The 288,358-nt window shown below is 36.9% G+C and overlaps 1 protein-coding gene across 3 annotated transcripts; it reads right to left on the bottom strand.

The window, feature by feature from the left end:
• Positions 1–76,524: 76,524 nt before the first annotated feature.
• Positions 76,525–213,063, bottom strand: LOC131077277 (cold-responsive protein kinase 1). 3 transcript variants are annotated; one of them, XM_058014730.2, is made up of 8 exons: positions 212,569–213,049; positions 198,344–198,497; positions 197,996–198,111; positions 184,549–184,759; positions 184,061–184,298; positions 126,734–126,884; positions 77,730–78,002; positions 76,525–77,551 (listed from the first exon to the last, which is right to left on the bottom strand). In XM_058014730.2, the coding sequence occupies exons 2-8, from the start codon at positions 198,420–198,422 to the stop codon at positions 77,447–77,449; spliced, it is 1,173 nt and encodes a 390-aa protein (XP_057870713.2). In that variant the 5' UTR covers positions 198,423–198,497; positions 212,569–213,049; the 3' UTR covers positions 76,525–77,446. The 3 variants fall into 3 exon arrangements, with proteins under 3 accessions (XP_057870713.2, XP_057870714.2, XP_057870715.2); XM_058014731.2 differs by lacking the exon at positions 212,569–213,049 and adding an exon at positions 212,403–212,465; XM_058014732.2 differs by lacking the exon at positions 76,525–77,551 and adding an exon at positions 116,190–116,281 and having other exon boundaries at positions 77,866–78,002; positions 212,569–213,063.
• Positions 213,064–288,358: the final 75,295 nt, after the last annotated feature.

The following is a 288,358-nucleotide window of genomic DNA, read 5'->3' as shown; positions in this document are numbered from 1 at the left end:
TATAAGGTTGCATATCCAAGCAAAAACTAACGAATTTGACAAAGAACCTTTGAGAACTAGGGCTTACATTTAGAAAGCAACATTCAACCAACGCCTTAATAGTGGAGGAAGGATTAACCCCGCTTATTTTCCAAAGTTTCTTATCACTTACAATGAAGCTCGACCTGAGCCACCAACTCCACCAAGAACCCCAATAGAAGAAGAATAATTCACCATGGTAGATATATATTAATGCCCATTGTCACTCGATCTCAAAAAAACAAGAAGAAGGAATCACAACCAGAATCAAGTACGAGTCATAGACTATCCAATCCTTTTGATGAATATGCGAATATGGGAGAAATAGAGATCACCAACTAACTTATCCAATAATGTCAAGAGAACACGTCTTTCCAAAAATGCGTAGAAAGACTTCTAGAAACGGATAAGAAAAAATATCTACTCATGCTAACTAGCAAAGGATCAATATTCCTAAGGATTTCGATGCAAAAAACTTAAGGAATATAGATAAGAGAATTTAAAGAACAAGAGCGAGAAACTATGCTTATCAAGAACAATGAAGAGAAGAAGAGGCACATGATCAAGAACACATACGCAACCAAGATCACACCCATGAACAAGACAACACTCACGAACAAGACCATGCCCGCAATCGGCACAATCGTAATGAACAAGGGGAAGCTCCCCATCGAAGGACAAATGTGCATCTATCTGCTCTTACACAACAACTTCAAACACTTCAAAGACAAATGTATGAATTGCAATAAGGGACCACGGTATGATATTCATTAGATGACATTTGTCCTTATCCTTTTGATAGGAGATTAAGCATGGTACCTTTTCTCTCAAATTCAGATATACCAAAGTATGACAAATACGATGGTAAGAGTGATCCCCGTGATCACATTCAGGAATTTTGTACCATGAGCTTAGCTTTTTCTCACAATGACACATACTTAATGAGATTATTCCCAAGAAGCTTGGGAGGCAAAACAATGGAGTGGTTGTCAAAACTCACACCTTCCATTCAGATCATTTGATGAGTTGGTGAATAAATTAATAACACAATACTCCTATAACATCCAACACGCAATCACCATGCTAGATGTGTGTAACACAAAACAAATGAACAATGAAACATTCATGGTGTTTCTACAACGATGGAGGTGCATGGTCTCAAGATATCCATGAGATGTGCCTGAAAAGGAAAAGATGGAAATCCTCATAGACAATATAAATAGTGAGATGAGTTATCAACTCAAACTACAATGTATACCATCTTTTGCAAAATTGATAGAAAATGGTATCCAAGTAGAGGAAGCTTCCATCAAGAAAGGAACATTGAAGTTCTTTAAGGAAGGTTTTAATTCGTCAAATAATAACACCTTTAACAATCAAAACAATAAAAACAATTTAGACAAGTCCAGATTTTGGACAAGGAACAAAAGCATTGTTAATGATGGGGTAATCGATGCCAACAATGTAAAGTCTAAACAACTAGTGTTGACTTTATCAGGCAACCCACCATCCAATAATGATCAAAAAAGTGTTAATCAAGGCACTAACACTTATCAACGAAATACAAAACAAGGAGCTTCAACGTCAAACAACAACAACCAAGGGAACAATACAAACCAAAGAGGCAACACTAATGCTTTCCCATATCAACAAATATACACGCCATTAGGACAAACCTTAGAATCTGCATTTTGGGAGCTATTGGCAAATAAGATCATCACATTGCCAGCCACAAGCAACTTTGAACCCCAAGTCAAACCACCCTGGTGGAATGACTCGCATTATTATGATTATCATCGAAATAAAGGGCATAACACAAATGATTGCATGAGGTTGAAGAACATAGTTCAATACATGATAGACAAGGGTGACTCAATGGTCGATGGTCATAAAAACAATGGTGACCATGAAGCTTTCAAAAATCCTCTTCCTAATTACGACAAGGGAGGAGTGTCCACATCAAATAACACCAAAGGAGCTCATATTAATCACATATACGAAAAAAACCATTAATCACATATCAGCATATGAAAATCAAGTGAATGTCATAAAAATCAAAGATAAACAAGAACATGCGTTGATAAATGTGACCACAAGAGCACAAAAATATGTCTTGAAAGGGAACATGTCAACATCAACAACTCTCCTTAAGACTCAATATAACTTGGTCGATCAACTATGGAGAACATCCACTGAGATATCTATACTTGAGTTGCTCAAACTTTCACCAAAACACAAGGATATCTTGGAGCAATCTCTTATCGAAACAACTGTTCCAAATGATCTAGATATTAATCGATTCCAAGCCATGGTGGCCCATATGATGGTGCCACACAACATATCTTTTTCTGAACAGGATGATGTCTCTTTGAATCATCCACATAATACCCCACTACATATCGAGGTCTTAGTCTATAAACATCGAGTAAAAAGAGTATTGATAGATGGAGGAGTTGGGCTTAATATATGTACTCTAAATCTTATATGTGCATTGGGCTTCTCTGAGCAATCTATTGATCCAAAAAGAAAATCACTATCAAATCCTATGATGATGAAGAGAGGTCATCCAAAGGAACTGTAATACCGGCCATTCAGGTAGGTCCTGTACAAAGAGACACCACATGACAAGTCTTGGACATAGACTTGACATACAATATACTATTGGGTTGTCCATGGATCCATGAAATGCAGGTGGTGCCTTCCACGCACCATCAATGTATCAAGTTCCCCTACAATGGACAGGAAATTTCAATATCTGTGGATAATAACCCTTTTCAGTATTGCAATGCTATGGGGGCAGCTCAAGATAGCCTAGTTCCACACAACAGGGAGGCCCAAACTTCCTCAACATCCAACCATCAAGAAGAACTCAAGTCTCTATCCATGAATTTCAAGCAAAAGATGAAAATAAAGGACCAAGGCATGGGGGAGTACTATTTTGAACCCTTGTGTCTATATAAATTATCAACTTTACCAAGGTTTTATGGACAACCTTCCACATTAGGACATCAAGCAACACAACCCATCACCAAGTTTGATGGTAAACTTATCCAAATGGGCACGCTGGCTAAAGAATCAAATGATAAAGACATCCTTAGCTGGCTATACAAGGATGAAGAAGAAACTAGAGTTGCTACCATAGAAGTGGTTGTACCAACAAAACAGTATCGAAATGGGTTTTGGATCATGCAATGAATGAGATACAAAGGAAAAGGACCTACTGGCAAGCGCCAAGAAGGCATCATAGAACCCTTGCAACTTCCTTCACAATTTGCAAGAGACAAAATAGGACCTGGGTATGGGCAATATGTTCCACCTATGCAAAAGCAAAATCACCATCACAAACCTCAACGGAAGGAAAAGAAAAAATATAATGAAGACTCATGGCAAGAAGCACTGTACCAAGGAGCAAAAAAGACAAGGAAGGAGCAAAAGCATCAAAAAAATGAGAAATGACAAGAAGAACTCACTATCCAAAAGGAGGAAGCTTCTTATAAAAAATTACATCATGTACAAGAACCTAATTAAACCAAGGTTGAGCCACATCCTAAAGAAATTTCTACTCACAAAAAAGAAATGGTGTACGAACAAATTCAAAGAGTACAAGCAAGCACCGATCCTAAATCAAAACAAGCTGCTAAACTTGTGTCAATTATCAGTGATGTTTTCTTACCATACAATATACCTGTCAGATACAGCGAGGTAACCTGGGACAGTGATTCTGAAACTGATTCCAATGAGTTTGAGTGGGATAGTTGTTTTGATATTATTGAAGATATTGAGGTGGATACAATCCATGCATACACACCCCTTTCTCAGGAGGGACGAGGCTCAAGATCTCAATCATTTAAATTCAGACCACAACATATCTACGAGGCTAGTGAGAATGAGCAGCGACAATATGAACAAGAAAATATTGAAGAGATACCATCGAAGACCTCAAAAATATCATAGACCTCACCATTATCCCAAATGACTATAACAATGACTCCACCATGACACTTACAATAGCTGATCTTAACCCACCAAATGACTCCTTACCCCTCATATATTCTGATCTCATATACTGGGAAGAACCCAAACATCATGATATACCAACATTCCTGAATGATGAATCCATTTTCCAATACCTGTGCTCAGTCAACCCAAAAATATGCTCCACTAGTGAACAATGTAACAATATCTACAATCAGGTGAGTGCCAAGTCTCTCACTCACAAAAATGAAAAAACAACAGATCTAATGGTGAAAACCAATTAATGGCAGTATTAGATCGCAAAAAAGTAAAAATAAAGGACATATTTGAATGTGAAAACCTTTTTGAGGCACCTATAGATGGGAGACTTGACACTCTTCCTGAACATTATTAGGAAAGGTCACCAATCTTGATTGAGCCAACTCAATCAATAAATATCGGCACTGAAGTAGTAGTCAAAACCATACATCTAGCAGAATCACTCAAAGAAAAAGAACAACCAGATTTTATCAAATTCTTCCAAGAAAAGAAAATCAATTTTGCTTGGTCTTATGCTGACATGCTAGGGGTAGATCCAAATCTAATCATGCATCACTTATCCATTGCTCCTAGAGCTAAACCTGTTAAGCAAAAATTAAGAAAGATGAATCCACATGTGGCATTATTGGTCAAAGCAGAACTAAAGAAGTTATTAGATGTCAGATTCATCTGACCTATAGACTATGTTGAACGGATCTCAAACATTGTACCAGTTTCTAAACCCAACAAAAGTATCAAAATATGTACAGACTTTAGGGATGTCAACAAAGCATGTCTGAAGGATGACTTTCCTTTGCCAAGCATCGACACTATTGTGGATCTAACAATAGGGCACACAAAGTTATCATTAATGGACAACTTCTCTGGCTATAATCAAATCAAGATAGCCCAAAAAGGTCAAGATAAAACTACATTCACCTATCCATGGGGAACATATTGTTGGAACACTGTGCCTTTTGGCTCGAAAAATGCTAGTGCAACTTATCAAAGAGCCATGAAAACAATATTCCACGACATGATGCATACTTTATTGGAGAATTATGTAGATGATTTGCTGGCTAAATCATTCACTAGAGCAGAACACCTGGGCATACTAGATAAAATCTTTCAATGATTGGACCAATTCAAGGTTAGATTAAACCCCAAGAAGTGTGTCTTTGGGGTCACATCCAACAAACTATTGGGCTACATTGTATCAAAAAAGGGCATCTAAGTAGATCCAGCAAATGTTTAGGCTATCATGGAGATGCCACCTCATAAAAACATCAGCCAGCTATGATCTCTGCAAGGCATGCTACAATCCATCAGATGATTTATTGCTCGATTAGCAGATAAATTTCTTCCATTCAATCATCTACTTCATAAGAATATACCTTTCAGATGGGAAGACAACTGTGCAGAATCATTCCACCAGCTCAAACAATATCTGATGAATCCACCAATTTTGGTACCTCCAATAGCAGGCAAGCCACTCATTCTCTATATATCAATAGAAGTATCCTTGGGGGCAGTGCTAGCATAAGAAGATCCAACAGTTAAAGAAAGGGCTATCTACTACATCAGCAGGACTTTGAATGGATATGAACTCAATTATGCATTCATCGAAAAGGCTTTCTTAGCAGAGGTGTTTGCCTCTCAAAAGTTCCGCCACTACATGCTAGCCCACACAATCAAGTTGGTAGCAAAAATTGATCCTCTCAAGTATCTACATATCAAGGTAGCTCTCACAAGAAGATTAGCTAAATGGGTCATGATTCTAAGTGAGTATGATATTCAGTACACAAAATGGTGGGCTATCAAAGGACAGGTAATTACAAATCAACTGGTAGAAGCTTTACTGCCAGACCAAAAACCACTACAGGTGGAATTTCTAGACATGGATGTACTCACTATCATACTCAAGCAATGGACCCTATACTTTGATGGATACTATACACAACATGGATCGGGTGTTGGCATCATGTTCATCACTCCAGAGGGGCACACAATTCCAAGATCTTACAGACTAATGTTTTGATTCACCAACAACATTGCTAAATATGAATCCCTAGTAACCGAAATCAAGGTGGCTGTCGAATGGAGAATCACAGAATTAAGAGTCTATGGGGATTCTCAATTATTTATCAACAAGATCAATGATGACTATCAAACGAAAGATGATAAGTCAATTCCTTATAAGAGAATGGTGGATGACTTCAAAAAGTACTTTGTGCACATCACCTTTGAGCAAATTCCAAGATTGGACAATAGAGTTGTCGATGCAATGGCCACTATTGCCTCACTTTTACAAATTTCAAATAAATAGAATCATTATGAATTCCTCGTGGATCAATTGTTTTTCCCAGCCTATGATTATTCTACATCCCAAGTCATCTATGCCCTGACTGGTTTTGATTCACCTCTATACGGGAAGATCTATGATTATCTCAAAAATAATACTCTACCACCCGATCTATCTCGCAACCAAAAATGCATCTTCATCCGACAAGTCGCCCTCTATACCTTAACTGCTGACACACTTTATAATTGAGGTCTAGATGGTACTCTTCTTCGATGGCTCGATCATAACGAATCTGACTCTTCCTTACATGAGCTTCACAAAGGTATTTGTGGTACGCATTCAAGTGGTCCTACTCTCACCAAGAAACTTATGAGAATGGGATATTACTGGCCAACAATGGAAAGAGAGTCATATCAATTTGCGAAGAAATGTCCTAAATGTCAAATTCATGGTAACCTCATACATGTACCAGCATAGGAGTTGCAACCGTTCACCACATCTTGGCCTTTCTGTCAATAGGGACTTGATCTGGTAGGAAAGATTCATCCTTCCTCTTCAAATGAGCATAAGTTCATTATCACCGCCATGGAGTACTTCACCAAGTGGATCGAAGCAGTCCCGATGACCATCGTAATTGGAAAATAGATCTCATAATTCTTCCTCAACTATCTCATTTGCAGATATAGCATTCCTAGTTCCATCATCATAGATAAAAGATGTCCTTTCAAAAATCAAGATGTGTGAGAGCTATGCGAATGATTCAAAATCCAACATCATTTTTCCACACCATACTACCCATAGGGGAATGGCCAAGTAGAAGCATCAAACAAAACAATCCTGAAAATCCTTAAGAAAATAGTAAATGATGCTGGAAAGGATCGACAAGTACAACTTAATCTAGAACTTTGGGCCTACAGAATGAGTATCTGCACACCTATAGGGGCTACACCATATTCATTGGTGTATGGCTCAGAAGAAATTATACCTCTTGAGGTAGAAATCCCATCTCTCTGAGTATCTTTGAAGGGCCTCATACCAGATGAGGAATATCGGGTAAACAGGTTGCAGGAACTAGATCTTCTTCATGAAAAATGACAACATGCATATGACCATCTCAAGGCATATCAACAATGAATGTGCAGAAGGTATAATCGCAAACTCATCCCAAGGGCTTTCAAAGTTGGTGATCTTGTCCTAAAAGAAAATCCTAAAAATCAGCAAGATCGAGAAAAGAAGGGGAAGTTTGAACCTAACTGGTTGGGACCCTTTGTCATCATATTAGCCTATGGATCAGGAGCATATCAGTTGTCAAATTCAGAAGGGGATGTGCTTGACGAACCAACCAAAAACATCCATCTGAAGAAGTTCTACACTTGAGTCATCCAATGCATGGATCAAGTAAAAATACAAACAAAATTAAAAAATCAAAAAAATCCAAAAAAATTAAAAACATATCAAAAGGTACAATAAAAAAATGGTGAAAACCTAGCAACATGTGTTATTTGTGAGATAACAACTCCTCTATCTATTGGTACTCACATCATATCTTTGATCCATCTGGTCTAGGCCCATAGCCATCCTCGAACACTTATACACGCAGTAGTATCCCAGACATACTTAGCGTAGTCACTATCCTTGATTATCTAAACAATTATCCATATCATATCCCACATTGGCTTGGTAATCAACGTATATATCCACATCAATGAGTGCCCATAATTGGGGGCAAAATTCATCTCACTTTAGCATTTAGACAACAAACAAGGATCGTAGCATACTAGGGAAACCATTGTCAAAACTACTCATCGGACTAGAAAACGGGATCATTATCCAACTACAACTTCAACACACACACAATGGATGATTTTATTCTGAATTGTGATTGTTTTATATTTGGCATGAAGTTTTGACTATTTGTATCTTGATTTTTGAATCATAAGATCTCCTAAGCTACTCAAGGATGCACTGAGCTAGAGAAGCAACGAAGGAATGTGGTACTTTCTTTGGTTTTCTGTCTGTGAGGCAATCATTCATATGGTGAAAATTTGTCTCAAGAAATGATTGGAAACATATCATTGAAGACATTTTCCATTTTGCATATAAATGGTTAACTCTTGTCTGTTTTATTTAAGCAACACTCAGGTCATCTTGGTTCAATTATACCTCGACGCTTGTGTCATCTTGCAATATCAAGAATCCATGTAAGTTATACTCAGGTCATTATGGTTTAATTATACCATGATGCTTGTATTAAATTTCAACATATCAAAAGCTTAATGATAACAAAAAGAGAACAAACAAGTGACTAAACAGGAATGACAACGACAAAATTAAAGTGATCATTTAGTTGCATACAATTACATTTAGTTGCATATCATTTTAATCTTGCATTAGTATCATATCATTATCATACATCTCATTTTCAAGATACATCCAATCTCATCTCATTATCATACATCTCATTTTCAAGATACATATCACATCATTATCATACATCTCATATTCAAGATACATCTAATCTTAGTATCAGTATCATTATCATTAGTCTTATTTTCAAGATACATCTCACAAATCATAACATTCAGATATCACATCACATATCAAGGTAAACACAATACATCATTCCATTACAAATCATGCATTCACATCATCATATAAATCAACATTAAGAGATCAAGAACATCATTATTATATAAGCATCTAATCATCCTCATAGTATCATCATATCAAATAATATGCATCATAACTCATATCATCATCAGTAACACATCACATGTGGATCAGAGAAAATCAAATGCCATATATCATATATTTCAAAACTATCAAAATGTACAAGGGGTATCATGTCTATCAATACAACAAAAGTGATCAATACAACAAAACAAATCTCTCAGGTATGACTATCTCCTGAGGTAGACGATCTGGAAGCAGATGTCCCAGCTCTTGGATCTCCACCAAATGGATCACATCAGGTAGGCCCCATAACACCTCTTCTCTCCGTCCGGATCGAGTGGATGCCACTACAACATACCTATGAGCTCTATGATCTCGAGGGACCATATCCTCGTAAAAATGCCTATTGTATCTCTCTTAATGTGTCTCGAAGTGGGGAACTGGTCGAGGCTCTCTTTAACCTATCAGCAAGGGCCTTTGTTCGGCCCTGGCACTCTACTGTTGTATCCCTCTCTACTTGTAGTTATGTAATCTATCGTTGTTGTGCTAACAATTGTGCTTGTAGCTCCTGCACCAAGACCTGTAGCGCTCTAATCTGTGAATCATGTCAATGGGTAGGTACCCTGATCTGAATGGGTACCTATTTCATAGTCCCACCTATATTGTCCCTATCTAAGCCAATGGTGTAAGTAGAATGTCGGATCTCCTCCTCCAAGTGGGTCATCTATTGTCCTCTATCCCTCCCATAGCAGCTAACACCGCACCTATCCTCCCACCCCCACCTGCACCAAGAATGAGACCTCCTCTGCCACCTCCACCTCTGCCATCTCCACCACCCCCTCCACCTCTTCCATCTCCACCACCCCCTCCACCTCTGCCATCTCCACCACCACCTCTACCTCTATCTGCACCACCACCTCCACCCCTACCACCTCCACCTCTACCTCCTCCACCACCTCCACCTCTACCACCTCCACCTCTACCTCCTCCACCACCTCCACTTCTACCTCCTCCACCACCTCTACCTCCTCCACCACCTCTACCTCCATCTCCTCCACCACTGCCTCCACCTCCCTCTCCTACCCCCTCTCTCTCATCCTCCTCTCTCCATCTAGGACCCCCTCGCCTTTGTGGCTGCTCCTCCTCATCATCTTCAAAAGCTAGCAATAGCTATGTCGAATCAGATATGCATGCCACATGTGCCACCAAGTAGGCTGAGAACTCCTCTGTCATCCCAGCATCCACTACCCCATCCTCGTAATCCCAGATTTGTCCTACTAGGGGCATGTACTCTTCTACAGTTGCTCCACTATCTAGGGTAGGCCCCCACTCCAACACATCCTATCGCCGACAAGCATACAAATAGGCCCCTTGTGGTATCCCCTATTGTCTATGAATGCGGTTGTGCAAAAATCACTCAATAATAAAGGGAATCCTCCCAATCAAGTACCTCGACATATATACATAGGGAATCTCTAGCCCATCCTCCGCCCACATCTCACAATCCATATATGGTCTCCAGATGAATGTATCAATATCATCCAACGCCCTCCGCCAGTGCTCTAGTTTGCCCAACTTACGTTGGACAACTACACCTGTATACCCATATACATATGCCCAACCAAATGGCCTATCCCTATCTACAAGCGGTCTCGACATTGGTATATGCTCCTAATCCCACACCTATAATAATGTCACCCTAGCAAATAGACTAGTGTATCCCAGATATACTACCCGGTGGAGCTCTCTGCATAGGTGAGCCAACATGCAAGAACCCCAAGAAAACCTGTGTCCCTACATCACCATTTCCTCCAGAACCAATCCCCATCCAACAGCTAGTCCCTTTGACCAACGGTCGGGACATAGGAAACCACCAATGAAACCTGCTAATACTGACAACAGTAGAGCATAACCCAAATCCAAAAACTCCTACCATGGGATCTCATAGCCACCAATCTCATCATCCTGAAAAATACGGTGGAGATCCTTTGTGCCACCCTCCTCTGTCTACTCATAGGGTAGCAACGCCCCAACTAGAAGAATCTGCATAATCCGATAATAGTCCTCTGGTGTAACTATCATCTCATCGGTCTCCAAGTGAAACGTGTTTTTATCATTGTGCCACCTCTCTGCCAATGTTGTCAGTAACCCCCGATTAATGATATACCGGGTTATGTCTAGTAAAGAGGATAACCCACATCTCTCAATCACATCTCTGTTAGCCTATGACAAGCATGAGATAAGTGTCCATGGCTTCAAGAATTGCTCCCGAGACTATAGTACACCAAGCTCTGTCTGCAAATCAACACATATCCATCTTCAGTTCTCAATTCAATCAAATCTATCAACAATAAAAAAATAAATCAATTTGAAAATGCAAATCATATCAAAAACACATCAAAAACATATTTGCATCAACCAGTGAATCATATCAGTGCATCATATCAAGACCCATAATGAAATCAAACCCATATCAAAATCAAACCCATATCAAAATCAGACCCATATCAAAACCAAATCCATATCAAAATCAAACCCATATCAAAATTAGACCCATATTGAAATCAGACCCATATCGAAACCAAATCCATATCGAAATCAAACCCATATCGAAAACAGACTCATATTGAAATCAGACCCATATAAAAAACAAGACCCATATCGAACTCAAAATCAAAATCAAAATCAAAACCATATCGAAATCAAAATCCAGAACGAAATCAGACTCATATCAAAATCAAGAGCCATATCGAAATCAAGACTCATATCAACTCAAAGAGCCATAATGAAATCATATTCATATCGACAACTTGACTCATATCAAAAAGTGACTAATACCAAAACAAGATCCATAGCGACCACAGACTCATATCACAATCCGACAGCATATCAGAATGAGACATCATCACAAAACAAGACTCACATCGGATCATGAACCATATCAGACAATCGACGAACCCATATCAACATCTATGCAACCTATCTAATCCATTTGACTCACGATGCATTTTTCATTCCACTTTTTTCCCAACTTTTTACCCTACGCGCTAAATCAAGGCTACAAAGCGCTAAGCTGCCACCTATGCACTAAACTTTTCCATGTATGCGCTATAAAATACATCTTATGCGCCATCTTGTTATCATGCGCTAACTGTCATACATTTTGCGCTATCTTCTTTGCCTGATGCGCTCAATCTACTCTAGGCACTAATTGGCATACCTATTGTGCTACCATGTTTGTCCAACATGCTAAAGCTATCCTACATGTTAACTGGCATACCCTTTGCACTACTATACAGACCCTATGCGCTAAAATCACCCTATGCACTAATCTACCCCCCGATCATGCTACTATTTGGCACTTAGATGCTAAAACTACCTAGGGTTTGCTACACACCAACACTCCTATCGTATGCACTATACAACCTACCCTATGCGCTAAATCGGCAAATTCTGACCCAAAATTGAAAAACGTGGCAAAAATTAATAAAATTAATCAAAAACAAAAAGGGATTTTGGCCACTTACTGGTGGCCCATATGGGGCAGGTCTTTGGTATCGCCTGATGTGCTCAAATTGGTGCGAGTATGGAATCGACATCATGGTCAGAGCTCCAAATGTCACAATCACAAGGAGACAAGTGTGCAAATGATTTTTCAAAATCACTTTTTACCTTTTAATAGGGTAAATCAAAGGGTTAATAAGTGGGGCATGTATTTTACTCCCACTTTTTCATTTTTAACCTTATCAACATCATTTTTTTCCAGAGATGAATCAATAATGTGCATCCAACTCAGTCAATATTCTCATATCACAATTAATTAAAAAATAATCATAAACTTGACAACTTTTCACTAGATCCTTGATTCATCTCTCAAGGGGGCATCATCAATAGCATTCATCAAATCTACATCTGGGGCATCATATCGACATGTTGACACACAACATCATATCAATCAAATTCTGGCGGCATATTCAACATTTTTCTTTGAATAAACATGTGCACACATGTCACTTCAAAGAGGGGCAAAATGTAGACGTATAAATCTGACCACTTTCTTAAATAAATATTTAATATTTATTTTAACCCCATTCCTCTTATTAATTGAATTCTATTTAATTAATTTCTTCATTTTCATCTATTTGATTAAATAAATTACTCAATTTATTTAATTAAATTCACCTAAACCTTTTCTAGCCTTTAATTAAATAAATCACTTTATTTTATTAAATCCCCTTTCTCCCTTTTTAATTAAATTGATCCTTGCAAATAAATAAATCTAATTTATTTATTAAATCCCCCCACTTGTAATTATGCAAGTTGCACCTATTTTAGTTGAAATAAAGTAATTTTATTTTAATTAAAATCCTTTTCCCTCATCCACTTGCATTTTCCTATATCTCCCACTTGCCTCCTAAACCCTTTCTAGATTCTTCTAATCACTTCCAATTTAGCCTAATTCATCTCCTGATTATTGTCACATTCCTAAGCAAAGGCAAGTCACTTCTCAAGGCCTCCAAAGTCTTCAATAACCATTAAAGTCTTTGTGTCTTCAAATGGTTAACCTCTAAAGTCTTCCAAACAATTAAAGGCTCTTACATAACCCTTTATGGTTAGCTCACTTTTGACCTTTGGTTAGATACTTTCCTCTAACTTAACCATCATTTTGACTCAAGGGTCTCATCAAACACTTATGACTTTGACCATGGCTATCCATTTAACCCTTGCACAAGAGTTTACCCCTTGGGTAAAAGCTTCATCTAATGGATAACCCTAACCTAACCTTAACCCTTACCTCCTAAGGTAACCCTCATATTTTCTTAGGCATTTAATGCTTCTTGCATCTTCTCTCAAGAAACCTCTTGTTGAAAATTGTCACCATTTCATTGGTGAGAATTGTGAACATGGATTGATTAGCTTTCAATCCTAGCCCTTGTTAAGGTTATTCAATCTTAACCATCCATTGCCCTATTTTCCCTATAAATAGAGCTCTCATTATCCATTTTCTAGATCTCCAAGTTTTTATGCAACTACATTATAGCCTAATTTACTAAGCATTTTAGTCTCTCTTTGTTAAAACATCATTTTAGCATTTAGAAGCATTTTTCATATCATAGAATATTCATGCTAGGCTAGTATATCATGTTAGGATAATTTGTTAATCTTTTATCATATCACTATCTTCATCTTAAACTTAATCATCATAGTTTTAACACATCATATATATCTTAGAATGCATTCATGCATGTAGATCAAATATCACTCATTCTTAGAGTTGTCATTCCTAAGTCATTTGCTCAATGATCTGAGAGAAAGACATTGGCTTTAGGGATCCTGTGAGAAAGAGAACAATGGGACACTCCTTGGGAAGTAAAACTAATTCAAATAGTTCATATACTTACACCAAGAGTCTCATTGGTATGTGGATCTTTTGATCTCAATTTATTTATTTTGGTCACCGCATTTTCCTGCATACAGTTTCCTAAGGGTTCATATGGTGTCTTAAGGGATCATGTCATGTACTAGGATGTTAAAATGGGTCATATGGTGTCCTAAGGAGTCATATAGCTATCTAAGGGGTTATATGGTGTCCTGAGGGGTCATATATTGTCCTAAGGGGTCATATGGTGTTGTTAGAGGTTATATGGTATCCTAAGGGGTCATATGGCGCCGTTAGGGGTCATATGGGGTCCTAAGGGGGTACACATGTTTTAGAACACCATATGGCCAATTAGGACATCATATGGTGTCTTAAGGGGTCATATAGGGTCCTAAGTGACCACATATGTGTTAGAGCACCATATGACCCCTTAGGGTGTCATATGGTATCCTTAGGGCTCATATGGTGTCCTAAGGGGTCATGTCGTACATACTAGAATGTTAAAAAGGATCATATGACGTCATGGGGTCATATGGGGTCCTAAGGGGCCACACATGTGTTAGATTACCATATGACCCCTTAGGACATCATATGTTCATAACGGGTCATATGGTGTCATAAGGGGTCATTTCATACATATCAAAATGTTAAAAAAGGTCAAATGGTGTCTTGGGGGATCATATGAGGTCCTAAGGGGCCACACATTTGTTAGAACACCACATGTCCCCTTAGGACACCATATGACCCTTTATGAGATCATATTGTCCTAAGGGGTCATTTGGTGTCCTAAGGGCTCATGTTGTGTACTAGGATGTTAATATGGGCCATATGGTTTCCTGAGGGGTAAGTAGAGAGGTGGAGAGGAGGGAGGGATGTATGAATAGAGAGAGAGAGAGAGAGAGAGAGAGAGGAGATAGTGATAAGTTTAAAGGGGGGAAATAGATAAAGAGAGGTGGAGAGGGAAGGAGATAGAGACAGGTGAGATATACAAAATTGGAGGGGAGAGTTGGAGTGAGGAAGAGAAGGAGAGGTATTCAAAAAGAGGGAGGGAAGGAGAGGTATTCTTTACTCCACCTCTCTATCATGTACCCATCTATTTATACTATTATATATGGTGAAAATGAATAAAACAATATTGAAAGACTAAATGAATTCAACCACAAAACCCTAGCCTAACAACAACAAAGATCCACCATAACATATGAAGATTACCTAAGACAATGCAAATAAAATGAAATTACAAAGATTATACCTTCACATGTCCAATAGGGTTTGGATCTCCATTCTTCCTATCTCCATTGATCTTGCTTGATATATTTGCTCTCAAATTTTATATGTGCACAAGAGCTCAACAAAGAATGGAAATGTGGTTGCAAGTAGGCTTGATCGCATATGAAAGTGCAAAAGGCGTAGTGTAGTCGAGTAATCATCAGGGCTAAATGCATAGTGAGTGAGGGTTTGATAATGAAGGAAGCATCTCCTTATATAGAAGTGTAAAGCGGAAAAATTGAACCCTGGTCGTTCTCCCCTCCCCAACTCCGAGGAGAGAGAAGGGAGAGTCACTAGGGTTGATGGTTTTCACTTAGGAGGGACTTTACATTCAAAAGAGGGGTTGAAACCCACAAGATCCAATCCCACGCAATGAAAGATCGGATTCTATATGAGTTTCAAGGGTTAAGACATCAAGGATACCCTCTTTTGTAAAGAAATGTAGATAGAAAGATTGAACTAGGAATGCATGAAAAGTGAGAAAGATTCACTTATAAACAGAGATAGGAATATGATATGAAGCTGCGGACCTGGAATTAGCAGTAAAATGTCGAGACGGTGCTGTTCTGCAAATTTGAGCGAAAGTTGGCGGGACGATGGCGCCCGGCGTGCACACGGTCCTCCGAAAAATCTGCGAAACGAAGGTGGATCTGTTCGTCTCTGCACAAGGATTCCAGATCTTCAATTACAGCCGCGTACCTGCAACCTACACACAGAAAAGAGAGGATGATTGGGGGGTTAGGGATGAGGGGTTTGCCTTTAGGTCAAACCCTGGTTTTGGAATTAACCAAGAAATGAGAATGCTGTAAATGTAAATGTTTGTAATGTAAACAAGTACTGATACCTTGTTGTAAGAATGTTTGTATTCTTACATGCGAAGGTGTAATGTATGTAGTATGTAATGTGTTGTAAGTGATCTCCTCTTCAATGGTTGAATCCTTGTCTTGAATGCAACACTTAGCCTTGAATGGAGACTTAGAATACTCAATTGCTTGAAGGAATGCTTGAATGCTTGAATGCTTGAATGTCATTTTCGCCTTTTTTCCCCATCTACCAAAATGGGAGAGGAAATGTAGTTTATATACTTGTCAATTAGGGTTAAAAGACTGATTTTCCTGACCTTAGGCCGACCAGGAAATGTTATTTTCCAATTTGCAAACATAAAGACCCGAAGCCCCATAAGAGACCGGGCCCAAAAATAGGGCCAGGGACCAGGGCGCTGGGCGCCATGGTCCTGGGGGACCAGGGCACTGGGCGCCATGGTCCTGGGGGACCAGGGCGCTGGACGCCATGGTCCCACCTCCAGGGGCAGCAGGGTGCAAGGAGGATCAGACCAGGGTGCTGAGAAATGCAGTTTTTGATGTCATGAACAAGTTTCGGGGTCTCCATTCAGGTTCCGTGTTGCATCGCCATCGTGAAGACCCAAATGCAATCAAAATTGCAAGTGTCACAATTTTAGGATGCTACATTTAGCCCCCACTTTAGCAGGAGTATAAGCGTATGCCCATACTTCCAGTAAAGTACAAGGAAACAACATTGAAAAACTTTCACCACGTCAAGGAGGCAAGATACACCAAGCCCCCAGTGGACTACTGATCTTACAACTTCGATTGACAAAGTAAAAGGGAAGATCACGAGGGAGAACCATGACTGTCAGTAGTAAGGTTCCCTCACTATGAGTCATGCAAGAAAGATATCAAAAATTTTCAAGGCAAAGCTAAATTTGTCAAGAAATTTTCAAGTATCTTGCAAAGATATGAACGGGATGTATGCCCCCCTACGTTAAAGCGATCGCACACGCCTCACCGGGGGTGATTACTTTAAGGTAGTGATACATATAAGAAAATGAAAAAGGGAAAGGAGCACGTTATCACAAGAATTTAGCCCCCAAGTGTGAGATAAGCCCAAGGATAATAGACACAAAACACAAAGCACAAGGTGACTTCGCTTTCCTCGGGGTCAGTATGCTGTATGATAATTCATGTATATCATATGTATGTATGCATAATTGTTCTTCATTCCCCAATCAAGGAAGGTCACCTAGAAGAAGGGAACACATGTGTCTTTTGAGTCAACATGAGAGAGACCAAGAGATCTCAATGCTTTGCATCGTCCTCAAGTAGACAACACTAAGGACAACAAATAGAAGAATGAGAATAACACATAGAAGAAGTAACGAAAGAGAGGAGGGAAGAATCTGCTATGCTAATGAAACTAGTCTAGCACGTCATCTACCCCCCGATCTTGCTGATCAGTATTTTGAGAAGGTAGGAAACACGCTAGAGGAGGAACATCCAACATAGCAGATGGAGCTATCACAAGATCCAAACAAGGGCTATGTTCATATCCCAAGCCATGGTGTTCTTGTCTAGGAGCTAGGATAAGTGCTTTAGAAAATGTGTTAGATAAATGGTTATCAACATCAACATATTCATATTCACTATCAGAATGAATAGAAGTAACATTTTCATCATGAATAACATTTTCATCTATATCATCATCAAGATTTATAAAAATAGGATCTTTAACTCGCACTGGATCAAGACCATCATGCATCTTATGTTTAGGAGATTTTGGCTCAATTTTCGGCTGAGGAGAAAATGGAATAATACTAGCTGAAGATGTTTTTGGGGATTGCAAAGTTTGAGAAGTAGCTGCCTGAGCTCTAAGACGACGCTTTCGTCGGCGTTCACGTGCAGAATGATTTCATCTAGTCCTAGTAGGAAGATTAGGAGATTGAGGAGGAGGAATGTTCTCATCCTTATCACTTGGGTGTTTAGGTTGAATAATAGGAGAAGAGGAAGGTCTCTTCTCTCCATAAGAGGAAGGAGGAGGAACTGCTCCATATAAGGGAGGAATATTTGGTTTAGGAAGGAGACCAAGCCCCTCATGACAAGGAGGTATAGGTCTACTTTTAGGAAGTTTATTAGTCATAGGCATAGTCACATTCATAGGGAAGGGTTGGGAATCTTCTTGAGGAAAGACATTAGTTTTATCTTTCAAAGGAAGAACTTCCTTCTCAAGAATGATAGGAATATCAAGTTTGGGTGTTCTAGGTTCACTTAGAGAAAGGATCATATCTTTTTTCCACTTTTGATAAGATTTGAAAAGATGATCACTTCGCGGAGGAAGAGATTGGAATTGTTTAGGCCAAAAGTAATCAATAGGAATGCTAGAAGTTCTTTCAGCAGGTTTAAAGAGGCTATGATTGACAGTAACAACTTCACCATTATGTGGAAATTTCAAACACTTGTGAATAGGAGAAGCAATAGCTTTCATGGAAGACAGCCAAGGATAGCCTAGCTTCACACGAAATTGTTTAGATGATGGAATAATAGCAAAGCCCACATCAAGGGATTTGTTATGGACCTCAATAGGTAATATAATAGAACCAATTGCGGGAGAAGAAAATGCATCGAATAATGTCACAACCACATTTGTTTCATCATAGATCACTTGATTCAATTGCAAAGTAAAAAGAAATTCTTCAGTAATGACATTAATCATACAAGAAAGATCAATAAGCACTCCACGGCAAGGTGTATTCTTGACTTTTGCAACTATATATAAAGGACCATCAAGTGCCCTGATAGTTTCACTGGAATCAAATGTGATGGAAGGTTCTTTAGGGATTTTTTGCTGCTCCACAAAGTTAATCACATTCGGAGTCATAGACACAAGATCATCAGGTGAGACAGAGGAATCATTAGTATCAATCGCATTAGAGGTATGAGAAGGCAATGGATCAGTAAAAATCTAAAGATTTTGGTTAGGAGGAGCTACAGATGTATTGCCTTTATCATTCACACCAGAAACAGAGATAGTATTATTATCAATCAAATCTTGAATTTTACCCTTTAAAGCAAAACATTTTCCAGTATCATGCCCAGGATGACGATGAAATTGACAAAAAGATTTGTTATCAAAATAGGGTGAATTAATCTTTGCAGGATCTATTTGCCTTATAGGAGGGAGGGTAAGCACATTTTGTTCCAATAACTTATTCATAATACTATGCAATGATTCATTCAAAGGAGTGAACTTTCTTTCTTTCTTGAAAAACTTAGAAATAGGAGGCACACCTGATGCCGCATTCACATTGTTGTTGATGATGTTTTTATTGAATTTAATTGACTCTCTGTTCGGTTTAAACTTCCCAAATGGTTGTTGACTACAATCACCCTTATCACTCGGAGTCATAGGATTTGCTTGTTCCATTTGACTCACAGTCAGTTGATAATTGTGAAGAGTTGCGCACAACTATTGGAAAGAAGTAAACTCAGAAAACAGGAGTTTTTCTCTAATGTCTTTTTGTAAATTAGAAATAAAGGTTCTTTGAATATCATTGTCAAGCATTGGAAAAGAAATTTGAGCATACAAATGCTTATATCTACCAATGAAATCAGTCACTTTTTCTTTAACACCTTGTTTACAATGCATTAAATCAATCAAAGTAACTTTAGGACTTATATTGTTTTGAAATTGTTGAATAAAAGCATTTGCAAGTTGTTCGAAAGAAGTAATAGAATAAGAAGGCAACGAGCAATACCATTGTAGGGCTTTATCTCTTAATGTTCTAGTAGACAGTTTTGCAAGCAACCTTTGGTCATAAGCAAAATCGGTACATATTGTTTGAAAGGTCTTAACATGTGTTAGAGGATCACCCTTACCATTATAAAGCTCCAAATGCGGAATTTCAACATGTTTTGGGGGGATAGCTCGAACAATGTCAAGAGAAAGTGGGCTCGCAACATCAAATGTAGGCACACTAAACTTAGATTGATTCATAGAGGCAATTTGTTGCTGTAAAGAAGAGACAGTTTGTGCAAGATTGTTAATGGTCGCTTCAGTCGAAGAGTTCATATTAGATGTGTTAGATTGTGATGGAGGTGTTATGTTATTGAAAGAAGGTAGAGAGTAAGGTGGTGGGACACTATGATAGTTAGTCATAGGAGATGATTGGACAGGAGGAACACTACAAGGAGGAATGGAATGATTAAACGAATTTCCCCCTTGCGTCATGTTCATTTGTGGTGATATAATAGGAACACTCATTGAAGGAATGAATGAGGAAGTTGGATTGAATGAAGGAAGAAGGTGGATTGAAGAAGAAGGATTGCCCCCATGACTGGTGATCATAGGGGGAATATCTTGTGTTGAAGTAGTCATTATGTTTGATGTAAAAGTAGGTATACTAGCAATAGAAGTTGTCAAAGGAATAGAATGATTAACTTGAGTAGGAGGTTGTGTATAACTTAAGGTTTCGGCACAACTTTTCATAGGCATCACATTCGAATCCACAATGTGTGCAATACCACGTAAAATATCAATTCCATTCTTATCACTTTGAACCATACGTTTTAGACCCTCAATTAATGAAAGAGCTTCACTATCGGGGTATTCTTGAGACATCCATTGTCGAAAATCCTCAAATTGGTTATCCAATTTCGAAAGTTGTTCTACAGAAACCTCATGGAGAGCTTCTTCATCATTAAGAGGATTAGCGGAATTACCCATGTCCTCGTTAAAAAGGCCATTCAAATTAGGTTCCATCTCCTCAGTAATTAAACCTTGGAAAGACTTAATTCTAAGGCTTCGTCTAACGGGAATAGTGTAAGTAGGGCTTATTGTTGTAAAACTCATGCACTAAAGAGAGAGAGAAGATTTTGAATTTTAGAGATAGCAAATTTTAATAAAATCAGCCAATCTCCTAGATTTAAGTTGTTAAATACAATCAGGACAATCTCCCGAAATTTCGGAAAAAATGTCCGGGACCGTGGCGAACGGAGTGCACACGGTCCTCGCAACTTTTTTTGAAATTTTCAAGGATGAAAGTTATGATGATTTTAAAGCTAATCTGAAAAAATTGAGTGATTTTACGATCTGTAGATAGGCCAAATTAAAGTTGCAATCTCAAAATTGAACCCTACCAAGATTGTTGAAAAATGCAAAATTTGAGTTTTGAAAAAGAGAGGGAAACTAAAATTTTGAATTTTATGATTTTAGAGGGAATACTAAAAGCAATGCAAGTTTTGAAATTTAAAAGTTGACTCAATTTCACGCAAAATTCAAATTTGAAAGTGGAAATCAAGGTTATCACAATTAGACACTTAATTTCAAAAGTCACAAATTGTAAAAAATTGAATAAAGCACTGAAATTTTGAATGAATGCTAACACACTTTTCAGATTTAGGACTGTAAGAAACACAATTTTGACAAGAATTTTAATTTCAACAATTTTTTAATGATTAGAAACCTCAATCCAAGCAATCGCTAGACCAACTTTGACTTTAATTTTGAAAGTGTTAGAATTGATAAAATCAGCCAAAATTCTGGATTTTAGCAGAAAAATACAGTAAGATCTAGCTCCCGAAATTTCAGAAAAAATGTCGGGGACGATGGCGCTCGGGGTGCACACGGTCCTCGCAACTTTTTTCCAAATTTTCAGGGATGAAAGATATTGTGATTTTATTGCGGAATCCAAAGTTACAACCGATTTGGAGGTGTTTTGCTTAGTGAAATTATCAGTCAAAGGTTGAATCAAGAAGGTCTTAAAAATTAGGGTTTTGACATTTAACCACTTAATTTTCAGAATTAAAGCACAAATACGAATTGACAATTTGCAATAGAATGGTAGATCTGAAACAAGCATTAACAATTAAACATTCCACAAGCTCAATTACTAAAAAGAAAATTTTAGGGTTTTTATGCAATTAACCTCTAAAATTTGCAAAAGATCAAATATGGAAATGTAATTAAGGAAGCAAATTTTTTAGATCTAACCATGAATAATCAGAATGAGGATGTTCACGTCGCGTTCACCAAAATGTAAAGCAGAAAAATCGAACCCTAGTCGTTCTCCCCTCCCCAACTCCGAGGAGAGAGAATGGAGAGTCACTAGGGTTGATGGTTTTCACTTAGGAGGGACTTTACATTCAAAAGAGGGGTTGAAACCCACAAGATCCAATCCCACGCAATGCAAGATCGGATTCTATATGAGTTTCAAGGGTTAAGACATCAAGGATACCCTCTTTTGTAAAGAAATGTAGATAGAAAGATTGAACTAGGAATGCATGAAAAGTGAGAAAGATTCACTTATAAACAGAGATAGGAATATGATATGAAGCTGCGGACCTGGAATTAGTAGTAAAATGTCGAGATGGTGTTGTTCTACAAATTTGAGCGAAAGTTGACGGGACGATGGCGCCCGGCGTGCACACGGTCCTCCGAAAAATCCGCGAAACGAAGGTGGATCTGTTCGTCTCTGCACAAGGATTCCAGATCTTCAATTACAGCCGCGTACTTGCAACCTACACACAGAAAAGAGAGGACGATTGGGGGGTTAGGGATGAGGGGTTTGCCTTTAGGTCAAACCCCGGTTTTGGAATTAACCAAGAAATGAGAATGTTGTAAATGTAAATGTTTGTAATGTAAACAAGTACTGATACCTTGTTGTAAGAATGTTTGTATTCTTACATGCGAAGGTGTAATGTATGTAGTATGTAATGTGTTGTAAGTGATCTCCTCTTCAATGGTTGAATCCTTGTCTTGAATGCAACACTTAGCCTTGAATGGAGACTTAGAATACTCAATTGCTTGAAGGAATGCTTGAATGCTTGAATGTCATTTTCGCCTTTTTTCCCCATCTACCAAAATGGGAGAGGAAATGTAGTTTATATACTTGTCAATTAGGGTTAAAAGACTGATTTTCCCGACCTTAGGCCGACCAGGAAATGTTATTTTCCAATTTGCAAACATAAAGACCCGAAGCCCCATAAGAGACCGAGCCCAAAAATAGGGCCAGGGACCAAGGCGCTGGGCGCCATGGTCCTGGGGGACCAGGGCACTGGGTGCCCTAGTCCTGAAGGACCAGGGCACTGGGCGCCATGGTCCCACCTCCAGGGGCAGCAGGGTGCAAGGAGGATCAGGCCAGGGTGCTGAGAAATGTAGTTTTTGATGTCATGAACAAGTTTCGGGGTCTCCATTCAGGTTCCGTGTTGCATCGCCATCGTGAAGACCCAAATGCAGTCGAAATTGCAAGTGTCGCAATTTTAGGACGCTACAAGAAGACACCATAAGAAATAGAGGGATAAGATTGAGAGGTATAAAAGAGGTCGACTATGATTAAAGGGTAGGTAAAGACAATAAGAAAATAATAAGAGGGTAGGTAGTGTATGAATTAATAGATGAATGACATGTGTCATAGGTGGAAAAGGCTAATGAATTAATTAAATAAATAAAGATTCATTTAATTAATAGAGGAAGTGGGATCAATTAAATAAATAAGATATTTATTTAATTTAGGAAAAGGATAATTTAAATAAATAAATGTATTTATTTAAATGAGAAATAAGGCTAGAAGAGGATAAATGAATTAATTAAATAAATAAAGATTTATTTAATTAATAGAAGAATTAGGCTAAAATAATTAAATAAATAAAGATATTTATTTAATTAGACATGACAATTTTAGGTGTCTACAACTATCTATCTCCCCTCTCCCTTTATGTATTTATCTCTTCTCTCTAGATATGGGTATCTATCTTCCCTCCCGCTCTCTTTATCTCCCATCTCCCTCTCTCTACCTACCTCTCTTTCCATCCCTATCTACTTTTATCTCCCCTGGTTCTATGCCTCCTTCCCTCCATTCTCTCTCTCTCTCTCTCTCTCTCTCTCTCTCTCTCTCTCTCTCTCTCTCTCTCTCTACTTATCTCTATCTACCTGACCTATCTTTAAATACCTCTCCTTCTCTCCCTCCCTCCAAGTCTCCCTTCCACTTTTTTATATATTACCTATCTCTATCTCTCTCCTTCCATTTCCACCTCTCTCTATCTATTTTCCCCCTCTCAACTTATCACTATCTCCCCTCTTCCTCCCTCTCTTTCTCTATATATATCTCCCTCCCTACAAGACCTGTATTTCTATCTTGTCTTCTATCTCCCAAGCCTCCCCTTACCACTTCTATCGATCTCACTCTCTCCCCACTCTCTCCCCACTCTCTCCCCACTCTCTCTCTCTATTAACTTTTCCTCAACCTACATCTCTCTCCCTCCCCACCTATATCTCTAACTCTCTCTAGAATGAGATAGAGAGGTAGAGAGGGGATACAAGGGAGATGAAAGTAGAGAGGGAATGTGGTGTGGAGAGAGAGAGAGAGAGAGAGATGTTGGTAGGGAGGGAGAGAAAGGTATGTAGAGAGAGAGAGATAGGTATATGTAGAGAAATAGAGGTAGGTAGGGAGTGAGGGGATGTGTAGAGAAAGATGAGATAGAGAGTAAAGAGTTAAGGATGTGAGAGAGAGGTAGAGATAGGTCTAGATTTTGGGAGAGAAAGGAGAGAGTGAGATAGAGAGGTAGAGAGGAGATAGAGGGGAGATAAAAGTAGAAAGGGAAGGGGAAGGGGTGGAGAGGTAGAGAGAGAGAGAGAGAGAGAGAGAGAGAGAGAGAGAGAGAGAGAGAGAGAGATCTCGAGTGGGAGAGAGATGTATATATAGAAAGATAAGCTGGTAGGGAGGGTGAGAAAGATACATAGAGAGAGATAATTATATATGTATATAAATAGAGTTAGGTAGGGAGTAAGGGGAGCTATGTAGAGTAAGAGGAGACAAAGAGTAGAGAGTTAGGGATGAGAGAGAGAGATAGAGAGAGATAGAGATATTTTTGGATAGAGAGAAAAGAGTGAGATGTAGAGGTAGAGAGGGGATAGGGGGGAGTTCTATTGAGAGAGATGTGTCTAGAGATCAAGGAAGATAAAGAGAGCTAGAAAATGCTAATAGGAGCCTGATAATTACTAAAATTTTACTAACTCTGAAAAATTAATAAGATCTTCTAAAATCTAGAATTTGCTTTATAACTCCTAGAGATATGAAACCACTTTCAAATATCTTGCCAATATAGATATGGAGAGAGATGAGTCTAGAGATCAAGGAAGATAAGAGAGCTAGAAAATGTTGAACTGTTGATTACGAAAATTTGACTATCTGAGAATTTATAAGATCTTCTAAAATCTAGAATTTGCATTATAACTCCTAGAGATCTGAAACCACTCTCAAACATCCTACCAATATATACATGAAATATAACTTAAAGTATAAGAAAGGATACTTAAATGTTATATCTCATGTATATATAGGTTATTTTTAATAAATTAAAAAAATTAAAAATAATAATAATAATAATAAAGAAATGGGATCTCATTTCTTAGATTTAGGCTCGAGATCCTGACGCGAAATAGGATCTTGTTTCAAATTTTGGCTTGGGACCCCAAACTATAACAGGATCCCATTTTGTTTATCATGCGCTTCGCGTGATTTGCCATTTTTTTCTAAGTGTAAAACTTCCACACTAAGTGGACTCAACTTCTTGCACTTACCCTTGAATTAGTATTGGAATGTGATGTGATGTGTGGAATGATCTCCAATGTTGTATTAGTTGAGTATGAAGTGTGTGAAATAAATATCATAGTAATTGTGCTATAGAGGGAATGGAACATCAGCATTTGTTAGATGCTTCTTTTACGACAGTTCATATGCATGCTTTCATTGTAATCTTCAAGTACCCTACTACTAGATAGTGAGTCTCTTCAACGAAACCCCAAGGAGAAACACTAGGATGAATGAACCCCTTGGCCATCAACTCCTCCATCTGCAACTTTAACTCACTCAACTCCTAACTAATCAACCAATATGGTACCCTTGAAATGGGTTCGTCACCTGGAACCAAGTCAATGTGAAAGTCTATGTCCCGCTTCGGGGGCATATCGGGAATATCCATAGGAAACACATCAGCATACTCTCAAAGAATAGGGTGACCATCAAAAGCGATTTATCAACTCTTGTCCTCATCCACATCCTCAAGAGCAACTACAAAAAGATGACACCCTCAATGCATACACCGCTTAAGTTGCATAGCGGAAATCATACATAAGGATATCAATCTCTAAACTCCAACAATCCCCACTTTCCTGCCATGATCATCTAAACACTACACTATCTTCTGACGATAATCTACATGAGCACTGTGAGATGATAACCAATCCATCCCCAACACAACTCCATAAGACCCCAAAGGAATGACTCGAAGGTCAACGGAAGTAACAAAGGGTCCTAGGTCCAACTCACAACTTGGAATGAGGGAATCTATAGACACGCGCAAATCAGTAGCCAACTCTACTTGCCACCTATCCGCCTACCTAGCAAATGTGAGCCCGCACCGCTCCACAATGGAGGAAGAAATGAAAGAATCAGAAGCACTGGAGTCAAAAAGTACAAAGATAGGAATACCACCCAACACACCTGTAGTCTCGATCACTATACCCTAGTGCTTGGCTTGGCGGTCATCAACCGCCGCAAAAACTCTATGGGATCTACTTGCATCGCCCACTATTGGCTCTGCCACTGCTGGTCTCTGACTACCTATCTGATGAGAATGCTGAGGATACTGAGTGTAGTCACATAAATCTGTCCATTTAATTAAATGAATATTTCCTATTTATTTGATTAAAAATCCACTAACCATCAATTAATTAAATTAATATTTAATTAATTCATCTTCAAACATTCTCCTATTAATTAAATAAATTATTCAATTTATTTTAATTAATTCATTAAACCAAATTCACAATCAATTAAATGAATAAATCATATTTATTTCATTTAATCCCCTATTCCTCTTTTAAATAAATTAAATAAAACATTTATTTAAATCATTTATTCCCCCCCCCACTTGCATTTTCCTACAAATGCAACTTGCACACATTTATTGAAATAAATTTATTTATTTTAAATAAAAATCCTATTTTCCCTCACCCACCAAACCCACTTGCAAATCTTAGCCTAATCCATTCCCTAATTATTGTCACATTCCTAAGCAACTTGGAGTCACTTCTCAAAGACTTCAAAGTCTTTGAAAAGCATTTAATGCTTTGTGTGTTCAACAATTTAACCTCCAAAGTCTTCCAAAACCACTAATGGCTCTTACATGACCATTAATGGCTCTTACATAACCATTTATGGTTATTTCAACTTGCACTCATGTGTCTCCTCAAGCATTTATTGCTTTGACCATGGTTATCCCTTTTTCCTTTTCACAAGAGTTTATCCATTGGATAAAAGCTTTATTCTTTGAATAAAGAATTTATTCATTCAACTAACCTTGACCTTAACCCCCAAGTTAACCTTCAGGTCATGTCAAGCATTTAATGATTATTCCCTCTCCTCTCAACCTATCTCACATTGACACTTGTCATCCTGGGATTGGGTTGAAAGCCCTCACATGGATCTCAAATCATTCAATCCTGACCCTTGTTGAGATTACTCAATCTCAACCATCCATTGCTCCATTTTTCTTATAAATAGAGCCCATTTCTTCATAATCCAGATCTTGAAACTTGTATGCATTTAACCTATAGTAAATTTTAGAGAGCATTTAGCATAAATAATTCATATATTGTCATCTTGGACTAAAATAAATCTTAGTTCTTTTCCATAATATGTTTTATTAGTTTGTTTTACACTTGCATAGCATAAGCTTGAGATCATTTACAATCTTGAATCTCCATAAGCATCCATAGTGCAAAAAGTTGTTGAGAGCTACACTATTTTGGAACTTGGAGAGGAGAGGAACAAGGAAGGAGAAACTACCAGCATGGTAGAGAGCATTTGGAGGAGCTTAGTTGCTTTTTGTAGATTCCTTAAGCTTTCTTTTTGCTTAGTAGTGTCTTTCTTGATATGCTTGCTTAGGATAGTTTTTAATTTATGATTTTCTAACATCTAACAATCGACTCTTGTTTCTTGTTCAGGTGTTTGTTTATCCTAACCTTGTCCTTTTTGCAGAACATCATTTGGTGAACCCGACGTGAATCACAAACACTTAAAAACCTTTTTAAAAAAAACCAACTAACATGTTTGAATGTTGAAATTGTCACATAGGTCGCGCTTTAGCGCTTTTGCTCACGTTGTAGCGTTATTGCAACTTGCTATTCTAGCACTATTGTTTTTACAATAGCGCTATTGTCTCAAGTTTGACGCTATTGTGTGTGTTTTAGCATTTTTGTGCTTATTTCAGTGCTTTTGATTTTGTTCTAGCGCTTTTGTATTCACTGTCAAAGTCTTCTTTTAGCACTTTTGTTTCTGTAAAAACGTGTTTTTGGTTAACTAGCGCTTCTATTTTCACACAGACTAGCGCTATTGTAACAGAACATTGTAAGGAAGGCCTTGTAATCGAAAATTTGATTTATTTTAGGCTTGTGGAAGCCCCTCGTAGGTGTGAATTTTACTAACTATTTGCTTTTTGTGCAGGTCTAAAACTCACTTCCTTAAAATCAAAATTTTATATTTTGGTGCTCTAAAAATTGAACAAAACAAATTTACTTCCTTGCAAGTTAGGATCATTTGCATTTGGTGTTTTAAAAATTGAACAAAAAAAATTTGATTTCTTGCAAGCTAGGATCATTTGCATTTGGTGTTCTAAAAATTGAACAAAACAAATTTAATTCCTTGCAAGTTAGGTTCATTTTATTTTGGTGCTTAAAACAAGACAAGACAAATTTCTTTCTTGCATCAAACTAAATTTACAATCCACACTTTGAATTTTGGTGCAAATAAAAATCACAATCAACTTGCTTCAATTTTGCAACCGATTTACTTCAAGCAAACGTGCTTTTTATTAAGTTGACCAGGATTTCATTTTCCTATTTACTTAAACATATTGCCTTTGAAGTTAAAAAGAACATCATGGTTGTTGGAGCAACATCTCCAAATAGATAAATCACATTGCGATGATGGGTTAAAAAGAACAAGCGCATTTCGTGTTTGGCACACTTGTGCAAAAGAGTTTATCGGGTGGTCCTACTTCTAACACACACTATCCTCTCCCTTGGCTTCCATGGTCCTAGGTGCAAGAGAAAAGTGTTAGTAACACTCAAATTTTTATCTTTTTAAGAGAGGTCTACCAAGAGACACATCACTCTTAGGAACGACCTCGTGTGGTAAATCCTTCGAGCCACTATAGAAATCAGGTGAGAGCGAAAGTTGTAGCCTTGGGTATAGTTGTTCCTACAGTGTAACTTGCCGAAAGGACAAATGGGCCCCACCACAAGTTACAAGGCTCTTAAGTGAGTCACTTCAGAATGAACTTATGTCCAAAGACATCAAAAATTATTAAACACCTTTAAGTAGTAACCCACCCGTTCTATTGATTGAGGATATTTGTGATATAATTCAATGCAAGAGCATAGATGGTTTTGCTCCCAAGATACTCACCATACATATTTCCTTGAGTAGAAACATAGATTTTTGAAAAGTCACTTGTGGCTTGATGAAAGTGGTGACTCCCCCATCATAGGGATCATATATTTGTTATGCTTGTGCAAGACTTAGTATATCACATCCTTACCTACCACGACGGGATTCATAAGGTATGTAGTACCAAAGTCAAAGAAATATCAAGATGTGGGTTGAATTTATCGCAACTGGCCATTTGACCTTAGGGATACAAAGTGTTTGAAGTGTTTTCATTTTAGTCAAAGACCAAGTGCAAATTGAGCCGACTTCAGGCTTTGGAAAGAAAAAACCTAAAATACACTTAAAGGAAAGGGTCATAAAAAGTCCAAGGATTGGGTTGATCTAGACCCATACTCATTTGTGCCTTTTTAGGCAACATTCTTGTGTTTGTGTGCTTGCTTTGTTTTTCTTGTCAAAGAAACATCATAAAATCCAAAAATCAAAACAAGTATTCATCCAACCAAACATTTTTCAAAACAACCAAAAAGATCAAAAACCAATAAAGGTTTCATACTATATGACCATTCTTCACATCTTGAGAAAGAAGAATCTTCATCAAAACATCAACTTGAAAAGAAGACCATTGAGCTCAAAGGCTTTGATCAAAAGGAGGAAATTCGTCTATCTAAATAGACACATCTTTGTCTCTCATAGATTTTTTTTATGTCACATGTGTCTCTACCTCCAAGGCAAATCAAACGAATTTGATTCAGAATCATTAAACCGCAGAGCTTTTATAGAGCTTTGAGTTATCACAAAAACCAAGGAGGCAAGATTAATCCCAACTTCTTCCCAAACATTTGTATCACATACAACGTAGCTCGAGAAATGCCACCAACATCCGAAAGGGAAGAGGTAGAATTTGTTCCATTTGTGACACAAAGCTTTTATTGAAGTGAAAACATTTCATCCATTATCTCATTCACACATCATCACTTCATCATCAATCCATTTCAACTCTCAAAACATTAAGAGGTTCTTGTCCTAAATTCTCTTTTGGAAATTGCTTGAATCAAACACATCACATCACTTTTTAGATTTTTTCTACATCTAGGATAAGCTCATCCTAAGAGACATATCTACGCAGGTTAAAACCAGTTTATGAGTGAATCCTCTCATTACTAGGTAGATAAGTCTATAACACATCTCAGATTTCTCTGCACCTTATCACATCAAACCTTATCAAAAACAACAAGCAATTCAAAGAAGAAAATTGTGGTAATATCTACCTTTAAGTGCTAGAGATCCACATGCAAAACAATTCACCCAACATCAATCTTTCATTTCATCAACAACTCATCATCATTTTCACCCAACTTCAACAAAAACTCATAAACAAAATGACTCAAACCTGATCACAGTCAAGGCAACTAGAAATAGAAATTGAAGAAGAAGAGGAGGAAAATATCAATGAATTTCAAGAAGCACTTGGAGGAAATGCGAATGATGAAAACCCAAGTACTCCTACTCCTGCAACAATAGAAAGGGCTCAGCACAACCCTCTCTTTAATAGACTTTTTGACAAAATACTCAGGAGTAATGTGGATGCTCACTTTTTAAAGCTTGCTCAAGAAGGAGCCAAACTCCCCTCTGATTTTTATCTTGCACAACTAAGACAAGCATCAGAATGACAAAGTCGCCATGAAGAAGAAAGAGGTAGAGATCCCATCTGATATAACATTCCTTGAGGTAACCCACCACCTCCTCCTCCAAATGAAATAGAGATGTTGCGGCAACAAGTTGAAAATCTCGCCCAACAACTTCATAGTGGTGTGAAAACTAATCAATTTTTACTCAATGACATTTGTCCCTATCCCTTTGATAGGAATCTTTATATGCCACCTTTTCCACGAGGATTCGAAACACCCAAATTCAAAAAGTATAGAGGAAAGGGAGATCCTCGCGATCATGTTAGAGAATTCCATTCAGCTTGCCTCAAAGTGGCATATGAAGATACATACCTAATGCGCCTTTTTCCCCAAAGCTTGGGAGGAACAACCACATCATGGTTTTCACAACTACCAGGTGGCATTAGGACCTTTGAAGAGCTAGTTCAAAATTTCTTGGCACATTACTCTCATAACATTGAACGTGATATCACCATGGCTGATCTATGTAACACTAAACAAAAACCAGGTGAACTATTCTCAGTATTCTTGCAATGATGGCGTCAAATATCTAACAGACGTTCTCTTCAGTTACCTGAACAAGAACTAGCGGAAATATTTATTTCCAACTTAAACGAAGAAATGGAATTTCACCTGGATGTCAAAGACACGGACTCTTTCAATGACAGGATCACCAAAGGATTAAAATGTGAGCGAGCTCTCATCAAGAAAGTACATATCAAAATCTATAATGAACCAAAGGATGGTCCTCGCCCACGCTTCAATAGTGACAAACCAAGCTTTTGGAACAAAAACAAAAACATCGTCAATCACAGATTTGTGGACGTAAGAACTATCAAAAGTGCACAACCTATAGTTCGATTTGTAGGACAGAATCCCTCACCTCAGACTAACACGGTTGCTCCTCCAAATCAAGGCCGCATTACATCTCACGATGAACCCAGACCTCGTCAACAAAAACAAAAGTGAACATACACTCCCTTAGGGGAGCCCATTGAAACAGTGTTACGACAACCAGTTTCTCACAATCTGGTAACCCTACCTAAAACATCAAACTACTAACCACAAGTCAAACCTGCGTGGTGGAGGGATACTGAATATTGTGATTCCCATCAAGGGAGAGGACACAAGACAAGCAATTGTCATAGATTAAAAGATATTATTCAGGATCTTATTGATTGAGGTGAAATCAAAATTGAAGGACATGACCCAAAAACAACAAACAATGATCATCTGATGTTCAAAAATCCACTTTCATCACAAGATCAAAGGGGTCCTTCCACTTCCAGGAGAGGTACTGATACCAATGATTATATGCAAGCTACGTATAATTACACTATAAATCACCTGTACAATGCCAGTGAACAAATTGCAACTATAACCATCAAAAATCCTAGCTCCACTTGCAATGTTGTAACACGTCGCAGCAAGATTACTATAAAAGCAGCTCCACAAGGCACCCCATCTATCCCAAAGCAATATAACCTTGTGGAATAGTTAGACAAAATGCCCGCACTGATATCTATCTTAGAGCTATTGTGCCTATCTCCATCTCATAAAAACATTTTGGATCAAGCTCTCCAAGAGGCGTCAGTCCCTGCAAACCTAAATACAGATCAATTCCAAGCCATGGTTGGAAATCTAAAGTCATCACCTTGTATCACTTTTTCCGAAAGTGACAACTCTTCATTCCAGCAACCTCATAACGCTTCCCTACATATTGAAGGATTTATCAACCAGCATAGGATCAAGCGAGTCTTGATCGATAATGGAGCCGCCTGAATATTTGTACACTACAATTGGTCACCGCTTTGGGATATGCAATAGAATCAGTGGATCCTCGCAAGAAGATCACAATCAAAGCTTACGATGATGCAGAGCGTTCATCCAAAGGGGTTGTGGTACTACCAATCCGAGTGGGCCCTGTGGTGAAACACATCATCTGTCAAGTTCTGGACCTTCCTCTGCCATACAATCTATTGTTAGGAAGACCTTGGATACATGCCATGCAAGCCGTTCCATCCACTTACCATCAGTGTATCAAATTCCCACATAACGGTGTAGAGATTACAATCCTGGACGATGCAAATCCCTTTGCATATTGTCATAATATCAGTCATCAACTAGAGATTAACGTTCCTAACAATAGAGAAGTCATTTCCTCCACATCATATATAAGTCCAGCCTCTCTTGCCAGTTTGAACACCACTATACCCAAGCAAGAAAAACTTAAGATGAAAATAGCAGAGGAAGGTCCTGGAGAATACAATTTGAGTCAACTCTTTTGTGTGGGACAAATGCCCACTTCTACTAGAACACATGGCAAACCACAGTAGTTACTTCAGCAACCACTGATCACGTCGACATGTGATTTGACACCTTTCATCCTTGGAAAGAGTCAAGAAGAAGAAACCAAATATGAGAACTTAGCGGAATGGATCTATAAAGATCCCATCACCACTGATATGCCGCAAGCTACACTTCCCATGGATCAGTATGGCAAAGGCCTCCTCATTATGCAAAGAATGGGTTATGATGGTCAGAGTGCTTTGGGACCTTGCAAACAAGGAAGACATGAACCACTTCTGCTGAAATTAAAGCCCAAGGATAATACAAGCCTAGGCTTCGAAAAGGAGATCTTTCCTAAACTCAAATTCAAAGGAAAAACCAACAAACCACTATATCAGCCTATTGCAAAGAGGACACCTTTTATTATCAAAGCAGCATCAAACACCATCGCAACTGCCCCACCGAGGCTCAAAATCCCAGCCCAACCGCCTATAAAACCAATCATCCCACCAATCAAACCAGGGATCCCATCAGCAGCAGTAATAACATCAATAGCACCATTAGCAGCAACGTCTACAACACCAACAGTTCCAGCTGAAGCAACAGAGTCAACACTACCGATACTCCCCATATCAGATTCATTGATCCCCATCATCCTTCCTGCAGCACTGATCATTTCATCTACAAAGGTACATCAACCGATCTCACCCACAGTGTTTAACACAAAGGACATACCAGTATGGTATAATAATCGGATGCTGGAAAGTGATTCAGAGACTGACTCACATGAATGGGAATTTGATTCCATCCAGCTTAATACTTCAGATGAGGAAGATACATCACTACCTCCACCTCACAAAGACATCCCTGTTTATGGAGAAGCACAGATAAAGACCTCTTGGGTTCCTGAGTTGGAAACTTCTTCCACAGACCCTACGTCACATCCAACGCCTAATTCTGACAGGGAGAGTACCATCAACGACCTTCACCACACCGTCCTAACCCTCACTGACACATCTAACAAACTTAACCTAATCGATGAGTTAATGCCCATTATCCATCCTTAACTCATTGAATGGAACCAACCAAATCCCCATGTGTTGACCTTTTCAAAAATGATGAGGCAATCATTGACTTTTTGGAATTATGGGATAACATACCAAGCGGGGATCACAAAGTTGGATTAGCCATAGAACTTAATAGCGCAACATACTCTGGGGCGGATGCCAAACCTTTCAGCTACAAAAATATAACAATAAAGCATGGATCTTCCAATGAAAACCACACCGTGGCAATATTTGATTCAACAAAAGTAAAAAGAAAGAGTGTATCCAACAGTGAAAACCTCTTTGAGGTGCCTGAAGATGAAAGGTTTGACATCCTTCCCTATAGCACACAATGGGAATGATCAACAATTCTCATCGAGGAAACAAAAGAATACAACATGGGGACTCCTGAAATTCCTCACCACATACATCTAGCATCTCTTCTAACTCCAGAGGAACAGCCTAAGTTTGTAGAGTTCTTCCAGAAGCGTCAGATCAACTTTGCATGGTCATATGTAGACATGCCTAGGCTTGATCTGGATTTAGTCATGCATCACCTCATCATAGCAAAAGAAGCCAAACTTGTCAAGAAGAAGCTTCGCAAGATGCATCCTTAGATTGCAGTACTAGTCAAAGTAGAACTCAAGAAACTCCTAGATGTTGGTTTCATTAGACCAATTGATTATGCAGATTGGATATCTAATATTGTGCCTATCGGCAAACCAAATGGGGGCATCCGTATTTGCACTGACTTCAGAGATCTGAATAAGGCATGTCCTAAGGATGACTTCCCCCTACCAAACATTGACATCATAGTAGACCTAACAGTAGGACATGCCATGCTTTCAATCATGGATGGCTTTTCCGGATACAATCAGATAAAGATAACACCAGAGGATCAACATAAGATAGCCTTCACATGTCCATGGGGCACATACTGCTGGAATGTAATGGCTTTTGGTCTCAAGAATGCAAGAGCAACCTATCAACGAGCAATGACCACCATCTTCCATGACATGATGCATACTATGATGGAAGATTATGTTGATGACTTACTAGCAAAATCACTCACCAGAGAAGGTCATCTCGACATATTAGATAAAATCTTTGATAGACTGGAACAATATCATGTTTGACTCAACCCAAAGAAATGTGTCTTTGGAGTAACCTCAGGAAAGATTCTAGGATACATTATCTCAAGCAAAGGTATTGAGGTTGATCCAGCAAAGGTCAAAGCAATCATGGACATGCCACCTCCAAAGAACATCAGTCAGCTAAGGACATTACAAGGATGGCTACAATCCATCCGAAGATTCATTGCACAACTAGCAGATAAGTGTCACCCCTTTACACATCTGCTACACAAAAACATTTGCTTTCAATGGGATGTCAGATGCCAGCAAGCATTCCAGATGCTTAAAGACTATCTCATGAATACACCATTGTTGATCCCACCAGATCCAAGCAAACTGTTACTACTTTATATCTCAGCAACAAGTACAGCATTGGGTGTACTATTAGTACAACATAATGCAGAAGGGAAAGAGTGTGTTGTTTACTACATCTCTCGCACACTGGTTGGCTATCAACTCAACTACACACCTATTGAGAGAGCTTGCCTAGCAGTAATCTTGGCAGCAACTAAACTAACACACTATTTGTTGACACACAAGGTACAGCTCATTGTGAAGATTGATCCACTCAAATACTTACTCAATAAAGCAGCATTGACAGGGCGCCTGGCCAAATGGGTGATGATTCTAAGTGAATTTGACATCAAGTATGTAGACTGTAAAGCTATCAAAGGACAAGTTATTGCAGATCAGTTGGCCGATGCACCACTCGTAGGCGATCATCCTCTCATTTCCAATTTTCTAGATGAAGAGATATTCATGATCACAACAACACAACCATGGAAACTTTACTTTGATGGTTCGTACACTAGGCATGGCTCGAGGGCAGGCATTCTGTTTATCACACCTCAAGGTGATAGCATCCCAAAGTCTTACAGGCTCACATTTCCATGCACCAACAACATAGCAGAGTATGAGGCCTTGATCACAGGACTTAGGCTAGCCATACAACGGAAATTACAAGAACTACAAGTATATGGCGACTCCCAACTGGTCATTCGACAAGAAACTGATGAATATCAGACCAAGGATGATAAACTCATGCCATACAAGAAAATGGTGGACAAACTAAAGGCATCATTTACTACTATCACCTTTGAGCAGATACCAAGAGATCAGAATCAAGCTGCTGATGCTATGGCTACCATCGCATCTCTCTTAGATCTTCCACAGAATTCAACACGCTACGAGTTCTTGGTAGAACAGCTTTGGATCCCCACTTATGATATCCCTGAATCCAAGATGATATGTCACCTAATCGGTTCTGAATCCCCATGGTACAGTGATTTCTACACCTATCTCCGCGATCACACCCTTCCTCCTAACCAATCGAATAACCAACGTAAAACCTTCATTCGCCAAACTGCTCGATATACCATTATTGCTGAAACCCTATACCGACGCAGTCTTGATGGTACTCTCCTTTGATGTCTGGAACAGGATGAGATAACAAAGGCCTTGGAAGAGGTACATGAAGGAATTTGTGGAACTCATGCAAGTGGTCTGTCACTAGCCAAGAAACTCCTACGCACTGGATACTATTGGCCATCCATGGAAAAAGACTCCTACTACTTTGTCAGGAAGTGTAAGAAATGTCAAGTTCATGGAGACCTGATACATGCACCAGCATAGGAACTGCAACCAATCACAACACCATGGCCTTTTTGTCAATGGGGTCTTGACCTTGAGGGTAAAATCTATCCATCTTCATCCAATGGCCATAAATTCATTATTACTGCCACCGAATATTTCACAAAGTGGATCGAAGTTGTTCCACTTACCCAAGTCACCGACAAATAGATCACCTCATTCATCCTTAATTACATCATCTTCCGGTATCGTGTACCCATGTCTACCATCACAGATAACGATCTTCCTTTCAAAAATTAGGATTTCTATGAACTATGTGAGAAATTTCACATCCAACACTACTTTTCCACTCCCTATTACCCACAAGGCAATGGTCAAGCCGAAGCATCAAATAAGAACATATTGAGGATCCTAAAGAAGACAGTCAATGATGTTGGTCATGATTGGCACGTTCAATTGAATCCAGCACTATGGGCATATTGAACTAGCATTTGAACCCCTACAGACACAACTCCCTACTCATTGGTCTATGGCACAGAAGCTATTTTACCTATTGAGGTTGAGATCCCATCACTACGGGTTTCCTTGCACAATCTCATCAATGATGAAGCATACAGAGTATCCCATCTCCAAGACTTGGAGCTACTTGATGAGAAATGACAAGCTGCATACAATCACCTCAAAGCCTATCAGCAGCGCATGAGCAGAAGCTATAATCATCGAGTTAAGCCTCGTACATTCAAGGTAGGTGATCTTGTTCTTCGAGAAAATCCTTGTAACCAACCCAACTGAGAACATCAAGGAAAGTTTGAATCAAATTGGCTAGGTCCATATGTTGTCACTACTATATTTGGGTTTGAGGCATATCAGTTGGCGATGTCAGAAGGAGAACCACTAGCAGATCCGATCAACAGCATGCACCTCAAACGGTTTTACACCTAAAGTTGTACAGAGCATCAGGCTCCCATATATACTGGAAAAAATACCAAAAACATCCAGATAAATGACCTGAAGAAAATACAAAAACATCAAAAGAGTAAAGAAAAATCATGCATCCAAACAGTGAACAACCACTCCGGTGGCACCTTGGGTAAGTGCGATGGTGAAAACCTGGCAAATAGGTGCCACTCGTAAATGCTATGGCTCCATTGTCTTTCAGACTTGTTGCCATCACATTTACACACATCCATCTATCCAAACCATGGCTTGTTATTAATCTACAATTAAGAAAGTACTCCATGCGTCTTGCATCCCGCTTTTTTATAGTCATGTCTAAATTGGGGGCAATGCCCTTAACCTATTGATGGAGGTGGATTTTGCATTACTTGTGATTCATTGGGTTCTTCATTCAAAACTATCTCACAAAATACCAAAAACATTCAAAACTATCTCACAAAATAAACAAAAACATTCAAAACTATCTCACAAAATAAACAAAAACATTCAAAACAATCATCAAAATACCAAAAACATTCAAAACAATCATAAAATACCAAAAACATTGGAAAAATATCTCACAAAATCCAAAAACATCAAAATCCATCAAAAACATGGCAACACATTGTACATACTCATCCAAGCAAATACCAAGCAAACATTGAAAAATACTCGCACGATGATCACTTCTCCAAATTGACCAAACAATCAACATCAAACAATCAAACTGTCTTAAACAAGGATGCATCCTTCCTTACCAAAACAAAGACAAAATGATGTTTTCTTTGACAAGAAAATTATGTGTTAAGCTATCAAATACTTGGTTGATTTATGAGTAATTCATTCGTTTATATATATCAGGATCTTACAACATTGTTTGTGTATCTTCAACGCATTATTTCGATGAAGTTTTGGGGCATGTACTAATGGTGTCTACATGGGAAGTTCACTAAGCTACATGATCTTATGCAAAATGCAGTCATAGATCACTACGGCTTGCTGACTATAGTGTATACCTCAACCATATGAGCATGAACCATTACCAAGGATCCATATTCTTTATTCTTTATGTATATATTGTTTGTTTGCAGGTACAATGTTCTTTCTTTGGTTCCTCCTACCTCATCCAAATTGGATAAAGGTTTTTGTCTCTTATTAAGGTGTGAACTTGTCTCAGGATATGATAAGCCCAAGATCAAGGAGGACGATCCAAGTCATGCATGAACGGAGATGATCCTTGTCTGTTCCGCAAGAAATACTCTGGTCAACTTGACCCATTATATCAAGTTGTTTGTATTAACTTGCTATATCAAATCCATGTAAGAAATACTCTGGTCATCTTGAATCATTATGTCAAGATGCTTGTATTTTCTTAGAACATTTTAAAGCTCAATGATGAAAATAGAGCACTATGGATCGTCATTTCATCTCATTTATATATATATTGCATTCTATTGCATATTGCCCATCCATTCACTCATTCATATGTAGGATTTGTATGCAAATGTGAACAAAGTTAAAATAAGTAGCTATGTGCAAATTAAGCTGGTCTTGGATACAATTGCGGCCAAGTACTCTGATACATCATCAATGCATCATGCAAATTCTAAAACACCTTGCATTCATCCATCATGATCATATCATCATCATTACATTTAGTTGCATTTTGCATCAAGTACATTTCATATCATTTAGTTGTTTAAAATGCATATAGTTCATTATCATTTATTAAAAACTTATATCATCTCATCATTGCATAATCGGGATATTTAGATTCATTTGTATAAATCAATTGTCCCTGATTGTATTAAACATTTACTATACATTCATTTAATGTCAGTTATCCATTATCATATTATCATCCTTTATTATCCTTTATCATGTATCATTGCATACATTCATTTAGTGTCAGTTAAAAAGTGCATTCATTCATCCATTATTAAGTATCTTATATATGCTCATTTTAGGTTTCATTTACATTGCATTCATTATCCTTTTTTTTAATTGCATTAAGATGCAGTTATTAAAACATAAGTTGCATTATCATCACATTATCCTTTTTACTTAATCATATTTAGGCATTTAGAATCATAAAACCATTTGTCCCCAAACATTGGTTCATACCATTTTATATATCCATTATACGTATGCATTCATTTATCTAAAAACATCTAGATGCATCTCCATACATAAATCATTCATTCTTTGCATTAACATCATTGCATATCATTATCTCATAAATATATCAAACATGAAGCACAAAATCCTGTTCATTAATCATCATAAGCATACATCATAAAAAATAAAAATAAAAAATAAATGTAGTCACATAAATCTGTCCATTTTAATTAAATGAATATTCCCTATTTATTTGATTAAAAATCCACTAGCCATCAGTTAATTAAATTAATATTTAATTAATTCATCTTCAAATATTCTCCTATTAATTAAATAAATTATTCAATTTATTTTAATTAATTCATTCAACCAAATTCACACCCAATTAAATGAATATTCATTTAATAAATCATGGCATTACATACATAAAGCCTTACATCAAACAAAACATGCACACATGTATAAATCTGCATTCATATGTTAGTGTCTAACATCATAAAACATCATAAAAACATGCATATAGGAATCATCTCATAAATGCATACATATACACGTAGCCATCTAAGCATAAAACTCATCCTGCATAACATCCATACATATCATCAAAATATGGGATCTCCTCATATATATCATCTCATATATCAGAGTACAATGAAGTCTACAAAATCAGCTACCAAGAGCCATCCAAGACATAGTCCAAAATAACAATATAAATACATATATGCAAAATGCTCTCTCAAATGCCACTCTGACCAGATGATGCACCACCATCGCCACCTGCTCCACCACTAGTCTCCACACCATCTGATCTATCTCTTTGTGGAGGCCCCATCAAACCCCCACTAGCTCCTACACCCCCTGACCTATCTCTCCGTAGAGGACCCATCACACCTCCACTGCTCTACATCCTCTAGGATCGCTCTGATCTAGCCTGTCACATCTGTGAATAGCTTAGTGCTCACTGACTAGATGGAACCACTTGCTCATATAAACCCCGCCAATAATCAACCTCTCCACCTGCTCTCTGTACCTCCCTCGCCAATGCCTCCAAAGATGGCCCCTGTCCCTATACTCCCCCCAAAACCCTCACTCTCTCCTGCAACTGGACCACCCTGTCAACAACCTGGTCTCTCTCCCATAGCACTACAGTCAACTCCGACTCTCGTGCAAATAGCTGGACATCTCTCGCTGCAACCTCTGCCTCCAGATCCTCCACCTGTGTCTTAGCTACTGTCAACTGAGTATGCAAATGTGCTAGCATATTCTCCTGAGGATCACCACCCCCTATCGCTCCCTCCCTTGTCTCCATAGGTGCCTCTCCAGTAGCTCCCTCCCCTCTGTCCATCGGGATCTCCCTCTCCATACCTCGGCCACCTAATCTGACTCTGCCTGGCACCAACAGTCCCTGTGATATCCGCAGTGGCAATCCACCTCTCCCTCTCCACTGGACCCGACCACCTAAGCAACCTAATCCGCCACCTCCACCACCTCCACCATCTCCTCCTCCTCCTCCTCCACCTCCACCATCTCCACCACCTCCACCATCTCCTCCTCCTCCATCACCACCATCCCCCCTCCCTCGTCCACCTATCATGGGTCCTCGACCTCCTCCTCTCCTCCATCTCTATCCCCTCTCATCCTCAAAAGAAGGAATCAACTCTGCTAGATCGGATATTTACATAATCAGATAAGTTGCCATATACTGTGTATACTCATCTGACACCCCAACATCCACCACACTCGGCCATATATCCCATGGCCTCGCCTAAAGCGTTTGGAACTCCACCAATGCCTAATCATATGGAAGTACTAGACCCCATGCATATCTCTCTCACACCACTCTGGCGTACTCTCCTAATCCCCTCGGCAATCCCTGCTACTGTCCAAACTGCCTCAGAACCCTGCCTGGCACCTGTCTCTCTACATCGTAGGATGTCCACCCAATCAGGAATCGGGTCATGAATACATACTGTATATGGTGAAAATGGATAACAATAATAACAATATTGAAAGGCTAAATGAATCCAACCACAAAACCCTAGCCTAACAATCAACAAAGATCCACCATAACATATGAAGATTACCTAAGACAATTACAAAGATCCTTAAGACAATAGTTGTTGATCCCACATGGGGTTTTACCCCTGAGGCTACGCTATTCAGAGCGGATACTTAGATGCTTGACCTCACTGGCTCCACCCTCGGCACTCACTTCTCGGGTCAGCCAAGCATCAGTCCCCATGAAAACTCCCCATGGCGAACTTTGTATCTCTACTAAGAACCGTATGTGTGTGGGCCGCTACCAGAGGTCCGACCTCCTGCCCCAACAACTAGAAGGATTTGGGCCTCTAAAACAAAAAGGTGTTAGTAAGGGCATCTGCTCGTGTGGCCATACATGCGGCACTTTCAACTCTGTAAATACAGAAGGCTCCCAGCTGGTAGGGGTTACGCCCTACAACTGATCAAATAAATTTGATCAAACGGGTTTATGGGGAGACATAGTGTCGGTATGAACTAATCAGCACACGTTATTCATAGTTTTCACCATGAATACATTTGATTATAGTGGTTCGGATGAGGTGGGTTTTCCTCGCTACCACTTGGGTTGTCCTCTTCTCACTAGTAGTCCTAATGACCACATGGGAAGACAGGCCCTCTAAAGATTAAACAAAAAGAGCCTATTGCTCAAGACACAAAAGACAATGATTCAATTTTAGTGCACCAATTGAAGTGTTTGCTAGTTTATGAAAACAAGGCACACAATAAAAATCCAAAAACCCTTGCCAAGGATCTGCAACAAATATTTATTAGTAGTTTGGATTGTTTGAAATAATCACCCCTTCCTGCAAGCACACAAGTTAGGTAAATTTTAGATCCAAAAGACTTTGTGAAATAGGGGCCTTCAATAATGCGTTTTGTTGACCAATTCAAAGATCTGATTCATCATAAAAAAAGACCACCTATAAAATTTCAAGAGATTTCTAGAAATGTAAGAAAATCCAAAAAATTTGCTAATTTGCTCCAAAAATTAATTTTTTATGAAAAATCATAAAAAATTCATATAAAATGCAAAATCGATCCAAAAAATCTGAAATTTTTACTGGAGAGTCTTGATGGTCTTCCAAACTTGTACAAAAAAATTTCTGCAACAAATCCAAACAGTTTGTGAGATGTGAGTAAAATAATGCAAAACCCTAATTTTCAAAGATCTGATTTTTGAGGAATGATTTTGCATCAAATTTAAAATTACAAAGAACAAATCCTGTGTGAAAATGGATAATAATAATAACAATATTGAAAGGCTAAATGAATCCAACCACAAAACCCTAGCCTAACAATCAACAAAGATCCACCATAACATATGAAGATTACCTAAGACAATGCAAATCACATGAAATCACAAAGATTATACCATCACATGTCCAATAGGGTTTTGATCTCCATTCTTCCTATCTCCATTGATCTTGCTTGATATATTTGCTCTCAGATTTTATATGCACAAGAGCTCAACAAAGAACGGAATGTGGTTGCAAGTAGGATCGTAGTGTAGTCAAGTCCTTAAGATGATTCATTAGGGTTTGATAATGAAGAAGGCATCTCCTTAAATAGAAGACACAATATGAAATGGAGGGATAAGATTGAGAGGTGTAAAAGGAGGTCGGCTATGATTAGAGGGTAGGTAGAAGAAATAATAAAATAATGAGAGAGGTAGGTAGTGTATGAATTAAGAGATAAGTGACATGTGTCATGTGTAGAAAAGGCTAATGAATTAATTAAATAAATAAAGATTTATTTAATTAATAGAAGAAGTGGGATCAATTAAATAAATAAGATATTTATTTAATTTAGGAAAAGGATAATTTAAATAAATAAATGTATTTATTTAAATGAGAAATAAGGCTAGAAGAGGATAAATGAATTAATTAAATAAATAAAGATTTATTTAATTAATAGAAGAATTAGGCTTAGATAATTAAATAAATAAAATATTTATTTAATTAGACATGACAATTTTAGGTGTCTACATTTTGCCCCTCTTTGAGACAATGCGGCTTGTCGCGTTGTTTCAAAGAAGATAATATGAACTGATACAGAGTTGCCCCAGAATGGGAATGATATGCCCCCTCGAGAGATTGGATGAAAATGTCTGAAAAGATTGCAGACAATCTCTCGATAAGAAAGAGAGGCTAGAATGGACTGACCGGATAAAGTGACAAAGTCACGGGATAATGAAGACTGACTCGAAAAATGAAGGCGAGGGCTAGGGTAGGCTATAAGATAAGCCACGGGGGAAAATACATCCTCATTGTCATCCACGCATCCACAAGAGCATATTGCAGAGCGAAAATAGAGCAGGAGCAGTCAGCAGCGATGGCCTTGGTTCACAGATTCGACCGCGTTCGCCGATTCCAGAGGCCAGCAGAGGCAAGAGAGCCGGTAAGTACCTCCAAACCTCCTCGTACTTTGATGCATTTAATTTTGTCATTAATGCATGTCGAATAGGGCAATAAATGCGCTTAGAATCAATGCTATGGAGCCGTCATCAATGAACATGTCTTCATCAAAGAATCGTTGCACTGCTAGAGTCCCCCATGATCTGTCATATGTGACTAGCTCGCCCTAAATGGGAATACGAAGGATACACCACACATCCTCCAAAGTCACTGTCATCTCCCCCTGTGCTAGGTGAAATGTGCACATCTCACTGTGCCAGCGCTCTGCCAAAGCTGTAATCAAACCTTGATTCATCTGAATCACGGGCATATGCATCACATCGTATAGCCCAGTCGCTGCAATGCAATCAATCTCGACCTCTTTCAGTCGATCCCGTAACCCCTATGTCGTTGGATGTCTCTCACATAACTGTAACACACGTAGATCCTCCTGCACAAGGGCATCAATCAATCATCATCAGTTGTTTTGTTTTCAAACTTTCTTAAGTTTAAACCTAGACTATCAACAGATACTTTGATCAAGTATCTTCAGGTCTCAACAGGTAAGCAATCATGGCACACCTAGACTTCAACAGACATTTATCCTAATGACTTAAGTCTTATCAGGGCTGCTATGGTTCAAAACAACTCTCACTTCACATCTTTTCATCCATCATTGGCATCGAGAGATTTTTGTTCACACAAACTGGGACATCTATTTTCCTAAACAATAGCGCTAAACCCCTAACAAAAGTGCTCAAATTGAAAAAGCGCTACAAGACCTATGCAATAGTGCTGCTTAAAGACAAAAGTGCTCAATTGACCCCTCAATAGCGCTCAACAAACAATAGCACTTAAACATGCACACAATAGTGCTAAAATTTTCAATAGTGCTCAAACCACAGCACAATAGCGTCATTGCGGCACAAAAGTACTAGTTAATTGGACAAAAGTGCCAAAACATAGTTTCAACGCTATTGTCCTGACTCAACTTGGACTCAGCAAAAAACATGACAAAAATGCGTAAAATTTAAATTTTCAAATTTGCGTACCACTAGTCCGTAGTTGTCTGGCCAATGGAATCGATGGACTTGCTCGAAACGGTGCTCTGCAATAGGTACCGGCATCCTGACTGCTGCTCGCTCCTCTAAAATGTCACTATCAGAGCTCTGGTTTCACACTGGTCACGGTAACAAATGATCTTGTTTTCACCCCTTTCTCCCCATATAAACCCTTCGCCGTCACTGTAACTTTCCCCTGCTCACCGCTGTGGTCCCCGTGAACTTCCCGAGCCTCCATTTCTCCATTTTACCTCCAATTTCTTCTATTTTCACCCACGTTGCTAACTTCTTCTCTTCTATCACCCTGCCAATTTTCATTCTTTTTTGAAAGATCACCCAATTTTTTGAAATTTTTCGGCCCATCTCTCGAGGGGGCATACCACCCATTAAATTTACATTTTATGGGTCATCTCTTCACACCTATTTTTCTTTCTTTGAAATGACGCGATAAACCGCACCGTCTCAAAGAGGGGCAAATGTAGTCACATAAATCTGTCCATTTAATTAAATGAATATTTCTTATTTATTTGATTAAAAATCCACTAGCCATCAGTTAATTAAATTAATATTTAATTAATTCATCTTCAAACATTCTCCTATTAATTAAATAAATTATTCAATTTATTTTAATTAATTCATTAAACCAAATTCACAATCAATTAAATGAATAAATCATATTTATTTCATTTAATCCCCTATTCCTCTTTTAAATAAATTAAATAAAACATTTATCTAAATCATTTATTCCCCCCCCACTTGCATTTTCCTACAAATGCAACTTGCACACATTTATTGAAATAAATTAATTTATTTTAAATAAAAATCCTATTTTCCCTCACTCACCAAACCCACTTGCAAATCTTATCCCCTTCTAGATTCTTCTAACCCCTTCCTAATTAGCCTATTCCATTCCCTAATTATTGTCACATTCCTAAGCAACTTGGAGTCACTTCTCAAAGACTTCAAAGTCTTTGAAAAGCATTTAATGATTTGTGTGTTCAACAATTTAACCTCCAAAGTCTTCCAAAACCACTAATAGCTCTTACATGACCATTAATGACTCTTACATAACCATTTATGGTTATTTCAACTTACACTCATGTGTCTCCTCATGCATTTATTACTTTGACCATGGTTATCCCTTTTGCCTTTGCACAAGAGTTTATCCATTGGATAAAAGCTTTATTCTTTGAATAAAGAATTTATTCATTCAATTAACCTTGACCTTAACCCCCAAGTTAACCTTTAGGTCATGTCAAGCATTTAATGCTTATTCCCTCTCCTCTCGGCCTATCTCACATTGACACTTGTCATCCTGGGATTGGGTTGAAAGCCCTTACATGGATTTCGAATCATTCAATCCTGACCCTTGTTGAGATTACTCAATCTCAACCATCCATTGCTCCATTTTTCCTATAAATAGAGCCCATTTCTTCATAATCCAAATCCTGAAAACTTGTATGCATTTAACCTATAGTGAATTTTAGAGAGCATTTAGCATAAATAATTCATATATTGTCATCTTGAACTAAAATAAATCTTAGTTCTTTTCCATAATATGTTTTATTAGTTTGTTTTACACTTGCATAGCATAAGCTTGAGATCATTTACAATCTTGAATCTCCATAAGCATCCATAGTGCAAAAAGTTGCTGAGAGCTACACTATTTTGGAACTTGGAGATGAGAGGAACAAGGAAGGAGAAACTACCAACACGGTAGAGAGCATTTGGAGGATCTTAGTTGCTTTTTGTAGATTCCTTAAGCTTTCTTTTTGCTTAGTAGTGTCTTTCTTGATATGCTTGCTTACGATAGTTTTTAATTTATGATTTTCTAACATCTAACAATTGACTCTTGTTGTTTCTTGTTCAGGTGTTTGTTTATCCTAACCTTGTCCTTTTTGCAGAGCATCACTGAGCATCCATGTGGCCAAATTAACCATGGGAGAAACAAGCTCCCATACTAGGCCCTCTACCTCCAGACAGCCCACTGGACTACTAGAAACTTCCCCTACTAGGGGCTTAAGATGCACCCTAAGAGGACTACCCTAGGAAACTCTGCCTACTCCTCCGCTTGTTCCTATTCTTCTTAGGCTAAGAGTTGCCACCCTGCTGGCCCTAAAACTACTTCAGCCTTGGCTGAAAACTCTACTGTTTCTGATGTTGTTGCTGCCCACCCTTAGCGGGTGCCTGAAAAACTCCTAAAAGGTGCAACAGTTTGGGACTGATTCCCTCTAACTCTGGAACCACTATAAGGCACACTCCCAATCTGTACTCCAAACTGACTGCCATGAGCATGGCCAATATTTTTCTCCACCAGCCCGACTTTCGCCATGACTATCTCTACTAACATAGGCTCAAATACTCTCACTCCTCCACTGATGCGGTCATTTAGACCTCTCAAGAAGTGTTGGACTAACATCGCCTCATCATTACCAATACCAGCATACTATTTGAGCTCAAAAAACCTATGCTCAAACTGATCCACAAATATGCAGAACTGGCATAATGCATAAAACTCATCTACCCGAGACTGTCTCCATTGAGGTGAGAGAAAGCGTGCCCTAAATCTCTCCTGGAAAATCTCCCAAGAAATGATGTTAATGTTTAAACCGATCGTCTCTTCCTCCAACCACCACCAAATAGAAGCAAATCTCTTGAGACACATGATGGTGCATCTTGCCTTGGTGTTACTGCCATATGGATGCATGGCAAAACACCTATCCAAACTAATCAACCAAGTCTCTTCCTCAAGACCGGTTCCCAAACTATCAAAGGAAGGAGGATGGGATCTCATCAAATCTCTCATGTCCCCCAAAGTAACTGAATCCTGGTCCACTGGGACCTCTCTCCTCCTGGGAGACCTCTCTCTCTCCCTCACCTCAAGATTTTGTTGGTGCAACTCTCCAACCTAAGCATGGATAGGTTGTTCGGCCTCAGGTCTAGGGCTTAGTCTGGCTAACACCTCCTGGAACATCTACCTAATCTCTTCTCTTTCAGGAACCTATTTTGTTGCGTGTTGCTCATTTTGATGAACACACTGATCCTTCTCTACACTCACATGAGTTTGTTGTGGTGAAGGACTATGACGGACTGAACCTCGGCCACATCCCCTACCTCTACCTCGATTGCGGCCACCAACACGACCACCACCTTTGGCTTTCCTAGCCATGATCCTATCACTGCACAAGAGAAAAAAGTTTAGATCTAAAACAAGGATACTGACAAGGGAAACACAAACACTAATACCTAATCAAAAGGTCAAGTTGAATAGGCTCAATTTAAAACAAAGTACCTAGTCTTGAAACCTGGATCTAATACCAAATGTAATGCCCCGCCAGGAACCCTAAGGAAAAACCACACAAACTAACCAAGGGTGAAACAAATTTTTTTTTAAAGTTTAATTCACATAAAGTGATTTAATTACTACATTGCATGTTTATTACACAAGCAGAAGTCTAACACAAAGAATTCCTAAAGGGTTACCAATGAAGAATTATTCGAAAGATTAAATTTCATTATTAATGTTAATCCAATTATCCATCCTAGGATACTCAAAAAACATACAATTACCATCATTACCTATTGAACAAAATTAAACCATATTCATACAACAAATTTCATCATTAGAAGATTGAAAGTATTAGAATATATATTTCTTTTCAAGAAAGCATTTGCACATTGAATAAAGATAATTGATATAATAAACATCAAAATAATCCAAGATTACATTAATCAACTATTACATGGCTTTCAATAATACATATGAAATTACATCTTTACCAAATGCCAAGGTAACATAATCCACTGATACAAATGACCATGTAAGTCTCAAAGGTACAAAAATCTCCAACATGAGATGATCCAAAAATCACAAACCACAGGAATATCTGTGAAGCCAATCCTTGCATGAAGGCACAAACATAAACATCTGATGGGAAGTGGCACTACCACCCGACCATGTGATCCCAAAATGGAACCACCCCATCGTGCTAGGATATAACAAAAGACCCTCAAGCAAGAACAAGAAAAACATGGTCGATAATACAAGTGTGACTCCACAATACTCCAAGTGAACTCAACATCACAATACACTCGTGACCCTAGAGAGAGAGTGTCATCACATAGCTTGTGATGGTTACCCTAGGTAGGCTTGCATAGGTCCCAGCCCCAACCTGGGTTATCCTGGTAACCTTTCCTAAACCCCCGGTTCCATCCAAGACTCATGCAAACCCTACCAACCCTTTGTGAAGACAAGGTGGTCAGTTTGCCATTCCAGGCCTTCCCACTAAATCTTGAGTCTATATAAGCACTCAACCATGTGCGGGGTACAATATCTTACTTAATGTTTAGAACTACCCACCTCCTAATCAATTATTAGGTTATCACATATTAACTCACTTTCGAGGGGTTATCCAGCCATCCACTTAGGGCGTGGCCCCCACTCGAAAGCCACTCTCCCATAGGACACTATAAAATCACGGTCTCTCTATGAGAACCCTGTGGTGATACTGACAGCCATATAACCGCTACAAAATATAGGTGACGAAAACACAATCTTACTAACCCTTGGTTAACCATATGGAACATAACATAACATGGTTTACATCAACAAGGTTATAAGGACAACACTTGATCAAGAGGGTACAACAACCACTACAAAATGACAACTAAACATTTACAAGAATTGCTACAAAATCAAACTCTTTGCTACGAAATACCAAATTTAGTAAAGATCATAATTCAAACAATCTTTTGAAAATAATTAAATCATTATATACTTGCATCCACATGTGACAAGATCAGGGGCTATGAAATGTAATTTGCAAGGTTGCTTTGGGGGAAGAAAAAATTCTCCGATTAATGGGGAGAGGGGAGCTTCAGCCTCCCCTCGAGGATAATGAGAATTATTTCTTGGAATGTTAGGGGCTTAAATGCCCCTAACAAGAGACGCTTAATTAAGTCCCAAATGGACTTAATTAAGTGTGATATTTTTATGTTGCAAGAAACAAAGTTGTCAAAGGAGTCTGCTGATTTGGTTTTTTCATCTTGGAGAAGGTGGAATTTTCTTTCTTCTTTGGCTTGTGGTGCTTCAGGAGGTTTGGCACTGCTTTGGAATAATTATAATATTGAGGTATAGTTAGTGGCATCTACTACAAATTGGATGTTGGCTTTAGTTATAAGCAAGATTTCGAAGGTTAAATTCTGGCTTTTTAACATTTATGCTCTGTCAAGAATTCAAGGGAAGAGTAAGTTATGGGGTGAATTAAAGAGGATTTCTTCTCCCTTAAAACATGGTTCCTTTATTATCTTCGGGGGTGATTTTAATGCTATCACTGATTTAGATGAGAAAAGAGGAGGTGTTTTCCCTAATAAAAGGATTATGGATGACTTTGGGGATTTCAGTTTTGATATGAGCCTTTTTTATTGTAAGTCTCAGAATGAGGTTTTCACATGGACAAACATGAGAAGGGATTTTTCTCAAATTGTTGAGAGATTAGATCGGTTTTTATTATTTGAGAATTGGATTGATTCAGATTTTGAATTCTTTTCCTCTATTCTACCGGTCTCAAGTTCTGATCATTTTCCAATTTCCCTTTCAGTTATTGAGGATAGGGCTTCTTTTAAGTCTCCATTTAAATTTGAGCCCATGTGGTTTAGGGATTCTTCCTTTTTGCATCTGCTTATGAAATGGTGGAATTCTGGTCCTTTTTGTTCTGGGTCCCATATGTTTCAGATTGCTAAGAAGTTAAGTTATTTGAAATTGAATATTAGGGAATGGAATATCTCGCATTTTAAGAAAAAATTTCAGGAGAAACAAAGGATTCAAGATACGATTTAGTGTTTTAATACTCATGTGCTTCAACATGGTATGGGTGCACAAGTTTTTGATGGATTGAAGTCACTAAAATTACAGCTTGAGGAGGTGTTAGCTAGAGAGAAAATCTATTGGAGACATAAATCTAGAGAGTTATGGCTTTCAGATGGTGATAGGAACACGATTTTTTTTCATTCTTCAACTAAGATTAAAAGATGTAAGAATGGGATATCTTGTATTCAGTGTCAGAATGGGAATTTATTGATAGAGCTAGAGGACATTGCTTCAGAGGCAGTTAGGTTTTTTAAGTCATTATTATCTTCAAAAAATGGAAATCTCAACAATGATATTATATCTAATATTCCTCCTTTAGTATCTCTGGAAGACAATAAGATGTTGATGTCTCCCTTTTCCTTAGATGAAGTTAATAGTGTTGTCTTTGCCATGAATCCAGATATAGCCCCAGGACCAGATGGTTTTACTCCTTTATTTTTTCAAAAATGTTGGGATTTTGTGGGAAATGATGTTTTATTGGCTCTCGAGGAATCTAGGAGAAATAGGTCCATTTTAAAAGAACTTAATACTACAATGATTGCAATTATTCCTAAAAAAGAGGATACTAAGACTTTTGCTGACTTCTGCCCCATTGCTTTATGTAACACTTTGTATAAGATATTTACGAAGGCAATTTCCCTTAGATTGGCAAAAATTCTACCTAGGATCATTTCATTGGAGTAAGGTGGTTTTGTTCTTGGAAGGGAGATGACAAAGGGTACAATTGTAACACATGAGGTGTTGCATTCTATTTCCACCCAAAGAACCCTTGCCATGGTACTTAAACTAGACATAATGAAGGTTTATGATAGAGTAGAGTGGGGGCTTTATGTGTTGTTCTTGAGAAGTTAGGTTTTTCCAAGGCCTAGGTCAAATGGATTCGTGCATGTATTTCTTCTGCAAGATTCTCAGTTTTAATTAATGGTTCTCCTTGTGGTTTTTTCACTTCCTCTAGGGGTTTGAGACAAGGAGATCCCATTTCTCCCTTTTTATTTATTCTCCTAGCTAAAACCTTTAGTTGAGCTATTAGGGCTGCTAAAGTGGGGGGGGATTTGGAAAGGTATAAGGATTCAAAATATTCCCCAAAGTATTTCTCATTGTCTCTTTGCAGATGATACTCTATTATTTGGACATGCTTCGTTAGTTGAGGCAAAAGTGATTAAAGGAATAATACAAAATTATGCATCATTTTCTGGTCAAAAAGTGAATGGTGATAAATCAAAGATTTTTTTCCTTAATACTTCACAACTGGTTCAGCATAGGTTGCAATCCTTTTCGGGATTTGAGACTGGAAATCTTCCATGTACTTACCTTGGGATTCCTTTCTTTGTTAAACGGGATAAGATTGGTTTTTGGGATAAGATTATTTCGGTCATTTCGAAAAGAATTCTCTCATGGAATCATAGATGGTTAACTTTGGCGGGTAAAATTGTTCTCATCAAGTCTGTTTTGAATGTTGTTCCCATATATCTCATGTCTGTTTTGAAGTCTCCAAAAGCAGCCATTGGTAGTTTACAGGATACTCTTAGAGATTTTCTTTGGAACAATAATAAAGATGGCAAGAAGAAACTCCCTTTAGTTGCATGGGATAAGGTATGTTTGCCTAAGGAACTTGGGGGAACAGGAATTCGGAGTCTAGAGAATCAGAATTTAGTCTTAGGTGCTAAGTTGGTTTGGAAATTATATGACAAGCCTAGCTCCTTATGGGCATAGATTATGTTTGCCAAATATTTAAATAATGGACCGAGAGAGTACATTTTTAAAGTCTCAAATTTGCCTTCGGGTTCTGCTATTTGGAATTTCCTTTGTAAATGTAGATCAGTTATTTTGCCTCATCTCTCATGGATTGTTCATAATGGTAGAAAGGTCAAATTTTGGGATGAAGTATGGAATGGACACACACCTTTGGTGAATATTAGGGATTGGTCTCCTCTCATCACTGTTCTTTCCTCCCTTTGGAGTGTTTTTGTAGCAAATTATTTTAAAATTGTGACTAGTGGACCCCTTAAGCTAGCTAGATGGAAGTCGATTGATTTCTTAGATGTTGATCAAAGCATGAAATTAGATTTTGAAAAGATTTTGGGGGATAGAATTGTATTTCTTTCTGATTCTAAGGATGAACTTATTTGGAGAAAGAATATTTCTGGTAAGTACACTGTTAAAGATGGTTACAACTCTCTTATGGTTGCTAAAGATTTATCTTCTTGGCCTTATAAGTTGTTTTGGCATTTGGCTTGTCTTCCCAAAGTTGGAGCCTTTGCTTGGTTGGCAGTTCAGGATAGAGTCCTTATAGGTATGAGACTAGATAGGCTTGGTATTGCTGTTGTTTTCCCTTGTGTCCTTTGTAACAAAAATTTGGAATCTTCTTCACACTTGTTCCTACATTGTGATTATGCTTATGAATGTTGGCAGTGGTTGGTTGAGAAGTTAAATATATCCTTTGTTATTGGTAAGGATCTCATTTCCCATTTTAGATCTTGGCCCTTTATGTTTGCCTCATCTTTTTATGCATGTCTTTGGATCATATCACCATCTATTGTGATTTGGAATGTTTGGCTAGAGAGAAACAATAGGATATTTTAAAAAACAAGGTCTCCTGTGTCTGAGGTTCTATTAAAAATTGAGTCTTCAATCTCTGAGGTTGCTTTGTCATTTATTTATAAGAATTTGGAAAATCTTACTTCTTTTTCGCACTGGGATAGTAGAGTTACTAGAGTTTGGAAGTTGCTATCAGTTTTACCCTCTCGTGGTTCAATTTTAAAAAAGAATGATGCAAAAGGTAAGAGAGGCTCTACTAGATGGAAACCTCCTCCGCAGGGGCACTTTAAACTGAATTTTGATGGGGCCTCTCGTGGTAACCCTGGGCTAGCTAGGGTAGGCATGGTAATTTATGATCACAATGCAAATTTTATTCGAGCTAAGTGTCATGCTATTGGTTTTAAAACTAACAATTATGCGGAATTTCATGCTTTGTCTTTTGGATTGGATATGACAATCTCTTTAGGAATTAAGGACTTAATAATTGAAGGTGATTCTATGGTGATTATTCAATGTGTTATGAAAAAGAAATCGAATTGTTGGAATTTGCAGTATATACTTGATCCCATTTTACAAAAATTAGAATTGTTTGAATCTTTCTTGGTTTCCCATTGTTACAGAGAAGTTAATAACATTGCAGATTATTTGGCAAATTTAGCCATTGATAGCAATGCTAATCAGCGAGAGGTGGGTTTTGAGGAAATTCCTTCTAGGGTATGGGAAGGTTTGCAGCAATAGGCATATGATTTTCTTGAGTAACGTCGATGTAAAATTTTATGATGATAATTATTCACGCTTTCCCCTTTCATTTCAAGTATTCATGTTCGTTGTCTGGAGAAGAGTTCGAGGTCATCGTATTTGATATAATAGTGTTTTTCCAAAGGTTTTTTGATACTTTCTTTTTTGGCAAGAAGGTTTTTGGCTCATGGGATTTGGCACAGGGCTTTGGAAAATTTTGTCTTCTTCCATTGATAGCAGCTATGGAGTCTACATTTAAAAATTATCCGATGGGGTTTTTTTTTTTTTGGCAAATTGTCATATGGGCTCTATGAAAAACTGATATTATATGTGTTGTGACCGCATTTTGTATGTGATTTTGGGTGGGGTGTATAAATTGATCCGTTAGATACTATAGGTTTATTTTATGAGCTGTGATCGGAGTTTTTCTTCCCAGGGTTCTTTCCTCTGGTATGCTCTTTGAATCTTGTGTAAAAAATAAAAAATATTAATAAAAAAGTTTAGTGGAATAATCCACTTTTATTGAAAAAAAAAACATTTAAGATTCAATAAAATACAACCACTCCTTTTAAAAAAAAATTCGAAGCCGTCATTAGTCTAATAAGGCTAGAATTTAAACTAACCTCAAATAACCAATTTCCCCCTTTTATATTTGAATAAGTAAAAATCATAAAAACTAAATGAAATAAATCATTCCACATTAAAATAATACATCTTTCACATAAGCATCACTTTATTTAATATCCCAAATAAAATAATTTCTAAAAATAATAAAAAATCACATTAAATATAATAAAATATAAATATATGTATATAATTATATATTCGTCGAATATATACTTATATACACATATCATATTATGTATATATATCACATCTAAAAATTAACTTAAATTTACGGATAAAGCTAAATTCCAACAACAACCATAATAAAATACGTTTATAATAATATATACATACATATATATTATTAAATCTACATAATTAAAAAATTGGCGAAATCGTTATTTTTTTTTGTGTTGTGAAAAGGGACAACGAAATTATTAACAGACGAAATCATAATATAACCGGTGGTCTGTAGTTGCTTTTGGTAGCATCGCTACCACATGGTAGCATTGCTACCATATAGTAGTAGCGACTACCAATGGTAGCTCTACTACCACATGGTAGTAGCGCCTACCATATGGTAGCATGCTGCTACCCTATGTTAGAGCAGCTACCATCCCACGTGGTGGGGGGAGGTGGGTCCCCTGCCACGTGGGTTTTATATATATATATATATATAATTATTAAAAAAAATTCTCCAGAAAAATATAACTCTGGTAAAACAGAGTATACACAGAATTTTGTTTTCTTGAATGAAAATGCTTAATTAAAATTTTTGTTAACTAATAGATACATAAAAGACCCAAATCAAATGATTTTGGACAAAACCCATGAGAAATTTAAACAAAATAGAGGGGATTTAATTCAAATTTTCATTGTTCTTACACAAATGGAAAATCATGAACACACACAGGGAGGTCAAATTGTAAAAAATTGGCTAGCATAATCCTTGTTTTTAAACAATCTGAAAATATCCATACAAATAGAAAATAAATCTTTTACTCCCAACTAGAAATGAAAAGATTTACAACAAATTACTCAACTTGAAAAACACACACAGAGAACTAAACTTTTGGTTCTAAAATTCAATTTCTTCAAAATTAACAAAACTAATTTGGGAAGAGATTAACTCAAATATAAATCACTCCATTCCCACAACTTATATTCAATTTAAAGATTCTAATTAAATTTCATGAATTCCAAACACACAGGAAGTTTTCAAACCATTTAATTTTTTTTTCTAACAAAAAGAAAGATAAAATCTATCCAACTTGTAAATGCACTCCTGGAAGAAAATTTGGGACGAGCCTCAACCTACACACCAAAAACTTCAATCCAAAATCCAACCTCCAATTTTTATTTCAAAACTTGGCTTCCAAAATTTCCTCCTCCCTCTTCTCGTGAACTCTCAGGTAAATATATGAAAAAATTTAACCTAAAACCTTTTAGGTTAAAGTTTCATTCAACCAATAGCAATTTTTCCAAAAAGGTAAAATCTAATCTCTTGTAAAAAGTCAATGGAGATATTTTCTTTTTTTTTCCTTATATTGAAAATAACTCAACATAAAATCTAAAAATTCCAATAGCATATAATTTAACTTTATTTCCTTTTTTCAATTAAATACAATTACTTTTAAATATAACATGCACTTTATCAATTTAAATTCAATAACTCAATTTATTTAATCAAATCAATAATCACAAAGGCATATTAAGTTAATTCAAATACACCGACATGAAATAATACTATTTATTCAAACTAACTTTTCTAACTAACTTGAAGCACGCAAAATGAGAAATCACCACACGACGACTCACAAAACAAAAATGCCAAAGAACCATGACTCGCATACCGGTCAAACGAGAAATGATGATCAACTAACGAAACTCACTAGAGTGTAACTTGTTAGGCCCAATATGGAAAGCTAATGTACCGAGAGGGGAGGGGTGAATCAGTACTCCAAAACTTTTCTTGAATAATAACCTTACTGTTATGCATAAACAGAATAGTGCAGTAACATAAAATAAAGTTAAAACAAATAGATAACAATCATACATGATTCACTCCATAACACATATATTTTGGTTATGCAAAAAATCTTGGTTAGAGAGAAAAACTGTGGTGGGGATGGCACCCACAACTTCACTACTGCAATAATAAAGAATGCTCGGTTAGAGCTACATTTAGCTATTTCTGATAGCTTACCTTGTTAGGAGTAACAAGATCTGTTAGATCTACCTTGCTAAAGGATTTTACAACATTTATTATGAATGTTGCACCTGGTTAGAGGCTTTACAATTTATAGACTTGGTTAGAGTCTTTTACCCTGTTAAAGGTTTCTCTTTCAATCTTCACAATATTACAATAAAATCATTACAAATATCTACAACTTTACATCTGAAATGTTATAGCAGATTCTATGTGCTCAGAATAAGATTACCTTGCATATAGCATACCTCGGTAACCCATATAGCAACTCAGTAAACCCTTCTGTTTACTCTGTTCTTCGACTGTTCTCTGAAAACCTTCTCGGTGACCTCTGTGTCTCTATAACAGTCTTCCTTCATTCATACATGCACATACCTTGCTCTTAACTCATGTTGTATAAATAGATCTCTTAAAACGGTGATCTAATTCATTGCTTCGATCTTACAAACAAGATTTATCGAATGAATAACTAAACAAAATATTTAATTGGTTAAATTGTCCTTGTAATCATACACAATCTTTTGGTGCAATTTCCAATGTAATAACAGTTAGATGTGCCTCGATCTTGTAACACGTTTTCATATGCATGTCCAAGTTCAATGTATCTGGTAACACGTTTCACTCGGTGTATGTCAACTTGGTGTGTCATCTTTACTGCTCGATAGTCTCAAAAAGATACTCGGTAGACAGCTCGGTGTGTACTGCGTTTTGTAACTGCTTTCTTCTGTAACCAACTAGACTGTGCATACTGACTTCTCTGTGTATATATCGACTGCATGATTCGGTAGTGCTAACCGACTAGAATGTATAGTATGAATTTGAATATAAAACTAATGGCAACTTGATAAGTAGTAACATAACCGTGGGTCAATTTTAGGGTCTAACAACTATCTCTTCCACTCCCATTGGACAAATAAGGTACGCTCAGAACTATGAAACCAGGTGGAGTCGATACCATGTACCTACCCGGTACTTGTACCTGCAATTCCCTACATCAAAGAACCACACATGTATATAGACATATATAAAAGACACGACACACACCGATGAAGGAGAATCATGGCATTCCCTGTTTCACTAGAGTGAGTGAAGGAAAATCATCCCCTCGCATCCCATACACTTAAAAATACGAAACATGAATATAACGCATTGCACGTATAAAGTAAATGTGTCAATCCATGTCAGTAATCCAATAAAAATCCCATTTAACATCAATAATGAAACACTGCATGAAAAACATATACTGCAAATCAAATTAAAGCACATCACCATACTGCATAATGTATCCACTGAAAAAGTCAACAAAAGTCAAACATGAGTCTAAAAGTCTGATCGAGAAAGGGGTACTATAGTAGAAGACTCCTTGACACTTGTGAGCTGTCTTCTTGAGAGAGATCCTTGGGAAGGATACCAAGCCTTGGGAAGGCTGAAGACATTACACCATTGGATGGTGTCTAATGAAGACCCTTTGAAGGGAGAAAATCAATCAAGTTGTGCACAACACCAAACTCTTTGCATCAAATTGGTACCAAAGCCGATGCTTGGGGTCTAACACAATGCCTCCTAAGGTAATGAACCCAGAGGCCATCAAGAAGATGGTAGAGGAGTTGCTTGTTGAGAAACTCAAAGAGGTCGGACAGTCCAAAAGAAAGGACAAAGCATGGGATGATGACTCAGAGGAAGGGAATGAGGAGTAGGAGGCTATTGCTAAAGAGGCTCAGAAGATGGCACTTGATCAAAAACTGTTCTTGGATGCTTTGAAATCAGTAAATAGAGACAATGTAGAGATTTTGCCTACCTATGGTGGTAGCATGGATGGAGAAGATTTGCTTGAATGGATAGAGCATTCAATAACCACTTTGAGTACAAAGAAATTCCTGAGGAGAAGAGAGTGAGTTTGGCTAAATCTAGACTCAAGGGGTATGCCTTGTTGTGGTGGACGGTATTACAAGAAGAAAGGGTGAATGAAAAGAAGAAGAAGATATCCTCTTGGGAGAGGATGAGGAACAAAATCAATAGCCAATTCCTACCAATAGACTATGAGGTGCAGATGTACAAGAAGCTACAAAATCTCAAACAGAGAGAGTTATATGTGAGTGCATACACTAAAGAATTCCATAAACTAAGTCTTAGATCAAGAAATCATGAAGAGGAGGCAGAGAAAGTGGCTAGATACCTGAATGGGCTTAGGCAAAACATTCAAGATGAGATAAGCATCTTGGCTCTAGACACTATACACAAGTGTTTTCAATTGGCATTAAGAATGGAAGATAAGATAAGGAGGAGAGGAGACCAAAACAATAGAGGAAGAGGAGGCAGAAATTTCAGAGGTAGAGGTGGCTATGGAGGAAGGAAAACTCCTAACAAAAATGGTGACTCTAGTCAATAAGAGCCTAATGGAAAATGCAATAATAGAAATGGAGGCTTTAGAGGAGGAAGGAGACCTTTTGGCAGGGGTAGATAAGGAATTCAAGGCAAAGGTCCAGGTGTTTCCACTGGCAAGTGATATAATTGCAACCAAGTGGGCCATACCATGAGTAGATGCCCTGAGAAAGCTTCTTGTTCACAAGGACCAGAAAGAAGGAACCAACTTGTGCAAGAGGATGATAGTCAAAGTGTCAATTCTCTCAAGGTAAATGCAGGTCCTACCTTGAGTGGAGATAGTCTTAAGCTAAGGAGGACGTTATTGAAGGTACCCCAACACAAGGAGCCTCCACAAGGAAGTCACTCTTCAATACCACTTGCAAGTCTCATAATAAGGTTTGTAAGGTAATTTTTGATTCTGGATCCACAAAGAATATTGTTTCTTTGGAAATGGTAGAGAAATTAAAATTGAAAAGGTTACCACATGTGAATCCTTATAGAGTGTCTTGGCTTAACAAGGGGTAGAATGTAGTGGTAGATGAACAAACTTGGATAGATTTTGAAATGGGGGAATATAAGGATAGGATCTTGTGTTATATCCTACCTATGGATGCTTGTCACCTATTGTTAGGCCGCCCTTGGCAATATGATGTCAAAGAACAACATGATGGGGAGAAGAATGTGTACATCATTACTAATAATGGTAGACAATTTAGGATGGATCATTTACCTAATCAAGGGGAAGAAAATATTGTTAGTCCAAATGTCATGTTGCTTAGTGGTAAGGAGTTTTCAGAGATCCTCGAGCAAGAAGGGACCCAGGGTTATGCTTTAGTTTTGCGCCCAAGGGATGAACCTAAATCGGGAAATGGTGAAAAGAAGGAGATTCCTAGTGAAGTACAAGTCATGATGGATAGATACAAGGGAGTTGTGGCCAAAGACATGAAAGATAAATTTCCTCCAATCAGAGATATCAATCATCAAATTGATCTAATCCTTGGTGTAACCTTGTCGAACAAAGCTGCCTACAAGATGACTCCTAGTCAGAATGAAGAGATAGCAAGACAAATGCAAGAACTTCTAGATAAGGGGTTGATTAGGAAGAGTTTGAGCCCATGTGTTGTACCTACTATGTTGGCACCAAAAAAAGATGGAACTTGGAGAATGTGCACCAATTCCAGGGTCATCAACAAGATCACAATTAGGTATCGATTTCTTATGCCTAGGATTGAAGACCTAATGGACTATCTTGGAGGATCATGCTACTTTTCAAAGATTGATCTGAAATCAGGCTATCATCGTATCAGAATCCGACCTAGTGATGAGTGGAAAACAACCTTTAAAACAAATGAGGGCTTGTATGAATGGATGGTGACGCTATTTGGGCTCACAAATGCACCTAGTACCTTTGTGCGCCTCATGAATGAGGTATTGGTTGAATTTATTGGAAAATTTGTTATTGTTTATCTTGATGACATCTTGGTGTTTAGCAGGTCCAAGGAAGACCATTTGAAGCATTTGGATCAGGTTTTGAGGAAGCTTCATGAGGAGAAATTGGTAATCAATCTAGAGAAGTGAATTCATGAAAACTGAATTGGTGTATCTAGGCTTTGTGGTTTCTAGTGGATGTTTAAAAATGGATCCTTCAAAGGTTGAAGCTATTGTCAATTGGCCTACACCTAGGACAGTAAGTGATGTTAGGAGCTTTCATGGATTGGATTCTTTTTATAGAAAATTCATCAAAGGTTTTAGTCATGTTTGTGCTCCTATTCTTGACACTATAAAAGGAGGAATCAAATGCAGGTTTGAATAAACATAGAAGGCATCCCAACGCTTTGATATTTTGAGGAGGAAGGTTGCAGAACTTCCCACCTTGAGACTCCCTAATTTTGATCAACTTTTAACAGTTGAATGTGATGCAAGCAAGTAGGCAATAGGTACAGTCCTTAGCCAAGAAGGACATTCGGTGGCATTATTTTTAGAGAAGTTGAATGAGGCTCAGCAAAGGTATTCAACCTATCATTTGGAGCTCTACGCAATGGTGCAAGTACTCAAAAAGTGTCGCCATTACCTTCTTCCAAAGGAGTTCATTTTTTATACTGATAACCATGCATTGAGTTTTCTTAATGGACAGGAGAAGTTGAATCAAAGGCACATCAAGTGGGTCGAACAACTCCAACCTTACACCTTCAGCATCAAACATAAGAAGGGTGTGTCTAACAAGGTTGCAAATGCTTTGAGTAGAAGAACCCTCACTATCCAATAAATTCAGTTGCAAAGCATTGGTGTTGATTCTCTTAAAGCCATGTACAAGGAAGATAAAGATTTTAAAGATTTATATGAAGTTTGTACTAAGTTTGCTGACTCTTTTCATGTTGAGTTTCCTGATTTCATGTTGCAGGATGGTTTTCTTTTCAATAGGCATCAACTATGCATTCCTCAATGCTCTATGAGGGAGAATATCATTAGGGAAAAGCACAATGGTAGCCTTGGAGGTCATTTTGGTTTGGATAAGACCTTGGAGCGAGTATCAAGGTTTTACTTTTGGCCTAAGATGCAAGCAGAAGTAAGAAGGTTTGTTGAGCATTGTCCTATTTGTCAAAGGGGAAAAGGTGTTTCAACTGATGCTAGATTATATCAGCCTTTATCGATTCCTACTAGGCCTTGGGAAAGCCTTACTATGGATTTTGCACTCAATTTGCCCAAAATCCTAGGGGGTTTGATAGTGTCTTTGTAATTGTTGATAGGTTCAGTAAGATGGCTCATTTTGTGCCATGTAAATGCACAAATGATGAATCTCATATTGTAGGTCTGTTTTTCAAAGAGGTTGTAAGAATACATGATTTGCCTCTCAATATTGTAATTGATAGAGACTCCAAGTTTGTGGGTCATTTTTGGAGGACTCTCTGGAAGAAATCGGGTACCAATCTGTCATTTTCTTCAGCATACCACCCTCAAGCTGATGGACAAATTGAGGTGGTTAATAGATCTCTTGGTAATCTCCTTAGATGACTTACCAAGCAGCATGGACAAGGTTGGGATTTGGTGATTGGACAAGCTGAATATGCATACAATGATTCAGTCAATAGGAATATAGGGAGGATTCCATTTGAGGTTGTGTATGGCTTACATCCTAAAGGGATACTTGAACTTAGAGATCTTGGAGGCTTGGACAAAAGGAGTGCCCAAAGAGAAGACTTTGCCATCACTATGAAGGAGATTCTTGATCAAGCTTTCACTTCAACAAAGTGTTGATAAGTACAAACTCAGAGCAGATGTTAAGAGGAGAGATGTTCATTTCAACATAGGGGATTTTGTGATGGCCTACCTAAGGAAAGATAGACTACTCAAGGCCCAACCCTTCAAACTACTCATGAAGAAAATAGGTCATCTCCGGGTGGTTCACAAATTTGGCAACAATGCATATGAAGCTAAACTTCCACCAGACTTGGGAATATCTCACATCTTTAATGTGTGTGATCTAACAGATTTCAAGGGGTCTTTGATTGATGTAGCACTTAATTCATCTCTTGTGGAAGAGGATGTAGACTGGATGAAGGATCTACTGCCTAGCAAGCCATTGGAATTGGAGTGCATTCTTGACTCCAAGGTGATCAAACAAACCAGAAAAGGAGTGTACAAGGACTACCTAGTCAAATGGAAGGGGCTTCTTGAATCTGAAGCTACATGTATGTCTGGAGGTGATATCATCAAGCATGGAACCACAGTCACTTGGTTAGCAACTCAAGGGACTTGAGTTTTCCTGTCCTAGGGAGTATGGTGTAGGGACACTAGGATACAAGTTTGCATCTTTAGGATGTGTGTTGATCCATGGTGATATTTTGTGGTAGGATGTGTATTGATCCATGTTGATCCATGGTGATGTCCATGGTGGTCATAAGACAATGTAATAAGTCGTAAGGCTCCCAGATGTGTAAATTTCCTCCAAAGGCTTATATGGGAATTTAATTTGTGTTTTTGGTGTTTGGGATTCTTCAATATGTTGTGTGTTAATTCTTTCCCTTTTAGTGTGAAGGCAAGAGCCAAATTATCATAATGGTCAAAAGTTGCAATGTTGTCATGAGCAACTTTGACAAGTTTTGCATTTTTTGTTACCCAACGGTTAGTTGGTTGAATGTACATGTTGGGGGTGGTTGGAGGACTTCCTTGGCATGATATAAGCCCGAGGAATGATTGCAACAGGTTAGGAGAAGTTGATGATGAAATTCTTATTTCCAAATCAATCTAAAACTGCTTTTTATTCCATTTTCTTTGAGTTTTCTGCACTTGGTACAGATCTGTACTGATGATTGCCATGAATTAAGAGCAGGACAAGTTGAGGTTGTGAATCATCTTTCATTTGGTGTTGGAGTGAGGTCTTCAAATACTTTGTTTTGAAAGTGATCATTTTCTTGATCGTTGGCTTGAGAAACCCTTAAAACTAGGGTTTTGATGCAAAAGGGGTCACAATTCAACATTCCATTTTGGGAATGGCCTGAAACCTTGGGGAATGTTGAATTGGATTGTATATTAAATGTTCCAAGTAGTTTGGGAGGCAGGAAGTGTCATTTGCAATTTTTAAGATGATGCCCTAGGCTTGACATCTCTTATGTGGCAAGCTTGTGCAACAGAAGAAGTGGATGAAACCCTTGGACAAAGGATTGAAAGGTCAGTGAAATTGGCATGGGAGGGACCCTTGAACATGTAAAAACCTCATAAAACTGCCCAATCTTCCTTCTAATATGACTGGTGAGGACTTTTAGTGTTAAACCTCCAATACCGACTAGAGAGGCATATTTAGGGGTAATGTGGACAGACCTCTTAAACACAAAACCCAGATGCCAAAGTGTGAAGTTTCTAAGGGTATCCAAATATGTGATTTATTCTAGGGTTTGTTAAGGTAGATCATAAGAGATTGTGCAAAAACTCAAATAGGAGGCCTAATTGCTTGTAGTCCTTACTAGGTCTCTAAGGGTAAATGATATTGGGGATCTTGTAGAATATGTTCAAGAGGTACAAGTCAGTTCAAATGACTTGTCTCACATGATGTTTCATCCATAAATTTCATACTTCACCATTTGAGCAAAAGATCCTATTTCCTAAGGGTTTGGGGTTGTTAGGTGTTCTTGGTTGGAGAGGTTGAGTTAGTAGGAGTAGAAGACTCCTTGACACTTGTGAGTTGTCTTCTTGAGAGAGATCCTTGGGAAGGATACCAAGCCTTGGGAAGGATGAAGACATTAAACCATTGGATGGTGTCTAATGAAGACCCTTTGAAGGGAGAAAATCAATCAAGTTGTGCACAACACCAAACTCTCTGCATCAAATATGATGCAGGGGCACTAGGATACAAGTTTGCATGTTTAGGATGTGTGTTGATCCATGGCGATATTTTGTGGTAGGATGTGTATTTATCCATGGTGATATTTTGTGGTAGGATGTGTGTTGATCCATGTTGATCCATGGTGATGTCCATGGTGGTCCTAAGACAATGTAATAAGCCATAAGGCTCCTAGATGTGTAAATTTGGTCCAAAGCCTTATATGGGAATTTCATTTTTGTTTTTGGTGTTTAGGAGTCTTAGATATATTGTGTGTTCATTCTTGCCCTTTTGGTGTGAAGGCAAGAGCCAAATTGTCATAATGGTCAAAAGTTACAATGTTGTCATGAGCAACTTTGATAAGTTTTTGCATTTTTGGTTACCCAACAGTTAGTTGGCTGAATGTACACATTGGGGGTGGTTGGAGGAGTTCCTTGGTATGATATAAGCCCGAGGAATGATGCCAATAGGTTAGGAGAAGTTGGTGATGAAATTCTTGTTTTCAAAGCAATCTAAAATTACTTTTTATTCCATTTTCCTTGAGTTTTCTGCACTTGGTACTGATTTGTATGGATGATTGGCATGAATTAAGAGCAGGAAAAGTTGAGGTTGCAAATAATCTTTCATTTTGCATTGGCATGAGGTCTTGAAACACTTTGTTTTGAAAGTGAGCATTTTCTTTATCGCTGGCCTGAGAAACCCTTAAAACCAGAGTTTTGATGCAAAAGGGGTCACAATTCAACATTCCATCTTGGGAATGGCCTGAAACCTTGGGAAATATTGAATTGGCTTGTATATTAAATTTTACAATTGGTTTGGGAGGCAGGAAGTTTCATTTGCAATTTTTAAGATGATGCCCTAGGCTTGACATCTTTTATGTGGAAAGCCTGTGTAGCAGAAGAAGTGGATGAAACCCTTGGACAACGGATTGAAAGGTGAGTGAAATTGGCATGGGAAGGACCCTTGAACATTTACATACCTCAGAAAAGTGACCAATCTTCCTTCTAATATGACTGGTGACGACTTTTAGTGTCAAACCTCCAATACTGACTAGAGAGGCATAATTAGGGGTAATGTGGACAAACCTCTTAAACACAAAACCTAGATGCCAAAGTGTGAAGTTTATAAGGGAGTCCAAAAGGGTATCCAAATATATGATTTATTCTATGGGTTGTTAAGGTATATCGGAAGAGATTGTGCAAAAACCCAAATAGGAGGCCTAATTACTTGTAGTCCTTACTAGGTTTTTAAGGGTAAACGATATTGGGGATCTTGTAGAATCTATTCAAGAGGTCCAAGTCAGTTCAAATGCCTTTTATCACATGATTTTTCATCCACAGATGCCATACTTCACCATTTGAGCAAAAGATCCTATTTGCTAAGGGTTTGGGGTTGTTAGGTGTTCTTGGTTGGAGGGGTTGAGTTAGTAGGAGTAGAAGACTCCTTGACACTTGTGAGTTGTCTTCTTGAGAGAGATCCTTGGGAAGGATACCAAGCCTTGTGAAGGCTGAAGACATTACACCATTGGATGGTGTCTAATGAAGACCCTTTGAAGGGAGAAAATCAATCAAGTTGTGCACAACACCAAACTCTATGCATCACATATATTTAATAATATGTTCAAATCCAAAAATATGGAAATTATATAAAGCAGAGGATAAATAACCTCATTAAACTCTTTATAATTTTTTAAATGATTTTTTTTATTATTAAAATAATAAAATATCATGAAAACAAACTAAATTCTACAAAAATTCTAAAATTTATATTTTCAATGAAAATTCATCTTATATTTTTTAAATTGATAATAACAATTAAAAAGAAATAAATATTGTAATAAAATATTTCAAAAGAATTTTTTCTTTGCATCGATGTCATCCTCATATGACTCCTTCCCCTACCCACAACAGGTTGTAGCTATTCTGGCTCCAAAAACACTATGTCGTACACCGATAACTTTCGTGTTATACTATAGTGGGGAACAACAGACACAACGCTTCTACTGAGCCCCGTAGCCATTTTGTGCCTATTATGCAGCTTTTGTGTCTACATAACATGAAAGTATGGATCGTATGATAGTACAGTTTTGGAGCCAGATTAGACACATCCAAAGGTTTCTAACTTACGTCATGCACGCGCTAATGTGTACCCATTTTGAAGTATTTGTATCGCAGAAAGAATTGTCAAATGGAATCATTTATTGGTTGTTCCAAGATAAGTTGGCAAGCTCCCTACCATTGTGAGCTCGGAAATGGTCCTGGGGGTTTGGGATTTAAACACTGAAGGGAAAAAAATGAAGTATCAAAAAGCTTGGAGGCTCTTTAGGAAGGGAGTGGAAAAAGGAAATAACCTAAATGAATTTAAGGCTTTTGTTTTCTAAGAGAGAAATGTATTTGATTCAACCCTAGTTGAAAGGCTACTTGCATACTTCCATCACATGTACTGATCTTTATGTAATTTATTTTTTAATGAATGAAGGGAGCTTCCTTCATAAGGCGACACTAAAAACAAATTATCAATTTGTATTTTGGTTTCTTGAACAAGAAAAATATCAAGTTTATGAACCCTGATCAAATTAGATAGGAGCTCATGTTTATAAGGGTTATTTAACCCTTGAATATTTGATGAAATGATTTTCAATGGGATTTTTGAGGAGTTCTCTTAGAGCACATTTCAAACAAGGTCTTTTGGGTCCCTTCAACGTCGTCTTGTTTTCTTTTTTTGTCATTGCATTGTTGAGCATAAGGTCTTCCCTTACCTCTACTTTCCAACCCATGGTCAACTCTCTCTTTATTCCTTGTAATCACCCCTTGAGAGGGATTACAAGAATGATTCTTCTTCTAGTTCCTGGTTTTAACCATAATGAAAGGTGTCTCTACAGAGTCCCCCAATATAATTGACACGGACTTAACCATCGTTGGCCCTTGCTCAGTGAATTAGTTAGCCTCATGCGACCTGCCAACTTGAAGACCATCCTCAAAATATATTTTTGACCTTTCTTTTCCACCCCATTATGAAGAACACTTTTTAACTCCATTCTAGAGTTCAAAACTTTAGAGTCAATCTCCCTAGAAGCTCCCCCCGCTCAAAGGGGGAATCAACCACAATAGTGCAATTGACCAACAAAGTAACTCTGATAGAAAGAGAAGTATTAATAGTTACCTCAAGACCAATAGTGGGATTTGGAACAATAATAGGCTCAAAAGACTTAACAACCTTATCAGAGATGACAGCAATATGACCATTGTTAGCCAGACTAGACCCATCAACAGTTTTGGAAACCTTTTCTCTCCACACCTTTTGGTTTGGCTTTTGAGATTTAGTAAAACAATGCTTAGCCCAATGACCCTCTTTCTTGCAAAGAAAGCACACAAAAAGGAATATATTCAAACTCCACTTCCTAAAACTATTTGCCTAGTTTAGAGTTAATCTTGATAGAGGAGTGGAGATTAGAAGAAACATCCACACTGACACAAATCTTGACTTAGACAAGGCACTTTCTAGATGAATTCATCTCATCACTAGTTAACAACAAAACAAAACCACTAGCTATACCTTTACAAACTCATTCATCCCATAGTTCCATGGGAAGACCAAGAAACGTAACCCAAATAGGAACCAAACTAAACAAACATTTAGCAATATCAAAACTCGGTTCCCATTTTTTAAGCACCAAAGTAGATTCTCCATTAAGTCAATGACCCCCAAACATAATGGTCCAAAGATCCTCCTCACAAGAAAAGAAAAATGAGAAAAAACCTCTAGCCATAGCCGAAACATCCACCTGCCCTTTAGTTTTCCACTTTTTACGAACTAGAGCATAGACTAAGTCAATGTCCGATCGGGGCCACCAAAAACTTTGCCCACCAAAGTCATACCCATAAGAGACACACTTTTCACAATAATACAATCAAGGATAGTAATGGAAAACTTGTTGATATGTTTTTTATGACACCATGCAACATAGAATAAAATACTAAGTATTTTATCCTCTCTTGAACAATATCTCCTCAAATGCTAAACTTCATGATCAATTGAGGTGAATCCAAGGTTCTTATAGTCAGGTCTTGACTTTATATGTGGATAGACTCTGTGTGTTGATGTGATTGCTGGTAATACAAGGGGACTTACGTTTATGAACTACAACTAGAGCATGAACATTTGATGTATCAATCATGTGATGCTTCTTCTCCTAAACTAATTCAAACTTGAATGAAAAAAGGACAAAAGGGGAAAGGGTTTATAGAATCTTTGTTAATTCCTAATTCCTAAGGACAATGACAATAATTAATGATTCTTTGATAGACAAATCCTTCATGAAACTACTTTCTACTTAACTAGAGATAGCTCACAATACCATAGAAAGAGTGTGATCTCCTAAGGTATTGAAAGATCTTCATATTGTAAACAATCTATTCAAATACTTGCAATAAACAAGGTGTAAATGGTATGAATCGAATAATTAATCAAATATCATCACACTTCTCCATCATAATCAATGAACTTTATCTAAATTTGAGGATATAACATGAAACCATGCAATATGTAGAAGAAACACCACTGTTCACCATAAATTCAATGAAAAGTATGTTTATTTACATGCCTTGGTAACAATTTCTTCTTTCTCCTACAAATATACTCTACTACTAACTGTTATCTATTGTCTATTGATCAACTATTAACCTTTACAAATGAGAGGATTGAGCCTTATATAGATAGCTCATTACATATTGAAGGCTCAGATTGATTCTCAAATCAATGGCCAATATTTTACAATTAAACCCTAATTAGGGTTTTCTACAACAAACTCCTTCTTGACCAATGAGATAATTACAATGAATAGGATACATGTCCTTCTTTGAATGTCGATCAATGAGTGATAAGGTTAGGTATTTTGAACTTCATGCCTCCACATGTGGTAGTTATCCTCCTCATTGGATGAGTCAAGCACATTGAATCTAGACGCTTTGACTTGAAATTAGGTGATTGGGTTGATGATGACTAGGCTCCTCCTCAGCTTGCTCATCTTGTAGATCATCACAAAGTGTTTGTTGATGAGGCAATATCTCTAGATGATCAACATTTCCAATTTCTTCATGACAGATGTAATGATGGTGGGAGATATTTCCAAATTATATCATCTTACTTGATTTGATCACTTTCACCTATCCTTCTTCATACTTGGGAATTATGCCTTTGATGCGTTTCACCTTTCAACTTTTAAATCCTTCACCTTGATTGCTCATGATCTTGATCATTGTATTGATGATTGTTCTTCCTTGCCTTGTTAAAGTGTTCCTTGTCCTTTTACATTCCCTTGACCTTCTCTCATGTGATGAATTATTTCTTCATGTTGTGATATCACCCCCTTGCATATCCTATCTCACTTGCCTTTGACTTGAACTCCTCTATGTTGTATTGATTGTAACCTTGGATTTCAAAAAGGAAATTCAAGGTAGTTTCAAGGCCTTCTCATATTTATTGTTATGTCTTGAACCTCTTTCTAAGTTCATCTTTGAATGTATTGAGTTCTCATCTTCCTCAAGTTGCATTTGCTTGATGTTTGTTGGCTCGTCTCCATTTGTATTCTTAAACTACCTACCCTGGAATCTTTGACCTCTTCATGTGATCCTCTTGAACCTTGATAATGGTGATGATTTTAGTTTGCTACCTCATAACTTGATGACCTTGATTCTACCATCTCTTGCATTGGTAAGCTATTTTGACGTTATTTGCAATCTACACCTTCATTCTTCTCCTTAATCATACCTGCAAAATAAAAAAAGATGGCATCAAACACATGATATGAACAAATTTCACAAACCCTCAATCTGATGTACACTCTAAATGATGATGAAATGGTGATTTTTTCTCTAATTTCTATGTCTGATTTGTAATGCTTCAAGGTCTGGGTCACACATTTGGAGATCCAATTGTTGTTGTTTCAAGGTCTAGTCTTCATCCTTTGATCAAGTCTTTCATCTTATTTGAGGTCCCCACTCAATCCCTCAAGGTCATGGATTTCTTATTGTCATGGATTCCTTGGCATCATGGATTTTGAGCACTCATGCATAAATTGTTCTCTACCTCAAGATCACTTCTTCTCCAACTCATGGATTAAGTTGATCACTTCAACTCTTCTTGCCTTCCTCATCATAAATACTTTGTTTGAAAATTTGGAAATCTTTAAGGACAAACTTGATAGTGCAACTTTCACTTCACCTAACCCTCAAGTCAATCAAGTCATGCATTCCTTGAGGTCATGGAATTTGAGAACTCATAGACAAATGGCTTGATTTTGTCGCCTTAATTAATGAATTAAATTGATCACATCAACTCCTTCCTATTTTCATCATCATAAGAACTTTGTTTGCAAAAGGTTCAAGGACAAATTTAATCATTGCAACTCCCATTCATCATAACTCTCATGACCTCCATGTCGTGGATTCATCCTGGGTGTGGATTCCTTGATGTCATGGAATTTGAGCACTCATGGATAAATAGCCTACTTCCCTCAAGATCACTTCTTGTCCAATTCATGGATTACACCAAGTAAAGGAAGTTGTTGTAAGATTGTTTGAAGGTGATCTTCTCTTTGTTAAAATCATTTAAGCATCACCAAATTTATGTATTTTTCCAACCCCTGGAAGGTTGATCATCTCACCATTTCACTAAAGTCGTGGATTCCTTGAGGTCAATGATTTTGAGCTCAAGGACAAATCACACTCCTCCCTTCAAGTCTTGGATTTTGGGGAGTGATGGGTAAATTCTTGCAATTGATTGCGAAGTCAGGGATAGATTTGTTCATTTCATCTCTCACCTAGCTTTATGGATAAAATTGATAGTGTAGCTTCTACTTTGACCTAGCTCTCAAGATCTCCAAGTCATGGATTCCTTGAGGTAATGAAATTTGAGCACTTTCGCACACCTTGTGGAATTTTTATTTTCATTCACACTTGTAATTTCTTTAACATCCATTTTTCATCCACCTAAGTCTTGATTGATTATTTCTTCCTCATTCAGTCCTTGAAGCACCTCTACTTGCTTGAGAGTTGCTCATCATTCATAAAACTTATCTCATGACGTAGCCTATGGGTTACTTGTGAATCACCTTTCAATGAATCTCTTTACTCCTATTTGACACTTAAGGACTTTGACAAAAGGACGTTGAAGGTTATTTTCTCATCTTAGTCCAAGCCATGGAAATACTGACTTGATCACATCATGATGACAAGGCACCATATCCTCTCACAAGCAAAAGGTTAACAACCAAAGAAACTACTAGCAAGCTAAGCAAACTAAGCAAAAGAGATAACCTACATGCAAAAAAGTGGGGGTCCCCATCTTCAATGGGGCAATGTGTGAAAACATCACAACAAAACTCACTAGTGCTAGAGGATGTCTCACAAAGGACAAGGGAAGAAGTGCTTTTTCCTTTTGGTTTAGCTCCAAATAGAGTAGTCTATTTGGGCTTCAAGAGAGGAGGAGCCTTGGCACGACCATTCCCATCTTTCTGACCAACTTCGCAAGAATATAAGATAGGAATTTCAGGTACAAAACCTAAATGATGATCACCTCACTCCAATAGTACCTTTGAACTATCCCCCTAGTAGAGAATGTCTCATCACCAAAAACCAAAGAGGAGACCGTCGAGTCCTTTTTTGGTAGACAAGACCCACCGACCTTACCATCTACTTCCCTTCTAGCAGCCACACCCTCATGAACTCTAGAACAACCGCCACAACCACCATTCAGATTCAAATTCTCATTTCTCACCCCCTCCTAATTCAAAGTCAACCCATTAATAACAACACCCATCATCAACCTTTTTCATAAGATTGTTAATATCTTTCAAAATTATTTTAATTAAAAGGTTTACATCTTTATTTTGAAAAAATAAATATTACTTCAACACTAAAAAAGTCTTAACATTTAATTTGATAAGAAATTAAATTCTTAATAAAGAATTAAGTAAAATTAGACAAGTATTAATATGATAAATCTTAAAGTAAAACTTAAAAGCAAACAAGTTTTTAATTGTATTAAAATAAAATAAACAATGCCTAATAAAAAATAATTTTGGAGTAAATATTAAAATAAAATGTTTATGTTTATCAAGCAGTTGCTTTTGGATTTTGATTAAAATTGTGTTTATTCAAATAATGGATTGTGGAAATATGATGAAATTAATGTTTTTGTTTTTCATATATGCATTTATTTATTATGTAGTAGTTGAGATGGAATTAAGAAATAACATTTTTGTAAAAAAATTAAATAATTTGAAATAAACTAATTAAGTGAAATACGAAAACCTAGATTAATTTTTAAATCTTTGAATAATAAATTAAATTAATATTATATTAAAAAATCTTTGAATTAATTTACAAATCTATAAATAATTAAGTGAGAATTAATAGTAGTAGATAGGATATGAAGTTAAATACAAATGGATAGTACATTTAATTTTGAAAATTGTAATGAAAAATCAGATTTTGTGTTGTAGAGATTTCACTTGTCTCAATGTTAGAAATAGATGATCTTGATATATGCAATGCCTTAGACTCTATGTAAGAGTTACTCTATATCAGATTTGTACAACACAAATTTGATCTCTAACACTCAATCTTGATTTATTGCAGTGGAGACTCCTATGATCTAAATCTATCGCAATTTCTACTCTATGTTTAAGTGTAGGGAACGCGTAGGAGTACATGCAAATACAAATTTGATAGGGTCAAATATATAAAAGCATGTTAAATGGGGATGAGTAAGGATCAAGAAGTCAAACTTAACACTAAAGTGTACCACATCACTATCGCAATTTCTACTCTATGTTTAAGTGTAGGGAACGCGTAGGAGTACATGCAAATACAAATATGATAGGGTCAAATATATAAAAGCATGTTAAATGGGGATGAGTAAGGATCAAGAAGTCAAACTTAACACTAAAGTGTACCACATCACTATGTAATGAATTGATATATATCCTTCAAATAGACCCAAACGTATATGAAACTTGACTTGCGTATGCAAATTTCATGATTCCATATATATGATAATATGTGTGTTCTAAAGTAAGCATAAATATCTTACATACATCTTATCTAAGGGATCTATCTATCCCACGTCAAACTCTATATAGGCATCTCAAGATTAATATTTCTGGATGTATTTTAGGTAGAAGTATTTAAGATGACTATACTAGTATTTATTTACTTTTAACTAAGAAAAAAAAATGTAATGGCAAAAACACCTTGTACATTTTTCTCTTCATTTTGAACCCATTTTGACTAAGGAATCTCTTAAACAATGAAAATGTACAAATAGCCTTTTTTATTTATAGTTAGTACATAACCCCAACCTTAGAAGTTTTCACTTGTACTCATTTCCAAGGACCAGTCTTAAGCCTCAGATTCATCAATTTCCCAGCCTCAATCAAATCTACAGTTACAACAAATGAACTGGTTCAAATGCCCAACTGTAAAAATAACCTCTAAATCTGTCAAATTCAAATTCCAAGTTAACATAACATTTCTTACTTGACCATTGTGTGTTAACTTATGCAAAAAAAACATTGATTTACCATCATTGGAATTGTATTTAAATTGTATTTAAAGGGGAAAATCTAATTCATTCAGTGGCATCTAGATCTTAGCTTGCATTCTTACTTTCCAAGATTCAAGGAAAATTTATTATAGTTGCTTTATGCATATGTTGAATGTTTGTTGTTTGTCTTCAATCATGTTTTACATTGTTGACTAGACATCCATATCTGGCTTGACATTAGGAAGTAATCTGTATCACATGCAATCTCTTGACTACACAACTAAGTTTTTATACGATGCCAAAGAAATAAATTCATAATAGGCTACAAGCAAACATTCATATACTTACAAGGAACAGATGTGCATATATATCAAATCATACTTGGCATAGGTCAGGGTTGCATGTGGATAATCAATATCGCAATGGATGATCAATACCACAATTGCTGAAATAACCTTCTGTGAAACACAATACATTTACAAATTCCAAAATATTCATCCAAGCATCATTGAATTTCTTGCACACTCGCAAATCATTTTCAGACATCTATCACAACATAATAAAATAGATTCCTGACTAAATATCATTATTTTATTTTTCAAAATATTTAATTTAGCACGTGTATCATTCCCAACTGTATCTAAGCTAGATTCTGACTGCTTATGTATTTATTTATTTACACTAATCTATGTAGAAGGGATGTCATTCTCCCTATCAAATAATAACCCAGACAAGAATTAAGTGAAGCCTAAATTGTCCGATGCTCTTGATAATTTTGAACGTGTTTTCAAGTCACGATATTACCAGTTGAAAAAAATCCCATTCTAATTTGCAGAAACATTTTGGATTTGAATTAACGTAAACTATAGGTCTTCATCTAAACAAATTATATTGAGGTTAAGACGCAGATTTTATTTCAATGACATACTGTCACAACAATATGGTGCATTTGTGATTCCTCTCAAATAATATTCCGCTGGGAAAACTGGCAACCACTGCTGAGTGCTGACAGTGCTTTGCTATAGAACATACTTCATGCAAAATTTGGTGTTACATGAGCAATGCAGTTAAGCTCATAAACATGCATGCCTTCAAGAACCAAATGTCATAGAATATAATCACAATCTTTATCAATCTTCTGAAAGAAATTTTGGACCCTTCTGCCCTTTGTCAAGTACATGGTAGCATTCCACAAGATATGAATATTACATGTAAATGAAAGCTAGTCATAAACAATTGTACACGCTGGCATGTCCAAATCATTAGCCTCCTCAGAATGTATATGTTTTGGAACTATAAATAAAAAACATACTTCATGCAAAATTTGGTGTTACATGAGCAATGCAGTTAAGCTCATAAACATGCATGCCTTCAAGAACCAAATGTCATAGAATATAATCACAATCTTTATCAATCTTCTGAAAGAAATTTTGGACCCTTCTGCCCTTTGTCAAGTACATGGTAGCATTCCACAAGATATGAATATTACATGTAAATGAAAGCTAGTCATAAACAATTGTACACGCTGGCATGTCCAAATCATTAGCCTCCTCAGAATGTATATGTTTTGGAACTATAAATAAAAAATTGAATTCAATTTGATCAAGCATAAGTGGATTTCTTCCACCCAGATTACAGCAAATATACCCTGCCCATAATACAAATTTTGAATCCCGTGCAATTTTCACGGCCATCAATTTTGAATCCCATGCAATTTTCACGGCCATCAAGACACTTCTTCAAATCAATGGGAACGTCCAAGTTCCATTCTTTAGACTGTCAAAGCTCTAGTGCTGAATTTGGCACTGTAGATTAGTGTGCAAGCTATGCCGGTTTTGCATGAAGCTCGTAGGAAAAATTATAGCTTATGACCCGACTCCTACAGATAGATTCAAAAAGTTTTTGCATGTTTGATCTTTAAACTATCCTCTCATACAAATACAATTTGATAATTGACCTATCCTTGCATGGCAAGGAGTAAAATAGCTGATTAAAAGATAATATTGGGATCTTTGATCCTTCCATCAGGTAAAAACACTGCAAAAATTGTTGGGGAGGGTATTCCCACCATCCTGAAAAAGCTGGTGCCAGAATTCATATTATTTGCATTCACCTAGGTTCCATTTGAGTGAAGCTGGCTGGTGAGCTGCTAACTATAGTGGTCATTAGAGACGTTGATGATGAAGATGACGCTCCTTTGTGCGTTGATTGTGCCTGAGGAGTGTGAAAAGCATAAGAATACGACTAAGGTTCACAAAGAAGAAAAGATAACTAATAAGAAGAGCAAGGACCAATCTCAGCAGATTATATTAATCCTCTGACCGTTAGTTTGCTGAGACTCACTGTAATCACTTCCTGTCTGACTCGAGCAATTAGAAAATGTATCTAATACCTTTGTTCTGCTTGCAGAACCATGTGTTCCAACTCCTCCTTTGAAGTTTCTGAAGTCAGAGATCAATCCAGGTTTTGTCAAAAGGTTCTCATTTATATTTATGTCTTTTGAAAGCATTGCCACTACTTGAGACATAGAAGGCCTGAAGTTCGCTGCAGCTTGTGTGCATAAAAGTGCAACCTTGATGAAACGCAATACTTCTTCTGTGGGACACTCCTTTAACTTTGGATCGACAACATCTAAAAGTTTGTTCTCCTCCCTCCGATGCCATGTCTGCAGTAATATCATTCAAAACTAATAAGTACCATGGTCCATCACTTTCACCAAAATGATGCAAATTATAGCAAGGAATTACTTTTCTAAGCAACAGGACTCAAAACAAATGAATATAATTGCAAAAACTATATTATAAAGGCATTATGAATATACTCTTTGCAAACATCTTGATTAGATGACAGATATTGACAAGCTATGAAGCAAAATTAAATCTGGGTTGCGAGACTTTTTCTTAGAGGCATTAGTTAACCGATCAAAGTGTCAATGGTTTACAGCCAATTATGAGCCGGTTTTGTGATCCATCAACTGCTAATTGTTTCATGCATATTTTCATAATCACAAGCAACTAGAATTTTTGCCCTAGGATTGTATTGAGTTGGACAAACATTTTGAGCATAGCATCAATATTTGAGGGGCCACACCAGTCACTTGATCACCTAGCCAGAGAAGAAAGTACATACTCAGTTATATGTATGATTATTTATTCTTGTATGATCCACTAAGTCTATGCATGGGTTTTATTCTTAGATATTTAGATTGAAGTTGTATATCCATTTTATCTTATGTTGGGATAGTGATAGATTCAATAGGATATGGAAGGTGTTGTGCTCATGAGCACGAATCTACATTTCTTGACACGTGGCAATGACCTTTAAGTGCTTGGAGTGGCCACCTTGTGTTCATAGTAAATGGTAAACTAGTGGAGTCTTATGCAATCCATTTTCAGTAAATAGAGGATGGGTGATTATAATGTGAGACCGAAAATTAGATGAGATATTGTAGAAGATTCAGCTTGACAACTAATTTAATATACTAGAGAATTTCTATTATAACCCCCAGTTAGAAACCCATGTCTATAACTTGAAAAGGAACTACACGAAGTAAATTGCTTAAAATAAAAGAGATTCTCTCTCAAATCATTAATCCGCCTATCTTCCTCATCTCCACTACCAAAAACTATTTCAAGCACCAATCCATTCTATTGACAACCATTCTCATTTTTAAGTAGCATATTGGAGTAGCGTTAATTTTTTGTTCAGAGCAATCTCTGACAGTGAAATAGAAGGGTGTACTTCAAGTCCTAACTATGAAACCTAATGTAGTGAATATAATTCCTATATTATATTACAACAGTAGAATATGTATAACCTACCTTATCACCTTTTATAATATTATTTATTAAAAGGTAGAGTGGATAGATTATAATTATTCAGGTTACACTCCTTGGATAGTGTAAATATTCATTTGTCATCAATTTATACATTAAAAGCTAGGTTGCTTCTTCCTAGGATTGTCCAACATCTCCCCCTTGTGACTCAACATTTCTCTATGGACATTGGAAGATCCTGTATTAGCAGCCTCATGGTGATGGATGACCAATTTGCTGGTTCTTTTGGTTATCTAGCCTTACTGCAAAAGTGTGATACTATAAACTTCTAGTCTTGTTCTCCAACTTTTATCTTTGTTAGCCACTTGCTTCATTGAGGGATCCTTCTCTCACTCGGTACTTATAACTCTACTTACACTATGGTTTGAGGATTTAACCCCCTCATTTTATGTGCATTGTTTTAGTGTTTAGTTAATTTTCAAAACCTAGGTCGTTTTCTACTTAGCCGGTTTCTAATGTAAAGAATGTACTTTCAGGTCTATTGACCTACTTTAGTCATCTTTATGCATTATTATAACTTATTTCATTCTTTCTATAATATTTTCTATATAGAGTTCCCTCTATGGATTTGTTTGCTCTCTTACTTGTGATCACCAATGGAGAAATTAGTCAAAGGTCATAGCTCATTTGTTTCCTGGCATGTTGAAGTATATGTCTTTGTCCTCCAGATACATTTTTAGTCATATTTCTCTTCTATTGGCCCACATCTGCTTGCATTCCCCACATGACACTCGCCTAGTTCACAATTGACACTTGACTAGCTTGTCTGGAGCTTGATTGGTAATTTCCTTGTGTTGATTGGTATCCGATTTGCATTTGCCAAACAAAAGATATGAATAAGTATGAGATGCAAAAGAACTGCAAAAAACATAAGGCAAAAGCTGATAGGAGTGTTGGGAGAGAGAAAAAGGTACATTATATGTAAAGGCACAAGAGAGTCGCAACAAAAAGTTGTGAGAGGTGAAAATTCCAAGATACAGAAGTCTTGATGTAAGAAAGTCACTAGACACAGCATTTTTTTAAGCTTTTCCAAAGCATTGGGGAAAATTATGAGTCACGAATTAGCAATTTTATACCTACTATTTCAGGAAAGTGGATCAACTCATTGGTCAAGCCTTGAAGAAAGTTAAGTGCACAAATTCCCTATAGAACCTCAACATAAAAGTCAACACTATGAATTGGTTGACAGTAGAGTGCATCAATGCTATGTCCTATCAATTGACTTTTTCAGGTCGATCTAATTCACAAAATGCAGTGAGCACCTATGAACTACCAGTAAAAAATCATAAAATGTGGAATTTTCACCTTGACGAGACAAACAATAATCCGATAAAACACATATTCATGTATAGTGAAAAAGGTACTCAACGGCTTCAAGATGAAGTTAATATTAGCTAGAGAAGACCCTAGTCAAAACAAATGTCAAAAAGGAATACATCGTCAATTAGTTTGTGAGCATTGTCATAAGTCTATGTCCCAACATAAATGTCATTCTCATGACATCATAAATAAAGTATAAGTGATTGTCAGCTTCCTAATCTGCTTGTCTACTATATTCACCCTTGCCTGCAAACAGAAGTCCTTAGCATGTCAAATCATTCTCAAGTATTCAAGAGACTAATACATAGCCAATTCAGCTAAGACAGTTGTCTAGTTCCCAACCAGTATAGAGCTTAGAGAGTTTGAACCCCTTACAAGTAGAGATCTGAGTCATCTAGACACGCAACGCACATAAGAGCACCTATCAGGTGAACATTCAATATGGACTAGCGATTTCTACATGTCCTCCTTGACTTCCTTTCCCTATTAATCAAGGGAAGTCCTTGATGGCACTTAACCTATATTAAGCTCAATGACCAAGAAGTCATTTTCTAGAACAAAACAATGTCAGTTTCTTAAGTTCCATATATTCATGTCTTACTAATGAAGTAAAGTATTTGTGGAATAGCCTTGATATTAAGCTTTAAACAAAATTTAGCTGAAGAACTGCAAGGATTTTCTTAAGCATATATGGGATTTTCTTAGAAATTTTGTTAGCGGTAAAATTGGTTAATCAAGAATCAAGATAACGAGATCTTGAGACAGAAGTGTCGAAATTCAAGAAACTTTTGTTGCATGATGTAGACCAATTTTTTTAAGAGGTGCACCTTTACTACTCTAGAAACTTTTTTGAAGAAAAATAAAAAAATCTCACCCACAGAAATAAAAAACTTAAATTAAGGATCAAAAGTCACAACTTCAAATATTGTTGCAATACATCGAAGAACAAATCTTGACACACAATTAAATGTGTAACCTAAAGTATTGTGGAGGAAAAAGCAATGGGTAATTCTCTTAAGAAAATTTTACCATGCTGAAAATAAGGGACGATTGCCTTTAAACTATTCATTAAGAGCAGTGTTTTATTACTGGCAAAAATTGTGAGTACTCGAAAGTTACAGAGGGAGTTGAGTAACTTGCAGGTGAATTGTAGGCCGGAGCTTGCTTCAAGTATTTGGCACGTTTTGCTGATAACTCACCCAATGCGGTCAACATGTGAAGGCGTACAAAAAATTTGGGTTCATTTTTCCTTAAGCCTTCTCACTCACACATTGCCTTTGAAATCAACTTGTGGCAGTTTTAGGCAATTGTGGAAGGGAGATTTTTTAAGATCTTTCAAGTTTTTTTTCCACTTTCTTTTCCAAGTTTATTTAAAATTTGTTTTATATTTCTAAATTCAGTTGTCTTTTATATGTACATTTTTACTTTACATGTATTTGAAATACTCTACATTAGGTAGGGTTCTAGAATTTTGAAAAAAAAAATCTCAAAGCTAGGGTTCTTTTTCAATGCTAGGATTTGCAGCAAATAAATTTGTTTTTGTTTTTTATTTTTAAATGGCCATGTTGTAGTCAATGGCATCAAGAAGTAGAAGCGGATACCCAAGCCATAAACCTCATTAAGTGCCTATATAGCAGACTTTCAAAGGGTTGTAGTGATGGTGCATACAATATCAGAGAAAAGGGTTGCATATCTTACATTGAAGGACTCTTTGAACCACTTAAATGCCTGGTCAAGGCTTTTGCTCCATCCACTTTACAGCAGGCTATCCAAAGAACTTTAATTCTAGAGCAATCTGTTTTGAGGAATAAGTTTTCTTCTCCATCTAAGATGCCCATGTTTGCTGCATAAGGAAAATTTCCAGGAGGGATATCGTGCACTAATCCAAAAGGCCATACCTCCAACTAAATCAAAGAAGTTGGATTAAGATTCGAAGAATGAACTTAGGAGAAAGAAACTTTGCTTCTCTTCCAGAGAGCCATGAGAATCAGGCCATAGATGCTTGGGTAAAGGACAAGTTCATTACATTGAGGTGGTTTCTAAGGAAGAATTAGAATTAGAAGAACATGAATCACAAATAGTTTCATAAGATTTCAAAACCAAATGAGTGGAAAGTGAGGTCACAAGTGACGGCACTCTTTTAGCTTTGTCAAGACTCAAGAGAACCCAAATATCACCCATTCATAGTTTGTGGAGTGTTTATTCAGACAATGAATTTCAGTGCTTATTGACAATGAAGCAACCGTGTAATGTCCTCACTTTGAAATAGAATTTAATAATAAAATAATAATATTATTATTAAAATACATTAGAATAAAAATAAAAATTAAATTAAAATATAAAAATAATATAATTAAAATTTAATTAAGTTAATGAATAGTCAAAAGACATGGAAGAAAAAGTTGCGACTCCCTCAAACATGGGATATAAAAGGGAGAAGAGAACCTCATTTGAGAAGGGGATAATTTGGGAATCAGAAGTACAGATCTGATTGTGAAAGGTTGTGTCCCTCTCAAAGGGCAGAAATAATGAAGAGTTGCACTTTTTCAAAGGGTGCTAATGGTGAAAGGGTATGTTTATTACCAAAGGGCATACATGATGAAGAGGTGTGGCTTCTCCCTCACATTGAGAGATATAAAGGAAAGGAATCAAAAGCATCCAGTGACATCACCATCGATCAGATTGGATCAGAACTGTTATTAAGTTACAGGCAGTAACATCCTTGTTCTTGGTGGCATGCATGGGGATGTGCTTAATATATGAAGCCTGATAATGTTCTTATGCAGAGTTTAATAGTAATATTAATATAGACTGCAATATGTATGACATTTTAATAATGCCTTTCTATCACTATTAATATAGACTGCAATATGTATGACATTTTAATAATGCCTTTCTATCACTAACTGTTCATATGACGATTAAGTAAATTATATGATGGAGTCTGTAATAACTTTCAATCTCACCATCCAATTATGGAGGGAGAATACAAGGAAGCAAGAGCACTAGGCTCCAGCAGGTACGCCAACCCCAAGTGTGGGCCAAGAGGCCAAGTTGATGAGGTCGAGGCGCCTTGGGTGATTCTCCTTGAGCTCCATAATGGGAACTAGTGTAGGGAGAGAAAGGGTTGTTGAATCCTTCATATAACTATGCAATATATAAGAATGCTGAATATATACTCTATCTAGGCATAATGGAAATGTTGACTAATCTGTTGTGCAGGGTCCAGACCAAGCTCAGTTGACAATAGTGTCCCTCTATTGTAATTACTATGCACTAAAATTGTGATTCAAGGTCAGAATATAAGAGGGTCCCATTGGGGGACATTACAAACCGACAAGTTCATTGATGAAGGTATGGTGGCCAAGTTAGGATTGACGGTAGAAGATTTTGACGGTTTAAATGTAATTGTTGCTGATGGATTTACCATTCCCTGCACTAAGATCATTTGGCAACTCAATTTATCTCTAGGATATCATAAGATACTTGATGACTTTTAAACTATGTTACCCCGAGTTTTCGGGACGGGGGGACGTGGGGACGGGGAAACGGGTTTCCAGGACAGATTTTTTTTTCCCAGAGTAGGGGACGGCAATGGGGACAGCTATATAAAAAATAGGCAAAATTTAAAATATTTAGGGAAATTTGAAATATTCGTATAAAATCATGGATAAAGCATGCTTATATACACTATAAAACCTTAACATATGACGTTTGCGTTAAATAATTTAAATTGAGAGTTTGCATGAGTGAAAGTCAAACAAATAATCAAAATTCAATCATTAATTTTATGGGACAGCCAGAGTACAGGTTTCCGAAAGTTTCCGAGTTTCCGGGATGGGTCAAATTATGCCGGAAACGCGTCCCCGGGTAACACTGCTTTTAAAGTTTTATGTTGTGGGCTTAGGAGAGACAAATATGGTGTTGGGTGTTCAATAGTTGCACTCCCTGGGGGAATTTTCACAAAATTAATAAACCATGGAGCTTAAGCTCAAATATCATAGATAAGAAGACTTAAGGGAATTTCTAATGGGACACCACAAGTTGTTACAACAAAAAGAATGGAGAGAAACTTTCCATAGGATTCAAGTTCCATGGGTTGCCAGTTGCTTGATTATGCCAAAAAATCACTCTATAGGTGATAAATCCTCACATCATGTTGATATTCAAAAAAATAATTGATAAGCGTAGTATATGTAATAGCCTGTCTAAAGGGAAAGGATAACAAAATAAAAATAATATAATATAATTGCAAAGGAAATGAACTGACCTGTTGATGTTTAAATGAAATTAAATCTATTTTGCTTTAGGGCCAACTCCAATAGGGATATTAGGCCATTACAAGCAGTGCTCCCCTTGGAGATAGGATAAAACAAAATAAATAATTATTATATTAATTCTGGCCGACCTAATCAAAGGGAGGTGACTGTTGGAAAGAGGCATGTTGAGGGATATATAAACAAGTCTTTGGTGGACATTAGAAGGCGAATTCAGGGAACATCATTCAAATCTCTGAGTTTAGAGCAGATATAAAGGCAGAACGGAATAAAGAAACAGATCAGAAATTCGAGTACTTATAAATTTATAATCTGCATAAACCAAGAAGAATTACATCTGCAGACCAGTTATAAACATCAGCAATCAGGACAGAGCATCAATGAACAGAAGAAGCTCTCATATACAGTGTTCAGACCTGATCTGAGCCGTGGTAACAATATAATAATGTCTCTTGAATTAATATAAGCTAGCTAGCACCATATGTTCATATGTTTTCTCACATATATTAAATGGTATTGATAATGCATAATCTCTATATGTGTTCATATACTCTCTTACATATTAGATGAAGGAAATAATGATTTCTATGTGTATGATTAATGCTATCAATCAGGATTAAGGAATAAGGGGATAAAAAGAGGGGAAACAGCGATGAGGTCCTCTCCTAAGTACACCACCTCATGGTGGTGACCAAATGGTCCCATGAGGCCAAGGATGCACAAGGAGTGTTGCCCTTGGGCTTAGGAGGGAGGGATTCTCGGGACAGCCTACTGTAATTGTCCTGACTTCCCTATCATGATTGGCCATGAGATTAAGGAATTCAGATCATAGGGGAAGATAAAGGAAGGATGGTGAGGGAACGGCTACGGGAATCCTCACTAGGTATGCCACCTCATGGTGGTGACCGAATGGTCCCATGAGGCCAAGAGGGATTGAATATCCGCTCTTGGGCCTAGGGTAGAGGAACATTCATGCACCCCAACGTACCCTTTATCTTAGCCTCCCTATGGCAAAGAAATAGAGGATTCAAAAAGCTAGATAAAAGACCCCAGCTAGTATTCGACATATGTGAAGAATCTCAATCCCCTCGAACCTACTATGACATTGTAGAAGACATATCACAAATAGGAGAATATGGCAGTGAGGGTTTTGACAGCGGCTGGAAATACCTGTCATATGTCTCTTGGCCAAATAATGTCCCCCTTCGTAACCCTAAATTTTTAAGTATACCAAATAGCATTCCTCTTCAGGAAAATGTATTTAGTTTGCCCCAGACTTCTATTAGAGCCCCCTCCAAGCCAAATAAGAGTGTTCAGGTTTGGAGAAAGAAAACCCAAGAGACTCAAGAGATCAAATCTCCCTCAACGGAAGAACATCACAATGAGGCAGAAAAACATCGAGACAACAGAGTGAATAATGTCCAGAGGGAGAAACAAGAATAGGGCTACAAGATCACTCTCCCAGACCATCTCCTCCTGCCACAAGTTCCTTTTCTTCGGGAAACAATGTTAATAGGTAAGATTTGGAACTCTTCTCTTAGCATTTTTGAATTAAAAGAATGGGCTAAAGCAACATGGGTAGATCTTAAGGACATTTTTTATATAGATGAAAAATCGAAAATCTTTTTTGCGCTTTTTCAATCCACACATGAAAGAGATCTGGTCCATAAATATAAAGGACGGTTTTGTAAGGGCTCAGGAATCTGTACTACCCCTTGGATCCCAAATTTTAGGGCTGAACCCATTTTGTGCAATTTCATGCCCTTTTGGATCTCATTTCCATCTTTGCCTTTGGAGTACTGTGATCCAAATCTTATTGAGACATTTGCCAATAAACTGGGTATATTTATTAAGCATGATCTCATTCCATTTGAATATACCCATTTACCAGTCAGGGTGTGTTTGCTGCTTAGTCTTTCTAAAGCATTACCAACTGCCCTCTCTATCACCTCAAAATTTGGCACATGGGATCAAGAAGTTGTACAAGATGCTCAAACCATTGAAGATCTTTCTGACTCGCTAGGTCATTATAATATGCAATGCCAGGGTTCTAGACAATCGGTTGTCAAAATCTGCAAGGACCATGTGACTGATCCACAATAGTGTAGTTTGCGTATGTTCTCTGATGATAATATAATAAATGCTGCCCGTGCACAAGGTGAGGAAGCCTCTTTACAAGTAGAAGAAGCCATGTTAAACCTCTTGCAAGGCACTATATCGATACTTCAAAATTCAGAGATATCATTTATGATTGGTGTAAGGAGCAGTATTTAGTTTGGTGTAAAGAGCAATGCACTTTAAAACAACTTGGAAGTAATATCAATCTCGATATTCCCCCTCTCAAATCCTTTAAGATTTCCACATCACTGAAAGAATATCTGATCAAACAAAATGTAATATCTGGAATACCATCTCATAATAAGTATCAGAAAGATTTAATAACTCTCCTAAGGATAACAACTTGTCCAGAGGTGGAAATAAGCAGAGGTGCTCTAGTGCACAAGCTGATGTTTTATAGCCAACCAATTGATACTACGGGCAATCAGCTTTACTTAACTCTGCCTTCACTTTCCCGTGGTCTAGCTAAAGAATACAAAAAACCTTTGTCCACTAAGGCGCTGGAAAACTTGGCACAAGAACTGAAGCTGTCAATAGCATCACAAATGATAGATGAAATAGCAGAAGAAGAAATATTTGATTACACAAATAATGTGAACCTTCCACAGGAGAAAGAGACTAGTTCGCTGAGCACTATTAAGAAGATGGAAGAGGATAAATTCTTAGTTGTCAGAGAAATGCAGACTTTGGGACTTAAAGAATCATTACACCAACATCAAGAAACACATTTCATTGAGCAGGAAATAGAAGATGAAGTACAACAAAGTCAGAACCCCACGGAAAGTCGTTTACATAGCAATTTTAAGATTATAAAGGAAAACAGCCTCTTTGATAACAGTGCTTTACAAGTATTGGGGTTGGAAGAACCTCCTCATCACAATCAAGAAATTCTCCTTAATGATCTGGAAGTAGAAGGTGTAAAGCAGCAAAATCAAAACAATACTACTTTTCTAAGCTCTCAACAAGATTTGGGATCAAAAGAACATGGGAGCAAAGGTTTTGATTTCTCCCAAACATTAGCAATTTCACAATCACCCGTTGTAAGCAAAACAGAGAAAAAAACACCAAAACCAAGGGGTAGGAAGCCAAAAATCAGTAAGATTAAAGAAGAAATAGAGGCAAGGACACAAACCACTCTTGATGGGAAATTCTCATCCGCAAGGAAGACGAGGAGAACTCATGGTTCTCCTCGTCAGGAATGAAGATAATCTCTTGGAATGTCAGAGGCGTAAATGCCTCTGACAAAAGAAGTAGAATCAAGCAACAACTTGATTCTTCACAAGCAGATATCATCTTAATCCAAGAGACCAAAATATCACAAGACACTTTCCAAAAAACAATAGATAAATGGACCAAATGGAAATCAGTCCAAGTTCAGGCAGTAGGAGCATCTGGAGGCCTTATTACCTTCTGGAACCCAAAAACAACAAAAGTTCAGGTACTTAAGAAAGACAATATTTGGCAATTACTCAAAGTCTAGAATTTTGATTTGTCATTTAACCTGATAAATGTATATGGACCAACCTCCACGCAAGATAAAAAAAGAACATGGACAACTCTTACTTCGGCTATTCAGCAATATGCAGACCAAAACTTTGTTACAGGGGGAGATTTTAATGCAATAACATCCGCATCAGAAAAGAAGGGTGGAATAAGTCCCCCCATTAAAACCATTGAATATTTTAATGCTTTTATACATGATAATGCATTATTAGATGTTGTGCCTCAAAATGGTCTTTTTACTTGGACAAATAGAAGAGCAAATTTCCTTCAGATTGCAGAAAGGTTGGATAGGTTTATGGTATCACAATGCTGGAAGATTCAAGATTTTGACATCCAATCAGAAATTTTGTCATTTAGAGGCTTGGATCACTTTCCTATCACACTGAATATCTTGAAGAGGACACAAACATCAGTTTGCAAGCACAGACCCTCATTCAAATTCGAAAAAATGTGGCTACGTCACCCACATTTTCTGCCACTATTAAGACAATAGTGGGTTAGTGCACCATTCTTTAGAGGCACCAAGATGTTCCAATTCAATAAAAAGATGCAATATGCGAAATCCCAAATCAAAATATGGAGCATACAGGTTTTCAAAAACATTTTTTCACAAAAAGAAATTGTGGAAAAGGAGCTATCCGGGATAAATGAACATATCATAAAACAAGGACTGGATTCGGTCATTTTTGAAAAGCAAAAACAACTTCAAGCTGAATGGGAAGAATTGAGCAAAAGAGAGGAAATATATTGGAGGCAGAAATCTCATGAACTATGGCTCAAGGAAGGGGACAAAAACACTAAGTTCTTCCACATGTCAGCTATGCTAAAAAGAGCAGCAAACACAACCTTTTCAATTAAAGAGTTTAATTCCGGAAAGGTTATTTCGGATGTTCAAGGCATTCAAGAAGAGGGAGTCCAATTCTTCAAAAATCTTCTTGCTCCTCCTTCTCCTCCTCCAGATGCAAGGCAAGAAAACGAGCTACTTGATTCCATCCCTACTGGGATTACCCTGCAAGATAACCAATTTCTAATGGCTCCTTTCACCATGATGGAAATTCAAAAAGTTGTTTTCTCTCTCGCACCAAATAAAGCTCCTGGCCCAGATGGGTTTACTCCCTTATTCTTTCAGAAATGTTGGGATGTTATTTGTTTTGATCTTTTGGCAGCCATAGAAGAATCATCAAGGAAAAGTGCTTCATTTCTCAAAAACTTCAATACCACTAACATTGTTATCATTCCCAAGAAAAAGGATCCTGATACCTTTGCAAAGTTTAGACCCATATCATTATGCAATACTATTTATAAGATCATCTCCACAACCATATACTTGAGACTCCAACATTTAATAGCAAACATCATTTCTCCAAAGCAGGGTGGTTTTGTTCCAAGCAAGGAGACGATGGAAGGAGCATTAGTTGCAAATGAAGTGTTGCATTCTATGAATGAAAATCAATCACCTGTACTTGTCATCAAGCTAGACATGATGAACGCTTATGACAAAGTTAACTGGTCCTTCTTACTCAAAGTACTTAGAAAATTTGGGTTTGCAAATAAATGGTGCAAATGGATCAAAGAATGTATATCAGGTGCTTTCTTTTCAGTTATTATCAATGGAGTTCCAACAGGTTATTTTGCTACTTACAGGGCATCAGACAAGGAGATCCCTTATCTCCTTTTTTGTTCATCATAATGGCAGAAACTTTCAATAGGATAATCAAATTTAGAAATGAAAAGGGGCTATGGCAAGGAGTTAAAATCACAGGCACATCCATTTCAATTACTCACTCACTATTTGCAAATGACACCCTTCTATTTGGTAGAGCGGCTGTCCAAGAAGCCAAACAACTCAAACAAATTCTAGACTTATACACCTCAGTCTCAGGGCAAAAGATCAATGCTCAGAAATCTAAGGTATTCATTCTAAACACAAATGTGGTTATTTCAAAGAGAATTGTCAAGAATTAGGCTTCACATTAGAAGAACTTCCCTCCACATATTTGGGCATCCCTTTCTTTGTGGGATCCAATAAACCAAGTTATTGGAAAATGGTAATTGAAAGAATCAAAAACAAAGTCTTAGCTTGAAAAGAACTATTAAAACTGTTCTTGCTGCCATCCAAAATTATTATGTCTCGGTGTTAAACACCCCAAGATTGGTGATACAGCAAATTGAAAAACTCATTCGAGAGTTTCTTTGGAAAGGAAATTTAACAGGGGAAAAAAATTCCCTTTGATCTCATTAAAAAATATGGCACTAAATAAAGGAGTTGGTGGAGTAGGCTTACACGCCATCTCAAAAAGGAACAAAGCATTCAGAGGGAAGCTTGTTTGGCAAATGTACAGCAAACCGGAATCCAAATGGTGCCAAATCAAGCAAGAAAAGTATTTGGATTCAAGCAACCCTCTCAAGATCTTAACCACGTTGGATCCACCTAAGGGATCAGCCATATGGAATTTCATGATTTCATCTAGAGAAGTGCTAACTAAATATGTGTCCTGGGAAGTGCATAGTGGAGAGCTAGTTTGTTTTTGGTACGATTCTTGGAACGGGCTACCTCCACTTAATCAAATTGCTCTTCTATCAAATGCTATCCCGTGTATTATGAATTGTTGGGGATCAAAGCTGATTGATTATGTTTGTGGAGTGGACCTTTTTACAAGAAAAGCCATCTGGAAGGATCCGCTGGATCTACCCATTGATGTTGTACAAAAGAACTGGATGCAAAACATACTATTCAACAAAACTGTTTACATCTCAAAAAAGTAGGATAGATTGATATAGGCCCCTTCAAAAGATGGTAAACACACAATCAAAATGGGATACAAGGCTCTCCAACAAATGGATAACCAGCAACAAACTCAAAGAGCCTTTTCTCTTTGTTGGAACAGCTTGACCTTACCTAAAGAGGTTGTTTTGCTTGGTTAGCATTATAGAATAAGATTTTGACAAGCGGCAAATTGGAGAAATTACAAATTGCCCAGCCCTTTCAGTGTGTCATGTGTGAAAAAGAGAACGAAACAGTGGATCATTTACTGTTATAGTGCACATTTGCCCAACAGTGTTGGCTTTTTATCATAAAAAAGGCTAAGATTATCCATGCCACTTCCAAATACATTATGGGATTTGTTTCAATCCTAGCTCACTCTCTTCTCCTCATCAACATTTTCATGTATTTGGAAATGTGTACCATCAGCAACTGTTTGGGCTATATGGTGGGAGAGAAACAAACTAATATTCAAACATGCGGCATCACCCATATAGAGCGTGCTGGAAGGACTTGAGAAGTCCATCTCAGAACTGGATAATGCCAATGTCTAAACTCATTCCAACCTAAGTACACCTTTCATTCCATGGGATGACGTAATAATAAAAGAATAGAAATATCTCTCCATTCGCTCTCTCACAGGTCTACCCAAGAAAAATCAACACTCTATTGATAGAACCACCATTAAATGGCATCCTCCAACTCCCAATTATGTAAAGATCAATTTCGATGGAGCTTCACGAGGTAACCCAGGTGATTCAGGGCTTGGGATCTGCATTAGAGATCATATGGGTGAATTGATAGCATTTAAATCTCAGGCTCTTCCACCAAGCATGAACAACATCGCGGAAGCTCATGCGCTCTTAACTGGTCTATCACTGGCTAAAAAGATAGGATGCAAAAACATTCACATTGAAGGAGATTCAACACTAATTGTTAATGCTTGTAAAAATAGAAGATCATCAAATTGGCAGATTGCTTACATCTTGCAACAAATTTGGGCGCTATTCGATATTTTCGAAGATCATTTATCTCCCACACATTCAGAGAAGGTAATCAATTCGCAGATTATCTGGCTAACTTGGGATGTGACAATTTAAATATGGACTCTTCTATTTCAAATTATGCTCAAGAGGATCTTCCAGCAGTATTTGAATTGGTGGATAAAGAAAAAAGACAATCGCCTTAGCTCATAAAAATGCCAAAATACTTAGCTTGGGTGGCATCGGGCTATATAGTAATGATGAAGTAAATCTGTAGAGATCATAACGAAACACATAAAGAATATGGTAATGTCCTTTCAAGTATCAAAATAGTACCCCTTGTGTGGGGGAAAAAGCGAGACTAGGTTATCATGCCCTAATCCTACCTTTTGACACACATTACGGAATACGAAAGAGCCTAGAGGTATCGCACAATTGGCTACTTCTTTTTGGTGAAAGAGAGAGCCACGAGCTACCTATTAGGGTTTCTATTCCTTTGTTGTAATTGAAAGGTAAGATTATGCAAGTCCAATTCCTAACCCTAAAATGCAAGTATGAACTAATAACAAGATTGCAGAATTGAACTTAAACAATGGAAAGCTGTAAATACAAAGATAAGACAAGAATGCAGATGCGTACCCGGAGTCAAAATTTGACTGAAAATGTTCGGGACGGGGGCGCGAGCGCCACTGTCCTAATTCTATCCCGGAACTGCACCTGAAACTGCTGTTTTGCACTCTGGGAAACTGTCTGAAATGCTGTCTGTCAGGAGGACCAAGGCGCCTAGCGCCCCTGTCCCAGGGACCAGGGCGCCCCACGCCCCTGTCCTGGTATTCTGCTCTGCAATTTGGTGTGGGGTGCTGTCTCGACCTGCTTTTTCCGGATCTGCAACCTGCGGCGTCGTCCGAGTCTCGAAACCTGCACTTGTATCTGAAAAAGGTGTTTGGGCGGCTATATAGGGTTTTGCCTTAGTCAAACCCCCGCTTCGGTGATTTCCACCTCCACGAATAGCCAAGTTGTATTGTAAAAGTAATGTGTGTGCAGACCTTGTGTGTGTGCAAGATCTAAAATGCAAGTAAGCAAACTAGAGCAACCTAGAAAGTAAACCCTAATTGCTTGTTAATGATAATGTAAATGCTCTAAATCAAGATGCAAAGTGATCTAAAGCATGAATAAATGAGATATTGAAGCTTATGCAAAAACATGAAAACAACATGAAATCATACCCAACCCCCAAGGGAGAGGTACAAGCCAATCTTCAGTCGGTAATCTCTTATTGTTCTTCAATGTCTTCCAAGCCCTAAATGGATGAATGGAATTATAAATGCTTGATAGAGGGATGTTGAAAGTTGTTGAAGTCTTCAAAGATCTGCTCTTTCGCTGCATATGAGGTCCCTCAAAACAAAAATCGGATCCCTTCCAATGAAGAAAGAGAGCTCTTATGTATGAATCCCTAGGTCTTAATTCCAACTTTTGGCCGACCTAGAGATTGAATATCCCGCCAATTTCTTGGGGTTAAGCTTTATTTTATGATTGGATCGTGCTCCTAAAATTTCGGGAAAAATGTCCGGGACCGTGTGCACTTCGTGCGCCATGGTGCCGACAACTTTTCACCAAATTTTCAGGGCCGTCAGATATGATGATTTTAGAGAGAATCCTGAAGTTACAGGTGATTTCGAGATGTTTTGACCCCCGAAATCAAGCCCCCAAGCTCAGAATAGGGCCTAATTAGGGTTTTTGATTAAGTGATGTATTGGAGGAATAAAATGAAAGGGGCACACTTTAATGAAAGGGCCCGACTTTATGATGTGGAAAATGATGAAATAGAACCTTTAGACCTAATTAATTTGATTAATTAAGTGCTAAAGGGGAAATGTAATGCAAAATGCAACTGAGCCAAGGCGGGTGCTAAACTAGGTGTTAAATTGTACTGCTTTAGCAAGTGCGTACAATTTATGACGTTACATTTAGCCCCCACTTTAGCGGTCATATGAGTACTACGTGCATATGCAAGCTAAAGTACAGAAAGTAAACATCATTTGAAAAAGGATATATCCATAAGTTGTCGGACGAAGCCCCCAGCGGTATCTACAGTACACAGTTAGGAACCGCACCCTACAAAACACACGTTAGATCACAAAATCACCTAATGCTTACTAAGGAAGGTGATGAAATTTGCGAGTAGCTATATACCCCCCCCTGTTTCGGCTTGCTTATTAGGGAGGTGAAACAGGGTAGCATGTTTACTTACGACAAATTGTGTAAGAGAGTATTGATGAGGGATGTTTACTGAAAAGGCTTCATCAGAGCACTTTTTGGAACATCCCGAGAGTAGGGGAGCGAAAATACGATTCCTACGCAACAAACGGTTAGAAAATCGCATCTCCCAAACTCAAGTTATGATGAAATGAGTGATAGAGGAAAATTAGGGTTTTGAAAGCAAAGGTAAAGGAATGAAAGTATATACCTTGAAAGAGACATTTGCATTTGTCACTTTGTTGATTCTGAGTACTGTTCATTGCAGCGGAGCCCACATAGCCATCATCATGCCTTCACGACGACCGGAGCGTCCCACGAGGATTGAGATCACGCGACAGGCCGTGATCGACGACGAGCCACTGGACGAGGCGAGTTGACTGAACTTTGACTTTTGATTTTCTGCATTTGACTTTCTGTGATCGTTTGCGGGCCCTGGAACCCGACCGTGGGTCCCACACAGGGCGCCATGGTCCCCTCAGGGCGCCATGGTCCTGTTGTGACCATTTCACACATCGCCCCATCGCAAATGGGGACCCCCTCTTTTTGCTTGTTTTTTTTGCTTGTTTTCGCTTTCGTTCTTAGGGTTTTGTTAGTCAGTTAGTTGTCTGGATTTAGGGCTAAGCCTTAGGGTTTTAAATTTTGCCTTTTCAAGCCAAAATCCAGTCATTTTTGAGAGCTTTTGAGCTTCTTTTCTAGAATGCAAATTTTGAATGCAATGATTTCGCCAAAATGGTCTAATTTTCAATTGGAATGTTCATGCAGAGCTTAAATTTGTCTAAGTGTTGATCGTCAATGAGAATTTTTGTCTGATTGAATATTTTGACCAAATTTTGACTTTTTTGAAGTTTGATCCTAGGCATTGGAATTGATTTGTTTTCGCCTCGTGAAGTGTTAAAATGTGAAAAATCTTATTATTTTGGCCTGTAGGAGCAAAATCGCTCCTGTCCCTCAGTGAAGGACGGGAGCTCATTTTCAGATATCTCATTGTCCTTGCAGAGTCCAAACAAATTTTACGTTTGAAGTGATAGAGGACGACAAGATCTTTCCATTGAATATAAATTGAAGATTTTCATGAGCACAGAAATGCCTCCAGGAGGAAAATCGCTCCTGTCCCTCAGTGAAGGACCGGAGCTACAATTCAAATTTCGTTTTGTCCTTGCAAGATTTTAATGACTTAGCAATTTGAGGACGTCCGAAGCAAGATACTTTGCCAAATGAATATAATTTGAGATGCAAAAAACGAAGGAAAATGACCTATATTCACTAAATCGCTCCTGTCCCTCTCCAAGGGACCAGGGCGAGGTACCTTGTAGATCTCGTCCCTCTCCCAGGGACCAGAGCGATTTCCTTCAGTTTGCAAAATCCAGACAAGGGTCAAGGCAAGTTTACGTTCAAAAACAAGGGAAAACATGAGATGAACGCATTGAATATAAATTGAAGATTTTTGGGACGTCCATACCAGTGTTAAATGCCTAGTTCGCTCCTGTCCCTCAGGAAGGGACCAGAGCGATTTTTAATATAAGTGCCTTTCTTGCAAAGTTACAAACAATGTCAAGGCATGGGCGGATAGAGTGAAGAAGGACGAATCCGTTGAATATAAACTTGGAACCTGGCAAAGTAAGATGAAGGCCACAAAGGGAGGATCGCTCCTGTCCCTCTCCAAGGGACCAGGGCGATACAATGGTGATGATACGTCCCTCCAAAGTTCAAGGTCGTTCCTCCAAGGTTCAAGGCCGATCCAAGTCAAGACGAAGGGTGGCGAAGACATTTCAAGGCATTTCCATCAAGCGCAAGGTTGTAAAGGTCATCACATGGAAGGATTTGCGCTCTAAAACATGGAGATCGCTCCTGTCCCTCTCCAAGGGACCAGAGCGATACCTACATAATGGCGTAGATTTCAAAAGGCAAACAAGTTTCGAGCAACCAAGAAGGTCGAAAGGACGTCATTCTACGCAATGAAGTTGATTGCAAGTTGGTACAAACAAGAACAAGCACATAATAATGAACTTCGCTCCTGTCCCTCAGGAAGGGACCAGAGCGATATTAGATGTATTGATCATTTCATGCAAAATTCACGTAAGGACAATATATTGCAATGTTCTGGAGGGTCCATGGTATGACAACAAGGTGATAAACAAGAGTTTTGAACGTCCAAACATCGCCAAATGGTGTAAAGGCCCCACATCGCTCCTGTCCTTTGGACAAGGACCAGGGCGATCCTATCTAAGGCGCTCATATTCCTCCAAAATCGAAACAAGGCAAGGTTAAGCGAGACAAGGGACGGCGTTTGGAAAACATAACAATGAAGGATCGAAGGTCAAAAATGCATAGTGAACGTGGAAAAATCAACATCGCTCCTGTCCTTTAGACAAGGACCAAGGCGATACTATCAAAACACTCACGTTCCTTCAAAGATCAAGGCGAAATGAGGTTAGGAAATGCGAAGGACGACGTTTGAAGGTCATTGCAAAGGAGATCGAAGTTTAAAAGTCGCCAAGATCAAGGAGAAATAATGGATCGCTCCTGTCCCTCTCCACGGAACAAGGGCGATGGTCCCTTTAATACATCCAAACACATAATAAAAGCAAAGGGAAATAAGCGCAAAGGACACGAGCATGGATGTTGTTCGCCTTACAATGATATTTCGAAGGTCAAAGATACAAGATGAACATGAAGACATGGAGATCGCTCCTGTCCCTCTCCAAGGGACAAGGGCGATGTTAGATGAAACACATGACATTCTTTGAAAGTCACGTTAAGACAAGGACGCACAAGGTTCTAAATGACATTTGGAAGATGATACAAGGAAAGGATCGTACCAAAATGGAGAATTTCAAGCAAAAACATGGAGATCGCTCCTGTCCCTCTCCAAGGGACCAGGGCGATGATGGTCATAAGATGCATTTGCTCGCACAAGAAAGGTAGTCAAATTCGAAGGACCACCGGATGATCGATTCGGGACATGGAAATGAAGGAGTTGAACGTTGAAAATGCAAGAATCTAGACCAAAATCATGGATCGCTCCTGTCCCTCTCCAAGGGACCAGAGCGATGAGGTACGTCCCTTTATTTTCATATTTTGGCGCCAAATTAAACAATTTGAATTTCTTTAAATGCTAAATCAATTTAAAAAATTGAAAATCCATTTTTTATTGGCATTTAATATGGCGTTAACATTTATTAATTATTTTTGCCTTATTTAAAAATCGAAATTTGCAATTAAAAAACGCAAGGCATTAATAGTTAATTATTTAATTAATAAAAAAAAATCGATTTGAGCGCTCATTTAAGGAGGTCGGCCTTGCTATGTCATTGCAAATCATTTAAAAATCGTTTGAAATGGTTTTATTTTTATTAAGTCGGCCTTAGTAAATGAAGGATGCAAGCGCTATATAAGGGGGGTAGAATTATCATTTTCTACATCATTATTATTACTTCCTTCATGCGAATTGAGAAGAGACGAATGTAGTGCGAGTTTCATTCATCCAAGGGTGGTGCGATTTCAAACCAAAGGTGGCGTAGACATTCATCCAAGGGTGGTGCGATTTCAAACCAAAGGTGGCGTAGACATTCCCAAGGTGGTGCAAGGCGTGCGAAGTGTGTTTGGAGAGGTGCGAATGCAAACCAAAGGTGGCGTAAGCAATCAAAAGGTGATGCGAATTTGAAGATCCATCTAAGACCACGCCAAAGGGGAATTTGCTAAGGACTTGGAGATTTGTTAGTGCGAATTTGAAGATCCATTTGGGACCACGTCCAAGGCGATAAGTGAAGATCACATTCTATCCAGAGGTGGCGAAGTCAAATTTGAGGAGATCATATTGAAGATTATTTTATACCTCAACTTTGCCTAGGCAAAATTTTGTTTTTGCATTCTAGAGTTAGCTCTCTGTCGAGGTATGGCGATTTATTTATTGTTGTTTTATTCATTCATCATCATATTTCAAATTTTGAAATTTTGATTCTTGAGTTTCTCTTGGCTCAATCGTTGTATTTTAGGAAATGATAACTCTAGAGATTTATCATGAGGTTTCCTAAAATTTATCTCTCTTATTTACGTTATTTATTGCGAAATCTATTTCTTATAATGAAATGTTGTGTAGGTATGGCGACCCCAAAGGCGGGAGCATCCACCAGTCGCTCGGCTCTCATGAAAGAAGATCAGAAGACCGAAGAAATGGAGACCAAGATCGTGTCCAAGTGGAGCAACGTTGGAGATACCAACTTGGGGAACTTTAGCACGAAGAAGTTCCGAGAGGTCCCTTACATCGGCAAGCCATCACCTGTCGCCCGGAGAATAATAGAGAGTGGCATCATTAAGGCGGCCGGTTTTCCTCCAGCCATTCAATGCCACGAGTTGATGATCGAGTGTGCCCGTCATTACAATCCACAGTCCAGGACAATTGTGTCCAATGAGGGAAACACTTTGGCGTACCTTTCAGAGGAAGCCATAAGTGAAGCCTTCCATCTTCCAGAGCACAGGGACATGATATACAAGAGCATTGAAGGAGCCAGATCAGTGTACGATGATGATCCAGATGCTTGCCTAAGCATAATCAACAAGAACTGGCTACTTAAGAGTCGTCCCCGTCTGAGCAAAGTACCGAACACACCACACAGGATTGATTTCCAAGAGGAGTACAGAGATTTGATCACCATGCTCAACAGAGTTACAGGAGCACCTCATGCCTTCTATTTTGAGAAATGGATGTTTTACTTCATCCAGGTGATTGTTCAAGGAAAGGGTACAATACATTGGGCTAGGATAATTAGCCATTGCTTAGACGTACAGTTGAGAAGACTCAGGGCTACTAAGTCCTTCCACATGAGTTCATACGTCATCTATGCCTTAATCAGGAGCGTTGAGTACGCAGGACTACCTCACAGAGGAGTGATTGGAAGAGGACCCGGCGAGGTCAGAGTTTGTGAATCCTATACCTACTTGCATCATCCACCAGGGAAGAACTACAAGTTAATCAATGATACTTTCACGATGAACATCACAAGGACGTTGCAAGGAGGGATTCACAACAGATTATCTCAGGATGCCCAGGAATTCATCAAGAGGTACGGTGCTTGGTTCATTCAGTTTCCCAAGTTCACTTACATTAGAGTGTATGGATGTCCTTTACCTCCATACATGTTGCCGAGGTACCCGACAGATAGAATTGTGTTACTTGAAGTAACAAGGCAGTTGGCAGCATATGTGAAGGCATTCAGACACAGACATCAGAATGGAGTTCAGGTACCTATTATTTTGGGTAATTCAGTTGAGGTATGTCCTAATGTCTTAGCCATGGATGACGCAGAGAAGGAGTTAGCCTTGTATCCTTTTTCATCTTTTGCTTGGAGGAATAGTTTTGATCCACATGGACATTTAGAGGAGACGGTCGGTAGAAGATTTAGACATGAGTACCAAATTGAAGATTTTATGATGAATCTCCTAGATGATCTCGAAGTAAAACGAAAGATACATTCTAGATTGCCTTTGGATTTCATCAGGAAATGTAAGATTTACAGAGTGGCCGACCAAGCTCAGGACAACGGCAGGCACATCCAATCTTCATATGATAGAGAAAGCAAAACAATAAGTTTGAATTGGAATGAGCCCGAGGCCGTGGATTTAGATGATTTGATGGCACCAGTCTTGTCTTGTACTCGCAGATGGGTAGACGTTCAGCATCAGAAGTTGAGAGAACAAGGCATAGCCATGTCTTTTACTTTGGAAGAAAGGCCAGCCGAAGGTGGAGCCAGTGTTAGTGAAGGCAATCCTAATCCTAGGAATTCAGGTGAAGGTAACCTTCGATGTGCCAGTGAGGGCAATCTCCATTCGAGAGGTTCAAAGAGAAAGGAAAGATCAGAAAAGAAAGAGCCTTCCAAGAAAAAGCAAGGTGCTAACAAAGATCAAACACCAGGTACTTCTTCCAGACCAGAGGATAGAACAGTTCGAGTGGAAGAGTCCATGGAGTCGATGGTACAGAATGACAGACAGGAGGAAGAACAGGCACAGCATGTTTCATCCGATGGATCTCTCCAAGACTATGATTTAGATAATGATAATGAAGTAACATCTCCTCCCAGACAAGAAGAAATAGTACATAAAGAGATTCAAGTTCAAGAGACAAGATCAAATATTCCAGATTGGTTGAAGGAAAGATTGACTAAGGTGATCGTAATTGAGGACGAGGACAGTGCAATTGATTTAGAGAGCCTTGTTGGACGCTCACATATGACAACAGAGAAAAAGAAGGCTACAAAGATGTCCAAGATGATTCGAGATGAGACTGGATCTAGAAAACTGCAGATAGCTACACCGGCAGCAGATAAATATGAGGGTGAGATCCTAGCAGAAGACTATCATATACAGACTATTGAGTTAGGACCATCCACAGCAGAGCAGACTTTAGATGATGCCACCGACACATTTGAGGCATTGAAGGACAAGCTTAGAGAAGAAGTGGAAAAGAATAGAAAGCTTGAGAGAGAGGTCGGTGCATGGAGGACATATTTCAGTCACATCAATGAACCTTTGGGACGTCAGGATCCGGTTAGATCACCATTGCAGGCATTGCCCCTTCAATCGATCAATGAAGCGGAAAGATTCAGGAACCTGGTCCAGCGTACATGTGGTTGGATGGATAGATCTCACACAGTGGCCATTGAGTTTGTTACAAGGATGTCGAAGATCACCCATCAGGCTATCCAAGTTCTTGAGATAATCCACAGATTGATGGCAACAGTAGCTGCATTTGCCCACACCAAGGACGTTGTCATCCCTGTCTTGAAAGTTATAAGACACACATCCAGGAGAATTTTAGCACAAGAGAGGATCTTAGAAGGTGATTCTCACAGTTTGTTTCAGTGGTCAACCTTACTCCATATAAAGAGTGTTCTCTTTGAGGACATCAGTGTTAGATGTGGCCAAGTTGAGGAGGTGATCAATCCGATCCAGGACAGAGTATTTGAGGTACTTCGTACCATTCTTGGCAGAAGGATCGAGGTCGAGACAGATGTGGATTTACAAGAATTTGAAGATAGAATCAAGATCATCTTTCGCAAGGACGCAGATGTTACAGATGAGCAATATGATCAGATGTATGCTACCATGCTCCTGATTGATAGAACAAAGGAACTTGAACCTACTTGGGACACAGCTCTTCTAGATGCATTTGATCAGGTTATCCACTTAGAAGAGAGTATCAAGAATCTTCCCGAGATTCCAAGCACAGAAATCGAAGGAATCGTGACAAAATTCATTGCATATGCTAAGAAAGAGAATTGGAAAGGGAATAAGATTCTAGATGAAAGGTTGTTACAGATGACATGACATCTTATTTCTCATTGGTTGATACCTCCTAGATTTTTGTGCCAAATTTAATATTTGGCTATGTATTTAATGTTGTTTAGTAAAAAGGAGGTCATTTGTAACAAACCCTAATTAGGGTTTAGGTGTCATGATCTTGTCCATTGATTTGCTTTCAATCTGGACCTTTCATTGTAACTGGGGATGCTATTTATACCCCCATTTTCCATTTCATTTGTAATAGTCAATAGAGAATAGAGTTAAGAGTGAAATAGAGAGATTAGAGTTGTAAGCAATTTTTATTTTGTAGCAAGATTGAGTCTTGAAGAGAGAAATTCAAGCAATTGTTGTATATGATGACTTGGAAATCAATAAAATATTGAAGTTATGGTGTTTTGTTGCAAGTTTCTTGAGTTATCTTCATGGTTGTTGGATGTACTTGAATCACGCTCAATCAAAGTAGTTTGTTAATTTGAAAGGCTAAGTGTGAGATTTGATATTTGGTAGGATTCGCAATCCAAACCACTAGCTTCTTGCTGATTGTAGGAACGCCTTGCGTGGTCGACCGGAAAACATTTTGAGTCCTTAACCTTCAAGCATTTTCGCATCTAGGATATGTACCTTCGTAGTAGTGTCCTTGGTCTTTGATGCATTGAATACCATTATATTACCTTAGAAGATCGCACTAATTTCAATTGAGTTGTTACCTTATGGCAAAATTGAAGTTAGTTGAGTCTTGCCAAATCTCATTCATGCTAAGTCGTTCATAGGGTTAGGCTAGATTAGACTTCCTTAAACCCTGTCCTTTTTCCATTTTTTTTTTTTGAAAGTTCCTTTTAGACTAGTAAAATCTTCGAGCTTTGAATACGTAAGACGCCTTGGAGGAAACAGCAAATCACATCATACCACTAAAAAAGCTTGTCCACACGTGGAGACCCCACTAAAAGAACCTTGGAGTCCATCTAACTGATCCTTTTCGCAGATCTTCAGCAGTTAGAGACTATTTTCTCAAGAGAGGATAAGATGCCTGTCGGTATTTTATTCTGTGTATGATTGTGTACAAAATACACGTCAACAGGTCCCTGACAGGGCGCCATGGTCCCAATCAGGACTTGGCAAGAGATGTCAGGGTTAGCATACGATGTTCGACAGTTTGCGTGAATGATTTTTGATGATTGAGTACTGATTATAGTTATGTTTTTGTGATGCAGGGTCTCCCGTACATGAGAGAGCACACGGCGGGGTAGATTCTTCGCAGTTTGCGTGATCAGATTCCCCGACTTACTCAGGCAGAGAGAGACACATTGTCAATAGTAGGTTTGTGGTCTATGATTCTTATGCCGGCCATCCGATTTCATCCCGCGATGCTGATGGCACTCATGGAGCGATGGGATCCTGACACATGCACGTTCCAGCTTCCAGTAGGGGAGATGACGGTGACACTTGAGGATGTGTACCGCATTCTTCGCCTACCGATCAGAGGAGCTACCGTGACATATGTGACCGATCGGTCAGTAGAGGATCATCAGAGGGAGCAGGTATATTGCATAGGGAGAGTCATGCCGAGTGAGACGAGAGGTCGTATCATGGTCAGCTGGCTCTTACATCCTACAGGAGAGGTGCCCCTCATGAGACGTCTTATGATAGCCATCATTGCACTAGCTGTCTGCCCTAATGGGCGAGGTACACACATGCATGGGGGTCTCACATGGTGCATCAGGGCTATGGAGAGACACAGGAGAGTATATGCCTGGGGTCGGAGTATGCTTGCACATCTCTATCACGACCTCGAGGTGTATGTTTTCGGACAGGGTTGCAGCTTGATGACATGCACACTTCTGCAGGTGTGGATATTTGAGCACTTTACATGCACCAGGCCTGTCGGCTATCCGATGAGTACGGCTAGCGAGCGACCTAGGGTATTTGCTTATCCACTTACCAGCGAGTGGAGATTTGGAGATCTATTGTATTGGAGAGTGATAGTTGACAGATTGACAGCCGAGGTGACCGTGTGGAGACCATATCTGCGGATGCACAGATGGGATGGGATGGAGAGACAGTTAGCATGCCTACAGAGGAACCGCCTACTGAGAGGACGATATCCACACATCATAGTCCCATTCTACTTTGACCGAGTACGGAGGCAGTTCGGGCTAGAGCAGTGTGTCCTAGCCGATGTGCCCATCTACACTCGACACTCACGAGTCCTTCCCAGACCCAGAGCAGTAGCGAGACCGACGATAGACGATATCGAGATCACAGATATAGAGGGGTCCGACCAGGATGTGGTCACTGATTATGCTGCAAACCCCGGGGCACAGCGCAGGTATCATTCCTGGTTTATGAGATCCTACCCAGGACCTATCTTTCCACCAGATCACCCGACAGGCCATCCAGGTCCATGGAGGCATGGAGATCGAGATGAGGATCAGGGATCCAGATTGGAGGAGCCAGAGGAGGGAGAGGATCATGAGGAGGCAGGAGGATAGAGATGATGAGGAGGAGTCAGATGCAGCTCCTCACCATTCAGAGGATGATACCGTAGCCTTAGATCCTCCTGTTATTCCCCAAAAGGGGGAACACGAGGTGCTACGGAGACCTGCACCTATCGCGCGCAGATCGTTCGAGCATGGGGAGCCTAGTAGTTCCCAGTCACAGATGCTACCATATCACGATCCCTACTGGCGTGAGGGAGATCCAGGTATAGTAGGTTTATATTGGTTGATTTATGTTTTGATGATATAAAATGGTACTAACACAAAATCTGTTCTACTGCTACAGCTAATGTGCAGGAGTGGCGCTCCTTGATCCAGCAAGCAGTGACAGATATCTCCACGACAGCGCAGATCCCTAGTTCCTCACAGGTTGCTTATAGACCTCAAGGGAACGCGGGTCGGCATGATGATTTTTTTTCCCCATTTCGAGTACAGGGAGAGATATGGAGGGAGAGAGAGCGGGCTCTATCAGAGGACCTTCAGTGAGCACAGCGTGATCTAGCAGCAGCTCAGGCCGAGGCTACCTCGTATCGCGCTATCCTTATGGATAGGAATCGTAGGAGTTCCTCTCGGAGCCATTCATGATCTATATCACGGTATACGCCTATGGGTCCACCTGCACGGCCGGATCAGGAGGGAGCATCTAGTCGTCACTCTCCGGCCACCAGCCCTAGGGATAGAAGATGATTTTATGATGTAGGGTAGGTCATAGTTTGGGTGTATAGGGACCTACCTTTGTATATTGATCCACATATATATATATATATATATATATACATGCTTCTTTGTTTCAAACGTGTTATCTTTAATGCCTAAACAATGTGTATTGTGATTAAAGTTAATACATTTGGTAGATGTACATGTATGTTCTGAATTTAATTTCCATGTGATTGATTTCTCAATGTTCCATGATTAAATTGATACATGTGTGACTTAATTAAAATATTTGATCAAGTACTATATTGATAATAAGGAAGAAAGTATGTATTAAGCCTACGAATCATATAACCAATGTGATTTAATTTGAATTTAAACACAACATGACATGATTCAACTTAACACATAAAAACATTGTATAATATGTCAACATAATGAAAATGTAAATCTTTTGTAATTTACATAAATGAATTCAAGACAAACCATAAAGTAAAGACACATGCTTGTCAGGAACGAAGCAATATAGATTAAACAAAACATCATTTAATTCTATTTGCTCTAACAAAGATATGTTAACATATTATCCAATTTTGAAGAAGTGAGAAAGGAAAAAGATAAATGATAAGGAATGAGGCATTAAGCATAGTATCTACGCAAGTGCATAGCGTTTATAGGGTCTTTAAGAGGTGTACCGTCTACATCCGCTATTTTGTAAGCACCTGATCCATAATCTTCAATAACGATATACGGTCCAAGCCAATTAGGACTGAATTTTCCCTTTTCTTCAGGTAAGGCATTCACATTGCGCTGATTCTCATAGAGCACTAAGTCACCCACTGAGAAGGAACGTTGAATAACCTTATCATTATAGCTTCGTTGTAGAGTTTTGTGATACGCTTGAATATGCTCAAGAGCATTTATACGCTGTTCATCAAGCATCTCAAGCTGTTGAAGTCTTTGTTCTCTATAGGAGTCATCATCTATTATACCTTTGAGAGAAACTCTAAGTGATGGAATCTCTAATTCTAAAGGCATAATAGCATCAACACCATAAACAAGATTATAAGGAGTAATTCTTGTGGCAATTCGTACACTCGTTCAGTAGGCCCAAAGAGCATAGATTAGCTGAGTACTCCAATCCTTACCATGCTTATTCACGGTTTTGCGAAGAATTTGTTCGATTGTTTTATTGGATGATTCGGCTTGACCATTTGATTGAGGATAGTATGGTGTAGAAAATCGATGTTTGATATGATATTTCTCGAGGAATTGCTTCACGTCTTTATTCTTAAATGATGTCCCATTATCAGAGATTATAGTGGAAGGTATCCCAAATCGAGAAATAATGTTTTCTAGAAGAAATCAACAAATCACTTCAGCTGTAGTGGAGCGAAGAGGAACAGCTTCTACCCACTTTGTAAAGTAATTTGTTGCGGTTATAATGAAAAAATGTCCTTGAGATGAAGGAGGAGAGATTTTACCGATGAGATCCAACCCCCATGCAGAGAAAGGCCAAGAAGCTACCTGAGAACGGAGTTCTTGGGCAGGAGCATGAATCAAATTATTGTGTTGTTGACATTGATGACATTTCTTAACAAATGAAAAAGAATCCTGCTGCATAGTTTGCCAATAATATCCCATACGAAGTAATCTTTGAACCAAGGATTTACCTCCAAAATGCCCCCCACAGGCACCTGAATGCGCCTCTTCAAGAGCAATAGGGATTTCTGATTTGTTAAGACAGCGAAGGAGAAGACCGTTATAACCCCTTCGGTAAAGAACATTAGAAAGAATGATATACCTAGTAGACAACTTGCGAACTCTAGCTCTGGTGTTCCTATTGGCGGAATCAGGAAAGGTACCATCAGTCAAGTATCTTACGATATGCGAGTACCATTCATCTGAGTCTATGAAGTCGCAACATGTCACCAGGCTGGAATCATCTACAATAGCTGGAGAAGTAAGGTTGTGAATAACAAATTTAAGATCAACCACAGGGTCCTCTAAAGATACAAGAGAAGCCACACATGCCATTGCGTCCGCATGTCGATTATCTTTTCGAGGAACAAGTTCTATGGTGTAAGAATCAAATTTTTGTAACAAAGAGATAGCAAGGTCTTTATATTGTGATAACTTGTCTTGTTTTGCTTGATACAGTCCTGTTACTTGTCTTATAATCAGTTGAGAATCTCCAAAAATATGTATGTGTTTTATATTCAAAGCTAAGGCTGCCTTTATTCCTGCTATAAGAGCCTCATACTTAGCAATGTTATTGGTACATAAGAAATTGAGATGGTAAGATAAGGGAATGGACTTCTTTGTAGGAGAAATCAGAACAACACCTGCCCCCGATCCCGTACGACACTTAGAGCCATCAAAGTATAACTCCCAAGTTTCATCTTTCTCTGTACAAAGGATGAAATTGTCAGGAAAAGACTCAGGGTTAGGGAAGGAGAAAGGTGAAGGGGCCTCAACTAAGTGATCGGTCAACGCTTGCCCTTTAATTGCCCTTTGTGAAACAAATTTAAGGTCAAATTCAGTTAACATCATAACCCACTTAGCTAGGCATCCTGATAAATCAATTTTAGAGAAAAGATGCTTCAACGGATCAAACTTTACCATGACGTGGACTTCTGAGTTTAAGAGATAATGTCTCAATTTCTGAGTCGCAAACACCAAGACCAAGCATTGTCTTTCTATCGCAGAATATCGGGTCTCATAATCGAGTAAGGTACGACTTATATAATAAACTGGACACTCCTTACCATCTTTATCATGTTGTGCCAATAATGCTGCAAGAGCATGAGAGGACGCAGCCGTATAAAGAAGGAAGGGTTTAGAAGGTTCGGCCGGTCGAAGGATAGGAGGATTAGCCAAATACATTTTTAAATCTTCAAATGCTTGCTGACAATCCTCATTCCATTGAAAAGTGATATTCTTTTTGAGAAGTTGAGTGAAAGGAAAAGTACGATCCGCAAGTTGAGATACAAACCTACGAATAGCTTGAATCTTTCCTTGTAAGCTTTTGAGTTGAGACACATTTCTAGGAGGTGGCATGTTGACAATAGCATCTATTTTCTTAGTATCCACCTCAATCCCACGATGCAAAACTATGAATCCTAATAGTTTTCCACTATCCACACCAAAAACACATTTTCGGGGATTCAAGCGCATGTGATATTTACGAATCCTTTCAAAGATTTGACGAAGGATTTTAATATGATCTATGCGGAGAATGGATTTGGCCAAAATATCATCAACATAATCTTCTAAAATCTTATGCATGTAATCATGAAAGATAAGGGTCATCGCTCGTTGATAAGTTGCACCGGCGTTTTTAAGTCCGAAAGGCATCATTATCCAACAAAACGTACCCCAAGGAGTGGTGAAAGCAGTTTTGAATTGATCTTGAGGGTTAATGAAAATTTGATTGTATCCTGAAAAACCATCCATGAAGGATAACAAGGCATGTCCTGCCGTAGAATCAACTATCATGTCAATGTTTGGAAGAGGGAAATCATCTTTTAAAGAAGCCTTATTTAAATCTCGGAAATCGGTACACATTCTTATTTTATTATCTGGTTTAGCCACAGCGACAATATTTGAAATCCATGGGGAATAATCGATAGGGCGGATAAATCCAGCCTCCAATAATTTTTCAATCTCAGCCTTAACAAGCAAAGCCACCTTAGGATTCATTTTTCAAATCTTTTGTTTCACGGGCTTAGCATCAGGGACTAAGACAATATTATGGGTAACAATCTTAGGATCTATACCAGGCATGTCAGAGTATGTCCAAGCAAAGATCTCAGGGAATTCACGCAATAAATCATCATATTGTTTTTGTTCCTCTTCGTCCAGACATTTTCCAATTTTAATAACTTTTTCTTCATTGCAAGGATCCATCTTAACATTAGTGGTGTCACTTATGAGAAGATTACTTTGTTGAGGAGTATCCTTTAACTGAGGGAATTCTTTCACAATCTCATCGTTATCCGTCTCTTTCCCAAAATAGGCTTCAGTGTTCAAACAATAAGGGAGTCCCCTATTGTGATGATAACGAGGAAGAGTATCATATGCTCCTAAAAATTCAGCTAAAGCATCATCGGTAGGAAAAACATCCAAAGCACAGGCACACGAAGGATCTTCATCAATATACTCGGGGTGTTGCATTGATAGAGATGTAGAAATAGTATTAACACTAATACATGGTCTTCTAGAAGCCTTAGTGCGCTTACAGGGATTATAGCCAAGTCCAAAGGCATGGTTGTGAAGATTATTCTCTAGAGGAACCTTTATCCCTTGTTCGTGAGCACCACAACCATTTCCATGATACCCATGCTTGGCAAAAATGCGAAAACCACGACCATAACGATCAGCCATTTCAGACAGAGAAGGTGGTTTTTCATAAGACAAAGAATCAAACCCTTCAGAGTTGGAAGTGCGGGGAGAAGAAGTTTGAGAAGCGGCCACAAAGTTATTACTCATAGGTTCAGGTAGTGTTGATTGTTTTTTAACTTCTTCCTTCTTTTCAGCTTTAAGCTCTCTAGAAGGAACCTTATATTCACTTACAAAGGTGGGATTAAAATCAAGAGATCCCCAATCGTCGTCTGCGAGAATCTTCTCAGGATCAAAATCCTTCTTATGTGTAGTTTCAAGTCGAGAAGAGTCTTCTTCAGGAGCTCCAGACTCATCCAAAGAATTTTGATCATCAGAGAGCGAGGATTCATCTATAGGTATCTTGCTTAAAGAGTCATCACTAGACGAGGACGGCTTAGAAGAACCCCCTTTGGAAGTAGATGTTTGTAAACAAGCTTGGAAATTAGTATCACCTATCAAGGTATATGTCTTATTGTTATAAATAAATTTAACTTGTCTATGCAATGTAGAGGGGACAGCTTGCATACTGTGAATCCAAGGTCTCCCTAATAGCAAGTTGTATGTTAGATTTCCCGACATAACGTGGATAGGAGTAGGCAAAGTAACAGGCCCCACTGTGAGGGGTAAGGTGATAATACCTAATGAAGTTTTAGCCACATTATCAAAGCCTCGAATAGGACGAGAGTCAGGCTCAATTAGAGATGTATCCACATTCATCTTATGCAAAAGATTAATGCTACACACATTGAGACCAGAGCCATTATCTACTAGTGTTCGTCTTATAGCAGTGTCTTTCATGATAACCACAATCATCAAGGGATCATATTGATGTTGAATTTCACTAGTAGGCAACTCATCTTGGGTAAACACAATTTGAGCTTTAGGATTCATCACAGAGTTAACCAAAGATGCTATATTACTAGATGTATTCGGTGGAGGAACATTCAAATCTTTCAAGGCATCTTGTAACATTCCATGATGAGCGGAAGAAGTTTGAATCAAATCCCAAAGGGATATCTTAGCAGGGGTAACTTTAAGTTGTTCTATGAGATCATATTCCTTACTAAGAACTTGTGAAATACGTGGAGCTTGCGGAAGAATTGGTTGAGGATTCGGAAGAGAAACTGGAATAACAGGAGGAGGACTAGGCTGCCTATTATTTCTGGTATGATAAGTATGGGCAACCGCATGATAACTCTCTCTAGTTATTTGCTTGGCATAACTATAAGGACTTATAGGTTTTCTTCCTTGCATAGTGATGATTGGTTTATTCGGAGTACGAAAGGAATCATGATCATACCCTCCTTGGACAGTAAGGAGAGGTGATTTAGGAACTTGAAAGGTGGGAGAAGGACAAGCACCTTGGACTTCAAAGAGAGGCTTATTATGCTCATTCAAGTTTATCATGTTAGCCAATTTAGAAGTCTTGTTCTTGTTAAGAGATTTCGATAAAGCCACAAAGTCATCCAGAGCATCATCCAACAAAGCATGATCATATCTATTAAAAGGTTTATCTTTTGATTCAAAAGGAGACATCTCCTCATAGAGGGGATTATTGAAAACAACCATGTTACTAGATTCAGTGGAAGAGTTGATAGGAATGTACCCTTGAGAGGACTCATTCAACTTATCTTTCTCATCACAACGAAATGGCATAGTAACAAGGTTTATGAGTTTTTGGTAAAATGAAGGTTTGGCATCTTTAGGGTTCAAAAACTCATCTAAAGCTTCATCTAATTCATCTTGGCTATACTCATAATAATCATCATAAGCATGAACATTTTGCAAATAAAAGTCTGACATTTTGAAATAAAAGTTGCATGAAATTTAAACACACAATGCAAAGGAACACACTCTCTTCTTTTTTTCTTTTTTTTCTTTTTTTATGAAAATGAAATGAAAACACACTAAATCTAGATCTAGATCTAACAAATGCAATGCAAGAGGAAGCAATGATAGATTCACGTCGGGTTCACCAAAATGTGTGGGGGAAAAAAGCGAGACTAGGTTACCATGCCCTAATCCTACCTTTTGACACACATTACGGAATACGAAAGAGCCTAGAGGTATCGCACAATTGGCTACTTCTTTTTGGTGAAAGAGAGAGCCACGGGCTACCTATTAGGGTTTCTATTCCTTTGTTGTAATTGAAAGGTAAGATTATGCAAGTCCAATTCCTAACCCTAAAATGCAAGTATGAACTAATAACAAGATTGCAGAATTGAACTTAAACAATGGAAAGCTGTAAATACAAAGATAAGACAAGAATGCAGATGCGTACCCGGAGTCAAAATTTGACTGAAAATGTTCGGGATGGGGGCGCGGGCGCCACTGTCCTGATTCTGTCCCGGAACTGCACCTGAAACTGCTGTTTTGCACTCTGGGAAACTGTCTGAAATGCTGTCTGTCAGGAGGACCAGGGCGCCCAGCGCCCTTGTCCCAGGGACCAGGGCGCCCAGCGCCCCTGTCCTGGCAGGACCAGGGCGCCCCACGCCCCTGTCCTAGTATTCTGCTCTGCAATTTGGTGTGAGGTGCTGTCTCGACCTGCTTTTTCCGGATCTGCAACCTGCGGCGTCGTCCGAGTCTCGAAACCTGCACTTGTATCTGAAAAAGGTGTTTGGGCGGCTATATAGGGTTTTGCCTTAGTCAAACCCCCGCTTCGGTGATTTCCACCTCCACGAATAGCCAAGTTGTATTGTAAAAGTAATGTGTGTGCAGACCTTGTGTGTGTGCAAGATCTAAAATGCAAGTAAGCAAACTAGAGCAACCTAGAAAGTAAACCCTAATTGCTTGTTAATGATAATGTAAATGCTCTAAATCAAGATGCAAAGTGATCTAAAGCATGAATAAATGAGATATTGAAGCTTATGCAAAGACATGAAAACAACATGAAATCATACCCAACCCCCAAGGGAGAGGTACAAGCCAATCTTCAGTCGATAATCTCCTATTGTTCTTCAATGTCTTCCAAGCCCTAAATGGATGAATGGAATTGATAAATGCTTGATAGAGGGATGTTGAAAGATGTTGAAGTCTTCAAAGATCTGCTCTTTCGCTGCATATGAGGTCCCTCAAAACAAAAATCGGATCCCTTCCAATGAAGAAAGAGAGCTCTTATGTATGAATCCCTAGGTCTTAATTCCAACTTTTGGCCGACCAAGAGATTGAATATCCCGCCAATTTCTTGGGGTTAAGCTTTATTTTATGATTGGATCGCGCTCCTAAAATTTCGGGAAAAATGTCCGGGACCGTGTGCACTCCGGGCGCCACGGTCCCGACAACTTTTCACCAAATTTTCAAGGCCGTCAGATATGATGATTTTAGAGAGAATCCCGAAGTTACAGGTGATTTCAAGATGTTTTGACCCCCGAAATCAAGCCCCCAAGCTCAGAATAGGGCCTAATTAGGGTTTTTGATTAAGTGATGTATTGGAGGAATAAAATGAAAGGGGCACACTTTAATGAAAGGGCCCGACTTTATGATGTGGAAAATGATGAAATAGAACCTTTAGACCTAATTAATTTGATTAATTAAGTGCTAAAGGGGAAATGTAATGCAAAATGCAACTGCGCCAAGGCGGGTGCTAAACTAGGTGTTAAATTGTACTGCTTTAGCAAGTGCGTACAATTTATGACGTTACACCCCTCAATAATTAGTGAACTCTACCACAAAATGATGCGAAAGACATTACATTCGGGTAGGAAATATGGCAATATTCTCGCATGTGTGATTTGGCAAGAGATAATACGCAAGCTTGGTATGCCCACCCCAAGTTTTGACAGAGGTTTCAAGATCATAATTACTCTTTAATAAATTCATAACATAAGGCTTCAGCAAGACATAAAGTTTGCAAGGCAGCAAAGGTTTCCTAAAATGCAGAGCTTGTCCTCATCTTCGGAATCTGGTGAACTACATTCTGCGTCGCCATTACCCACAATGGAGTACTGGTCGCGTAACTATAGAGTTAATCTCAAAGTGGAAGAATGGGAAGAGCCGTTTGAGGAAAACGTCGCTGATGGCCAGCTAGGGTTAGTGTTCAATATCTAGTGTCAACACTACAGAAGGAACGTCAAGAAGATGATGGGTGAACAGATACTCTGTTTGCAGACACGTAGATTGATTTACCCGTCGTAGCTCATTTCTATATTTCTCTCAAACACTTGAGACTTGGTGCAGTCATGGAAAGCATTAGAGATAATAGAAAACAAGACGATCAGACCAGAATTCTTAATGGGGAATAAGTTAAGACTAGAGGTCCAACGTTATGATTTTTGGAGGGGGCAAGCTCATGTTGGTGGCATTTTTCCTCGTCATTTTCTACTGCATAAGGAATCCTTCGTCAACATTTATGATAGCATCAACAGTCCTTGGAGCTGAATAATGTGCGTCCTCTGCAACAAACCTTTCGCAATCTTGGTAGGGCTTTGGATGCATGTAATATCCCTGATAATTTTTTTTGGTTTTTAAGTGCAATAAGAATTACAAACAAACACATAACCCGTTAAGGTTAGAAAATATAATCTCAAAGCTTGCTGAAATTGCAACCCTTCCACCTTCTGATCACCAAGTGCCCAATGTGGGAAGGTGAGAGCATACGGTGATAAGGGGTTCATTAGCTCACTAATCTACTGGAAATTATAAAGCAAATGCAATACTGGGTGGCAAGCCAGCCCCTTCCGCTTATCTAGCGGGAAAGCAAGGAATTTGGCGGTGAACCAGCCAAGAGAACAATACTGCAGACACAAATCACTCTACCGCAATATTTCAGCGGGAGGACTGAATTACAAATTACTCAACTCAACCGCTTATGCGGCGGGAGGATCATTACAACCAACATCACTCGACCGCTTATGCAGCGGGAGGACTGAATTACAAATTATCAGATATAGGCGACAAGCCAGCCTCTTCCACTTTTCAGTGGGATATGAGATTACAATCCAAAATGGGTTAGTAGTACTACTACTTAACCTTACAATAAAGAGGAAAGTGAGAGTAGAAGAATATTGCTGAACATAAGAGATAATGATCATGAAACTCATTCAACATAAAAAACAGCAGGTTGGAAATGCATAACCAGCAACCCATAAACTCACTAAATTACTCAAATCTCACTCAATTCACTCCAAATCACTCCCAAACCAACACTAGACAAGTAGCAGCTAAGACAAACCAAAAGGGAGCTACAAAAACACTTCAAAATACCTTGCACACATCCCAATGCACTCTCTAAAACCCACACTTAGCTAGGATATTTCGATTTGCATTATTAAATTCAAGACTCAGAGAAAAGTGCCACAAACTTACAAGATGTATTGCCAACAGCAAGAAGGAAGATTGAACTAGTACCCAAAATGATCAGTCGCTCAGGCAGAGGGGTATGATCAAAAACTTGCTTCAGCCACAGGGAAACTAGCAACTCCAAAAATCACTCCAAACTCCAAAAACACTGAAATATGCAATGAAAATATCATAGATTACAGCACGCGGCTAGGTACTATATCTCAAGTACGAAACTGGAAACACTAGGGAGCCGCACTCCGAAGCTTCAAAGTTCATACACCAATCCGGCAACATAACGATGCAAATTTTCAAGATGCCAAAATGAGAGCCCAAGGCTCATATTTATAACTTCACGCCTCCCCAAATGCAAATGCAAATGGCACCCAAACTCCACTCAAATTCTCTTTCATTTCGCTTCATGTCTCCACCAACATGGCACCCACTTTCCTTTTCCTAGGCAAGTTCAAACTTTGCCTTATGGTGGCGTTTTTTGCAATATAAAAACATTAAACAAGAGATGTTTAATCCTCCTAAATTTCCACCAACAAATTCGCCTTTTGACTTAGGAAAATAACACATGGATATCAATTAATTATTTTCCCCCAAGTCATCCTCAACATTTAATCAGTAAATGCAAATATTTAAATATTAAACCTTTGACAAGGAAATAATATTTAATTAAATTACTTATGACTCCCATATTGATCATTAACAAAAACCAAGATGAAGCGGAGTAAAGAAGACCATAGAACTGCTGCAGGACCAGGACCCTGTCCACTGCCAAAAATAGAAATACTCCATACTGCCACTTACTAAAAATAGTAAGTCATGAATTACTACTCCGAAAAGCATGATCTTCGCACCCAGTGATAGAGCATGGAAATCTCAGTAAGACATCATCATCCAAACAGCCAACCCCTAACTTACTAAAAATAGTAAGTTCTCGATTCACCAACGTTTGAAACCCTAATTCTTCATTCCACATAGCCTACGGGTCTCAGGAATGGGCCAATGGACCACTGAAAGCACATCATCGAGAAGGGGACATTACAATGCAGAAACAAGAACAAGGATTTTTTACAAAGTTCATGCAATAATTGCTATCATGGGGCACGAACATGAAGTGTCTGAGCATTCATCTCCAACGGGTCAGCAATAGCAAGATAATTCCATCTCCCATGTTTCTCCTTTGCAAGGCCCTCCACATCATTTAGCCCCAAGTTCTTCTCAGGTACAACTCGACTATGATACTAATGCCCAGCTAGTAACTCAGGTAGATAATGCACTTCAATTTGAAGCTCAGGATGAGAACAACTTGGATGTGCAGCCCATGGAAGAATGAAAGAATTTTTTTTCAATTTCTGTCGGGCTTATTCCATTTTTACTTTTTTGGGTTCATGGTCTGGTCCAAATTCCCCAAATTTTGCAACCCAAGGCTTATAAGGGCATAAAATTCGCAATCTAGTAGATGGCTACAGTAATTTCCTGTTGATACAATATGATTTTTTCCGTGTCACAATTTTGTTCGATGTAAATGCTGGTCAAAGCAGGAAAATCACAGTTCTCAGGGTGAACAAAAGATGCTCGCTACTTCAACATGGTTTCTGGTTCAATATGGTTACATTTGTGGCACAATTTTTCTCTATGCTAATGGCGGTCAAAGCAGAAAAATCACAGTTACCAGGGTGAACAGAATATGCTCGTTCGGTGCTCGTTTTGTATTTTGCTGATTTTGCTGATTATGGACAGCCCTTTTACGATAAGTATGTCAACCTGAGATAAAGAAAATCAAGAAATTAGAAATTATTTTTGTTAGTACACATTGCAATATGTAAACTTAGCTGTAAATGTTGACTAAATGTATCAGGGTGATGATAGCTACACAATGTCATTACTAGCATTCTAGGCAGCTCTTTAGGTATCCTACTTGATTTCAAATGGAACATGCTTTATAAGGAATATGGGTGTAAACTGCTTCCATAGGTAGTAGATTAGGTCAATTACTTATCATTGTATTTTGAGCTGAGAAGGGAGGTTTTCTTTAGTGATTCTTTCCTCCTGGAGCTCTTGAATCAGTTTTTATTTTTATTTATAAATATATAATATTAGTGGCTTGCCACTTTTGCTTTAAAAAAAAAATTATTCCATTTGACAAGTATAAAGCTTACCCCTAGCACAAGTTACTACCCCCAAATGAATGGACAAAAAAAATCATGAACAAGTGAGGGTACTTGAGAAATTATGTTTCAAATCAACAACCAAGATGGGTTAGGTTGTTGCATCTAGGAGAGTATTGCTACAATACATATTACAATATGTCCATTGGTATGTTACCTTTCAAAGATTTATATGGATATGATATACTAAATTTTGTTGATTTAATATGTACAAATATTAGGGTACTAATAGCAAGAGACTTGGTCACTCAAAGCCAAGAAATATTGAAGGCGCTCAAGGATCATCTTCAAAAAGCCCAAAACCAGAAAAACTTTTATGCTAATCAAAGTTGTACAAAGAGACATTTTGAGATAGGGGACATGCTTTACTTGAGGTTGCAGCCATATCGACAATCCTCTATCAAGAGAAGTGGATATAGAAAGCTCAAACCCAAATTTAATGGGCCTTGTAGGATTATGAGGAGGATAGGTAAAATCGCCTACAAATTGGAACTTCAAGAAAATACTCAGATCATTAATGTCTTTCACAATTCATGTTTGAAGAGGGCCTAAGGGTAGCATATTGTGCCTTCAAAGGACTTACTGCCCTTGGATAATGAGGAAAAGTTGATTTTGATACCAAAAGAACTAATAGATACCAAGGACAGAAATTGAGTAGAAGGATTGTCACAAAATATTTGGTTTGTTGGAAGAACCTACCCATTGAAGATTCTACATGGGATACTACAACAACTGAATTTAGATTGCTCGAGGAAAATCAATCTTGAGGAGGGCAGACTTGTAAAGTCCCCAATCCCAAATTGGAGTAGTATAAAACCATTCCCTATTGTTGATGGGTGAAGGTATGAAAATTAGAAAATAATTGATTCAATGTTCACTTATGGAGTTGCCCAAACCCTAAAAAAGTTCTAATTCAAAAAGCTAACCAAGGGAAAGAAGTTAAGGCTGGAAAGTTACATTTTTCATGAAGTTTTCAGGTTCACGAAAAAGTGCAAAAGTGCAAGAAGGTTCGTGAATTCACAAAATTCTATAAAGTTACATTTTTCATGAAGTTTGTAGGTACACAAAAAGTGCAAAAGTGCAACAAGGTTCTGCTTGTTGCAAGGCTTGTGAATTCACAAAATTCTCAAAGGTATAACAAAAGGGGGGAAAAGTTAAATACATGGCAAAGTTTGAAGGTATTCAAACTTAAGGAAACTGCAACAAAGCTCTTCAATTCATCAATAATGCAAAAGTATGACAAGAAAAGAAAGAAGAAGTCACCAAGTTCATAACATCGCAAAGCTTGCAAGTTCCCAAATTGTGTGAAAGTGTGACAAGATCCATGGAATGATAAAAATTCCAACAAGATGAAGAGAAGGATAAGGAGAAAGTGAGTAGAAAGAAAGGAGGCAAAAAGTCATGAGTTTTGAGTGTTACAAAGTTCATGGGTTTACAAACCATGCAAAATGCAACAAGATAGAAAGACCAAATTCCTGACTTGCAGAATAAAGGTGAACTTAGAATTTAACTTTAAGTGAGAAAAGGAGCAACAATTAATGTGGTTGGTGCATGTGTGATTTGAGCCACCCATTTGGGCGAGATTCATTACTTGTCATTGATCTTAGCCATTTAATGGCTGGACACATTCATTTTGGAGGAATCATTCTATTATCTATACACAATTATGAGCAATTGTATTCAAGCAATCAAATCTGAAGATGAAAACCTTTATGTTTGCTAGAGATTAGAGAATGAAAACCCTTTGGTTTCAAGGATCGAAAGACAAAAGCCTTAGGTCTACTAGAGATCAAGGAATGAAAACCCTTTGGTTTCAAGCTACATTGCAAGGTTCGTTCCTTGGGGGTACCGAATCCGGGTCCGGTTCGAACCCGGTTCGGATCCGAGTTCGGTTCCTCTATGAACTCAAGGTGAACCCAAATGCTCAGGTGCCAAAAAAAACAAAAAATTGCAATTTTTTTACCTTTTTTAGCATCCAGCTTGACTTCAATGCCATGGGAACCCTAAAAGCAACCATTAAATCCATAGAAACGAGACTTGCACAGACATGCTGGAATATATACATGAAATATAACATTTAAATATGAGTCATACTTTAAGGTATATTTCATGTATATATTGGCAAGATGTTTGAGAGGTTTCAAATCTCTAGGAGATATAATGCAAATTCTACATTTTAGATCTTATTAATTTTCAGACAGACAAATTTCAATAATCAACAAGCTCCTATCAACATTCTCTCACTCTCTCTATCCCACTCACTTTATCTGCCCTGAACTCTAGACCTATCTCTCCCTAGCACTCTTCCTCTATCCCCTCACTCTACCTCTCTCTATCTCATTATCTCCTCTCTACCCCAAGATCTAGACCTATATTTCTACCTCTCTCTCTCTCACCCTCAAAACCCCATGAGGGGTGCTACCCTCAACCTTGTTTTGTTGTTGTCTCTTTTCACATAAACAAAATGAGTAGAAGCAAGGGGAGACAAAGATGTGGGATATAGAGCCAGCGCATACTAACTTGGATGCTTCCACTTCTCAGCATATCGCATTTGAGGACACGAAAAGCAAGAACACTATTAGTGCAACTACAAGTGGCACTGACATTGCGTCTGGTTCATCTAATGTTCCTACATCATCTAATATGACTGATGATGATGATGATGATGATGATGATGAATTGGAGAATCCATTTGATGAAATTTAAAACCTAAAAGTTAAAAGTTCCAATTGTTGAAACAATGAACTTGAACTCGATATTATTATTTTGATATTGAACTAGAAGTATATGATGCTATGATGCTATGATTACAAGTTTATGGTGGTTTTGTTGTTTATATGATGCTATGTGATATTCTAATCTCAATTCATGCTTCTAGGTTGACTATAGGTTGTCTATATATATATATATGATTTTTACATTTCTTTTGTACTAACGACCCTGAATGAGCTCAATACCCATTTTCAAAATTTTGCCAAACCGGTGAATCGGGTCCCATATATGATTTTGACATTACTTTTGTACTAACGAACCCAAATGAGTTCAAAACCCATTTTCAAAATTTTGCCAAACCAGCGAATCAGGTCCCATATATGATTTTGACATTGTTTTTGTACTAACGAACCCAAATGAACTCAAAACCCATTTTCAAAATTTTGCCAAACCGGCAAACCGGGTCCTCGAACCTGAACCGGCAATCTAGGTTTCAAGGATCAGAGGACAAAATCCCTTTGGACCTATAAGACAATTTCATTCAAAGAATCTGAATGAGCTTTCAAAGCTTGCAAATTCTAATGTTGCAAGTTTGTATAAATTTGCATTTTTGGTGTGGGTTTGAGCATAATAATTTCAGTTTATACCATTTTGTGGCCCTGTTGTTGCTACGACATATTTTGATGTATTTCATGGGTTTTTTATGAACAAGAAAGATTCTTGAGTTCAAATTTTATATATTGGCTCTAATTGTAAATCTATAAATTAATGAAAATAAAAAGATTGTGAAGAAAACTGGGTTTTACAAGTTCTTGTTAAAATATTTAAATCCAAAAAAAAATTACCAAAATTTATTGTTGGAGTTATTACACAAGAAATAGCAATAGGGATGCTAATTGGAAGGATGGTGTACAAGGACTGACCCCAAGATCAGTAATTTACAACTATTTTGAATTTGAAATGGGTGGAGGCATCAACTGCCTCAAATACCAACTTCCACAGATTAATGGCCAGGATGACCAATTATGTAATGTCCCTTTTTGGCAAATTCAGGGGATAGGGACAATTATCCAATCACAAAGAAATTATTTCCTAAAAATCCTTAAATTGAGAATATGGAAATGATATTATTATTATTTCAATAACAATTTCTGAATAGAAATCACTGCTATATCTGATATAAACTGATACAATTATACAAAGATGATCTAGATGTTAGCCTTCTCTGATTTGACAATGGATAGTATGCTATAATGTGCTGGGAGCTCTGTATGGATTGCTATTTCAGATATTAATGGATGTAAAGATTATTGTGAATGTAACAATATGTTTAGTTTTACAATGAATAAGGACTAGTTTACTGTTACTTGAATCTATATTGAACTGATTGCTCCTGATGTGACGATTTGCTTCTTGCAATAGATACAGAGATGAATTTGCCCATGGCGATCTCAACACTTGTATGATGATGATATCAATCTGCAGTTTCTGATTATGACAGTTAAGATATGCAGTGGTATGTGAGTTGGTCTAATTAGACCTTCCATCTATATATGAATGCTTGCCTGATATATATATGATTATGTAGCGATTCTATATGACCTTCAGATATGGATGCTTACCTGATTTATCTTGTGACTTATAGCAAATCCGTGCTGTATCTGATATGTTTCACTCGTAAATGTGCGTCCAAAAGCCAGGGGCTGCTTGCTCAATAAGAGTGATCCAAACTGGATAAGAAATAAGATACAAATTCCATAATGCCTTATCCATTATATATATCTTGCAAGGTTGAATGTTAACATCTCTTTGGAAGTTAGAAGACACACCTCTTCATAATCTAAACAGATCGATTTATTTAGTCAAATCGCACTCTTGCGACTATTCCCTTATTCATATTTTTCATGCTTTAATGATTATTTGTCAACCTTCATTGATTTAACATAACTAACCAATGAAATGGTTAGTTTGTTAATGGTGGTTAGTTTGTTAATGGTGCTTGATCGATGTGTGTTAGCCTTCACCGATACTATGATCATGTCAAATTATTGCTGATAGTAAATATTAGTCGCTGTGAATGCTATATACTCGGTTGGTATCGTGACAACGGCATTCGTCCTTTAATCCTTGGAAGAGATCAATGATCTCTCTACCATGTATACACTTGATCCGGTATCTTCTATTTGCTGATATACTGATATTGTGTTTCCTTAATTGATGTCCTCGTGATGATATTGTGTTCGAATGCTTGCAAGTCTTTATGTCCTATCCTTCTACATTCTATTATGTATATTTTATTATTTTCTACTCCTAACTATTCAAAGTTTTGTTATCAAGGCTGCCACCCTTGATCAAGGATATCACAAATTATGTCCAAGCACTGAGCCAGAGGTTGTATGGGAGATAAATGCGTCCTGCCCTTTGACAGAGAAAAAAATTTAGAAAAAATAAGGAGATTACAGTCATTGCAATAGTGATGAATCCCACATGGCATAGAAATTAGAGGTAGAAATAGAGACAGATTTTGGGCTCCTCTCATGATTGAAAAATTCACAACACAATCACTTCATTGAGCTCCAACTGAATGTAGTCATAGAATTTTTGCTCCACAAAACACACCAAGTTCATCACGTTCAGTTGAGGGTACAAGTTGGAACAATGAAGTTTGACAAAAGTGCCCTTATTAATAATCCTCTCCTACTCAGCCCACCCGGTGTTGACCCCATCTAGTTGATTTGTATAGAAAAGGAAGCCTGTAAAAGATCAGCCATTTGCAAAATTTATGTGCCCTGTCCATGACTACTCAAAGCTAGATTTTTGAAAGCAGTCCTTCAGCATATCATTTTGTCCAACAATCAGTGGGGGAGTCATTGCAACTGCTACAGAGCTTCTTAGGAATCCTCCCATTGATAATATTGCTTGGAACATTTTTTCCAAGTCTTGGCATGTTGTGGCTTTTGAGGTTTGTCAGCATTCTGTGTGCATTCAGATTGTTGGTGCCAACGAAATAGCTTCTGTTGGCAGAGTAGGAGCATGAGTGGCGAGCAAAGGAGTTATGTGAACAAACTGTCAAAACAAAAGAGCCACTAAAGTTAGTTAGCTATATATATTAGTGTTCTAAAATGACCAAGACTATTGTGGTTGGAAAGGTTGTGGGTATTAAAGGAAATTCCAATCCCTTGTTTATCAGCAAGCCAAAATAGGAAGTTTTTTAGTTTGCTTTGAACAAAGCAGCATATCCACATGACCTCCAGCCAATGTCCAAGAAGCCGTCAAAGTCCCACACTCAGAATGAAGACGTAACAAACGACCACATCACCAACCAACAACCCAATACTCACGTAACAAACGACCACATCACCAACCAACAACCCAATACTCAGGGTTTCAAAACCACCAAATGTCAAATGTTAACCATTTGTTGTTCAATTTGCAATTTATTAATCACCCGATTGACTTCCTAACCACTAGGTTATCTTTCAAGTTTTGTAAACGAACCCATTTTTGCATGTAAAATTAAGATTTAGATGGCCAATTTTATCAATAATTGTAAAAATATTTGTGTTATAAACCGACGATTTAGTCATCCAATCTTAAATCAACTTGTAATTTTGCTTGCATATCTTTCTAAGGGAGTGTGATTTCAGTTATAATCAAATCACGGGGGTAATCTAGGTGTTTCTACTTTTTATTTTTTTGTTCATATGATCATGTCTCTCACACAATCCCTTTCATTTGAGTATTGTTCATAATCCTCATAATAAATGGAAAGTCAAGTGTGAATACCTTGTGATATCCACTCACTTAACATTATGCTACAAAAGTTGGGCAGGAAAATAGATTGGATCAAACAAATTTATGTCGAGGGCGAAGAGATCAAATTTTTATTATAAACCACCACATCTCACTGGCCATTTTTAGATCATAATTGGAATCAGAGCTACTAAAGGTAATCGAAACAATGCAGTTTTTAAATTTAATGTTACACTTCAGTATTTTTTTAAATTTAACTTTGTTTTCTTCTTTTTTTTTCATTTTTTTAATTTCCAAAATGTTGCTAAGACCCAATTTGCCTGCAACAAAATTGCCTTGAGACAATTTTTTAAGGTGTAGGAGGCACTTACTAGCTTGCTCATGAGCCAACTTTGTTGCATATGGAGGCCATGCAATAGTGAGAGGCAAGAAATGCAAAGCAATGATCCAAGATGACACTTGGTGGGATTGCATGAATATCTTAGTTTCATTGAACCATCATGAATATGATATGCTATACTAGCATGGATAAGCCATGTTTGGGAGAGCTATCTCAATGCTTGAGAAGATGAAGTCATTCATATATGAACAAGAGCAAGACCCCAAGAAAATTTCTTCAAAGAGGTGCAAACAATTTGTGTTAAGTGGTGGAACAAGATGACCACCCCACATCTTGCCTTTGCATTGAGTCACAAATATTACAAAAATGAGTTCCTTTTTATTGCCAATGAGGTTGCCACCATACATAGATATAAAAGTCAACTAATGGTACAAGCAAGCACTTGCTAAACTCTTCCAAGATCTTGAGATGGAGATGTTGCGAGTGAGTTTGATGATTTTGTAGCCTCTAATGGTCAAAGTGTTTCCATTCTCTGTGACAAGTATAGGAAGGATCCTCACTCTTAATGGTGCCTCAATGACCATGAATTGCCACACCTACAAACTCTTGCAATTGAAATTTTATCGTTAATAGGTTTCTTAATTTTTATCACAAACTCTTTAAATTTGAAATTATTTTCATTTTTCAAAAAGAATTTCAAATTTGAAGTTTGATTTATAATTTAAGAACTCTAATTCTTTCACTTTGCCTCAATATGTTGCTAGTTCCTCATCATATGAATGGAATCAGGGTACATATTCTTTCATCAACTCAATGAAGTGCAACCAATTGAAATCAAAGCAAAGGAGTTAATTTGCACTTGCACCCATAGTTACAAGACTATGCGAGTGTTGGCAAGACTCACCGAGTCCCGAGGCGGGTCGCCCTTGCCGAGGCTAGGCGCCTCTGGAATTGGACTCGGCCGAGTTTGGCCGGGTTTTGGCAGACTCGCTGAGTCTGCCAAACTCGGCAAACTCGCCAAGTCCCAAGGCAACAATAAAAAAGCCAAAAAAAATTTAAAAAGTATTTGTTTTAAGTGGAATAAACAATGAATATGTCCAAGGATTGATGTGGATGTTAGGAATTACATGTAGAAAATATCAATTAAATGTAGATAAAGATTAAACAAAGGAATAAAATAAAAGTTGTTTGAGCTTTCGGGGGTGCTGCCCCCGAAAACCCCCGCGGGGGCGCTGCCCCTCGACCCTGCCCTGTACCGCGACAGGGAGCGCAACAGGGGCATTGCCCTTGGACCCGCAAAGGGCGCTGCCCCCAAACCCCTATTGAATAATTTGGGGGGAAACTGCGCTGATAAAAGTGGGGAAAATTTAACCTCTGAGTCTGATTAGGCTCCATATAACAACAGTGGATGAGGATGTTGATGTCACTAAGCCTGAGCCTGAGCCTGAAACATAGGCAGATATCATGGCTACAGAATGTTCCATGACCTATCTTAGGCGCACACGTAGGACGGTTGCAGGGTCGAGTGATCAATGATCACTGATATTGGCTCCTTTGAGCCTTAGACTTCTAGGCTCTAGCTTTTATGTTGAACTTGATATATGTTTTGAACTTTTGATGGTATGGATTTCATATTCCATGAATTTTGTAGACATTTGACACTATCTATATTTCTAATGTGTTATTTAGTTAAGCTTATTTCCTTCCGCGCAAGCCTAAAATTTGCATTTATACTTATGTGATCAATGTAAACTTGTGTATGTGCTTCTATTTGATGAGATTATTGTGTCTTTAATTTTTATTTATTAAAAAATGCACGAAAGAAGTTTAAAATCATTAAAAATCTTTGAATTTATTGGGTTTTTCAATTTGTCGAGTCTGGGTGACGAGTCCGAGTCCGAGTCAAAAATCAGCTTGCCGAGTCCGAGGCGAGTCCGAGTCTTGTAACTATGCTTGCACCTTCTTACCCACAAGCATAATGAATACAAGGAAGGGCCAACAAAACTGTGGGATACAGACCCAAAGCAAGCTGACTTGGAAGTCTCTGCTGCCACACAATATTCGCTTTTGAAAAGTCAAAAAGCCAACATACTTTTACTAGAAGGGGCAGTAGGGCTGCTTATGGTTCAAAGATAATCTACCTACATCATCTAATGTCTATAATAATTATGTTGGTCTTGATGAAGACCCATATAATGCTGATTATTGATTGTATTATTTTAATATTAAACAATGAATATCTATCACGAAATCCAAGTTCAAAAAAATCATATCAAATCAGTATATTGTACTTGTAATACTTATGGTAGTTTTGTTTAGCATATGCATGATATGTAGCATTCTGAACTTTAGTTCCTATTTCTAAACTACAAATATGTATATATTTATGATTTTTATATGTTTTTGGTACCCAAAAAATACCCAGCCCCCAAAACAATCTTGCACCAGCAGACCATACCCAAGTACTAGTACCCCTACCTAATTCCAATTCAGCAAGTTAGATTTCTATCTTAGAAAACAACCAGTGTAGTTTTCTGGAGGTAAAAGGGAGGTCGTCCAAATGATTTAGAGCACTGGTGAAGTCATCCCCTTGAATCTCTTCATCTGCAATATCCCCTCTTCAATTATGAAATTCTTTAGGAGGGGCATCTCCAAAATGATGATGACAAGAAACGCCAAAGAATCTGTATATATTTGTAATAAAATTAATGCTAGTAATCTTACAGCTTTCAGTCAGCTAAAACATAAGATTCAAGACATTTAACTTGTATAGCTGTTGGTTCCTCATGTTTTAGAAAATATAAACATGTTAATATCCCCAAAGATCTCTCAAAATCCAATTTCCAATGGTACGGCTCCCATTCTCTTGATCTGCTTGAATTTTATGTCTACCAGAGTTGTCTCAAAAACTTATTTAGTTCATAGTGGCCTAAAAGACGTGGTTTACTAGATTTTTACGAAGGATTGTTCAGTTTAAGGGTTTTGGGCTTCCACAGTTGCTGCAAACAAAGCTGTTTGCATCATTGATGGAATGCAAAAACCAAAGTCAATGGACACAAACAACAGATATTTACTTTGATTAACTATTTTCTCTTTCTTGAATTCTCTCTATAAGGATAAGTTAGTTCTAAGAATACATCAAGAAATTTCCTTAGCTTTCAGAATGCATTGTATTTTAAAAAGCACATTTTTCACTTCTTTAATTTGAAGATGCATAAAAATAATCGAAATAGATAACCTTACCCACTCCAAAAGTATTTGTTTCTCATCTGGCAGGCTATTCTTCGTGTTACTCCTGCCACTGACTACTTCAAGAACAAGTATCCCAAAGCTGTAAACGTCTGCTTTTTTTGTCAGCTGGCCACGCATGGCATATTCTGGAGCCAGATAACCACTGCATGACACAATATGAAATACAAAAAAATTTAATTAGAAGTACTAAAAGTGTGTATTTAAAATTGACTACTCTTTGTTATTTAACTAAACAAGACACACAAAGACTAGCCAATCTTATGTGTGGATTCTACAAATTTTTTATGTATATTCTAAGGCAAATTTATACCTCTAATATCAATAGCCCTTTTGTGATATCATGCCAAATCAATCCCACTTGACATTAACCAATAAAAAAAATAGCAACCAAAATGTAAGCATTATATAGATTTATTCTCATGTGAAGAATGGTTTGAGATTTGTTCTATTATCTACAATCTTTTCCTTTTCTTCAACCTAGAATGTTTTCAAATCAGAAATTGCCCTCTTTGCAGCATGTTCGGTACCTACATTCTATTTAAAGAAACATAGGGTTTCGGAATAGCTATAGAGATTTCCTATGGTCTCATTCTTCATCTCTTTTATTTATCTACACTGTCATGCCACTTTTAAGGGGGTTGTACTCTGTAAGGAAACATGACACATCTTTTCATTAAAAAAATTGCATATTTTCCTTTTCAATAGTGAGTTTTGGATCTTTTTGTGGTTATTTTACAGATTTATAAATGGTTATTATTATTTAACTAGAATGACGCACAAATAACAAGTCTAAGGAATCCCAAGTTTCCAATTGCCTAGAAAGAGCCTTTGGGAAGAGTTAGGAGTATTTTGTTACATCACAGTGCCCTCTTCCTAGTGCCAGACCTTAGTGTACCTTTATTATAGACAACTCCTATCATTGTTGGATTTGCATGGCGGATAGATGACCCTGATTGCACTTAATTTTGCTTTTAACTCACTACCTGCAGTTAAGGCATGGATGTTTTGCCTGTTTCATACTAAAACCTTGAAAATGTTGTTTGCAATGTGCATAGTGTATGCATGGTATTTGCATGTGTCAAATATATGCACATCATCAGTCTAGGAATACTGAGTCCATAATTTTGGCATGTACAAGTAGTTATGAGGTTATCTTTACATGAGTAGCAAAAAAATCAACTAGATATTTTCAAAGATGAAACCTAGTAATCTTTGGAAGACTATTCCATTATGCCCTAGAAGCATAGTTTTTGTTATTCTTATCTACGAGCAAGATGGCTTGCAAGCTACGTCTTGGGGACGCATCCCCGGCCTAAAAACCCCCATCCTGGTCTTGGGGACGTTTCGGGTACGTGGGGACGACCAAGGGATGTTTCCCCCCCATCCCCAATTTGCTAGGATTTCTTGGAGATGTCCTAGAAACGAAGGGACTTTGGCCCCAGCCATGGGGGACGTCCGTATGTCCCCAAGATAGAGGGGAGCGTCTAGGACGCCCCTCGACCTCCCGAGGACGGACGGACATCCCCAACGGCTGGAGCCATTTGTTTTAAATTAAAAACATAGAAATTTTAAAAAACAACATATTTTTAAATATTTTTTTCCTAATGTGGGCCCCCTATCCCAAAAAAACCCTAAATCATGCGAATTTCAATTTTTTTAACATATGATTCTATCACGATTTTTATTTCACTGCTATGTGCGATTTTTTTCAGCTATGACGGACCAGGGCTGCATTTTGCGATATTTTCCACGAACCTGGGCTGACATTTTCCATGAACTTGGGCTGCGCTTAAGCCTATGTTTAAGGCACTAGGCTTATATGCAAAATGAAATAGACAGCAGTATCTTTGAAGAGCCTACGAAGGATAGAGGTTCACGCACAAAGAGGGGTGTTAGCGCCCAAGCTTGAGCCGCTACAACATTAAACGAGAAGCAAATCAAGCGATCTTCATCTAGCATTCACGATATGAAAGAAGAGGCTGCACTTAGTATGGTCTCAAGTTAGAAACAATAAACAATGCATATCGTTTATAATTTGAGAGACTATGCTTTGGTGTTTGGTTGACTCTCAAGTCTCAACAATTAAGCAAGGCATATCGTTTATAATCTGAGAGTCTGAGACAGACTACAGTGGGATTTTGTATTTCCGTAATTTAAGGTTAGGCTCTAAATTGCTTCCCATATTTGATATTTTCCATTTTTTTATTTTTTCAAAATTTCAATTTGTCATTTGAAGAATGAAATGAATGAAATCATTGAAATGTCTGATTTGTTTTTATTTTTTGTATTTTATCGATTTAAACTTTGATTCAAACTCAAAAAAAATGAGCGGCAATGGGGGTGATAGTAGTAGTGAGAATGAAGTGGAAGTGGTTGGTGGAAATGCAAGTGGAAGTGCTAAGAGAAGTAGAGGGCAGCAACCTGATATATTTAAATGCCCTTCAAAAAATATGGAAACATATGCAAAGGGCCCTTTAATAAAAAAAAACCTCTTCTCCAATATGTAACACCTAGGGGTGAAAGGAAAAGAAATTCAGGAGGGAGTAGGGTGTGGAATTGTCATGTTTGTTTGACAGATTTTAGGGGCAGCTACACAAGGGTAAAATCTCATTTTTTGGGTGTTCCAAGTCATGGGGTCAAAGCTTGTCCAGAACTAAAATATGAGAGGATAGAGTGTCATAGATTGCATATACATGCAGAAATGGGGCAAGGTGTGGCAATACTGGTACCTTCTTTTGCATGTTCACAAACCTCTGGGCCTATGACATCCACTATTGGTAGTAGTGGTCAAGTTGAGACAAGAGGAAAGAGGAAGATGGGTAGTGAGAAGGGAGGTTCAATAGAAGCTTTGTTTAATGCACAAGGACGTGAAGCTATAGAGTCATCCATTGCTAGATTCTTTTTTGCTAATGCCATTCCATTTCATGTGGCATGTTCCTCTTACTTCAAACAAATGGTCAAAGATATAGCCACTATCGGTCCCACATTTACACCCCCGGGAGATCATAAGGTACAGACTACTCTCCTAGACAAAGAGTATTCCAATGTTAATGTGCTAATGGAAGATATGAAGTGAACTTGGATGAGGTTTGGTTGCTCTAATGTGATGGATGGGTGGACTGATATTAGACATCGGCCACTCATCAATATCATTATCACCTGCCCTGTTGGTTCTTACTTTTGAAAGTCGTGGATTGTTCAAGGAAGCGTAAGGATGCAGAGTTCCAGTTTAGCATTTTGAGATATGCCATAGAGGAGGTTGGGGCTGCTAATGTTGTACAAGTGATTACTGATTCAGCACATGTGTGCAAATCAGCAAGTTTGATGGTGGAGGGTGCTTACAAGCACATCTTTTGGTTCTTTGGACCCCATGTGTTCATGCATTGAACAATGCATTGAAAGACATAGGAAAAATAGATTAGGTGAAGCAAGTGGTGGTAGAAGCTAGAGACGTTCAAATGTTCATTTGCAACCACCACACCTCACTTGCTCTCTTTAGATCATTTTCAAAGGAGTTCCTCAAGCTCATTAAAACAAGTTATGCCACTTAATTTTGTATCAAACTTCCAATTTTTTATTTTAATGAACATTGAATATAGGTATGCCACTTAAATTTTTTATTATTTTAATGAATGTAGGTATGCCACTTACTTCATCTTGTTGGAAAGGATGCTTGAGGTGCCTGATCCTCTACAGTTGATGGTGGTGAATCCTGAGTGGGCTAGATGGCGAGAATCAAACTCTACCGAAGGAAAACCAGCCAAAAAAAAGATCCTTGATGACAATTGGTGGTCCTCTATGAGGTAAGACATCGCTGATTGTTCTGATTTTATTATCAAATTGCTGATTGTTTTAAAAATTAAACATTAGATTACTGATTTTAATATTTTGAACTTTGCACTTGCAGATAGGTTTGCTCTATCATCTCACCTATAGTAGATGTCATTAGATATGCTGATACAGACTCTCCTAGTCTTGGAGAGATATATGAGACATTTGATAGTGTGCTTGGGAAGATTAAGCAAACAATTTTGGCTAAGGATCCTACTTTGGGGGTTCTATGAGCAACATATTAAGCCCATTGTGACACGGAAGTGGAACATAATGAACACCTCGCTTCATATGGTAACCTATGCAGTGAATCCCAAATGGTATTGCACCAAGGGATGGAAGGGTGCCTCAATGTGATGATGATGAGGTTTCAGATGGGTTCACGTGGACCATTTATAAGATATATGCAGAGGAGGAGGCTTCCATACTTCGCACACAATTCCTTGACCTCACAAATCTTCGTGGTCCTACATTGACTAAACCACGGGTGAGGTTGGACATAGCTATATTAGCCCAAAGAGACCCTATTGGATGGTGGACATGGCATGGGAGGGATACACCACAATTGAAGTTGCTCACCACTCAAATACTTTCACAGGTTGCTAGTTCCTCTGCTGCGAAGAGGAATTGGTCCACTTATGGCTTTATCCATTCGATCAAAAGGAATAGACTTACCTCTAGACGAGCGGAGAAGCTAGTGGTCATGCATGGTGCTCTTCGACTTCAGGATCATCGGACTCCAGAGTATCGACAGACTCCATCTTTACGAGATGTGGCCCAAGTTGATGAGGAGGAGGAACCAGAGGGATTGGTTAGGATGCCGTTGGATGAGGTGGATGTGGACCATCACAATGGCAGAGACTTAGAGGATTCTGATTTTGATGCAATGTTAGGAGATGCAGATTAGGGGCAGCATTGTACTTTGTTTTCTTGTATTTCATATCGTAATTGACAATGAAACTATATGGCAGAAGTGTAGCCTTTGGGCATTTTGTATGTTATTTCTTTAATATCTATTATCATATGCATATTGATAATGAATTCTGAATTATGAATGCATATTGAGTATTGACAATGTTGTATGTTCAAAATTTACGTTCTAAAATGTTTTCAAAGTATCATACACATGTTATATCCATGTTTTCATAAGAATATAATTTATATATGCATGCTTTATCCATGTTTTCATATGAACATTCAAAATTTTCCTATATATTTTAAAAGTTCCCTATATTTTATATAGCCATCCCCTTTGCCATCCCCCGCCGCCCGTCATCCCCTGCCATCCCCATCTTGGAAACTCGGGGTAACATAGCTTGGAGGCATTGGGGAAATTTGTATGCTTTAAATCTATGATTTACAGGTAGAGCCACATGTCAATGATTGCCAGAAAAGGTGTGACAAAGAACATAAATCATGTTAGTTACACGAGGGGATCCTTTGGAAGGTTTGTGATGGTCCCAGCTACTTCCATACTAGGCTGGCTTAAAAGTATGCTACTTGTGGAATGCTTATCTTTAGGTATCAAGCTTTATGTTGTTATCATGCTCCATTATTGGCACTTCTTAATGATGTAATTTCAAATATAGATGGGCATTTACTCTCTAGATGTGCTCTTCAGGATGTTGGATTATAAAATTAATTTAAACATCAAACCATCTTTTAAAGGTAAAGTCAGCCAAGTGCAGTGTCATAAAAAATGCATATTTATATATCATTGATCAAGGCATGGTAAATAATGCATTTAGGCTATTCCTATATTGTAGAAATATTTGTTTTCATATTCTAATGTTTGGTCTTCTTATTATATATTTTTCAGAACTCAAATATGTAATAGAATCACATGCAAAGCTATTCACAACACTGCCATCAGAGCAGGTACCAAACATGTCCCAAAACTACCTAGAGAAGTTCGTTCAATTATGAAAATATGGTTCTGTAACAAATTATATGGTTCCTTTCTATAATTTTGATTTAATCTTGTCTCCTTTGACCCTTGCAACCATATTTACAATGGGATAAAGCTGGATAAGAACTAAGTAGTTCCTTAAAAACACAGACCAAAATGATGGAAGGTGTTTTTAAAATGAAACATATATGCTTCATTTTTAGATAGATTTGAGATCTCTTATGGTATAAGAGCAAGTGATCCCTAGCTCTTTGATAGTTGGTCAGTGGAGGGGTGGAGCTATCGCATTAATTAAAGAGTTCATATCAACATCCAACCAGCAAAGGTTATAATGTAGTACTCTAGGTAATGCATAAAGAACTGTAAAAATGGAGGAGATAAAAAAATCTCTATAATTTGCACAGAACTCTCATTAGAATCCATCTGTGTTTTGTGCAACACAACTCTATGTTTTGGGCATTTTCAGAAAGTAAAGTAACACACTGTAATTTAGAATCATGCAAACAAATCAAGGACGAGAAAAATGTATGTTCCATAGGGTTTTCTGTGTGAGATAGCAATTTTGTACCATCTCTTAAGGCTGACATGATTAAGAAATACAGTCAATAGTCAGGTAGTGTAGGATCTTGGCCTTTAGTCACCACACCCCATTTTTTATTAGTTTGATCTCAAAAACATCAGCCTAAACAATGTGACCATTCGTCTAATAAAGGAGCAGTTTGTGGCATGATGAAAATCATTGCAATTTTCAGGATGACAGAATTTATAAATATTTGAATTCCTGTGAAGAAGTTATAGAATAACTACCATTAATGGAAGCTCACAGTTATGGCACTCTACTTTGCCTCAATATGACACTTGCTTGAATGGAATCCCAATCTACCAAAAAAAAAGAATAAAAGCAAGAAAATGGCAGCACACATCAAAGTAGCACTCGAGGATTATGTCAAACGACTTTTCAAAGCCGAGAACAAAGTGTACAAGGAATAGAATTCCTGACAAATAACCCTGATCAAGCCAATCAGCTGAGACAGATGATTTTTGAAAATGAAATGAGGAAAAAGTAGGTGGAAGAAGACCAAGTTGTTATGAAACATGTCCTTCAATTAGTAGGGTGTGCAAACAACTCCAAGGACTCACCAAGATATTTTGAGGACCCAGACCTTATGAAAATTATTGTTCAAAGTATTCTAAGTGCATTTCAACCATGCTTTGGACATCCCAGACAAACACTACTATTCAATATAATGATTTAAGTGGAAAGTTCCAACAATAAACAACACTTAAAGTAAGTACAAGGTACATAGGAGATGTGTGGCAAATTGGTCTTTGCCACCTTGTTGGTTGAAAATTTTGTACACTTGGGGAAATATACAAAATTGTGGCTTCAACCACAATGTGCGAGTAAAACTCTCCTAATTAAGGGAAGGCTCCCCCTATCTACAAACTAAACTAATCTAATATGGGTGGGACAACAGTCTTTCTTCTTCTTTCAAGAAAAACTATACTCTTTTCTCTCCACAGAAAAGTGATGGCAATTGGAAATAAATAACAGCAAATACAAGAATGAGACTTTTTTGTAAGATTTTTGGAACATAAAGGGAAGCAAAGTTTCCATGAAGGCACAAAGACCTCCGTCACTTCCCTGAGACGGGAAAACAAAAAGAAAGCTCAAAGTCTTCAACTATCTATTCCCCTATCAACCTTTTTAGATGATTTTCCGCTAACTAAGCACAATATGTAGCAGCTCAAAGTCTAACTACATGATGCACTTCACCTTACATGCACAAGTCTTAAAAATAGAAGCAGCACAAAGTCTACAAGCTATCTTTTCACTTTAGCTTTCCACACTAGTTTAAGATATGATAAGCAGCTCAAAGTCCGCAAGACCAAATCTGAAAACCAAACATATAACTCTAAATAAAATTAGCAGCTCAAAGTCTACAAGATTGAATTTAAATCCCTCTTTCACAATAGAGCAAAACTCACAATCAACTCTAGAAAATGTCGTCACATAACAACTTGAATTGGCACAAAGTCTCAACACAACTTGCCTCTTTTATTGAAAGCAATTTGATTTACATCGAAGCTAAAAGTCTTAGAGTGCACATACAAACTGGCAGAATTTTGTTGCATTGCCAAAAGATAAAAATTACAATAGACCCCCTCAAGTATTTATAGGAGAGGAGTAATGAGAAAAAGGTGGGAGGATCTCAACTAACTTGAGAAATTCTCTCAACCACCAAGACTTATTCAATAACTAACTATGACTTATTCCAACTACAGTCCTAATTGAACACAACTTGTAGTTGCTTTACATGTAATTACAAAAGTGCAAGTAATGAGTTAACTTGCAATTACAAAGTTATTTTTTTACATGTAACTTGTCAAAACAAAATTACAAATGCATAACTAAAACTATTCCATGTGTCTAAAGACACGACTCTAACTGCATCATCCTTTGTCTGTGAAGATCTTCATGTCGCTTCAAGATGCTAGAACTTGAAGTATTTTGGATTGGTAAAGACATCTTGAACTGGAACGGGAACTTGCATCCCTATCTTCTTGCTTGGCGTAGTACTAGCTTTTCAAGAGGGAAAGGGCTGCCTTCCTCTTTTTATGTCAAGACCATCTTTGTCTTGAAAGCATTCTATGCTCTCAACCATGAATTGTTGTTGTATCTCTTCTTTGTATCATCCTCCAATCTTGAAATCTACTAGAAAAATAAGGCCCATGCCTAATTCATTGATTTGGTAGGTCGTGTGTACAAAATTTTCAACCATCACACCTAATTAAACAAAATTCTTTCAGGCAAGATATTGAGAAGGATGATGGGAGGAGACAGTAAAACCTAAAGTAAAATTGTTCTGTAAGTGAAAAATTAGGAGACTCTACTCATGACATATCAAAATCCAAGTGACCTCAATTCAAGAACGGTGCTCATAAGAAAGTAGAGAGGTAAGAGGAAGTTGAAACCTATCAAGGTAATGCTGAGTTACCGGTCCTTGTACTGCTGGTTCAGGTTCGAGTTGACCAGTTCCATTCACAGATTCAATCAAAAAACAAAAATTGGGTTTGGATTCATTTGGGTTCATCAATTAAAAAAAAAATATGACTTTTCTTAAACAAAAAATAAACAAATATAATAAAATACAAAATATATTAATATGATTGTACATATATTATATATATAAGAAATATACAAATATAATATATACTAATATTACTATAGTTAAAAATTATATTAATATTCACGTGTATTAATTTATTTAAAACTTTATTAACATTAATGATTAATAACTTTAATCAATATTCCTGATATTCCTATCTTAACCAAGCTTGCCCTAGCTCATTTTATTTAAGTTATTAATATCACACCTTGTTCACTTGACAAATCAATACTATAATATATATATATATTAAATATTAATAATATAATAATATTATTATAATGTATATTAATAATGGCTTCTAGGGGCAATCCTAGACCGTCTAGTGCTGGTTTCTTTATCAAAGAGAAGAAATGAAATTTAATATGGGGAGAATCAGTTAAACTCCTAGATGGCACCAATAACGATGATGAATATGCAGCTCTTCTTGGTGGCCATAAATTATGCAGGGAGAAGATCCTATGGCATGTTGATATCGAAGGTGACTCCCTCAATGTGATTCGAGCAATCATCACTAGTAATGCCCCGAGTTGGAAATCTACAATGTGGCTAAGTGTGATCCAATACATTTTGTGGGGAATGGACTACACGATAAATCATATAATTCATGAAGGGAACTGTTGTGACATATTCACACATCACCCCATTGCAAATGGGGACCCCTACTTTTTGCTTTCTAGGGTTAGTCTTCCTAGTGTAGTCGTTTAAGTCTTGGCTATTAATCTTTGCATTGAAGGGTTGCCAGAGGATTCATTTGAATAGGATGCTCTCGTTAGGTTGAGATGAACCAATGGGTGGCCCAGGTCAGAGTCTCTTTGAAAGCCCTCTTTAGGTCTGGCCTTGGTCTAGTTTTGAGGTAAAGTCTTAATTAGGATGATGAAGTAAAGATCAAGTGCAATCATGAAGGAGGGAATGGAGGGAGTTAAAGATTTCTTGACTTAGTTTGATGAAGTCCTTTTACTTCTAGGATTTGATTGGCATGGAACTGACCTATTTGCCCTTAGAAAATACCTAATGATCAAGTCTAGACTTGAAAGTTTGACAAGATGAAGAGAAATTTGAGCTAGAAGGCCAAATTCGCTCCTGACCCTTTCAAAGGTACAGGAGCGAATTCCTCCTAAACTCCCTTTGCCCTACTAATTTGGATGAAATCCCACTCTAGAATGATTAATTGAGAGAGACTGGCATGAATTCACCCTTGGGGATGCCTTTGGACAAACTTTGTCTTGGTAATTTGGAGAGAAAGTCAAGAATTTGAGCATTATTGCAAAATTCGCTCCTGACCCTTCCAAAGGGAGAGGAGCGAATTTCCTTAGACTCTTCTCTTGCCCTAGTTTGGATCATGAACCTTCTTCCCATGGTTTGAGTGAGAGAGAAAGTGATCTATCCATGCCTTTGAAGGTGAGTTGACAGGAAGTTGAGCAAGGAAATGTGAAGAATTTGAGCTCTAAAGGAGCAAATTCGCTCTGGACCCTTATTCGCTCCTGACCCTTCCAAAGGGTCCAGAGCGAATTTTCTTTGAGGTCATGTCCTTCCAAAGGTACCCAAGCGAAATCTCTTCTAGGCCATCCTGAGGGTCAAAATGATGATATCTTCATATGAAAGAATTGGAATCTAAGGCTAAAATGATAAAAAGAAGGCAATAAGTGAATTTAACTAGTAAAGAAGCTAATTCGCTCATGTACCTTCCAAAGGGTCCAAAGCGAAAATTTCATTATAGGTCCTATCCTTCCAAAGGATCTAGAGCAAATTTTCATTATAGGTCCTATCCTTCCAAGGGTACAGGAGCGAAATTCCTTAGGAGAGAGGGTTTAGCTAATGAAATTTTGTTGAAGGTCTTCTTAAAGGTGATTCTAGTGTTCAAGCAATCCTAAGAACTATGAATTTGAGAGTGCTTTCATTTGAAAAGTGAGAAAATTTGAGACAACTCCTAATTCGCTCATGTATCTTCCAAAGGGTCCAGAGCGAAATTGATCCTAGTGCCTTCTTGTTGATGGTTTGAAGTGAGAAATACCATGTTAGGACGAATATATCATATGCGCTTGACGCCATCTTTTGTTTGTTTTGCAGATCTACAAAACCAAGTTGGAAGGAGATTAGGCAAGGACAGGGGCGACCTCTTCAAGCTTCATCATCATCAAGGACACCTCAAATGTATGGAGGAAGACTCAAAGTGCTATTAAGTTGAAAGAACTTCGAATGATCAACAATTGCAAGCAATGGAGCTAGCCATCCTCAAGGACCTCATTGTATCACATAGAGAAATCACAAGATATTAGAAGAAGGATCATACAAGCACTTCAAAGAGAGATGAGCTTCCAGAGAAGAAGGAATGACTTGACCGTGAAGAAGCCCCATCAAGCACAAGAGAGTCAAGGAAAGATATGTCATTCATCAAGTACATCAAGGACGAAGGAGGATCAACCAAGGTCAGTGCAAGGGTACGTTGAAGAAGCAAATAGTTTCAAAAGAGTTAATCAAAGTTAGCTTCTCATCATCATCACATTGAATATCAAGAGATACAACATTCCTTGACCAAGAACAAACGCAAGACAAGGTGGCATCCCAGTCACTGTTCCCCCAATCAGAAAGGTCCACACCAACATGTCCAGATTCGATGAATCATGCTTATGCACGAAGACACAAACTCCGATGTACCTATCCCTGTTTCCTATTGGTTCTCATGCATTGAATGTAATTTTCTCATTGGCTAAAAGGTTTTGTTGTAACAAACCCTAATTAGGGTTTTCATCCTGAAATCCTAGCCATTAATTGTAAGTCAATCTGAGCCATTGAATTGTAAAGAGCTCTCTATATAAAGCTCTGGATCTTCATTTGTAAGGGTTAATAGTTGGTTAATAGTCAATAGTTAATAGTTAGTAGCAGAAGAATAGTGAATAAAGTAGCAATTAGAGTAGAGTAGAAAGAGACGGCAAGACATTGTTGCCTTAATTGTAAAAGAGTCCATTTTCATTGAAGATATGGTGAAATATGTTGTTTCTTTGCAATGTGCATGGTTTCTTGTTGGATCTTCAAGTTTGATGGTAGATAATTAGATTGAATGGAGAAAATTGTTGAATGCACTCGTGTGAAATCCACCTAGTCCATACCACTAGCCTCTTACTGATTGTAAGTGCGCCCTGAGTGGTCAACTCACATTGAATGAGCTTAACTTCAAATTGTTATGCGTCTATTGTTCATGCATTAGCTTGAATGGTGATCAATGTCTGATGGTAATGATTTGAACATACCTAAAACGTTCCTTAGAAGATTGCACTGAGTTGGTGTTAGATTGTTCAGCCTGATGGTGAGACCCAACCCAGTAGGACTCCACCTAGTCGTTCATCTGTCTTCTTGCATTCTAGGTCTTAGAGTAGACTTTCTAAATCCTTTACCTTTTGCTCTTTCTTTATTATCCCGGTTAGTAGGTAGGACTTAAGTTCCAACATATCAAAGCGTTCAGGCAATTAAACGTAAGTCCCTTTGTGAATCCAATATAATCACATCAAACCACAGAGCTTATCCACACGTAGAGACCCTACATTCAGGAACCTTGGAGTCGTCTCGAATGATCCTTAAGACAATCTTTAGCATCCGAGAGATTTTGTTCAAGAGAGGATAAGATACTTAAGGTGTTTTATTCTGTGTTTGCATGTGCATGAAAAACACATCAACAGGAACAAAGATGCAGATCATCTATCCAATTGTGCGATTAACCATGATTGTGACTCCTTTATTTCGGATGTCACATCTGCCTGGAGCGGACTAATTCTTACTGAAGGTGTGCCGCATCCGCACGCCTCCACTATGGAATGAAACATAGTAAGGGAATGATTGAATAGTGACACAACAGTCATAGTAGAACACTTGGTGATCACATGGCTATGAATCGATTTCTTCGGGATATGGTAAGATTTAGTGATAATAGGTTGATGGACTTGCTTCTGTGTATAAAGCTCCCAAAGATCAAAGAGAGACGCATAGTCAATCGAAGGTGAGAATGGCAGGATCCTTTGTGTCGAGTGAAGGTGAAGTGGATTTTATCTCCATTCCGAAATGCGAGTGCAAATGTTCACAGTTGGTTGGGGAGCAGCTGAAGGTCTTCGACTACGACGGTGATGTGGAAGAAGACACCACCCGCAAGATCATTGGAAGCAAACTATCGAATGGCCCCCCTATACATAGTGTCGAACTATTGGAGAGGTTCGTGTATAGCATAGCTAGGACGACTGGGGATCATGAGACGACAAAGAAGGTTGTCCATTGAATGGTTGCACCCATCTTGCGAGAGCCTACTATGGGAGCCATAAAGAAATTGAAAACGGAGTGCTTCAAGGATGGGTGGCAGATGCCATCAAAATTGAAGAGGCCATCAATGATGTATGACAAATACTATAGCTATGATGAGGGATTGTTTGAGGAGGAACAACATGGAAACTTTTGAGTACATGATGAGTGTAAATGGGAATTTGTTTTCCCCAGGGCAGATTGAGCATACCTAGGAGGTCATTGAGGCCATAAGAATCCTAGTATTTACTCTACTGATTTCTATGTAATCTTTTTTATGTTTTAATTTTTTAATGGAATGGGAGGTACCCCCTAGGTAGCAATTTGCCTTAAAAAAATAACATTTATTAATAATATAAATATCATCTTTTAATATTCTTATATATAAATATAATATTATAATAAAAATATTAGTAATATAATATATAAGTATTATATTATAATATTATAATAAACATAATAATATTATAATATATAAAAAATAGTTACCAAGAGACTCATACCTTGACCCTTGGTACTAGTCATCCATACCAAAAACACATCCCCGTATCAAAGATCTATATGGAGATGTCTCCAAACATAAGGAGACTTCAGATGAAAATTCTTTGAGTCTTCTATAAGCATACCTTGAAAATGAAGAAACTTCCAATAGATCTTTTTCAAATATAACAAAAAAATTACATTGGATTTTCTAAAACTGCTGATAAGTGGTTGACAAAAATTAAAAGAACTGAACAAATACACTAATACACTTGTATTTTTCTTTTTTTCATAGAGTTTTATGGATTCTTTTGGTGGTAGAAATTTTCCTTATTAAATCCCCAAGAGGTAAGAATATGAAGCAAAACAACATTGTCTATTTCAATACTTTAAAATGTTAGTTTTATTTTTAATTTAAGCATTAACATTCTTTAAAGATAATCATTGTTTGATCTCTCTCTCTCTCTCTCTCTCTCTCTCTCTCTCACATGAGGTAATGCATGCATTATTACTTGGGCAATCGAATGAAAATGAGGTTCCTTTTGTTTATTTTGATGTTGTTCTACGCAATGCCTAGTTTCCTACATTTTTGTGAATATGGTGTACATTATCTCTTTTATAAAGTTATATAATAGATATTTATGCATCAAAAAACAAAAAGACTTATGAAACATAAGAAAAGTTCTTTTGGCAATGGAAGCTCTCTTGATGTTAAAGAAGCAAAGTGATGTTATCTTAAATTGGAAGATGTGAAGAAGCAATTTGTGAGAAATGTATTTTGTGTCCTTACATTTCGTAGAGTTGATCTTGTCAAGTCAAATTTGTAAGAAGAGACACAAATTTTAATTTTGATGCTGATCCATTTTGTTAAGGATAATAACTATGCCAGTTAGATTGTTTCTGAAGATATATTTAAGGATGATTTCTATGCAATCAACACTAAAAATCCTTTATTAAATTCTATTGGATTGGCAACCAACCATCATTTTATGGGCATAAATTGTTAGGACTAGGCATTTTATAACTAGCAAGTCCTAGGTCAAGTTGAATTATTTAATATTGTAAATGATATACCTACATGGAAAATGTCCCTCCACTTGGAAAGAATCTTGAGATCCCTTAGTGGGTACTCTCCACCATGTGTCTTTTGAGTTATTATGGTTATGAGAAGTCACTAAATAGAGGGTTGCTAGGTAGACTATGACTAGACTCTTCGATCAACTTTATGTAACCAACTATAAGAGGTGTGTAAGACCAATTATTGCACCCATACATACAAGACTTGTCGAGACTTGCCTCGACTCAAGAATTCCTAAGCCAAACTACTTAAACAAAGCCCCTTGAACTCAAGAAACAAGTACCTGACAAATCTGGTCAAACTTGCCGAAATCAATGAGCTTGGAACTTCAAAAAATCTCATGGATCAAAGCATGTGTGGAGTACAGCAAGAAGATTTACAAATACATATACAACTATGCTTGAGTCTTCAACATAATAAGAAAATATATAGGCAAGGAGTTGCTCGTCCAAGAATAATGCACTTTGTAACAAAATTTTATCACATCACAATCTTTGCTTCAGTCACAGGCTACTTTGAGGTGCATGTTTGTTAGCAAGAAGTGGTCTACATCATCATATGCTAAGACCAATGCAAGAGTTGATTTGGTTGATTAGATTTTCAATAAGTGCAACTTTTGGTTTCCCATCAAAGAGATTTTCTATTTTTATTCATATTTCTATTCTATTTTTTTTTTTTGTTCACACTTATTTATGTTAATGTTTAATAATAATTAGAGTTCATAAATCCTTTAGTTTTTCCCTTTGAGTTGTTGATGGGGAGAAGCTTTCAATGGGCTATATATATGAGGGCATGGATAGGGCCATGGAGACCACTAGATCCATTTATATTTGGTTTGAAGATAAATATCATCCCATATGAAACAAAATTGATCAATGATGAACCTTCAACTTCACAAGCCCTTACATGCAACTATCTATTTCTTAAATTTGGCATTTCAATTCTACCTAGATTTCAAGGCAAATAAACAAATTTTGACTGGACTTTACACAATAGTAGTGCGAATGGTCCTAATCCTCAACTTGGAGCTAAGATAATATCTAAGATTGAGATTATAGACTTGCATAAGGGGACCTCTTTGCACAAGACATATGCAAGTCAACTTGAATGACATTGTAGCCAAGTAAAGTCTATTAAGGGTGTAATTTAAGTTTAAATTACAAATTTTCCATTTTTAACATTAATGTTGAAATTCAAAGATGAACAATGATATTCAACTTTCTTTTCATTTCATTTCAAATGCATGGTGGAAAAGGTTTGGTGCTAAGTTGCCAAATCTTCTCTCTAGAGGTCAATGTAATGTCCCAGTTTGCAATTTACCATACTTTAATCCTGGGATAACAATTTTGTCTTAGAATGAGAGTTATTATATATTAATAAATGTAATTTTACCAAAAAATGTATATATTTTATTATAATATTTAACTTAAAGGTTTAAGAATAGTTCCAAGCACAGAACTTATCTTGATTCATATGATAATTTTCCTTGGGTTGTTGCATCAAAGATTGGTAAATTCCGATCGTATAATTGAGGTTTTGTTCTAACTTCCTTCATAAATCGATACCTATATCTTCTCATACGTTTGTCTCAAACCTTTGGGTTTATTACTATTTAAGAATCGAAGCTTTCCCAAACAACTGCTTCTTAACAATATTGTTCTTTAAGAAACTCATTGTCTTCACTAATGCAATCATCACCATCACTTTAATATGATCACATTGTAAAATATAAATCCTTGTATTTGAACTATAAATGCCAAACCTCCTCTATGCTGTCCTTCCTTTCTTGCACTATCACAATAATGAGGAGTACAAACAAATATGCCATCGTGGTCTTATTTAAGCCGACGGAATGCTTTGATAATAAACTTAAGTGCTTCCTAATCCTCTTTATGAAGTGCAACTTCATAATTGTTGACTTTTCCATGATTGCTTCATAACTACTGTTGCATATAACCATTGCCTTGTATCATATTAATCGCTGCTCTCCGATATCACTGACTTCTATTGTTATCACTTCCTCACAATCGACCCCTTCATATAATGAATCTTTGTTTCTCAACATATTGCCATTAAGATCTGATCGATACTCCTTATCACTGTGGATAACAATCTGCTCGTAAAGTGGCTTTCGTGGTCTATAATAGAGTCATTGTTCACTGATCATTGCTCTTTTGCATATCGCATCTTATGTACTTATTTTAATCATCCCTAAGACTTCTTCCTCGTTGCCATATTCTTCCTCCTCTTTCCTCCCATTGATGATCTTGATATTGATTATGTGCGGACATAGTCTTCTATAGCAATGGAGATCCCTGTGACAAAGTCCACTATTGCTTTCCTTGCTAATAATTTTGTACATGATTACTGTAGTTGTTGATTCCCGACACCCAATCGACACAGTCCAAGTAATTGCTGCTCAGTCATAATATTGATTGCCACCATCTTAATTCTTGTCTCCCAACTTATATTTATCGATGCTTGCAATTGCTTATCAACATCTTAGTCGCTCGACTGAACTTCATATCATACTCGTACCTATTAACTATTGACCATAATCAATATCCATTATCATTGATTGCTTGGCCTTGTTCTACCATTCTCGTGGACACTTAGGAGCGACTATTTCCAATTCCTCATTCATCGATTGTCTTTACCTATCAAACTTGTCTTCATGGTAATCAATTCCCTTAGGCTCTCGATAGTGTGCCTCCGACATTTTCCCACTAGGACTGATCCCGTCTGGATAAGAAATAGAGATAATTCCTTTCCACCCTCCATTTCAATAAATATCCTTCGTATTGAATGGTTGTATCTTATGGGGAACAGACATGTAATTTAATCGCAACTCTCCATATTCAATGATAGTTGATATTATTCCTTCTTTATATCAATTGGATTATTACATATGTCTTCCTTTCATGCTAATGATTATTGTTATCCTTAATCACTTTTGACTAAACATCATTCCTTTCTTCCTTTCATGCTAATGATTATTGTTATCCTTAATCACTTTTGACTAAACATCATTCCTTATCGATTCTTCATTTATCGATTTACGACGGGTCTCCTTTAATTGAATCGTTCCTTTGTTTGTTGTTCTCTATCTCATACTATCCATCTTCCCATCGATTAATATTCTTTTATCTTGGTTTTAATTTAAACTTTCCCATTACTGCTCCATAGTAATCATCCGTTATAGAAGAGTTGGCGGCACCATAGCTGCGATAATCAATTTAGAAAATTTGCTAGAATCTATTCTTTAGTCATATCGAATTACTAATCATATCCGTCTTCCTTCCCCTTAGTAGATATACATATTGGCGTATCTTGGCATTGATCCTTTGTTGGTGTATGATAGTGATGTTCGAGTGTGGCATTGATGTATGCAGTCATGCTTTCTTAATGTTCCCTTGATGAGTGTGATGGGTGGACATCATGTGGCTAAGTATTTTGTATGAGAGTCTCCATTCCTTCATTAATCTGAATGTGAATCCCTTATTGGTTATGCTGATCAATGAGTCCGTGCGAGAGTTGTTTCACTATGAGAACTTGGATGCTTGCAAGTCTTTATGCCTTGATGCAAAGATAATATATTTACTTGTCTTAGTCCTTATGGGAGTAAGATGATCTCCTCAATATGTGCTGCTTGCAACAGATAGATAACCTGTTTGTTGTTTATTAGCTCAAGGATGGGTATATGACAGTCTCCCCTTCTTGAATTTGCTTGTCCTCAAGCAATTTCCTTCATCCTTGTCTTCTTTCTCAGACAAACCTGCACATAGATTAGTAATACCAAACATATAATCATATAAATCAAAGTAATGATAAAGATTAGAAAATTTACTGCTTAGTTTATATTGTATTTGTTGCAACTTGGAGGGACTAGCTTTCTTGAGCCATTGCCCAACTTGGGAGGGACTGGCTTCCTTGAGCCATTCTGTCCACATGCGGGGGATTGGATTCCTTGAGCAATCTCTATCCAATCTTGAGAGAGACTAACTTCCTTGAGCCATCTTTGTCTAACTGAAATGGACTGACTTCCTTTGAGTCATCCTTCTTACTAAGGGTGCTCACATCCTTGAGTCAAGCTGCCCACATTTGGCTTCCTTGAACCCTTATTCTTACTTAGGGTGCTGACTTCCTTGAGTTAAGCTGCTCATCTTTGGCTTCCTTGAGCCCTTATTCTTACTTAGGGTGCTGACTTCCTTGAGTCAAGCTGCCCATCCTTGGCTTCCTTGAGCCCTTATTCTTACTTAGGGTGCTGACTTCCTTGAGTCAAACAGCCCATCTTTGGCTTCCTTGAGCCCTTATTCTTACTGAGGGCACTAACTTACTTGAGCCTAGCCATCCTCATTGGCTTCCTTGAGCCGTTACCCTTAGAGAGGATTGACCTTCTTGTGTCATCCTACTCTTTTGGGCAGGGTGCTGGCTCCCTTGAGCCATGTCACCCATTGTGAAAGGAACTGACTTCTTTGGCCATAATTCCCTCTTATTCAAGCCATCTCTTCACCTTGTATCATAAAGGTTGTTCAATCCGTCCTATTGTAGAGTCCTTGAGCAAACCAAATATGGATAAGAATAAGGAAAATAATCCTCTCTTTCATAGTCAAATCTGCACTTCTGATTCCCGCTTACTGATGGGGATGATTTGTTGATTTATCTTTACCCTACAGGATGGTAGGATCTTTTCTCTGATACCACTGTAATGTCCTCGTTTGCAATTTACCATACTTTAATCCTGGGATAACAATTTTGTCTTAGAATGAGAGTTATTATATATTAATAAATATAATTTTACCAAAACTGAATACATTTTATTATATATTTAACTTAAAGGTTTAAGAATAGTTCCAAGGATAGAACTTATCTTGATTCATTATGATAATTTGCCTTGGGTTGTCGTATCAAAGATCGATAAATTCCGATCGTATAATTGAGGTTCTGTTCTAACTTCCTTCATAAATCAATACCTATATCTTCTCATACTTTAGTCTCAAACCTTTGGGTTTATTACTATTTATGAATTGAAGCTTTCCCAAACAACTACTTCTTAACAATATTGTTCTTTGAGAAACTCGCTGCCTTCACTAATGCAATCATCACCATCACTTTAATATGATCACATTGTAATATATAAATCCTTATATTTGAACTATAAATGGCAAACCATCTCTATGCTATCCTTCCTTTCTTGCACCATCACAATAATGAGTACAGAAAAATATGCCATCGTGGTCTTATTTAAGCCGATGAAATGCTTTGATAATAAACTTAAGTGCTTCCTAATTCTCTTTATGAAGTGTGACTTCATAATTGTTGACTTTTCCATGATTGCTTCATAATTACTGTTGCATATAAACATTGCCTTGTATCATATTAATCGCTGCTCTCCGATATCGCTGACTTCTATTGTTATCACTTCCCCACAATCGACCCCTTCATATAATGAATCTTTGTTTCTCAACACATTGCCATTAAGATCTGATCGATAGTCCTTAGCACTGTAGATAACAATCTGCTCATAAAGTGGCTTTCGTGGTCTATAATTAAGTCATTGTTCACTGATCGCTGCTCTTTTGCATATCGTATCTTATGTACTTATTTTAATCATCCCTAAGACTTCTTCCCCATTGCTGTATTCTTCCTCCTCTTTCCTCCCATTGATGATCTTGATATTGATTATGCGCGGACAGTCTTTTGTAGCAATGGAGATCCCTGTGATGAAGTCCACTATTGCTTTCCTTGCTAATAATTTTGTACACGATTACTGTAGCTGTTGATTCCCAACACCCAATCGACATAGTCGAAGTAATTGCTGCTCAGTCATAATATTGATTGCCACCATCTTAATTCTTGTCTCCAACTTATATTTATCAATGCTTGCAATTGCTTATCAACATCTTAGTCGCTCAACTGAACTTCATATCATACCCGTACCTATTAACTGTCGACCATAATCAATATCCATTATCATCGATTGCTTGGCTTTGATCTACCATTCTCGTGGACACTTAGGAGTGACTATTTCCGATTCCTCATTCATCGATTGTCTTTACCTATCAAACTTGTCTTCATAGTAATCGATTCCCTTAGGCTCTCGATAGTGTGCCTTCGGCATTTTCCCACTAGGAATGAACCCGTCTGGATAAGAAATAGAGATAATTCCTTTCCACCCTCCATTTCAATAAATATCCTTCGTATCGAATGGTTGTATCTTATGGGGAACAAACATGTAATTTAATCGCACCTCTCCATATTCGATGATAGTCGATATTTTTCGCTCTTTATATCAATTGGATTATTACATATGTCTACCTTTCATGCTAATGATTATTGTTATCCTTAATCGTTTTTGACTAAACATCATTCCTTATCGATTCTTCATTTATCGATTTACTGACGGGTGTCCTTTAATTGAATCGTTCCTTTGTTTGTTGTTCTCTATCTCATACTATCCATCTTCCCATCGATTAATATTCTTTTATCTTGGTTTTAATTAAATCTTTCCCATTACTGCTCCATAGTAATCATCGGTTATAGAAGAGTTGGCGGCACCATAGCTACGATAATCAATTTAGAATATTTGCTAGAATCTATTCTTTAGTCATATCGAATTACTAATCATATCCGTCTTCCTTCCTTTGAGTAGATATACATATTGTTGTATCTTCGCATTGATCCTTTGTTGGTGTATGATAGTGATGTTGGAGTGTGGCATTGATATATGCAGTCGTGCTTTCTTAATGTTCCCTTGATGAGTATGATGGGTGGACATCATGTGGCTAAGTATTTTGTATGAGAGTCCCCATTCCTTCATTAATCTGAATGTGAATCCCTTATTGATTATGCTGATCAATGAGTCCGTGAGAGAGTTGTTTCACTATGAGAACTTGGATGCTTGCAAGTCTTTATGCCTCGATGCAAAGATAATATATTTACTTGTCTTAGTCCTTATGGGAGTAAGATGATCTCCTCAATATGTGCTGCTTGCAACAGATAGATAACCTGTTTGTTGTGTATTAGCTCAAGGATGGGGACATGACAGTCAATCCACAATCAAATTGGATCACCGAAGATGAGGATCCCATCTTCAATGAGGAGGACCTTGCATGGGTTGATAAGCGAATCTAAAGGCAAAGGTAGTAGCTATGTCAAACGAGAATAGAGCACAAGTAGACCCCTTGGATGTTGTTGTCACATAGCCAAATACCATGGCTGCACTATCATCCAAGACCTATCTTAGACGTCTACATAGGACTTTCTGTACAATTATGGATGTTGGGACAAATGATGTAGGTTCCTTTGTGTTGATTATAATTAGGGAATGGCGGATTCCAATTGCCTTGGGCAACATTGGAATCCACCCAAGGGGGCCAGCCTCTTTCTCCAACGTGTAGGGCTGGGCCCTATACCTCACTTCACTCCACGCTACATGCATAATAACATGCTTTCTTAAATAGGGCCGACCCTATCTATCAAGGCATTTCGGATTAAAGAGATTCAAATTAAATTAAAAGTAATTTAATTTATATTAGGCCAACATAAAAAGGATTTTGCATCACATATATATAAGACATATCTGCCTCATTCAAAAGACAATTAATACACATCCTTCAAGCGAAATACATATCTGCTAATGATGCGAAGTTCACACATGCCTAAGGATGCGAAGCATACATCTGAGTGTTCACACATGCCTAAGGATGTGAAGTATACATCTGAGTTCACACATGTCTAATGATGCGAAGTATATAATCTGATTAATGCAAAAGCTGGTGAAGGAATTTATGCGAATCATCCCTGCCAATTAAAGAAGCAAGCATCAAGTTCTTGCTGTCATAAAGAAGGCTGAGCTGTTCCAGAATTAAAGTGCCAGGGTTACTGAATCGGTGCAGATCTAAGACACATCAAGAATGCAGATCTAGGGCTTGAGTCTGAGTGCTGATTGGTGTGTTGAAGGAGCAGACCTGATATACATGTAAGTGCAGACCTGTGGTTGATTCCATCAGCCCTAAGAGCAAACACTTCAGACATCTTCAAGAACCTGTTGTGACCATTTCACACATCGCCCCATTGCAAATGGGGACCCCTGCTTTTTTTGCTTTTTAGGGTTTGTTTTCTAGGTCTTTTAGGGTTTTGTCTGTTAGCCTTTGCGTTTTGAGTGTCGCCAAGGGGATCACCTGGATAGCAAGTTCTACTTGAGTGAGGTCAAGTTGATAAGTGATGAAATCTGGAATGTCCTGGTCCTGAAATTTGGCTAAGTCTGAAAGTCCTAATCCTGAAATTTGGCTAAGTCTGGAATGTCCTAATCCTGAAATTTGACTAAGTCTAGAAACAGAAAATCCTCTAAAAACTAGATTTTGCAATATAGCTCCTGGAGGTTTGAAACCACTCTCAAACATCCTGAAAGTATATATGGAATATAACTTAAAGTATAAGAAACTTATACTTAAATGTTATATTCCATAAAATTATCCTGACGGAGAGTTCAAAAAGTCAAATTTCGCTCCTGACCCTCTCAGGAGGTCCAAAGCGAATTTCGCTCCTGACCCTTCCAAAGGGTTCAAGGCAAAAACCAACCTAGGACTCATTCCTGGCCTTATTTGACCAAATTTTTACTTGCAAGGCATCTTTGAGGACAAAACACTTGTTTGGATGAAAAATGAGTAAATGAAGAATTTTGGCCAAGATTAGGAATTTCGCTCCTGACCCTTGCTGAGGGTCCAAAGCGAAATTCATTATGAACTTCATTTGCCACCTTGTTTGAGCTTGAAACCTTGTTCCTGGCCTTGCAAATGATCTTACCTTGCCCTGTGAAGTGATTTGAAACTTAGAGACTGAGCATTTTAGCCTAGATTGTGAATTTCGCTCCTAACCCTTGCTGAGGGTCAAAAGCAAAAATCTTATTTGAGCCTATTTGTCACTAACTTTGGCTAAATTTTTATGTGCAGGGTCTCCTGGAAAGAAGGTTGAACATCATTCAAAGGTTTGGACGCATGAAAAATGATGAATTTTGAAGGCAATTGCAAAAATCGCTCCTGACCCTCAGAGAGGGTCCAGGGCGAAAATCACAGAAACTGCATGTTTTCTTCAAAATTTTGCTAAGGCAGAGATAGGCTAAGTTGAAAAGACCTCCAAAAGCATGATGAAGGATGATTTGCCTTTGAAACTTGATGATCTTGGGCTAAAAAATGAAAAATTGCTCCTAACCCTCAGAGAGGGTCCAGGGCGAAAATGTTGAAAACTCTCATTTTACCTTGCAATAATGAAGCAAATTTGGATGAAGAGGATAAAGGAAGGATGTTGCTTAGTGACGAATGAAGTTTCAATGAAAAATGGTGGAGAATTAAGCCCAATTTGCAAAAATCACTCCTGACCCTTGCTGAGGGTCCAGGGCGAAAATTTTGAAAAGAGGATTTTCTTGCTTATTTTGGAGGCCTAAACATAATCTTGCTTGGTGAGAAAATGTTTTGAAGAGGAAGTGAAGATTTGTAGTCAAAATTAAAAAATCGCTCCTGACCCTTGCTGAGGGTCCAGGGCGAAAAATACCAAAATTGCACTCTTTCTCCCAAGTTGGATAGAGCAAAGTCTGGAAGTCAGTGAGAAAACTTATTTGAAATGTCTTGAAAGGATTTTGAACGTTGAAAAATGCTAATTTTGAGCAAAATTAGGAAAATCGCTACTGACCCTTGCTGAGGGTCCAGGGCGAAATTTCCTCTAAGGACATTATTTCCTTCAAAATGGTAATGTAAGGAAATGAATCTTAGAAGTGACATTGAAGGGTCAACAATCAAGCCAAGGAGGATTATAACTTAAAAAATGAAAAATCGCTCCTGACCCTTGGAGAGGGTCCAGGGCGAAATTGGCATTTCCACCTATTTTTCTCATGCAAAATGTCAATATTTGAAGTGCAACGCCTCAACTGGATATCAATTTACCCTCCAGGAGATTTTCGAGTCAAGATGCGAAGTATTCAAGGCTAAAATTGGAAAATCGCTCCTGACCCTCAGAGAGGGTCCAGGGCGAAATTATTTGCAAGCTTCATTAAGCCTTGTTTTAAAAATTGATATTCTCCAGTTTGCACTAAATCGCCAAAATTGCTAAATTTGAGAAATTTGGAAAATTAAATTTAAATTCGCATTAATTTCAAAGCATTTTGGCATTTAATAAATTAATTTTAAGCCTTGAGAAAATCAAAATTTTACTTTGGAGGCATTAAAAATTAATTTTTATTTAAAAATAAAGCGCTCAAGGCACTATTTTGCTTTCATTTTGCCAAGTCGGCCCCCTTTTTTGAGATTTTATTTATTTTTTAACCTCCTTTTTGCCAAGTCGGCCTAGGGGAAGCAAGGGGTGAGCGCTCTATATAATAGGGATGCTTTGATCAAGTTTAATCATTCATTCAATCATCCTTTTAAGTGCGAAATTGGAGAGCTAATTGAAGGAGCGAAATCTAGCTGGAGTGGAGCGAATTTCTACTAACTGTCGAAGATTAAAGAGGGTGGAGTCTATTCTTTTTGAAGCTAGAGGAGGTGCAATTCATCCAAGGGGCTTTGATCTAAACTTTGCCTGGCGAAATCCATTTTTCTTGCATCATTTCTTAGAGTTTAATACTCAAGAGGAGGTATGGCGAAATTATCTTAACATCCTTGGTCAAGATTTGATTTTTTGGACATTTTTTTTAGAAAAGTCTTAGTATTGCATGGTTAATTAGGAAATGATAACTCTAAATTTATCATGAAGTTTCCTAATTAATATCTTAAATCTTCCTTTTGAGTCTTAATTTCTACACTTCAAGATATAATGCTTAAGGACTAATTTTGAAATGTTGTGTAGATGTCAAGATGGCGACTCCAAGCCTGGAGGATCTACAAGTCAGCAGGCTCTCATCAAAGAAGATCCGGCCCAGGACAAAGATGATCTCCTCCAGTTCAGTATCATCAAAGAAGATCAAGCAAGGATAAGGGCGACCTCCTCCAGTCTAGCATCGACAAGGACGACCTTCCTCGGTCAAGCATCATCAGGAATAACTTCTTCCAATCCAGTATTCCAAGGCGAGGTACATCAATCATCCTGCACATCAAAGACAAAAGGAAGTCAGAGCAAGGGTTCGTTGAAGAAGCAGATAGTTCCAGAAGAGTTAATTAAAGATAGCTTCTCAGCATCATCGAATTGGATATCTACCAAGTTGCAAGTGTTAGACGAGGTGGCATCCTAGTCATCGCTCCTCCAGTTGGATTAGTCCACCTCAGTGTGTCCAGATTCAATGTACCTAACTCATGGGAGATGGCACAAACTTCGACGTACCTACCTGTTGTGACGTTTTCACACATCGACCCATTGCAAATGGGGACCCATGTTTTTTTTTTGCTTTTTAGGGTTTGTTTTCTGGGTCTTTTAGGGTTTTGTCAGTTGGCTTTTGCATTTTGAGTGTTGTCGGGGAGATCAATAGGATAGCAAGTCCGGCTTGAGTGAAGTCCTGATCCTGAAAATTTGGCTAAGTCTGGAATGTCCTGATCCTGAAATTTGACTAAGTCTGGAAACTGAAAAACCTCAAAAAACTAGATTTTGCAATATAACTCCTGGAGGTCTGAAACCACTCTCAAACATCCTGAAAGTATATATGGAATATAACTTAAAGTATAAGAAACATTTCCTTCTTCTTTCTTATACTTAAATGTTATATTCCATAAAAATTATCCTGATGGAGAGTTCAAAAAGTCAAATTTCGCTCCTGTCCTTCACTGAGGATCCAGAGCGAAAAGCGCTCCTATCCCTCTCCAAGGGTCCAGAGCGAAAAATCTTAGTGGAGTCATTCCTGACCTTGTTTGGACAAATTGAGACATCAAAGGCATGAAGGAGGACGTAATCAACCCATTGAAGATAGTTTTGAAAGTTAACAAGGCATAAATGAGCTCATAAAGGCCAGGGCGCTCCTGTCCCTCTCCCAGGGACCAAAGCGATTTTCTCAAAAGACAAGTTTTGGGCGAAGGTGAAGTAAGTTTTACGTTTGGGATGAGTAAAGGAAGGCGTAATCACTCTATTGAAGATAAATTTGAAGATTGAAAAGCACAAGTGAGACCTATTTTGCCCAAAGCGCTCCTGTCCCTCTCCCAGGGACCAGGGCGAAAAATGTATTATCAAGTCTATTCCGCCAAATTTAGGTGAATCCAAGCCAAGGCACATGATGGAGACGATATTGGGAATACTTTAAAGGAAAACAAAGTTGCAAAAACCGCAAGACTGGACGAGTGATGGCCAAGGCGCTCCTATCCCTCACCAAGGGACCAGAGCGAAATAGTCAAGTATGCCTAATTTTTAAATGCCTCTTTCGTTTCAAACGTTCAAGATGGAGTAAGAAACAATGTTTTTCGCCTTGAAGAAAATTCGATGTTAATATGATTAAGGATTTGTGCCATAAATGCAAAATCGCTCCTGTCCTTCACTGGAGGACCAGGGCAATTTCTACAAAATCAACCATTCCCTTCAAAAGTTACGTCAAGGCAAGGTTACACAAGGTCAAAAATGACTTTCGAAGGACGATGAACGTGGAATTAACCTCAAGAATCAACAATTTTGAGCTCAAATGCAAAATTCGCTCCTGTCCTTCAGTCAAGGACCAGGGCGAAAAATCCTTAGGAGGGCTCATTTGGTCTTGGAGAGACAAGTTTGGCATGCGTAGAACAAACAAGGATCATCAATTGCCCTCACAAGTTGATTTGACGATTTAAAAGACAAGGGCCAAGGAGGAAAAGCAAAAATCGCTCCTGTCCCTCACCAAGGGACCAGGGCGAAAATGGTTTAAAAGGCATTCATTCCAAAGATGGAATAGGTTAAACTCAAAATACCAAGCGAGAACCCCAATTTGGACGTAGAGGATGAAGTTTCAAACGTGAAGAATGAAAGATGGAGGACCAAAATGCATGGGCGCTCCTGTCCCTCTCCCAGGGACCAGAGTGAATTTGGTTAAAGTCCCAAATTCCTCCCATGCCTAGGCGCCAATAATTTTTTGAAATACATTAAATGCTAAATTCGAAATATTTAAAAAAAATTAAAATTAAATTGGCATTAAATAAAAAACACATTGGCATTTAATAAATTAATTTTGAGCCTTAGAAAATCGAAATTTTTATTATAAGGGCATTTAAAATTATTTTTTGTGAAATTGAAATTAAAAAGGGAGCGCTTGGGGTATCATTTTTATTCATTTTATCAAGTCGGCCTCTTCTTTTTTTAATTTTATTTATTTTTTTGCCTTTATTTGCAAGGTCGGCCTCATGGGTAAGTGGAAGGTGAGCGCTCTATATATTGGAGGTGTTTTTTCATTATTCAAATCATTCATTCATCCATTATTCCAAGTGCGATTTGGAGGGCAAAGAAGAAGTGCGAAATCCAGAAGCTAAGGAAGGCGAAATTCATCTTGAAGGCTATTGGAGAGGCGTATTTCTTGCTAGATTGGAGGATAATTTCCAGATTTTTGAAGACATTTGAAGGCGAATTTCCAGATCTTGAAGAGGCTAGTGGAAGGTGGAGTTCTTTTCCAAGCTAAAGGAGGCGCATTTTGCTAAAGGGAGTCTTGATCTACATTTTGCCTAGTGAATTCTCCTATTTTTGCATCATTTTTTAGAATTAATTCCCAAGTGAAGGTATGGCGTAATCACCTTGGCACCATTTTTGAAGATTTAAATTTTGCTTTGAAAATCCTAAATTAGGAAATGATAACTCAAGATTTATCATGAAGTTTCCTAATTAAAATCTTGAATCTTCCTTTTAAAGTTTAATTTTTAGATTTCAAGATATATTACTAATTTTGAAATGTTGTGTAGGTATCAAGATGGCGACTCCAAGCTCGAAAGATCTACAAGTCGGAAGACTCTCCTCAAGGACGATCAAGCAAGGACAAGGACGACCTTCTTCGATCCAGCCTAGCATCGACAAGGACGGCCTTCTTTGGACTAGCGTCATCAAGGGCGACTTCTCCAATCCAGTATTCCAAGGCAAGGTGCATCAATCATCCTGCACATCAAGGACACAAGAAGTTAGAACAAGGGTTCGTTGAAGAAGCAGATAGTTCCAGATGAATTAATTAAAGCTAGCTTCTCAACAACATCAAGTTGAATATTTACCAAGTTACAAGTGTCAGACGAGGTGGCATCCTAGTCATCACTTCTCCAGTCAGTGTGGTCCACCTCAGCACGTCCAGATTCAATGTACATAACTCATGGAAGGTGGCACAAACTTCTATATACCTACCCCGGCTATTCATTGGTCAAATTTTCTAGAGAGGACATGTGTCCAGGCAATACAATTTTATCATTGGTCAAGCATTAAATGTTATGTAATGGTTGTAACAAACCCTAATTAGGGTTTTCATTGTAAAATCTTGGCCATTGATCTTGAATTGATCTAAGCCATCGAATTGTATTGAGGGCACTATATAAGCCCTGGCATTTCATTTTGTAAAAGTAATTAGAAATAGTTAGAATATAGTTAGGAATAGTTGGAAGCAGTTAGAAGATAGAGGGAATTAGTAAGCAATTGGAAGTATTAGAATAGCAATTAGAGTAGAGTAGAGAGAGAAGGCAAAGATTGTTGCCAAGATGTTGTTGTAAAAGACTTGTAACTTCATTGAAGAAATGGTGAAATTTATGGGTCGATTCTACAATTTGCATGGTTTTTATACTTCTCATATTTGATTTCATGTTATTAGATGAGTGGAAGAAATGTGCTTGATTGATGGTGAAATTCGTATATCCATACTACTAGCAGTTTGTTGATTGCAGACTTGCCTTGCGTAGTCAACTGGAATCGTTCAGCTTAAGCTTAACTTCAATTGTCACTTCTTCATTGATATGCATCAACCTGATGGTGTCTATGCCTGCAGTGATGATTTGAACATCATAAAGCTTTCCTTCGAAGATCGCACTAACCTTGTGGAGATGGTCCTGCGATGTCAAAACAAGACTTAGTTAGAATTCCATCAAAGATCATTCATTGCTCTTACATTCTTAGTGTTAAGATTAGATCTTTTCCTCACCCTCATCTTTTTTCCTTTTTTTCAAGTCTAAGCTAGTAAGAGCCTGTGTTCCAGCAATATTCAAAGCAAATCAGAAGTTCAGGCATCAAGTGTAAGTCCCCTTGTGATTCCAGCAAATCACATCATACCATAGAGAGCTTATCCACACGTAGAGACCCTACATACAAGAACCTTGGAGTCATCCTCATTGATCCTTTTCGCAACATCTTCAGCAATCAGAGGCTTTACTCAAGAGAGGATAAGGTGCCTTTAGGTATTTTATTCTGTGTTTGATAGTGTACAAAATACACGTCAACACTACCCCAGCTATCCATTGGTCGAATTTTCCAGAGAAGACATGTGTCCAATTAATACAATTATTTCATTGGTCAGAATTGAGTTTGTTGTAACAAACCCTAATTAGGGTTTTCATTGTAGAATCTTGGCCATTGATCTCAAATTGATCTTAGCCATTGAATTGTATTAAGGGCACTATATAAGCCCCAACTCTTCATTTGTAAAGGATAATAGAGGAGAGTTAGTGAATAGTTAGAATAGTGAATTAGTCAGTTAATAGTATAGCAATTAGAGTAGAGTAGAGAGAGAAGGCAAAGATTGTTGCCAAGATGTTGTTGTAAAAAACTTGTAAAACTTCATTGAAGAAATGGTGAAATTTATGGGTCGATTCAACAATTTGCATGGTCTCTATACTTCTCATATTTGATTTCATGTTATTAGATGAGTGGAAGAAATGTGTTTGATTGATGGTGAAATTCGTATATCCATACTACTAGCAGTTTGTTGATTGCAGACTTGCCTTGTGTAGTCAACTGGAATCATTCAGCTTAAGCTTAACTTCAATTGTCGCTTCTTCATTGATATGCATCAGCCCGATGGTGTCTATGCCTGTAGTGATGATCTGAACATCATAAAGCTTTCCTTCGAAGATCGCACTAACCTTGTGGAGATGGTCCTGCGATGTCAAAACAAGACTTAGTTAGAATTTCATCAAAGATCATTCATTGCTCCTACATTCTTAGTGTTAGGATTAGATCCTTTCCTCACCCTCGTCTTTTTTCCTTTTTTTCAAGTCAAAGCTAGTAAAATCCTGTGTTCCAGCAATATTCAAAGCAAATCAGACATTTAGGTCGTCAAGTGTAAGTCCCCTTGTGATTCCAGCAAATCACATCATACCACAGAGAGCTTATCCACACATAGAGATCCTACAGCAAAGAACCTTGGAGTTACTCCGACTGATCCTTTTCGCGAGATCTTCAGTAGTCGGGAACTTTGTTCAAAAGAGGATAAGATACTTAGGTATTTTATTCTGTGTTTGGCTGTGTACAAAAAACATGTCAACAGAACCTAAGATAAGTGTTGTAACTGTTATATGAATATAATCCATAATCAGATATGAGGATCTTTTCTGGCTGGGTTTTTCCTCCTGGGAGGTTTTCCCAGGGCAACCATGTGTTGTTCTTATTTCTTTATTCATTTCTATGTCATGCCTAAATCTAGAAACTCTAAATCTTTCAGCTAATCAAACTAAATTCTGATTTCTGAGTTTATATTAATCTGAAAGTAGTAAAAATAACATGGTATCAGAGCTATAGGCTAGATCAACTTTCAGTTTTCAGAATTTAGTACTCCTTTATTTCCGGATTGTTGTCTCATTCACAGGTCAGGTTAATGGGGCTGAAAGTTGGAGATAGGCTTGATGGAAATATCAGAGATAGGTTCGTAGTAACTAGTGATCAGATTTAATCATGTAATTTCAGTCTCTTGTCCTTTCCTTCTTTGGTGACAAGTTAGTAAATATAAGGATCTCTCAATAAGACGACTTTGATAACAATAAAAACATTAAATGTTAAATGAACGAATCTTCTATTTTAGTCCTTGTTAAACCGAATATTATAAGAGGACGCTTGGTTAATTAAGGTTGTTGTTAAGGGCTTATTGTTTTGCGCTGCAACTTTATGTAGTGGTTAAGATCTGATTTAAATAAGAGTTGCAGATCTGATTGTGAAAGGGTGTGTCTCTTGCCAAAGAACATACATGATGAGGAGGTGTGACCTCTCCCTCATATTGAGAGACATAAAGGAAAGAAATCAAAGCATCCAGTGATATCACTGTTGTCCTCATTTTTGTTTCCAAAAATGAAGGACCACTACGATGGAATTTTTATGAAAAATGAAAATTATTACTCTATGGCACGCTTCCCGAGGCGAAATTTTGACTAATCCTTGGACTGGCTTAATCCTCAGTCCATTCTCGAACTACGTTTCAAATTTCGTCCAATTCTGGGTTCGTTTGCCATGCCTTTCCTTCAATTTCGGGTTTTAAAACCCAGACTGCAGGTGGAGAATTTTCTTCAAACTGCAAGTTTTAATGATATTCATTGTTGTGGTCTTTGTAGGGGAATTTTTGATCACTTACATGTGCATTTTTTATTTCAAATATGTCACTTGTAATTTATTTTAAGTTTCCCATTTAATGTTTTTATCTTTTTGTTGTTTTTTGGTCATTTTTAGTTAAAATAGGGGTTTTTTAGCTCAACTGCAAGTAAACTTGCAGTTTGTCCAAAAAACCCCTACTTTAATGGGTTTTACATGTAATAGGGATTTTAAATCCCCATTACATGTGTGCAAGTGTTTAATACTTGTTGTAGGGATTTTATTTCCCCCTTACAAGTATTTTTAAACTTGCAGTTTGTCTTTTAAAACCCGATTTTAACATAAAGTTCATTTTTGACAATTTTTAAACTTGTCATTTGTCCAAAAAAACCCGATTTTGGCTTAATGAGTGAAAAGGTGAAATTTTAAACTTGTTGTTTTATATCCAAAACCTGATTTTAAGCATGAAAGAGGAAAAAGTGCAAATCGAACTTGTCATTTTATATCTAAAACCCGATTTGCTTCCTTTTGAAGAAATCGAACTTGTCATTTGTTTTTCAAAACCCGAAATGCAAGAGGGAAGCGATTTTGGACTTTTTCAAAGCGAAATTCATGGATGAATCGTTGGATGAATGAGGCGTTTTGGGTTTGTATCCTATCTTCTTGCATTTTTGGACATCTATCATGCCATTCCAAGGACAAATTCGCTGGTTTTTACCCTAAAAACAGCAACCACGTTTTTTCCTAACGTGAATCATTAATGCCACGTTTTGAGGGGTTGAATCTTTAAAATTTCGCACACTCCTAGATCGTTTTGATCTTTCTTCCTAAGGCGTGGAGGGTAAGAGAAGTTTCGCACCATTTAATGGTGCATTGAATGTGTAATGTGTAATGAATACCACGTTTTTCACAAAAACGTGACTCTCTTGGCTGCGTTTTAAATCCTTTGGCATTGATACCTCTTCAAACACCTTTGGTATTATTGCTTTAGCAAATACCTTGATCGTTTTGCTGCAACAAACTTGAAATGAACACTTTCATTGGCATTTTACTCTTGCAAGTTTAAGATTGCTACCATTTTTGGGGGCATTTTCACAAAAACGTGATAAGGGTTTAAAAGTTCAGTTTTGCTTCTTCATCTCAAGAAGTATTGCATTGTTGGAGAAGCATTTTGATTTTCCAATCAAGGTATGTTCTTCCTTTCTTCTCTTCTTTTTATTTTCATGTTTTCTTCATTTTTCGTTATTAATTGCATTCTTCACATGTGTTGTTCTTCCCTTAAAATTGGTTTTCATGAAACAAATCTTCCCTTTGAAATGCAATTGTTAAATTGCATTATTCTTCTCAAAATTCCATCTTAGCTAGTATTCGGGATTTTTAATCTCGATTACAAGTTCGCTGGAAATTGTTGTTCTTCCCTTACGGTTGAGAAATTTAATCATTTTTGGTTAAATTTCCAAGCTTGAAAAATGTGAAATACCTCTCTCTTGCAAATTCGTGTTTTGAAAACCGGATTACATGTTGAAAAGATCTTCCCATTTTCATGAAAATGACTATCCCGGATATTCCCATTTCTATCCATTCACGTTCCCCATATCCGCACTTTCCATTTCCATCATTTCCCGCAAGTCAAAATCCCATTTTTCATCCGTTTCTCCATTTTCGAATTTACAAGTATACTTGTATTCGGGTTTTAAAATCCCGATTGCATGTATGTACTTTCCAACTTGTATACTTGCGAAAATTCCCCCAAGATCCGAAATTGGTCAAAGTCAAGATTTTCCCATGTCTTCTCTCTTCTTCTCACAAAACCGTGAAATTCAGAGATCAAAGTTTTACCCATTTGAAAAAAGAAAGAATGATATTTGCAGCTGATTATGATGTGGCCTTAACCCTTTTAAGTCTTCATCACAGCATTCCAGGTTCGCAATCAATGTCAGATTTGCCGGCATCGCCAACTCCAAAGAAAATGAAATACAAATATGATAAATACCAGAATGAGGTTACACCTTCCCAGGTCTCCTCGCCATTGGATCGCATCAGGGACACAGAAATAGGGCATGTTGATATGGCAGAATTCATTCACAGGGTAGAAGATCCACAGGATAACAACTTGCAGCGGCTGTTGGACAGCCATATCCATCATGCGTCTTCTTTCCCAGTGGCTGCCCTAGAACCTGAATTTGTTCTTGCATGCGCCCATCATTTTGACAAAGAGTCAAGAGTCATAAAAAATGATGATGGTGAAGCCATAATTCGTCTTGATGCGGATACAATCGAGAAGGTCTTCAAAATACCTCCTGCACCTGTTTACATGGAAATCACCAAAGAAAGTGCAGCAGAGTATTATGTGAAAAGAGAAAAAGATTGCAAGCGCCACATCAATAGGTGGATTCATGAGCCACGTCCTTCCTTCTCAAGATGGGCAAAGTTGTACCGTTGTGATTTCAAGTGGGAGATAGGAGACACCATCACTCTTCTCAGCAGAATGTTAGGCCTTGAGCACTCTAATGTCTTTGAGCCATGGATGTATCAATTCATCATGTTCATACGGCAGTCGCATCACATTTCATGGGGTGAAATCATCAGCGATGCTTTGTGCGAACAACTTGCAGCGGTTCCTACCACTATGACCTTCTTTATGAATTCTTATTTGGTATATTTAGCAGCATCACTTAGACACTTTCCAGGTCTTTCTACCAAGGGTGATCGCTCTCTCATACCAGTTTGGGAATATTATGACCAGCTGCCTTTGAAACCTAGCAGACTACATTTCAGAAGAGTCCAAGACGCATTCTTTGGATATTTTATGTGTCAGTTTGACATGGATCTCAGAAATAAGCGAGTATCAGATGAGGCATGGGTCAAGGTATCTGAGTATGGGTGCTTATTCCTGCAATTTCCCACCTTCACCTACATGAGGATTGGGTGCTATGATGGACAACCATACATGCTACTAAGATACCCGACCGATAGGATAATTCTTATGGAGTTGGGTAGACAGATTATGGCTGTTCATACTCTTCAGTCTGCTAGACACAAGGTTGGAATGGGGATCTCCAGCACAAATCCGTTGAAAATTGGTCGATACTCCCTTGTCACATCTGTGAAGGCTAAGGCCATGGAGGTTGAATTGCAGGAAATCAAGCTTAAGAGGTTCAAACCTAGAGCTGATTTTGATTATAGAGGTATGAAGGAAAAGATCAAAAAATCCTTTGTACATGTTCATCGCATTGAAGACATCTGGGCAGATCTCCGCACAGAAGCTGAAGTCCTGAAGATGGATTACTGCAGGCTCACTGTTGAGCAAATTGTTGACTTGAACTTGGCAGATATCCCACAAGGGATGACTGATGATGGGCGTATACTTGATCCTGAATACACTTCACGGAGGGTTGAGGAAGCTCCACTTCCTTTGATCCAATGGTCACATAAAGAGTGCGTCTCCATTCTTGACAGATTTCAGCCTATCTTGGCCAACACTAACGCATGGTTGAAAAGCAATGCTGTTAGACTTATCAAAATCAAGGTTGGTAAAGAAGATGATTCTACAGGGCCTCTTGGACGAAAGTCTGAGATTCAGATTGATAATAAGGAGGGTGCTTCATCTTCAAGCACAAGGATCAAGTTACGAGTTAGTCGTGCAGTAGTGCTTCCTCCTGAGGAGACAACTACTCGTGGGAAGGAGAAATCATGGTTCCATGTTCGGGTGATCGATCTGGATAATCCAGAAGAGGGGCAGCAATCTGATGATGCGCCTAAGTCTCCAGTTTCAGACACGCCTCATGAGGTCATTCCTCCAGTTTCTATTGAGACACCTCTTTCTCCTCCTGATTTGCTCATTGATGAGTCTCCTCAGAACGCAGTTCCCATTTCAGCATACGGGCCTTCTCCTGAGCAACAACGAGAAAGTGTGTTGGAAGTTCCTGAAGATAATCCCACTTGCATTCAGTTATCAGAAATTGATACTTCCACTTCTGGTTTTGAAGAATTCATGAGGCAATCTTCATGTCCGTTGGTAACTGAGCAAAACATAGTCGCTATTCAAACAGATATTCCTCCCAGGGTGACCACAGTGATTCAAACAGAAACTGCTTCTCCTTTGCCTACAGCTGTTACAGGAAGTGAGTTGATGACTTTGCCTCCATGGCTTAGTTCTTTCACCCCGAAAAGAAAGAAGCAAGAGATCTCACCTGATGCCTTCGACTACCAGCAACTCAAACAGTCCAGATCCAAAGTTGCTAAGAAGGCGAAGACTATTTCCAGGGTAACTGTTGATAGCAACAAGATGAAAGTAGCTGAAATTGTGGAACCTATTGCAGATAAACCACTTGATGAAATGTCAGTTGCTGATTATAAGGTTACAAGGGTAGAATTGGGCAAGCAAACACATGAAGTCATTAAACATGATGCTCAGTTTTCTGTTGCTTCACTAGTGCAAAGGTGTGACGATCTTCTTGCAAAGAAAGACAAGCTAGAAGAAGAAAACCGACAGCTCATGGCAGCCATCAATAAAATCACAAAACCTGCTGCTGAAGGGAGTAACTCCATAGGTTCTTCCGGTTCCCAAGAATCGATTCGTGGAGTAGAAAGGGCTGCTCAAAAAGTACAAGCACTGGATTCCTGGATTGATCACCTTCATGATCAATGCGTGCAAGTGATAAAAGACATTTTTCAAATAATGTCTAAGCTGGAAACCATTGAGGAGAAATTGGATCAGACTTCTAACACTTTCAAAAAGAATCTGGAAAGTGTTGAGAAAAGTCTGGCAATCTGGCGTACCATGCCCCAACAACAGCTGAGTATTTTGCAGGAGCACACCATCATCTCTTCCAGGGTCATGTACTTGGAATTTGAGGAACTCATGGAAAACAAAACCCTTGTTCTTAAGTCCCTCATCGAAGAGATCAGTGATGCAAGGAGATTCCGGAATGAAGTTTATCAAGGTATTGTCTCACATTGTGAAAGGGCCTCTTGCAATATAGTAAGTCAGGATGGAGAGCTAATTCCAGAAGAAGAAGTTCTTGCGGACTTACAGATGAGGATTCATGGTGAATGGAGGAGTGAACAATTCTCGGCAGTTTCAATTCAAGCATTGATGAAACATCAAGCCTTTTTGCATGAGATCCACTCCATCCTGGATAGAGACAATTCCGCGCTCCACCGCTGTCATGACACTATTGTGAAGACTATGGTAGTTGCTAAGAACACTCATGAACCGAATCCCGAGGAACTACAAGCGAGCATCCGGAAATTTCAAGGATTCATGTCTTCCCAAAAGGCAACCTAAGTGTTTTTCAACACTTAGTTGAATTTTCTCTCTTTCGTAATCTTTAGTTGTAATTTCGTTTTGACAAGTTACATGTAAAAGTAATTTTTGTAAAATACAAGTTACACCTTACTTGTACTTTTGTAATTACATGTAAGGCAACTACAAGTTATGTCCGATTAGGACTGTAGTTGGAATAAGTCTTAGTTAGTTGGAGTAACTCTTAGTTAGTTAATGAAGTCTTAGTTAGTTATTGAATGAGTCTTGGTGGTTGAGAGAATCTCTCAAGTTAGTTAGGATCCTCCCACCTTTTTCTCAAGGCTCCTCTTCTATAAATACTTGAGAGGTCCATTGTAAATACATCTTTTGGAAAGCAAGCAAAAACTCTGCCAAATTTACAGCAAGAAGTCTTTGAGCTTATGTATGTGGATTGAAAGTTTTTGAAGAAATAATAAAGAAGGACTACTCAAGTTTTGAGTCTTTGAGCTACATGTTTGAGTTTTGAATCTTTTATTTCTTCTATGCCAAGTGTTTCTAAAGGAGCTTAGTCCAATCTGATTTGAAGTCTTTGAGCTGCAAGTAGAGAAGATTAATTAAAATAGGAAAATCTCTAGAAGGAGCAGCAAGTCTTTGAGCTTGCGTCTATTCTTGAGGAAAATTACTGTTTGATAAGAAATAGCAGCAAGTCTTTGAGCTTGCATTAGTTCTTGTCTTTGTGTTAAAAGAATAGATTATTCCAGTCTTTGAGCTGTTATCTTTTATTCGTTGTAAAATTTAGTATAGCAAAGGGTAGATAGGACTTCCAATAGTCAAGTCTTTGAGCTTGATATTGCTGTCCCGTCCCGAAGGAAGTGACGGGAGTCTTTGAGCTTTCAGGAAACTTCACTTCCTTTCTCTCATTTTACTTGAAAGTGGTTACTGCTGTTATTCAATCGCTATCCTTTTCTGTGAAGAGAAAAAGGATATTGTCTTTCTTGAAAAAAGAAGAAAGATTGCTGTCCCATCCAATTTTATTTTCCAAGTTGTAGTTAGATAGGGGGAGCCTTCCCTTAATTAGGAGAGTTTTTACTCGTGTGCTGTAGTTGAAACCACAATTTTGTATATTTCCCCAAGTGTACAAAATTTTCAACCAACAATCACCTCGGATCGGATCGGATCGGATCAGAACTGTTATTAAGTTACAGGCAGTAATATCTTTGTTCTAGGTGGTATGCATGGGGATGTGCTTAATGTATGCTTAATATATGATACCTGATAATGTTCTTATGCAGAATTTAATAATAATATTAATATGGACTGCAATATGTATGACAGTTATACTTAATTTCATATATATTCATAATACATGTCAAGTTAGTATACTTATAGCCTAATGCTTGTTACTACTGTCAGTATTTAAGAAAGTTGAGAATGGAGTTGTTTCCAAAGAGGGGCAATCTAAATCCAATCAATAGGATGATTCCCAAGATAGGGTAAGGATCAACGTCCCGTAAACTTTGAGGGTATGGTCCCAAGATAGGGTAAGGGCTTGGAACCGTAAACCTTGAGGGAGCCTATTGTAGCTTGGTCTCTGAGCGCTTTGGTAACATAGCCATCCCCTTCTTCCTTAGAACTGAAGTAGTAACGTAGGTTGACACTTGCATTAAGAATTATGGATGATAAAATTAATTATCTAGTATGATATAATTAGTTCTCTAGTATGGTAAATGAACAATTTACTTATTAATAATTGATAAATTAATTGAACTATGGAATATCACAAATTGATTCATGTTAAGATAGATTTTGTCTTCTAATCAATTTAGTTGAAGTCATAAGTATTTTGAAATAGATTAATTATGGTTAAAACAGGCCTAAACCTAGTAGGGGAAATTTTGTGTACGTGCCTGTCTGTGACCTGATCAATTAAATACTAAAATTAAATATGGAATGTATGCCCACATTAAATATCTAGTGCTTAATTGTTCCAATGAGTGAGATCAAAACAAAGAAGAAAAGTTGAACTTCATATATTTGTAAAGACATTGCGAACTTGAATATTTCCTCTCTATTTTGAACTTCATTTAATTTGTGTGTGCCTTCATCTATGTGCGTAAGGGAAAATAAGCCAGTTACATAAGTATCGCTGCTAATTGAGTAAATGAAGTATTCATTAATGTCATAAATAAGTGAGTTAAGAATTTATTGTTCACAATGCTTGTATTTGTTGTTGGATATCTAGAGGTTGATCTGAGATCCTTTATCAGAATTATTTTATTATATACTGTAGCTTACTAATTGCTATTGATTCATGGAAGTATAGGCTCTCACTATCATTGCTTGGTTAGTATCTCCATTGGTAAGTATACTTCACACTCCTTGTAAACATTCTATCAGTACTTCCTCACCTATGATCTGATTGAGTCTTGACTATCAATTGAATGATTCTATAATGGTTACATAAAACTGACTTTTCAGTTGAGTATTTACTATCATGAAGTGTGAAGTATGGTGATGTACAAGTTTTCAAGGTTATGTGTTACAGGCTGGCTCTTTTAATTTGTGTCACATAAGTACTGTCTCAACATTCTATGGATCATTGGTTATACTCTTAAAAGAACACATCTAACTTATCATGAATGTTGTGATCCTCACCCAAGGTCATTTTTTATAACCTCATATAGTAGGTGATGTATGTCGAGGGCCAAGGCCTTATTGACATCATAAATCCATAAGCTTGGATTGATGTGGCTTCAGAGGGAGCTTTGAAATAAGGCATAAGGATCTTCTCACTCAATTAGAAGAAGTTTGAGGATATGTCCTGATCATAATTGCACCATGGGTCCAATTCATAAAAGGTGAAGTTAGCATTTCTCATCCTTGTTTATGAATACTTATGATCTATGATGTTTGGCTATCAGTCTGATATTGAGGATTAAGAGGGAGCCCTATGACCTTCAATAAAACTCTTGGTATGAAAGAATATTTGATAAGCCTAGGGTTTTTGTAAAGATTCTAACATGTTCCTTAAAGTATTTGAAATGCTAATTCTGAAGATCAAACTCTGACTGATAAAGATAGTCTCATGATTTAATATAAGAAAGAATTAGCTCAAAATTGAGATGGAAGATCTAAACCTAAAATGCATTACTTCTAAGTTAGAAGTGTGGCAAGGATCTAATGAAATTATTCTAAGTCAAGTTTTCTATTGTTATGTTAGAATTATGGATTATAAACTTATATGGAAACTAACTTGAAGAAGTTGAGTATGTCTGCAACCAACTATGATCTTGCAGATTCATCTGAATAGAGGCAAGTTGATTGGTGAGTGCTTCAGCCAAGCATATTGTTGCAGGCAAGCATATTTTGATATTTGCAGGACAATTGATTATGGGCTGAAGTTGCTTAGGTTCAGATTGGTCAAGAAGTGTTACGGACAAGGAAAACACTTCAAGCATTCACCCACTGCGATCTCTTGGACCTACAGGGACAGTCCTCAGTTGCATTAAGTATTACTGTAGCTAAATACATTGTTGCAAGTGTTGCATCAAGAGAAGTAGTGTGGTTTCTCAAAATTCTTGTCATGCTATTTTGATTTATTATCAGGGTTGTATAGAGATACCTGACAATTCAATGTTTTATGGCAAGACAATCATGTGTTGCGGATGTTCTCACCAAGTCTCTTGAAGCTTGAGATAGACTTGGAGCTGTGGAGAACACCGCCTTGGTTGAGAGGGAGTCTCAACCTCTGTGATACATTGTGTTGTATCAACCACCCTCTGCGGGCAATGTAAGGTGGTAGTGTAATCTTCTCAGGGAGAAGAGTAATTGTTACCATCCTCTGCGGGCAATGTAAGATGGTAGAAAAGATTCTCTCCACCCTCTGCGGGCAATGTAAGGTGGATCCAGTCTATGCTTGTGTGCGAGCTAGAAGACTATGTTGTGTAGTTCCATTCTATGCTTGTGTGCAAGATGGAAGACTACAATATTCTGATTATGTCTATTCCATTTCTTGCTTGTGTGCAAAATGGAGGATTATGTTTATTAGATTCCATTCTATGCTTGTGTGCAAGATGGAGGACTATGTTTTCATTTTATGCTTATGGAGAGCAATGATTATGTATCTCCACTCTATGCTTGGGTGCAAGATGGAACATTATGATGTTACATTCTTCTTTGGGAGAAGACTGAGGTAAAGACAATGAATGATGGATATGCATGATCGATGGCACGGAAAGACTCCATGATGTGCATGAATAATTGTGTATGTATTCATGACTTGCAAGTGTGCATGTTAAAGTTTGAAGTCACCCTCCACAGGCCGTACAAGATGGATACTATGGGATACTTGTTGTGATCCTCTCTCAGGAATATTTGAAGTTGACAGCTAAGTTCGGATTACAATTTAAACATTGTATGTATTACTTAGGGCTGGGCCCTAATCTTGTAACCTGGTTGTAAGATTATCTTTCTCCCTAATTAAGAGGGAGTGTTGATTATAATTAGGGAATGGCGGATTCCAATTGCCTTGGGCAACATTGGAATCCGCCCAAGGGGGCCAGCCCCTTTCTCCAACGTGTAGGGATGAGCCCTATACCTCACTTCACTCCACGCTACATGCATAATAGCGTGCTTGCTTAAATAGGGCTGACCCTATCTATAAAGGCATTTCGGATTAAAGAGATTCAAATTAAATTAAAAGTAATTTAATTTATATTAGGCCGACATAAAAAGGATTTTGCATCACATATATATAAGACATATCTACCTCATTCAAAAGACAATTAATACACATCCTTCAAGCGAAATACATATCTGCTAATGATGTGAAGTTCACACATGCCTAAGGATGCGAAGCATACATCTGAGTTCACACATGCCTAAGGATGCGAAGTATACATCTGAGTTCACACATGCCTAATGATGCGAAGTATACAATCTGATTAATGCAAAAGCTGGTGAAGGAATTTATGCGAATCATCCCTGCCAATTAAAGAAGCAAATATCAAGTTCTTGCTGTCATAAAGAAGGCTGAGCTGTTCCAGAGTTAAAGTGCCAGGGTTACTGAATCAATGCAGATCTAAGACACATCAAGAGTGCAGATCTAGGGCTTGAGTCAGTGCTGATTGGTGTGTTGAAGGAGCAGACCTGATATACATGAAAGTGCAGACCTGTGGTTGATTCCATCAGCCCTAAGAGCAAACACTTCAGACATCTTCAAGAACCTAAGATAAGTGTTGTAACTGTTATATGAATATAATCCATAATCAGATCTGAGGATCTTTTCTGGCTGGGTTTTTCCTCCTAGGAGGTTTTCCCAAGGTAACCATGTGTTGTTCTTATTTCTTTGTTCATTTCTATGTCATGCCTAAATCTGGAAATCTCTAAATCTTTCAGCTAATCAAACTAAATTCTGATTTTTGAGTTTATATTAATCTGAAAGTAGTAAAAATAACACTTTGAGCCATTGACTTAATTTTTTGGTTTTAATATTTGTTTTGATGAAATGGATTTCACAATCCATGAATTTTGTATACATTAAACAATATTAATACATCTCAATGTTGTTTCCTTACCTAAAATCCACTTTCATACTCGTGTGATTAGTGTATACTTGTATATGCGATCAAACCAGCTTCCATTTGATTAGTTTAGTGTGTCTTTAGAGTTTATTTATAAAGTTGTCAAATAAATTACAATTAGGAGATCAAGCTTCAAAGCAGATTTGGAGATGGATTTTGGATTGATGAACTGTTTGATGCTTTGCTTTAGTTGAATCTCTGAGGATGCAAACCTTCAGCAGATTGATAGAAGGGCTAGACGAAACCCTAGTTCTTCTTCTTGGGAGTGGATTCGTGACGGAGTCTACATCAGCACCAAATTTGTGAGTCTTCTTTTGAAGACAAAATTGCAGCTGAGCGGAAGGTATTCCAGTCTTCCTATTTGAGCTTAATTTGTGGCCAAAGGCCAACTTGCTAAGACCGATTTTGGAGAAGTCAAATAGATATATTTTTTGAGGATTTGAGGACTTCATCAATTGAACACCTAGAGCTGATTTGCAATGACTTATGTCTGAGTTGTTGTCTCGGACCTATTCAGATTTTGCCACACTTGAAGAAGACCACAATTTTGCATTATGAGCCCATGGAAGCCACGATTTTGACTCTTGATTGGAGCGCTTCATTTCTAAGGTCTGATTGGTGGGTTTGTGTGTGAAGAGAGGTTGTGGTAACAGCTGATCAAGGACTGAGAATCTTCTTAGAAACAGGGGTGATTTCGGAAGAATACTTCAGCTCCTTGGTGCATGGTCATTTCATTTTGCATCTACAGATTATGAGTGATTAGACGATTTATGCAGAAGCATTTTGGGAGGATTTTGTGGTGTTTACAGGTGGTTACAGCATTCTGGAACAAAATCACATCAGAACCCTCATCTTCCACAATTTTTCTTATATGTCATTATTGAAGCATCATTCCTAGGATTGAAAGACACCGCTAATATAAGGGGAGAAAGGCGATTCAGTTTGAGGAATTTTGGAGGGTGTAATTGTGGTGAAATCAGGCCTAATCAGTCTGAGCTAAAAATCGTACCAGACTACCCCTTTACTTCGATTTGCTCACAACTCCCTAAATTGGCATCAAACATCATTGAGGGAGGTAGCACCACATTAGGGAAGCTTAGGCTATCATTTTGGGAGACAAGATTGAAGGCTAGCAGCAGTCAAATAAATTTTACCAGTCCTATCTGCATTGCAGCAGGGACGACTTCTGAAGATAAGGATTAATCAGCTGATTGGAGGCTTCTTGATAAATGATATTGCTTGCTTCTTCAAAGCAATTAATTCCAGGTTCTTTAGCATTATCATTTCATTGTAATTTCAGTCTGAGTGTTTAGGTTAGTTACAGACATTTGTCCTCAGAAAGTCTGAAAAGTAGTCTCAATAACAGTCCATGTATATGATCTTACTGCTGCCAATGTAATGTCTTATTTGATAGGAAATAAGATTAAGAAGAAAGAAGTTTTGATCTGCATCCACATTCATGTTTATCTAAGGGTGTATGACAACTGTTCGTCATAATGTCAGTGGCTGTTAGTTATGATTCTTAGGTCTAATTTCATATATATCAACAATAGATAGTTGCATTTGTGACTCTAGTTAACTATCGATTGAGAAGAATCAATTAGAAGTTGATTATTCATGTAATATTCATTTATGATGGTCTTCATTACAAACTGAAAACTTCAGAACAGCATAAGTTATAACACACAGTTTTGGGCAGAAAATATTCCTTGTTTTCAGTCATCATAGGACAGGGGCTATTACAATCTATGGGCCCCTACCCATGAAAAAACTGAAGTACCAACTTTCATTTATGACTCAGTCCACAAGCATGCCAAAAAAATGACCAAATAGACATATCAAAACCAGCAGCATCCACCTCAATAATTCTAACAAATGTAGTTCGTAAATAATAAAATAAGTTGCTTTGTAATTAAAAAGTTAGTTCTCGACAAACTATTTTCAATTGGTAATTACCAACAGTTGGTGTTCTCAACCACCATTGGCTATCCATATATTTCTCATTGTACACATAGTTGAGGACCGCAAATATAAACTCCTATATCTATTGCATATCTTATGAATGAAAGAATGGAAGGACATATATTTCTAGAAACATTGTTGTGAATGATTGCTATATTTCGTTATTTTGTTATTTTGTTTACTTCGTATTACTCATTCAAGTAGAATTATCAAGCAAACATTTGGTGTCATTGCTTCTTCGAACCTTGGCAAAGTATAACTTATGAACAAGAATCATTGTGATGTAATGGGACCGCCCATAGATGAACCTGTACAAGCCAAAGAAAGGGAAGACCGACTTACACAAGACCTTGTGAAATTGTGGGACATCTCATTGAAGCAACACATTCAAAGGGAAGCTCTCAGAAGAGAGATCCCTCAAGACGCCATCTAGAACAACCTAACTATCAAGGAAAAGGCTAATACTCAGTTGCACAAACTGCTAAGGCTCATTGCACACCATTTCATCATCCTGCATGATCTTTGGGCCGAGAGGGATCAGGAAGGTAACAAATACTGCAAAAGTACGAAGAGAGAAACCGAAGGGAGGAAGAGGAACATGACACTAGCAAGAGACATACTTCTGGATACTAATGCATGTGCAGCCTAACAAAGACAGCAAATGTATTCCAAATGGTCATGAAGCAAAAGAAGGAACGATGAGAAGATCCTTTCAACTAAAAGAGCAAGGAGAACGGCAAAGGAGACTAAGGAAAATTGTCGACAAAACTGAAGGATTTCTGACAAAAGGCCCAAGACCACCAAGGAGCAAAAGACAAAGCATTAGTCGAAGTCATAGTCAAGAGGAAAGGAAAACCTTCACTAAAGAACATATGAAGGGAGAGTGGGAGGATATAGCCAGACACCTGCTACTCCCTGAAGAAGCATACAAAGACCTCATTGACCAAGCGGGAAATCCATCCCTACAACCAACGTTGAATGAAGAGGAGGAAGGAGACCCCAAAAATGAAACTAAAACATTTGAGAATAACATACACTGTAGCAAAGAGTTATTCATTTCGAAAGAACCGAGAATTAGAGGAATTGAGCTGAAGACCCCCAGACAAAGGGAGTACAAAAACGATTTTGAAGATGACCAAAGTGCAAAGAACATTGAGGGAGGTCAGGTAGAGGACTGGGCAAGAGTGCAAGTCAAACACCCGAACATAAAGGCCAAAATAGTCCAATTAGGTTCAAGGCACAAGGAACATTAAGCAAGGAGAATGGTGACTCCCCTAGCGAGTCCAAGTGTTGAAAGATAGAAACTCCCGAAGTTTATAGGGAATGGGTATAAGGATCTTGAACGACAATGCAAAACATATGAGACTATATGGATAGCAAGTGGTTAGGAGACAAAGATTATTGGTTGAGAGCGTTCCCAACAACACTATAGGGCATAGCCATAGATTGGTTTACGAAACTTAATGCACAATCCATAGCCTCATGGGATACACTAAAGAAAGTATTTGAGGCAAAATTCAAATTGTTGTGGAACAACAACAAGATTGTACAAGATATTTATAACACCAAGCAAGGAAAGCATGAGAATGTAAAAGGCTTATAATTGTAGGCTCAAAGAATTGTTGGTGAAATTGGAGAACCAATCGACGGATGGATTGAAGAAGAGATGGTTCATTGAAAGATTGATCCCTTCACTACGTAAGAAAATGAATGTTGTTCCTCTATCCTCATATATCGATGCCTATAATCAAGCAATGTACATTGAGAGTGAAGACAAGACATCCTCTCAAGGGAAGTAGAAGACAAGCAATGACGAGAGCACAAAAGACAGTAGTGACAGTGAATCAAAGACGGTTCAAGCCCTACAGAGAGATATGATGAGACTGATGGAGCTCAAAGTCGAGAAAGAAAATACAAAGGAGAGCAAAGAATTATGGTGCACAAACTACAAGGTCGAAGGTCACACTAAAGTAAACTATCCAAAAAGTTGTTTTGTGACATCTACCAAGTGATAGGACATTCCATCAAGGAATGCCCATACAACCTCATAAATGTAATGAATAGGAGCACTTTGCCAAGGACTGCCAAAGCAACCAAAATAAAGCGAAGATGTGCAAATGGTGTGGGCCAAGTGACCATGAAGACACCGTTTGCCCGAAGCAAAAGGGCATTGATATGCTAGAAATGGAAGAACAAGACAAGCAATTCTAGCAATCACCAGAGCACAAACGAATAAATTCGTATACCCAAACCCTCATACAGAGAAAGAACAACTCTAAGAAGCCAAAGTAAAAGTAGAACAAGCGATAGCGAATGAACAAAGGACTTCCAATGAAACTGCAAGTACCTCTTTATGGTTGGAGTTGAGGAACATAGTATGAAAGGTGCTATAGACAACCATACCAATAAAGGTGACAGGCCTTCTTCAAAGTATTCCACAATTGAGAGTGGCAATCACCAACGCGGTTAATGACAACCAAAATCGGCGACAAGATGGTACAAGTGTAGCCATGAGAATACAACCACTGTCATAGGGAGAACAAGTCATTGGCACGATGTTGCTACTGATAAACATAGGGAAGAAACCGGTTGTCATACAAGATGGAGGATCGGGAGTCTACATACTATTGGAGGATACATGGAAATGCCTGGACAAGCCAACCCTCTGGCCTCTGACCTTCCAACTAGTAGGTGCCAATCAGCATGGATTCAAATTGTTGGGAACACTAATGACATACAAGTTAACAATTGGAGCTCAACAAATCTTGTTGAGTTTTGTGGTCATCTCGTTGCTGAAGAAACCATATGATGCGTTTCTTGGGAGAGGATGGCTAGTTGCAGCCAAGGCGGATCACAATTGGAAATTCCCACACCCTCTTGATAGAAAACAAAGGGAAGATGTACGTCATCAACTTGAGGAACCAAGGGGTAATTGAAGAGATGGCTTCATCTAATTTGAACTCGAAAGGAGGAGAATCAAGAGTAGAAGAAAGGAGGTTCATGGAATCGAATGACGAGGGAGTTCTTGACCTCCAGCATTGCTCCAAGGATGAGCAAGCTCCTTGAATGGACCTTTTTACTTGCAAATGGAAGACTACAAAGTGTTCCAGCCTGATTGCAACATGTTGCAAATCAAGGAAATTGAAGATCGAGCGACAAGTCCAACGTTTCCCCTAGAGTATGAAGAGTACAAGGAAGGAATAGCCAGATTGGATGATATGCTAGCCCATAGCTTTGAGTGGGACAAAATTAGCCGAGAATGAAGGTAGTGAATCTAGAAGAAGGCAATCCATAAACGATCATGATCAGAGAATGATTGGGACCAAGTATCGAAGGCAACAACATTCAAAATCTTATGTAATATAAGGACACCTTTGCATGGACGTACAAGAACTTGAAAGGGATACCTCTAGAGCTATGTGTACACAAAATTCCTCTAGGGTTAGAAGAACAACCCATATGGAAGCGGTCCTATAGGATGAACAAGAATCATGTTGCAAAAGTCCAAGAAGAGATAGAAAATATGTTGGAGCTGGCATAATTTTCAAGGTCGAGACTAGTGATTAGGTTTCCCCGATAGTCATCTCCTTGAAGAAGATATCTAAACAAATTCGGATGTGTGGACTTTAGAAGTCCAAATGCAGTTACTATTAAAGATCCATTTCAAATCCCTTTCACTGTGTCGATCCTGGAAGAGGTCACATGTCATGAGATCTACTCATTCATGGATGGCTCCTCTAAGTACAATCAAATAAGCATAACAGAAGAGGACAAATTAAAAACTACACTCATGGTTGAAGATAAGGTGTATGCATACAACCGGATGCCATCAAAGGACTGTACAATACTCCAACAACCTTTCAAAGAATCATCTTGTGCATCTTTGACAAAATGTCTGTGCGGAAACTTCAATGTGTTCCTATGTGATTAGCCAATCTATAGTGACCAGGAGACCCACCTGAAATCTCTCAGGGAATGCAAGGAAGATGTTGAGCAACACAATTGGCTCTACACTTGAAGAACTACCAACTCATGGTATTGTAGGGTAAAGTGCTTGGGCATATAGTTTGTAAAGCCAGACTAAAGGCCAACCTAGACAAATAAGGGTGATCATACAAATGGAAGCACCACAAAATGTCATAGAAGTCGAATCATTCTTGGGTCACATCGGCTACTAGAAAGGATTCATAAAAAACTTTTCTCAAATATCATACCCACTCGACACACTCACTAGGAAGGGCCACACATTTACATGGATCGAGAAGTAGGAGAAGGCCTTCAATGAACTGAAGGTACAATTAATCAATTCACCAATCCTTGCATATCCAAATAAGAGTAAGGATTTTATGTACACATCAATGCATCCAACTATGCAATTGAAGCAACATAGGCATAAATAGAACTGCAAGGATTGGATCATCCAGTCTTCTTTGCCAACCGATTGTTGTCAAGGGCAGAGAACTACAGCACGACAAAGAGGGAAACACTAGGAATGGTCTATTATGTACAAAAGTTCAAGCATTATCTATTGGTAACACTAGGCCCTCATGTACTAGGTGAATAAGAAAATTATTCAAGGTCGGGTAAGTAGGTGGCTATTATTATTGCAAGAGTTTATATTTACCATCATTGTTCAGCCAAGGAAAAGCCATGTCATAGCCAACCAAACTGTCAAGAATTAAATCGAGTGGACCACTCAAGGGTGTGAATGAGGATTTTCTAATGTTCATTTGTTTCAGATTGCAGCACTAGCTCCTTGGTATGAGAATGTCAAGGAATACCTATCTACTTTGACCTTTTCGAAGGGGATGCCACTAGGAGAAATAAGGAAGTTAGCCATAAAGAGTAAAACCTTTGTTGTCCTCATTTTTGTTTTCAAAAATGAAGGACCATTACATGAAATTTTTGTGAAAAAATGAAAAAATTTACTCTATGGCATGCTTCCCGAGGCAAAATTTTGACTAATCCTTGGACTGGCTTAATCCTCAGTCCATCCTCGAACTACATTTCGAATTTCATCAAATTCTGGGTTCGTTTGCTATGTCTTTCCTTCAGTCGGGTTTTAAAACCCCAACTGCAGGTGGAGAATTTTCTTCAAACTGCAAGTTTTAATGATATTCATTGTTTTGGTCTTTGTAGGGGAATTTTTGACCAATTACATGTGCACTTTTATTTCAAATATGTTACTTGTAATTTATTTTAAATTTCCCCTTTGTTGTTTTTATCTTTTTATTGTTTTTTGGTCATTTTTAGTTAAAATAGGGATTTTTTGGCTCAACTGCAAGTAAACTTGCAATTTGGTCAAAAAACCCCTACTTTAATGGTTTTCACATGTAATAGGGATTTTAAATCCCCATTACATATGTGCAAGTAAACTTGCAGTTTGGTCAAAAAACCCCTACTTTAATGGTTTTTGCATGTAATAGGGATTTTAAATCCCCATTACATATGTGCAAGCAAGTATAACTTGTTGTAGGGATTTTATTTCCCATTTACAAGTATTTAAAACTTGCAGTTTGCTCCAAAAAACCCGATTTTGCCTTGTAAGTGAAAAAGTGACAATTTAAAACTTGCACTTTAGTCCAAAAAACCCGATTTTGCTCATAAAGTGCATTTTTGACATTTTAAACTTGCTATTTGGCCAAAAAATCCCGATTTTGCCTAACATGTTGAAAAAGTGAAATTTTAAACTTGTCATATCCTCCAAAAAACCCGATTTTCATTGTTTCATACATTTTAAACTTGCTATTTGTTCCAAAAAACCCGAATTGCAAGGAAAAACATGTTTTTTGAAGATTTTTAGCAAATTTTTGTGGAGATTTTTTGGGAGATAGAAGGCGTTTTGGATTCCTTCCTATTTCCATGCATTTTTAGACACCTTTCACGCCACATGGAGGTTAAGTTTGCTGGTTTTTAGCTTTATAACAGCAAACACGTTTTTGCCAAAAAACCACGTTTTTCTTCATTAAAAATGCCACGAATCAGCAATGTTATGAATCGTTTTGGCTTGGTATGCTAAGGTATTGAGGTTAGAAAGAGTCTTGGCCATTTTCCATGCCATTTCTCATGCATTTGCTGCCACGTTTTTCAGTTTTGGGCATTTTTTCAAAAACGTGGCTAGGGTTTTGGAATACGGTTAATTTCTTTTTAAGAGATATTCTTCTTTATTTCAAAGATTGATTATCTTTTGGAGAGGCATTTTCACATTGGAGCAAGGTAAGATTTATTTTCTTCTTGTTTCTTTTTTCTTGTTTTCTTGTTTTTTCCTTTCTAGTTGTAAATTTGCAAATGGTTGGTTCTTCCCCAAAAATCAGATTTTGTGAGAGAGATTTTCCCTTTTGTAAAGCAATTTTAGAATTGCATTGTTCTTCCTCATTTTCCCTCTTTACTTGTATTCGGGATTTTAAATTCCGATTACAAGTTGGATGAAAATCATTGTTCTTCTCTTACGGATAAAAGATTTAACCATCTTTTGTTGAAATTCCAAGTTGCAAAGATGAGAAATACCCATCCTTTCAAAATGGGGTTTTTTGAAATCCGGGTTGCAAGTTGAAAGTTCTTCCCGTTTTTGCATTGGCAAAGTTCCAAGTGATCTTCTTGAAATTCATTTTTACCTATCCGCTTCCAATTCCCTCATCCATACATACCATTTCATCCACTCATTTCACACATTCATTCGTTTTCCCCATTTAAAGTCTACCTGCGGTCAGCCATCCAGAACCCGAAATTGGTCCAAAATGCACTCAAAAAACACTTGAAAATGAGTTCTAAAGGTCCAATTACAAGTGCAAACTTGTAGTTACCCATTACACATATGAAGTTGCATGTTTGTTCCCACATTTGCAAGTTAATGCTCTTGTTTTCCCCACACATGTAATGCAACTTCCAAAACCCGAAATTCACTGGTGAGCCCGTTTTTGCATCAATTTCTCTCTTCCTTTGTCAGTCCGGTTTGCACACACGATCTACCAAATCAATGGATTAAGGCATGGGCCTTATTTTGCAAGCAAATTTCAAGAATGAAGGATGATACAAAGAAGAAATACAACAACAATTCATGGTTGAGAGCATAAAATGCTTTCAAGACAAAGATGGTCATGACATGAAAAGAGGAAGGCAGCCCGTTCCCTCTTGAAAAGCTAGTATTACCCCAAGCAAGAAGACAAGGATGCAAGTTCCCGTTCCGGTTCAAGATGTCTTTACCAATCTAGAATACTTCAAGTTCTAGCATCCTGAAGCGACATGAAGATCATCACAGACAAAGGATGATGCAGTTAGAGTCGTGTCTTTAGACACATGGAATAGTTTTAGTTATGCATTTGCAATTTTGTTTTGACAAGTTACATGTAAAAATATTTTTTGTAAAATGCAAGTTACACATTACTTGCACTTTTTTAATTACATGTAAGACAACTACAAGTTGTGTCCGATTAGGACTGTAGTTGGAATAAGTCTTAGTTAGTTGGAGTAACTCTTAGTTAGTTAATGAAGTCTCAGTTAGTTATTGAATGAGTCTTGGTGGTTGAGAGAATCTCTCAAGTTAGTTAGGATCCTCCCACCTTTTTCTCAAGGCTCCTCTTCTATAAATACTGGAGGAGTCTATTGTAATATATATCTTTTGGAAAGCAAGCAAAAACTCTGCCAAATTTACAGCAAGAAGTCTTTGAGCTTATGAATGTGAATTGAAGGTTTTGGAAGAATAATAAAGAAGGATTACTCAAGTTTTGAGTCTTTGAGCCACATGTTTGAGTTTGAATCTTTTTATTTCTTCTATGCAAAGTATTTCTAAAGGAGCTTAGTCCAATCTGATTTGAAGTCTTTGAGCTGCAAGTAGAGAAGATTAATTAGAATAGGAAACTCTCTAGAAGGAGCAGTAAGTCTTTGAGCTTGCATCCATTCTTGAGAAAAATTATTGTTCGATAAGAAATAGCAGCAAGTCTTTGAGCTCGCATTATTTCTTGTCTTTATGTTGAAAGAATAGATTATTTCAGTCTTTGAGCTGTTATCTTTTATTCATTGTAAATTTTAGTATAGCAAAGGGTAGATAGGACTTCCAATAGTCAAGTCTTTGAGCTTGATATTGCTGTCCCGTCCCGAAGGAAGTGACAGAAGTCTTTGCGCTTTCAGGAAACTTCATTTCCTTTCTCTCATTTCACTTGAAAGTAATTACTGTTGTTCATATTTAATCGCTATCCTTTTCTGTGAAGAGAAAAGGATATTGTCTTTCTTGAACAAAGAAGGAAGACTGCTGTCCCATCCTGTTTTTATTTCAGTTTTAGTTAGATAGGGGGAGCCTTCCCTTAATTAGGAGAGTTTTTACTCGTGTGCTGTGGTTGAAACCACAATTTTGTATATTTCCCCTAAGTGTACAAAATTTTCAACCAACAACCTTTCAGCTCATTAATGGGTTGCTCGGTTACTATTTCCTTATAGCCAGCTAACTTCACCAGAGTGTTCAGCATCGCATCTATAGAGGCAACAATGTGCAAACCAACTAGGAAAATTACACCATGGCACAAATAAGCGTCCCTGTGTCGACTGTCTCACCCAGACTTAACCTAGCAAGAGAAGGACAACATATGGAGTGTCGTGAATAGAGGAATACATAAGCACTTTTTGGCCAATACTGAATGGAAGTGTGTATTGGACTTAGTAAAATGTTTGTTGACAAGCGCCAACCAAGCATCTGACATTTCTATATGGATGATTGACTTCATGATCGGCCTTACAATGGGAAAAGTGTACGAGACTTTTGTCAAACAAGATAAGGGAATTCCTATCCCTAAAACACATGGCCTTCTGCATGACCTAGTGTTCCATCCCCCTAAACCTAGATGCTCTCTACACTCAAGAACCTGCGAACAAATGGGGCAAGTTCTATCCAGCTCCCAATATGATCCTTAATGGCCAACTAACTTTCATTGGACCACTTTAGACACTCAAGCAGCAACAGGGGAAGAGATACAACCAAGGAGGAAGAAAAATAAGCACAAGGACATGTCAAGAGAAGGTGAAGCTAGTACAAAAGATAATTATGAGGCCATTGAGTTATCCTCATCCACATCTACCACTATACGCAAGGACACTCCCATGGCAAATGATGTGTCATTAGCTATCGATGCTCAATCCTTGGTTCCACCAGATGTTGATATGGCAGAGGCTAATTCTATCGATGACACTACCATTTCCACCACTCCAACCACATTGCCTACAAAAGCCACTTTGCCAACCAAAGCCACCTTGCTAAGAAAAGCCATTTTTCCTGAGCAAGCTACTTTGGCTAAGGCTATCACCTTACCTGTGGAGAAAATTGAGGTTCCAGCATAATTCTCCAAGGGTCATGGTCGAAGGAATCAAGCAACAAGGGACATAGCAACCAATGATGGTTGTTGACAATGCTCAGCCTTTCTCTGCATAGGCAACTTCCCCTAGCATTGAGCACATCCAAGAGGAAGGTGATCCCTCCCACACGCAATAGCCATCTTTGGCTACACAGGAGTTAACCACGACTATTCCAACCAACCCACTAGTTCAAGAATAGGAATCAAGTAATTCAAAGGGGATCATTGAGATTGCTAAAAGTAATGAAGTGGAACCCTTGGGCACCATTCAAAGGTACATCTAGGACTTGAAGTCTGGCAATTGTGATGCAGAAGGTAGGAGACATCTACCCACAGTTGGATAGAGCTCATTCTCCATTGGTAGGGAAAGAAGCCCAACATATTCAAGCATTTATGCAAGAGAAATGTGAGGTGGATTTTACCCACCTCTTCACATCTAGAGGATGGCCTGGGGTGGAGTCCCCGGAGACGTTGGCAAATTGGCCCTTGCTAGGCCTACTATTGGAAAGAAAGATGGTAGGGTGATCACAACTTTATTTGGCATGGAGACCACCTTTACAGACTTGTTTTATAGCTTGCAACATCAGACAGTCTCCACTAACCAGCTTACACAACAAAGAGATGAAGCTCTACAGATGGTGCAGAAAGTGCACATTGAGATGGATGAGCGTACTCAAAAGTTCTAGTAGCAACTTGTCCAAATGGCACAACTAAAGTGACAACTACAAAGGCAAAGTTGGCAGAGAAGGACAAGGAGATAGAGAAAACTAAACACCAATGAGTGGAAGTTGCAAAGATGGTCAAGGGGGCAAGGGAATGATCATTGGTCGTAGCTCACCATTTGAAGATGTGCACGAAGGAGGTACATAGGCTATGGCAACTCAGCTCCCCGACATCCACTCCCTCATCTTTGGTACATCCAACTCCAGGGACGTCTTCTCACCCACCTTCTCAGTAGCTTTTGGTTTTGTGTTGTTCAGCTCCCAATTTTGTTATTTTGTTGTCTAGAAGATGACTTTCTTTTTGGTGGGGCTGATGTAGTTCATAAATAATAAAATAACTTGCTTTATAATTAAAAATTTATTTCTTGACAAACTATTGTCAATTGGTAGTTACAAACAGTTGGCGTTCTCAACCACCGTCGACTAGTCTATATATTTCTCATTGTACACATAGTCAGGGCCGAATGTCTAAACTCCTGCCTATTGCATATCTTATGAGTGAGTGAATGGAATGACATATCTTTTTGGAAACATCATTGTGAATTATTACTATATTTTGTTATTCCATTTACTTCTTGTGCCCTCAACCATAACCTTCTTCATTACAAAAGCTAACCTCAAAACAAAGGCTTTCTTCTATCATTATGGATAAGAAGGGCCTCCAAAGTTCATTGAGTTCTGTCATCCACAAAAAATTGACCATCCATTCTCAATCTTTCAACCTCTATTCTCCTACCTTGCATTAAGCTTTGGAGCTGCAATTTGTTTTTTTCATCCCACTCCTCATTTGAAAGATAGTGAGAAATTCTGTGGAAGTCAGCATCAATTCTCCTCCCTCTAACTCCTATGAGCCTCTGAAGCCTTCTAGATCAACATCCTCCATGTTTATACATTGAAAACCTTCACAAAGAATATCCCTATAATTTATTGAACAGTTTGAAATAATGGGAATGGTTGAGGACATAGTTCAGCCTGATGTCCCTCACTCCAATGCCTGAGAGGGAGGGAGAGAATTACCAACAAAAATTTCCAAAGTTTCTCCTAAAAATTTGACTTCTGCTTTATGAAAAGATCTCCTACTAATATATGAGTTTGAACTACAATCGGCCACCATGTGCCCCAGCTATTTCAAAAGGAAGCAATTACAGAGCACTCCTTTGAAATTGAGATATTGTGTCCATGAGCAGTGTGAAGAAACGATTTTAATGGAATGACAAATGGACTTTGAAAGATCAATTAAAACACAAAACCACACAAATTCATACAGTGGGGCACCAAAATCTTCATCACTTTTAATGAAAGTGCCAACCTGCTCAATCAACCACCAAATGAGACCATGATCTTGAAAACCTAAGGTAAATTATACAATCGTAGCCACATAGGAGCCACTGAGATAGCTGCAATAAATTGAGAAAGGGAGTCCAAGGACATAAAAATAAACCAGTCCATTCACAAAACCATAGACCATTGTTGTGAATGAAATCTCAATCCATGGAGGATGAAAATTGCACCAGAAAGAAACCATTTCAAATTGCACTAGAATTCAAATTGTTTAGAAAAAACCATGCCAAAGTAGGCTTGATATGCCTGCTCATTGCAGCAGGTCACTCCTATTGGCATGAGGAAGTGTAAGCACTTTGACTCCAATAATGCCTACAACATCCTTTGCACAGTCCTCTTTATTGTCAACCCTCTCCATTGCTCTGTATTGTTTGGTGTCTCCTCATTACATATACATGAGAACTGTTATACATGTAACATATTATGCCCAAAGCTATCTGCAATACTACCATCAAAGTTTATCTCAAAGCTACTGTACAAGTATGTTCCTCCAAATTTCCAATTACAAAATCTTGTTCTATGGTATATTATATGTTTCCTTCCCATAAAATTTGTTTTGTTTGTCTACTTATGGCTTTTACAATCCTATCCCTAGTGTGTTGAAGTGGGGTTCATCCTTAAATAATTGCTCAAAATTTTCTGACCAAAAAGGAGCAAGTACTTATTAATTAATTATATATAAGTTATAAGCTTCATTTTTAATTTACCAAGTAATGCATTCCCTTGTAGGAACAAATATTGGAGCATGCTATCCCAAATACAATTAAATTCTACTCAAATTCCATGATCTTCCCAATATTGTAATGCGTAGAAAGAGGCACATGTTGCCAAGTAATGACAATTGATTTTCATATAGAAACTGCACTTCTGCAAGAATTTTGAATTTGACAGCAACTTCGCTTCATGAAATAAAATTTAATTAAATAGATCGTATTCAAATAACTTAGAAACTTACAGTGTGCCAGCAACCCGTGTACTGATATGAGTGACATTATCCGGGAAAAGCTTAGCTAGACCAAAGTCTGAAATCTTTGGATTAAGATCTCTGTCAAGAAGGATATTACTAGCTTTAATGTCCCGGTGTACAATATACGGCACAAGCTCCTCATGAAGATAAGCAAGACCACTGGCAGTTCCCTTGCAGATTTTAGCTCTCGTTGGCCAATCCAAATCTATTTGACCAGTCTCTGAACCTGAAAACCATTTGAATGCACATCATGTTTAAATTCTACCTTAATTGTTTCCTATGCTCTTCCTTTACATTTTGTTTCTACTCCATGGATCTCTCAGTGACAACCTATGTTCTTGCTCTTTTTTTACTCTACAGTTTTCCTTATGTAGCAAAGGCACTATTACTTCCTCTCACAAAAATAAGATGGTAAAGCAACTTCCAATAACCTAGACCTATGAAATAAATGATAGTTCACAAGTGTAGAGTTATACCAAGTAAACATTGAGCAATGCTGTTGTTCTCAAGGTACTCATAAACCAAAATCCGATGACTTTCTTGTACACAGCATCCATACAGTTTAACAAGATTTTCGTGTCTGACGTCAATGATAGTAGCTATCTCAGTTAGAAACTCTTGAACACCTTGTTTGGATTGGACAGAAAGCGACTTTACTGCTACTTGGGTGTCATCCTTCAGGATTCCCTGTCATTCAGGTGAATATCTACGATTCAGAGAAAAATTTGATGAATGAACTAACAGAAGTAAGACTACAAAAAATATACAGAAAAAACAATGCAGTGTCTACAATAAAGTTAATGTCCATTTTTTTTACTGAAATCTGAACTCAGTATTTATACAGAATTGAAGAGTGGAATTCGTCACACTTATTTATTGTTTTTATGTTTTATTGAATCATTTGTGTGACACTATAGTTTTGGCATTTCAGTTGACCTACTTCACCCATTATCACAAATTAAATTTGATCTGTGACAAAAAGTATAATTTTTAAAACGAAAACCTACCAGGAACAAACTAAAGGTTCAAATTTGTGCTGGAAGTGCAGTCAAATAATTAGTTAACCTGTCAAATAAGAGTATGTTGTCCACAAGAATAAAAACAAGCTCTCATATAGTGCACAAAAGCTACAAGAAGCAGGTAAAAGCAGGCAGCAGACAGAGAGTCAACGCAGTGGCAGAGCTAATACAGAATTAAAAAATAGCTCACAAGATAGATGAAATATATATTTCAAAGAAATTCAAACTTCAAGCTAAACTGAATGATGATGCACAGTTTTTGTCATCTCCTTTGTTTGAGCTCAGCACAACTGTAAATGTTCAGATTTATTTTTGGAGAGATCCTGGTGATTCTAAGATCTCAGGCTCACAGGGTAATGGTGGAAAAATAGGCATTTAGGAGCATGGGACTTGCCAACTACAGATGCAGCACTTCATAAAACTGCAAAGAAGCTTAAGGCAAGTATCTCTACTGTGGCTCAACATAGTACTTTGAGGTTTTGAGCTTATGGCCACCGTTGAGGATGACAAATATCTCCTTCATATTGAGCTTTTCTAAAGCCTTCAGGCTCCACGAATCAACCCAGGTTGCATGGAAAGGATACAACCACTCTTTCCTCCACTGCAACCAATCTCATTGCTTGGAGCTGTCTACAATTTCTCTTTCCTTCAAAAAAATGCATTATGTACCTCAATGAACAAGAATATTACATCAACTAAACAACTGGATTACTGATCTGAAATGGAGTAGTTATGATGGTTTGGAGGGTGAACAATCTCATTAGACGTGAAGACAAGACCCTCCTTGAAATGAATAATACAAAAAATAAACTTGTAGGAGAACAGGACAGTTCAATGGAAGCCACCTAGGTCAACAAGACACCAAGGAGGGCTTACCAATACTTTCAAATTTCTAAAATGACAAGTTCAATGATGGTCATATTTGTCAATGTCAGATAGTTTGTGGGTAACATGCTTGACTGTTGCCAAACCCATTGCCTACAAGCAGATAACACATCCATGGCCAACAACAGGGAAGTAGGTGTAACTTGGAGCTTCTGAACACATATCAATTATTCAATTTTTTCTTGTAACAGAAGAACAAACTATAACGATCCCCTTGTAACTTGGAAAAGGGGTTGCTTTGATGTTATTGGACTGTGATTAAGCATTTCAGAGCAGGTAAAGAGTCGTGTAATGGGTATTGATGCCATTTAAAGGTTTGAAAAAAGTGAATTTTATCATTATAGGTGTTTGGATGTCAATATATGTCATAAGATGTCCCTGACAGCCTCAAGAAGGCAGTAAGCTTTGTAATCAGCAAATGGAGATAGCAACCGAAGGAATTTATCCCACCCTTCTAGATTTTTCATCAGGTTATGCTTCATTTTCATGACATATTTACTCTCTTTCACTATTAGTTACCTTCCTAAATGAATTTTTGTTCAAGGCAATTTCATTGTAAGACTTTCAAGACTGTTATAACAATTTCTTCCAAAACAAGAAGTTTATCCATCCTTCACTGATTGGAGCACTTAAGATGTGTGTTGATAAAACAAAGAATGGAATATCTACCCTGTTTATGGATGAAATTGGTATCAAAGATAAGATTTCTTGTTCGCTTTTACGTATTTTTCTGTGATGCAAAGGTAGTCTTCATTTTCATGACACATTTATTCTCTTTCACTGTTAGTTACCTTCCTAAATTATTTTTTGTTCAAGGCAATTTCATTGTAAGACTTTCAAGACTGTTATAACAATTTCTTCCAAAACAAGAAGTTTATCCATCCTTGACTGATTGGAGCACTTAAGATGTATGTTGATAAAACAAAGAATGGGATATCTACCCTGTTTATGGATGAAATTGGTATCAAAGCTAAGATTTCTTGTTCGCTTTTACATATTTTTCTGTGATGAAAAGGTAGTTTTGCAGTTTTATAATTCATAAATTATATATCCATCACTAGATCAACTAGTGCAAAAGGAGTATGTTATTTGGTTCCTTTGCAACAAGAGATAGTTCAAGGAAGTGGAAACAACTTGGAAGCATGGACTTTAGAGAAGAAAGTAGAAATCCTTCCAATGGTGAGGAGAGATTCAGCAAACTAAAAGAGGATGTCGTTAACATCATGCAATCTTTGGGGAAAGCTTCACAAATGAAGAAAATCCTAGAGCTGCTCATGGATAAGCCTGGTGTGTCTGTAGAGATGCCAAAAGTTGAAGTTAAGAATGGGAGAAAGAGCAACTTTCTTCCTCCGAGCTCAACCTCCTGTTGGCTCCCAACATATATCTCTACAAACCCTAAAGACAAATGCAAAACCTAAGGCCAGCAAAGGTTATCGTGGGCTGAACTGTTAACTTATAATCAGACAGTGGCATGAGTGAACCTATCTTTGTGAGTGGATAAACTCACCTTCATCTTTAGGCATCTGCTAAGCCAACAGGGGTGTTTTCTGAGGTTTTCATAGCAGGACAATTAAAGAGAAATGAAAACTTAGACATAAATTCTTAACAGCTATAGCCACTGCCAGGGTGCTCTGAATCCCAAGCTTTGTCACTAAATTCTTATCAGCATTGGCTGCAAGAAAATCTACAAGACCTCCAATAAGTAGATAGAACTCATTCCTGTAAATGCACCAAAAGCTGACAGCACTTATATATCTCTAAAAGTGAATCCACTTAACCATGCATACACACATACAATAAAGAGACAAAATCATGATCCTCTAAGATTTATCAACTTGGGACAGCATAAAGTATGGCATAAGTTGCATCGCTAGATCATAATAGCATGGAGACACTTTCTACTCCTACACTAACAACAGAGAGTTGCTCAGTGAAATGTGTTAGACCTCTCACCAATCAAATTGGTGCCTATTCCACTGAGCAACGGAGTCAAAGTTTACAACAAATAATAAAGCGTACATGCATATCAGCAATGCAACCAGGCTTACATAGGCATATAAACTCAAATATTAAGGAAATCTACAAATGAATAAATTTCAACAATCCATATCAAATCAGTAATAATCCACATGCAATGAGAAACGACTGTTACAAAGAAGTTTGTAATGTGTTTGGATGCTATTATTAATTATACATCAGTTTTACCCTATTACAATCATACCAATAACTGCAGCAAGCGAGAATCAGCAGCTAGGTTCAACAACTCCCCTGATTTACAGAACATGTTAGCAGCCCTTACAAAGCTTGACCTTTATCATTTGATGCCACAGAAGAAACCAAGAGACTTGCAGCCAGAAAATTAGCTCATGGACCAACCCTTGAAATATGCAACAAGCCTGCATATATAGCTTTTCAGTCACAATAAGCCTCTTGGGTGCAGGAATTCAATCAAATCATACAAATTACATCCTTGACCAGCCATAGTAACACTTTTCATAATTAGCTCACGACTACAAAGAGCAAGGTTGCACTTGGAAGGAAAGTAAAATCCATCTTGGATCACAAGTAGATACCTAGGATGGGAGACAACCTCTTACAAACCATAAAATAAAAAATTAGGCAAACAGACATACAAATGAGTGTGGCTATGCAATAAATTCAATCTATACAGCCCTTTGTAGTCCTGTAGCAAGTTGCAACAGTAGTAGGTAGTCCACGAATGGAAGTAAATCAACCCCAAGAAACAAATAGCAATAAATGTAAGCCCACTGAGCAACTAACACATCAGCAGGAAGGAGAAATAAGGCATAAATGGCATAGAGGGCCCACAATAGAGAAAATTCAGCCTTGAGAGCACCACATTCGGCATATTGAATGTATTAAGGCAAGATAATAGACCCCGCTTAAATGCCCTCTTGACCATCCTTGAGAAGAGATGGAAAACTCTATAGCAAAAACATGGACTAGAATTACGGTACATCTGCACACCCATACACATCAATCCAGCAAAGGAAACTGCACCCATGAGTAATAAATAAATGTCCATGGGACAGAAAGGTCTGCCTACTCCCTGCTCAAGCCCATCGCACAACATTTAGATTGGAACACAATCAAAATGTCATATATTCTTTTAACATTACATAGGGTAGACTACAGTGTTAACCAGTTTGAATTATGCATTAGATCCACAGCATAGAGATTCCTGGTGCTTAGTAATGCTGATCAAGATTTCATATAATGCCATGCAGGCCCAAGAAGCATGTGAGAAAACATTGAAAAGTCAAATGAAATCAGCCAAGAACTGGACCCCACCAAAGAAAACATATGGCGCCAATAGTAAGCTGCCACCTAGGAATACAAGTCACCCCAATAGGCACACAGACCCACCACCACAAAAGGCAACGTGTGACAAGCAAATAAAATGCTACCTAGTCCACCTAAGTTGCCAAGAGAATCCATGCACCCCATTGTCAAAAACATAATAAGCCCCACCACAAACTCAATATGTGAACATGGGGTCACAATTGCAAAAATAGGATTGGGTGTCAACATAGGCTCTAGTTGAGGATAAGTAAACCCAACAACTACTGCAAGAAACCATGAAATCCTCTAAGGTACAAACTAAAATGCAAAGGGGAGAGAAATATAGGAACCAAAGGCAAAAGAAAACAAACAGACACAAACAAGTATGCATTGATATGTACTTGACCAAGAAGATAACAAGGAGAACCAAGGAAAGAAACACACACTTAAAGAAAAATTACAAACCCATAACCTATCGCCTTTGTCAATGGATACTGATCATTGTTTGTTTGCAAGCTACTCATAGAAACATGTTGCAATTCAAATCCTGCAAGGAGACTCTATAAGTTTATAACACAAGGCCATAGATGACTCGCATGATGCTTCTTGCCTTCATATCTTAATGAGAGTTGATCTCCCTCAGGCTGATAATGTGTTTCTTGTGCAGTTGTAATACCAAGCACCTGATAGATTCATGTATAGATATACCACCATTACTAGATGAATAATCACAAAATTGCTCCTAATGAATTCCAAGATCTCCAAGTAACCCATGGAAGCAAGGAGATAAACCAAACATCAACAAACTTTCATTTAATTTAAGCACATCCAAGGAAACAAATGGTGAATCAGGAACCGCTAGACCATTAACAATGTCAAAGCATGTATGTGGATAAAAACTATCATCATATGCAATTGTCAGGTCATCATGCCTAGTGACCCTCTCATGTCAATCAAAGTCAAAAGAAAATACCTCATATTCACATGGAAAATAAGTTATTTGATTACATGCTTGATTAGCATGTAGCATTTGCTCATGGGATTCAAGCTAAAATGCTTCCAATTCAGTCACACAATCAAGCTGAACGGCAACATGTTGGTCTTCAAACTCATCCTAGTACTACAACATAATATCATTTTCATGTGCATGTTAGTCCCAAGAGAAAGCCTCAAGCTCACGTGTAACACATACATCCTCAAGGAAATAATCATAAGCCTCATCAAAGTAGTTCTCTGACTCAATTGTGCATATATCCAATTTACCAATACTTGGTGGCCAGCATACAATATCACCATAAATGCTGATATACACTCTCATATCTGAATCATAAGCATGATTTAAGCCACCATTCAAACCATCAACATAATGGTCAACATTAAGAGACACCTCAAGTGATGACCTTGGTTCTGCAAATTGTCCCTTTGTTTGAAACCCATTATTGTAACTTGATGTAACAAAAACTATGTTGTCAACTATGCCCTACCGAGGTCCCAATCCCATATTGAACTAGTTTGGGTACCAATTCCACGATGGGAGTGGCCTGGGTTCACCAAGGGTCCAGCCCTGGTACCTTAGGTTCCTTGTGGGTGCTTCACGAGAAAAACCTAGGGGGACCAAAGGGCTGCCCAAAGAAAAAGAAAAAATATATATATTTTAAAACATTTTTATAAACAAAAAGGTGCCAAATACCTAATTTTACCCTCAAGTAATAAAACTGTGAAAATGGCATGCGCCACAAAGGTTTGTGTGGTTTCAAAGGCCTAATTTTGTGCTTGGTGGTGGGGGCTCTAACCCTTGACCCCCTGAGGAGCACTACCCCCTACCACAAAGTTTTTCCCTGACTTTTTGTCAAGTCCCGAATTTTTAAAACTTTTGGGCCTACCAAGTAATTATTGAGTCTAAGTTTTACAACTATAGGTCAATCATTGTCTTTAGCACAATTTTTTCATTGCAACCAAGACCTGTACATGAATATGAATTCCATTATTTGTATACACATGTCAGTGTAAATATTCACACAAAAAAATTATAAAATATAAAAGGGGGAGGGTTTTGACCTGTACATATAATTGTTGTTAAAATAGGAAGGTACATTTGTGACCTATACATTAACAGTTTGTCAAACATACTAAAGAACAAAAACAAATTCTAGGAACTACGTGTTGTGACCATTTCACACATCGCCCCATTTAAATGGGGACCCCCTCTTTTTGCTCGTTTTTGCTCGCCTTTCTCTCTGCTTTCTAGGATTTTGGTTTAGTATGCCAGTTGTCTAGACTAGGGTCAAACCTTAGGGTTTCTATTACTGTGTTTTCAGGCCAGAGTCCAGTCTAATTTTGAGCTTTTGAGCTTCCTCTCGTGGAATGCAATTTTGAATAAAGTAAATTCGCCAGAGGCTGAGTAAGTTGGTCTAGTTTCAATTGGAATTTTGAATGCAGAGTCCAAATTTGTCTAAGTGTGAATGATGAGATTTTGATTTTTTGTCCGATTGAGTAATTTTGACCAAATTTTGAAAATTTTGATGATTGATCCCGGGCATTGGAAATGACTTGTTTTCGCCTTGTGAAGTGATTAAAATCCCAAAATCTTGATATTTTGGCCTGGGAAGCAAAAATCGCTCCTGTCCCTCAGTGGAGGACCAGAGCTTGTTTTTCAAAATCTTACTATCTCTGCAGGATCAAGATGAATTTCGAATTAGAAGTGATAAGAGGAGGCATGTTCTTTCCGTTGAATATAATTTGAAGAATTTCACAAGCATGGAAATATGCCAGGAGCAAAAATCGCTCCTGTCCCTCAGTGGAGGACCGGAGCTCGAAATCAAACATTGCCTTGTCCTTGCAGGATTCGAACAATTTGACGATTTGAGGAGATCAAAGGAAATATATTTCATCATTTTAATATAATTTGAAAGCACAAACATGAGGAAAACTTGATCTAGAAGCTAAATCGATCCTGTCCCTCAATCAGGGACCAGGGCGAAATTCAGTGGTAGCTCCTGTCCCTCTCCCAGGGACCAGAGCAAATTTCCTCATGAGGCATGTTTTGGGCAAAGATCAAGCAAGTTTTGAGTTTGAAGCAAGAAAGGAGGATGAAATGAACCCGTTGAAGACAAATTGAAGATTACAAGACATCAATAGGAGACTCAAATTGGCCTAGGTGCTCCTGTCCCTCAGTCAGGGACCAGAGCGATTTTTGCCTTAGGTCAATTTCTCGCCAAGTTTGAACAAACTCCCAGCCAAGGATGAATGAAAAGGTGCACAACGAGTCTATTGAAGATAATTTTTGAAGTTAGCAAAGTGTGATGGGGCCTATAAGTGAAAATTCGCTCCTGTCCCTCAGTCAGGGACCAGGGCGAAATGGTAGCTATCTTGCCTTCCACCCAAATTCAAGTCATTCCTAGTCAAAGTATAAGGTGGCAAGGACATTTTGAGGTGTCTCGACAGAGAATGAAGTATCAAAGACCGCCAAAGATGAAGGATCTGCACTGAAATGCCTAAGTTCGCTCCTGTCCCTCATCAAGGGACCAGAGCGAAAATGTTCAAATGAGGCCAAATTTGGGTTGCCATTCACATTTTAGATGTTTGAAAGGGAGTAAAGAACATCATTTTGAGCCTTGAAGATAATTGCAAGTTAATATGATGAAGGATTTATACTCTATACCCTAGTTCGCTCTTGTCCCTCAATCAGGGACCAGGGCGATATTCATTTCACTAGCCAATTCCTTCAAAAATCACGCCAAGTCAAGGACGTACAAGGTTACACAGGGTCTAAGGTGTCTTGAGAAGATGATATGAGAAGTAGTTAAACGTCAAAGGGTGATCAAATTGAGTCAAAATGCTAGATCGCTCCTGTCCCTCAATCAGGGACCAGGGCGATTTTCATCAAACCACTTGTTTTCCTTCAAAATCATGACAAAGCAAGGGTACACAAGATCGAGAACATCATTTGGAAGGTGACAAGAAAAAAAAGTGAACGTCAAAAGATCGCAAAATTGAGCTAAAATGGAAGTTCGCTCCTGTCCCTCATCAAGGGACCATGGCGATATTAGTCACAAAAGGCACTCATCCACAAAGTCAAGTTAATCAAGCTCGAGATTCCTAGCAAACATGCCAGTTTCAACGTGGAGATGATGGTTTTGAACGTAAAAGGCAAAAGAATCAAGACTAAGATGATAATTCGCTCCTGTCCCTCTCCCAGGGACCAGAGCGATATGGTTTGTACCCTTACCTCTCCAAGTTTTGGCGCTAAAATACATTTTTTGAATTTTATTAAATGCTAAAATCGATAAATTTAAAAAATTCAATTAAAAGTTAGCATTTAAAAAAAAGCCCATGGCATTTAATTAATTATTTGTTGCCTTTTAAAAAATCGAAAAAATTAATTATAAAGGCATTAAATTAATTAATTATTAATAAAAAGTGGGGCGCTTGGGGTTTATTTGTTTTATTTTGCAAAAGTCGGCCTTTAAATTTATTTAAAATTTGCTTTTAATTACCAAGTCGGCCTAGAGGTAAATGAGAGGTAAGCGCCTATAAAGGAAGGGTAAATCATTTCATTTCAAATCATCATTCAAACAATCTTTGCATGCGAAATATCAAGAGGACAAGGAGGTGCGAAATTATCATCAAAGGGGAGTGCGAGTTTAGTTGGAGTTGAGCGAGCTTGCCAAGACCACGTCAAAGACCCCCCAAAGATGGCGAAGTGCTAAGGAGAACGTTCGTTTGAGGGAATCACGTTGGAAGCTTCAAATTTTGATTTTTGCCTAGGCGAATTTCCTTGTTTTGCATTTTAGAGTTAGCTCTCAAGTAAGGTATGATGATGTGATCCCTTGTCTTATTTTGAATTTTGATCGTCATAGCCTTAAGTTTTGAATTTTGAAATTTTGAATTTCAATAGCTCAATCGTTTTTTAGGAAATGATAACTCAAGGACTTATCATGAAGTTTCCTAAAAATTAATCTCTAATCTATGTTTGTATATTGCAAAATCTATTACTTATTGTGAAATGTTGTGTAGGTACCAAGATGGCGACTCCCAAGCTCGAAAGATCCACAAGTCGGAAGACTCTCCCCTCAAGGAAAATCAAGCCAGATCAAGGACGGTCTCATCAAGGACGATCAAGCAAAGATAAGGGCAACCTCCTCCAGTCTAGCGTTGACAAGGCAACCTCTTCCAATCCAGCCTTCCAAGGCGAGGTACATCAATCATCCTGCAAATCAAGGACAGAAGGAGTTAGAACAAGAGCTAATTAAAGATAGCTTCTCAACGACATCAAATTGAATATCTACCAAGCTACAAGTGTCAGACGAGGTGGCATCCTAGTCATCACTCCTCCAGTCGGATTGGTCCACCTCAACAATGTCCAGGTTCAATGTACCTAATTCATAGAAGGTGGCACGAACTCCGATGTACCTACCCGGCTATCCATTGGTGGAAATTTCTAGAGAGGACATGTGTCCAAGCAATACAATTTTATCATTGGTCAAGCATTAAATGTTATGTAATGGTTGTAACAAACCCTAATTAGGGTTTAGGTGTCATAATCTTGGCCATTGATCTTCTTTCGATCTGGACCGTTCATTGTAATTGAGGATGCTATATATACCCTCATTTCTTTTCATTTTGCAGAGGGAGAAAACTAGAAATTAGAGAGAGCTAGAAATTCTTGATGTATTAGAGAGATTAGAGTTTAGAAGCAATTTACTTTGGTAGCAAGATTGAGCTTGGAGAAAGGAATTCAAACAATTGTTGTACATGATGGCTTTGAGATCAATAAAATATTGAAGTTATGGTGTTTTGTTGCAATTCTCTTGGTTATCTTCATGGTTGTACATTTTCTTGAATCACTCTCAATCAAAGTAGTGTGTTAATTTGAAGGACAAAGTGTTGGACTTGATCTTTGGTAGGATTCGCTTTCCAAACCACTAGCTTCTTGCTGATTGTAGGAACGCCTTGCGTGGTCGACTGGAGATATTGGAATCACTCAAACCTTCAATCATTGTTGTGTCTTGGATATGTACCTTCGTGGTAGTGTTCCTGATCTTTGATGTATTGAAAAATCATTTGTTACCTTAGAAGATCGCATCAATTTCAATTGAGTTGTTAATTTATGACAATATTGAAGTTGGTTGAATCTCACCAAGTCTAGTCCACATCAAGTCATTCTTAGGGTTAGACTAGATTAGACCTCTTGCAAACCCTATCCTTTTGATATTTTTTAAAAGCTTGTTTAGTTTAGCGAAATCTTCGGCAACGTAAGGCCCCTTGATGACACAGCAATCACAACGACCACTGGTGCTTATCCACACGTAGAGACCCTACTAAAAAGAACATTGGAGTCATCCTAATTGATCCTTCTTGTGAAATCTTCAGCAGTTAGCGACTTTATTCAAGACAGGATAAGATGCCTTTGGGTATTTTATTCTGTGTATGATTGTGTACAAAATACACGTCAACACTACGTAACCCTCAATACTTAAATTTATTCTAAAAAGATACAGCTTTGACCTATCCATAATACAGTTTAATTGTAAATACTAAATTACATTAATAAATTCTAGGAACTAGGTAGTCCTCATCTCACATAGCAACAAATACTAGTAAATCAGGGACAGAACCCTAACATAAACCCCAATTGCAAACCTATTCAGGAATCCGAATGGCACAATTTTTTGAAGTTATCTTGGTTAAAAGTTGTAAACCAAGCATTATTCCCACATTGTTATCTGTAATGTCCCCTATAAAGACTTCCTTTATGCAAATTAGTGAGATGATGGACTGATAATAATTGTTCCAAGATAACTCGGTTATGAAACCCGATATAATCTAGATGTATAAAGTCTGAATATAAAAATATATTGTATGCAAAATGACTGTATATAAGATAATGTATTTGATCTGTCATTCAAGATGCCGCTGTGTCTGAAATATATACTTGGTTACATGCAAAATATTCCCAAGTTCTGAACTGTGTTTGCTGAAGTTTCTATGCTTGATTTGTGTCACTACTTTGACTATTAATACAAGAATATGTCTTTTGATTCTCTCTATATAACATCGCTGTATCTGACTAGTTTCTTTTAACCATGCAATGGGTGAATGAAGAGGCTATGCCTTAATATGTCACTATCTCTGATTTTAGTCTATTTGTTCCCACCACGAGTGTGGATGTTGTCTCTGTTTTTTTTCCTCCTTTCTTTCTTAACATGCATCAATGGTCTTCTTATATCTTTGATCGGTAACATTATTTTGAGACATGTTCTTTCACAATAAAATGGTTCATTTAATCTAATTGCATCCCCTCATAACCAGTGTTCCACGGATGGTGGGGACGGGGAGATGGGGGGACGCGGGGAGGGGCTTCGGGGACAGGGGGACAAAGGGAAAAAGTTTCGGGGATGGGTTTCGGGGACGGGGAGACTTGGGCCTGGGAGGGGGAAACGTGTTTCCATGGAACACTGCTCATAACCATCGGGTCTATTCATATTTAATGATTATTAGTTGTGCCTTGACAAATCGCAAATTTTTATCAATATCGTAGCTTGTTTTCAACACTATATTATTATGATAATAATATTAATCCTTATTTAACTGCATTGGTATTATGTTCTTAGCAGATCATATTTTATGTCGGAAATAGAACAAGCACAAACTTCTATCTTTTTTCCTCTGCATGGTAGACACGGATAGGTATCGCGAAGATATCGGGACCGATAATTATACTTCTAAGGCTGTGATCATCTGTACAGCAATTATAATAATTTAGAGGTATATAGTTGATATCTCTAATGCCCATTAGCTATTGATAATACTTTGCGGCTTTATCATTTGTCAAAGAGGCCATATGATTTCTCTCTATGTCAATTGCTTCCTTCAATTACTCAGTGTATCATGAAGCATAGTGAATCGGCTTCAATCATTATATTGGTCAGTTATTACAACTTAGTTCCTACGTGGAATTCCATCGCTGATTAGTATCATCCTGCTGTCTTACTAATAGTTCTCCTTCACTTTTTGGAATCATTCCTTCCCATACGTAACTCTTGTAGGAGATTGACCCATGAACCTGTTTCATATGATTTGAAGGTAGAAGATGTCGTTATCCTAACAAGTCAATTATAAATGATTTCTTTATGCAGACATCTTATCGCTAATTATCAAGTTCTTTGCTGTTCTCATATCACAACAATGATACTGTAACGGACGTTTATGATCACTTGATGTTATGAATTGCTTGTCTTGCTGATCAAAGCACCTCCCTTAAACTGTAGTATACTTTGATGATTCTTAATTAGAATTGTTGTATTTATATCCTGTTTGGAATTGTAGCAATCTTTGAATCTAAAGATAATACAAGGAGCTTTCTCAATATTATTCATCCTGGACGGAGTCTTGTGTGGGAACATCACATTAATGGTGTAGCCTCAAGGATGGGGACATTACATTATCCCTAGCAAAACACCTTTAAGCTTCAACAAGATAAAAACATTAAACACCTTTAAGTTTCAACAAGATAAAAAAAATTAGATCAGAGAAAAAAAAGACTTTCATACAAGCAACTAACACTATCTCAATCTTGGATATAAGCATAAAGCTCTTTGACCGAGTATTCAAGATTTTACTGGTTACAAAATCAAGAAAAGGACACCCAACTTTTAAAGTTCTAAAGAAACCATCAAAGAATGAGGAGACAGAAATTAAATTAGAATTATGATACCTTATACACACTGCCAAAACCACCTTCTCCTATTTTGTTCTCTGGATGAAAGTTCCTTGTCGCGATTTCCAATTCATGATAAGTGAAATATTTGACATTTGGAAGTCTTGAAAAGGCTTGTAGCAAAAACCATTTATATAATAAAACAAGTTAGTATATAATTACTATGATATGTACAGAAACAATAAATAAAATTTACCTATTGGTGACAGGGGAATTAGACACGGCATCTGACAAAAGAAATGAGAAGAAACAAGGACAAAGCAATTTTCGTAAAAGTTAACTTCATCAGCTACTAGCAGCTCCAGTCATTACAGATCTGGTGTTAATCACTATTACAAGCCTTACCATCTCCTATTTCATCGTTTGCTGATGCCTGTTTCTTTGTTTCACTCCTCTTTAAAAAATCAAAGCAACAAAAATTCATAGCTGTAAGCAGATATACATGAAATTGCTGTAACACTGAGGAATGGTGTTTTAACAGCCAAGTTTAAGTGGAAGCCTGCAAAAAAGAGTATCAGATATGAAATAGCAAGCATAGGGGTCGGGATATAATTTAAAAGAATTAGGATTAAAAAAATACAACATTATTTAAGAAAGCACACTCAAAAGGTAAAAGATCATTTTACTTCAAATAGTTATAAAAGAAAGCACAAGAAGATGGCATAAAATAAGGTGACTTACTATCTATCATTTTCATAGTTAAAACATGTTACAGCCCATTTTTCAAAATTAATAATTCTAGATGATTCCCCTAGACGCTCACCTGACATGATCTTATGAGCATATGAATTAAAACCTATGTAAATAGAAGATGGATTAAATTAGATTAAAACTTAAGCTAAAAAGGATTTTAATAACAGAAAAGAATAAACATAATAAAGACAGATTAGGAAGTGCCTGCCTCGATTTAAGGAGGGTAAAGGAGCCTAATAAGAAATTAAAAAAAAAGCATTCCTCCCTGAAGACATTTATTCTAACCCCTGGTACGAAATTAAAAAAAAAAGCCATTCTTCCCTGAAGACATTTATTCTAACCCCTGGTACTCATCTCCCATATCAAAAACATATCCCCATATTAAAGACACATGTGGGAATCTCTTTAGACATCAAGAGCTCCTTATACATCTCCTAGAAGCATCATTTGAAAATTGGGAAACTTCCTATAGATAATTATCAATGATATCACATATATCACACTGGTTTCTCCTCAAGTGCTAGCATATGGTTGAAAAGAGCTAAAAGAACTAAAGAAATACATTAATAGACTTGTAATTCTATATCATTTGCATGAATATTTACAAGTTTTCTTGCAGCACACAATTTTCTTATCAAAGTCCAAATAGGTACTAGTATGAAAAGAAACAATAATAAGGCTTGAGAAGTCTATGTGCACTAAAATTTTATCAATTAGTTGAAAATATAGCCATCTCTAAGTTAGCCCCATACCATATAATGGTATTCTTGTCCCAATCCCTATCTACCATTTTCAGGTGATTATGGTTTTAAATTTAATTGTTTGTCATAATGATGCAATATCAATATAATTAAATCTTTGCTTTTATTGACATCTATTCTGTGCTTGAAAATGTTTTTTTTTAAGCATTTTACATTCTTCAAATTTGCATGGCCATTGTATAATTATTTTTTCTAAATTTAAATTACATATATAAATACTTTTCTATTTCTGCCATTCCCAAGCACCCACCTCTCATTTTTTTTCGAAAAGTGGCAGACTTCTCCATGTCTCTCATACCAATACCATTCCCATCTACTGGTAACTATGGAAAAAAGCACGGCACCTATTGGATAATTCCATAAGGTCCAAAAACTTGTTGAAATAAAAAGAAAATGAAGTGTTTCATGTAAGACTTAAATCTAATGAACAACGATTTAAAGAGTCATTTGAAGAAGCTATAAAAACTCATTCAATGTTCTTTTGCAAAGATGGATATTCACATGTAAGTTGGTGGTTACAAAGAAGACTGTTTGGACAACCTAACTGTTTTAAAGACTGCAGATACATATTTCAAATATGACAGTGAGCTGTTTGAACATGAAATCAGATTTGATTTCTTTCAAGTATGTACCATAATATGTTTTCTTCACAGCAACTTTTGGACTCACATTCTTTGGGAAATGGGTAGAGGTTTCATCCTAGCCTTAGGAAATTTTGTATTACTGTTACAACCTTTGTTTCTGCTATGTACCTTCCGCAATCAGCCCACTTCAAGGGTTGAAATCTGAAAGATATTATAACATTCGCTCTTTCTTTACTTCATCCTTTACAAATTTATTGAATTTGCATGTAGCAAAACTCTTTGATGTGCTTCCATTTTCAAAGAGAATTTTAAGATTATTCTACCGTCCTCACATATGTGTATTATTGTGTATAAGGAATCAAAAATAACAAGCCTTGGTGATCCTAAACTTGAAATGGTCAAACGGGGTACTGAAAACAAGTAATTAGTTTTGTATGCTATAGGAATGTAAATTTCTTGCAATAATCATGAGTCCTCTAATTGTTGGTTGGCCATAGCATATCTTTTTACATAGAATTTTGACAATGGTATCATTTGCATGGTATAGAATTGGAGTTAGTCACATATACTTTTTCTTTTTAATCACTAATGATGGAGCAGAGCGTGGGTATGTTATGTCAAAGACTCAAATTCATACAAGGGATTTGCAAATATGGCTTGCACAGTTTGTGGGAAGCATGTCTTATGTGTGGTTATTTTATAAATGGTACAATGATTTATTTGGTATGTGTTACACTAGGAATCCAGATGATGATAACAAGACAAGCTCTAGTGCCTAGTTTAGCACAAAGCCCCAATATCCCCAAGAGCTGTAGTTTTTTTCCATTGTTACTTCCAAGTAAGGGGAATGGCTCATAAGCACTAAAGAAGTCTTACATGTGAGTGCAGCTATGACATAGACGCAGATCCAAATATGAGCCAAGATCAGCAATGGAATGTTAAGGGAAACAAGCAACGTATCCTATTGAAAGTTATGTTGTTATTTCCCTTTCCCTACTAAAGTACTTTAGAGGTATCCCAAATTGCAGATTACATACCTTTGGTTTGCCTACAACCACATTACATTAATACTTCTAGTACTAGAACCTATGTTATCGGGACCCTTCGGAACGCCAACGCCCCCCCCGCCAACAATACCCATATGGGTTTGGTTTGGGGCCTAGTCTAGGTCCAAGGCTAGTTCTCCATTAGGTTCACCCAAGGCTCCACCTAGGTACCCTAGGTTCCATATGGGTACTTCAAGTAACCCAAAAAAAGGGCTTGGCAATAGGGACTCTGCCCCTCAACCCCACACTATATCACGACAGGGGAATGTGTCAGGAACACTGCCCCTTGACCCTGTTGGGGGTGTTGCTTCCAAACCCCATTGGGGTCTCCACTCCCAAACTCCAACCAATTATTGGGATCTCTTTGTCTCATAAGAAACTTGATTACAATAAGGGCATGATGGGGAATTGGGATCTAACTATTCAATGTGTTAACTTAGATGTTATTGTTGCACAACTTGCCAAAAATCTCTTTAGATTAGGTAGCTTCTACATGTGACATGGCTAGTGGAAGTGGGACTGCAACTCATTGTGGTTCTGTCATGTCCCCTCTTTAGTTCTGTCTAGCAGAGACATGTGAGTCAGCTTATTTTGGGGTCTTGTAGGCTGACGGTGGTGGATAGAGACTCAGTGAGGATATTCAGTGTTTGGGATTTGGTATTCTGGCAGTAGTGGACCAGTTTGGAGCAGTTCCTTAATTTTAGGAGGCATTTCCTTCTTTTGTGGAGGCTATTCCTACTATTTAGGAGGATTTGACAGTACCCAGGGTTGGGTTACCATGAGACTATTCCTTGGGTTCAGTTTCAGGAGATTTGGGTATGTTTCCTAGCTTCAAAGAGCATCCCTAGATTTTAGGGACAAGATTGCTCGAGGATCCATGATTTCCGACAACAGTCACAGACAGGTGGCAGGCTCCGTTTCAGACTTGTGGAGTCAGATGAGCATTATACGGCTATTTGGGATATATTTTTAATATTTCCTAAGTTACCATCTTATTAATTAAATAAAGCTATTTATATAGCTAATTGGAGTAATAAGGGGATTTTGGCTTCTTCTGGTCAGGCAGGCATATGTGTTATAGCTCGTTGGAAAGGTCTTGAATTATTATAACTTATTTTCATCATCCGGAGACCTTCTGGCACCTTGAGTTTTGTTATTTGACGAAAGGGGTGTTTTTCCTATACATAAAGGCCTTTTTAATTAAGAATATGCCATTATTTAATAAAGGTAAAAGCATATTCTCCCTTTAGGGTTCGAGTAGCTTTGAGAGGGAGATAAAAGGAGATGTTGGCTCATTTTTTATTATCTTTTTACATCTTCAAACTTGGCATTTGTGAATTTGCTCTGAGGAGCGATTTCTGGAGAACTGGGACACAAACCCCAGGGCTTAGATATTGGGATGCAAACCCCAATAGAAGGTTTCAGCAGCTTCATTTGGTTTCAGACTTTGATTGGAGTGCAAGTTCAGCATTGGAAGAGCTTTGGCTTTGGACGTTGGGTATATTGCTTGGCACGTGGGAGTTCCTTGGCTGCCTAGACATGACTGCAGCAGCCGTACGGCCTCCTTCCAGCTGGCATGTGGGTTGCTGATTGGTATTCATCAGCCATCTCTTTTTTTGTGCGTGGATGGTCTTTCTTGCAGCCGGCAACATTATTTTGGTTGGTAGATACTTTGTTGGCATATCATTTATGTATTTTGCCTGGTACGATTTGTAGCTATTCTGGGTTGGCTGAATATTATATTATTGCACATTATTTTCCAGCCTATTTCATATTTGCTGCTATTGTTATTCATTGTTTGCCTATATCTGGAAAAATACAAACAAAAACAAAAGACACAACCTTTCTGCAACTTCTGTCTCTCTCTGAAAGATCATTTAATAAACAGGAAGAATTTATTTTAAAACAAATAATTAAAAAATTACAGCCTGTCAGCTTAAAAGATCCATCAAGTATCTTTCAGGTTCAAGTGAAATTGAACCAAATGTTGACTTTGATGCTTTTGATGAAAAGCAATATAAAGATTATTAAATATTGATTGCAATTTTCATTGTGCATTGACATTTGACAAATGATTGAATTATGAATTTATGAGTATTTTCATTTGGCAAATTATGAAGTATTTAAATTTGTTTTATTGACAATTATGAGAATTATTGTTTTATATTATATAATTTTAATTTTTTTAATACATACATACATACATACATATCCAAACCTATATCTGTACCCAAGAGGAAAAAATTTGTTGTACCGTCATACTTGATACTCATACTCATACTGGCACTTGTACCAAAACTATAACTTAAGGAAATAGAATTCCAAGATTTATTTCCTCGAAGAGGGGTCAATAACAATTAGTCTAAGTTACCAGTTCGGGTTCGGATTTGGATACGGATTCGCGGATTCGGCAAAAAAAAATTCTTGGGTACGGGTACGGGAACGGGTACGGGTTCGTCTGTGTATATATATATATATATATATATATATATATATATATATATATATATATATATATATATATATATATATATATATATATATATATATATATATATATATATATATATATATATATATACACATATTATATATATGTTCAATATATACAATCCATACAAAAATAAAATATACAATGTGACTTTCCATACATTAATGATAAATCCATAATTGCCAATGCCAATAAATATTCATATATCGCAAATTTAATCAGTAAACTAATAACTAAAGTCTAATATCATATTCATAATTTGCAAAAAAGATAATATTCAAGTTTCAAGTCTTTTTTAAAAAGTCATAAAGGGGCGAATTAGAGTTTTATTATAAAAAAACTATTTTAAAAAGTCCTTTTTTAATGTTTTTTATTGTTTTTTTGACCCGTGGGCCCCGTTTTTGGGAACCCACGGGCCTGGGTTCACGTGGGTCCTCTTGGGTTCACCCAGGACCTCCTAGGTTCCACCCGGGTCCTTCCCAGGTGGCTAGGTTCCCTATGGGTCCTGTGACGCAGGACCCACAGGGAACCCGACCACCTGGGAAGGACCCGAGAGGAACCCAGGGAGAACTAGGACTGGGCAAGAACTAGGACCCAGACCCAGACCAAAAGGGGAAGAACCGGTATTTTAGCAATTAGTTCTTTAGCAAAATGAGTTGTATATATGCAAACATCAAAAAACTCATGACTTTACAGAATCCAAATGGAGAGAAATTTACCCTTCCAGAAAAAACAAAAAAATAAGGCAATAAGGCATTTCAGAAATCTGCTTTCTGGATCTAGTGAGGACAAGATGAATATACAAGAGGAAATGATTCAATGTATCTAGTGAGGATGGTATGAGTATCCAAGAGGAAATGATTTAATGCATAGCTGGCAAACTCCCAGAAAACTTGCAAAGTTAGAGAATACTCGCCAAGTCAAAAAGAAAATGAGTAATTGTAATGTCCCTACTAGTTAGAGAACACTGCCCTGCAAAACAGATTGTTAGAATACAACAAATATATATATATATATATATATAACTAATCTAATTTGCAATTAAACTTCAATTACTTAATTAACACTAATCTCAATTCTTATTTAATAAAAAGGATACGAGTGCAGTATTGGGACATGTCCTTAGGCGGCTGTGAAGCTCGCCTTCTTGGAACCCATCCTGGTTCCAAGCCATACCAGGAAATCGAAGGTTAATTCGATTCTTGTCTTGGATGTAATTTCTTACACCCAAGCCATACCAGGAAATCGAAGGTTAATCCGATTCCTATCTTGGATGTAATTTCTTACACCCAAGCCATACCAAGGAAGACCATCCTATATGATCAATTTCCTTGCCTTGGATGATGCATCTCATCATCCAAGTCTACCAGAGAGGACCGGCCAAATCCGTCTCTTCTTGGATGACCCTTTGTCACCCAAGCCATAACATATATGCATATAGATATTCAGTATATACTGCCTACCAAGGATTATCATAATCCCTTCATTAGGCTAAGGGAATTTCCTCCCAATAGCCTCCATCATATTGCCACATCATTCATATTACCATCTACAATTCATCATCATTTTTCATTCTATAATCTACATTTGCATATTCCTATATTAACATGTATTCGGTAACATATATTCAGAAACTATTCATTGTCATATATTCACAAATATTCATTAACATATTTCCAGAACTATTCATTAACGTATATTCATAAATATTCATTAACATATATCTAGAATTATTCATTAACTATATTAAAATATTCATTACTATATATGTGTGTGTGCGGCACACACGTCCACACACATACATATACTCTGGGAATCATGGACCTCACTTACCTGTCGCAGTCCGCAGCGTGCTGTGAAGTTCCTACACCGTAGTCTGCTTGCTATCCTCCCGTCTCGCTGGTCCTCCTCCTCCCTTCATTCTGCGGAGACCTCCCTTTATATCCCGTGGAGGGGAAGGGTCGTGACCCACCACGGGGTCCCTTCCGCAGGAAGGGGTGTGACGATGGTCGCAGCCCCGGTCCCACCACTTCTTGCGGGGGGCCACCGTAGCGTTTAGTTCCCCGTGTTGGGTTATATCCTCGTTAACATACTTACTTTGCTCACTTTACTTTATGTGATTCTTCATTAATATTTCAACATCATTTAAATATATTAAACAATAATAACATTATTTGATCATTATTAACCAATAATAACATTATTAACCTCATTTAATTGTTTAATTATTAATCTATTATTTTAATAATTGATTTCTTTTATATATTTCTTTTATAATTAATTTCTATTTTATATATGCTATTATCCGTGTGGGAATATTTATAAGGTTTACATCAGGTGTAACCGTAGGGGTTTAACACAGTAATCACATGTAATATTCGCCAAAATTGCTTGCCAACTTTCTAGTAAGTCTGTGTCAAAAACTCATGGCCAGCCTGTTAAAAGAAGGTTGAGTCAAAAATAGACCCAAAAACGTCAAAACATAACTCCAAAAAAGGCAACTCTACTCTGCAAAACCCCCAACACACCTCCCAATTTGAGCATGGCATTCACAACACTATTGCATCTAGGAGAGAAGATCAAAAAGGGTTTTTTGGCGAATTTGGAAGGCAAATTTGAAGCCTAAATTGTTTTTTGGTTTTTGTTTTTTAAACATTTTACTCCACTTTGGCTGCAAAATCTAGCATCTAGGTAAAAAAATTCATCATATGCTAAACTTAGTATTTTTGCATTTAAATTCCAAAAAATTGGATTCATCACCAATATTTGATAAAAAAAAAAATTTTTATTAAATTCATTGTTTTTTTGCATACACAACTTTCTTTTTTTATTTTAACCTTCTTTTGGAATAAAATGTTTAGAATCTTTGCATTATATTAAATTTTTACTAATTTATATTAATCTAAATTAATTTTATGCTAATTTTTAGTGATTTATGTTGAATTTAGGTTAACTCTTTAATTTAAAAATTAAAATGTTGTGCTTTCACTTTGTATGTGTAGGTTAATACATCATATAATGGCAAGTAGACAAGCATCCGGATCAAGTTCAGCCTCAGGCTCCAACCCATCAATGCCACTGCCAATTACAAGTGCTCGCCTTGCTAGAGCTAGAGACCTTGCATGGAAATATACCTATCAAGGACCGAAACCTGGGACAGTTGTTCGCACTAGATGAACAAACTTATATTATGGAGGCATAAATCGACTCAAATACCATCTTGCAAGCATTACTCATCATGATGCCAAGCCTTGTACCAACACCACTAAAGAGATAAAAGAAGAGATGAGTGCCCAACTTGCATTGGCAAAAGAGAAAAAATTGCAAAGGGAGAAGACAAGGGCAGCCATAGTAGCATCCATATCTAGTGGTCATGGTCCTCAATAGCAACCAACATTAGATGAAGATATGGCATGTCAAGGCATAGTGGACTCTCTTCATGGTCCACTCATCCAAAGCAAATCGGCCTCCACTTCATCTACTTCCAATATAGCGCCTCCGCCTACACCTACACACATGCCACATAGTTTTTTTGTGCCCAAAAACACACCTAGAGTACAACCATCAGTGGAAGCTACAAGGTGGAATAGGGAGGTGCATGAACATGCAGATATGGCATGTGTTGATTTTGGTACTTCAACAACATTCCTTTCAATGTGTCAAGTAGTCCTTATTGGGAGAATTTGGTAACTACATTGACTGTTGCAAGAAAAGGTTACAATGCGCATTCTCGTAAAGACTTGAGTGGGAGGTTAATTAATTTATGCTAATTTATACTTATAGTAATTTATGTTGAAGTTTAGGCTAAATTTATGTTCATTAATTATAACAATTTATGTTGAATTTAGATTATTTTTTGTTTTTTTTAATTTAAATTGTGTACTTGCACTTTGTAATAATTTATGTTGAATTTAAATTATTTTTTGCATTTAAAAATTAAAATTGTGTACTTGCATTTTTTACTTGCAGGTTGCTCATGAATGCAACCGAAAGGGCAAGGCTAATAGTGGAAGAACAAAAGAAGCAAAAAAATATGGCTGCACTATTCTTTATGATGGGTGGACTAATGGGAAAAACACACCATTATCAATTTTTCGGTAGCTTCAAATGGTGAGGTGATTTTTTTTAAATCGGTTGATGCCTCTAACAAAATAAAAAATGCAGAAACAATGTGTCTAATGTTGGAGGTAGTTGTCATGGAGGTGGGCATAGAGAATGTGGTACAAATCATAACTAACAAAGCAACAGCATATATGGCAGCTGGGAGATTGCTCCAAGACAAATATAAGACACTTTTTTGGGCACCTTGTGCAGAACATTGCTTTGACCTTCTTTTGGAGGACACAGGCAAACTTGATTGGATGAGACCAATTGTAGATGATGCAAGGAGCATAAAAAAATTTATTTACAATCACCCTTGGTTTCTTAATTTGATATGAGATCACACCCAAGGGAAAGACTTGGTAAGATCAGGTGTCACAAGGTTTGCAACAATTTTTCTCACGTTGCAAAGTATTATTGTTTTGTTGACTTCTTTGAAACCAATGTTTGTTAGTCAAGCATGCCTAGACTCGTCATATTCAAAGAAGCCTGAAGGAGAGAGGGTTGCAAGCATATTCTTTGACAACCTTTTTGCACAAAGAGCTACAGATATTTTGAAGGTAACCTCAAAAATTTGAATTTTTAAATTCATATTGAATATTTTATATTTTAATTTAAGTCTTTCATTATAATTTTGTAACTTTAATCTTTTTGTATTTGTAGATTGTAGGTGTCAGAGCACTTGGTTAGAGTTCTCCATTCGGTAGATGGAGAGCAAAACCCAATGGGGTATGTTTATGAGGCCATGGATATTGCCAAAGACTCCATTCAAAATTATTACAAGGGGGACAACCTCAAATTTGATCCCATTTGGGAGATCATTGATAGGAGGTGAAACAATCAACTCCACTAACCCATCCATACAGTAGGGTACTTCCTCAACCCCCGTATTATCTATTTAGATAGTTTCTCAAATCCTAAAGGAGAAGTTATGGGGGACCTCACTACATGCATTCAAAGGATGACACCCCAAAGTTGAGGTGAGAGAACTCATTATCCAAGGATTGCATGATTACAGGATTGGAAGGGTTGAGCTCTTTTCTTCGGAGCTAGCTACCTGAGGACAAACCACTGAGACACTGGGTATAAAATTTGAAGTCTTTATATCACATGCATCTTACAAGTTACAAATTTCAAATTTACAACTATTGATAATTGGATAAAATATAATTTGACTTTTCTTTCTAACTCTTCAATATTTTATTTTGTAGATACTTGGTGGATATATTGGGGTGCAAATACCCCAGATCTCCAATGGTTTTCCCTCCACATTTTGTGCCAACCTTGTAGTGCATCCAATTGTGAGTGCAATTGGAGCTTGTTTGAGGCCATCCACACAAAGAAGAGGAACAACTTAGCTCAATAATGCCTCAATGACCTTGTCTTTGTGCATTAGAACCTTCGGCTATGCACAAGAAGGGTAGAAGACAAATTAGAGGATCCAATTGATTTGGATGAGATTGATAACGACTAGACAAGGCAAGATGAGCAGCCTTCACTGTTTATTGAAGATGAGATTTTGAGAGGCACACATTGGAAGATGTGGATGCAACAAGAGATATAGGATTGGATGACATTGATGAGGCTAAGGAGGCATTGCCATCTACTACCAAGATGGAGATCGAGCCACAGCATTATAACCTCAACCTCTCCCCAAGTTTTCACTAGATTAGGGAAGAGGAAGATGTAAAATGTTGTATTTACTATTTTCATTTTGTCAGCTATCTATTGTATCAGGCTATCAACCATCAAGATTCTACATGATGATGTGATTTTGTACTCAATTTGCATTCAAATCAATCAAATTTTATAGAAAACATTTTTGTACTCATTTATGGACTCAATGGATACATCTTATCATTAAATTTTGCAAAAACAATGTGTTTCTAAAGATATTTAAGCAATTTTTTAAGTTGCCGAGTTTTTGCTGAGTCCAAGTCTGCCAACTTTGATTCAATGTATTCCTTCCCTAGTTCTAGACAACAGAATGAAGTTATAAACTTCTAAAGTTTCTGCGTAGGAAATGAAAGTTAAAGTTGTCATGTTTTCAATGAAGACAGATAATTACCTAGCCCTGATGGTTTCTTGATCAGGTTTTTTCAACACTTTTTGGACCTTATCAAAACCAGTCTGATTGATACAGTTGAGGATACCAAAAGGCCATTCCCCAAAAGTTAACATCTCATTGCAACATTTCTAACCCTCATTGCCAAGAACAGAAGGGCAAGGAGATTGGATATTTTCTGCCCCATCTACCTATGCAACACAGTTTACAAAGCCATTTCTAGGGATTTGCTAACAGGATAAAGAAAAATTACTCAATTAATTCGGATGTACAATGAAGTTTTGTAGCTGATTGCAGAACAGACGGGATAGTCTTTGTTCACAAAGTGATTCTTTCTACAAAAAACAAGAAGTGCAGCATGACAATAAAACTTAACATGTCTAAAGCCTTCAACAGTTTCCTTGGGCATTCTTGGATCTAATTCAACAAAATTCTGCTTTGCAGAAAAACGGTGTCAACATACCCACAATGACTTTATTGCACCAAGATTCTTGCTTTTTCTCAACAAAATGCTGACGAGCTTTTTTGAGCTCGTACAGTCTATAGCGAATGATTCACTATCACCGTAACATTTCATTTTGATGGCAGAATTCTTGAGTCAAACTTTTCATTAGAAAACTCCGTGTAGCTTCTGTATTCTTTCTTTTCTATTGACAATTTGTTGTTAACAATATTCTAGGAGAAGCGACACAGAACCAAGGGTCTTCAAAAATCTGTTACAAAAGTATATAAAAACAAAATGGATTTAAAATAACATTCTTTCAACTCCTGGTGGCATTAATGAAACCAAATGACACCAATGGATGAGTATTTTAACAACGGAATCACAGATTTAACTTTTGGGTTTGTTTTGTTCTCACGCTTTGCCATTTGAACAAAAAACTTTATGAATGCATTATATAACATAACTCTTAGTTATTTTATTTGTTCAGAAACTATATACTTATTGCTTTTGAAGAAGAAAACCTTCCTCAGATAATCACTAACCATATCTGTCCATGCTTATGAATTTAATATTAAATGCCGCTCCATCCTTGACCTTAAAAACCCTCATGGATCTCAAACATTTATTGAAATCACTATCCTGTCAACAAAATACCCCCTGTATTGTTGTTTCAAATCCTAGAGATCCATTGGCAAGCACAACCTTATGCCCAAAGACTAACGGCCATAAAGAGACTGAAAACACACCAGCCACATATTAGAAATGGTAAGAACGTTTATATGACCCTTGATTTGCCACACCCCCAACAGTTTAGGGTAAGAGAATAGTTGTAGGAACATCAGCTAATGAATACGGTATATCAACTTGAACTTGGGAGATCATTGGAAGTATCCTCATGGAAATTTATGATTATATTTCTGCCAATATACATGGCAAGTAACCATGCACTCAAATCAACCGTCCTGTCTTGTCAAATGTTGGAAAATATACTAATATGGTCAAAATACTCTACTAAACTCATCTTAGATGTGAATTCATGTGAATAAAACTTCAGCTTTATGTTCTCCAATAACAATATGGTAAATGTGGCTTGGATGTAGAAGAGTGTAAACTTTTGTCACCTTTGATATTAGTATTGAACTTGAAAACTTTCAATCACCATAATCTTTCCAGAGTTCAAATTATATCCTCGAAAGATTTTCCATACCTCCGATAGGATTGTTAATCTCCTGGTTTATGCTATTGTTACTCTTCAGCCTGCTAACTTTTTGTCAAATTTGACTCACATGAATATAGCCACAACAATGAACAGACCTGGAAGTATTTTTCATTCCTCCAATATGGTTGTTGATCTAGTGGTCCTTATCAGTTTTGTTTCTTGAATAATTTTCCATGAATGAAATTGAGAACAGATCAGCAAGCTGAAGAGAAAGAAATGGTTCCGTACTCTGTAACAACTAGGCAAAAAAATGAACAATGACCCGGGCAACCCAAATATTAAGGAAATGAGTTGCAACTCTGCAAAAAATTTGCAAATACCTTAGCAATAAACTGGCTGGCTGTTGATTAAATGGCAACTAGGACAAGATATAAAATTTCACAATTGTCCTAAAACTCTGTAATAACTAAGGAACGAGTTGACTCTGGTACTTTTCCCAGAGATGGAATCGATTGGAGCATTTGAGAAGACTGCTAAAGTCAAAATTACAGTTGAAGATTCAGGTTATTTGCCAAAATATATACAGGTCAAATACCCTGATTCATAGGATGGTTGAAAATTAGTTCATGCTCTGTACCTGCCCCCTCTGTAATTAATTCAAATTCACCATTCCCCCAACCCATCCTGGACAATTGTAGTTCTTTGCCTTGCAATTAGACAGACAAAGTGGCCCCGGTCCCTTAAAATCTGCAATATGTTAGAAGAACAACACACAGACTGGACAACAGAGGGGCCGGTGGCTCAGACATAATGCACCCCAACATACTAATGGAAAGTCGTTAGTCCAAATCCTAACTGATTCATGAAAATAACACAATAAACAACTGTGAACTTTGCAAATTGATTCAAATAAAATTGCCAAACCCATTTGCTGTTTTCTTATCCAGATCAAACGACACATAAAAGAGCAAAGCAATTTCTGCGGAATCTTCTTAAAATGCAAATTACCCTGAAAGAAAACACCATACCCACTTTACACCCATCAAATTCTACCAGTACCTTATTTGCAAACCATGCATACGAGAATATTCATGTTCAGAGATGAAGATTAACATGAGAAACGCCCAAAAAACATTATAAACAAGTGAAAAGCCAATGATTGTGATTTACAGAAGAATACACGAGAAAAGAATGCAAATCGATAAAGCAATTGACGTGAGCTTACTCTGGACCTACGAACAGTTGGAAGAACAATTTGGAGCGAATTGTAGCATCAGATTCTATATTCATTTCTCTTGCTAAATCCCAATCATTCTTATTTGCTCTACTTCATTCTGTCATTATAGCTATGCTGAGAGAAAAAGTTAAATTTGACCAATGGTTCGTTGTTACTTGTCCCGCGTTGTTTTTTTCCAGTGTACACAAATACAACCTTGTTAATACTATAGCCATAAATTGTCGTCTTCGCCACAGAGAAGTTGATTACAGAAGTACTTTGAATATATGGTGTAAAAAACTGATTGGAAGTCAAACCTGCCCACCGATGGCGGATTGCTGTTGGGGCCGGCACTCTCACTATAGTGAAAGGAAGCAGGTTATAAAAAGATTGTCTGATAAGAGTCGGTAGGATTGTTTGATCACTCTTTCTGATATGTATCGAAGAATAACTGAGGTTAAAAATTGACTATGGGAAAATGTATACAACTGTCTCCATCACTAAAGGTGTTTCAAGCTGTCTACATTTGATCGGGGTTGGTAGAATGTAGAATGGATAACTTTATCTTACAAGGTGAAAATGAGGTTAAAAATAGTATCTGAGACAATATTTACATCGATACACATTTGAACAGGTGTTTCAAGCGTCAATATTTCAGGCTACATAGATTTGATGGTTTGTAAGGAATCTCTTTACTTTTGTTTTCTTGTGATAAGATTAGAGAAAAGTATCAGAGTTAGAAAAAAGAGTGTTTGTAAAAAGAAAATTAATTTAAAAAAAATTTAACTTTAAAAAATAATTATAAGTATTAGCGTAAAAAATATATCTTTGCATCGCAGCACAAGAAAATATGAATGCTTAGTGTGTATTAATAAAATTAATTATACATTGATTTGAATATTGTGTGGATTGTGATTGTTTGTATATTCATATTATTTTTTGTTTAGTTTTAGGTATATGTTGATAGAATAATTTATTGTAATTATATATTAATAAGCGGAATAATTATGTAATGATTTCTAATTTTTACTAGGTGTCATTTATTCTTATTGTCATATATTTCCATACTCATTTGATCATTATAGCTTTTAACAAATGTCTATAATTAACTTTAATGACTTCTAGAAAATCCTTGTTACAAATATTAATCCACATCCATTATTGACTAATGCTCTTTTGATTTAGATATCATCATATCTAACCATAATGAATAATGGTTGATGTTCTTAAATGATGTTCAGGGGTGGGGGAACTCGTGAGATGAAATAACAATTTAAAAATAGTAACAACCTTAGTGGAAGTAACATCAAATATGCATACCTAAGAGTTATAGGATGTTTAACTCTTAGGTTGAGGCTGCACAAAATCAAATACATGAACAAACAAGGTCCTCCTTACCAAGATTGGATGAAAATTCAATACAGCAAATAATGGAGTAGTATTATGTAGGCCAAATATCTAGACAACAAAAATGGCCTTTCTTCTCTTAGTCTAGCCTTCCTACTAGACCAATAATTTGGAATAGCATGATTAAGTCTAAATAAATGTTGGGAAAAGGTATATGGTGGAAAGTGGGAAATGAAAAAATTATTCAATTTTGGGAGGATCCTTGGTTTCTCATGTGCCTCTTGATTCCTCTTATTATGTTTGCATTAAAGAAGAGACTTGTGAAAGATGTGGATGCTACATTATAGATTATTGGAATCAAGTCATGGAACTTACCTCTTGGAATATTTCTAAGAATCTATCAAGTATTATAAATTTTGGTTGATTTTAAATACTTAATTACTGAACTCAAATCTTTTAGATTTAATCAATTCCCTAGACAAGATGAGATGGTTTGGCATGTAGATTTGAATGGGTATTATTTGGCCAAATAAAGTTTCAATTTTATTACGAAATTACCCTCTCCATTAACCACTTGGAACTCCATCTCTAAGCATAATATTGTTCCCAAGATAAACTTGATTTAATGGGTCACTTTTCATGGCAAGATTCTCACTATCAACTATCTTAAGAACCAAGGTCTCTCCCTTGCTAATAGATGCATTTTGTGCAAGAAAGTAAAGAATCAATTAACCACTTTCTAATTCATTATCCCTTTTCCTCAAACATTGAACAAACTATTCTTAATAAGCTCATAAACTTATAGGTTTGACCCTAGGATATATGTTTTTTGACATCTAGCTAGATTCCTCCTTGTAGTCATCCTACAATCAAGAAAATTTGGTTGCAAACTCATCCTCACCTTTGCTAAGGTATTTAGAAAGAAAGGACTAATAGGATCTTCAAAAATAAAAGTAGGCCTTAGAATGTGGTAGTGATAAAAATCTACCATGTTATTTAGGAGAGAATATGGAATCCTCCTAGATCAAAGCCATTAAGTTTTCACTACACATGTTGAGATAGAAGTAGCTAAAACATTTAATATCTACTCCTCTCTAAATAATGTTGATATTATCATAATTATGAAAGGAAGAGCTACTACATGGGAACCCATGGATACTACATGGATTGAACTCAAATTTGATGGATCATTTAAGGGAAATCAAGCTCAAGCTAATGGAGAAGGTGCACTCCATAAGTACAAGAGGGATTTGATTGTTGCGGACATGTTACATTAGGGATCAATCTAATATTAATTCAGTTTTGAGCTTGCTAAAACCCTCAATCCTACTCTATTTCCCAAAATTTTCAACCCTACCAAAATTCCTCCTAATCTCAGAAAAGGCTACTCTTCCTAAAATGTGTCAATCTTTGCTACCACTTCCATTGTTTACTCTCAAACCCATGTTACTCCAACCTATTTAGCATTTTTTATATTAAATATCATGTTATGCCTAACTAGTACTAATAGCTCTACCCTTATATCAACCAAAACTATGGTTGTTGATAATTTAAGTAGCCCCAAGCAACCTCTGGATCTTAAGAAAAAAGATGGAACTCTAGGGTGGTCAAATTCTTAGCCCTTAAAATCCTTCTTAGGCTATGAAAACCCCAATGGTCAACATTCCTACCCTTTTTGTGGTTGACAAAGGTATAAATGTTATTGTGGAAATTCCTTCATCTAACTCTTATATTCAATTTACAGTATTTACTAATCAATATGCCTCAAAAGACATAATGTCCCAATGTTGATTGAGTGTCCCTATTAAGATCTAGTGCAAGGATAATAATCTTAAACATAACTATAACCTTACTCGAAATTATTCTTTTGAAATTTGTCTTGGTCTCAAGCTAAAAAACCAAGTTTTGGAAGAAGAATTTTACCTTCATAACAATATTCTTAAGTGGTTTTTGAGTCAATATCAAAATATTTGGACTATATCGTAGGGTATTGAAATTATTATTCACAAGGAGGACACTTGAGATGTTAATTTAGTAAAAACGCCATTAATAAATCAACTACTAATCTTGTTGGGTTGGTCAAATTGAGTAAAAACGTCATTAGGAAATTGACTACTAATCTTGATCTCCTCCTAATTGAATTAAAAAGGAGAAAAGGGAAGGCTACTAGTGAGGGGTCTATCAATAGAACAAGGTTCAAGCCCTCTACCCATGATTTTGATATTATTGATCTAGATAACAAAACCTCAAAAGCTATTTTAAGGAGCGAGATAAGTCCATTTCTAAAGAGTGGAAAGATACTTATAGTCTTGAAAAGTTGGTAGATCTTGACTATATGTGTTTTTCTCTCTCTTTTTTTGTATGTGCTAAGTTCCTCTATTTTTTTATGCCTTTTGGATTTTTGGCCTTCTTAGTTGTTCCACTCCTCATGGGACTCATGCTTCTTTCCATTTAGATTTGCTAATGTAAGAGGGCTTAGAGCTTTAGAAACCCCATCTTTTCCCTCTATCAAAAGCATGAAACAAAATAGCTATCTTAGTTAAAACTTACTTTGAGATATATCTATATAGGTTATAGGTGAAAGAATTAGATCCTAAAGAGATATCTTGGTGAGAGCATTCTTAAGTTGATCTATCATATCATATCCCTGAAGAATATCCTTATGTGTATGTCCAATCATGTGAGATATAATTATGGCGAAGTCATTGAAGCATAAAAGTAGGGATATTATGACAAGGCCTAGTTTGAAATGTGGGACGCATATAGGTACATGCCATATAAATATCATAATAGTGGTGTGAGGCCCTACCCCGATTCAGTTTGACATTTTCAGTTATTTGCATATTGAGACTATTTTGGATGCTTTATTTTATGCATTATGGACTTAGAACTTATGTGATACCATGATTTGGACCGCACTGACATTTGTTGATGTTTTATTTCATGCATGATGATTATGGAACCTTAGATATGTTACTAGAATAGAATTACATTATGATGGTGAATGTCATTTGTAGGATTTTATTTTGATAAAAGAAAAATGATGCATATTTATGAATGGTTCATTTTTGGGAAAATTATGTTAATTGCTTATGTGAAATTGAATTTGAAAACAAAATGAGATATTGAATTATTGTTGCCTAATGTATGAGTGTTGAATTGCAATGGATTCCATGTATTTGATTATGAATAATTGTGATTACTTGGAGTTACTAATGTGTTAATTGAGATGCGCAGGAAATTATCCATGTGACCATGGAATTTATGGAGAATCAAGTCTAGACCAATGTGCGTTTGTTCAGCCGGGAGTTGTCTATTTGGAGAGACAACACCCCTCCCCTTGTAATGTATTTTATTTGTGATGTGTATAATGCTTGAGTGTAAAAATTTAATTTATATGTAATTGTGTAATCCTTCAAGAGACCAATTTTCCATGTGTGATTTTATATTGTATTTTTGTTGTGTCACTTGACACATGTGCTGATTAAGTGTCATTAAGTTGACTTGTCTCTTGGAGGGAGTTTTGTTTCTACCAAAGCCATTCAAAAACATGAGTGTGGTCCCAAAATTATCTTGGGTAGGGAGTCATGGGAGTGGTCAACTCAAGCTTGACCCGTAGGTAAACTTCAGTGGGGTTTCCAAAGGGTTTAATGGACTCCTAGGGTAAGTTTTTAGGCTTTTCCAAAGGTCCAAAGGGTATACCTATGGGTTAGGGGTGTTTTGCAACATGTGGCTTCTCCCATGTGACTATGAAGTCACTTCAAAAAGTGGTGTTTTCAAGATGCACGAAAATTGAACTTAGAAAGTTCTTCCTAGGATAGTGAACCTTCCCCTTAGGAGTCAAACTCTCTTCCCCATTCTCTTCCACCTTTTCCCTTTCCAATTTTAGTAAAGTGCAAGAGTTTGGGAAGGGCAACCAATGGGAACTCACACCTCACCCAAGGAGTTGGGAAGTGTGTGAGAGGCCTTCTTAGGCAAGATTTTTCAAACTTAGTGAGTAATCACCCACTCTCCTTTCTTGGAGATTTTGCTTGTTTTGAAAAAGTTAGTAGGAGTTGGCATTTTTAGTGGAATTTTGGGAGAAAAGATAGTGGAAATTGGGCAGCTCATCCCCAACTAAAGTTAGCAAACCTTTTGGCAGAATTAGGTTGGTTACTCTCTTCTTTCTCTTATTATGTTGAAAATGATAGTTTATGTTGTTTTGTAACAAGAAAAGAGTTGCTTGAAAGATTGTGTTTTATGAAGTTTTTGTGTTGAAGTAAAATGTATAGTTTTTCCTTTCTATGTGTTTGTTGTGTTTCTTGTTGTTTTTTTGGGAGTGTCCAAGATCTCCTATCCTTGGGAGGGTAGGAAGATCTTGGGGTGGAAGGAGTTTGATAGCCATGGGTGAGAGGCTCTCCTTATGGAGAGTGTTCTCAAGGGAGTCCTTGGTGACCCTTGATGCATAGCCTTGTGTATGCATTTGGGGGTCATAAGGGGAGCATATATGGCCTTGAGCCTTTTGGGGGGCATAAGGGTTGTGAAATGTTTGGGTTGCATTTGTGTTGCCATGAGGTGGCTAGTGTAGTATTGTTGTTTGGCATGCATTCTCCCCATTGGCACATGGTCCACTTCCACCCATGGAAGAGTCACCATGAAAGTGGTGAATGTGAAGCTTGGGAAGGGGAATTTTGATTGTAAATGTGTTCCTATGTTTTTAGTGGTTTTGTGTGTGTGTAACCCGTCTAGTGCTTGGTTCTCCAAGCTCGGGGGTGGCTTCTAGTAAGCCTAGGCTGGGAGGTGAGCTTCCCATGGTCAAAAATGTGTTTTAATGCAGGTTGCATGGGAATGGGAAAAGAAGGAAGGAAGAACAAAGTTGCTGTTTTATATTGCAGAAATTAGCCAATATGACAATATGTTCTCTTTTGGTGTTGTAAATGAAAAGAAAAGAAAAGAGCTAGAATGTGATTATTCACAAGGAAAGAGGATTTTGTATTCCATGTAAAGAAATAGATAGGTAATGATGTATTTATTTTCCAATAGTATAGCATTGTACTGGAAAGGAAAAATGTAAATGTATATTTGCCCCAAATCTTTGTGTTCATCTTACTTGTAATAAGTTTCAAAAAAAAAAAAAATATGTTTAATGTCCACACTCTAGTTAGTGCTACAAAGTAATGAAGAAATAGAAATACTTCCTTATAAATATTAAGATAAAATTAATGTTTACTTGCTGGATTGTATTATGACAGAAAGTATGTTTATGTGTTTTATTAAGTTTTTGAAAAGAGATGAAAATTGTAGTGAGTTCTGAAAATACATCATATATGTTGTAGTTTAAATGATTATTAGGCTACATTAGTTGCAGCTGTAATAAAACTGAGTTCTTCTTGCCTCACTATTTTGTAAATGTGGGAAAAATGAAGCTAGTTACATTTCTTTTGTTTTTAAAAAAAAAAAAACACAAAATAAAATATACATATCCTATTTACTGTTCTTCAAACTCAGTTATAACAATATGATTCAGCAATGTCTTATTACAGATTTAATATTACATGAAAAAAAAAGAGGAGAAAATTGATAATAAAATTTAAATATAAGTATAAATATATATATATATATATATATATATATATATGTAAATATATATATATATATATATATATTTATATATATATATTTATTTATTCTTTTATAAGAGAATCTGCCTGTTATCATTCAGAAACTCTTATGCATGTTATTTTACCAGATATAAATATCCACAAATATATATATATATATATATATATGTTTATATATATATATGTATATATATATATATATATATCAAAAAAGTTATTTTGTTTTTTAAAAAAAAACATATTATAAAAATTTGATTGCTTAACCATTGCTTTAGGAAAACAACGCAATAAACACGAAACGGGACGTGAACAACAGTAAAACGAGCTTTACAGATAATAGCACGCACAGGAAGCGGCGGGGGCGCGGCCTAAGGGCGGTGGCGCCCGCAGCCTGCGGGCGGCGTCGTCCACAGACTGCGGGAGCCGCAGCCTGCGGGCGGCGCCGTCCGCAGCCGGCGGTGCCCGCGCTGCCGGCGCTCCCCGCTCGGCCTCCTCCCTTTCCCTTCCGCCGTAGCACATGTTAAGCGAAACTCCGCCTGCTTCACTCGCCACGCCGCGGGTTCTTCAGGGGAGAACCTCCGCCCGTCCCCTTTCCCCCCTCACCTCCGCCATTCCAGTAGCAATAATAAAAAGAAAAGAAATGAAGGAAGAGGGTGTGGGGTTCGGCTAGGGATGTCCCTCGGCCGCCGACCCACCCTGCAACTAACACACACGGGCTGTAAAAAAAAAAAGAGGTTGTTCTAATCGCCCTAACCCTAGTTTGGGTTAGGGCATACACCCATCTACGTTTTAAAACGTGAGTGTGTGGGTGAGTGAAAAGGGGGGGGGGAAATATCATAAATATAAAAAAAAGGGGGGGGGTGTTTTCAAATCCCTACCATTCTCTTGGAAGAAACAACTTTTGTAAATGATAAAATAAGGAATAGTTAAATATGTATATATATATATATATATATATGTATATATATATATATATATATATATATATATAGAATTTAAGTGTATAAGTATGTGTAATCCTATGCAAGAAAATTATATTTGTATGGGCGACTAAACAAGCAAGTGGTTAATGGTAACAAAGAAAAATAATAATATTAGAAAAAAAAAGAGAGATATATATTTATATGTATTTATATATATACATACCAATATGTAGGTATATAAAAAGATATATATATATAGGTAAATTTAAATTTGTTGAAGGCGTTTGATAACTCAAATTTGTAGCTGGTAACGCTACCTGGGGTTCATCTAAATTTTATTTAAGAAGCATTCTAAATATGGAGGTTTTAATTAAACAGAGTGTTTTAAATTACGATGGTAATCAAACTTAGAAATCCTAGCGGGCTAGAAAGATGAGATAAATTTTAGAACGTATTAAATTGAGATCGCGCGTTATACTTGAGATTTAATGAATATTTTTATGAAGCTTAGTAATTACTCTTTTTGGAGGAATAATAGTTCGTTGATAACTTAGTAAACCATGTTTCTCAATTGAGTTTAACTACTTGAATTGCACAAATATAGTTAAGACCCAATCTAGAATACATTATCTAATTAAGTTAATCGCATTCAGTTGAATATATTAGTTAAGTAAGTCGTTGATTAGTTAAGTATTTTCAAAAAAAAAAATTATTCCGTTCGTGCCCAAGAGTGGGCATGACAGACATGTAGAAGGAATGGTATCACCATTCATAATATTTTTTTGTCCAAGTATTGGAGATCTAACCTCATCATACAAAATATCATCCAATTAAATGAATCAATAAATGGTATTGAAAATTCATTGCAAAAAGTATTCAAGAATCAAATCATGTGATGGAAAAGGTTCTCAAAAGTAAATATCATTATGCTCAACCATATTATTATCACTATCTATAGAATAATTATAAACATAACGAGGCTTGAATGGATGAGTGAAGTTAGTATCTAAAAAATTAAAAAAATCAATGACTAGGTTGCTAAGGGATGAGAAGGTGCAAACATGGTGATTCAAATGCCTCAATATAGGTAATGGAATCTTGTCAGGTTATAATAAAATGTCACGAGTGAATCAAGGATAGTGAGATCAAGTGTCACAAATCATATAAATGTATTAAACTATATAAGATAATCGTGAATGAAGGTCAAATAGAGTGGTCAATGAGGATCCATGGTGAAATATGTAGTAATGAAGCATTATCTAAGGGTTGGTAGATGGAAATCAAAAGAAGACCATAAAATAAAAGGCTCACATCCTAACAGAGATGGATAAACAATATATCACCAAGGTAGCTAAACTAATATAAATTAGAAATTCAATCAATAATCATAACTAAAAATGAAACCCTAAAGGAACAACAAGGTTGGGTAGGGTGGGTGAAAGCAATGTCATACTATGAATGACAAACCCTAGAAAAGATAAAGCTATGAATCATAAATAGGAAAGGATAATCGAGCCCTAATTATATATGAAAATGAGAAAAAATACTCAAATATATGTTTATATGTGTGTGTATAACTAAAATCTAGAATGTGAAACATAGGGGTAAAGGATAAGTTGAGTTCATCGATAAATGTAAAGAAATAAAATTGCACTATATAAACAATCTAGTTTAATTACATAGTGTAATCAATTAAATGTAAATCAACCTAGATTGATTGGCTAGGACAGATAATTATAATGAATACATGGAAATTAAATGTTATGTGTATGAGTACTTATTGTTGAAACCAATATTGGAAGAGAAACATTGGTAATATCCTAAATTGATTTGCCACTTCCAGCATGTTGATGGCCTTAGTTTGATGGTCTTAAAAAATGAAATAGCACATAAAATAGCAAAGGTTAATCTCAAGCACCATAAGGTTGATCCTAACCACCATGCAAATTGAATTGTGTTGTATAGGATTGAACTAATAGAATATGTGCTTGAAGATTTGGTTGCTTTCATATTCTTACTATGTAAATTTGTAAAGGTGGTGTTTGGGGACACTATAGAGGAGTTTGCTAATTTGGTAGGTGAATCAATTCTCCTAGATCAAGCCCTTGATGGAATCAATTAATGGCGATGAGTGATATCAAAGACAACATGATACACATGTATACGAACTATACGTTGATGATATGTATATAATTTATCACCCTTAAAAGTTAAAGTGTGCTTTAATGATCCCATTTGTACTCTACATTTATTCAATAAATTTTTTTTAATGATTTCGTCTTGTCATTACACATTAAATATCTTAAAATATCATGACATAGTAATATGTTGTACACATATGGGTTAAGTTAGCTTGTACTCTACATTTATTCAATAAAAAAAATGTTGTTTTAATGATTTCGTCTTATCATTACACATGAAATATCTTAAAATATCACGACTAAGTAATATGTTGTACACATATGTGTTAAGTTAGCTCATAATTGTTGAAGAGAATAAAAGACATGAGATTTGAATTTATAAAAAAATAGATTTTAATTTCTTTCATATATATCTCTCAAAACTAAACTAGACCAATATCAAATTATTTGAAAATAAATCTTAAAATTAAAATGACAATTTTGAAATAAGAATTAAATATATTTAAATAAATGTAAAAGAAAATTTAAAATAAAAAAGTAAATAATAAAAATTAAAATTAAAAAAAATCCAACTATAAACCAAACTAAGCCAAATACAAAAATATACCTAATAAAATATTGTATTAAAATATACAAAATTAAATTAAAAAAACCATTATACTGAATTTGATATTATTATAGCATCTAATTGTCGTCCAAATGCTAGGTGGAAATTAGTTTGAAGTCATTACGCTTTATGACCACCTTTAAATATGAATTCTTAATTTTTAAGAATAATAAAAAAAGAAAAGTTAAAGTCAATTGGGCAGCCTACCTTTTAGGCATTGATAATGTGAAAGTTTGATTTTAATGAGGTCAATTCTCTTTATAATAATCCCGTTTTGTAAAGTCAACGAACAATTTGTTCATATAATTTCAATTTCATCATTACATTTATTGTTGTTGGTAGGCTGTGTTTCCTATGTTAACTATTATATTAGGCAATGATAATGTGAAAGTTTGATTTTAATGAGGTCAATTCTCTTTATAATAATCCCGTTTTGTAAAGTCAACGAACAATTTGTTCATATAATTTCAATTTCATCATTACATTTATTGTCGTTGGTACGCTGTGTTTCCTTTGTTAACTATTATATTTTATTAATAAAATAAAATTATTATAAAAAATTAAGTTTGAAGTGTTAGAAGTCATTGTTATAATAATATCATTTTTATAAGCAATCTAAATGTTACTAAATAAATGGTTGTGTAATTTTCATCTTATTTCATAATTGTTTTTATGGTATTTTGTTTATATATTAAACTAATGTTGTTTCTAACAAGAAAATGTTTGAAAATAAAAATAATTATAAGTGTTACTAATAATCAATGGCATTGTAATTTATTTGAAAATTAATTTTTGTATTGTATTATGAGCTTAATATAACTCACAAACAATGAACCTCGTTCATTAATTTAAATGATTGGAACACTTGTCACAAAAATAATTCCTTACAATGTAGTTTTGCGAGCAATTTTTAGTCAGAGCAAGTAAGAGGTTGATGTCGTTCTAAATCTCCGTGAAATCCAAAACTAAAATGATAAATGGTGTGCATGTAATCATCTGCAAGTTATTGATGCTTCACTGTTGCAATATTTTAGACTCCTAAAAGAGAATAATTCTTCAAAAACTAACTTTAATTCTTCAATCTATTTTCTATTTCATAGCCAATGCCACCAATTTTTTTTTAATCTAATTTGAGTTACTCGAATAGAAAATTACTAACTAAACCCTTAAATTTAATTTGATCTTGGTCTAAATTAGACATGCTTAACATTGAATGAACTTTATAGACTTCGGTGATTGTTTCTTATGAATAACTATTGTTGAAAAATATATTGTCTTCTTTACATGTTTGTATCATAATTGTATGACATAAAGTTTCAAATAAATTGTATGGTTATGCATGTGAAAGTGCATTGAATGATCTTATGAATACTTGATATTTTGAAATTTATTAATTTATTTATGTTGGTAATTGTTTTTTATTAGACATATTATATAAGACATATATTTATGATGGTAATTGTTATAAATATATTTAGATAAAATTATTTGATGACTTAATTGACTCAAACAATCTAATTACTTTGTACGAGTTCTTTTATATAATGACTTCTCATATTTGATTGAAGATTAAAGAAGTATATTTTTGTTTTTTTTAAATTGTGATAAAATAATTAATTTGTTAATACTCATTTAGTCTTAATATTGATCTAAAAATAAATAAAACATTATTGGTTTGATTTAACAAAGAATTTAGTAGATATAAATAAATTAAGGTTATAAATTGATATATTAAATATTATTATACATGTATCTGTTATTAAATGATGTTTGTCTTTTTATGGTTAATTGCTTATTTAATATGTCTATTAATATTTTTAACTTTTCATCCTAGGGGTTGAGTTTAACTATTTAAAACACTAGGTTCTCACCATGGAGACCCAAGTTCAATTCCCAATAGGGACATTTGAAGTGGAATTCTAAGCTGTGACTCTTGGCCTTCCATAGGATGGGGAAGGTCTTGGGGTAAATCTAATCAAACATAATAATAATAATAATTCAAAGATATGTAATGGGGATGGGGCCCCCTACTGTGTCCCTACTAGTTCATAGCTCCAGTCAAAAGCTATTCAGGCTTCGGCCAATTACTGAACAAAAAAAATAAAAATTACTTTTCTTTTTTTTAGAAATTTGTCTTACGGGTGGCTAAATTTTGAAACATGGGTCATGGTAAGTAGATAGAGCATTAAGAAGGAAAAGAGAGCTAGAAGTGGGGGTGATGTCTCATCTTATTGATCCAATTGGGTCTTCCATTACAAGAATATAATAGATCTAGGTTTTGTTCACAAAATTTTTAATGACAAAGGGTTCAGGCTGAAAATCGAAGGAATTTTACAACTAGGAGAGATTTTATTATGAACTTGACACTTTTTATACTAACCTAGAGTTGAGGATTTGTCTTTTTAACATGTCCCACCTCGAACAATTTGGCAATGTAGTCTAGACCAAGTTGGACAAAGAGATACTAAAATAAGGAGGAAGGAAGGGATATGCATGGTTCATGGAAATAAGTATACTTAGTCTTGGTTGATTTGTACCATAACGAGGTTGAAATACTATGACAAGACATGGATGTTTTAAGACTTGATGTTATGACATATGGAAGGTGATTGTGATGCTTTGAGTCATGCATAAGAGTTGTTTAGCAAAGGTGGAGACTGATTTCTCAATCCTTGTTTTTTTTCTTCTAAATCTCCATCATGTTGGGTGTAGGCATGACTTGAGTTTTGGCTTGTGATTCCCACCATTAGAGTTTCTCAATTTACAGTATTTGCACGTGAATTTTGTTGGGTTTCCAATCAAGAATTCTATGTTGGGGTCTTGTGACGAATCCCAACAATAAAACATTTTTGAGTTTTTCATATATCTACTCTTACTTCCCTTGGGCCATGGTAAAGCCTTGATTCACCTAAGCATCACCTTACAATCATGGACTTGATAGTATAAATACCTTGGATTCAAGCCCATTTGCTAACCTCTATTGCATAAGGTTTTTCGAGCCTACCTAAAACACGAGCATGAAGCAAAGAGAGATTTGAATACAAGCCCCCCTCTAGAATTTGATTAATGAAACTCTTAAGACTATCAAATGCAGACCAACCAACTTCAAATTGATATTTCAAACTTCAAATGTCTGCTCAACTTAGTTATATGTGATTGTTGATCTTGCAAGAAATCAAAGAGGTGAATATCTAATGCAAAAAGCCTTTGTAGATTTCACTTTATAAAATCCTATTTCATATCTAGAAAGTTCAAATGTTTGCAAACCCAAACTTTACAACAATAAAGTTTATTAGACCCATTGCATCTAATGATGTCTTACACATTCTATCATAGACTCATGCTAAATTATATATATAATCCTCTAAGCTCATTTGTGACATTATAATACCAACAATGCACTATAACTCCTTATTTTATCCTTACATGTAGTGGAAGAACAATTACTGCTCGTGGTCCAATTATTGTTCACTCCTTATTCACTCAACCCCCCAGCTACTAACTTTAAGGAAACCAAAGAATGATAACTAAAAGCCCGTCAATAAATTCCACGTGTACCAATAGTTGCCCACTTTATCCTCAATAGTTATAATTTATGGACTTTGATGGGAGCAGTTGTGCAACTTTATTGGTACCCATAGAGCACGACTATTGGGGCATTTGTGCATAAGTATTAGCCATTTTTAAGGTGGTTGTAATGCATGGTTATTGGGGCATCTTTAAGTAGGAATTAGGCAACACTTTGAAATGACCACTGTTTGACCCTTGCATGTATAACGGACCCCACAATGTGCCTTGTTACTAAGGAAAAGCCAAACAATAACTATTAATAGTTAAATCGTATTCTGAAACAACCAAAAAAAATCGTCTAAATCCAATGTACCATTTAAAATGTGAAATTAGCTATAATGACTGATACGATTGCCATGTAATGATGAATTTTTTTTTATAATTCAACTGACACACGTGAAGATATCGGACCAAGTCTCAAAATATGGATACGTGCACCTTGAATGTTGAAATGTCAGACTAATTCAAGGGAATATATGTGAAATTGTCAAATGCTTACGCATATCCCGGACCATAAATCTGCGCACAGAATTTGTCATAACGTATCGTTCTCAACAGACGCAGACCACATAAATCTGGTCGAGCTTTGATACTGCTGTTTGTCCTTAGGAGGAATCGAGCCTTCGTTCTTGAATCCCTAAAACTTTTGCCCTAATTTCTCTCTTAAAATATTTGTTAAGTTATTACTGCCCGTCTATGCAGGGAGACTGAAAAATTAATCTGTTTATTTATTTTCTAAAATTTTATTTTTAAGATATTCTAGATTTGGTGATCATGTTTATAATTTTTTATTAAAAAAAAATTTCTAATGAAATCACAAATAGTATGTTAGTTGAGAATGTTTATATCTTTATATATTAATATTAAAATTTGTTGGTATGTTCGAGTATTCATATTCATAATGACAGCTTTGAAATAGAATGTCAACATCCATTAAAGCATCAAAGATAAATGAATTTTGTCTTACTTTAATAAACATAAATGCAAAATGTAGAAGCACATTCAAACATCGAGGATAAATGAATTTTGTCCTACTCTAATAAACATGAATGCAAAATGTAGAAGCACATTCAAAGCTCAAAAAAGTATTAAATGTCAATTTATTATATATTTGGGAGCAAAATTTTAGGGGTTCGAAACTCTAAAGTCATTTCATATAGTTACATTGTCATCTCAAGTTAGATATTTTTTTAAGATTTGTAGAAAGTCTAAATATTTAATCTACTCAACAGAGAAATTTTATTTGGGCTTGTAGAAATCATGAACAAAAATTTTCATGGTCATCCCTAATAAACAATTTGAACTAACCATATACAATTGCATGAAAACTTTATATTTAAGTATTTAATATATTACAGGCCTTGGCCTTTTGTAAAACAAAAAAACAATTGCACGGAAACAAAAACTTTGTAATGCGGTATGGACTTCCATCAAAGTATAATGAAAAGAGATTTTTGTAGTGTTTCTCCATATCTCTAAACGTGTTCTCAGTCAAATGACTTCTCCTCCTATTTATGAAATAAAAGTTTCTGAGTGCATTTAATTAATTGAGGGTTACCCTTGATTAACTATGTTGTGTTTAATAGTTGTTGGGACAACATTTTTGACATAGGGGCATGCAATTATCATTGTAACCCTAAAATGAACTTAAGTGACATGATAAGATTCACGAATTATACCTCTTTGGTGTTCTAACTTTGGTGGACAAATCTACTATGTCATTTATATTCAACTTTAAAATACTCAAATTATAGAATGCCCTCATTTTTTGTTGCCCTCTATCATAAGTTTATTCCTTATATCTAGAGGATGTCACTTCTTCACTAACAACTCACATTTTCAAATCTGCATTGATTATTTGTACTTCTCTATTACATTTTTATCATTTAAGAAATTTATTTCTAGCTTTCTATGACTTCGACTATGTGCATCCATTGTATTTTCTACCAATATTCCATAGGTTGGTCTAAGAGAGGAAAAACCACAATAACCATAAAAAATGCATGGGATTTAATATTCACCTTTGTGCTATTGAAAATTGAAACATGCTAATTTTTGTATTGAACAGTTAGCCATAAATGAAATCTCAATGACAACTTGATGCTAAATTTACAATATTGTTTCTACACTCAAGGCCAACTACATGTGAAACTTGAAAGATTGACTATTTGTATTTGCAATATTAGGTCAAAAGACAACTTTGATGTCCCCAAAAATATTAATTCAAATTGGGATTCCTTAATACAAATGTTAATATGATATTTTTCATTATAAATTGCAATTACTACCCCCCACTTTAAGATTGTTAGGAAAAGGGTATTGCACACCTTGCACAAGGAAGAATTATTTAATTATGTACAATAAATATATCTATCTTTGGTGCATCTTTAGAGATGTGTTTAGACACATTAAATATGTATGTTTCCACTTGTAAAGTTGTATGTAACATTGGTTAGATTTTAAATGTATGGGTTGCACATGGACAGATATTTAATATTAAGAAAAATTAGTCTCAAAAAATAAATGTTAGGATTGATGGTTTTGTGCATTCATAGTTTTAAGACACATGGTTTTTCTAATACCTTGGTTGTATTTGTGTGAGCTTTATTATATAAAAGCACTTGTACATGTTTAGTTTGGCATTGGCTATCATAACATTTGAGGTTGGTTATCATTTGTTTTGAGCTCTCTTGTAGAGTGCATATGCGAAGCATGGAATGGGATGTGTGGTTTCATGATTACCCAATATGCTTAGAAACATGAAGGGTACAATGGAGGATCTTGATGTTTGAAAAATATTCTTGAATACTCTATAAATATATTTTAATGTTTGTATTGTTGAATACTACATTGAATGTGGATGCTTTTGGAAGATGGTTTTTCTCTTTAAAGGGTTTTCCTAGGGTATACCTTATGTAATCTTATGGTATGTCTTTAATTTTTGCATTATGGTTATTCTATAAGCTTGTATTCATGCTTTTATCTCATGGGACTATGTATGAAATGGTTTGATCAACCTAGTAATTTCCTCACAGGAGCTCTCTTGAGACCATACAATGTCTTTTTGAGTCTACAAACCATGTTTATATCTTCTGATAAATGAAACCCATCAAGCCGCTTTATGTATGTACTTCTTCTTCTAGGTAAATATTCAAGAAGGCAAATTTGGCATCCATCTGATGAAATTTAAAGTTCTTATGAGTAGAAAAAGAAAAAAACATTCTAATTTCCTCCATCCTAGCCAACGGAGTAAAAATCTCCTCAAAATCAATTCCTTATACTTGTGAATAATCTTTTCAAACCAACCTTGCTTTGTTTCTTACCACTACTCCATCTCCATTCAATTTGTTTTGAAATACCCATTTTATTCCTATCACATTCTTATTTACAATCCTAGAAACTAGCTCCCATGACTATTTTTTCTCAATTTTATTCATATTTTCTTCCATTGCTTGTATCCATCCTTCGTCCTCATTGACATTAGCAAAGGACTTGGGCTCTATCTTGGAAAAAAGATGAAAATTCACCCACTCGCTTGCTTTTTCAAGCCTTCTCCTAGACTGCACTCCCTAATTCTTATCTCCAATAATTTGACCTTTTGAATGATTTTTTTGGACATAATTGGTTGGAGTCTTGGGGGTCTTTTCTGATGTTTGTTCCTTATCTTCTATCTGTTCTTCTTCTTCTTATTCTTCTTCTATGTGGGAAGGTTCATCTGATATGTTGTTCTCTGTCTCTTGTATAGTTTGACTTATTTCTTCATCTACCTTAACATTTGCACTTTCAACTATCTTCCTCATCCTTTTGTTGTAGCATATATGAGCCTTGCTTCTGGTTAAATAACCAAAAAAGATCCCTTCATCAAATCTTGAATCAAAATTTCCCAAATCATCTTCATCTCTCTTGATGTAACATTTACCACCAAAAAATATTAAGTATTTGACTGTAACAAGTCTCCCATTGAATAGCTCATAAAGGGTCTTAGTGTTACATTGACCCTTAATTGCTCTCTATTAAGAATATAGACTAAAGTATGAACTGCCTCTTTTCAATAAATATCAAACAGATTAACATCCTTCAACATTGTCCTAACCATTTCTTGGACAACTCTATTCTTCCTTTCCACTATCTCACTTTGCTGAGGGAATCTAGGAGTAAACAAATGTCTCCCAATTCCATGGTCTTCCAAAAAATTCTCAAACTCATTTGAGGTAAATTCACCTCCTATATTAGATCTTGAACATTTGATTTTATCATTCATTTCATTCTCAACCATAGATTTGAAAATCTTAAACTTGCTAAGTGCTTCTAATTTTTCTTTCAAAAATGTAAACCGTCATCCTAGGGTAATCATCAACGAGCAACATAAAATAACTTTCACCTTGAAGACTACGTGTCTTGTTAGGTCCGCACAAGTTAGTATGCATCAACTCCAAAGGTCTTGTAGAGGATTATCCCTTTTTCTTGAAACTTGCAATTGTCTACTTTCCCCTCTAACATTCCTTATGCAAGATGTTAGTAGACTTGATAATCTTTGGCATGTCTTTTACTGCATTTGTAGAGTTGACTTTCATTAGGTTTTAAAGTTGATGTGTGCCATCCTTTTAAGCCACAACCAACTATCACTAGTTTGAGCCAATAGATACTTTCTCCCATTGGCCTCTTTTAGGTGATAAATATTAACTTTAGTCTTAGAACCTTCTGGAATTAATATTTCAGAGTTTACCTTCCTAATTTAACATCCTTTGTCATGAAATGTGAGATCATATCCTTTGCTACATATTTTACTGACATTGAGTAGATTGTGCTTTATCCCTTTGACATAGAGAACATCCTCTAACTTATTCTTTCCATCAATAGTAATTATGCCCTTTCCACAAATTTGTGTAGAGCCTTCATCTCCAAATTTGACCGATTTACCATTCTATTTCTTGAGGTTGGTAAAATTCTTCCTGTCACCAGTCATGTGATTGGAACAACCACTATCAATCACCCAAGCATTTGCCTCTTCTTTTGCATGAAAAGCAATCAATAGCCAAATTGATTTTTTATTGCTCTTATTAGTTTGTAGGATTTTGAACTTCTTACATTTTTCAACATCAACATTATTGTTATTAACTTTCAAGGTAATAAAGAGAATTTCATCATTTGAATTATCATGGTCCTCATCTTCTTAAGAATAGTTGGTCTCTTTGGAATAAGGACTAATTTTGAACTTTTCTCTTTTATTTCTATCTTCTGATTCTTTGAAAGGACATTTAAAGGAAAAATAACCAATTCTCCCACAATTGATGCATTTGAATGGTAACTTACCTTTTGTGTTTATTAGTGCCCTTTTTCAATCTTTTGTCATCCACTCAGAGAATATAACTAGCAATATCTTCATCCACCCAAAGAATATAACTAGCAATATCTTCATCCTCTGTCATCTTCAGGATCTCAAATTTTATCATGAATTTGTGTATCTTGACTTGCTTTACTTTATTATATTCTTCATATATGTTGCTAAGCTTTTCCTAGACATCCTTAGTAGAACCATAGTTCATCACTTTTAAAAGTTCAAAATCAGTAAGCCCACTCAAAATAGAATTCTTTGCCTTGGAGTCATTCTCACATAGCCTAATCTTAGTTGGAGGAGTAGAAAGAGAACTATAACCATCTTTCATTGAGTGCCAAACACCAAACTATAGAGAGGTTAGATAGGCTTCCATTCTCACTCTCCAAAAAGTGTAATTTGTTCCATGAAACCTATGTGCCTTGTGACATCCATCTTGAGCCATCCCAGACCTTTCTAAAGCAATTAATCTTATTCAAAAGAACTTGTCTCTAATACCAATCCTTGAACACACGAGATATTGAGAGGGGGTTGGGGGTGGGTGTGAATCAATATCCCCTTAAAAATTAAACATTTTTGCACCAACTTTTAATTCAAACCCTTAAACTAATCAACACCAATGAAAGATAAAGAAATCAACATAAGTGAACAAGAGAACACTAGATATGTGTGGTAAATCCCATAGGGGGGAAACCATGGTGAGAAAAGCTAGTTGGAGCTACTGTCCAAATCCACCCTCATAAGATAAAACAAATTTACATCTTTTCTTTAGGGCTACAACCCAAAGAAGCTACAACTCCTTGAAAATATTATTTTATGGCTACAACTAGAGGAAGTTCTCTACTCCCTAAATATAAAAAACTTACAAAATAGGCAACAACCTCACAATATCATGAATGATAGATGGTTTCCATCGCAATACTTTTGCACCATCAACTATCTTCAACTCACTAGACCTCTAACAAACTTTTGGAGTTATCTGAATGTAGATACCTTCAACCCACTTCCATTATACTAAAGCATTTCTGCGTAGACTTCACAACTACACAATTCCATGCACATTCACACACTTTGCAACTGATTTGATCTTTCATTTATATCATATGCAAGCACCAAAAACGTTCTCTAGATCAGCCAAGTATAATGAAACATATACTATCCAAGAGGTCGCCCCCCAACAATATTAATAGAGAAAGGGAACTAGTTGTGGTCCATTCCAATGGATAGACAAGATCTATTTCAATATTAAAACACATATCCATTCATGCAAGAACATCAAAAGGTGACATGCATACTCCAAGTTAGTTAGGATGAATTGTGTAGGCATGAACAACCCCAAACACTTCCTTGGTGGAAAGAAAGTAAATGCAAATCAATGAAATTGATAGAATAGAACCAAATTACCTTAGCTCAACTTTCCATGCTAACACAAACCACAATGTATTAGCACAAGTATTCCAAATCGACCAAACAACCACTTATCCTTCCAAAAGTCCAATCTAGGTACCAAACAGTTTCAAAATGATCAAGAATAACAATACAACACACATGAAAAAATCATGTCTTTTAACATTACTTCTGTATCATTATTTCACACTATCACATTCAATTGAGCTAGCGCAAGCGACCCGATACAACACACTTCATTCCCGATAAGCCAAAAAGCATAATCTGGAGATAGAATTATAATAACCATACTTGAGATACACTTCAAAACTTAAAACTTAAATTGAGACATTACAGAGATAACACAGGCATGTCCACCCAACTGCGGGAGAAAACACATAAATGCAGAGAAGTGTGGAGTATTTATTGTTTAGGTAAACATTCAACCAAACCATCCACCTACTACAATTACTAGAATTGCAGAAATGACAGTGTCCTAAGAGAGAAAGATACATCATTTAGAGAACATGCAAGCTAATTTACAAATCACAAGATCATGTCTTCAACTGTAGAGAAATACGAAGCATTCTCCTAGACAATCAACAATAAAACTTCCTGCATTCTCATTCTTTCAACAATACACAGAGAGTAAAACATCTTGCTAACATCAATTCATTACTAAAGAGCAATAATAGTTTACAACATACTCATGATCATCACCATCATGTTCAATTCATCATCATACTTCAAATTCTCATCTTAGTACTTCTAATCCCCATCTTAATATGAATCATGATTACTCACTTTTGTTAGAGTAATCGGGTCTTTACTTGATTAATTAAACAACATTTGTTTAATTAATTAAGTTCCCCTTTATCTCTTTTACACTTAAGCTAACATTAGGTGCATAATAATTAATTTTTTTATTAATTATTATGTGCAAGCCTAGGGTTTTCCCTTTTAGGGTTTTTTGACCTATTAGTGGTTGAATTCTTTCCTTTTGTATTATATATGCTATTACACATTTTTGTGAATACAAAGCTCTCATATTTTTGAGCATTTCCTGTGTTTATGTTTTTCTCTATTGCTTCCTTGCTTCTCCTTGTAACAGGTTTATTCAGCTTGCAGAGATCATTTGGGCTCCTATGGTGTTGTATTTATCAACTCTCACATGGTATCAGAGCTTCAAATCTGTAGCTACCTGTTCTTGTTTTGAGTTTTTTTTGCATTGGAAGTAGATCTGGGGTTTCAGAAGTTTTTTTGTGCACCTAGGGATAGGCCTTTTTTTTGAGCACTTTGGGCCTAAACGAACCTCACCGTCGTGCTTAAAAGGCCCAAAAATCCCTATGGTCATATAAAGCTTGAGCACTTTCAACACCTGAGCCTCCGGGGTTTTTTTTGGTTCTGTACCAAGTTATACGACCCTAGCACGTAGTTCGAGAATTATTTTTTTTTAAAAATCATTTTTTTGCCTTTTTACAGCTTGCAGGCCGAAATTTGTTTTTTTTTTTTAAAAACATCCTTCAAAAAAAAATTTGGCAAAAGTTTCTTAAACAAAAAACAAAAATTTTGGGGTTCAACCTATGGTACGCAAGGTACCGTGGGTCCCCTGGCCCTACAGCAGGCTATACCTGTGTCGTCGGCCCTGACAGGTTGGGCCCCCATCGGCCTCCACCCGGTCGCCGTCGGCCTCCCACTCGCCCGCCGACCGCTTCCCACCCGCCGGCCACTTCCCGCTTCTCGGCCATCGGCCACTTCCCACCCACCATCGGAGCGCCGCCCCCGGGCCACCTCCACCCGACCCTGCCACCAAACAACCTCTGTGTGCCCTCTCTCTTGCCTTTGTAGGGGGGGTTGGTTTTTTCTTCCTATCTTGAGCATACAGAGTCATTTTTTCAGAAACGAATAGGCATCAGAAAGTTGTTTTCGAGACGAACCTCATGGTATTGAATTTTTTTTCAATTTTTTTGTTTGACTGTACCTTTTTCCAGTCAAAGTGGGGTCACTTTTCTACACTTCTGGGGCCGTAGAATGTGCAAGCGGACTCTGTTTTTTGAAAACGAATAGGCGTTGGAAATCTCTCAGCATGCTCTATTCAGATATGTGATCTTGTTTCTCACATATTTCATTAGGTACATGAGATTTCAGTTTGAAGTTTTTTTGCTTATGCACTGCTTCATCCTCATGAGTATGTACTAGGGTTTGGGTTTATCCCTTGTGGGGGGTTTTTTTTTTCTCACTTTCTGTCATTTATCTCAGAAATCTAGAACACCAAAACTCTCAAAACATACAAACCCTTTTGCATCTTCTGTCTATTCTAAAAGATCACATAATAATAACAAACACAAGCAGGTACATGTGCAAAGTTTCATGGCAAACTCTTTAGTTGAGTGGTTGACATCACACAACTATCACACCTAGAAGTCTCACATCATGAGGCTTCTCAGGGCACGAGGGTTGTGATCTTGTTTGGATGAGGCTCAGCCTCTATTGCAGCATCCTTTTGAGATTCTTTAGCACAGAAACAAGATGGATGAGGCCATGGGTTTGCTCTCATTACATGTTTATGATAGTCTTCTGTTTCACCTTGATATTTTGCTCACTCCTCGAGCTATGTGGTTGAAGTTTGAGACTCTCTTCAGGAGAGTTAATGAGATCTAGGCATTACAGATTGAGGCCGAGTTGGTTTCCTTGTTACCTTATTCCTTTCCCACCATTGAGGATTTTTTGAACAAATTCAAGACTACCAGATCTGTTCTCCAGGGGTGTGGAAAGACCAAGACAGACCCAAAGTGCATTCACTTGATCCTTTTGAAGTTTCGGGGTCCTTTCCAGTTCTTTGCCTTTGCTTTCTACTCCACCATGGATGGCTTGGGTGCTCATTTTACCATGCCTACCTTTGATGTGTTTTGTGAGCGTTTGTTTCGTGAGCAGTCTCACCTTTCTCAGCTAGACATGTTCTCAGGGTCCAAGAACAAAGCATTGGTTGCTCAGTCATCTAAGGAGAAGCAAAAGCAGAAACCGAAACTAAAGAAGAATTCTACAAGCAGTGAGAATTCCTCCAAGCCACCTCCTAAGTCTGATTCTAAACCACCATTTAATCCGAAATAAGGGAAATCATCGTAGTCTGGTGAGTCTTCCTCCAAGACTAAGAAGAAATCTAGAGATACTTGCAGTTTTTGTGGCAAGGAAGGACATCTAGTTTCTAGGTGTTGGAAATGATTAGAGGCTTTAGAGGAAGCCATGCAACAGCATCACATCTCCTCACCTCAGGTGTCTTCTCCTTCCACAGGGAAAGGTCATGCTCTCATTGCTCGAGCTTCGACCTATGGGTCCACTTGGATTTTAGATTTTGGTGCTTCTCACCATATGACTCACACTCAGCAGTTGATTACTTATCTTGCCTCTTGTAGTACTTCATAGATTGCAGTGGGTGACTTTGTTCAACTTTCAGTCTTGGGTTAAGGTTCTGTCTCTTTGGATGGGGGTACTCTGCAGGATGTTCTAGTTGTACTTGATATCTCGATGAACCTCCTATCCTTTTATTAGATTTGCCATTCTGGCTCTAGTAAAATAGTTGAGTTCTCACCACATGATATGGTTATTTGGGACCTCCATGACTCTGATTTGGTTGTGGCTACTTGGAGTGTTGATACTGCATCTCATCTTTATAGATTTGATGGATTTGAGCCCTCTGCGGGTAAAGGTTCATCTCTTATAGCACATGCAGATTCAATGAGTAAGCTTTGGCATGAGCGCTTGGGCTATGTCAATTATAGATATCTTCAGCAGATGAGTACACAAGAACTTATTCTTGGGCTCCCATCGATTTCCTGCACTGATGGTGTTTGTCATGGTTGTGTGCTTGGAAAGCATCACAAGGATCCATTTCCGAAGGGAAGAGCCCCTCATGCTTTGGCACCTTTGGAGTTGATTCACAGTGACCTCATGTCATTCCCTACTCCTTCTTTTTTTGGGGCCAAGTATGTACTCACATTTATTGATGACTTCTCTAGACGCACATGGGTGTACTTTCTTAAGTACAAATATGATGTCTTTGATTCATTTTGAATCTTCAAGACATTTGTAGAGAAGCAGTCTAGTTTTTCTATTCGGCAGATACGTACAGATAATGGGGGAGAGTATGTGAATCAGGCTTTCAGAGATTTTTGCACTGAGCATGGTTTACAACATCAGTTCTTTTGTTGACAACAAATATACACAATACCTTATTATGTCCAATACACCATCAACATACAAGCTTAAGCATCAATGACAATACAACACACAGAGGGTTGACATCAATGACAACATAGTATGATGACACCATATCTGCAACATGTTGCACATTTTGGAGAAAATAATATGAATCGTTCTCCTTTTTACTCCATAAGATTTCATTAGTAAAATATTTTGAACTCATAATTTAGTTTTGGCATGGTCACTACATATGAACTCATGGGCCCATTATCATCAAGGCAGGTAGTGGACCATTGTAACAATGTCTATACAGGATTATAGCTGTGATAAATTATTTAGCAACTAATTATTTTAATGTATACATGAGCACTCTTAAAATAATTGGGAGAGAAGGTCTTCAAATCAAGATAGTTATAAATGCCATTAAACCATTTTTCACCAATCCATATGGTAGATACTAATAAAAAATCCTAGTTTATAGAGGCTATATGAATACTATATCAAATTCTAGGAACACCATTATCAATGATCATTGGTAATCCAACATTAACATCATTGTCTATTGTTTTTTGTAGTAAGAGTATCAATTGTGTATGATTCAAAAGTATTAACAATTGTAGGGATATATCATGATACTTAAGAAGTTAGAATCCCTAGCTTTATAATACCCTATAATTTGTTGAACAACTAGTTGTGAATCACCATGAATACTAATGTTTTTAACTTTCAATTTAGAAGCTACTCCAAGTCTTGTTATTAATTCTTCATATTCAACAATGTTATTGGTGGATTAAAAATTAAGTCTATATGATAAATGAATCAAGACTCCTCTAGGTGGAATTAATATAATCCTAACTCCTAAACTAGTTATACATTGAGAACCATCAACAAACGTAGTCTATGGAGATGAGGAATTAATAGTGACCATGTGCTTATCCATAAATGATGCATAACTAAGGGTGGAGGATAGAGTGTCAACTAATTAGTTCACTATAACTTGAACCTTAATAGATTATTTTATTATTAAAATTTATATTAATTTATGTAAATAACATGATCCAACATATGACATGTCAAGAGCTTTAGAAATCATATATTTTATTAGAATCCCCTTCGATAATCACATAAGCTTTTGTATAAAACATACATAATGTCTTAGATTTTGTGATGATAAGATGGTAGATAGGTAAAGTTTTCACATGGGTTGTATCTATTCTTGTAATATAACAATATACAACAATATTAGTAGACAACATGTTTTTATCATTGTTGTTTATTTTGTGCTAGTAACTCACCAATGTGAGACTCAATAGTGGAAATAAATATTTGCAATGGATGATAGGCATGTGTATTAATGTATTCATCAAATATTGTTTCATATCATCCAACTATTTTTAGCACTTTATATCCCATTAAAATTTAACATCCTCGCTGAAGACTTTGGTGAAACATCAATTATATCAATTAGTTAGGCAATAAAGCATTGGATGGATTGTACATTTCCTTGAAGGTTATAAAGTTGTGAAATATTTTTAGGTCGAGGTATATTAAAAATTACATTATTTTCTTAGTATGGATTTAAATGCCTCTTTTAGATTCAACAAATTCCAATCATTATCTACACTAAGAATATATGGTTCATAGGATCCATTCTTACCTTATATTATTGTAATAGTTTAAAGATAGTCCTTATGTCTCGTATTCAATTAGCGCCTTTCTTGGATTTTCTTAAAATTATAGCTACATAAACTTCTAGGCTATTGTATTTTAGATCATGAAAGATTATAGTCACATCTCTTTGATAAGTTGCATCTATATTCTTCAATCCAAATGACATGACAATATAATAAATATTCTCCATGGAGTAATGGTCTTATGGCAGTATTGGGAATTATTACAAAATTTAATTATATCCCAAGAATTCATCCATGATGGATGAAATCTCAAGCCCAACCTTATATCTACAATCATACTAGTATTAGGTAACGTGAAGTCATTGTTAGGTGATACTTTATTTATATTTCTAAAACTAGTTCATACATGAACATGCCTATTAGGTTTAGCTCCAGGTATGATATAAGAAATACCTAAACAACAATCAATATTTTTAATGAAACCAACTTTCCACATATTCTCAAGTTCCTCTTTAATAATTAATGTTATTTTTTATGCATTTTCATATCTTGTGTTTTATAGGTTTACCATCAAGGCAAATGATATTACTATGCACAACATTGTTCTTAGATATAAGGAACATGTCTTGGAAAGTCTATGCATATCAATCACCATCATATTTATGAAATTTTGACATATTGAATCATTCAAATGTTGCCAAATTTTCAATGCCTTCTCTTCATCTAACTTATCCATCTCCATATCAAAGATACCTCCAACAACTAATATGTTTTTATCCTCAATGAATGGTTTGGTAGTTAAAGTATCATATAAATAAGGAATATTTCCCAATATAGGATAGGTTTCCCCTAAATAAGAACAAGTATCAAGACAAAGCTATAGAGCATAAATAGGAAAGGGAAATCAAACTCTAATTAGATATGGAAATAAGATAAAATACTCAAAAAAATTATATATGAAAAATCAAGATTTAGGAGGCAAAACCATAAGGGTGTAAGATAAGTTGAGTTCATCAATAAATGCAAAGAAATAAAATTGCACTACATAAACAATCTAGTTTAATCACACAATGCAACCAATTTTGAGCATAAATCAACCTAGATTGAGTGGTTGGGACAAATAACTATATTGAATACATGGAAATTAGATGTGATGGATATGAGTACTTTGCGTTGAAATCAATGTTGGAAGAATGATGTCGATGATGCTCTAAATTGATACACCACCTCCAAAAAATAATGATCTTGGTTTCATGATTGTCTTACAAAATAAATTGGCACAAAAAATAACAAAGGTTGATCTCAAACATTGCAAGGTTGATCTTAACTATTGTGCAAAAGTGAGTTTTGATGCCAAGGATTGATCTAGTAGATTATGTGGTTAAAGATTTGGTTGCTTTCATCCTCTTACTAAGTAAATTTGTCAAGGTTGTGTCTAGGGATACTATTTAGGATTTTTTTTGATTTAGTAGGTGAACAAGTTTGTTTAGGTCAAATCCTTAATAGGTAAGATTAATGACAACAAACAATATCGAAGACATGTTACACATACATGTAGATGAACCCTAAGATGATATGGATCGTCTATTTCTTTATTGTCCTTAAAAATCAAAGTGCACTCTAATTATCTAATCTTTTCTTTGCACATGAATTATTTACATTTTGAATAACTTCAAATACCATATCATATAAATATATTGAACTATTATATGTCGAGTCGACTCATAATTGCTTATAGAAAAAAATGAGGACTCGAGATTTAATTACAAAAATGAATAGATTTTAAGTTTATTCCTACACATCTTAATACTAAACTAGGTCAATATCAAACTATTTAGAAACATATATGTGTATGTGTGTATATATGTATATGTATATAAAAATAAGAATATAATAATAATTGTATAAACATTAATATAAAAAACAAAAAATCACTTTATGAACTTAACCAAACTAAATATAAAAATATAATAAACCAAACTTAATAAAAAATTGATATAAGTACACTATTTTTAATATTTTACAACATTCTAATTGCCCTTCAAATTCTAGAACATGGAAATTGTTTTGAAGTCTTTATGCTGTATGACTCTCCATGTAAAATTCTGCCTTTTGTGGAGTGTTAAATAGGAATTTGTAAATTTTTAGAAAGTCAATTGGAAATTTTGACTATAATGAGATCAATTATTTGTTTTAAATTGTTTTTTTTCTTTGTCCTTGTTTACTTTTTGTTCGAGTCAAGAAACAATTTGCTCGTATAATTTCGATTTCAATCATCATAATTCTTTTTGGGATTAGTTTTTATATTTAGGAAGGTATGGTTTTTTGTTTTTGTTAATTCTTCAAAATGAAACTATTTATAAAAAATAAATATATAAATGTTAGAGAAAGTGATTATATTTATTGAATAATGTGATTTTAGATAGTAAATAAATTATCAATATACTTTTCATGTTCTGATGGTGCTTGATTTATATATTTAACAAGAGTTGTCTATTAAATAATTTTCATTAGCAAAATGTTTTAAAGTAGAAATAATAATCGCTGTTGCTGATAATTAATTAATGTCATTACAATATGCTTAAAAATTAGTTTGTGTAATGTATATTGAGTTTGGTAAAAAAAAAATTATCGGTAATTGCTTTTGACTAGAGCTACGAACTAGTGGGGTCACAAAGGGGAATCCCATCCTTGAATACATTATCTTGAAAGATGAGGTATTAACACCTCCATTGTTAATCACACCTCATTGCTCTGATCATCCTTATCACTCCAGACACCTTATCTCTCCAAACGCCTTATCTCTCCATCCAAACTCCTTATCTCTCCACTCCTTATCTCTCCATACTGTCTCCTTATATCTCTCGCTTATTATCTCTCCACACCATCACTCCTTATGCATCCCCACCTTATCACTCTGTGTGCCTTCATTCCACCTTGGTCACCGCCAACAGGGTTGGGTCGTCGAATATGGATATTAACACCCCTGTGAAGGATCACCACGTTCGAACTAAATTGCCAACCTGTTGAAGAAACCCCTTGCGTTGGTATAAACACTAGCGAAGCATGTAAACTAGTGATGGTCAAGTCTTTGACCAACCCTCCACCTTCCATCATGCACACGCCTGAGTGGGGGACCTGCAAGGAATTGAACTCACAACCTTCCGCATCAACATGGATTACAACTACCACTGCACTGTAGGGTTAACCCCTATTGAGTTTGGTAAAACTTACTAATAATGCAATACATTCATTAATTTAAATATTGATAATATATAGTTCATAATAGCCTTGACATTTTGTTTTAGAGTTTTGCGCGATGTAAGAACACCTAATTCATAATGTAGTTGATTTCAAAGTTTTAAAACTCGAAATCGCCATAGACTCGACAAACCAAAAATTTGGACTCAAACTTAGACTCGTGAAAGACTCGGCAAATTTTTTTTTTGTAGTTTTACAAAAAAAGAAAAAAAGAAATTAATGCATTTAGAGAACATAAGAGCCATTTTTGAAACATTACACATGTCATATGATCTACAAACACACAATATTTGAAATTTCCTCATTCATACTCATAGTTTCAACTCTAAAATGTATAATAGCGCCATAAGTTTATAAATGTTTACAAAATTACATATAATGATATGTCCAAATCCAAATGTGAAAAACAACAATGAACAAACTAAAGATAAAACTACATCTTCCTCTCTATTTTTCTCCTAATATAGCTCAATTTTTCAGGCCTTGAGCTAGAAGTAGTAGTAGTGGGTCTTGTGGTATCTAAATGGTGAGATGATTCTTCTTCAAAATCAAAGTCCTCATCTTCATCCTCAACTTCATCCTCCATTTCATCCAATCTTGCTCCTTCTGCTTCTTGTGTTGCTCCTCTCTCTATTTCTGCAATTTCTTCTTCGGTAAGGAGGACATCATCACCATCATTTTGTTCATTCACTGTCCAATCACCATATGGATGAATTTCATCCAAGTCAATGGCCTCATGTGAAACACCCTCCACCTTTCTAACTCGAAGGTGAAGGTTTTATAGAATGAAGACAAGATCATTGAGCCGCTTCTGTGTCAATCTATTTCTCTTCTTTGTGTGAATGCTCCACTCCAATTTCATTCACACCCAAAAGCACTACATGGCTGAGACAAAACACAGACAACTATCTTTTGAAGATTAGGTGTGTCAACACAATAATTCTCCCACCATAATCTACAAAAAACATTTAGAAATATTAGAATTGAGAAAAAAAATATAACAATCAAGTTTGTAGTTTTTTTCTTGCAATATTGAACTAAGTTACTAAATTTTTTACTTGGTTGTTGTTTTCCTCTCATAGCAATTGCTAGTTGTGATGAGAAGAGTCTCCCCTCTGCACTCTTGTAGATTCTGAACAATGAACATTTCCAAATTCATAAATAGATAGTCAAAGTGTCAAACTCAAATTCAATAATGAACATTTCCAAATTCATGAATAAAGATAGAGCAATTGCAAATGTCAAATCTCACCTCCAACTCATCAAGAACCTTGTCTCTCAATTCAGGAGCAGGTGCCATCTTATGAATACATGCAATAACACCTACCATGACCTCCTCACCATCCCTAAATGAATCAGAGAAGTAGAATTTTGGGCTAAAGAAGTAGGTGAAGGCATGTATCGGTTGGTAGAGTTGGTTTGTCTACCTACGATCAATGATGCACCAAAGGATTTCACATGTTCTTGTATTTCCATGATAGTAATGTGAAATAACCTCTTTGTTCCTATCCATGGCGTCATAAATGAAACCCATTGGCATGCCCTCTCCATCCACCATACGAAGAAGCCTTACCAAAGGTTTTGTCATCTAAAAAAATGAAAACAAATTTTAAATTAGTACAAAATTAACCCCTAAAAAATAAAATTAGCAAATAGACAAGATTGTATAAAGTTTACTTTTGTGTTTGTTACTTACCGAAGTCAACTCCTCTCCACTTTTGTTGAACCCTTCATCAAAAACAAGTTTTGTGTGTATATATGATTGTAATAATAATTTATTAAACTGTTAATAAAGTATTTAGTTGCATAATTAGAAGTTCTCATTTGATCTGATCTGATCACTTGTATTTTAATTTACTATTATTAAATTATATTTCAAAGTAGGGACATTACAAAGACCAATAAGACAACGTGAAGTTTGACAACATGAGATAGCACATTGAAGCAATCTAAATAAATAGATTCCATGGACTATCTTTTGTAAGGACTATACTAGTTTATCACTTACATTTCCCTCTTGTCACAAATTTCCATACCTTTGTCCTGCATCAAAACCTACTTTCCTTATTCTCCTTCATACTGTTGTATCATTAAGATTAGCATTAAACACTTAATAAAGGTTCATATTTCTTTACAACTCTTAATAAAGGTTCATCCTTGTTTACAATTCTTGCATTTTTCAAATATTTAATGTATTATTCTTTAGGTGTTGCCAATGTTCATGTAGAAAGGCCACCTTGTTCGAGGTTATCCCCATATGTATTGCCGATTGTAATGTCGGCAATAGGCAACATGCAGACGTCCTCTACTGCTCGTCATGTTGACCCACCCACTATTGGTAGATCCCTCTTTTGCTCTCTCTTTTGTTATGTGTTTATTTTCCTTGAAGTGTTCTTTCTTGGGAGCATTTCATAGTGGGTTCATTTTCTGCAGCAAGAGATGCACATGAGGATGTGCCAGAGGAAAATACTAGTGATAACATACCATCATTTCCTGGGTCTTCTTGTATTGCTAGTATGGGAACGTTGCAGACCACATTGGTGGTGAGCGACGAAGAATTGATTCCCTTGAAGATATAGAAGGTTCCAGGTACCTTAAAATTATTATTATATATAGTGTAATTATAATTTACTTACTGATCACTCATTTTGGAATAATTATCCCATGATTTTTTTTGCAGGAAATGATATTTTTTTATAAAAATATTAATGACATTGCATTGCAGATGTTTGGGCCCACCATATGTAAAAGGTGGAACATCATATGTGAACTAACCCTAATCCACTATTTTTATTTCACATCATTTCTAGAATAGTTTTCCTTTGATCCATTTCTTGAACTATATTAAAGGTAGCTTCAGTTCATTTATGAATCTAATAGGTTTGTTTTTCTTAAAAGGTGGAATGACCAAGAAAATAGGTTAAAAGATGAACTCACAAACCGTATGTTTGAGTTGTTTCGAAAATGACACATTCGACAAAACCAAGCTCCTTGAAAAAGATTGCACATATCTAAAGTATGTGAGGGACCAGTACACGACACATTTAGAGAAGAACGTAAAGTACGAGTGTCCCCCCATGATTCCAGAGAGGGAGTGGAAGGACCTGATTTTGGATGCAAAGGAGAGAATTGAAAGGAAAAAAGGAAATACACCACTAGACACTAGAAGAAGGTATGTGATACTATTAAGAATGTAATTATGTACTAATTACTCTTTATATTTATATAATCTAACATATTTCAAAATTTTCATAGACTGAGTGACACGTCAAAGGCAACCAAGGCAAGACAAGAAAAGCACAGGAAACACAAACTCGACTCTAGTGGTTATATGAAAGTTGTCGAACGAATTGTAAGAATTAGTAAATGAAATATCGCATCAAAATATTTATAAATTGCAAACAATTTTTTTTTATCAAACAATACAAGTAAAATTCACGATACTAAGCAAAAATGCAAGGCTCTGATTTCAATAGAGCGCCCACAAAAGATGACAAGAGAATTGCCTACCAAAAAGGCTATACAGTCGTGGCTGAATGGCTACGAGAATTGAGTGGGCAAACACGAGATTCTAGTGCATTTTTCATACAGGTAAATAAGCTATATGAAAATAATTTCAAATTGAATACCTTACCAGTAATATATTTGATGTTAAGTTCCAACATAAAGTGAATTTATTTGTTTTAATTAAGCAAGAAATTATAACAATGCACATGACATTGGAATGCGGCCTGATAATCATGGAACACAACCTCCACATGAAGGTCCGGATGTGCATCCCAGTAGTGGAGGTATTCATTTGCTATTCAATTTTTTTAATGTAATTTTTAATACAAATAAACATCTTAAATTGTAATTGGTGTAGAAATTAATGTAACCTTTTTTGTTAATATTTTAGAGCATGTAGTTGGTGGTGACCAAGTGGAGCATGATCAGGGTAGACAACATCAGGAATGTGATGTTCCCCATTCAGGTAAAGAGGACCACTATTATTCCTTTAAACATATTTAATTGCAATTGGTGTATTGATTAATGTAACCTTTTGTATTTCAACTCCAGAGAATCTAGAGGGTATTCAACATGTTGAGGTTGAGGCTAGACAAAATGATTTTGAAGATGATGTGGCCCCATCAGGTAAAGAGCGCCATGATTATGTTCTTTAAATTAATGAAATTCTTGTAACAAAAATAAAAAATGATTTGTATTTAACCCATTTCTTTGTTATTACAGAGGATCCCCCTTTGCATCAGTGTCCTCGTCCTCAGAAGAGGACTAGGCAAACATCGAGATCACGAGCAGAGGGCAGAACAACTGAAGAGGGGGGAAATGACGAAGAAAATGATGCCCCACTTAGAATTTTCATAGCTTCAAAAAAAATTAAAAAAAAATTGATTTTAATCTACATTATTTGATAATGACTGATTTTTATGTGTTAATGAATGTAATTATGTGCTAATGAATGTTCATGAATGCTATGTGTTAATTAATATTGATGAATGTTGCATGTTAATGAGTGTTAATGAATGTTATGTGTTATTGAACGTTATGTGATAATGAATGAATGTTATATTTTATTAATGGATGAAACAATGAATGAATGTTAGATGTTAACAGGGAATTTAGAGTGATGTTAGGGGGAGGACCCAAATGAGCTTGCACCTTCACATGGTTGGCCCTATTAAGTAGAGAATATTAAACTATTCTCAAAACCAAACAAATCTCAATAAGATAACATGCTTTTCAATATTTCATTATGTTGTACAGTTAATCTTATTGAATAATGTATATTGAATCTTAATTGCAGGGTCCAACAGAGCCAACACAAACAACAACACCACAAGTAAGTGGTTTGTTTTTTAAGTTTTTTTTTCATGATAATCTGGGAAGGTTCATCTGTAGTGTTATGTGTAACTTTGAAGATGAGAAATTTATATTTTTTGTGTTTTGACATTCATTTTTTATTCCAGGTGGATGAATTGGAAGAGGCCAGTGATTACTATCAAAACAGGGGTCACTTTGATGAACTCATATCCGTGTTTGTGATGAGCAACAACACTGGAGGGAACTTACATATTTATATATTCAAGATGATGAATATGATAATGCTGCCACTACTATCATGAACCATTCTCCAGAGGTATGGGATCATATGCAATTCAAAGATGTTGTAGTTAAAGTGGCCAATGTTGAATTGTACTACAAAGTTGTACACTTTTATTTGCAAGAACACCCAGATCTTATTAATGACCTCTTGAATGTTCTTGCCCTTAGGGTAGACCAAACACTAGTGGTTGACATCATGCGTAAGGTATGACTCTAAACTCTTTTTTTCCTGTTACTATTTTTAGGATTACCGAGATGTCTTTCACTTGGGTATTATTTTTTTCTAGGTGTTCACTTTAGCAGCTATTTGGTTTGGAAAAATTTCATGAATATCTTTTGTTTCGTTGTATTTGTTATCCACACTAGACATCTCCATCTTGTTTAGGCATACATGGTTACAGTACAGAGCAACAATGTAGTTGTTGTTAATGAGGCTTTGAATGAAATTTATGTAGAAGAGGAAGATTATGATAGGCTTCGAGAATATATAGATATGCATGATAACTTTGATCAGATAGGGCTTGCTCAGAGGGTGAGAGGAACTTCTCTATTTGTTCTTTCATTTAAGTTAAAGTGGGATGTAATTTAGCATTTGAATAGTTTTATAATGATCTTCAATTTCAATTAGGTTGAGAAACATGAACTTCTTGAATTCTGGTTAAAGGCTTTTCTACAACGAATTTTTGAGGAGGAAATGATTCTTGAATTATGTTTGGTTATATTTATTGATTGCTGAAAATTATGAAATGCTTACTTATAAATGTTTATGAAGTTGTGCCTGTATAAATTAAACGTATGATTCCTTGATGAAGATTGCTTCTGAAAATACTTTATTTAATTATATTAGATCAACAACAGACCAATGCCTTCATCCCTTACTGATTTCATACTATTTCAAATTGAAAGATCCTACATATAACCATGGATACAGTTTTAATAACTTGTTTTCAAAACAAGACCATCACATAGAAAGCATCTATATGAATTGTAACTGAAATATAAAATGCAGTTATTCTTATTGAATTTTAACTTTGCTTTGAAAGACCAATAAGACAATTTGAAACTTACCGACCAACCTTTCAAACTGATGCTCAAACTGGAAATTAGTCTCAATCACAATAGCATAAGATAGCACATTGACACAGTCTAATAAAATAGATTTATCACATGGAACTGATAAGATCATAAAACTTGAGGTATCTCCCCCACTTGTTTTAAAAGATCCTCCATTTATAGATGATGATTCAGTTTGAAAGTGAAACAACATACCCTTTCATTAAAACTAAAACTAACTACAAACTAACTTCCTAAATATTGTCTTTACAATATGAACATATTATAAAAACATAGAAAAACATGACTCTGGGCTCCAACTTAGACATCAGGTCTGGTCTCCCAGCATCTTGCTGCACTTCTGGATATGCTCCAAGTACTTCTTTGACTTATATGTGTTTGCATTGTGGATGATATCTCTGACAATGAATTCTAGCGTGACAAAGTTTTCCATCTGTTTCACAGTCCATTTCAATTCAATTCCATTAATTTGGGCAATATCAAGGGTGACATTGAGAAGACTATGACATTCTGAGATCCATACATCTTTATCCTTTACCTCACCCTTCTGATCAATTAACTCTGGGAAACCATGTTGAACAGTGTCTTTGCATTCATCATATTCAAATTATAATTCTTCATCAAATTTATTGTGTTTAGCTAGCAACCTCTTTATTTTTACAATTTCTTTTGTTTCTGCTTTGGCCATTGTTTTATCATGCAACCTTGTTCCCAATCTATTTGAAATTTTGTTGTGTGAAACTGCATTGTCCATGTTCATTTGCAACACTGTCTAGAATTCTTTCACAAAGCCTTGTAAAACCTCAAATCTTTTAGTTAGTAATACACCAACAATATCTGCCCTCACACTTTGCATCTGTTTTAATATCCCTTTTTTTTTCTTGATGCTACTCCTTGCATTTTTTCTTCCATTAAGAGCTATCCGGAGTAAGAACCACTGGCACATGTTGCCCACTTCTCCTTAGCATTTATTCAAACAATGCCTTGTACTAGTTCCTCTCCCTCACTACTCTAACCTTCTGTGCTTTATTGAATTTTGAAATATCCATTCTGATATCAACATAAACAATTGGATCAATTTCACTAGCTTTTAGTTTCATCATATGGCCAAAGGCCTTGTCAACATCAATGATCTTTGGTCTCTTGTGGGGAGGGTAAAGAGCCCATAACCTTAAATATTCCTCATCCTGATCAAATCTTGAGCCAATAAATACATCATTTACACCGTGTATATCCAATTTTAATTCCTTGTTCTCTGAATGCAATAAACTATCAAAGATAAAAGAAGCACTGAGGTCCCATCCCGGAAACAAAATCACCTCAGCCTCTATAAGAAGTTGCCTCCCCTTTTGAGGGGTCATTGTGGTTATCTCTGCATCAATTTCCTCTTTTAATTTCTTTAACAACTCAGCCTCATTATCAAGCTTTATGTTGGGAATAGAGTCCCTCAATTTCTTCCCTTTAAAATTGTATAAGAATGTTTTAAATTCCTTGGAATGAATAAAAACATCATCAGCAACAAAATCAGAAAACTCCTTGAACTGAGAGTCAACATGAACTTCTAATGTTGTCTCTATTTGGCCTTGCATGTCTAGCTCTTCTTCCTTCTCTGGCACTTTCCATCTAGAGACAACTGCATTCTCATCGGATTCACTTTCTGTCTCCTCCTCCTTAGTTTCAATTTCCTTGAGTCTTTGTCTCTTTTTTGCCAGTTCATTATTCAGTTGATCATTTACCTCTTTGGCCTCTGCATCCTCCATGTTCCTGAAGATATCTTCAGCCTCAATACTAACATGAAGATAACCTCCCAAGTTCTGGCTCTTCTTGCAAGACGAAATGTATCCTTCAAGATTATAGTTTTTTCTGGCATAATGCTCATACAAATTGTATTCTTCTACCAGCTTCTTATAAACTATTTCATAAGATTTGGTTGACACTATGGTGAAATCACCAAAACTCACTGTCCCATGTAGGAAGGCTTGCTTATGCATATCTGCAAAATGTTTAGCATTGGACACACTCAATTGCCTCACAATCTCTAGATAAGCTATTATGTCAGGTACTAGTTTTCACAGGGTGTAGGGGCTCCCCTCAAATCCATATACTCTAAAACATGTAAAATCCTTATTCACAAACCAGTCCCCCCAGTTATGATCAACAATGTGTCTTTCATCACAATCCCTGGGTCTTAGCAACCTCTTGATCTTGTCAGAGATAGACCCTTCACATGAAATCCCATACATTCGGTACAATGGAATCACAATAAGTTCTTCAAACTTAATATAGTTGGACCTCATATATCAAGAATCCCAAAGAGATGTCCACAATTAGATGGGACACTCCTCACCTTCCCTGTTCTTGGTATTTAATTTTAGGTCCTCAGGCCAAAAACCCTTTACATATCCATAAAATAACACTAGATACATCAATAATGAATAAAATTTAAAATTGGGATGAGTATCATCCCTAAGGTTTGAAAAAAATTCATGCAATCTCTCCACCAGATATGTTGCATAGTCAAAAGGCCTAGGTTCATACATTTGTATATCAGAGGCTAACACCAATGACCTAGTGCTTGCCAAATCAGGCACCTCCACCCCTCCTACTTGCTCACATGACATATATGTGTACTACAAGTAGTGTCTGAACAAATCAATGCTGAATGGTGGCCTGTCTTCCTCTGTTAATTTTCCTACCTGCCTCTTGTGAATGGCAAATTTTTTAGCCGGTATATGTAGTGTCCATTCAGAGGTATTCTTCCTCCAACTCCCCAAAGGACAAGGGCTTATTAGGACTAGGGTTTAATTTGCAAACCTCATTTATGGTACACGCATAAAATCTAATAAATGCTTCCCCATTTGGGAGCTGAATGCACCTCTTCACCGAATTATAATTCCTCAACAAAACCTATAGCAATTTTATGTTTACAAAAACATTGGGGACTGTTAGCTTACCTAAATTTGTCAGCCAAGAATTGTAGAGAGACATCTCCTTGATCCTTCTCAAATAGTGGAACATAAAAAGTTCATGTCCCCTTACCTTGGTCCACACATCTCCGACCTCTCTTCACTTGTTTTCTAATTGGTCTCTCCTTGACAGGTGCTGCTTCGACCTTCTGTATTTTGGGCGGGGTGCTTGCATTTGGTCTATCATGTCTTGGTTTAACTTCCTGACTGGAGGCACCTCTTCAGTTTTTCCTTTCTTCACCTTAGAGTCAGGGCTCTTGGTCGCCCTCTTCTTTCTTGTTTAACTCAAAGTTTCCATTTTTGCAATGACAATCCTCTGCTCTATTTTTCAAACATGCAATGTGTTCTATTTGTGTATTCTTCTTTCACCAACACAATATTTAGACAAGGCAATTTCTCATTTCGCCGTATTCTTTTGCAATAATGAACTTCTCATAAAATTTGCCTCATGTGAACTATAGATGCATCTACTACAAGTATTAAATATAAGACTTTTAAAAATTTTGTTTTTGAATTCTAATATGACAATGGCTCATCGACATGTCTCCCCAATGAATATTTCCCTTTTGGTGCTCTCTAAACAACTCTTTATTTACTTTGACATCTTACTTTCTCTTATCGGGATACCCTAAGCCGATGACTCCTTTTCCTCCTCATCCGTATATCGCAAACTGATATTCTCATTGGGTGTTGGGTGAGCTCATTTAGCGTTATTACGATAGGCATTGTCTCCCTGATGGGCTTCACCATCGACATAGATCTTCCTGATGCAATCGGCTTCGTCGCCATCAGTCTTCTTGATAGTGTCTTCGCTCTGCTCAATTAGTCCACTCCATCAAATATTGGGGTAATCTGAAATAAAACATACCGATAAGCAAAGTCTTCCCAATAGAGTATGTGTTGGCTTGATGATGATTGTAATGTATTCATCATATGTTGTCATTGATGAAACACTCACACACACACACATATGATTATATTGACTACCGGTGTAACTTTAATTGTTTACACTATCATTTGGTATATTTAGTGGTTAATCTCTAACTGGTACTTTGTGATAACCAGTATGTGCATAAGAGACAACCTGTGGTTATACTAAGTCGGCATCAAGATGAAGATCAAGATGGAGATCAAGCGGAGATCATGATAGGAGATTCAAGGATAACGGTTCATATGTTTTACTCAAACCGATATTTGGTAATTTTGTGTTGAGTTACCATAGATCGTGATGAGTTACTAGCACCGACTGCTTGATGGTAATTTTTTTTGTGATGAGTTATGATCACTTGTCCAGATACATTACACCTAGGAAATTGTGTTATGATTTCTTAAGGCGGACATGAAATCATAAGGTCTATATATTGACATCACAAAGAATTATTTGATATAAGTGAAAGTGTTATGTTATGTGTCAAGGTCAAAAGAGTTAAGTTGTAGAGTATGCAGAAGAGCAGTGTTGAATATGTTTAGAAGGATCCGATCAAGCAAGTATTGTGCTACTCAGATAGATAAAACCAATCATGTTGTTTTCTAACAATTACAACAAAGTCAAATCCCCTAACCGAGTAAGCTCTAACAAGCTTCAATGTATAAATCCTCTAACAGGGTGATCCATTAGTTTGGATTCAGAAATCCTCCACCGAGGCTACTCCTGATAGGGTACTACCTTTAACAAGGTGTAAGCTTCTAATCAAGCTTTGGGATCTCTAACAAGATTCGCTCCTAGCAAAGCACTTTGTAGACCTTAACCAGTCAATTATCTATTATGCAGATAGCTAACTTGTGAGTTCCATCTCACCATGGTTTTTACCTATTTGGGTTTTCCATGTACAAACACTTTTGTTATGGTGGATGCTTTACTTTTTGTGGATGTTGTTATATCATTTTGGATTGCATGCATTGTGTTTAAAAGTTTTGTTAATTTCATCTACCGGTTAGTGTTTGAAGTAGTTTTATTTTTGGTGTCACTGTTTCACCCCCCCTCTCAGTGCTTTTCAAGTCCATCAGTATGTTCCATTGGTATATGTTTCACCGATAATTTCTTTGGGCGTCGGGGTGGCTCAAAGTAACACATACCGGTCACTTTGGCTATACCGATGGACTCTTCTTTTCGCCACTCTTACCGGTATAAGTCTTACTGATACCCTCATTGGCTATCGGCAAAACCATTCTCCACTGCTGTCGCTAGTGTTTACTATGTCGATGGGTCATATCGGTATAGTTTTTGCCAATGCATCAATTATCCTCAACTTTTCTCCTTGATCGGTATAAATTCTACTGATGAGTACAACTTCGGCTTGCTACACTCTCTCATCGGTATATGGTATCCCGATGCCTGCTCATCTCAATCGAGTGATTGTGAACTTGCAGAGGAATTGTTGGTGTATTTTGTGGAGCAGGTATACAATTGGTAAAACATATAGTTGGTTGTTCTCTCTCACAGGGTAAAGTATATTTTGAATTTTCATTTTGGATTGGGGCATTGAAATGGGGCTTACTTTTTCAATTTGGAACTGCAGGGTAGGAAAGAATGCTTTTCTTAATGCTTGTTCATATGCTATAACTTGATCAGACTAGATGTGCCTTTGGAACTTTCCTGGATGAATAATATGATTGACTTTGTGTTTCCATACCTGCTTCAGGTTCTTGATATACTTGATGATTTTGTGAATATTTTAAGTTTCTCTTTAATAAATATTTTAAATCTTTTGCACAATTAAATAATAATATTCAAAAAAAATCTTTTTCAAAGTTCATTCGAGAATACACGACAATAGTTGATGAGCTTATTAAGGACAAGTTAGAGGTTGTCCAAGAAGAGAAATCCAAGGAGAAAGATCTTGTTTCTCAACATGTATGCATTTTTCTTAACTGAGCCTCATGGAGCACTTGTTCTACTCTACTGACGTTTTTTAAAAATTCAAATAAATATGTGCCTATTTGTTTACAGAATATGTATGCTCACCTTCTTCCCCTTGCTTTGCCAACACCTCCAATAGCATTTTAAGAGCATAATTAAGAAAATTATAGAAAAAATATGTGCTAACATATTGCACTGTCTAAAAAGGATAATCTTTACAAGGATGCAATGGAAACTAGTTCTCAATCGGGTGATCGTGAACTTATAGAGGAATTGCTGGTGTATTTTGTGGAATAGGTATTTTGTGGAACAAGTTAGATGTTGTCCAAGAAGAGAAATCCAAGGAGAAAGAAGAGAAAGATCTTGTTGCACTCAATATGTATATATTTTGATTAATTGAGCCTCAAGGAGCACTTGTTCTACTCTACTGATGGTTTTTAAAATTTCAAATAAATATGTGCCTATTTTGTTTACAGAATATGTATGCTCAACTTCTTCCCCTTGCTTTGCCAGCACCTCCAATAGCATTTTAAGAGCATAATTAAGGAAATGATAGCAAATAGCATTTTTAAGAGCATAATTAAGGAAATTATAGAAAAATAGCATTTTTAAGGAAATTATAGAAAAATTATGTGCTAACATATTGCATTGTCTAAAAAGGATAATCTTTACAAGGATGCAATGGAAACTAGTTCTCAATTGGGTGATCATGAACTTGCAGAGGAATTGCTAGTGTATTTTGTGGAACAAGCTAGAGGTTGTTCAAGAAGAGAAATCCAAGGAGAAAGAAGAGAAAGATCTTGTTGCTCAACAGGTATGCATTTTGCTTAATTGAGCCTCAAGGAGCACTTGTTCTACTCTACTGATGGTTTTTAAAATTTCAAATAAATATGTGCCTATTTTGTTTACAGAATATGTATGCTCAACTTCTTCCCCTTGCTTTGCCAGCACCTCCAATAGCATTTTAAGAGCATAATTAAGGAAATGATAGCAAATAGCATTTTTAAGAGCATAATTAAGGAAATTATAGAAAAATAGCATTTTTAAGGAAATTATAGAAAAATTATGTGCTAACATATTGCACTGTCTAAAAAGGATAATCTTTACAAGAATGCAATGGAAACTAGTTCTTAATCGGGCGATTGTGAACTTGTAGAGGAATTGCTGGTGTATTTTGTGGAATAGGTATTTTGTGGAACATGTATTTTGTGGAACAAGTTAGAGACTGTCCAACAAGAGAAATCCAAGGAGAAAGAAGAGAAAGATCTTGTTGCTCAACAGGTACGCATTTTGCTTAATTGAGCCTCAAGGAGCACTTGTTCTACTCTACTGAAGGTTTTTAAAAATTCAAATAAATATGTGCCTATTTTTTTTTTCAAAATATGTATGCTCAGCTTCTTCCCCTTGCTTTGCCAACACCTCCAATAGCATTTTAAGAGAATAATTAAGGAAATTATAGAAAATAGCATTTTTAAGAGCATAATTAAGAAAATTATAAAAAATAGCATTTTTAAGAGCATAATTAAGAAAATTATAGAAAAATAACATTTTAAAGGAAATTATAGAAAAATTATGTGCTAACATATTGCACTGGCGAATACTATTTTGAATACTACCCGAAATTGCACACTGGAGTCTTTCAATCTCCAGAAATGGGTTATTGACAACATAACAAGCATTCAGAACAAACAGAGGGACCTAGAAAATAAGATACACAATTTGATTAAGGAAAAAAATTCGGGGAAAAAGAGTGAGGAGGTGGAAACCAGTGCAGCTGAGGAGGAAATTGAGATGCAGGACTGGTCGAAAAAAGACCTGATAAAAGGGGATTTGAAACATCTAGAGGATGTTATTAGAATTGTAAAAGAAAAGACTGAGGCAGATAACGATAACATCATCAATCGGGTTGCTCAAACTGAGAAGGCATTGAAAAGCTTCATGAACCACAGTCTTGAGGTCTTGAGAGTTTCTTCTCAAAACATGAATACCCTGGTGGATCACTTAGAGAGGAAAAATCAGAATAAGGATTTGGTAATCATTGAAGATATACTAACCTCCATCTCTACTCAGCAAATCTCGAGGCGAAGGACCAGGCAAACCACCACTGATATGGAGACAAAAACAAAAGACATTCAGCTGAAACAAGAGAACAATGATCTCAGAGAAGTCGCTAAGGCCATGATGCTATTGGTTCAGAATGCTGAGGAGTCTATAAAAGTTTTCATTTGACTTGTAATGCTGGGTTTTGGACGCTAGTTTCTCATTGGCTCTTTGCTGTCCTTTTGTCCTAGCTACTAGTTTTTGTGCTGGTTTTTTGCAGTTGTTTTGTCTTGGTCTTATCTTCTCTTGTTTCTTTCTTGTTCATCTTTCGTAATGTAAGTGGATTTCAGGTCCCTTAAAACCTGATTTTCCTTAATCAAAAACATATTGCACTATCTAAAAAGGATAATATTTTAGTTAGTAATACACCAATAGTATCTGCCCTCACACTTTGCATTTGTTTTAATATAATTTTATTTTCTTGTTGCAACACCTCGCATTTTTTCTTCCATTGAGAGCTATCTAGAGTAAGAACCATTGGCACATGTTGCCCACTTCTCCTTAGCGTTTCTTCATACAACGCCTTGTACTGGTTCCTCTCCCTCACTACTCTGACCATTTGTTTTTTATTAAATTTTAAAATATCCACTCTAATATCAACAGAAACAATTGCATCAATTTCACTAACTTTTAGTTTCATCATATGGCTAAAGGCATTGTCAAAATTAATGATCTTTGGTCTATTTTGGGGAGGGTACAGAGCCCATAACCTCAAAGATTCCTCATCCTGATCAAATCTTGAACGAATAAATACATCATTTACACCTTGTATATTCAATTTGAATTCCTTGTTTTTTGAATGCAATAAACTGTCAAAGATAAAAGAAGCACTGAGGTCCCATCCGAGAAACAAAATCACCCCAGCCTCTGTAAGTAGTTGCCTTCCCTTTTGAGGGTTCATTGTGGTTATCTCTGCATCAATTTTGTCTTTTAATTTCTTTAACAACTCAACCTCATTATTGGGTGTTATGTTGGGAATAGAGTCCCTCAATTTCTTCCCTTTAAAATTGTACATGAATGTTTTAAATTCTTTGCAATGAATAAAAACATCATCAGCAACAAAAGCAAAAAAATCCTCTAACCGAGAGTCAACATGAACTTTCAATGCTGTCTCTATTTGGCCCTGCATGTTTGGATCTTCTTCCTTCTCTTGCACTTGCCATCTAGAGACAACTACATTCTCATCAGATTCACTTTCTGCCTCCTCCTCCTTAGTTTCAATTTCCTTGAGTCTTCATCTCTTTTATGCTAGTTCATTATTCAGTTGATCAATTACCTCTTTGGCCTCTACATCCTCCATGTTATTGAAGATATCTCCAGCCTCAATACTGACATGAAGATAACCTCCCAAGTTTTGGCTCTTCTTGCAAGACTGAATGTATCCTTCAGGATCATAGTTTTTCCTAGCATAATGCTCAAACAAATTGTACTCTTCTATCGACTTCTTATCAATTATTTCATAATCTTTGGTTGACACTATGGTGAAATCACCAAAACTCAGTGTCCCAGACAAGAAGACTTGCTTATGCATATCTACAAAATGTTTAGCATTGTACACACTCAATTGCCTCACAATCTCTAGATAAGCTATTCTGGTTGGTACTAATTTTCGCAACATGTAGGGGCTCCCCTCAAATCCATATACTCTAAAACATGTAAAATCCTTATTCACAAACTAGTCCCCCTAGTTATGATCAACAATGTGTCTTTCATCATAATCCCTAGGTCTTAGGAACCTCTTGATCTCGTCAGAGATAGACCCTTCACATGAAATCCCATACATTCAGTACAATGGAATCACAATAAGTTCTTCAAACTTAATATAGTTGGACCTCATATATCAAGAATCCCAAAGAGATGTCCACAATTAGATGGGCTTCTCCTCACCTTCCCTATTCTTGGTATTTAATTTTAGGCCCTTGGGCCCAAAACCCTTTACATATCCATAAAATAATACTAGATGCATCGATAGTGAATAAAATTTCAAATTGGGATGAGCCTCAACCCTAAGGTTTAAAAAACCTTTGTGCAACCTCTCCACCAGATATGATGCATAGTCAAAAGGCCTAGGTTCATACATTTGTATATCATAGGCTAACACCAACGACCCAATGCTTGCTAGATCAAGCACCTCCACCCCTCCTACTTTCCCACATGACATATATGTGTACTCCAAGTAGTGTCTGAACAAATCGATGTTGAATGGTGGCCTGTCTTCCTCTGTTAATTTTCTTGCTTACCTCTTGTGAATGGGAAATTTCCAGCCGGTATATGTAGTGTCCATTCTGAGGTATTCTTCCTCCAACTCCCCAAAGGACAAGGGATTATCAGGACTGGGGTCTAAATTGAAAACCTCATTTATGGTACCGGTAGAAAATCTAATAAATGCTTCCCCATTTGGGAGCTGAATGCACCTCTTCATCAAATTATAATTCCTCACCAAAACCTCTAGCAATCTTATGTTTACAAAAATATTGGGGACTGTTAGCTTACCTAAATTTGTCATCCAAGGATTGTAGAGCGGTATCTCCTTGCTCATTCTCAAATAGTGGAACATAAATAGTTCATGTCCCCTTACCTTGGTCTAGACATCTCCTACCTCTATGTACTTGTCTTCTAAATGGTCTCTCCCCGACAGGTGCTTCTTCAACCTTCTGGATTTTGGGCCGAGTGCCTACATTTGGTCTATCATGTCTTGGTTTAACTTCATGACCAGAGGCACCTCTTCAGTTTTTCCTTTCTTCACCTTAGAGTTAGGGCTCTTGGGCACCCTCTTCTTTCTTGTTGAACTCGAAGCTTCCATTTCTGAAATTACAATCCTCTATTGGTTTTGAAAGGCACAATGTGTTCTATCTATGTATTCTTCTTTCACCAACACAGTATTTAGACAAGGCAATTTCTAGTTCCACCGTATTCTTTTGCAATAATGAACTTCTCATAAAATTTGCCTCATGTGGACCATAGATGCATCTACTGCAAGTATTAAATAGAAGACTTTTAAAAATTTTGGTTTTGAATTCCGATATGACAACAACTCATTGGCATATGTCTCCCCGATGAATATTTCCCTTTTATCACTCTCTGAACAACCCTTTATCTGCTTTGACATCTTACTTTCTCTTATCAGGATACCCTAAGCTGATGACTCCTTTTCCTCCTCAGTGGTATATCTCAAACCGATATTCTCATTGAGCGTTGAGTGAGCTCATTTAGTGTTATCACGATAGGCATTGTTTCCCCGATGGGTTTCACCATCGGCATAGCTCTTCCCGATGCAACTGACATCATCACCATGAGTCTTCCTGATAGTGTCTTCACTTCGCTCAATCAGTCCACTCCTTCATCAGGTGTGGGGTAATCTGAAATGAAACATATTGATAAGTGAAGTCTTCCTGATAGAGTATGTTCCATCGGTATATGTTTCACTGATGATTTCTTTGGGCGTCGGGGTGGCTCAAAGTAACACATATCGATTGCTTTGGTTATACCGATGCAATCGGATTCATCGCCACGAGTCTTCTTGATAGTGTCTTCACTCCGCTCAATCATTTCGCTCCTTCATCGAGTATCAAGGTAATTCAAAATAAAACATACCGATAAGCAAAGTCTTCCCGATAGAGTATGTTCCATCGGTATATGTTTCACTGATGATTTCTTCGGGCATCTGGGTGGCTCAAATTAATACATACTGATCACTTTGGCTATACTAATGGACTCTTCTTTTCGCCACTCTTATCGATACCCTCATCAACTATCAACAAGACAATTCTCCATTGTTGCCGCTAGTGTTTACTATGTTGATGGGTCATATCAGTATAGTTTTTGTCGATGCATGAATTCTCCTTAACTTTTCTCCTCGATTGTTATAAATTCTGCCGATGAGTACAACTCAGGCTTGCTACACTCTCTCATTGGTATATGGTATCCCAATGCAAAATTGGTCTTTGTTAGTTTAAGTGCCCTCATCGGTATAACATGTACCGATAATGTGAAGTTTCAATCATTTTCAACTCCTTCTTTAAGATACAAAAATTGATAATGGATTTAATACAATCTGAACAAAAACTTTGTTCTACATGGGAGCTTTACACTTTTTGATAATTACTTGTGCACTTTGATCAATCCAAAGAACCTATTTGCCAGGCCTCCTCACCTCAATCGGGTGATCGTGAACTTGCAGAGGAATTGCTAGTGTATTTTGTGGAATAGGTTTACAATTGGTAAAACATATAGTTGGTTTTTCTCTCTCACAGGCTAAAGTATATTTTGAATTTTCATTTTGGATTAGGGCATTGAAAAGATGAAGCTAAAGCTAAAGTGGATCTTGAAGGAGAGTTTGTGAGTGCACTTGATGAAATTAGTAAGGTAAGGAAATAATACAAAAAGTATATGAATGCTGGTATAGATGAACAAGATAGATTAAACAAATGTCTTCAAGAATCAGAACAAACTATTGCCAATCTGAAAGCACAAGTGAATGATGCTAAAAGGATAAATGAAGAATCAAAATCAAATTTTGAGACCAAGAAGAAAAGGAATGAGGAGTTAGAATTGGAAGTGGAGACTAAAAGAAAAGAGTGTCAAAAGCTAAAAGATGAAATAGCAAATCTAACAATGGAATTGGAGAAGTGCCAAGATGAGTTGAAGACAAGAATTAAATATGAAGGCAGCACCAAGGCTTTGGACAAGATGTTGAGTAAACAAAAGCACTCCAAGGATATTAATGGTCCTAGATATGAAGTTGGCCAATACTCCACAAGCAAGGATACCTCCAAAAAAGAAATTCACTTTGTTTTCTCAGGTAACAATTTTAATAAAGAGATATTCATTGTTAGGAATGCTCCAAGAAAGAAGTTGGACTTGACTACTATTGATGAAGATATGAAGATGAAGGCTGTAGCTGCAAGAAAGGATCATGTTGATCTGAAAAGAAAGAGTAAGCTGAATGATTATGGTTTCATTAGAAATGAAAACATAAGAATGTCTAAAAGACCTCCTGCTCGAAGAAGATCAGAATATGTCGCTGCTCACAAGAATAAACAAGTTTGGAGACAAAAAGGATCAACTGAATGAACTACTGCAAATGAGCATCCCATGATCTGCAATAAAGGAGGAAAGAATGTTGCAAACAAGTCTGCAAGATCTCCATACACATGGAAAAACAAATTTGTAAGTCACAAGTCTTTTTTTCTTGGTTATTGCTACTCATGCAATGGTTATGGACATAGGGCAATTGAATGTAGAAATGAGTCTAGGATAGGTCAAGTCACTACTTCTACAATAAAAAGGCATTTTTTCAAAAATGTAATCCATATGGACATACAATCGCAAGTTGTAGATTCATGCATAGATCTTCTCCCATGTATGATAGGAAGGGTCTATTTTTTGCTCTAAGAAATAGAAATGTTGCATGTTACAACTGTAACAAGATTGGTCATATGAGATTTGAATGTAGAAAGAAAATTTCTCATACATATGGTAGAACCTACACACACTCCTTCAACATAAATGTAAGGTATAACAACTATGGTTAGAATGGAAAAAGTAGAGAATATGAGAGACAGAGACATGCATGGAACAATGTTAGAAATGTTGCTAGAATGTCCTGAAATCAATTTGCTCCATCAATTGGTCACACTAGTATGGTTTGGAGAGGAAGAACAAATCAATTTAGCAGAAACCCCTCTACTTCTCTAGTTGGTAAGTGTTGGCCATTTGGTGGAATTGATTATGTGTTGTATTTCTATTTTGTCATTGATGCCAACACTAGTTGTTTGGATGCTTTATCGACACCCTTCTGGTCCTAGTAGGTTGAGTGGTTTCTAGTTGATTTGGATCCGACATGATCCAGTAAGCTCTGGTATGATTTGATAATGGAATTGGCTTATTCATGATACTCATTCTCATATTCAGTAAGTTGGTTTTGGTTTAGTGATCGGATGCTATCCTATTTGCTTAGAATCCTAGCTTCTGGTTCCAGCGAGGGTTTCACCGGCAGAGCTTTTGATGAAGATCTTTGATGAATTTCATAAGTGGTATTGCTGTAGCTTCTGGGGGAGTTTCAAGATGTTGTTGGTGATCATGTTTGAAACTTGGCAGATGGAGATCATTGCTATAGCGTGTGGACACATATTGGATCCCAATTGATCTAGGTTATGGACCGACTTTAATGTAACGTGTGGATTGGACCTCTCAATGTGTTTACGAGATGTCTTTTGTGTTGGATATTATTTGTTTGGTCTAAGGCCCACATGGTTTGTAATTATGTAATTGGTTTATTATCTGGTGGCCAACCTAATTATTTATGGTTGAGGGTTTGTATATATAAATGTAAGATCTCATTGTAGATCATATATGGTTATGGGAAATGAATGCAATGTGCGAATAATGTAATATCATTCAGGCAAAGGATTTGGTCGATCATTGGAGATCAAATTGGGTTTGTGTAAGAGGATTTAGTCCTCCAGTATTGAGCTTAACCGAAACTATACTCAAGCATAGGAGATGTTATCTTTTACAGTTCAACACTTCTTTGGATTGTAGTCTGGATTTCTTTGTAGTCAGTGAGGCTCCTTTTGTGATGAGCAGTGTGCTCTAGGCTATTGGCCTTCTTGAAAGTGCATGCCCCTCAATCGTAATTCACATACTTACTGCATAAGTATTATTTGATTGTGGGTAGGCTTCCCACCATGGTTTTTCCCTTTACCGGGTTTTCCACGTATAATTCTTGGTGTCATGTGGATGGTATTTATTCTGTGATTATTATTTATACTTAATTGGTTTAACTGGTATTAATATTTTGGGTTCTGATTTTAAAGTTTTAATTTCTAATGGTTCTGGTAATCCGTGACAACTGATTCACCCCCCCTCTTAGTTGTCTTCCGGTTATTTGAACTATCTAACAATTGGTATCATAGCTTTGGTTCTCTCTGCAAAAAGCTTAACCACTTGAGGAAGATCCTATGCCCACTAACAGTTCAATTTCATCCAGTTCATCTTGGAGCTATCTTTCAGAGAGATATTCCTAGGCTTGATGGAACAAATTACACTATATGGAAGATTCAGATGGAGACTCATCTGAGATGTCTTGGCAAGGAGATTTGGGAGATCACATAGAATGGTATCACACCTTATAATCCGGCATCTGGAAATCCTCCTCCGAAAAATGTGGATAAGGAGCTTGGGAATTATTGTAGAGCAATAGAAGCCCTCTTGTGTGCACTTTCTGATAAGCAAATAATGGGATTAACCGACAAATCATCTGGAAAAGCTATATGGGATAAGTTCGAGACTCTTAATGAAGGTAACCCTATAGTGAAGATTGATAAACTTGATGGTTACCAAATGAGATATGAAAACTTGAAGATGGAAGAAGATGAAAGGATTACTGCATTCATGGAAAGGGTAAATGAGATTGTTATGGGAATTCAATGTTGTGGTGGAACTCTGAGCGAAGATGAAATTGTTTCTAAAGTTCTCAGAGCCCTACCAAAAGCTTACAAAATGAAGGCTATTACTATTAATGAATTGAGAACAATGGCTAATACATTTGTCAACAAAGATACCTTGGTTGGGAAACTATCTGATTTTGAGCTTGAAGAATTTGGACTTTCTGGAGCTGTGAAGACTGAACCTTATTTTCATGCATCTACATCTGCAATCGGTAAGCAAGATTGGAAAGATTTGTATGCAAAAGAATTGGAAGATATGAAGAGAGAAGATGATGAGTTTGAGAAACTTGAATCACTATTTGCTATAAGAGTACCTGAAGGACTGATAGGAAGTAAGTATGAAGGAAAAACACCTTTTAAATGTTTTGCATGTAATAAGATTGGTCATTTTGCATCTAGATGTCTTGAAAGGAATTCAAGATTTGAAAAAAGAGTTAAAAGATCTTCTAAGCCTAACCTTGGATAGAAAAACAAGTATAAGTACAAGATAAAAATAGACAAATCATGCTACATAGAGGATGAGGAAGGCATTACTGATTTTGATGATGAACCGACCAAAGACTCTACTAGTGGTTCCGGAAATGGGAAGGAATGGGTGTTCCTGGCTATCAAGGAAGATGTTCCAGCACTGGAAGAGAATGTACCTGAAGAGAAGGCACTTGCTGCTAAAATTGAAGACAAGGATGAATGGGTAATTGATAGTGGTTGTTCACATCATATGACTGGAGATAAAGGGAAGTTTTTATCTTTGCAAGAATTTGATGGTGGTCTAGTTAGATTTGGAGATGAAAAAGCATGTATGATCAATGGAAAATGAACTATATCATTAGATGGTAAGAACAATACTGAAAATGTTTATTATGTTGAAGGTTTAAGGCATAATCTTTTGAGTGTATGATAATTAGTGGATAAGGGATTTCAATTACAGTTCAAGGATGGAAAATGCAAAATCATTGACAAATCTGGTTTGGAGATTGCAACTAGTATACAGACAAAAGGTAATATATTTCATTTGAATTCCGGTGAGAAAACACATTTGATTACATAGATTGATGAGAGTTGGATATGGCATAAAAGGCTGTGTCATGTGAATTTTGATTGCATAGTAAAGATCAGTTCAACTAAGGTAGTTAGGGATATACCTAAGATTATGAAGCCCTATAATCTAGTATGTAAAGAATGTCAAATGGGTAAACAAGTCAGAACCTCTTTTAGGAGTATACAAGATAAATAAAATGATGTTCTTGATCTTATTCATACTGATTTGTGTGGCCCTGCTAGAGTTAAAAGTTTTCAAGTTGATAGATATTTCATGCTAATCATTGATGACTATTCTAGAATGATGTGGGTTACTTTTCTGAAGGAAAATTCTGAGGCATTTGAAAAGTTTAAAATATTTAAGGCTAAAGTGGAAACAAAGACAAGATTGAAGATTAAATGTTTGAGGTCAAATCATGGTGGAGAATTCATATCCGGTGAGTTTAATAACTTTGTGAGAAGCATGGTATAAGAAGATAATTTTCTGCTCCCTAGACACCTCAGCAAAATGGAGTTATGGAAAGGAAGAACATAACTATCTTGGATGCTGCTAGAAAAATGATGATGGAAGCTAGTCTACCTCATATCTACTGGAGAGAAGCAGTGAGCACAACAGTTTATACATTCAACATAGTACATATCAAAAGAGAAAATGGTAAGACACCTTATGAATTATGGTTTGGCAATACACCTACAGTTAAGTATTTCAGAATTTTTGGTAGTAAATGTTATATCAAGAGAGATGATATCATTGGAGAATTTGATCCTAGATGTGATGAAGGAATATTTTTTGGATATTCTAATGAAAGCAAAGCATATAGATGTTATAACAAGAGACTACAGAGAATTGTGGAGAGTGCTAATGTCAAAGTAGATGAGTTGAAAAGAAGTCAAATCTAAACCGGTAGCACCTTTACCGAAACAGAGTGTTGAGCCAGTTACTTTGGTAATATCATAAAATTCTATAGTGATTGGAGAACAAGGAAGAGGAATGGAGAGTCAAAGGACTCCTAGGTATGTGAGATTGAATCATTTAGAAGATCAGATCATTAGGGATAAGAACAATTGAGTAATGGCAAGAAGAAGACTGGCAACTAATGAGGTATGTTTAATTTCATAAGTTGAACCGGTATTAGTAATTGAGGCATGTAAAGATGAATTTGGTTGAAATCTATGGAAGAAGAATTAGATCGGATTGAGAAAACTAACACATGGACTTTGGTTCCTTGACCTAAAAATAAAAATGTTATTGGAACTAAATGAGTTTTTAGAAATAAATTGAATGAGGATGGTCAAGTTATAAGCAATAAGGCTATATTGTTTTGTAAAGGATATTCTCAGAAGGAAGGAATTGATTATGGAGAGACTTTTGCACCTTTAGCTAGGAGTGAAGCTATAAGATTATTTCTTGCCTATTCTGCTTATAAAAACTACAAAGTTTATTAGATGGATGTTAAATGTGAATTTTTGAATGGGGATCTTGATGAGGAAGTTTATATTGAGAAACCTGATGGTTTTTTACTATCAGATGATACAAACATGGTTTGCAGGTTAAGGAAAGCTTTATATGGATTTAAACAAGCACCTAGAGCTTGGTATGCAAGGTTGGATAAATATCTTTTGAAGCTTGGTTTTACTAAATGTAATGATGACAATAATTTATATTACAAAATCACTGATGATGATATACTGATTATTGAAGTATTTATTGATGACATTATTTTTGGAGGTGAAGATAAGTTGTGCATATAATTTTCTAAGAATATGGAGAAAGAATTTGAGATGTCTATGATTGGTGAGATGAAATTTTTCTTAGGTTTGCAGATTACTCAGACTGACAAAGGTATTTTTATCTGTCAAACTAAGTATGCTAAGGAATTGTTGAAGAAATTTAGTATGGGAGATTCTAAAACGGTAAGTACTCCTATGGTTACAAGTGAGAAATTGACAAGAAAAGATGTTTCTACACCGGTAAATCCTACAAGATACAAATCTATGACTGGAGGTTTTCTTTATTTGAATCAGACTAGGCCTGACATTATGAATGTTGTTTGTATTGTTTCAAGATTTCAGAGTGATCCTAGAGAGAATCATGAGATTGCAGTGAAAAGGATTTTTAGATACCTGCAAGGTACATCAGAATATGGTTTGTGGTACCCTGAGGATGATGACTTTACTTTATGTGCATACACAGATGTTGATTGGGATGGAGATGTTGATGACCAAAAAAGTACTTCCGGTGGAGCTTTCTTTCTTGGAAAGAAGTTGGTTTCATGGATCAGTAAGAAACAATCATGTACTTCTTTATCTATTGTTGAAGCTGAGTATGTTGATGCCGCTACTAACTGTACACAGGTTTTATGGATGAAGCAAATGTTGAGGGATATAAAGGTGGATTGTGATGCATCAATAGTTATTCACTGTGATAACTCTATTGCTATTGACATATCAAAGAATATGGTATTTCATTCTAAGACAAAGCACATATCTATCAAGTACAACTTTTTGAAGGAAAAGGTGGAAGCAAATGAAGTTAGATTGGTTTATGTGAACACTAAAGAGTAGATTGTAGATATTTCCACTAAACCTTTACCTAAGGAATTTTTTGAGTACCTGAGAGATAAATTGAAGGAGGAGAAGAGGAATATTCCAATCAGAAAAGCTTGGTCAAGGAAACACCCCTCCAATAGAGACTTGATTGATGCAGCTTGGCTTCAGTCCGGTATGCATTATCATAGATACTATTCATTCTGACACTGATGTGGGGATGCTATTGCTCAGGGGGAGTAGTTAGCTTTGTGATCCAGTGCTTTATGTCTTTGTTTTGATATTTTTGTCACATTTCTAGCATTGATGTCAAAAGGGGAGAGATATTGATGTGAAAAAAGAAAAAGCAAAATAGGGAGAGATATTAAAAAGAAAATAAAAAGGGAGAGACTTAGAGCTTTACAGAGATATTATTCAAAGGGGGCGTTTGGTCTTTATTTCAGAGTTGTATTTGGGAGATTGTTTGATGTCTTCCATTGGGGGAGACTTGTTTGGCATTTCTTGGTACCTAGATGTTTTTCACATCTAGTGTTGCCATCAATGCCAAAGGGGGAGATTGTTGGCCATTTGGTGGATTTGATTATGTGTTGCATTGATATTTTGTCATTGATGCCAACAGTAGTTCTTTGGATACTTTACCGACACCCTTGTGGTCCTGGTAGGTTGAGTGGTTTCTAGTTGATTTGGATCTGACATGATCTGGTAAGATCCAGTATGATTTGGTTATGGAATTGGATTATTCGTGATACTCATGCTCATATTCAGTAAATTGGTTTTGGTTTGGTGATTAGATGCTATCATGTTTGCTTAGAAGCCTGGCTTCTGGTTTCATTGAGGGTTTCATCGATAGAGCTTTTGATGAAGATCTTTGATGAACTGCATAAGTGGTATTGGTGAAACTTATTGTGGAGTTTTAGGATGTTGTTGGTGATCATGTTCGAGACTTGGTGGATGAAGATCATTGCTATAGCGTGTGGACCTATACTAGGTCCCGATTGATCTAGGTTATGGACCAACTTTAATGTAACGCGTGGATTGGACCTCTCGACGTGTTTTTGGGATGTCTTATGTGTTGGATATTATTTGTTTGGTCTAAGGCCGACATGGTTTGTAATTATGTAATTGGTTGATTATCTGGTGGCTGACCTAATTGTTTATGGTCTAGGGTTTGTATATATAGATGTAAGATTTGATTGTAGATCATATATGGCTATGGGAAAGGAATGTAATGTGTAAATAATGTAATATCATTTAGGCAGAGGATTTGGTTGATCATTGGAGATCAAATAGGGTTATGTAAGAGGATTTAGTCCTCTGATATTGAGCTTAACCGAAACTGTACTCAGGCATAGGAGATGCTATATTTTGTAGCTCAACACTTCTTCGGATTGTAGTCTGGATTTCTTTGTAGTCAGTGAGGCTTCTTTTGTGATGAGCAGTGTGCTCTAGGCTATTGGCCTTCCTACAAGTGTGGACCCATCAATTGTAATTCACATATTTACTGCAGAAGTATTATCTGATTGTGGGTAGGCTTTCCACCGTGGTTTTTCCCTTTACCGGGTTTTCCACATATACATATTGGTGTCATGTGGATGGTATTTATTCTGTGATTATTGTTTATGCTTATTTGGTTCAACTGCTATTCCGATATTAATATTTTGGGTTTCATTATTAAAGTTTTAATTGCTAATGGTTTCGGTAATTTGTGACAACTGATTCACACCCCCCCCTCCTCTTAGTTGTCTTCCAGTTATTTGAACTATTTAATAGTAAGAACATAGTGTGCTATAGCTATAATAAATTTGGCCATAGTGAAAGGTATTGTAGATCAAGGGTTTTCCAACACAAGAAGAAAATTAATGTTGCTCCAGAAGTTGTAATGAAGAAGAGGAATGAAATGAAGCAAGTTTGGAGGATGAGACAGAACACAACATGTGAGATTGGCAAGAATGTATAAATGGGCAGGCACTGTGCATTTAATGCACCAATGATATCTTCAAAGGCTCAAGGAGATGCAAGATCTTAGGGGAGATACATATTGATCATATTCTTTGCCCCCAAATTATTAATAAGGATAAGTGTAAGGATAGATTGTTGCAGATATGATGAATAACAACTTTAAGAAGGAGACATGGAGGTAAAAGGACAAGATGGCAGATGTTATAGTTTATCCCCTGGTAATATTTCAAGCTCAAACATTGGTTTCTTGAACTTGGCATGAATTTTTCTATGAAAAGACACCTTGTAGTAACTACACACTTGCATATGAAAGGATATACACTACTATAAAAAGTTCAACAAAAATCAGTTGATTGTCCACAGTACATAAAGTTGTCCATTGATGATTGATGATTAGCCACATAAATTCTTGTGATAAATATTTTTCTTCAGCAGGAAAGGATACTCTTCAATGGATCAATTAAAGGTTAAGTATGATAAATCATGAAAGTGAATATGATCATATAGATGCACTGGCTTAGGGGGAGCTTAGTGATTACAACCTTGCTAATCCTTGAACATGTGTGTGTTCTTCAAGGGTGATGAAGCGTATAATTTATTTGTCTCAGGCTAGTAAGTATATTGATTGGTTCAAGATGATGGTTGTATATGGTAGGAAGATGGATGGTTGAAAACAAAGCAATTATAGTATATCAGTACTGGTTCTCAAGGGAGTAAAGGAGACCTGATCAGATGTTTGATCATAATGGTGCAACTAATAATGTAAGGATGGTGACTACAAGAGTATTGTATGCAGGATGAAGAAGTAACAGTGAGGATGCATGTATAACAAGGTGCACTAGGTGGAGTCCAGAGTGTGATCAGCAAGAGGTGCACAACTAGTTATGAAAATATTGTGATGAGATAAAATATATGTAGATAGTATTGAATGGTCTCAGGGAATACAAATAGTTTGGTGGTTGCAGCATAATCATAAGGACATATAGAAGAAAATTTAGAAGAGATGTTACATGTCTGCCTTCAATCAAGATACATGCATTGGATTAAGGAAAAGATGTTTGTGGTTCAGAGGGAGTATATTGTTCCTACACCTTCTACCTTAAACCTCATGTGCAGCTCTCAGGGGGAGATTAGTGATTTTTATAAGCAATATTAATACTGCTTTTTATATTGTAACAATGGTTCATGTTGATAAGATGTTGATGAAGAGCATATTAGTTCATGTTGGCAGAGTTGATGTAGGATGATAAGGTTTCAAAGGAATGCCAACCAGGATGCAGATGTAGTAGGAGAGATCACAGTGACCAGGTTGATTGGATCAGGTTTATGAATTGTTGTAGACTCCCATAATGCCATATGATGTGTTTATGAAGTTCCTATTGGATGTCCTGGTGCTAGGGTTGTGAAAAACAAGAAATCATGTATATCAACAAGACCTCTTTATGTTATACCTATTACACCTTGCATATCTATTTCCCCATTAGTCTCCTTGTGTCGAAATTCGGGTCCCATTTTTTTTTCTTTTCTTTTGGCTTTTGACCTCGAAACTTCGGAGTTCCGGAGTCCCAAGGTCCATTTGTTCTTTTTGGTTTTTGACCTTGGAACTTCGGAGTCCCAGAGTCCCAAGGTCCTTTTGTTCTTTTTGGTTTTTGACCTCGGAACCCTAGAGTCCCAAGGTCCCCTTGTTCTTTTTGGTTTTTGACCTCGGGACTCTGGAGTCCCGAGGTCCCTTTGTTATTTTTGGTTTTTTTGACCTCAAAACTTCGGAGTCCCGGAGTCTCGAGGTCCCTTTTTCTTTTTCTGTGGTTTTGGCCTTAGAACTCCAAAATCCCAGAGCCCCAAGGTTTTTGAGTCTTCTGCCTCAGAACTCCGGAGTCCCAAGGTGGAACCTCCTTTTCCTTGCTTTGGAACCCCAGACCCCTGGAGTTCTGGGGTGGGGTGTTTCTTTTCTCATTTTGAGCTCGGAACCTTGGGACCCTGGAGTCCCGAGGTCGTGTTTAAAGCGTTCATATGGACAGGCTTGGGATGAGCTATAAATAGGGATGATGGACTTTTTAAAGTTCATTTGTGCATTTAGAGCTCCTCCTCCCTAGCTCCAAGCCGCGAACCTCTGGACTTCTGAGCTTTCCTTGGCAATTTTGGGCATTTTGATTCACCAGGCTGGTGATTTTTCTTGCCCATTTTGGTGGTTTTTAGATTAGATTTTCTTTCCTCCTCATTTCATTTGGTTGTTGGTTTTTGTTTGTTTTCTTTTACGTGCCCTAGTTTTTTGTGCCCGGAACCCTGGAGTTCCAGGTGGCTCCCGTTTAACCTAAGCCCGGAACTCCGGAGTTCCGGGTGGCTCCTGTTTAACCTGACCCCATAACCCTGAACCCTTGGAGTTCCAGGATTCCTTTTGCATACAACTTAACCCCAGAACCCTAGAACCCTAGAGTTCTGGGCCTTCTTCACTTGTGCCTAGCCCAGGACCCTGGGACCCCGAAGTCCCCAACTAAATCAACTTTTATGCTTATTATCAAAGACTGAGGATTTGTGTTCTGCTTGCAGGTTCGAGTGGTTATATGGACTCATCCTCCAACAAAAGAGGTAGAGAAATTGATAGACTCCCAACCACCATGAAATATCATTATCAAGGATAGGTCTATGTTTCAAAGCTAGATGATCAAGTCAGATGGGTCACGAATACTGAAATCGGCCATATAAAAATTAAGGATATCAAGGCTCAATTGGACAAACCTAGTTTGGAGGCCCTCCATAGGAGAATCAAGAGATCAGGCCTAGTTGAAGCTACTACCTTTCCACAGTCATTGTAGGCACCAGAGTTCATAATGACCATTGCCCCATTTTATAACCCAGAGACTAGAAAGTGCATAGATGCACAAGGAAAAATAGTCATAGACTTGTCTCCAGATATGCTCGAGTTTGTTTTTGGTATCCCAACCAGGGAGGAGATATTTTTGTTAACCGAAGAAGAGGCCTTAAAGGCATGGAATGACAAAATATCAGCCAGTAAGAGACACATGAATACAAACTGGTTGGAAGAAGAAAGAAAGACAGGTCTCAAGGCAACGAAGATCCTGAGGGCGGATTTCAAAGAGCCTCAAAGAAACTTAATCATTATGCTTAGTAGGGCCTCTGGCAAGCCAGATTGCAAGCATTTTCATCCCTGGATGTTCCAATTCATGAGCACTATTTTGATAGGGAAACGATACTTTGATTGGCTGTAGATCCTCTCCGACAATATCTGCAAGTAGATGAAAGAAGTTCAACATACCCAAAATTTCTTTTTCACATCATATGTCATCTGGGTAGCTGCTAGAGCTGGAAAGTTTCCAGGGCTATAGGTAGAAGGTCAATTGGGAGAGGAGGAAGGACATAAGAAGGTATGGGAGTATTATTCCCAACTGAATCTAGCCAATGAAAAGGCTCATTTCAAGAGAGTTAATGATGCCTTCATTTTTCCAATAATAATCAAATTGACAGGAGATGTAGGATATCAGATTATCCCGGAGGCCATGGCTATCATCTGAGAGTGGTCATGTTGGTTTATCCAAAACCCACACTCTACTTACATCAGGGTTAGTGGATTCATAGGGAACCCAATGTTGCTGCCCCGATACTACAATGATAGGATAATTTTGCTAGAATATGTAAGGCAGCTTGTGGGCCTCCTGTCACTTTTGTCATCAAAACACAAAGCAGGTATCGATTTATCAATATCTATTGGGTACTTTTCTTGTCTAAGATACAAGTGGCCAAATTAGCATAACAAGAGCTTCAAGATTTGAACTTGAAGGAGTATGATCATGCTAGGGAGTTTTATGATCCCTACAAGAAACTTAAACAAGCTATGCATAAGGCATATGAGGGGCACAAGCCTAGCTTAGAGGACTTTTGGGCCAACCTGCAAGACAGTTTTGAGGTTAGGGAGAAGAGCTATAATAGGTTATCTGTGCCACAGGTAAGAGATTTTGGAATTGAGACTAACCTCCCTAAAGACCTTAGGGATGATGGGGACTTACTTGATCCAACTTATAGGCAATCAGGGATAGATAAAAGGCCCCTCTCCCCAATAATATGGTCTGCAAGTGAAGACACAAATATGGAAAAGGTCTCCCAAGTAGTCATCAACAAGACCAAGCAATGGTTAGGCCAAAGGGTAAGGCCCAACATCTCAAAGGAGAAATAGAAGGAATCCACTTTAGGGGTACCTTAATCAAGGGGCCATAAGGAGTACGCCCAGAAGACAAGGTCAGACTCAAGGCAAAATACCTCCACCGATCTAGATGAGGAGGACAAACATCAAGAAAGTACTAAGGACTTAATAAAGAAACTCCAAGAAAAGAGGAGGGATTCTAAATTGTTAAAGAAGGTAGCGGACTTGGGAGTGACCGTTGGATTGGGAGCAATACCACTTGCCAAAGTTCTCCCACCAAGGACGGCTATAGGGCAGACTGCAGGAGAGGGTACCCAAGAGTAAGAGGAAGATATAGAACTTACGGAGGATATACCTACTCAGCCACCTTCAACAGAGGCCACACATGCTCCAAGCACCAATGCCCCTGCACCACCACCAGCTAGTACTCCCGTAGGGTAGCCTGGAGTGCAAGACTTCAGGTCTACCACTGAAGGAGTAAAAGTTAGAAACATCGAGTCAGATTCAGATCAGGAGGGAGAAGATATTGAGAAACAACGACCATTGGAAGGTGAGAAAGAAGGGGATGAGGTGGAGGACCTATTGAATGAAAGATTAGTTTTAACCCCTCAAGATCAAGAGGACCTCCTCAAGGACATAGCAGTCGGGTAGGGTGAAACAGAGGCAAATGAGGAAGATATGACATTCAATGAAGAGGTCAGTGGCAAATTGAGTGAATTACATAAGCAACAGAATCTCCAAATCAATCTAGCCCACCAAGTTACCTCACCTCAAGATCCTGGGCAAACAAAGGCAGAAGAAAGAGATGAAGCAGAGGAGCAAGTGGACATCCATATTATAACTGCAGACATAGTATTGCATCAAGGTGACAAGGATGAAAATATACCGCAATGGCTTGAGTTCACTTTTGAGAAGAAAAAGAGAAAAACAGAGCTTCCCAATGTCACTTTACAACAAGTAATCACTAAGGAGCCACCAAAGGTTAAGAAGTTAAAAATCGTTCATCATTTATAAAAAATGGACTCCGGTGAAGTGATTGCAGATGTGGCAGTTCCACTCCAAGTTGAGGGACAAGCTTCTCCCAAGTATCAAATATCCCATGTAAATTTGGGTGAACAAACCAAGTGGGGAGAGCTAGATACTTTGGAGCTAGCCACAAGTGTTGTTAGGGGCAGTGTAGAAAAGGAGCATACTTCAAACATGGAGCTCAAAGCATAACTAGGGCAATACAAGCAGCTCCTGATTGGAATGAGAAAACCTCTAGACTCCTGTAGAGATCATGACCTATCTTCAACCTCATCGCTGCTAGAGGGAGAAGTAAAGGCACTAGTGGAGGTGAGATGAGTGGCTGCTGCAGCCAAATCATGGACCCAAATGAATGTAGCTAAGATTAGGTTGTTCTTGCAAAGTACGGTGGAGATATATCGTAAGGAAGTACAGGAAGGCGGAGCTTTGGCTTCCTATTCCATGCAATGGGAATGAAAGTCAAACATTTTCAATAAACAGTTCTGAGTTTTGAATAAGATATTGCAGCTAGAGAAAGAGATGGTAACGGAGGAAGACCTCTTAGGAGGTGAAAACTATGAAAACTTACAGTCCTACATATACATTTTGGAGATGAAGATTGAAATGCTTCAACAATATATCAAGGATATGATGGAGATTCGGGACCCTCTCGTTAGGGAAACTTTTTCGTATGAGAGTTTTGAAAAGAATATGCTAGGACCTTTTGGCCTCAAATTAGCTGATATAGGAATAATGGAGCAACAACAAGTTTTGGATCAGTGGGATGCATATGAGGTGCAACACCTAGGACCCTCAGCCCAGTTTGATGTCACGCTTATGGACAGGTACACATATTTGATTACTCAGTGTTAAGAGGTGGCATGCATGGTGAAGGAGTTAGAGGAGGGGAGAATGCATGCAAATGAAGTTTTGAAGAAATATAAATTTAGAGTTAAGCATGTAGTTGATCCTCCAGTTCAAGCAATTGTATTTATAGTTGATAATTATAGAGCTTTTACCAAGAAATAAGGGATAAACGCATAATTGCTAAAGATGGCAAAGCTTTTTCGTAAATCCTTAATCTTGTATTTTTAGCTACATCTAATACTCAAGTTCCAATTTTGAGAGAAATTCTGCATGACTACGAAAATGTGGCTCACCTAGCAGGGTCTTCGTAGTGCTCATGCAGTCCCCATGTCATAGTTGTTAAGTGGAGTGTCAAGGCAGAAACTTGCAAGTTGACTACGACTCCTAGTTTCAGTTCTTAATTTAGGGTAGGGTTATTTCCTAGATAGTAGGGCAGAGAACATCTATAAATTAAGAAGTTGGATTCATTTGTAAGGGTCCCCAAATTGATGATTTGTGGCCCACTTAGAGATTTTAGAATATTTTGCAGATTAAGTTTGAGATATTTTTGTTATACATTCATTTGAGATCAATATGAGAAGCAGCTTGTGGATTGCCTGATTTACGTCTATGTTCTACCAAATTGTTCTATACTTGCAAGTTGACTACGACTCCTAGTTTCAGTTCTTAATTTAGGGTAGGGTTATTTCCTAGATAGTAGGGCAGAGAACTTCTATAAATTAAGAAGTTGGATTCATTTGTAAGGGTCCCCAAATTGATGATTTGTGGCCCACTTAGAGATTTTAGAATATTTTGCAGATTAAGTTTGAGATATTTTTGTTATACATTCATTTGAGATCAATATGAGAAGCAGCTTGTGGATTGCTTGATTTACATCTATGTTCTACCAAATTGTTCTGTGCAATCTGGTAACATCTATTATTTAAATCTTTTTGTTTATCATTTTATGAATAATATTGCACATGCCAGTGGTGTATGATAATTATTATGATAAGCCATATGGTTGATGATTTTGTTTCCATAAATCAGTGAAATTGATGATTTTGCAGGTTTTCTGGAGGTCCGCTGTTGAATGCTAACTTGGATAATATTTGATAATTTCTTGGATTGCAGGGAACTAATTGAGTAGTTCATTAGGTTGTTATTATATTGGTTTTGATTTTTATTTTCTTGTTCCCCTTTACTCTTAGCATTTTATTTCCTAGAGAATCTTAAACCATAAAAATACAAAAAAGAAAGGAAGTGCAATTATCCATAATCAGCGAGATCTAGTCTTACCAGCAAGCCCCTTGATAGGTACAACCATATCAACCATTGGGTTGCCCATCACCATCGAGAGTTGAATGTAGAGACCTTGGAGTAGTGAGTTTTCCCAAACTCGTTACTTTTCAGGAGAGGTAGTGAGTGTTCACATTGGCTACCTGACTGTTGGCGGGTGTGTCAAAACAGTCGTCAACAATACCAATTCTAGTATGGTTTCGGGATAACTCTACCGATCAAGTGTTATGTAGGTGAAGTGTTCATATTGGGATAACATATACTGCTCAAGCCTTGTGCATGAGATATCTGCTCTGGTGGACTCATTAGAATAGCTTGGCGGATACTGAATAGTGAGGTGGAAATTTCTATCGACATAAATCATGTCGATGTCAGGTCGTGTAGTGTTCCTGTTGTGCTTCGTCGGATCATGATAGCAATGTCGAATGTCAAGGCAAAGTTACTTATCGGGATAGATGAACATAGGTGGAGTAACTTTTTCAAGTAATATTGATAGAGTAAACTACTCCGATATCAGTATATCAGAATAGCTATGCTGACCAAGTGACCGAGGATGCCTATCAAAGTAACTATTGAAGGTGACATACAAATTTTGTGCTATGCCAATAGTGTAAACTAATTTGACATCGTTGTGTCAGAATAGTTATGCCAACAAGGAGATCAAGTAGGTGTATCGAAGCAGCTTTTGAACTCAAAATGACAACTTGTCTCTATGCCGATAAACTAAGCTATGTCGATAGAGGAAAATGAAGAGTTGACCTTTTTGGTAGTGATTTCAAGATAGTGATGTCAATGGGGTTTTTCATCATAGATTTTGAGTATCGGGATAACTATGGCAATGAAGATGAGTTGACAGTATGTCATTGGAGTAACTTGTTCGATGGATTTAACAATTTTTCCCTATGCCGATAGTTATAACTATTCCGATGAGTGGTCATTTTTGCATGATGATTTGCGATCGGGGTAACTTTGTCGATAAGGTGTGTCATCATGGAGACTATGGTTTGGTATAGCCTATAACAATAAGAGAAGTTAGAGATGAGTTTTATTTTCATCAGAGTAACCAATACTGATGAGAGGGTTCAAAGGAATCAAGTGGTCATCTGGATAGGTTGTGAAAGTAGAGTTGAGGCAAGAAGTCAACCCAGTAGTTAAAGCTATAGCGATGGAGCTTTGAGAAACCAACTTCAGGATAGCTATAGCGATAAACATGTTTGCAGACCGTATAATACAAAAGGTTATCCATAGAATGAAGTTTGACCGATCTATGTAGTCTGATAGTCCATATGGATCTTGTTCGACCTTGACCATCTGAACTGGATGAAGAATATGAGGACATGTGTCTCCTCTGTGGTTAGAACAAATCATATTTGTGAAAGTCGGTGATGATAAAGCTTGTTGTCAATTCTTTTAGGGTAGGTCGACAAAAGATGATGACCTCATCAAGATGATCCAGTTGTAGATAGGTTCGCGACTCAAGATGATCATCATGAAGAAGATTAGATTTGTTGGACATATCAAGTTTACTAAAAATAGCAACCTAGTGCAGAAAGTGAATAGAACAGAGGGCAAAAAATAGAGAAGAGTCCTTCAATACAGGTGTTTGACTTAAGAAGGGAGATCAAATTAGATCTTACAAACAAGCGATGAGATCAGATAGTTATAGGTGAAGCAACTTAACTTGTAGGGTTGTGTGGACATGTAGCAGATACATAAATAATCATGCAGAGAAAGGACAACTATGAGGCAGCTGAGTTGGCAGAACTGTGAGGACAAGTGGAAAAATTGACAGAGAGTGGTCTAATGTCCTGGCTGAGGTGTATGATGTTGTGGCACATGGAACCGCTGCAAATGATGGCTAAAATCAAGTCTTCCTAGTTGAATCCATCAGATCAATGGCTCAAGTTCAAAGTCTATGAAGAATACATATTAGCAGGTCTTGGAACTTGAATTGCCAACTGGGAGAATGCAAACCAACTAAATGGATGATCTGCATGTTGTATAGAAAATTTTGCACATTTGGTCACATGATAACAAGGCAAAAAAGTTTGTCTGACATGTGATGAGGTATAATCTGACCGATTATGTGGAGGTTGGAGTAGTTGATGGATTTAGCCATGAAGAACAGAGGTGTGTGTGACCGAGTAGAAAAGAGCTCATGAACAAGATATGAAGTGTCATGACTGAATGAATGCAAGGTGTTGATGTGTGTACAGAAGAGCAGTTCATAACATAGTAGAGATATGTAATGAGTGTGCTAGTAGTTGAGCTGATAGGTGAGTAGTTGCAGAAGCACAACAAAGAGATAGAAAGAAGCATAGACAAGAGATAGAAAGTATTAGAGAAGAAGAGCATAGAGTTGATTGCAGAGAGGAGAAGTGGATAGAAGGAAGAGAGCAGTTGCAAAAACAATGTTCAGAGGAAGAGAATAACGAAGCAGAGAGAAGATAATAAGAACAGAAGAAAAGATGATCAAAGTGATGTCACAACATAATATGTTTGATTATGAATCATAAAGGGTTACAAAACTCATTTATAACAAGGTTCATAATCTGTATTTGTAATTACACTCATTGTAATCTCTGAGTGGGTGCTCATAGGAGGGTTAGGTGCTCCTTTGAGTAGAAGCTCATAAATTGTAGGGGTTGGTGCTCCTTGGGTTGGTGCCCTAAAGCTAGGAGTTGGTGCCCTAAAGCTAGGTGTTGGTGCTCCTTTGGGTTGGTTCCCATAAAATTTGCAACCCGTGATTTTATTGTGAGGCTGGATTGGAATAGTAGACTCCAAGAACTATTCTCATCGAGGTTTTTCCCACATTAGGTTTTCCTCGTACATCTAGTGTTATATGATGTGCCTCTTATGTGTGTGTGCTTAGATGTTTGATACTTCTGCTCATATCTTATTGATTTATGTTATTAGAGTTCAAATATTTTAGAAGGTAAAAATTATTATTGGTCACCACTGATTCACCCCCCTCTCAGTGGTCCATTGTGTTCCAACAATGTAAATATTAAAATGATTAAAAAATTTATGATTTTCAAAAAGTATTAAAAAAATAGAATGATTCTCTTATTTCTTCTGGATTCGATTGTGTATGCATGTTTTTATCATCAACGTTTCAAATCACACTCCGTGATTCATCATCAGGATGAAAATGAATTCCATGGAGATGAAAAATATTGAGATGCAGATATGAGAAATACTAAAAAGAGAAGAGGGGTAGGAAAGAGCATGCGAATCAAGGAAGAAAAATAATAGAAAAAAGCCAATCACTAAATAACGAAGAAAATAACCAATAAACCAATAAAACACCTAGAAGCTAAATACAAAAGGCCTAGAGAAATATATAAAAAATAAATAGAGAAAAAAACTAATAAAAAGAAGGATAATGATAATAATGATGATAAAAAGGAGCAAAATAAAGAGAAACCAAATAATAATTAAAAACCATAAATATATTTGCATAAATGTGTATAGATTTACCTATAGATATATATTAGAAAAAATATATTCAAATCAATATATATATATATATATATATATATATATATATATATATATATGAAAATGTGTACATATGTTTATAAGAATACATACATACATATATGCACACACACGTGTGTGTGCAAGTGTGAGTGTGTGTATGCATATGTATACATATATATCTATATGTATGTATACATAAACATACATATATATATATGTGTGTGTGTGTGTGTGTGTGTGTGTGTGTGTACATGTATGTATATCTATATGTATATATGTATATAGATATGTATATACATAAGAAAACATAAAAGGACACAAAGATCAAAACGTTAAACACAAGAGTGAACACAAAAAACAACGCGTCGAAACTAATAAGAGAGCCCAACTAAAGAGAATAAAACAAAAAGCCAAGAAAAAGAAGGAACCCAAACACAGGGAGAGAAAAGCAAAAGAGGGAAAGAAGAACAAAGAAGAGAAGGGAGATGATCAAAGGAAAAAAGACTAAAGAGAGGGGGTGAGGGGTCAGGAAGGGGGGCGAAGATGGTACTTGTGGAATGAAAGCAATGGATGCAAAGAAAGACTCTGGTTCAACCCATCATTGCGATTAAGATTGGAAGGATGATTGATAATTTTGATAGCCTCCTTAAGTTTCCTTTTAAAGAAGTTTTCCTCCCTACATAACATCTGAGTGTCCTCCAAACAAATATGATGCTTAGTGGTGGACGAATGCTCTACTAAGACCGATTTGAGGACACACTCTTGTTTGATGTCAACACCATACTCTTTTATTTAGATAGTGACGAACAATTCTCCTGTTTCACCAATGTACGAGGTGCCACAAGAGAAGACAACCTTGTAGACACCTGACTCTAAAAAGGCATCCCTAGAGTCCTTAAGAGGGGGGACATGCCTCTTTAAGGTAGAGACGAGTTTGAAGGCACAAGGGAGACCTTTTTTAAAAAGGATTTTTAATATCTTGTGAGAAATGCCTTCAGCATAAGGAAGGGAAACAAACGGGGACAAAAAAGGTTGAGAGGGCATGGAGTTGGAGATGGAGAGGAAATAGGATTTGGCTTGGTGGAAGGCCCTAGTAATTTGCTTGTTAGATTTCAAAAAATAGATAAAATATAATTATAAAGAATACATATAATAATTAGGTTTATTTTTTAATATAAATATTTGTATTTAATTTAATCTCAATCAAATCCTTATAATTGGTTTTATTACCTATATTTTGAGATAAAAAAGAATTATTAAATCTACATGTCTATTTAGAAAAAATATTTTATTTACAATATTATAAATAATAAAAAATAAAAAAACTCTTTAAAATAGATATTTCGATTTTTAAAATACAAAGAAATCCAATAAAAAACCTAAAAAAATATTTCATTCCTAAAAATTTGCTCCTATAACACCAATTTTTTAAACCAATCATAGGGTAGATAAATAACTTTTACAATATCTTAAATTTAAAAATATAAATCTCAACTTATTTTTTTTATATTAAATATCGAGAGAAAGTCTTTACAGATCAAGAGGACAACCCTCAAAAGGAGCCAGATACAAAGATCCGACTAAAACAACAACAACAACAAAGACAAAACAAAAGTTGTCTTACATCCGAGCAAAAATACAAAAGATATTACAAGGAAGATAAGTGCAATAGTCAAAGGAGAATGTCATCGAGGATATCAACCCAAGCCATCCAACCATGAGAGCCTTCCATCCACACGATCTTTTTATTATCCTGAATTTGAGTAAGCATCTCTAATTGGCTGAAAGAGGGATCCCTGTTATTTTTAATCTCCATGATCAACTTGTCGAGAGCTTTTTCAAAGGTCGGGAGGTTGTCCATAGTTCTACGCCACTCGTAGCCACCTCTCATCTCATAGACAAACATAGTAGCAGCCCTATCATTGAGAAACCTCCAAATTAATAGAGACATGCATAAAATTTTTGTAGAAGATGAGTCTGCAAAAAGACTTAGTAAGGGCCCTGGGTTGGCCTTGATACTTCTCTTCATTCCTAACCTTCCAGATAATCCATAAAATAGAAGCAGAAAGAATAGACCAGAAAATATTAGCATCTTTCTTTAAACCTTGAATATAGCCAGTGATAATATCAAATATATTAACATGAAAAGGAATGTGGATACCAAACATAAGCCAAATTTCTTTAGCAATAGAATAGTTGAAGAATATGTGTCTCCTGGTATCAGGTAATTTATAGATGGTACAATGCTCAAGGGCAGTAGGATCTTTCCTAAGGGGAAGTCTGTCCAGGATCATAAGCCATCTAAAGCAGTTTTTATTGGGGGCGATAGGAGATTTCCAGCTTCTGAGAAAAATATTTTGCCAAGCAACTTCACTAAGGTCCATATAACAAAGGAGGTTAACATGTCTAATAATAGAGTCGTCATAGGCAAGCACATGATAGATATTCCGGGCTTTAATTTTAGCTAAAAAAGAAAGAAAACTATGGGAGTCAATGTCACAATACTTAGGCAGGCCAAAATCTAGGCAAGCAGCCTTAATCATGTTGTAGGTTCTTTTTTGAGCGGGAGGTAAATTGTAATTACTGCTAAGTTCTTCCTAGGAGATGAGGTTATCATGCTCAAGAAGGTCAATCAAGCGGGTTATACCTTTGTTGGCCCAGGATTTGACAGAGAAGCCTTGGGTGAGGGCGAGAGGTTTATAAGAGTGGAAAAAATTCCACCAAATGGATCTTTCCCCGTGAACAAAATCATTATTGCTGACACTAGTATTGACCAAGAATTTCCTAACATGCTCCCACGTTTTCCATAAGGATTTGAACACACAAGTGCCTTGAACGGACACAGGGAAGCTTCCAACCACAAGATCAACAAAGGGAAGGTTCTTCCAAGACTTAGCAAACTTCGACACACCTCTCTCAATATTACTTCTGATCGGGACCTTCCAAGGTTCCTGACCATCAAGGGCATGAAAAATCCATTTGGCAGCAAGGACGATGCCTTGGATTTTGAGGTCTTTGAGACCAAGGCCCCCAAGTTTCTTATCAATGCTACACCATTTCCACTTTACAACATTCATTTTCTTATTCCCTTTGCCATTAGACCATAAGAACCTTCTGATGGATTTTTGGATCTCAAGGATCCGATAGTTACTGAACATCTAGGCAGAGGAGTAATAAACACTATAGGAGGAAAGGATCTTCTGGCAGACTTGGACCTTGCCAGCAAGAGAGAGGTATCTATTGTTCCATTTATTAAGTTTCTTGTCAATTTTTTGTCTAATCCACAACCACATGTCCTTGAGGGAGGGGGAGATGGAAAAAGGCAAGCCAAGGTATCTAACAATTTTGTCAGCCCCCCCCATTGGAAGCCATATTGTTCCAGCCAGTCCGGAGGGCGGTCCCTCCATCCAAGAAAGGTAGATTTAGATTGAGAGATCCGGGTACCAGACATTTCCCCAAAGATACTAAGTTTAAGATTAAGATTATCAAGGTTTTGACTAGTAAGCTCAAGGAACAAGGCCGTATCATTGGCAAACTGGATATTAAGAAGGTCATTGTCATCAGGGAGCCTAATCCCATTAAGGAGATAACAAAGAGCATCAGAGGCGATGACAAAGAGAGCAGGAGCTAAGGGACATCCCTGTCTGATAGAGCGGGACAAACTAATGGGAGAGGAGAGGGAGCCATTGACCTCAATTTGAGCTGAAGCATCCTTAAGAAGAACCTTAATATAACCACATAATTCTCTAGGGAACCCAAAAGCTTCAAGCATCATGATGATAAAGCCCCATTCGACTCTATCATAAGCTTTCTCGAAGTCAAGAAGAAACATGGTGGAGTTCTAACCTGACACCTTAGACCATTCCATAGCTTCCCAACTGGTGATGTGGTTCTCAAGGATGTATCTGCCCTTTATAAAGCCAGTTTGGGTGGGGCAAATGAACTTGGGAAGGACTTTTTCAAGACGGATGGCCAAAATTTTAGCCAAAATTTTATAGGAAACATTGAGTAAGGTAATGGGCCTCCAGTTTTTTATAAGAGCTTTATCACTCTCTTTGGGGATAAGCTTAATAAAGCCCTTATTAATATTATCTCCAAGGGTGCCACAAGCTTCCAAATAAAGATCATGTCGATCCTTACTAATCTCAACTTTAGAAAAACCAACTTTTTATAAAGTAAAAATAATAATCACTTTTGATTGATACAAATTAATTGATGAATTGGACTTTGGTGAATGCAATAATATTGCCTACCACAAATTTAATAAAAATACAATACCAATAAATAAATAAAATATTAAAATTGATATAAATAAAAATAAAATTACAAACCAAATCAAATCAAATACAAAATATATAAAATAACATATTTGAAAAAATAAATAAAACTAAATAAAAAGTAACATAAATATACCGATTTTGATTTGTTACATCATTCTCATTGTCCTTCCAAATTCTAGAATATTTTTAAATAAAAAAAAGACTAAATAAAAAGTAAGAAACGTTTTAATTGTCCTGTAAATTCTAGAACGCGGAAGATACTTTAAAGTCATTCCGCTTTATGACTCTTCACCTAAATTCTTAATGATATCAAATAGGAACTTTTAATTTGTAAGATTAAAAAAATACCAAAATATAAAGTCGATTCACCTTATCTCATGCTAATGTGAAAGTTTGACTTAATGATATCAATTAATTTTTTGACTGGAATGTTTTATTGACTCTTGACAAATTCATCCCTCTTTTTTAATTTTTGTTTTTTTCCCTATTATATTTAATTGGGTGGGAATTTTTAGCTTTAATTTTTATTTGTGATCATAGATTGCCATCTTAAATTGAATATTTTAAATTGTGAAAACATAATGTCTATAATAATGACAAATATTTTTATTTCTGAGAAGATTTTGTATTATAATTTTTGTCAATTCCAACAACCATATCTCACTTTTATAGAAATATTTTTTGTAAATAATATATTTTTCTCTTTAATTAATCTTTTAATTTTTCAATCTTTGTGATTGTCTTTTATTCTTAGTCAATAAACAATTTATTAATGAAATTTCAATCTCATTTTTATTACATACTAATGTGGAGACATTGTCAAATGCTTATGCATTCGTTACCATTAATTTGCTTACTAATTTTATTTTATTTTATTAATTTCTCTTTTGATCAATCAGATAGCTCAAAATACTTGTAGATTATTTATTTAAGAAAAAATGTAAGATTTAAAATATTATTGATGATGAGAACATGATCAATTTAATTATAAAAAATATTCATTTGATTCAAACAATTAAGTAATAAACGCTAAACTAAAAATCTATAATAGATTGTGAGAGATTATATGTATAATAATTTGTGTATTATGTTTTTTATGTTAATGGGGTAAGACAATTTTAATTGGTCTTCCATGCATGAGAATCAACAAAATGGATTTCTTGTTTTGTGAGATTTTTTATAGCAAATTGTGATGGGGTTTTCAGGGGTAATTTGGAATGTCTATGAATGTATGGTTGGAGATTGTTCGAATTCTCTTATTATAGAAACATCCATATAATTAGTGGAGGGCACTAATAATATTGTTGAAGCTCTTACCTTCATTTTGGATCTTTAGGTTGTTGTCTAATGTAACATCTCAAATATTCATATCAAAGAGGACTCAATAGTCATTATTGATGTCATTCATAATTGCATCTTTCTTAATTGGAAGCTATAAAATATTCTTAGATTAGTTTGGTGTCTTTAGATTTGAATTTTAAAATTTTGGTTTGGCTAAATGTTGATATAAGTAAAATTGCCAACTTTTTGGCTAGTTTTAGGATCGAGTATGAGGAGTTGATCATTACTGATAATAATTTGCAATGATGGAGTGGTCTAGTTGATTGTACTGTCCTAAATTGCGCTTGATGAATTTATGACACTTACGCATGATGCCTAGTGCATTTATGATGGATCCATGATCAAAAGTATATTATTTTAGCATCATGGGCTTGAAAGATGAAGTGCCTTGAAATGCCTCGAAAGCCCCTTTGGGCCTACTTTTTGATGGGCATAAGGGCGACATGGGGACGTCTGCGCGCCGCGCTAGCGTCTCGAAAAGCTAGCCGAATCTCGAATCTGACAGAGAGTCAGATGCTGGCCAACGCGTGTCCTTTGGCTCATATTTTGTCATAACGACTCTCCACACCCATTTCGGGTTTAAGAACCCTGCCTTGCTCATTTTGAAGGGTTCCCAACTTGGGTTCTTGGCTCTTGGCTTTCATTGTGCTCTCAATATCTTGCTTCTCTCTTTATGCTCTTGGACATATACTCTACCAATATCAAGTTACAGCTATCTTGTGGTGGCTTTTTACCAACAAAGCGATCAAGTGGGCTTCTTCCCGCTCACAATTCCAAATACGAGGAGTTTGGATTTATGCTCATTCTCTCTCTTTTACCAATTTCTTTCACATGCAATGAGTCCTTTGCATTGTTGAACATTTACTTCCAATATTTTAATTTTCCAATATTTTCCAATATTTATTGCATGCAATAGGAGTTAGCTTCTTCTAGACGAATTTTATTTTCTATTTGCATTTACTTTCCAACTTCCCAAGTTCCAATTCATTTTTCCAATCTATCTATCTAGTTGTCTGTGGCAGTGGAAACATCTAAACGGGGGTTTGACTGAGGCATGCCCCTATACAGCCCCAACAATTTTCCTCATCTCAGTGTGAGTAGGTGACGAATAGATTCTGCTTGCAGGAGACCATTTGCAGACTCCTTTCTGGAGTTTTCCCTATCTGTGGGCCGTACAGACTACAACGCGCTGCACTGGCGTCCAGAACCCGAGAGCTCCCTAGTTGGTAGGTATAATATGTTTTTAATATTGTATTGTTTAGTAGACTCAGATTTGTATATTCATTATTTCTGCATTGTAATTCTATTATTTAGCTTTTGTGTAGTGTAGTTAGTTTAGTTGTCTCTTATCCCGTGGCTCATCTTAGCGCTTGTTCGAAGAGGTAGTGGTGGACAGATTTACCTTCTAAGATTTATCATCTTGGAGGGGGCAAATCTCCTCCCCTACATTTTGGTGAATCCGACGTGAATGCCTAATGTCAGATATTTTCCTTTTGGAGTTTGATGCCTTTGATAAGGCATTCTCAAAGGATGATTTTGATATGCTGGATGGAGTCTTAGATGACTTCCTTGAAGCACCTTCTCTTAAAAGAGATGTAAAGGGTGAGTCATCCTCCATGACATCCTCATGCGAAAATGAAGGGTCTGTGAATTTCATTGTTGTCTTCGCGGCCCCACAAAGGCCTAAGAGACCTTACATCCATGTGACAACGACAAGCCCTTCTCCTAAGAGAGTTGTGTCCATTAATGGAAAACCTTTCAAAGGAGAAGCTTCTGATTTATACATAGATTCATGCAATCCAAACAACCATCCCATAATACTATTTCTCACACATATAACATAGAATAACAAACAAGTTCCTAAATCACCTCAAACTTCTCTACCTCCTTCTCAGCATGTCCTTCCTAAGGCACCTTCGCCGATGGACAAGCGACCAAGTGATTATGATCTTATCGAGCAACTTATGGTTACTCCGGCTAAGATCTCACTTTGGGATTTGCTTCAAACCACCCCGATGTATCAAGGTATGCTACATGAAGCTTTGCAAAAGATTTTTCTACCTTCCTCTATGAAACTGTCTGATGTGAATGCACTGATGGAACATATTTGTGTGGATTCATCGAATATTAACTTTTATCCGCATGAACTCCCACCTCCCGAAGTGAGGAATTTAGTAGATCCCTTAATGATCATTTCTCATGTGAATGGCATTGGTATTAGACGAACGCTTGTTGACATAGGTTCAACATTGATTGTTTGTGGTATAGACTTGTTACCAAAGATCAA

This window comes from Cryptomeria japonica, chromosome 8 (genome assembly GCF_030272615.1).
Source record: "Cryptomeria japonica chromosome 8, Sugi_1.0, whole genome shotgun sequence".
Classification (NCBI taxonomy): domain Eukaryota; kingdom Viridiplantae; phylum Streptophyta; class Pinopsida; order Cupressales; family Cupressaceae; genus Cryptomeria; species Cryptomeria japonica.
The sequence above is the reverse complement of the archived record's forward strand: the minus strand, read 5'-3'. Positions and strand labels throughout refer to the sequence as shown.

What these genes read in the sequence shown, in the direction of transcription:
- LOC131077277 (XM_058014730.2), bottom strand. Translation starts at nt 198,422, where the DNA reads ATGAATTTTTGTTGCTTTGATTTTTTAAAGAGGAGTGAAACAAAGAAA. An exon ending in AAACGATGAAATAGGAGATG is followed by an intron (nt 198,112 to 198,343) that starts GTAAGGCTTGTA and finishes TTTTGCTACAAG; the next exon opens with CCTTTTCAAGACTTCCAAAT. An exon ending in GTTCTGCAAGCAGAACAAAG is followed by an intron (nt 77,552 to 77,729) that starts GTATTAGATACA and finishes CACACTCCTCAG; the next exon opens with GCACAATCAACGCACAAAGG.